Source organism: Schistocerca nitens, chromosome 2 (genome assembly GCF_023898315.1).
Source record: "Schistocerca nitens isolate TAMUIC-IGC-003100 chromosome 2, iqSchNite1.1, whole genome shotgun sequence".
Lineage (NCBI taxonomy): Eukaryota > Metazoa > Arthropoda > Insecta > Orthoptera > Acrididae > Schistocerca > Schistocerca nitens.
This window is the reverse complement of record NC_064615.1, coordinates 267025077-267313434: the sequence shown is the minus strand read 5'-3', so window position 1 is coordinate 267313434 and position 288358 is coordinate 267025077. Positions and strand designations below refer to the sequence as shown.

At 40.5% G+C, this 288358-nt stretch overlaps 1 long non-coding RNA gene and 1 pseudogene across 1 annotated transcript; both read left to right on the top strand.

Moving 5' to 3' along the window:
* Positions 1-126503: 126503 nt before the first annotated feature.
* Positions 126504-236575, top strand: LOC126236009 (uncharacterized). The gene is made up of 4 exons (XR_007544861.1): positions 126504-126684; positions 126812-126942; positions 169013-169108; positions 236495-236575. It is a non-coding gene; the product is annotated as an uncharacterized LOC126236009 (long non-coding RNA).
* A 35913-nt stretch (positions 236576-272488) lies between these two features.
* Positions 272489-273208, top strand: LOC126235711 (uncharacterized; annotated as a pseudogene).
* The last annotated feature ends 15150 nt before the right edge of the window (positions 273209-288358 follow it).

Sequence of the window (288358 nt, the reverse complement as noted above, 5' to 3'; positions counted from 1 at the left end):
AAATGTTCACGTCACAGACCTTTTTATTCTTGCAAACGTTTCACAGATTTATTTCTATAGCAGTGTCACCGGCACCAGTTCATTTTCAACCGTGCCGCCGTGCTCTCTCTGGCACTAATGTCGAAGTGCCTTCCTTACATTAGAGTTGGCCAACACGATTCTTTTTCTGCAAACGATTCCTGCTATTCAATCCCACAATGCGTATCGATTCCTACGATTCGTTCAATATTCTTTCTAGTCTGCAGTGGCACGATTCTTACAGAATGCCAAAACGTTCTACATCTTACTCATAAATGGCAGAACATGTCTGAAAATGTCAAGGAGGTTAGAAACACGCCTATATAGATAAACTTAAAAATCAAAATCCGTGTCTAAATATAAAATTTTATCCACATTGTTAAAGCCGTTTCCGAGATACACGAAATTCGCGTTTTTATATAAAAATGTTTTTGTGTAAAATCGCGTTCTTTTAGGAAAGACACATATATACAGATAAACATAAAAACCAAAATCTTAGCTACATGCAATCATAACACAGATTTACGAGATGGCGTTATAAAAACATGTAAAATCGCATTTTGATATCTCTCTCCTTTTTTTGTGTAAAATTGCGTTTTTACGAAACATAAACTGTATAAAGAATTAATGCATATATATTCATATATATTCATCATACTTTGATTTCTTGGTTTTAATCGTGTGTATTGGCAGCTGTGTATTCGCTGTATTTCGTTATTGTTATCAGTAAGCACAGAACCTTGTGAACTTCTGCGGTTACCAGCATTCTATTTTCCTCACTATAGCCCTCCATATTTATCTCACGAGCCTGCGTTCGCTCTTCCGCCTTGGCCTGGCTCTGCGTCCTCATGTACTAACGATTATTACCCCCAAAATAACAATTAACTACTCAAAATGCAGCACATAACACAAATCAAATCACAAAAGAATTCAAATAACTTACAGCGAAACACAAGAAGAAGAGAGAAATTTATTTCGATGATTTAGCGAAAACTACACTTATACACCATGTAGGAAGCCCATGTCATGCGCGATTTCTGTGTCACTGTCCCACCAATATTTCAACATAGTCGTAGATTACTCTCTCGCGTCAATACGTATGCAAGAACATACTAACTACATGATATATCAAATATCCTGAGAAACAAAAAAACAAAGAAAAAATATCACAACGATTCAGCAACAACACAAGAAATCATTTATCTTATATCGCACAATTGCTGTGTCAAACCTTCTGCCTTATTCAGTATCGAGAGTTTCCAACACCACAACCAATAGCTGATATTAGGGTCGCCTTTAACAAAAATTTACAAAATCCGCCTATACCACAAAAAAGGCCTATTTATGAACAATCGTGGCAGGGTCGCCATGTGTAAGCTTATCTGTCCGTCGCTGACATAGAAGACTGCAAACCTTCTTTCCTTCCCATCTGGGCAAGCTGTGCAGTGACTATAGTACATGTAAAGCTTACTGGGACAGGGTAAATGCTAGCTACAATGAAGTCGATAGTTCGATTGTAATACTGGCATTTTGATATCCCCCACAACTGACAAAATTTACAAAAAAAAAGTGAATTTCCTTGTCCACCCACACACTCCTGAGAATGGCACATTAACAATTTGCAATTACGCGCCCCTATTACCGGCAGCTACGTTGATAAATACGCGGCACCTCGCAAGGATAACTACCAGATCAAGAATATTAGGTAAGTTGTTGGAAGTGGTTAAGCGTTGGTGAAAATCTCGCTTCTGAGCACACAGAGCTCTAACCGCAGAACTCTGCACGGAACACGCGTTGGTGCACTGCTGCGATACAGACCGTATATCTCCCTTCGAAGACGATGGCCCATATGCCGTCTCCGAGACCGTACCGCTCTATGGCTGAAGACGAAGTCTTCTCTCTCCACATTTCTCCCGTCTCCCACGCATACGAAAACGCGGCGGAAGACTGCTCAGTTTTGGCCAATGTCGAACGCTCTATCATCGCCGAAATTTCTGAGATCTACCCAATGATCGAGTGGGTCATAACGCCCCTAGGCAAACGAAATTCCCGTCTTCGCCACGTGTTGCCCAGCACAGGTGGCTCCGGATGCCGGGCTATCCCCAAAAGCGCCGTATTGTTCCGCGTTTCCGGTGACCGCTACCTGCAGCCCACGGCGGCCCGGCGAGCTACGGCCAGCTGCAGACTTTCTATTCCACAATTCTCAACTTCCGACACTTTTCACCAACGCTTTAAGTTAGTGACTTAATCATGCCGGGAATACTGGTCGAGAGTGCATCATATTTATCATAATTCAATAGTGTCATGATCTGATGTCCTTGCCAGTCCCTTTATTATTAATACTAATGTTGGTAAGTTAACGTGTAAGTGCCCATGTCCTGGCACCTTACAGACTTACGTTAAATATCACACTGTGATACAATGACGGCCTTCCGCTAGACGAAAACAAGCTAGGGGGAAAAAATCTAACCAAAAAAAATTATCTCTGTTCTTCTTCATCTACATTACACAGATACTATAAACAAAAGGATATTTGTTAAACGCATCGCTGTTTCCGAGCTTTACAGACAATAAACTACACTTTTTAATATTTGATATTCATCGCGCACACGGACGCAGTCTTTCAGTAATTTATAGTTCACACATCACTCTTTCTTAACACACAAAAAACCCTTTTAATGTTCCTCGAAATGTCAATTTGTGTGACGTTCCGTCACATGGGTCCCCTAGTGAGGGTGTACTTAACATTGTTTGCCTTTTTACGTGCAGTCTCTCTACCATATCACAGCATTAATTAAGTGTTCATGTTCACATGAGTATGGTAGGTGCACTTGGATTCAGTTCACAAATATATGTCATTTACAGTTCATGTGTAATGACATGTTTCGATCTTTCCTCATTATTAGAGGTTAGTACATTTACTAGGTCTAACCCTACTGTTTAGCAACAATATGCACAATCCGGAATCCTACAAACCCGATACGAATTTGCTTACGCTGACCCATTTGGGTTACTGGCGTAAGGAAAAACGGCTCAAAAACCCCGCCTGGAGCCTTCGGATTGTTGTCATCCAAGTTTTTTATATTCTTTGTTACTTTTATGCTGATAATAAAGCAGTTGAATTAATCAACAAAGAAACATATACATCACAACAAGAAATAGATAGTAATTGAAATTACGTATACAGTACGTTTGTCTTAGAATAACAAGGTTCGTCTTTGCGAAAAAATATTTGTCTGTGCCTGCTTAGTTGTAACTGTCTTGGCACACATTTTTTGTTACATGCTCATATACACCACAACAAGAAATACACTCCTGGAAATGGAAAAAAGAACACATTGACACCGGTGTGTCAGACCCACCATACTTGCTCCGGACACTGCGAGAGGGCTGTACAAGCAATGATCACACGCACGGCACAGCGGACACACCAGGAACCGCGGTGTTGGCCGTCGAATGGCGCTAGCTGCGCAGCATTTGTGCACCGCCGCCGTCAGTGTCAGCCAGTTTGCCGTGGCATACGGAGCTCCATCGCAGCCTTTAACACTGGTAGCATGCCGAGACAGCGTGGACGTGAACCGTATGTGCAGTTGACGGACTTTGAGCGAGGGCGTATAGTGGGCATGCGGGAGGCCGGGTGGACGTACCGCCGAATTGCTCATCACGTGGGGCGTGAGGTCTCCACAGTACATCGATGTTGTCGCCAGTGGTCGGCGGAAGGTGCACGTGCCCGTCGACCTGGGACCGGACCGCAGCGAGCACGGATGCACGCCAAGACCGTAGGATCCTACGCAGTGCCGTAGGGGACCGCACCGCGACTTCCCAGCAAATTAGGGACACTGTTGCTCCTGGGGTATCGGCGAGGACCATTCGCAACGTATCCATGAAGCTGGGCTACGGTCCAGCACACCGTTAGGCCGTCTTCCGCTCACGCCCCAACATCGTGCAGCCCGCCTCCAGTGGTGTCGCGACAGGCGTGAATGGAGGGACGAATGGAGACGTGTCGTCTTCAGCGATGAGAGTCGCTTCTGCCTTGGTGCCAATGATGGTCGTATGCGTGTTTGGCGCCGTGCAGGTGAGCTCCACAATCAGGACTGCATACGACCGAGGCACACAGGGCCAACACCCGGCATCATGGTGTGGGGAGCGATCTCCTACACTGGCCGTACACCACTGGTGATCGTCGAGGGGACACTGAATAGTGCACGGTACATCCAAACCGTCATCGAACCCATCGTTCTACCATTCCTAGACCGGCAAGGGAACTTGCTGTTCCAACAGGACAATGCACGTCCGCATGTATCCCCTGCCACCCAACGTGCTCTAGAAGGTGTAAGTCAACTACCCTGGCCAGCAAGATCTCCGGATCTGTCCCCCATTGAGCATGTTTGGGACTGGATGAAGTGTCGTCTCACGCGGTCTGCACGTCCAGCACGAACGCTGGTCCAACTGAGGCGCCAGGTGGAAATGGCATGGCAAGCCGTTCCACAGGACTACATCCAGCATCTCTACGATCGTCTCCATGGGAGAATAGCAGCCTGCATTGCTGCGAAAGGTGGATATACACTGTACTAGTGCCGACATTGTGCATGCTCTGTTGCCTGTGTCTATGTGCCTGTGGTTCTGTCAGTGTGATCATGTGATGTATCTGACCCCAGGAATGTGTCAATAAAGTTTCCCCTTCCTGGGACAATGAATTCACGGTGTTCTTATTTCAATTTCCAGGAGTGTAGATAGTAACTGATATTACGTACACAGTACGTTCGATTTGAAATATTAAAGTCTATCTTCATGAAGAAATATTTGTCGGTGCAAGCAATATACATAACTGTCATGGCACACAATTCTCATAGATTACAAAATCATCTGTGATATACGTTTGGTTTTACATATGAAGTCAGTTTTTCAATTTCCATGTCCTTTGTACACTATGTTTGTTACAAGTTTACGTTGTACTTAGTAATTATTATTTAGTCGTAAACAATAGATACATTTCGAAGTTTCACCGAAGTAAGAGTCGTCGATGATGGTGTAGTGGTTGAGATGTTGTGCGACGACAGAAGCGTGTACGGCAGTCTGCCGCAAGTAGCGACAGTTCGTTGAGAGGCGGCGTGACGTCCGCGCAGACAGCTGACGATCAGTCGCTAGGCACCGCGCATCAGCCGGATAGTCAGGATTGTCGACCGAGCATCTGTTCATCAGCAAAGTAGGACAAATACACACATCAAAGGTGCTGAAAGAAATGTTATTAATTTTTCAAGCACTCATCAGTCATTCGTACACATACTTAAAAACTACCACATATATATAAAACAAGCATACACCCAAAATTAAACATACATGAAATGAATCTTAATTAGCTCTGTATTTACACCTTATACCTAATCTCTGTACATTACCCAGATGAGTTTTCTGTTCATTCAAGCATCTGCTTGCGCATCCATGGGTATGAATGGATCCTTATGGGGATATAATCATCTTACTTTTCCTGTCTCTGGGTGTGCCAGAAGGCAACACCTGTCATGAGGTATATCCATGACTCTGTGTGGCCCTGAGTATGAGAGTTGCCACTTTTTGTTTATCTTTTTAATACTCGAAGACTTGGGATGATTCTTTAGCATCACCAAGTCTCCTCTGTTGAAAGTGTACAGTCTGTTCAAACTCCTATCATATTTTGCCTTTCTAATTGCTGCATGATGCTGCAGTGCAAGAAGGGCTTGTTGTACCGTGTGTTCTGTAGTTATGACTCTTGGGATACGTGGCAGAGGCTTCAGCCACTCATCATCGGGTACAGTCGGCATCATGATTTCACAGGGCGTGCACGCCGTAGATTCATGAGGTACATTGTTCTGAATTCTCTCAAAATCTGGCACCAGCTCAACCCACTTAGTTTGTTGGTTTGCTGCATATGTGCGGACAAATCGATTTAAATCGCGAAAACAGCGTTCCACGGGATTCGCGCTTCGATTAAAAAATGATACTAAAATGTGTTTAATGGCGTGTTCCCGTAGAAACAGTTTCCAGTACTGGCTTTTGAAATAGCTGGCATTGTCTGTCAGCAAGGTCATCGGTTTCCCAACGCCTGGTATATAGTCTGATACAATTTTCCAGACTATAGTTTTTGTGGTGGAGGTTCTTGTGGGGTACAATTTCAGATGTTTGGAAAAAATATCAAACACGGCTACCACATATTTTACCCCACCTCTTGGTATCGGCAAGGGTCCGGTTACATCAATAGTGACAATCTGTGATGGTGCTGTCGGAACTATGGGGTATAGTTCATTCCTGGTACTACTATTAACTGACTGTGTCGGTATGCAAACACACCAGTTTTCCGAAGTTTCTTTCATTCTGTGATACAAAATGTAATTTTGGATCTTATTTGCTAAATTCTCCATTTGGATTGGTATTCAGTGAGTCAATTATCCCGTATCATAACGGATCGGCACGCTGCATATTTGTGATCTCGTGACACATACGTACATATTTGTTATGTCTGGTGGGATCCTTAAGCAACAAGATTTTAAACTTCGTAGACTGTTCTAGTAAGCCCGCAAACTTGGGTAATCGTCTAGACAATGCGTCTGCAACCACATTGTCTGTTTCATTTACTTGTCTGATTTGGAAGTTGTAATCTTACAAAGCCAAAATCCACGTTGTCAGACGTTTGTGCAGTAAACGGCACGTAAGCGCATAACTAAGCGCTTGGTGGTCGCAAAATATTATTAATACCCTTTTTCCGTAGACGTAATGATGAAATTTCTTCAGTGCCCAGATCACTGCAAGTGCTTCAAGTTCTGTTGCGGAATATGACCGCTCACAGGAATTTAGCACACGGCTTGCAAATCCTGTTATTTTAATTTCAGTTTGTTGCCCTTTGTTATCCACTTGAAATAGACAACATCCCAACCCACAAAATGATGCTTCCGTTGCAAGATAAAAATTTGCAAAAACAGACATATTGTCTGACGGGAAACCGCAATCACTGGTTATACAATGTTAATTATAATCCGTCTTGATTGCAAAAATGTTTATTCACATGACAGGTTTCGGTTCCTCTAGGACCATCTTCAGATCTGCGATTTCGGTTACAGGAGTAACCCGTCCACACACAACCACCTTCACATGCTGCGTCACATCTTGTGACATGTTGAGATGGTGCAATACCTCCGCATTTACTAGTGCTTATTTGATTTGATCAAATGCCCTCTTGAATTCAACAGTAAAAATCCAAGGTCGATTTTTCCTGAGTAGACTTAAGAAGTCCTCACTATTTAATAACTGAGCAGGTAGAAATCGCCTAAAAAAGGAGGCCATTCCTAGAAATGCCTTTAGTTGCTTTTTGGTATTAGGGTATGGCATCTCCTCTATTGTCTTTAATTTCTTGGGATTGGGTAAAATTCCCACAGGAGAAACGATGTGTCTTACAAATTTTATTTCCTCACGACCAAATTTATATTTTGCCAGGTTGGCAGTAACTCCTACTGCTGCAAATCTTCTTAACGCACGGTACAAAATTTCCATATATCCGGACGAGGATTCCGATGCTATTAGGATATCATCGACATATACTGTTACCTTTTCTAAGAAGTCGGGCCGTAGTACTGTGTCCAGTACCTTAAGGAACACGCCAGCACTGACATTCAACCCAAACAGTAAAACTCGGAACTGGTAACTTCTACCGGCGAATATAAACGAGGTATATTTCATTGAAACATGCGTCAAGGGAACCTGTCAGTAAAAAATGTTTTAGATCGAGGCTTGTGAAATACTTGACACCTTGGAATTTCTGTATTTGTTCTTCTATATTTTCGGGCCTGGTCCGAACGGCTATTATTATGTTATTAATGTCCCTTGCGTCCAACACTAATCGAACACTGCCATCTGGTTTCAGAACTGCTAACAGCAGACTACTATACGGTGACATTGAAGGTTCGATTATCTGCCAATGCACAGCATCCTTTATGTCTCTTTTCCTACGGTTGGCCTTTTAGTCCACGGTATAGAGTAGGTAGCACGACAGAATGTTTGATGGGGCTTCACCTGCATGTCGAATACATATCCCTTAATAATTCCTGGTTTTTCTGAAAATACTTTCACAATTCTTAAGTCAGCTTGTTATAAATAGTGACAGCTTCCAACCCCCAATCGGGTTCCTGTTCATTATTGCTTTGATTAATGGTACAGTCATTAGTACACAATGTATATGGATCATTGACAGTTACTCTGACACTCCGGCAGTAATTTATATATGTGTCCGGAGTCCTAATTAGTGCCAGGTTAATTTGCCAGTTACGATAGTATAAAGGGCTTGTGGCTCGGGAGAAGTCAATTCTCGTCTTCATTTCCCGAAGCGCATCAAGTCCCAGGATGCAAGGCACTGCAAGATTCCGTACCACAAGGAATGAGCATAATATAACTTTTTTGTCCATGGCGATCTCAGCCTGCATCTGATACCTTATCACTTGCACTCTGTCCCATAGAGCACCAACGATCTTACAGTTTTCCACTGGCAAGATTTGTAACTTTTTTTACACGATCAATACATTTGATCACGGATCGACTGCTAACTCTTCTTTCAAAAAGCATCCAGGATTATAACGGAGTAAATGCACACCCACATTCTGCCGCCCCCCCCCCCCCCCCTCCTCTTTAACCTTGCCGACCGTCTTTGAAGGGCCTAAGAGGTCGGCCAGAGTTTGACGGCCTGTCGCCCCCTGCCGATACTTGGTCTGTCACGTCTGTGATCCTCACCCCGTCAGTCACAGTTTGCGATGCACCCTGAGCGACATAAACATGTGGCTGACTATTTTGTGGCTGAGGTTGGGGGCGGTGGCATCGAAATAACGTTAATGTGGTTGACAGGCACATGACCTGTCGGCATGGCTTGTTGTGCTTGCCAGTTCGCTGGCCCTGTCTGTCGCCACTGCTCACTGTTCGCCTATTTTTATTTATGAAGTTGAAGTTTCCTCCCCATTCGCTCCATCTTTTTCGGTTATAATTGTCTCCCCCCCTTTTTGGTGGAGACTGGTTCATGTTGGGATAGTGGTTTGCATTATAACCACTGCTACTCCAGTTGTTATTCGCAGGCGGCCCATTATTCATTAAGTTCGCCAGATTATGGAAGTTCTCTCCACGCGAATATTCATTGTTTTTGCCAAAACCATTTTTAGTGGGGCCATCATTCCCCTGATTTCTTGTTTTGTTATTCCCTTGACCGTTACCTGAGTTCCCTTGCTCATTCTGCTGGGCATCCTCATGTATCAAGTCCAAAGAATCTATCGTTGCCATGAACAATTCTAGGTCTGTATCCGGAACATGAACTAATTTTTCCCGAATCGCTGTTGGTAATTTCCCTTTTAAGATTTGTAAAACATCTCTCGTGGGCATGGGTTCATCCCAGTACCTCGTCTTATCCAAATACCGTTCAAAGTATTTCCTCAGATTACCAAAACGGTAGTTAAAGGGTTAAGGATTGTACACCTGTTTATGCAGTCTGTCCTGTACAGACCTAGACCAGCTCCTGGCTAGGAATTTGTTCTCAAATTCCGAGAACGTCGGACACTGTCCCCCAATCTCCATCGCCCACAGTAATAAATGAAATCACAGTAATAAATCACAGTAATAAATGAAACCATGAACTGAATTTTCTGGTGTTCAGTCCATGACAAAGCTAACACGTTTCGAAAACTTTTGAGAAAAATCACGGGATGTACATTTTTCCTTTCATCATTAAACGTTTGAAATTGCCGGTGCTTAATTAAAGATTCTTCGTGCTTTACCTGGGCTACTGTTGGTAGCACTCCAGTCTCTGTTGCAGCGACAATGCATGGATAATTCACCGGAGAGAGCGGCTGCATTCTCTCGCAGTCTGATTTTCCTGCTCCGTACATATCAAGTGGTTCATTTCCGTTCTGCAGTTCCCCTACAGGTGTCGCGTTAGTCGATGATTGCGCTTCCACTTCCAGCCGAGTTACGGCCTGGGTTACACAATAATTAATCTTTTTCTCTAAAGTAGAGATGGGCAAACTGAAACACGTAACTGTTTCGTAACAAATGAAACAGTACAATTTAATGTTTCGAAACAGTGAAACAGTTTGTGTTTTGTAATTTAATAAACCTACACATTTTATCATCTTGAATGTCTACTGTATAAGTATGTCCATATAAACACAAATGAGGTGCGAGAGCGCTAATCATATTACAGAAAGTATGAAACAATCACTTAGTCGTCTTGGCAGTTTCGTATTTTATGCAACAAATGCGCTGCTTTCGTGTCATGAGACTTACATACTTTTCAATTGGCTGAGGGCAGTCATAGCTGAAGACAGAAGAACCACCACGATCGGAACTGGAGGTGGGAGCAAACTGCAGAAACAATGGATATGCTACTGGGATTCCCACATTCCGTTAGTATGGGTAATATACCCATCCTGCTAATTTCCATGCACACAAAGGGAATCATTGTGGATAATAGGCACAGTGACTATAGACTCACAAATAATTCAAATAAATAAAATATAACAGAAAAAAATTTTGTCTTTCAAGGTGTTTTCGAACCGTTACTATAAATTCACCATGCTTCCCAGCCCTTCCCGTTCACCATTACACTATCAGTGATATGTCAAACAGATTGCTTGCAATTATACCTACATCAAATTTATGTATATGTCTAATAACTGTCACTCTACGCCTTTTTTTATTCAAAATGTTGTAGGCTTACTTGCGTTTCGTAATGTGATTACTGTGCATGAACAGTGAAGGGTATGTTATAAAAAAGTGTAATTTAACTGAATGATTTTCGCATATTTGTTTTGAATGTGAATAGTATGCGTTGTTATTGTTTGGTTAGTGTTTATAAAGCAGACGTTACGCCATTTCGGAATAGGACAGTCAGCTAGAAACGAAGCTTTATTTTCGGATATCTTAAGCTTCATGCTATTGCTTGTCAAAAAGATTTCGACACTCTTGAAGGTGTTTCACGAAGTGGTATGTTGTGTTTCAGTACCTGTGCCGAGCCCGAATCACGTCCGACACAGAGCGGAATGAAACATCACTGTTTCGATACAATTAGTCCGTTCCAAGCACAGGTGGACTGAAACAGCCTTATTTTGAAACAACGATACAGTTTCTGTGTCTGGCTCGAGATCGAATCTGGTCCGATTATCCGAGACAGGGGCGGAATGAAACACCACTGTTTCGAAGCAGTGAACCACAGTCGTTCCGAAACACTGAAACAGTTCCACGTATCGATACACTGTATCGAAACGTAGAAACAGTGGCCAAGTCTACTCTAAAGTATTCGACATTTCATCAACAGTTCTATTGATGTTCTTTACCTGATTTTCCAAAACACTATGCGCCTTGTCCATCTGATCTACACGCTCATCTAAGTGTGACACCTGTTGCCGAATGTCTTTGTTTTGTTCAACTAATTTCGCGACTTGTCGTCTTACAACATCGATCTCCTGTGACAAATGTGACACTCATCTTGTGACGTTGGTCTAAAATTTCGAACATGACACTCCTGTTCACTGCGTTCGCGAGCTAGGCTTTCCTGTCTTTATTTTTCTTCATGAGCAAGGCGTTCTAATTTGTCTTTCTCTTCGCATTGCTTCTCTGTGAGATCTGATTGTGCAGTAAGTGTAGTCAAGAAATCAGCTGTTGGTGCTGGTGCTTGCACAACATCTGCTGTTGATGCAGTTGCATCACCTTTACCTATTTTAGCAGCTGAGTGAACTTCTTTGCTCATCTGAGCCTGTTCTTCAGCATTGCCAGATACATAACTGGTCACATGCTGCTCACCTTCCTTTCTAGGAATTTGAGAGCATGACATTTCGGATTGATTAGTTACTGGAAATTCCTGTACATTGTCATCTGTATCATACCCAGATATATTCCTGCTCTCTGTTAGTTTTTCTTTGCGTGTCTTAACCATGTTTGCACAAATCTACTATCACTATCTGGACACAAATATACAAAGAAATCTGGTTCCCCCAAAGTGTCACACACAAGAAATACACACAATATACAAAACACACACAAAAGAGTGAAATAACATAAAGAAATCCTATCAATCACTTCAAATGAAGCTATAACCTACCCTTTTGCACTGACTTGATTGTGTAAACCTTTCACAGTACTTCTATAGTGTACTGCTAAAAATCTGTCTATGCAGAAATATTATTTTGATGGCAGTACACACACAAGTGAACCTATCATTAGATGCACTTGAGTTTATTTGAAATACACACAGCTGATTGTTTGACCTATGTCTCAATCACTATTTACTGTTTAGCAAATTCTAAAACTGATTCACTCACAAGTATCAAGTTACAGCAAATGAATCTGACTAAAATCCACTGTGGGAAAAGAATGTAATTTTACTTTAAATACAAGACTATGACAAATTTGTGCCAACACAGTCAGCACAGTGCATGGCCCGCAGGTTCCTCCCTCTTCTTGGTTCCAGCCCAGAAGCAATGCACTCACACCCTTACTTTCTGTGACTGGTATTGCATGCTGCTGCGTATATCTCGCTTGAGACATTTGTATATATTGAGTCAGCTGCAGGTCCAAAACCTTCACTGCATCAGTCTCGTACAGTTCTCGTTCAGGTGCAAGTGTTTATGTTGGGGTACATGGAACAATGTTACATATACAGGATTAGTTTGTGCACCAGACACATTTTCACATACACAGAAATATACTTTACTAATATCTTTGAAAAATTTTCTCATAAACACAACTATATGTCAGTTATTCTTTATGTACTCAATATTTGTGTACATAACTTTGGTACATAAAAATTAGAGCCCCGCGTTCGTGGGCGCCACTTACCGCGGTACTCGAGATTGGGAGTTTTGTTAAATTCTGTATATGCAGCGATTAAACAAAAAATAAATACTGAATACTGCAATATTATTTACTGTGTTAAATATTGTGGGCTAGAATGAGACTCTGAAATGACCCAATGCCACGATAACATACGTACGGACATCGGCTATTCCGAAGTACGCACGAAATAATATTTTATACACAGCGCGCGACTCACCGCCTTCTAACAGACAGTTCGCGTGAGCGCTGCTATTATGGAGAGAAAATATGCGTGCTTTTACGCTAACTGTAACGATTAATTTGGTTCTCAGGGTCTACTGGTCATTTATGTACCAACTTTCACAAAGAAACTGAGATATTTTTTTATGCTTATTAAACGGAATATTTTTCTATATTTACTATTCGTTATGGCAAGGCAAAAACTGAGGGGAATCTCATCTACCGTTAAGCGGCCAATCTTAAACATACTGAACTCATTCAATACGAAAACATTAATGAATGGAATTTGTGTTTACTTTACTAGCTTTGAAACTATTAAATTATCAAAATAGAGAAGTCTCCCGTATTTAAATTTAATATTACAGACTGAATTTCTAACTAAAAAATATCGTCAGCGTAATGGCCGACCAAATGCTGCTAGGGAAAGAGAGCACCCCGCAACACGAAGTTCTGAAGTAGACTTATTAATTAAATTAATGGTGACTAATGTGCGAGGTGCTCACTACTTCAATAGCCAACACTTTCTAATAACAGTTGGACATATGCTCTGATAACTTACAGACATACTTGCATTAAATATCAGACTGTGATACAATGGCGGCCTTCCGCTGGACGAAAACAAGCTAGGGAAAAAAAAGACTAATCCAAAAAAAATATCTCTGTTCTTCTTCATCTACATTACACAGATACTATAAACAAAAAGCCTATTTGTTAAACACATCGCTGTTTGCGAGCTTTACAAATAATAAACTACACTTTTTAATATTTTGTATTCGTCGCGCACATGGACACAGTCTTTCAATAATTTATAGTTCCCACGTCACTATTTTTAACACAAAAAAACCTTTTAATTTTTCTCGAAATGTCAATTTGTGTGCAGTTCCGTCACAGTTGCTCGTGTACTCTTTTGTTGTATGTCACTTGTCTCCATTTATATTTATTTTCTGATTTAAAGCCTTCAGCTTGCTCCAAAATTGTTATACATTCGTTTGAGGACTGCGGAAGTGTATCACTCCTCTCATTTTTCGCGACTTTGTCCATTATTAATATTTCCCTCATTTTATTGTGTATATTTCTTTACAGCTGGCTTTTACGTATGCTTCAGGTCTCTATTTTCTTGCGTCAGTAGTCGTATTTCACTTTTCAGAGCGTCTGTATCACTTAACAACACTATTTCATCTTTCGATTTCACTGTCGATGATACACACTCGTTTTCTTGTTCTAAACAGTCGGCACACGATCACTGTATTTTGTCTCTAATGAATTTCAGACATACTTTTGTTGCACTTTTCATGGAACCGGAAGTTCCATGAAGCGAACAGAATTCCCTTAACCGCACAGAATTCCCTTAACCGCACGTTTTTGGCACTCCTTACATGATGCACTGTTTATTTTATTCATTCTTGGTAGCGATGTGACTGTGCACTCTACAACCGACGCCATCTTGAAACAACATTTCTACATGCAGATTTAATACCTGAATTGAAGGATTCAATGCAAAAATATTAATGGAAGTAAAATTGCTTGCAACATGCGGAAGTGATGTATATTTTCTGTTTGCGCTTAGGCTCTTCTTCTGTCCCTCAGTTTCGTATAATATTAATGTCTCATTGTTTGATGTATTACTAATGCATCAATTTCATGTATCATTAATGTTTGTTTCATTTGTTTTTAATGTACATTGTCTCATTATTGTTAATTTTCAGTTAAAATAATAAATTTATGAACAACTTGTGGTAAGTTTATTCTCTTGTAATTTGGTGTCATTTAGGATAATATTTTGAGAATAATCAGTTCATGCCACAAAAAAGATTTAATAAAAAAGAGGCATAAGGGAAATACTTTGTTTTATTTCATTCATTCTCATGTGAGCTTTTATTCAATAGTCCACGGTTTTCCACTGACAATGCAGTGAATGTACTCTTCCACAGGATTGGTAGATAACAACACAAATTTATGTAAAAGGAACATCAACGTCCATTGAGAGAATAATGGGCAAATGAATGATCTCAGGCTCAGGTAATGTCAAAAAATGTACAGCACTCTGAAATGTACAGTTTTAGTAGGCTCCAGAAGGGCTGGACACTGTCAGTAACAAGCTGCCAAGATAAACGTCTCAAATCTGTATTTGAAGAATCCGCGACCTGCTATTATTCTATCGATTTCTTCGGCAGTTTTTTTTTTTTTCTCCATGACATGCACAACTGCATGTTGCACACTGTTGGCGATTTGTGGCCTATCTGTTGGTGGTTAGAGGTAATGATTGGGTGATCAGTAATGGCAGGTCACGTATCTTAATTATACTTTGCAAAATTATACATCCTATAAAATGCCTCCTTTCTTCTCCTTTAGGGAGACTTAAACCATCCAGATGTGTCTCTCAAATTATGAGCAGATTCTCTACCTTTAGTAGACGAAATACCCGCTACTGTTTATACATTAGAACAATCCTCAACTGCATCCTAGCTTTTGGAATTGTTAGTTCCTTCCTTGGTCAGGAAAGAGGGGAAGGTTGCTGGGTATTTCTCATCCTGTGTCCATTGTAACCTACTCTTTTCAACCTTCTGCAAACTATTCCTCTGTACTCTGCGAGGGAGGAACCAGTGGTTGTAAAAGCTAGCCCAGTGTAACGTAATGTTACAATCGGCAATAAATATTTCGCATACTGAATGTAATTCTGACTTGAAATGTAATACTATTGTCAAGTACAATTTATTTTTCATACAAATATGTATGTCGTTTGTTACAATGAAATAAGCTGTCAAGCACCTGTTTCTCATACAACGAGAACCTACTGTGTCTCACAAACACTGCTAGGAAATCCACTTTGTAATCATAAACAGTGGCAATTTAATGATAGAGAAGCACACTTTATTAAATATTGATCCCTTCATCAAGGCTCCTTATGCATTGGACGGAAAAGAAGCTAGTTGGTGATAGCTTGAAATGTTCATACATATTCTAGGCTATATATTTTTAGAGCAGCTGTCTAAGAGTGAATATTAATATATAATTGTATTGAAACAGCTTTGGTGTACAAAATGTTCAGCTTGCACAAGAAAGCTACAGGAATCATACAAGGTGTTCAGAAAAAAGGGTTGAATACTTTGAGAGGTGGCAGTACTCACCAAAACGAGAAAAATAAGTCCAGTAAAAACGGGTCCACAAATGTGTGTTTTCTGTGATAAACACATGTGTAAAGGAAGTGTTTACGGTGGTTTCCATTTATGAAAATGCACCCCTCTGCCCTCCTGCGTAAGGAATGACGCATCCTTTGAGGTACACCTGGTTGTTGTACCTGCTGTCACATATTGTAGACGTGACCCTGTAGTGTCCACACATCAGCGATTGGCGTGATGTAGACTAATTCCTTCAAGTGTCCCTATGACCGAAAGTAGGGAATTGAGGTCTGGCTAACGAACAGGCCAAGGTGAGGGGCACCCCAACCAATCCAGCCGTCCTTAAATGTCTGTGTCAGATGTTTCGCGCACCTTGTGACAAAAGTACGCTGGAGCATCATCATGCATGAACCACGTTTGTATTTGTTGCTGCAAAAATGGCATAGCCTCCTGAAGTTAGGCAATACATTAAGGAGGAATCCCAGATAATGCGCCCCAGTTAACCTTTGTGGTAATATATAGGGCCCTATTAATCTATCAGTAAGTACGCCTGCCCATACGTTAACTGAGAATTGGTATAGATGCCCTCTTTCCTGAATTGCTTGAGGATTTACATATGCCCGTACATGCTGGTTATGAAAATTCATAACACCATCTCTTATGAACCATTCCTCATCGATAAATAAAATCTTTTATGTGAACAGTAGGTCTGCAGAACACTTCTGCGATAGCCATTGACTGAACTGCTGTCCGCCACAATGATCCTGTGACTTTAGGGCCTGAAGGCGCTGTAGATGAAATGGGTACAGCAGTTGTTCGTGAAATACTCCTCAAATAAGAGAGTAAGAAATGCCTTCTGCTGGTGCTAATTGTCGTACACTGGTCCCAGGGGTTTCTTCCACTGAATGTGGCACTCTCTTCTCCATGTCAGGCGTGTGCGGACTGTGCGCGGCCTTCCACTGTCAGTCTTCCAAGGTGCAAGCGTACCTGTGTCCCTGAGACACTGGAAAGGTCTGCCGAACAGCTTGTAAGAGGACATTCTGCGCTGTGGACGTTTTTCAGCGTAGAGGGCAGAGCTCGCATACTATATCCATTTGCTAAACCATAGCGGAATATATCCGCTGATTCACTTGTCGAGTAGTAGGCTTCCATTTCTGACAAGTGACGACAGAGAGAAAATGTAAATGTACTACACTATTTGTACGTACAAACAGCGCAGTGAGGTAAAACACCATGATATGTTCCCAGGATTGATAGTACTGTACAATAAAGCACAGAAACACGACGAAAACTAACATACCCTGTAACACGACTCGAACCACACAACTGACTGCTGGCCACCTAATGGTAGGTACAGTACTGTAAGATACCCTAATACCATGCCGACATGTTTGACAGAGTGCCAATGCAACAACTGTGCTAAAATCCGCAACCAAGCGTCACGCAGCCCTTCCTATAAACACGTGTGTACCTCGGAAAGTATGCGTTTCCGGACCTATTTTTACTGGACTTATTTTTCTTGTTTCAGTGACTACTGCCATCTCTCTAGGTATTCGACTCCTTTTTTAACATCCTATATATCTCGTCGAGATAAATGGGAAACATGTTCCTGAACTCTTAATTTTTTGAGACTCTGCATAAAGATGCCAATAGTAATATTCATAAGTACTGTTACTAATAATAAAACTAAATTTAGGATCCCAATATACTACAGAAAATTTAGCAGTTACAGTTGTGACCCATCCCTGGTGTAAACTGTAGTTATCATTTTTATATGACGACTTTTGCTCCTTACAGAATAAATAATACTTGAAAGAATGCACACAAAAAGTGGTAATGTATGCAGTTACAAATATGGTCCACTATCGGACAATGTTCACAAGTCACACTATGATATAGAACCGCCGAGGGTGTGGATTGGGTAAATAATACATAACCTATAAACAAATGCAAGACCCTACGACATTAATACCCAGTGACTGTTAATACCACATCTTTTTATGTAGCTGTTTCTGTTTAGTAATCACAGCTCTTTGTAAAGTTTCAAACAAAAGTACTAAAGCAACACAATCCTTTTATTTATCTTTTAACTTATCTTTTAATTTGTACAGTGTCATGTTATTATTTTATAACAGTATTTAATTTTCACAGACTGTATATTTTTTGCAATATATTTTTGCAGATGCGCTAGTTCTGTAAATATTTTCAGATTGACGCATTTGCGTTAAAGCGTGCAACAAAGGAAACTTGCTAGTTGTAGTGTAGCAGGACATTGTTAGGGAATTCCATGGTACGCTCTTAAGCCGTCGGCATGTGGATCATGCTGTCGAACGTCAACGTTGAGCCTGCAAGTTAAACGTGCTGCTGAACGCTCTAAAACGTTGCGATTCGTGCATACGGTACATGGGCCTCAGCGCGTTATACACGATCGCAACGTGCTCCAGGTGACGGCTGTATCTGGCTCGTAAATCACACTGTTTACGAAATGGAAGGGCATAAACCCTGTAAATGCTCTATTGAAATGCACGTTTCCTCCCTTGTCCATATGATAGTCAGGTTGTTCTGTATGTAGAATACATAAATAAAAAATTTAATATATGTGAAAATGTAATGGAAAAAGGAAAGTTCCATATCGAGTCAAGAAGGACGTCGGCATATAAAAGTTCCATTAACGAACAGCTCGATACAAATTCACAACAGTTCTCCCCATAAGATAAAAATTATTTCATCATTCTCACTTATTGGTAAAACCATAAGGTTATTCTTACTTGATCACTGTTCCTACTCCGTAGCAGAATCATTAGATCATCTGAAATACAACACTTATAAGAAGAAAGGGCAAAATACATTACTGCAAGTAGTGCAAGGTGTCCTGTAGATGAAGCCAATTGAACAAACTCACTCTCGAAAAGAGCGCAGTTGTATATACATAACATCGAATATATAGTATACACTTATATTAAAGAACCAATTAAAACGCGAATATTAGGGGAAACAAATTCTGAATGTATTGGGAAGCGAACCCCAAAACACTCATTGGCTACATTACGAATCCATGACGGTACATACTATTACAACTACTGACTGCCTTGGGAGAGCCAGCCCTGACAAAACTCTACCATCTGGTGAGAAATATGTTTGAGACAGGCGATATACTCTCAGACTTCAAGAAGAATATAATAATTCCAATCCCAAAGAAAGCAGTTGTTGACAGATGTAAAAATTACCGAACTATCAGTCATTTTAAAAATAAGTCACAGCTGCAAAATACTAACACGAATTCTTTACAGATGAATGGAAAAACTGGTAGAAGCCAACCTCGGGGAAGATGAGTTTGGATTCCGTAGAAATGTTGGAACACGTGAGGCAATACTGACCCCTACGACTTATCTTAGAAAATAGATTAAGGAAAAGCAAACCTACGTTTCTAACATTTGTAGTCTTAGAGAAAGCTTTTGACAATGTTGAATGGAATACTCTCTTTCAAATTCTGAAGGTGGTAGTGGTAAAATACAGGGAGCGAAAGGCTATTTACAATTTGTACAGAAACCAGATGGCTGTTATAAGAGTTGAGGAACATGAAAGGGAAGCAGTGGTCGGGAAGGGAGTGAGACAGGGTTGTAGCCTATCCCCGATGTTATTCAATCTGTATACTGAGCAAGTAGTAAAGGAAACGAAAGAAAAATTCGGAGTAGGAATTAAAATCCATGGAGAAGAAATAAAAATTTTGAGGTTCGCCGATGACATTGTAATTCTGTCAGAGACAGCAAAGGACTTGGAAGAGCAGTTGAACGGAATGGACAGTGTCTTGAAAGAAATATATAAGATGAACATCAACAAAAGCAAAACGAGGATAATGGAATGTAGTCGAATTAAGTCGGGTGATGTTGAGGGTATTAGATTAGGAAATGAGCCACTTAAAGTAGTAAAGGAGTTTTGCTATTTGGGGAGCAAAATAACCGATGAGTGTCGAAGTAGAGGATATAAAATGTAGACTGGCAATATGAAGGAAAGTGTTTCTGAAGAAGAGAAATTTGTTAACATCGAGTATAGATGTAAATGTTAGGAAGTCGTTTCGGAAAGTATTTGTATGGAGTGTAGCCATGTATGGAAGTGAAACATGGACGGTAAATAGTTTGGACAAGTAGAGAATAGAAGCTTTCGAAATGTGGTGCTATAGAAGAATGCTGAAGATTAGATGGGTAGACCACATAACTAATGAGGAGGTATTGAGTAGAATTGGGGAGAAGAGGAGTTTGTGGCACAACTTGACTAGAAGAAGGGATCGGTTGGTAGGACATGTACTGAGGCATCAAGGGATCACCAATTTAGTATTGGAGGGCAGCGTTGAGGGTAAAAAACGTAGAGGGAGACCAAGAGATGAATACACTAAGCAGATTTAGAAGGATGTAGGTTGCAGTAAGTACTGGCAGATGAAGAAGCTTGCACAGCATAGAGAGCTGCTTCAAACCAGTCTCTGGACTGAAGACCTCTGGATTGAAGTCCACAGCAACAACACGACGCTATTCATCATTGCGCTTTTTTTTTATCTCAGCTTTTTCGTTATTATTCATTGTACTTGGTCGGGGCGCACGTCCCATGAAACCCACTCAAGTTCCTCGTTAATACGCCCACTCAGTTTTCTTATTACGGAGAGCAGCCAGTGCTCAAGTGTAAACAAACCTGAAATTATGTACCTAACTTTTTTACTGTGTCCCGAAAGCTTCACATGTAGTTGTATTATGAACTGAAAGTTAATTATAACGTTTCTTGTCATTTCATTACAACCAATCATACAAGGTGTACATCTCTACTTCCGCCGTTTGCCGATAGGTGGCGACAACGGTAAGTACCGGGCGAAAGAAACAAATCGCAGACGTCAGGCAGCTTGGACCTCGATCAATATATCCTCATCCAAACATTAGTCGATTTGTGTCTGCATCATAAAGTTGTTCTTGATTGAAAATGTCTGTTTACGAGCCTAATTCTCGTCATTTGCGGGAGGTGTTACTGTTTTGTTTCAGCATGAGGAAAACAGCGGCTGAATCTCATCGAATGCTCTCAAGTACCTATGGTAAGGACGCTGTTAGTGAAAGAATGTGTCGTGAGTGGTTTCAACGCTTCAAGAACGATGATTTTAACATCGTAGACCGGCATTGTGGTGGAAGAGAGAATGTTGTCCAAGATGCAGTACTGGAGACATTGCTCGCGTCAAATTCAGGAAGAATTGGCACGATTAGTGGGAGTGACACAGCAAGCCATGCTATGGGCATGATTCAGAAAGAAGGAAGGGGGGGGCCGTGTGAGCTGAAACCAAGAGACGTTGAACGGCGTTAGTGTGTTTGTGAACAGTTGCTTCTGAGGCTAAAACAGAAGCGATTTCTGCATCGCATTGTGACTGGGGACGAAAAATGGGTTCATTTCGATAACCCTAAACGCAAAAAATCATGGGGATATCCCGGCCATGTTTCCACGTCGACGGCCAAACCGAATACTCACGGCTCCAAGATGATGCTCTGCATTTGGTGGGACCAGCTCGGCGTCTTGTACTGTGAAGAGTTAAAACCAAGTGAAGCAATCACAGGTGCTCGTTATCGAACGCAATTAATGTGTTTGAGCAGAGCATTAAAAGACAAACGGCCACAATACAGCGAGAAGCACGATAAAGTGATTTTGCAGCACGACAACACTCGACCCCACGCTGCAAAAGAGGTCAAAACGTACTTGGAAACGTAAAAATTGGAAGTGCTACCCCACCAGCCGTATTCTCCACAAATTGCTCCCTCTGACAATCACCTGTTTAGATCAATGGCGCATGGTCTGGCTGACCAACACTTCCGATCTCATGAAGTCACAAATTGGATCGATTCCGGTATCGCTTCAAAAGATGAACAAATTTTTCGACGTGGGATTCGTACACTGCCCGAAAGATGGGAGAAAGTAGTGGTCAGCGATAGAAAACACTTTGAATGATACATGTGTAACCAATTTGTTTCATTAAAGCCTCAAATGTTGGGGAGAAAACGGCGGAAGCAAAGTTGTACACCTTGTACAATTAACGGCAGGTTTTCGAGAGCTCATCAGTGTGCTAGTGCTCAGAAACAGAGGACATATACATACTAGTTTCATCTGAAAGCCAATATGACCATTGTAGTCCAGAACCACTCGGAAGTGACGTCATGACGTATACACAAATGCGCTGTACAGTTGTCAACTAATCGAGATCCGTAGTCAAATCGAGTTAAGTGAAATATTTTGGACAATACTGGAGTGTGTGTTAAATGTTAACACATATGAAGTCTTCACGGGTTGTCAGCCGAGTAGCGCCGTCTCGTAGCAACGTTTAGATGGAATGCGTCTCGATCTCCGCCTGAAGATGATGGAGACGCATTCCATCGAAACGTTGCTACGAGACGACGACACTACTCGGCTGACAGCCCGTGAAGACTTCATATATGAAATTCGCCGAGAAAGCCTGCACTCACACATAAAGTGTTAACACGTCGCTGCTTGTCAACGGAATGATTTGGATACGTATCAGATCCACTGATACGTGAGCGTATTGTAAAAGAAGTGTGGCTATTATTGCAATACGCTGTAGCAAAAAAATAGAAACGTATTTATAAATGACGTACAAGTAAATAAGTCGTATGGAGAGTCGCCTTATCGGATTTTATCTGTTTGTTGACCATGTTGTAAAATGTGTATTTTACATATACACCTAAATAATAAATACAGTACTTCCGTAACACATTCCATAAGTCATCAAGTAGACCCATACAGAGAGGATAAACATTGTTACTACATACGAAAATTAGCATTTGTTGTCGAATATGGAGTTCATGTTAGAAAAAGAATACAAGAAACTTTTGTAGAGTGTCGTGCTAAGGCATTAAGTTTTGTTTGCTAGTATATATAAGATTCCTCTGCAGTTATAACGAAATGTTAGATTACTAACAGCTGTTAGTTGTGTTAAAAAATAGGTATGTTTTCTGGGTTATGCCTGAAAGAAAGTTAATTAATAACTTTTGCAGTCTTTTCAGTTAATTACTAGGCTACTTTTCAGAAGGAGCAACCTTTGTTATACATTTAAGTTGTGGTTGTTTGGCTGCACACAGGTCAGCTTCTTTTTATCTTGTATATTAGTAATGGTTTCTGTGATCATAAAAATGGCTTTAAAGGAGCATGAAACGTACCTCACAAGAGCACCATAAAATTCTTTAAAAACTGTTCTTCCTGTGTTCATTCTACTGCAGTCAGATATGATAAGAACACTTGCGGGCTGCACCTGAATAATGATGTGCAGTGTCAACACACAAAAATTGTATACAGATGTAAGAAGAATGGGTAATTAACTTGACTGTACAAGCTACAAGTCAATCTGCTATTGAGTGCACAGCTCTCTCTCTCTGAGCAGAAAAATGAAAGAGTAAATTACACAAAGTGTTTTACAAAGAACCTTTCACTTTATTTCCACTTGTTTGCAAATTTAACTATGCACACTTCACAGCGGAATGAAATATTTCATTTTGTGTATAAATACAGTTCATGTGGACATTTTTCTCATATAGCTGTAACTGTTCAGTTTTTGAAAATTGTAAATTTTCAGTTCAAAGAACATAACACTATGATGCTTTTCTTACTCTAGTTTCACTGTAGATTTAATTCAGAGGTTCAAATTAGAAGAATATTGGGTATTTATTGTGCTACACAATGTTGATTAAGAAATTGTCGCCAGGAACACCTATTATTTGTGCTTTCAGATGTGTACATAATACTACTGGTAATGTACCTGGTATCCTGTAAGTAATGATAAAATAGGATACACAACTGTCTGACAAACAATAACTGTGATACGGAAGAACCATGAACCATGGACATTGCCATTGGTGGGGAGGCTTGCGCGCCTCAGCGATAGAGATAGCCGTACCATAGGTGCAACCACAACAGAGGGGTATCTGTTGAGAGGCCAGACAAACTTGTGGTTCCTGAAGAGGGGCAGCAACCTTTTCAGTAGTTGCAGGGGCAACAGTCTGGATGATTGACAGATCTGGCCTTGTAACACTAACCAAAACAGCCTTGCTGTGCTGATACTGCGAACGGCTGAAAGCAAGGGGAAACTGTGGCCATAATTATTCCCGACGAAATGCAGCTTTACTGTATGGATAAATGATGATGGCATCCTCTTGCGTAAAATATTCTGGAGGTTATATAGTTCCCCATTTGGATCTCCGGGCGGGGACAGGAGGACGTTGCTATCAGGAGAAACTGGCATTCTACGGATTGGAGCGAGTAATGTCAGATCACTTAATCGGGCAGGTAGGTTAGAAAATTTAAAATGGGAAATGGATAGGTTAAAGTTAGATATAGTGGGAGTTACTGAAGTTCGGTGGCAGGAGGAACAAGACTTCTGGTCAGGTGATTACAGGGTTATAAACACAAAATCAAATAGGGTTATGCAGGAGTAGGTTTAATAGTGAATAGGAAAATAGGAGTGAAGGTAAGCTACTACAAACAGCATAGTGAACGCATTATTGTGGCCAAGTTACATACGAAGCCCACACCTACCACAGTAGTACAAGTTTATATGCCAACTAGCTCCGCAGATGATGAAGAGATTGATGAAATGTATGTTGAGATAAAAGAAATTATTCAGATAGTGAAGGGAGTTGAAAATTTAATAGTAATGGGTGACTGGAACTCGACAGTAGGAAAATGAAGAGAAGGAAACGTAGTAGGTGAATATGGAATGGGAGTAAAGAATGAAAGAGGAAGCTGCCTGGTAGAATCTTGCAAAGAGCACAACTTAATCATAGCTAACACTTGGTTCAAGAATCATGAAAGAAGGTTGTACACATGGAAGAAGCCCGGAGATACTGGTAAAACAGAGATCGGGAACCAGGTCTTAAACTGTAAGACATTTCCACAGGCAGATGTGGACTCTAACAACAATCTATTGGTTATGAACTGTAGATTAGAACTGAAGAAACTGCAAAGGGGTGGGAATTTAAGGAGATGGGACCTGGATAAACTGAAAGAACCAGAGATTGTAGAGAGCTTCAGGGAGAGCATTAGGGAACGATTGACAAGAATTGGGGAAAGAAACACAGTAGAAGAAGAATGGGTAGGTTTGAGAGACGAAATAGTGAAGGTAGCAGAGTATCAAATAGGTAAAAAGACAAGGGTTAATAGAAATCCCTGGGTAACAGAAGAGCTATTGAATTTAATTGAGAGAGGAGGAAATACAAAAATGGAGTAAATGAAGCAGGCAAAAAGGAATACAAATGTCTTAAAATGAGATCGACAGGAAGTTCAAAATAGCTAATCAGGGATGGCTAGAGGACAAATGTAAGGATGTAGAGGCACATATCACTAGGGGTAAGATAGATACTGCCTTCAGGAAAATTAAAGAGACCTTTGGAGAAAAGAGAACGATTTGCATGAATATCAAGAGCTCAGATGGGAACCCAGTTCTAAGCAAAGAAGGGAAAGCAGAAAGGTGGAAGGAGTATATAGAGGGTCTATACAAGGGCGATGTTCTTGAGGACAATATTATAGAAATGGAAGAGAATTTAGATGAAGATGAAATAGGAGGTATGATACTGCGTGGAGAGTTTGACGGAGCACTGAAAGACCTAAGTCGAGACAAGGTCCCGGGCGTAGAAAACTTCCCATTAGAACTAATGGCAGCCTTGGGAGAGCCAGGCCCAACAAAACGCTACCATCTAGTCAGCAAGATGTATGAGACAGGCGAAATACACTCAGACTTCAAGAAAAATATAATAATTCCAATCCCAAAGAAAGCAGGTGTTGAAAGATATGAAAATTATCGAACTATCAGTTTAATAAGCCACGGCTGCTAAATACTGACACGAGTCCTTTACAGACGAATGGAGAAACTGGTAGAAGCCGACCTCAGGGAAGATGAGTTTGGATTCCATAGAAATATTGGAACATGTGGGGCAATACTGACCCTACGATTTATCTTAGAAAATAGATTAAGGAAAGACAAACGTACGCTTCTAGCATTTGTAGACTTAGAGAAAGATTTTGACAATGTTGACTGGAATACTCTTTCAAATTCTGAAGTTGGCAGGGGTCAAATACAGGGAGCGAAAGGCTATTTACAATTTGTACAGAAACCAGATGGCAGTTACAAGAGTTGAGGGGCATGAAAGGGAAGCAGCTGTTGAGAAGGGAGTGAGACAGGGTTGTAGCCTATCCCCTATCCTATTCAATCTGTATATTGAGCAAGCAGTAAAGCATTTGTAGACTTAGAGAAAGATTTTGACAATGTTGACTGGAATACTCTTTCAAATTCTGAAGTTGGCAGGGGTCAAATACAGGGAGCGAAAGGCTATTTACAATTTGTACAGAAACCAGATGGCAGTTACAAGAGTTGAGGGGCATGAAAGGGAAGCAGCTGTTGAGAAGGGAGTGAGACAGGGTTGTAGCCTATCCCCTATCCTATTCAATCTGTATATTGAGCAAGCAGTAAACAAAACAAAAGAAAAAATCGGAGTAGGTATTAAAATCCATGGAGAAGAAATAAAAACTTTCAGGTCCGCCGACGACATTGTAATTATGTCAGAGACAGCAAAGGACCTGGAAAAGCAGTTGAACGGAATGCACAGTGTCTTGAAAGGAGTATATAAGATGAACATCAACAAAAGCAAAACGAGGATATTGGAATGTAGTCGAATTAAGGCGGGTGATGCTGAGAGAATTAGATTAGGAAGTGAGACACTTAAAGTAGTAAAGGAGTTTTGCTATTTGGGGAGCAAAATAACTGATGATGGTCGAAGTAGAGAGGATATCAAATGTAGACTGGCAATGGCAAAGAAAGCGTTTCTGAAGAAGAGAAATTTGTTAACATAGAGTATGGATTTAAGTGTCAGGAAGTCGTTTCTGAAAGTATTTGTATGGAGTGTAGCCATGTACGGAAGTGAAACATGGACGATAAACGGTTTGGACAAGAAGAGAATAGAAACTTTCGAAATGTGGTGCTACAGAAGAATGCTGAAGATTAGATGGGTAGACCACATAACTAATGAGGAGGTATTGAATAGAATTGGGGAGGAGAGAAATTTGTGGCACAACTTGACTAGAAGAAGGGATTGGTTGGTAGGACATGTTCTGAGGCATCAGTGAATCACCACTTTAGTATTGGAGGGCAGCGTGGAGCGTAAAAATTGTAGAGGGAGACCAAGAGATGAATACACTAAGCAGATTCAGAAGGATGTAGGTTGCAATAGGTACTGGGAGATGAAGAAGCTTGCACAGGATAGAGTAGCATGGAGAGCTGCATGAAACCAGTCTCTGGACTGAATACCACAACAACAAGGAAGACAGGCTATTGTTTGTCTTGCAGATAATAGTGAAGGCAAATTGCTTCTTGTGCTATCATCTGTAACATACATAGCAGTCTGATGTCCTACAGAGATGAGCTGTGTGTTATTTAAATATGTTGCTGATACGTAAAGATTCTACATTTTGAATATTCTAGTAACACTTCAAAGTAAAATATTTGAGAGATTGGTAACAAATGCAGGTATCGTTGCAAACTTCTTAAACAAGAACTTTGTTATTGTTACTCACAGCTTGGGGTTATCAGGTTCAGTACACAGTGCATTGGAATATCTTAGACCAGTTGCTACAAATAAGTTCAGTAAAATGGAAATGACAGTTACTTCTCCCTTAGAAGTAGCATCTATCATCCTTAAACTCAAAGTATTCTAGTGGTTATCATAACATATGAACAAAGTTAATGAAAGACTTTTCGCATGGGTTGAGTTGTACCTTAAGTTATTTGTGCAATCAATCTCTTTTCAGCAGAACATTTCCAGACTGGATAATATATACAGAAGTTAAGCCTCTTCACAAGAAGCATGATTAAGAGACCCTGGCAGATTATCGAACAGTTTCACTTTTGCCAGCTTTTTCAAAAATATTCGAAAAGTTTGTAGCCAAACATCTTCAGCATCTGACTGTAAATAATACACTCCTGGAAATTGAAATAAGAACACCGTGAATTCATTGTCCCAGGAAGGGGAAACGTTATTGACACATTCCTGGGGTCAGATACATCACATGATCACACTGACAGAACCACAGGCACATAGACACAGGCAACAGAGCATGCACAATGTCGGCACTAGTACAGTGTATATCCACCTTTCGCAGCAATGCAGGCTGCTATTCTCCCATGGAGACGATCGTAGAGATGCTGGATGTAGTCCTGTGGAACGGCTTGCCATGCCATTTCCACCTGGCGCCTCAGTTGGACCAGCGTTCGTGCTGGACGTGCAGACCGCGTGAGACGACGCTTCATCCAGTCCCAAACATGCTCAATGGGGGACAGATCCGGAGATCTTGCTGGCCAGGGTAGTTGACTTACACCTTCTAGAGCACGTTGGGTGGCAGGGGATACATGCGGACGTGCATTGTCCTGTTGGAACAGCAAGTTCCCTTGCCGGTCTAGGAATGGTAGAACAATGGGTTCGATGACGGTTTGGATGTACCGTGCACTATTCAGTGTCCCTTCGACGATCACCAGTGGTGTACGGCCAGTGTAGGAGATCGCTCCCCACACCATGATGCCGGGTGTTGGCCCTGTGTGCCTCGGTCGTATGCAGTCCTGATTGTGGCACTCACCTGCACGGCGCCAAACACGCATACGACCATCATTGGCACCAAGGCAGAAGCGACTCTCATCGCTGAAGACGACACGTCTCCATTCGTCCCTCCATTCACGCCTGTCGCGACACCACTGGAGGCGGGCTGCACGATGTTGGGGCGTGAGCGGAAGACGGCCTAACGGTGTGCGGGACCGTAGCCCAGCTTCATGGAGACGGTTGCGAATGGCCCTCGCCGATACCCCAGGAGCAACAGTGTCCCTAATTTGCTGGGAAGTGGCGGTGCGGTCCCCTACGGCACTGCGTAGGATCCTACGGTCTTGGCGTGCATCCGTGCGTCGCTGCGGTCCGGTCCCAGGTCGACGGGCACGTGCACCTTCCGCCGACCACTGGCGACAACATCGATGTACTGTGGAGACCTCACGCCCCACGTGTTGAGCAATTCGGCGGTACGTCCACCCGGCCTCCCGCATGCCCACTATACGCCCTCGCTCAAAGTCCGTCAACTGCACATACGGTTCACGTCCACGCTGTCGCGGCATGCTACCAGTGCTAAAGACTGCGATGGAGCTCCGTATGCCACGGCAAACTGGCTGACACTGACGGCGGCGGTGCACAAATGCTGCGCAGCTAGCGCCATTCGACAGCCAACACCGCGGTTCCTGGTGTGTCCGCTGTGCCGTGCGTGTGATCATTGCTTGTACAGCCCTCTCGCAGTGTCCGGAGCAAGTATGGTGGGTCTGACACACCGGTGTCAATGTGTTCTTTTTTCCATTTCCAGGAGTGTATATTCTCCAAGTAACTCTTTGGGTTCCTTATGCTTACCGATGTATTTACACACACAATGTGAAAGAACTTAATTCATAAGATAATAAATTATAAGCCTACTGGCATTTTCTACGACCCATCAAAAGCCTTTGTCTGTGTGACTCTCAGCATTCTCTCAAGATAATTAGTATATTATGGTATCACTGGCAGTGCTGCAAAATCGTTCGAGTGTTACCTAACAGGAAACAAGGGGTGTTGTTGCGTAATACATGCGGATTAAGGATACATGGTACTTACAAATGGTGTAAAAACCGATTTTTTGTCGTTATTAAATTCTATAGACTTGACTGATTATATTGATATATACATTATAGGGTTTCAATTGAAAAATGATCTATATATATATATATATATATATATATATATATATATATATATACCAAATTTTAAAATTACGGTCATGTGTGGCACCACGCCCCCTTTATTTCAGAAACCAGTGTTATTTCGAAAAGAGACCTTTGTTTCCAGCGATTATACGTACGATACATTGTACATGTTGATAACAGTTCAGGTTTCTACTGTCTGTAAATTATTATATTTGCTAGTACTTACGTTTGTTTTGCTGAAGCAGTTTGTTCATGTGTTACTGAATGTTTGTTGCCCAAGTGCTACATATATTTGTGGACGTACATATCCTTTAGTTTTCAATATATACCAACTATGCCATGCATCAAGAAATTCAGTAAAAGGAAGTTCCATACTAACCAGTTCACAAACAAGGCAAACCACACTAATGAAGTAACCTGTGTATCAGTTCTTCAGGGAAGAAATTCGCACATGCCACGGCTCCTGGTGATCCAAATTTTTGTTTTAGTAATGATGAATTTTGTAGTGGATTTGTTATTGTTAATGTGGGCATCTTACCGTCTCTGATAAAGGAAGTGGCGAAATGTAAACAAAGTGATGGAGTAGGCTGTCTGGAAACAAGTGAATAATAAAGTAGCAGGAAGGGTTTAGCGTCAAAATTAGTTATGTGTAGATCCTGCAATAAATCTACCTTGAAAACTTACACGAACTAAGGTATTCACCTGATGTGTCTCCATCAGACTTCCATCTCTTCTCAAAACCGAAAATTTTTCTTGGTGGACGAAGATTCACTTCGAACGAAGAATTGATAGCCGGAGTTGAGGACTATTTTGCAGGCCTGGAGGAAACTAATTTTCGAGGTGGGATCAAAGCACTGGAACATCGTTGGAGCAAGTGCATTAATCTACAAGGAGACTACATTGAAATTAAAAAAAGTTTCAATGATGTAAGTACTTTTTTGTATTCCATTCCGATAACTTTTCAAACCACTCCCTTACTAAAAAATTAATTTCTTTTTACATATTTTAGCCTGAAACAGTTATACAAATTCATATGAAGTTCATTCAGTTAAAATGCTCATATAATGTTCACCTATACAAGAATCGGTAGTATACATGGTATCGTTTATTTCTATAAAGAAAGGTTATGTTAGAGGAGGGTGACCCATTACAATATCCCCCTCACAAAACTTGTAAACAGGGTTTTTACTACAAGATTTTGTGACAAGACTATAAGCTTAGCCAAACAGTGAACAAAATGATGCTCAGGATAGCATATAGGTGTATAGAAGTATCTGATACATATTAAAGGAAACATTAGAAAATATCTACTACAAAAATCATAATCTATACGTTTATCAGGATAGTGTATTTACATTTTCAGATATGTTGAACGTACTGTCGCAAGACAAATGATACTAGCTCAAAACTACATCATTACACCATTGAACTATAAAAATAATTACAGAGACAATGTAAATTACTAGAATTTATGAATTTTAAGTTAAGATTATACAATAAAATCGTTAAAAGAGAAGAGAAAAAATTTCAGACCCTAAGTGTATGAGAAGTGGTCAGACCAGAAAAACCCACAATGATGGGTACAAAGCAGAAGAATATACTCAACCGTGAGCAGGAATAAACTGTAGTATCGAAGGATATGTTGACTTGTGAAAGAAATAGTGGAAAAATTTTAGGGCCTAAGTTTACCTACCCATGAATCCAAACTACACTGGGTACAAACTATCAGAAAATTTCTTACACAAAAATTGAATAAACTTCATAACCATATCAATAAGTAAAGTTATTTACAAAAAGTAATTGTAAGAAGCATCTTGCCTCAATCAATGGTTACACACACACACACAAACACACTTGCAATCACCAGGGATACCTAAAACAGAGTTAAGCATGAGTCTGCTCACAACTCAAGATCCAATCAGATATAATATTGCAATATTCACGATAAATAACGGTACACAGCCATAAATAGTTTTGAATGATGACACAAGCCAATAACTTCAGAACTAAAATCAGAGCATGAAAGCAGACATATGTACATCTTGTTGTATTGTTCATACTATTAAATGTCTTCCGTGCTGTTTGCCAATTGTCCATACAACCAACCCACATACACGAAGACCTGAAGATTCATTTACCATTGATAAAAAAGTACATACTCATTTAAAGTTACATAATGTTTTGGGAAGTCAATCCCCCTGTATAGATTTACGATGAATAACATTGTCTTTAGCAGTCTCTTGCATGTTGGCTGGTTCAACATGGTGCAGCCATACAGCAGTGTGGGGAGTGGATCCGCTGACGTCTTTCAGCTTCCTCCCTAGAGTTCTCATCACACGCTCCAATGGATACGTAATGTTCTGTCTAGCATTCACATCAAATCATGGAACATTGTTTTGTGTACTAAATATGCTGTCCAGTACATCCTTCACATTACACGAAATATGTTTTCCTTTGTAACTTTTCAAACGCAATATGTTCTCCTTAGTAACTTTTCAAACGCAATTATATGGGATTTATGTCAGGTGAAATTAAAAGGTTTTCACATATGAAACATTGATAAACATAGTTCATGCAGTGAAACAATGGACTAATAAGGTAATGCACACAGATATGCTCAGATACTATTGCTAATCTTTTCAGTACAAATAATGAACATGCCCCATTTCAAAATTGCAAAAGGATCTACTCATTTAGTCTCAATGACTATACATATCAAATTCTAAAGCACATATCTGTTACAGAACATATTTATATAGTGTATCATAAATTTTAACTCAGTCAGTAAATAAAACAGAACTTTAAAAATCATATCATCTTTCATACTAATTCCAGAAAACAAAACACTGTTACATAGTCTTATGAATCTACAGGTAGATTTAAACTCAGTCAATAGATAAGATAAAACTATATAAACCACATCATCTTACATACTACATTTATCGCAATGAAAAAAGAACAAAGAAACAAACATTAGATACTTATGGATCACATCTATATGCTTTCAGTTCAGAGATATCGCGTAACCCAAACAACGTCTCAGATTGTGGATACAAAAGTCTGTATGCATTAGGATGTGGATTTTCATGAATTTCGAATGGTCCAATATAAATATCGAAAAATTTCTTTCTTAGATGTCAGCACTTTAGATATACCTTTGGCTTTCACCAACACAAATCTCCTACTGCAAACTTAGAAAATTTACCTTTACCATCATGTCTCTGCTTTCTCCAGTACCCCTGTTTTTTTCCCCATCATCTTCCTCTCTCGTGGTGGCAGAATTTTACATGGTGGAAACTCAACATTTTCAAAAATAAGGTTAGCTAGTCTGCGATTGAACATGATTTCAGATGGTGAAAAACCTGTTGAAGAATTTTGTAAGCTGTTCATAATTTCCTCAAAATCACTGACCTAATCTATCCAACTGGTATGATTCTTCCTGCAATATGTTCTAAACAGCCTTCCAGTTTCTCTCGTATATCTTTCTGCAGGGTTACTCGAAGGATGGTACATTGTGGTTAGAATGTTCCATACTTTTGTGTGAGCAACAAAATCTTTCCAAGCTTGTGCTATAAACTGAGAACCATTATCAGATAAAATTGTTTTAGGAATACCCACCTGATGCAAATATGTGTTTTCGGACTTAGAGATGATTTGCTTTCTGGTAGCTTTCTTAAGAGGAAACAACTTTATGAACTTCGAAAATACATCAACTACAACAAAAACACAAGAAAACCCATTCTTAGACTTAGGTGAAGGTCTATAAACATCCACAGACACAAGATCACCGAGCGAGGTGGCGCAGTGGTAGCACACTGGACTCGCATTCGGGAGGACGACGGTTCAATCCCGCGTCCGGCCATCCTGATTTAGGTTTTCCGAGATTTCCCTAAATCACTCGAGGCAAATGCTGGGATGGTTCCTTTCTAAGGGCATGGCCGACTTCCTTCCCTAATCCGATGAGACCGATGACCTCGCTGTTTGCTCTCTTCCCCCCATAACAACAACAACACAAGATCAAGGTTACAATTAGGCAGTATGTTTTGCATTTAGCCTCTACTTGTTTGGTTAGTTACAGTCACTCTTTGATGTCTGTCACAGCTGGCAATCTTCTTCTTGACTCTCCTTCCTGTGTTATAAAAATAGAAATTTTGTGAATATTTTGTGTGCATGTGGTTGATGCACAATGAGCAAAACTCTCATGTGTATAAGTAATTAAAGTATCAATACGCTGTTCCAGCCAAGATAGTTTCCAATCCTCTGAGTCAGTCTTATGTCTCCTGAATAAAATACCCTTGTGTACCTTATAATACTGTTCTGTCTTTTATCTTCCTTTCTTAACCAGTATGCTCTTAACCAAGTTCCAGTTTTCATTATGATTTTGATACCTGCGAATGTCTTTACAGCTTTTCAAGATCACTTTTCCTCTTTCATACCTTTCAAGTATATAATTTTAAACTCTTTCTCTCCTCCTCCAAAGCTGTTAGCTGATTCCCTTCCTTAAGATAGCCTACACAATGCATCAGCAACTACATTGTCTGTGCCCTTAATGTATCTGATTTCATAATTGCACTGCTGCAAAAACAAGGCCCAACAAGTAATTCTGTTATGGTACAGCTTACACATTTGAAGGTAACATAATGCTTTGTGATCAGTATAGATGATGATTTTGTGACTTAGTGAATAAGTTTCAAATTTGTTTGATGCCCAATGTACAGCCAAAAGTTCTTTCTCAGGTGCAGTACATGTCTTTTCATATTTCTGCAATATTCTACTAGCAAATTCAAGAATCTATGTTCAATAACACCGCCAACTTCAACCTCCCGCAATAAATGAACACCCAAGCCAACATCATTACTGTCTACATAATACAAAAAGGAAGAGAGAAATCTGATCTGAAGAATATTTGACATTGACACAATTGTCATTTGATCTCATCGAAAGCATCCTGACACTACTGATTCCAATCCCAAACGGTATTCTTCTTCAAAAGTTCACACAAGCATGGAGCATTAAATCCAAAAAATGATTTAAGCTGTTTTTTGTTGAGTAGCATGAAGTTTCTCTTCATCAGGTGCAATTCCCTTTTCAGGTATAACATGTCCTAAAAGTTTAGCCCCTTGCACACCAAATTTACACTTGCCTGTTTTCAGAGTCATGCTTCCTGATTCTAATTTTGAAAACACATCTCTTAACAGATCCACATGTTGTTCCCAAGTTTTTTCTATGATCAGAATGTCGTCAACATACACAGTTACCTTTGAACTCCTTCAGTTCTTAAGATGGAATCCAGAGCTGTTATCAATTCGGCTACAGATACATCATACATAAATGCTGTATATTTTCTAGCATTAATTTAAAGTGGGATGTGTTGAAAACCAGAGGTCAAGTCCAAACTACTCATATATTTTACATAATCGAATTTGTGTAACAGGTTGTCCATGTTCTCAGGATGATTAGTCTCTATGATAAGAAATTTATTAAGATGTCTGTAGTCCAAAATAATTCACACTCCACCATTGCCCTTACTTACCACAAATAAAGGATTATTGTAAGAACTACTTCTCTCAATTACACACCATGTTTCCATTTTCTGAATTTCTTCTGCATCTTTCCTTCTTGAAAATGGTATATTATATGGCTTAAGGAAGAAAGGTTGATGATCTCTAAGGTAAAGTATGCACTGATAGCCTTTCACTTTCCCTGTTTTTTTCACTAAATACATTTCTAAACTCCAATAACATATTCCTAACTTCTTCCTTTTGTAGGTGATTAAGAGTTGTAGCTTCCCTTACTTTGGAGTCTGAATTACTTTCAAAGTCTTGATCTTCAATCTCATCAAAATCTATATCATCATCAAACATCTTGTACTCACCTTGGTTAACAATGTTTTGCAAATAGTTACAAGTTTTCCCACAGTTTAAAAGACAGAAATTAGTTTTCATGTAAGTATTAGTTTTAGGTTCCAAAATAAACAATTCTTTATCATTCCATCCAAAACAAGCCTCAACTCTCACTATCTGATCCATACTGAGATTTATATTTTCTTCCAGACTAGGGATCACTAAGCATCCATGTTCATAGTGTAACGTCCCTCTTACTAATCGGCCTATCCTGCTCGTGATATAAAATATGACCGTGGACTGCGTATATCCCTAATGGATTTTTTCTAATTGTATAAGGCTCTCTTTCCCGAAGAAGTGATACCGATAAGGAGGAGGAAAGTGTACAACCGACCCTTCTGATGGAAAGTCTACTAAAAATAAAAGTAATTAAACCAAACAGGGCTATAATTTGGAAAATGAAAGTTATTTTGTGCATTTACTCACGAACAACACTGGACAGAAAGGGGTACCACTGATCATGAATCCAAAAGTTACATTAATGAACGAAAAGGAAGTAATTAACGGTTGCCAGCCCACTAAAGGTTGCCACGTTTTTTTTTTAATACTAATTTTAAGTGAATATGTAATGATAAAGAAAACTGAGAAAGCACTCTTACGTGATGTTTGGCATAAAATTTTGAAAAAGGCAATCGAGTAATGGTTTGAAACTATGCAATTAAACTGTATGTTAGTACTGAAATTCATTACGTGAACAATGACTTTCAGTGACCTCAGTATAACATTATCAAAGAAATTTAGAAAAAAGCAAGCACTTTTTACTTTGCCGTTATTTTGCAAATTGGATTTCATATTATTGTCTGAACAACTGAGCCTTTTTTACTGACTTGAACAGAATTAAATACTAGAATACATACCAAACCAAACAGCCATGTCCTCCAAGCTATATGTAAAATAAATAAAACTTCCACACTCTTAATTTGCGCATTTCTTTAGATTTGAATTTTTTCCAGTGATTGATTTTCAAACTTGAAAAATGAAATTGCTTTACTTTAGTCATATACTGAAACCTCTGTTTTACAATAGTTAATTGAAAGTAGACTGAGGCTAAAATTCTTAAAAGAGAAATTATTCATTAATAAACTGGCTGTAACTATTATCCAATTTGTTTCTTATGACACTCGCCATATTAGGAAAGAAAGGAACAAGGATCCTGCTTGGTAACAATGTCTGGGGCAATGAGGACACAATCGCCCTGAGTTTAACTGGTTATTATTTAAATAAGTCTTATCAATCAAATCATATTCAGTTGTGCTGCTGGGTTAGCCGTTAATACATTCTACCAATGAACAGTCATACTTCAGTGCCGTGCATACGACAAAACTCAGAGCCGACGACGAAACTGTGTTGCTGGAACTGCTGCTGTTGCTGAAGACGGTAATGTATTGTGGAGCCACGGCTAATCACAGGAACGGTCAATCGTAATTAAGACAGCCTCTTCCGTCCATCCACTGTCTGTACTCCTGCTCTAGACATCTGTCCGGCGCGTGTACATGATGCCACCGAAAATGATACTCTCTACTGCGAGAGCGTTAACACCACACTTCTGCACACTATAAGTGCTGGAACCCTTCTCTCCTCTCTCCGCGCAACAACTCCCTACCCAAAGATTTTACTATGCCCAAGCACTGCTATTATCGTTGCTAGTCGATGCAAATAATAATTCCTTTGCTTTTTCCCAGAGCTTATAAGTTTCACAGTAAAACACAGATAAATACAATGAAATGTCAACAGACTTTTACCTAAATATACACAAACAGTGAAGCATGTCCTTACTTATTAAAAGAAAGCATTTAAATTACAAATATTTGCATACAATTCGAAAAAAGTTATATATAGGTAGCAGGTGCCATGCATCCTGCATTTCTAGTGTTACAATAATGTAAGGATATCCAAAATCAGAATCATCATTTGTGTTATTAGACACTTCATGTAGAAAATTGTGATTGTGATTTCATCAAATGCTACACTATACTATTCTTACAGGGTTTTTTTCAACTTTACTGGTATCATAGCGTTACTCTGCTTACTCATGTCATCAGGTAAAGATTGAAGATTATTACAGAAGAAATACAAAATATATTACTGTCAAAATTATGTTTCTTACTTAGATCTTGTTTCACTTCATTCCACCAAGTTGGATACAAATTTTGACTAACCCTAGGTAACTTATTCCAGAATGCACATTTATCTATGTTATCAATTTGGTCCCAAACAAATTTCAAAAAGTTTTCACCTTTATTCTCTAAGCTTACAGATAACTCACCTTTACTGTTTGGATCATTACTCTGCATGATAATAATAGTGAAAAATTGCTTTGACTGGACTGGTATTCCATGACTGTCACATCATGACATACATTACTTACCTTATCTGTATTCACAAATGAGTCTGAAACTTCATTATTCCTAAACTCCACAAATACCTGATACTAATCATCATCATCATAATTATCATAATATTCTTCCAAAATTACTTCATCACCAACAACATTAACAACACAATTCTCATCACCATCAAAGTCACACTCCTCACCTACATTTATTTGCAATAAGCTATCAGTCTGACTTGCCAGCCCCTTTCATTTCACAGCTCTCATTCACATCTGTAGCAAAAATATATCCCCTCGTACTCTTACAGATTTATGGACAGTCCTGCAGGACTCATGGTGTCAGGTCCCTCCACCACTACTTCAGGCATAGTTGAGTCCATGCCACACCGTTTTGCACCACTTTTGCGTGCTTGTGGAGGCCCTACATGGTATTAGGCAGGTGTACGATTTTCTTTGGCTATTCAGTGTAGTAAACCTACAGTAACAGGAGACATAAATAAACATATAATATATGTTTGCATAGACTCAGGCAGCGAAATTTCACTTGGGTCAGAATCTGATAGAGACATGAAAACACAGAACAGTGCATCCCACACTTCCAGTGACTGTATTTGTCAGCATTAACAGAGCAAAAGCAAAGCAGATAAAACAAGAAGTATGATTACCTTTGAATATAAGCAATTTTACTTTCATGGAAACCATCTTAGCGGTCCCAAGTTTGAACATACAATTGTTACTTAGTATTGATTCTCCTTTAACATATAGTGTAGTATTACACTTTGCTAAGAGAAAGTTAAAGTGTAAATATAGTAACCTTAACTATATAATACTATTTAAGAACCAGAACTTGGTAGATAGGAAGAATTCTGAACTATGTTTAATCGCCACATTCAAAATGATAAATTTAGAGAATATAACTAGTTCCCAAGAGGTTTTGCAGGCACAGATTAAAATGAAAGCATATGAGTTTGCTAATTCTCAGAAAAAAGATTTGTATAAGATATTGACACAATATGAAAAATTATTTTGAGACAAACCAGGAATCCTGGGAGATTATGTATGTAGTTTTAAGATAAAGGACAAGGTGCCTTTTTTTGCAGACCATACCCAGTGCCCCTGAGCTATGCCCAGCAGTACAAGAAGAGACAGATAAAATGATTGAAAATCACGATGTGGAACATAGCTGTAGTGTTTACAATAATCCACTGTTATTATATGTAAAGCTACAGGAGGAGTTCATGTAGTGCTCTATGCTCTAACACTAAACAAACATATAGAAATGGAAAGAGACTGACTGATTAGTTTTGATGAAATTGTAATAAAATTCGAACAATTAGTTCAGTGGAGAAGACTGCAGTATATTGGCAGGTGAAACTTGATGAAGCTTCAAGAAGGTTTAAAGCTTTTTTGTATGAAGGTAAGCCCTACTAATTTAAGGTTTTGCCTCTAGGCTGAGCAAACATAGTACCAGTATTCATTAGAGGTTTAGATGTTGCTTTAGGAAAGGAACTCTTACCAGATCGAATCATCTATGTGGACGACACACTGTTGGTATCCAAAACTTGCAAGGAACATTGTACTCTATGTACAAGAAATTTCAGCAGGTTTTACACAAAAGGCAGTATCAGTAAGTTATGCAAGTCACATTTTGGCTGGAAAGAATTAAAACTTTTAGGACATCTGGTAGGGATAAATGGAATAAAGGCTAATCCAGAGCAGATTTGTGCAATTAGGGATTGTTCAATTAAAATCATACCTTGGATTAGTGGGGATTTACTGCTGTGATATTCATGGTCAGTCTACGAATGATCCACTTTTGTCAAAACTTCGTAAGCAAAGACTGAAAAGGGTATGGGAACATGAGGAATCAGAAGCTTTTAACAGCATTAAATTAGCGTTAGCGGATGCACCTATTTTGAAACATCCATGTATGAGTAAACCATTTAAATTTAGTACTCATGCTTCAGAATATGGAGTGTTTCAACATGAATGGGATCACATTACAGGAGAACATAATGAACTAGCGTTTACCAGTGGAGCTTTGATCAAACATGAATTTACTTATACACCAACAGAGAGTTGTTACCCATAGTCTGAAGCATACAAAAGTTTCAAACTTTGATACAGGGATTCAAAATAGTGGTGTACACTGATCATCAAGCTGTAACATTTCTCATGGAAAGTCGTTTATTACATAACTGATTGATACGGTCGGTGTTACTCTTATAAGAGTGCCAGATCGAAATTAATTTTATAAGGGGATCACAAAATGTGGTTTCTGATGACCTACCACGTTTTCCATTGGGAATGAACAATATGATGAAGACAGGTCGTGGAGTTACTTCCATTATAAATGTTGTACTAACAATGAAGTACAGAATTTAAGCTTAAGCACAACAAAGGACATTGCTGATGATCCATATTTTAAAGCTAAGTGGTTGTTGATTAAACAGAGTTTAACCATAGCCAATAAAGCATCAGAATGGGTGATTCATAAAGATGTGTTACTCTGGAAAATGCAGAGAATCAAGTTCAAATGGAAACTATGCATACCTTTCACAGTAGGATTAGAACTTATTACATTTATTCACAAGGATTATGGAAACTTTGGACTACAGATATGCATGAAGTATATGAATAAAATTGTTATTTTAAGAACTTATATAGAAAAGTATTAACAATAATAAGAACCTGTGAATTATGCTGAAAGCTGAAAGAAGACAATAGAGCTGTAGTATATAAGACATTCTATAACACATAAGTAACTTTATGACCTTCCAGCACACGATTTCTTTGGTCAACATCCAGCAGGTAGGGGTTGAGAAACCTACATATTGGTGCTAGTAGAATGCTGGTCCAAATATGTTAAGCTCTACACTATGAAACATGCAAATGCTAAAACAAAGCGACACAAGATATAAAGAACACATCAGGGCATTTAACTACAGTACGAACATTTGTGGATCATCCAAAAGAAGAACACCATAGACGAAGCAATATTGAAAACGATATGAATATTGTAAGAATCAGTAAAGACAGACACCTTCTCCCTTTCCAAGAAAATTTCCTCATACAAAAAGCATTAACATAAAATAAACAGTTGCTCAGTGACCAGATAAACATATGAAACCAGACACTATATAGAATAAATGATGAAATTACACGAAAAAGAAAAGAGCCTTTTCCATGCTTCACCCCCTCTCTCTCTCCCACAACCTCGCCTCCCCAACTAACTCCCAAACTCAGTTTCATTTCACTTCTTTCTTCTCACCTTCTCCTCTAACTCACACTGCTATATACTTATGTCCACCCACTTCCCCTTCCCTAAAAAAAAGTCACACCATCGCTATTCCTTCTCTACTCTTACACAGTACATAACTAAACAGAAACATAATTAAATAGAATTACACGCATACAGTAATCTAAATTAAAAGTAAAAAAATAGAAAGTTGTAGGTCAAAGACAAAATAGTGGAAAGGTATGTTGGCAGCACTACAAAACATAAATAACAACACATACTTGAAGTACAAAAACAAACAGAATACAGTGGTGTGCATGAAAGTGTGTTGTGAAGAACATAAGAAATGCATAGTGCTGCAGCACAACTAAAAATTAGACGAAAATTACCAGTGTCTAACACAGAAAAACTACGATGTACTAGCAGACGGCAATTCCCGGTATAAGCGAGAAATCAACCGAAAAATCACCGTAAGTACAAATCAACCTATTCTTAAAGAACTGTTTTTCGATCTAAAAGCAAATCAAAATGTAAATAACTCAATTACAGAGCACTGATTATACTTTACCTCAGTAAAGCGAAACGCGTCTGGTGAAAAAAATCACAAATTTCTGTAGTTGCAACGACAGAACAAAAATACGTTCAAGAATTTTAAAGCAACTACAGACCCTATGACCACACAAATGAAGAAGCTAAAACAGTAATCCGCTATTTGGAAGAATATTTCAGAGATGTGAGAAAAACATGCAGATTACTGACTGGTAGTAGTATCCAATTTATCAGTCAGCCATTTAAAGAATTTTTAGCCTGGGAACAAGTAAAACATACAGCTATTTCTGAATAACACCTGCAGAGTAATCCCCATGAACGAATAATGGAGATATTGCATCTTTGTAGGAAATATTGTTTCACAAAACATCCATCTTGGGCACATTTTAATTCCTGACTTTCAGGTACTGATAAATGAATTACCGCACATGACGATGGGATTATCACCTGTATTAAGTGGAGATGAGACGAGAGACAGCCTACAATATAATACACAACAACTTATGTGGCGGCAGAAAAATATTGCCCAGGTAACGGTATTCAAAACTGGTGATTTGGTTTTCATATGTGATCATCATTTAAGTTCTAATATTAAGAGAGACAAGTAAGTTTTTTCTAAATGCATGGGGCCATATCGAGTAAATGATATAACACATTCTAAAGCGTTGTTCTTAGTAAAACTAGAAAGATGCAAAGAAATGGAAAATGATTAAACGATTTCAGGCCAGAGTATAAGCAGCTGATATACATTAATATGACTTCATTATAAATAATTTTAAGTATTATTTGTTTACAGTATGTACATGTGAATCAGTCAAGATGAAAGTAATAACCAAGAAGTTTCCTGATGATTCACAAAAGACAGCAAATGACGCAGTACTGAGACCCCAAAAGTTAATGAGCATATACATACATACAGACGCTTATGTGGGCAAGCAGGAGGATCAAAAGGACATCAGAAAATATGTTAGCTTAGTCATGTTTTTTGGAGGGAAGAATACATTACTGTAATCTTCTTTTCTTATAAGAGAATAGGTGACAAGTTAACACTAAAGACTACAGTGATCACAGTCACACAAGATGAAAAAGGGATTAATGGAAATGGATTGAAATAGACATGAAATACATGAAGGCAGTCTGAACAAATTAGACCACAATGTGATCAGGAAGTCTAAAATGTCTGGGAGTAATATATTTGAAAGAAGGTTGAATAATAGTGAGTCTTGAAGGGAAACAGTGCTTGAGTACTCATTATTAGAGTAATGAAGGGATGTGATGTATCTTGTTATGGTAGGGTATGGAGTTGTGTTGGGTAGGTTACCCCCATAGATGGGAACCTATACCAGATTCAGATGGCCCCATAGGAGGGATGCCCCAACCATATTTGTGTTGATGAGTGAGGGTGGTAGAGGAGTACATCGCATTGTATTTGGGGAAATAAGGGAAACTGTACTGGTCTCTGGAAAGATGAAGAAAAAATATGTTGAAGGGAAATGAAAGGGCATATGCTTGAAATAAGTTTCTTCCAGTCTAAAAGAATGAAAAATAAAAATATGAATAAATTTATGTGACTTACCTGTTCTGAGCTTCATTAGCGAGATACTGTCATGTTCTGAGGTTTTACCCTTATTGAAGGTTATTACGAGATAATCTCTAAACAAGTGTTAAGGCAGAAGAACATTCCTGCGTTCTACAAATAAGTAATAAGGCGAAAATGATATGTATTTTTTAGAAATCTAGAGACGAGAAACCATTAGAAACCTTAGATAACAGAAAATTTCTTTACAGTAAATGTAGAAATCATGTGATGTGTTGTAGCACACATGATATCTTCAATTATGGACGAGGAGTACGTAGTGGACCACGACATTTTGTTAGGAAATGCCAGGGCACACTCTTTTGCTGTTCGAGAAATGGAAGAGGGAAAAACTATTATTTGAAGTTAATTGACCTAGAGTGGAGAAAAACACTGTAGTTAGGCTTCTGTTTACGCAGAGCCAAGAATATACACAGAAGTTTGTGATATGTCAAATAAATTTGATTGCCTTTAGTGCCATCACGATCTCTTTTGTCATTTCAAGCTATTGATCACAGCCAGGAAGTTAGTTAAGTCGAAGAGCTTGATGTACAATATGTCATATTTTTGTAACTAATGTCCTTGTCAACACCTATGTTGTAGAAAGCCACTACAACGTCGAGCCACCCAAGCATTTGAAAAGAGGCGGCAAAGATCATCCTTGCGTTGTCGGCTGTAGCACCTATTGGACACGCCAAAGATCATCCTGGGCGAGCTGGTCGCTATAAGAACAATCGATGGACACGAAACGTTCATTTGTAATTGTTAAAAATAATCATAGCACCCTACATTAGTCTAAACTAATAGCTCGCTTGTGGTTTTTCTTTGGGAGTAGAGTCAGTCACCATTGAGAGTCGAAAAAAAGTTGATGGAAAGTGTATCAGTTACTTCTTGGGTGTGAGCATTTCCGCGAATTTTACTGAGAATGTAATTTACGTTGTCCTTGGTTGAAGAGTTCAGAGAGGTAAGGGTTGAACGGTTGCAGTAACTTATTTCTGGTACTACAAGTGGAATATATTCCAAATTTAATTCCGAGTGTCCCCCCCCCCCCCCCCCCCCATGAACCATGGATCTAGCCATTGGTGGGGAGGCTTGTGTGCCTCAGCGAAACAGATAGCCGTACTGTAGGTGCAACTACAATGGAGAGGTATCTGTTGAGAGGCGAGACAAACGTAGGGTTCGTCAAGAGGAGCTGAAGCGTTTTCAGTAGTTGCTTGGGCAACAGTCTAGATGATTGACTGATCTGGCATTTTAAGATTAACCAAAACGGCCTTTCTGTGCTGGTACTACAAATAGCTGAAAACAAGGGGAAACTACAGCCATAATTTTTCCTGAGGGCATGCAGCTTTACTATACGGGTAAATGATGATAGCGTCCTCATGGGTAAAATCTTGCTGAAGGAAAACAGTGCCTCATTCGGATCTCTGGGCAGGGACTACTCAGGAGGATGTTGTCATCAGGAGAAACAAAACTGACGTTCTGCGGATTGGAGCGTGGAATGCCAGATCCATTTATCGGACAGGTAGGTTACAAAATTTAAAAAGGGAGCTGGATAGGTTAAAGTTAGGTATAGTGGGAATTAGTGAAGTTCGGTGGCAGGAGGAACAAGAGTTCTGGTCAGGTGAATGCATGGCTATAAATACAAAATCAAATAGGGGTAATGCAGGAGTAAGTTTAATAATGAATAAAAACATAGGAGTGTGGGTAACCTACTACGAACAGCATAGTGAATTCTAGGGGACTGATGACCTCAGCAGTTAAGTCCCATAGTGCTCAGAGCCATTTTTTTGTGCTGGCCAGGGCAGCAGTCGAACATTTTCTGTATCCAGAAAGGCCCGTACAGGACCTGCAACATGCGATCGTGCATTATCCTGCTGGAATGTAGGGTTTCGCAGGGATCGAATGAAGGGCATAGCCACGGATCGTAACACATCCGAAATGTAACGTCCACTGTTCAAAGTGCCGTCAATGCGAACAAGAGGTGACCGAGACGTGTAAGCAATGGTACCCCGTACCATCACGCCAGGTGATACGCCAGTATGGCCATGACGAATACACGCTTCCAATGTGCGTTCACCGCGATGTCGCCAAACACGGATGCGACCATCACGATGCTGTTAAACAGAACCTGGATTCATCCGAAAAAATGACGTTTTGCCATTCCTGCACCCAGGTTCGTCGTTGAGTACACCATCACAGGCGCTCCTGTCTGTGATGCAGCGTCAAGGGTACCCGCAGCCATGGTCTCTGAGCTGATAGTCCATGCTGCTGCAAACATCGTCGAATTGTTCGTGGAGATGGTTGTTGTCTTGCAAGCGTCCCCATCTGTTGACTCAGGGATCGAGACTTGGCTGCACGATCCATTACAGCCATGCAGGTAAGATGCCTGTCATCTCGACTGCTAGTGATACGAGGCCGTTGGGATCCAGCACGGCGTTCCGTATTACCCTCCTGAACCCACCGATTCCATATTCTGCTAACAGTCATTGGATCTCGACCAATGCGAGCAGTAATGTCGCGATACGATAAACCGCAATCGCGATAGGCTACAATCCGACCTTTATCAAAGTCGGAAACGTCATGGTACGCATTTCTCCTCCTTACACGAGGTATCACAATAACGTTTCACCAAGCAACGCCGGTCAACTGCTGTTTGTGTATGAGAAATCGGTTGGAAAGTTTCCTCATGTCAGTACGTTGTAGGTGTCGCCACCGGCGCCAACCTTGTGTGAAAAATGTGAAAAGCTAATCATTTGCATATCACAGCATCTTCTTCCTGTCGGTTAAATTTCGCGTCTGTAGCACGTCATCTTCGTGGTGCAGCAATTTTAATGGCCAGTAGTGTATAACAACTCCTTATTAGTTCTTTACTGATTCATACAGTTCAGACACTCTTCTGATTGTGCTCTATTCCCCGGGCGCGGTCCGGAGGTCCCTCGTAATATTCCGAAGTCGTAGCTGCGGACTTCGATGTATGGCGGGCGGCGGCCAGGCGCTGCTCTGGAGACAGAGCACTGCGCTGGCGTCTGCGATATGCGAGGGGAGCTAAGAGGGTAGGGTGCACTGCTCTCCAGGTATTCTCTAATGCTGAAGGTCGTATTGTTCCAGTGGCATGGCGATGGCGGTGCCCGGAGGTGAAGTCTGGACCGACGGTGAGGAGCGGGCGGATGGCGAAGTTTGCCTGCCCGGGCTGGGCAGACAGGTAGAGGTCCCTCCTTCACGGACCGGTGGCGGCAGAGTTCACAGCGAGGATTCCCGGCTGACACACAGCAAGAGCTGGGTGTGGCCCTGCTGTGCCCTAATGTGACTTACTCGACTGGGTCAGCGATTAAATGCTGGTTCCCGGTGCTGAATTCGTGGAAGGGCTGAGTTTGTGGACCGCAGCGAACCATCCGGAACAGGGTGGTGTTTGGGGTCTGTCGTCATCGTCGACGACGCGGAAATCAGTCGAGCCAGGGTGGCTTCGTGAAGGCTGAGCCAGGGCATTTGCACCTGGGACGGTCTCACCAAAGTCTTGCTGCTGCTGAGGTACTGATCAAGCATGAGCGACGGCCGACTGCGGGGACGATGTCCGTGGCTTGTGGCCTGATTTCAGCGCTCGTGATCCAACGACATGGGAGCTGGTCGCGCATTTCAATGGGCAGCGCCTTGGGACTGTAGTTTGGAAACATATGCCAATGCCGTAAAACTCTTCCAGTTTGCTTATGTTGTAACTGTCTTTTATTTAAAATCAGCCGATGTGTGGCGTGTTATGCCATCCGCCGTAAGACTATGATTTACAACGTGCAACGTCAAGTTTCCTGGAAAGGTCATGGATCAGAACTTCGTAATGTCAGCTTTGAACCTGGCACAGGTCTCAAAGTCGTGGCAGAAAAAAGGAAATGTTTTGACATTGTACAAAAGTTTGTTAGAAAACAGTGTTTCAAACAACTAAACAGGACCAGAGGGAGCGTCTTTAGCGACTTAGTATAGTCTCTGGGATGCGATCATTCGCCTAGAGTACAGGTGATCAAACTTTAAAGTGGCCTCTGCGGTGCCTGTATATTAAGTAGGATCGTTCCATACAGGCAGCAGCAGTACCAGCAGCAGTTTGAGGTGTAAATTCAGTGAGGGACGGGGTATACCGTTAGGAATGCTTGGATGGCTGCACGCTGCGCTATTCTGGGGAGTATTGTGAAATCCCTTTCTCCGCCACATCACAGCTACGCGTCACAGCGCGAGCAATGGCGCCGAGGTGACTTCTATATCACATGAAGTTAGTCGAACTTCTATAGTTTTTAATTTTTCTCTGTTTGGAGGTAGAGAATAACGATGATAGCTTGTTGAGCTGACTGATTTGAATGGACGCGGATCTGCTTCGGGCAGTAGTGTCTGTATCTAGTTTGGAGACATACAACAATGCGCGCATTTCCATCGAATGGTCAAAACACGCTCCTGTTGCAGTAACTCAGGTCGTTCTGTTTCTACATGTGTTGCAGAAGGTGGTGTGTATGGTTTTCTCCGACTTCTCCTCAGTTCCGACTTAAAATGGAACGATCAGATGCATGAAGCTGTAGAAAAGGGCGCAGGATGTGTAGGGACTGGCTCAAACCAGGTGGTAATGTTACTGTAGGAGACAGGTTCGAGGAAGAAGACTCGTTGTGAAATGTGCGAGTGCCAGAAATATGATTGAGTAGTGGTTGTAATGATGAAAGGAATTGTCAATAGGATCCAATGTAGGTATGTGCTTGAATGGAAAGACTCGATTGCAAATGATGGACGTCATTTCGAGCGGATAGTGTAGCACTAGAGTTCATAGAACCTAGTGTACATTTTCTTATGACCTAAATCGGCACATCATCTACTACTACTGTTTGTGTTCCTTCTCAATCAGTCATCGCCTATAGCTCACTGGGTATATCGCAGAACCTCTGATATGGTCTAGAGACAGATTGCGCTACAAATACTACGGAATTATTTAGCTGAGGCAGTGTGAGGGAGTCGCAAATACCGCTTACATACCACGTTCCTTAACCGAATCACTATTGATGTTCAATGATTTTATCATGAGGTTGCATCGTGGGCTGATAATACACATTCCTACGATCACCATCACGGTATTTGTCTGGAAAAAATGCACCTCATTCAGAGGTAATGTCGTACCTCGATTCATAAAGCCGGTATAGGTTTTAACATGGATACTTGTGTGCACCTGTAGAACCAAGATCGCTTGTGACAGTAACGTGCAGTAGTTGTTGCGATCGGTTTTTTATTTTTTATTTTTTTTTACAACTGCCCGATTACATCTCTCTCTCTAAGACACGGTGGTAGCACTCGCAGGAAGAAATCTAAGAGATATGCACACCCATCGTTGATTTTCGGTCAGTATTATTTCGTATCATAGGCAATCAGCTATTGACGAAGTATTATACTTAGTAGTAGTGGTGAGTGCGTGATATGTTGCCATTTGAGAATCAAGTTTATAAAGTATGTGTTTATGTAAAAGAAATGACTATATCTACTCGTAAGGAAGGTACATATATTTCCATTTCCAGAGCCGCAGCAATCAGCAGGGTGTATTTCCGCCGGCCGCAGTGACCGAGCGGTTCTAGGCGCTACAGTCTGGAACCGCGCGACCGCTACGGTTGCTGGTTCGAATCCTGCCTCAGGCATGGATGTGTGTAATGTCCTTAGGTTTGTTAGGTTTAAGCAGTTCTAAGTTCTAGGGGACTGATGACATCAGATGTTAAGTCCCATAGTGCCCAAGAGTCATTTGAACGATTTGGTGTATTTCCGATACTTCGCTCATTGTCGAATGATGTTGAATTGAGACCGCGAGCGTAACATTTAATTGTAAGTATAATGATAAAACATGTATGTGACTGGTTTTCTGGAATGATTTCGTGTATGCACAGCCTGCCGTCCGAATGCAGAGGCCTGTTGGAGTGTAGGAATATATCTGAGTTAACTTTGCTGTCCTCTATACGACAGAAAAGCGTACTAATCTTAGTATGTGTTGGATAGCTTTCGTGATCAAGTGGATACTTGAGAAGATTGTGTATGGAGGTGCGTTTGCGCTGGACCGTTATTCCCTACCATGTAAATTGTTCGGTTGACTGCTTCTGCACATTTCGCGCCTTTATTTAGTTGAGAGAAGATCGATTGTGAGGTGTGCATCTAGCAGGTGAAAGAGACTTTTGCTTGTTCTCTGTACATGAGAAAGACCTTAGTTGGCTTGTAAATTACAGGGTTGATTTGGAATGTGTTACATCAGCAAGATCGATATTCACAGGTGGAAATATTATTTTTCATCTGTTTGTTTGTAGTTACTCAGTGGTCTAGAGCACGCTCCACCTAGCTAGAGTTTCGGGTCTGTAGATAAATGATTTCTCAATATCTTTGGAATTATGTTGCGTGAGCGATCGGGAGGCTACTGCTGCCTGCTTGATATCGAGAAGTACCTTAAAAATGATATAATATTATGGTAAACCATGCGAAAATACTTGTGTTCTTGTATTCAAGCTCCTGTCATTAGTGGGAGAGCTGTGTAATTAAGAGTATTTCCTTGACATGTATGGCACTCTGCGAGGTTTAGTTGTCGCTGCAATAAGGCGATCCGTGTAAAATATTTTATTCCCGCTGAAAGTCTCATATGTAGAAAGAAAGAAAAGGCGGATGGTGCTTCCCTAGGACTGAGGAGCATCGTGACATATAGCCGGTGTGAGTGTAGGTATACCATAATTTTTTCAGGTACTGCACTCAGATATAAAAGATAACTGCACTGTTTATGTAAAATGTGTGTATACTGCATTGTAAAGTTACTGTGGCTTATATTGTGTAAAATGTGTATATACTGCATTGTGAAGTTATTGTGGTTTATGTTGTGGCATGACTAGAGAGGTTGACTGTGTGTTCTATCATGAGGTACGTATAGATCCAGCACATCGATAAACGCGAGAGATTTTTTACGTGGAAACTTATGTGTGCTATAGATACTGAAATTGGTTCCAGAAGCACAGCCATCAAGAGGAGACATTACCTGTATATCGATCGGTGTCAGACTGTAGCAGCAATCGTAATATTTAATTGTAGTTACAGTGGTAAATTTCTTCTTGGCTTCCAATATCCTTGTGAGTCTCGTATGTATTTGATGATATATAGACATCTTTATGGGTTTAACTCTCAGTGCAATTTAGCGATCTGTGCAAAATAATTTAACCACTGAAAGTCCCAGAAAGAAAAGGTGGATGGTGCTTCAATACCGGTGGCATCCGTAATTCAGCAGGTAAATTCGATAAGAGTCAATCATAATGCTTGATTCATTCACATCCTTTGTGCTGGGATATAGGAGCCTCTACATAGCGGTGAGAACATTTGCGTATGTTGAGAGCAGGAAGGGAAACAAGTGATGTAGTGGGTACCACGTTAGGGGCGCTGGGGAGAGTGCATTCGACGTTATTGTCATAAACAGATTCTGTTAGGGCAAGAATTTTCGTGCATACTAGCTGAGACTTGAAGAAAGCGAGCATTAACTATTTCTGGGACACTATACAATTTCCGCAAGGTCGACTGAGTTTTTGTTTTTTTATATAGTCATGTGACATGAGTATAAGATTGAGAAGGTTTTAGGTGGCGAGTCGCAACGCGGACATTTCGCAGTGAGGTGTCAGTCACACTGGGCTGTTAAGCAGGGTTAAACAGGTGTGTCATGTCGTGCTAGGAGCAATGCGCCCTGTGCTACTTTGTCATCAACGGTAAAGACAAGTGGTGTCCGGAGATGTCTCGCATATGGGGGCTGCGCCTTGGAGTTCTGTGACGTCAGTATAATGGTCGCTGTATACTCGAAAATAGATGCAACTTTCACCTGGGTCCGGCGGCGGCTCTCGAGTGTGACAACTCGCTCGTCCCTGCCCAGTCACGTTAGCACTGGTGTCTAGTTGAACATGTATTGCGATAGGAAATTCTCTGGTGTAAAGTACGAAAGGGATGTCGCCACCTCATGCCTGAGGGCACCTGTGTGTAGTTTGACAGCTGACGGTCGCTTCACTTGGCAGGGGTTGCCGCTAACCTCCTGTTCACTCTAATGGACAAGGGGTCAGGGCTGGTGCTTGTGCATGTCTTTCTCGTATTATTTTGCGAACAGCTCTGTAAGCTGCGCTGTGCGTTATTTGGACAGTTTACAAGTTGATTTAGTGTCTGCACATCTGTGTACTGCATTATTTAGGAGGAGTCTATGTCTGTACTGAAATTATTTCGGAAAATGAGGAATTGTTTGCGTGTCTGCAGACTGTGTACTGTGACCCCAAGCACATCAGGGCGAGTGTCTTGTGTCAGTGTGCTAAATATACTCCATCTCTAAATAAAATGTTCCAAAATAAATAGAGTGCATTCCTTCCTTACTCTCCCCAGCAGCCCAGCGCAGCCTGAGTCATTTTCGCGCCATTTTCCCCCTACAGACCACCATCTGGGATTAGGTCACAGGAGGGATGACAGTGCCCTCTGGTGGGAGTAATGGGTACTAGGTCAGTTGGATTCTAGATCTCATGGTGGAGACATCGCTGGCAAAATAAAAACTTATGTCCATCACAGGCAGAGTCATTTTCCCTCCATTTCGTACCACCATCTTGGATTTTGGTTCAAATGGCTCTAAGCACTATGGGACATAAGACCTGAGGTCATCAGTCCCCTAGACTTAGAACTACTTAAACCTAACTAACCTAAGGACACCACACACATCCATGCTCAAGGTAGGATTCAAACCTGCGACTGTAGCAGCAGCGCGGTTCCGGACTGAAGTGCCTAGAACAGCTCAGCGTCTTGGATTATGTCATGCACCGTGCACGGTAGTACATGTTAGTGCACGTTAGCCTGACAACATGGGCTGGTAAGGGGACGTGGTGGCTGGTTGAGGATTGTGGTGGAGACTTTAACTATTTCTTCCCAGTGAAGGTGGGTTTGGCTTTCTCGAAAATTCATTCCAAGACCACAGTAGCGCTCTCTGGTGATTTCAATATGTACTTAGCCCCATGGTGAACACAATGTACGCCGCCATTTTGAATAACGGTAGTCGTGTCATCAGATGACTTCACCGACGACAGCGCCCTCTGGTGCTGGTAGTGTGTCCTAAGTCAGTTGGAGTCTGGAGCTTTTGGTGAACACACTGTATGCCGCCATCTTGGATTACGTCACAGATGAGAGGGCCATCTGATGCCAGTACTGTGTCCTCAGTCAGTTGAAATCTGGAGATTTGATGAACGCACTGTATGCCGCCATCTTGGATAACGGTACTTGCGTCATCACTTGACGTCACAGTAGCGCACTTTGGTGCCAGTACTGGGTACTAGGAACAGACATAGTGGTGAACGCAATGTTTGCCGCCATCTTGGATCACGTCACAGATGAAAACGCCCTCTGATGGTGACGATGTTTACTAAGTCAGTTGGATTCCGCACCTCATGGTGAACACACTGGATGGTGGTGCTGCCTCTAATGGTTTAAATAAAGACTTACGTCCAAGTCCTTTTCCCTCGAATCCTTAGGAGGAGGAGGTGGTCAGGTGACTGAGGTTAGTACAAGTGTCCTTTCTTTTGCACCTTTTTCTTGGCTTAGTACAGATACACGAATTGACCTTTGTTTACCCCCAAAACTCAAACTTAGCACCAGTTCATAGGAGGAAGTGGCGGTCGGGTGACTTAAGTTAGTGGAGGTAGCCCAATCACCTTCTTCCCACCAAAATTCAAACTTCCCGCCAAAAGCCACCATTTTGAATGATGTCATGCGCTGTTACCAAGTCTACACGCCGCCATCTTGGATGACGTCATCGCAACTATCTTGGATGCATCTGGCAACAATGCAGAGTGGGGTGGTACATACTTTGTCTCAATACTAATGTCAAGATGTATTTTCTTTTTAATATGTTAATATCCTATGTTAACAATTTCATGGTAATTTTGGAGTTGTAAGTAATCTATGATATGTGAAAATTGTTTATTTCGATGAGAAAAATAGCACAAATTGGTGCTACGGACACTATTGTGAGCATATCAGAGATTTGCTTAACCGGCTGAATTACGTGTCTTGGACAATACTTATTTTTGGTTTTAATACTGGGAGATGAAAGGAGGTCCTCGATTCAAGATAATTCATATTAGTATACATTTACTTCTAGTAGTACGATAAATACATCGTAAAAGTGTTTGGAAGTATTTTCTAGCACAATTATCGAGTACTACATTTACAAAGTTCTCTCTAAAGCAATAGGTTGATTGGTACTCATCATACATTATGTTCATGATTGAGAGAAAGTTAATTATGAAAGCGTGGATATCGGTTCCATCTGGAGGTCTGTAATAGTGCTGGGAGGAATAACTACAATTTCTGATAACATCTCTATTATGTGTTGTGGATGTCTATATTAATTCAATAACTATCCATACCTGTGTACTTCTGATAAATCAGATGCATTTCTGTTGGTTTCTCCACTAGTATTTAGGAAGATTAGTTGTTTATTCTTTTATTTAATTTTTTTATCGCTTTTCTCTTGTACTCCGACGAGGTTGTGCCTAAGTGCCTTAAACAGGGTTAGTTACGTGGACATTCGTAGGTAGCAATTTTGGCACAGTGCAAGTTGCACCATCCATGGGCATGCGTTGTGAACAGATCTCGTACATGCTGTGGTGGGCGTGTTATTCCGTGTAGCTGCTGATAGAAGCAGTTATGATAACCCTCCAAGGAATAACCAGAGAGCCTGTACTAGCAATGAATGATACTTAAAATGTGATGTATTGGACTCAAGAGAGGAGGAGCATGTAGCTCATTGTAAAGTATATTGTATTAATGGTTAAACTGACAATATATAGTTGAAATGATGGAACTCTGGTTATGAATGCTTTACATTGTTTGAGGAGAGGAATGAGCTCCTTTTCCAACTAGTTAACAAATCTTCAGGGAAGGGGATCTGAGCACAAAGGTGGAGGTTATTAGCTGGGACTGAAAAGCAGGACCAGCTGCACAAGATGAAGTTAGAGGCAACTGTAGTAGCCAAGAGGAAACAGCAAACAAATCGAATCTACAAGAGTCGCTTGTTGTTCCTGAAAGAAGTATGTAACCGATAGGTGTGCCATCTCCCTGGGAACACTAGGCATACAAAATAGTCTATAGCACAAAAAAAATTCCATGTAAATTAGTCACAGCCCAAGCTACAAGAAATGGAGTTGCAGATGTGTCCTGTCATTTCTTCTTTCATTTTACCATTTTTGTCTGTCATTCATTTGCCTTAGAACAGCATAATAGGAGTAAAGTGCATTCGGCAATTGAAATGAAATGCAAAAGTCTCGCATGTAAGACATGTACTTTAAGCTACTTTCAAATTACTGGGGATGGATGGAAAGTGTACTTCTCTGGAAATTTAAAGTGCACTTCAATTTACTCAAAAAAGAACAAGTAGGCATATTAAGACTACTTTTTATCTGGTGGTATGGTGTAGATTACGAATTACTACCACTTCTCTTTTAAACTACAGATTCGAGTATTCCCTGTCAGATACATCTTTTGCGATTTCAGCTGTGTGAGTCTGTGTTTAAAAAACCGTGAGCTACATGAGAATTTTCATTGTGACTGTTTGATGAATGGGAACTTGTATGTGTTTGCTGACTCCATACTGCTATGTCAATAATTTGTACATTTTTTGTTACTTTCCGATGTATCAATTGTTGAAAAACCTGTTGGCCACTGTTGAGATACATTTCCTAAACATTCTTTTGGCATTCTCCTTTGGGCGAAGTCTTCAAAGTTTCTTTAAGCAGTCAAACCCACCTTCATTTCCTTTCCAAATAATCCAATGGTATATGATTAATGCACTTGATCAATAATCCTATTTCTCCTTGGTATAATGCTATGGACGTGGGCAGTGTAGATGATTTAAGTGAATGTGTTTGGGGAATATGTACCTCATCACAATAAATAATATCACTATCATGTATTGGAACAATAAAAATGTTTCATCCATTTGTTTATTGACTGGTTCAATAATTAATTAAAGAACTATAATAAATAAAGGGTTTATTTGTCCATAATAATTTTTATAGTCCTGGTCATAGTCTGTTTATAACTGTGTGAACAGAATTGCGAAATGAATATAAATTATACACAACAACATTAAAAATCCTTGATAGAGTGGAAACATCAATTAACAATTGTTTTTATTTTATCTTAAATGTGTTTTCATTTACCACTTTTATGTTATTTGGAAGTCTGTTGTAAAAATGTCTTCCAATAGAAAATGAACTATGGCATCATGCTCTTTTATTGCTAAATTTTATGTGGTAATCCTCTCATTTTCTTTTATAATAATAATGGATTTCATTATTGATTGTGCTGTGCTTCATATTTTCTTTTACAAACAGTATAGTTCTGAGAAGATACAATTAATACACTGTTTGTATCTTATATGTAATGAACTATTCTCTACAATCTGATGTTTACTAATATTAGCTATTATTCTAATTGCTCTTTGTGGGCTCTGAAAGCTGTATCGATGTATATCACTGGTGACCCACACCAAATCGTGGTACCATATTGTAAGTGAGAGTTTATGATTCAAAAATAGATTTATCTTAAGACAGGTTGCACTTTTATGCTAGAAAGCCATTTTAGCAGATAGGTGTTACAGGATTTTTTTACACATATAGGTGATGTGCTCCTTCCATGTAAGACGTTCATCTATTATAACATCCAAGAATTTATGTTTATTAATTGTCTCAACTGATAACTCTCGCTCATTTTCCACTTGTCTTGATTTATAATTTAGCAGAATCTCTATCAAGATTGTCTTGTCCTTATTTAGTGCCACTTTGTTTTTGGTGAGATTTTCTGTTGCTGGGTCTGAATTTTGTGGAATTATTATATCACTGGTGTACACAAAAAACAAAAAAGCCCAATAATGCTGCACCAAGAGACTCCATAGTTAAGAGTTTTACTTGATGATTTTACTATCTGTGTAAGTCCCCCAGTTGTATGATACAACTCAACACATAGTCTCCTGTCAGCAGGGTAGTATCTTATCTAATGCCATGCCATGCCAGGGTAGAATGTTATCTAATGCTATGCATCAGACTTCATAAGTTTCAAATTTATGTAGCAGAATGAAACGACTTACCGAGTCAAAGGCCTTGTATAGGTCTCAAAAATGCCAATAACTTTTTGTTTCCATCATCAAATTTATCCAGTTGTTGTTGTTGTTGTTGTTGTTGTGGTCTTCAGTCCTGAGACTGGTTTGATGCAGCTGTCCATGCTACTCTATCCTGTGCAAGCTTCTTCATCTCCCAGTACCACCCGAAAAATGTAGCTACAGCTGTTATTGTTGTCAGGTTTTTGGGGAGACTGATCTGGCAAACAATGTTCCAAAGAGTTCAACAATCTTTTCGATTTTGGAGTAGGCCAGCTCAGAAAATCCACCTTGATTTTTCTCAAACCATGCTTAAGGAACCTGTGCATTATTTAGAGGAGCTTTACCAAAATAAATCTTTTTAAACTTTGTGGGACATACTATTCCCTGTAATATTTTCTGAAATAACATTATTATTTTGCCACAGAACTTACGATTCTGTGTCATCATATGGTTGAGTGTCTTTCCTGGAAGACCAGCCCTAGTTCACTGTTAGAATTCAAAATAGTCTCTTTAAATGCTGAAACTATCAGTAATAAAATGCAAGGAGCGAAAAATCATCTACAACATTTAGAGAAACCAAATGACAGTTGTAAGAGATGTAGGACATGAAAGAGAGGCAAAAAAGAGAAGGAAGTGATGCAGAGTTCTAGTTTATCCTTAATATTACTGCGCATAAAGCAAGGAGTAAAGAAAACCAAGAAGAAATTTGGGAAAGAATTCAAAGTTCGAAGAGAAGAAACAAAAAACTTTTAAGGTTTGACAGTGATGTGTTAGAAAAGGTAACAGACTTCGACGATCACCTGTCGTGAAAGATAGTACTAAGAAAAGTTGTATCATGATCATCAACAAAAGGAAAACAAGGTTAACAGAGTGCAGGCATATTAAGATAGCTTATGCTGAGGAACTTAGATTAGGAAATGATACACTAAAAGTAGCAAGTGTGATCTGCTTAATGGTCAGTATATATATATATAAAGTGCTTCAGGTTCTTTTCTAAAAGTACTTGTTTGGAGTGTAGAGCTGTACTGAAGTGAAATGTCGAAACAGTAGAGAATGGAAGCTTTTGAAATGAGGTGTTACAAATCCTGAACGTTAGATAGGTGGCTCAGATAACTAATGAAGAGGTACTGCACTGAACTGTGAAGAAAAGAAATTTATGGCACAACTTGACTAACACTAGCAGTAGGTTCATAGGACATATACTGAGGCATCAAGGAGTAGCTAATTTACATTAAGGAGTAGCTAATTTAGTGACAAAGGGATGTTAGGAGATTAAAAATTATAAGCAAGACCAAACCAGGAATACATGAAACAGGTTCAAACACATGCAGGTGGCAGCAGCTCCACAGAAATGAAGAGTCTTGTACAACATAGACCAGTCGTGAGAGCTGCATTGAACAAGCTTTTGTACAGAAGGTTAAGCCAATAGCCACAACAATATACACAGCTAAATTCTTTTCACCATGGATTATGCACCAGATTTGCACACATCCTTCTGAGTGCTACTGTGGTGTATTACTCCATAATAGCCTCCTGTACAGCTCCACAGACCAACGAGAATAGTATTTGCCCCACTTTGAGGATTTTTTCATATGTTCCTTGGTTTCTGTTGATATTCATCAGCACAAAAAATATTTCCATAACAGCGTGAAACATAATTTTGTCTCCGATCTGCTTACTAGTGACAGAAGCCCTCTTAGGATATCTGAGAATGTGTTCATCCATTATACAGTTTGTTTTAGAGTTAATTTCTTAGGCATACGAGCATGGTGATGGGAATTAATAGTTAACCTACATTTCTAGCTGACAGTAAGATGGTTAACAAGGTGTGAGAGGTCAAATCTCTGAGATAATGGACAGTGCTACTAAGCTATAATCTTTTCACTCTGGCCAGGTGGCTCGGGGCCATCCATCCCCAACATAACACATCACAAGACCACTTCTATCACATTTTCCCTTCTGGTAGCATTTCCCCTCTTTCCCAGTGCAATATCCATCCCTTCTCGAGTTACACCACAAAAGTGCAGAAGTGAGTATATATGTTTACGTTTAAATTGTGCATAATGCCGAATCTGAGTTGTATTGGGCGACAGTTGGAGGACGTTGTGTAAAAATGCATAATTATCGCGAAGTGCTGGAGAACTGCCAAGAAAAGTTTTGTGATTTTTTTCAGAGATAAACAAAAAAAAGTGCACAAGCATGTCAGGCCTTGGCAAAAACAGTGCAATGAATCTGTGACATTACATTACGTTTATACTTGTTTCATAGATCATGATTACAACATTTCATAATGATGTAGAACATGTCAGTTTAACACAGGTTTTCACTAAACTCTTTTTTTACACAGTTACTACTTCCTATCAAAAATTTCATTTATTGTGTAGAAGGAGGAGTAACTCAGAAAGTCTTTTAATTTGTTTTTAAACTTGTGTTGGCTGTCTGTCAGACTTTTAATGCTTTTTGGCAAATGACCAAAGATTATGTGGCATCTAAATTTACCCCTTTCCTGTGCCACAGAATAGTGAAGATTATCCTTGATTCTAGTGTTGTACATATGCGCTTCGCCAATTTTATTGAATTGGGTTGGATAATTAATAACAAATTTCGTAAGTGAGTATATGTATTGTGACGGTATTGTGAATATCTCAAGTTCCTTAAATAAATATTTGCAAGGTGATCTTGGGTGGGCTCGAGCTATTATTCAGATCACACACCTTCGTGCAATGAATACCTATTCTCTTGTTGATGAAATACCCCAAAATATGATCCCATATGAAAGCAATGAATGAAAATATGCATAATAGGCTAATTTACTGATATGTTTATCACCAAAATTTGCAATAACACTGATAACGTAAGTAGCTGAGCCTAACCTTTTCAGCAGATCACCAATGTGCTTCTTCCAATTCAATTTCTCATCACTGCACACCCCCAGAAATTTTGAATAGTCTACGTTAGCAATAGAACTCTGTTCAAAGTCTATATTTGTCAATGGTGTTATGTCATTTACTGTACAGAATTGTATGTAGCGTGTTTTCTCAAAATTTAGTGAGAGTCCATTTGCAGAGAATTTTCTGAAAGACTTGTTTACAATTTCCTCAGCTGATTACTTATTTTTTGGGCTTGATTACTATCCTTGCGTCATCAGCAAAAAAATTAGCTTTGAATCTTTATGAAAATAGAATGGCAAACCCTTAATATATATTAAAAACAGCAGGGGACCCAAGACTGAACTGTGTGGGAAACCATTCTTGATACTTCCCTGGTCAGAGGACTCCGACTTTTGCAGACTGTCTGCACTGTTAATTTCACCCTTCTGCATTCTTGTAGTTAAATATGAATTATGCCATTTGTGCACTGTCCTACTCACATGACAATACTTAAGCTTATCTAGAATAATTTCATGATTCACATAGTGAAACAAATTTGAGAGATAACAAAACATCTCAGTGGGTGATGTTCAGTTATTAAGAGCATTTAATATTTCATCAGTGAAAGCATATATAGTATTTTAAGTTGAAAAGTCTTTCTGAAAACCAAACTGACATTTTGTTAGTACTTCGTTTTTACAAATATGTGATGCTACTCTTGAATACATAACTTTTTCAAGAATTTTGGATAAGGCTGTCAGAAGTGAGATTGGGCGGCAGCTGTTAGCCTCAGACCTATCCTCTTTTTTATACAATGGTTTAACAATAGCATATTTCAACCAGTCTGGAAAAATTCCCTGTTTAGTTAGCTACTACGTAAGTGGCTGAGAATCCTACTAATCTGTTGGGAACAAGCTTTTAGTACTCTGTTGTAAATTCCATCAATTCCACATGAGCTTTTACTTTAAGTGAATTTATTATTTTCCTAGTTTCAGTACAAGAGGTGGGTTGAATTTCAGTTTTATCAAATTGTATAGGTATTGCCTCTTCCATCCTGCCTTGCATTTTCTAATGATTAGATGGATTCTATTTTCTCTACAACACTTAAAAAATGATCATTAAAATATTTTCTACTTCTGACCTTTTTTTAACAAACTTTTCATTGAGTTTGATAGAAATGCAGTCTTCCTGTTTTCCTTTTGACAGTATTCCAAACTGTTTTAATTTTAACAGAGGTGCTAATCTCAGACTTTATTCACATGCTTCTGGACTTTTTAATAACTGTTATGAATACAGTGCAATAGTTTTTGTAACTGTTGACTGTCTCTGGATCATTACTCCTTCTGTATCTGTGACTATATGTGAGCAAACCAATAAAAGTGTAATCGAGAATGAAGATGCCCTAGTCGCAGGCTTTACGTCTCCAAGAAAAAAACATTACATGCTAAAAGCTGTCATAGGGTTAGATGATTTCCAGAAAGACGTAATCTGTCGCTGAGTTCAGGAAGTTAATGATAATGGTGAATCCCAAATACTTAAAAAACATAAAGCTGTTTTAAAAGCTAAAATATACTATGCAGGGTGTGTTACTTTTTTACATAAAATTTAAACAAAATTTGGCTCTAGATATCGATAATCTAACGACGTTCAGAGACGTTTAATGCAGAGAAAAGATATTTTAGCTGCAGTAGCCTCATTTTTAAGAAGAATGCATAAGATAAAGAATTAAGATTATCCATGCTCTATTATTTACATCGACAAAACTTGGGCCAATCAAAACACTTTAAACGTTTTATCTGGCAGGATTCTAAAAGAAATGGTGGTCTGAAGGTTCTTTTAGGTAAAGGATCACGTCTGATACTGTTCCATGCCAGATCGGCCGAATAGTTTCATAGAGGGGGTAAAACTGGTATTTCAGTCTAAAAGTGGTGCAAGTTATCATCATGAGATGAATAATGTAGTGTTTAGTGAACGGTTTGCAGATGTTATTCGAAGCCTGGAAGAAGCATGTGTGATAGTCATGGACAATGCAACATATCATTGCATGCTTAGCGAAAAAATTCCCAGCACAAATTCAAAAAAGCTAACATCTTAGAATAACTGCAAAGCAGAATCATGCCTCATGGTCTTACACACGACAGCCAAACTACTTTGCACTGTAAGGCAACACAGCAGCCATTATAGGGGATATAGGTTTGATGATCTGTCTGTAGAAATGGGACATGAAGTAATATGACTTCCTCCATATCACTGTCGTTATAATTCCATTGAACTGATATGGCCTCAGATAAAGCAAGTGGTAGCAGATAAGAAGTCTACATTTAAAATTACAGAGCTGAGTAAATTAGTGGAGAACGCCATTAAAGATGTGACAATAGAAGATCGGCAGCAATGCGTTGCCCACATGGAACGACTGCAGAAATACTACTTCATGAACTAAGGATGTCGTGATGAATGCACTCAAAACATTGTAATAAAACTATGTGACGATAGTGACGATGGTACCAGTGACGACAAAGGTAGGGAAGATGATGTTTGGACACTATAATTTCTGTTTGGTGGGCTAAATTTAAACTTTTCCTTTTCTTTCCCTTTACTGATATAATTATTTTAGTGTAATCATCTCTAGAGTCGTGTATGAACACATTGCAATGTGCAAAACATAATTAGTGTGCAAAACAAAGTTCATTAATATGTAATAAATTAATTCTAAAAACCGACAATGCTTATTACTGCTGGTAATTGTTTAAATCGTAACATCTGTTGATTGTGCATTGAACTTGCAAGGAAGTTGGGTGGGGTGGGGATAAAGCCACGTGACCTCGAGATGCATGGCCAGAGTGGAAAGAGTATAGGCTAAGATGATGTCCAAGTGTCGAGAAAACCAACTAGCATAACTGATAAACAGTGTTATTATGGTGTGGAACCGTGTTGACTGCATGCAAATGTATACAATTTCAGTAGTGAACTGCCAGTATACCACAGTATGTGACAGTTATGGCCTGCTTTAATTTTGTTTTAATGTCTGGCATTAGTGTCTTGACAATTGTCACAATTCTATATTTTGTTAATGAATAGCAATTTTGCATCTGATCCTTTAATTATCTGAGTATCAGAATCCACATTATGTTAGAAAAGGAATTATGTGACAAAGAGAATTATCGATTAACTGCGGAATTTCTAGCAGCTTGTCGAGCTAAAGAAAATAAAAAAGAGTTACATCCTGTGAACGATGCATCTAATTGTAGTATCAACGACGAGATTATCGTTCATCTCGAAGTAATAAATACTTAAAGCAATAATAATCGGTGTAAAGCCAATATCAAAAATGTAGCATTAATGAAAGAAGTTGAGTATGACATTACCAGAACACTGCATGACACAGAATTAATACTAATTGACGAAAGTTAAGAAGGGGAAGAAGACATGCAAGAGGCGGAAGAAGTAATCAAAGACAGAAGAGAAGAGGAAAAAAAGCCTCCAGATAACACAATGAGATGGAAGACTGTGAGGATAACAGACAAAAGGGCACAAGATCCCAGACAATAATACCAATAGAAATTTATAGTCATCATTTGTGTGTTTCGTTAGATACAGGAGCACAGATCAGTGCCATTTCCAATGCGTTCTTTGCAATAATCAAAGGGCAACCAGATATGGAATACATGCCAGTGCAGGGAGTAAAAGAAATAGGAGGCACTCCAAAAGTGAGCGGACTGATAAATATCAAATACTGTTTGATTTCAAAATAGACAGTTCTGTACACACATATTCTTAGTTGTACATGATTTGAGTATGGAAATAATTCTGGATATTGATCAGTTAGTTAAACAGCGGGTCTTAATTGTTTTTGGAGAGGAAATAATTGCTTGTCAGGCAGAAGGGAAATCTTTGCAAATTCCTTATGAAGCTGCAAATACATTAGAGAAATGTCAATTAGCTTGATTGCAAGTAAACCAGTAAGAAGTGAATGATGGGTTAGGAAACACATTTTAAAAGTGTCATGTTCAAGGTATGGTCAAGAATAACAACAAAGAACAGGACTTCAAGAAAATGAAAAGGGATTTTCCAATGCACTAGGAAGTGTAGTAGGCTATGAACATCACTCAGATGTGATAGAACATGAACCACTTTTCAGTGGCGTTCTTACATCTACGAAAGCTGCAGGTCAAAAGGAAATAGAATTGTGGAGTAATTCAACATGGCAATTGTCAGCTTAATGACCCATTAGTACTTGTAATTAAAAGAGATGGTAATGTGTGGATAGTTATCGATGCTAGAACACCAAACAAAATAGTAAACCGATAGATGAATCGACCTGCACATCTTGACAAACTATTCCAAAAATTTTATGACATGCAATATATGACCAGTCTAGATTTGACTGATGGGTATTGGCAGATGGCTCTGGATAAATAATCGTGGAATTATACTGTGTTTCTTTTCACAGGCAAATGCTATCAGTATAGAGTTGTACCATTTGGGTTGATCACTTCAGTGTCATTGTTTATTACAGCAGTGGATGGAATACTGGGTAATGAACTAAAGTAACAGTTATCTGTGAATATTGATGACCTAATGATTGCCACAAAAACCTGGTAGGAACGTTTAATACTATTGGAAAAGCTTTGATACAAGAGAGAATGAGATTGAAATTGAAGAAATGTGATTTCATGAAGAAACGAACAAAGTTCCTGGGCACTCTGTTATTGAAAAAGACCTGGAAAAGGTGAAGGCTATAAGAGACTTTGCTATCAAAGTCAAGTAAGCAGTTACAAGCATTTATAGGTGTGTGTTCAGTCTGCTGCAAATGTGTAGATGCCCAAGCATTTAATGATCCTAATTTAAACCAGTTGCTTAAAAAGAACAGCACATACGATTGTACAAAGGAGTGTGAGATAGCCATAAATAATTTAAACGATAGTTTATGTCACTCAAATTTAAATGAACCATTTCGTGTGGCAACAGATCGTTCAGATTATGGGTTGGGAGTGTCGATCTTTTGAAAGAAATAAATAAATAGTGAAGCAGTACTTGAAACAGTTGCTTTATTCTGCCACATCCCTAGTAAATTTGAGAGAAATTACACAGCATCTGAGAAGGAGTCGTATGCTCTTGCCTGGGGGTTCCAAAAGTTCAATAATTACTTTTGGGGAAATAAAACCATGATAAACACAGTATATCGGGCACTGACTTTTCTAAAAGATAGTCGGCTCTCACATAATAGGTTCATTAGATGGACGCTGTTACTTCGACAGTGTGACATAGATATTAGATAGATTTGTAGCGACCGCTCCTCACGTCGACTGCTGTGTCCGCACACGTTAGTTTCGTTCGCGTCATCCATAAATAGAGTTGTGTCGCAAATTCAGTCATTGCACGGCAACAAATGAATGGCGTAAACCACCATGTTTGAATCCGCCGCTTGGAGCGCTGAATAATGTTGTTGCCTGCTCCTTGGAGTTATAACTCTTGTTTTTAAGTTTCTTCTGTTCCTTGGACTGTTTTTGTTGTTTACAAGTTACATATAGCAACTGTGCTTCTTTTTCTGTAATACCGAGTATATTCTCAGTGCGTATTTGAATATTTATTAAGTATGAGTAGCTCTGTATGACGAAAATATACCCGTCAGTGGTGACCCCGACGTGAAAATCGGTCCCGCCGACAAAATTGATTACATAATGGCATCGCCTGCAGTATCGACACTGTATGTTCGCCTCCCACCGTTTTGGCCATATAATCCAGTTCTACGGTTTGCTCAGGTTGAGGCCAGCTTTTGCGATGTCGGAATTACAGCGGATGCGACTAAGTTTGCATTAATAGTGAGGCAACTCGAGCAACGCTACACTTCCGAAGTTCAAGATATAATCACGGCACCACCGACCGAGAATGCATACGAAGGATTAAAACTGAGCTTATTTGTAGAGTTGCAGCATTTTAGATTTATTAGCTCACTATCAGCTCCTACCGGATGTAGCGAATTCCAGCCTAATAGTCAACACTACCGAACTTGCAACCACTGGGTACCATCATGATGCCAGAACAAACAACATCAGTGTTATACAGGTTGCAGACGAGGAGTAACCTCCAGACGCGCCACAGCAAGTCCACCAAATAAAAACTATGGTCGGGCCGGGCCGCCTGTGTCTTGCCGGCCTAGACGATTGGCACCAGGACGCCTCGCCATTGCTAAAACAGAATTTGTCACGATGTTACGAGAAGGTATCATCCGACCCTCAAGTAGTCCATGGTCATCAGCACTGCATTTAGTACCCAAAAAGGGGGGAGCCTGACGCCCGTGTGCGATGACAGAGCACTCAGCTCACAGACTGTGCCTGATCGCTACCCAGTGCCACTACTAAAAGACTATAGCCACGCACTGTATGGAGCCACTGTATTCAGGGTCATAGACTGCGCAAAAGCATATACCTGGGTTCCAGGGGCAACAGAGGACATTCCAAAGACCGCTATTATTACACCATTTGGGTTGTATGAAAGCAAGTTTATGACCTTCGGCCTGCGTAATGCTGCTCAAACCTGGCGGAGATTCATCGATTCTGTCTTGCGTGGGTTGAACTCTGGTTTTGCCTATTTGGACGATGTATTCCTCATCCAAGGAGCAACATCACTACCACATGAGAGACGTTTTTGAGCGTTTCGAGAAGTACGGCGTGGTGTTAAACACAGCTAAATGTGTGTTTGGCCAACATCAAGTCTATTTCCTGGGTCATCAAATATCTTCATCAGGCCCATTACTAGTCACTGAGAAGGTTGCAGCCATTTTGCAATTAGCCAAACCATCTACAATAAAAGAGCTGTGCAGATAGTTAGGAATGCAGAATTTTTATCGCCGTCATTTACCACACATTGCTTAACAACAGGCGCCGTTGAACGCAGCACTGGCTGGTAATAAGGTTAAGAGCAGTTCTCCTGTGCAGTGGTCCGAGGAGATGAATGCGGCTTTCGAAGTAACCAAAAACAGCCTAGCTGAAGCAGCACTGCTGGCGCACCCCAAGCTCGAAGCTCCACTGGCATTAATGGTGGATGCCAGTCAGTTAGCCATTGGTGCAGCCCTCCAGCAATAGGTGGACGATGCCTGGCAGCTGCTGGCTTATTTTTCGCACAAGCTGTCACCTGCACAACAAAGATAGAGCACATATGGTTGGGAACTTCTAGCCATATATCAAGCAATCAAGTACTTTCGACGACAGGTTGAGGCATAAGAGTTTGTGATGTATGCCGACTACAAGCATTTAACATATGCCTTCAAGAAAAACAGCAACACTTGCTCTCCCTGGATCTACAGCCAATTGGAATTTATGAGCCAGTTTAGTACGGACATCTACCATATTTCAGGCATCACTAATGTGGTTGCGGACTGCCTCTCTAGAGTGGCCAGTGTCTCACAGGATGGCGCTTGCCAGGGCGCAACAAGAAGATCCTGAGCTACACACCATATTGCACGACACTGCAGCACTCAAGTTACAGCAAGTCGACATTCCTGGCGAGAACGTGAAATTGTACTGTGAAGTGTCACATGGCAGATCACGCCCTTTTGTTCCCAGTGCATTTCGTAGGCCAGTGTTCGAGTACTTACATATTCGTTGCCACCCAGGAGTCCGGTCGACATTCAAGCTAGTGTCTCAAAGGTTCGTGTGGCCAGGGATAGAAAGAGACTGCCACGAATGGACGAGAACTTGCCAACGTTTTCAGCTTTGCAAAATCGCTCACCACATTCATCCTCCAATAGAAGAGTTCCTGGACACGTCCTCATGCTTTGTCCATGTTCATGTTGATGTGGTAGGACCACTTCCTCCATCGGATTGTCAGCGGTAAATTTTCACAGTTACTGACAGATATACGCAATGGCCTGAAGCTGTACCTACAGACAACATCTCTGGGGAAACACCATCCACTGCTTTCACATCAACCTGGCTGGTGAGATTCGGCTGTCCACTCCATATCTCCACTGACAGAGGCCATCATTTCGAGTCAGATTTCTTCACACAGTTGGCGAAGTTCTGTGGCTACGGACATCACAAAACTACCAGTTATCATCCGGCCAGCAATGGCATGTTTGATGTTGGCATCGAACGCTGGAGGCTGCACTAATGTGCCATGGGACACCTTGGACGTCTGCACTACCCATAGTCCTGCTGGGTCTAGAGGCCACATACAAACCAAATGTAGAGTCCTCAGCAGCTGAAATGGTTTATGGTGAGACTGTGCCTACCAGGGGAGTTTTTCGACACAGACCTACTGTCAGAAACAGACGACCACCAGAGTTCCTTCACAAGTTATGGGAACATGTAAGCCAAATCAAACCCACAAAGGCGTCCAGGCATGGTTGTCCAACAACTTTTGTGCATAACAACCTCGAAAGCTATTCGCACATTATGTTAGTACAGACTGCGTCAAGCCACCACTGCGGCCACCTTGTACTGGGCCCCATCGCGTCCTGCCCAGAGGCACACACATGATGGTCATCATAGTAAATGGCGGAGTGAAGCCGGCTTACATTTTCAAGGAAGCATCACCCAACTTATGGTCAAGGGCTCAACATGTGACAGATGCAACACCTCGACTTCCAGCGCCACCACCACAACAGGTCGAAGCAGAAACTGGCCAGGTTCACAGAAGACGCACCAGGCCTCGCTTTTACCAAGGGGGCTCTTGTAGCGACCGCTACTCACGTCGACTACTGTGTCCGATCACTTTAGTTCCGTTCACGACATCCATAGATACAGTTGTGCCGCGAATTCAGTGACTGCATGCAATAAATGAATGGCGTAAACCGCCAAGTCTGAATCCGCCGCTTGGAACGCTGAATAATGTTGTTGCCCACTCCATGGAGTTATAACTTTTGTTTTTATGTTTATTCTGCTCCTTGGATTGTTTTTGTTGTTTACAAGTTACATATAGCAGCTGTGCTTCTTTTTCTGTAATATCGAGTAATAAAACGTTCAAGTATATTCTCAGTGCATGTTTGAATATTTATTAAGTATGGGTAGCTCTACACGACGAAAATATACCTGTCAGCTTAAAGGTACTGAGAACTATGTTTCTGATGCGTTATCGATATTACCCCAAAATGCTGAAATCTCAAATAGAATTGAAAAAAAATGATAGTACATTCAAGCTTCATTATTTTAAACCTACAGAAGAAGAAGATGCAATAAAAAAGATATTTGCAAGAATTTGTGACAATATTAGAATGCAGACAATGATTTAGAATCAATGAAAGTCAAATTTGAGCATGCCACTGTCATCAATATTAGAGCTTCTGACAAAATATACAAGGGGATGTTGCAGTTACACACAGAAAATAATGTGGGAATACTGAGGGTATGTTGGCCACCAAAATTTGTGAATGAGATTGTGAATAAATTTTCATGTGGTATATGGACATTGTGGACCAAAAAAGTGAACAGAGAAATTAGTAAAGTGTATCACCTTCAATAATTTAATAAGGAAGGTTGTGCAGAGGATTGAATCCACTGATATATGCCAAATTGACAAATGCCATAAATGGAGGTCTTATGCAGATTATTAAACCTGACAATGTGTTGGATACAGTCACCTTAGATATTTTTGGACCCTTACCAAGAACCACAGGTAACTGTAGTAGTTGTCAAGCTTTTTTCAAAATTGTTAAAGCTGTTTCTGGTGAGGAAGTGACTGCCTGAACATTATATAAAAAATGATGCTGAACTATTTTGTGAACATAGTTAAACTAAAGAAAGTATTATCTGATATTTGCTCTCAATTCTGCTCCAAGTTATGGAAAGGTGGTATAGCAGACAATCATGTACACATTGTGCATATATCACCCCACCACCCATCAAGTAATCTGGCAGGAGGATATATGCGAAATATTATGCTGTTGTGTCAGACTTACTGCCACGGAAATCACAGTTATTGACGGTATGTGACAGTATTTGAACAAACAAATGTGTTAAGTCACGAAAATATGAGTTTTACCTCTGAAGAAATATTGAAAAGGGATAAATCATAAAAGCAAATGGAAAACTTACTAGATTTTCCTCTACAGAAGGAAAGTACCTAGATGAGAAAGAAGTACTACTTCCAAACAAGATGCAAAACCAGCTGAAGGTAGAATTTGTCAGCATAACAAAATCGGAAATTTCCAATTTTCAAACCAGTGATTTCGTTCATCTGAAGACTCACAAGACGTCAAGTGAAATTAACCATGAAATTTGCAATTTCAAATTAATTTACAATGGACCTTACAAAATTGTAAATATTCCTCACTTAAGGCTTACTTTTTGGAATTTCCAATATCAAAGAAGAGTCTTGCTGTAAGAACTACAGAAGATTTCAGAAAATACAAACCTAGAGCTTGTAATAATTTACCGATGTAAAAGGTGGTTTGAAATACTTGTGCATTTGAAATGTGCAAAATAACAATAATTTTATCAGTTAGGTTTCTTGAAAGTAATAACTTGTATGTATATGTTATTAGTAAAGTGAAAAGTATAAATATGGTTTTTCAAGTTTCACACAAAAATGTAACAAAAAGGACAAGGATCTTAGAAAAAAGGAACTTGAAAATGAAAAAAAGGACAGGAAGGTGACTTGTGATGAAGGTCTCACAAAAAGTGAGAAAGTGGGTGTTGAAGACAGTGAGAAAATCTCACTGAATTCTTTGTAAGTGAAGGCACAAAAAAGAGGGCGAGCAAGGGACATTCTAGGGTGCACAGCACTCTTTTATTCTAGAAAATTTGTCAATATAGACATCTGTTTATTGTGAATGATTTTTGTTCAGAAATAAGTAAACAGGATGAAAACATACTAATTTAGTCTACAAATTACCAAATTGAAAGTTATGATTGCCACTTCATTAAGTGAATGATAAATGACTATGATGTACAAAATGTTACCCTGTGTAATGTTAAACATATATACTGTAATTTTATCTAAACACGTTATTTGTAATTTTTTTATCTGTGTATGTTATCCTGTTAAAAAATGGAGTACTTCTGAAAGTAAACCAATAACTCAATGAGAGTTATTTCGTCTGAGGAAATATTTCTTTGAAGTGACCCTTAAAGGATAATTCAATGAAATGTGGGGCATATGTAACTTAACAGTGTAAATTTGACCAAAATTATTAAAATTTTTCAGTTAAACTGTAACTCTAAAAATCGATGCATAAAAGTATCCAGTTTTTATGTGTTAAATATGTTTGAAAATCTGTTAAAAGTAAAAGTAAAAGAATATAACCAAAAGTGTAATAATAGAAAGTTTTTATAACTATCAAGGCTGTAATATTCATAGGTTAATTGAAATGTATAATACTGTTGCCAAAGGAAATAATTCAGGAGACAGTTTGGGTTTTCAGTGTTTGTGGATGAACTTGGCACTATGTGGAACAGAAATGATGGAACAATATAAAAAGACAGCAGTCACAGGCTGGGTAACCTGGGATGTATACATACCTCTGTCATGTCTGGTGATGTTAACATTTTTTAGAGCTAAAACTGCATAACTGAGTGAAAGTTCGTGTGGAAGCAGCATTGTGTCCTTAAGTTGTGTCAAGAAATAGTGGTTTTTCAGAAAACAAGAATATCCAACATTAATCTGTGATGAGATTTGAATTCAACATAACATCAAGAAAAATGGCTACCACAAGCACTGTGGTCATAATAAATTAATAAACTCTTACTGGACACAGGGAGAGCCTGCCCAGTTATCATTCTGCTATCTACAACTAAAGCTCCATAGCAGCTATGATAAACAAGGCAAGACTTTTTATTAAATCTAAGTGAATAGAAGTGTCATGAATATTACAGTTACAAACTTAATATCTCCTTGTTGAATAGATTCAGTTATCCAAATGATCTGTTAAATTTTGTGTATTAAAGTCACAAACTGAATCCCAATTTCCTTGACACTGTGTTTAAGTAACTTTGAGTAAATCTAAATGGTCGAAAGATCGTATAAAATATTTTCAAAGTTACAGCAAAGGAAGATTGTCACAAGTGTATTGCTGGAAAATACAGCCTTAACTTTATATGATTGTATATAAAAGTGACTAGTTGCATTGCAGATTCACTTAATACTTTAGATTTTTAGATTACTATCACTTGATTTTCAGTGATTCAATTTTCATTATAATGTAATTGTAAAATTTAAATATCGCAGGGATTGAGCTACGTCAGAATCTCACAGCTTGCATCCATCTCGATTCCAAGTAAATCATTGAAAATTAATTGTAATAACATAAATACATTTCACTTATAGTTAAATAACTTTCGAATGAATGAAGTTATTGCTCCTTCATAAATGGCGACCAAAAATCTTCATAGAATTAGTGTCTTTTTCAGGGGACTGTCATTTGGTAATAAGATTATACCAGTCTAAATCCCGTCATAGCTGTGGTGAGGATAAAACTACAAAGCAGACAGTGAAGTGGTTATTCAGTGTAATATCCTTTGTTATGTGCCGAAATTTTTGCAAGTCGAGCCCCCTTACCCTCATTGTGCTTTGGAGAGAGATCCAAGAGAAAAATAGTTCGCTAGAATTAACAAGATTTCTTTAGGTCACACATGGTCAGTTCCATAAAAAATAGTGACAGATATATGGTGCAGACTAAATCCACTGCTTAACTGGACAAACAAAAAGCTTTCGTTTTCTGGGCAGAGAGAGAAGTTGGAGAGCAAGATTTTTGTTTGTGACGATACAGCAATGGCTGTAAAAGAAATTACTAGTTTCGTAGTTTAAAAGAAATGATTTCCTCGCTATGAAAACATTTCAAAGTTTTACTACCTATAATTCGTATAATTTAAAAATTTTAGACGAATCGGTCGCATATGGAATGGGTGGGTTCAGTTACGGCGTGGACAGCAGAACATGAAGTGACATTCCAAGACCTTGCATTGGAATTGATAAATAGTAAGTTTTTATATCATCCTGATGTTACCAAACCTACTTTCATGTCTTGAAATAAATGTAAAAAATGACATCAGTGCGAAGATCTTCATGTTGAGAGGTAATGAAAGTAAGAATACACATTGTAATATTTCATTTGTGAGTCGAATGTTGGTAGTGGCCGAAAAAAAACTACTACATGATCGAACATGAAGCGTTAGCCATGATATATGGTCTCCTGAATGTCGAAGGGCACGTATCAGGAAATCAAACAGTGGTGTCAAAAGGCCATTAGTTGCTTATTCTTCTGAAGAACTGCCTGCTTTGACATAATCGATTTGAACCACGGGCTGTGAGTCTACAATTGGTTGATATGGAGATCAGATAAGTAAAAGGAATAGAGATAATGTTGATGCAGTCTGCTGTGTGCCTGCAAAACGAATGTGACCCAGTTGCAGAGGGTATACGCTTCTTTTTCATGAAAAGTACAAAATAAGAAGATTCATTTCAATGAATATGCAGAGAAATGTCTACAGAGCAGTACTGGGATGAACAGGGTGATAAAAAACGTGAATTATTTACAAAATACAGCGCGCACCCGCTTTAATCAACATGTAAATGTCACTACAGATTTCGGATTTAGGTTATGACATGTTTGATATGCCTGCCATTATTTGCGATGATGTGGCGCAGACGAATGACCCACCATCAATGACCTCCTGAATGGCTGTTTTCAGTTCAGCAATGGTTTTGGGGTAATCGCTGTACACCTTGTCTTTAATATAGCCCCACAAAAAGGAGTCACCTGTGTTCAGATCCGGAGAATATGGCGGCCAATCGAAGCCCATGCCAGTGGCCTTTGCGTACCCCAGAGCCAGACTACAGTACCCAAAGCTCTCCTCCAGGACATCAAACACTCTTCTGCCTCTATTGGGTCGAGCTCCGTCCTGCATGAACCACATCTGTCGAAATCAGGGTCACCTTGGATAATGAGGATGGAATCATTTTCCAACACCTTCATGTGCCGTTTGGTAGTCACTGTGCCATGAAGGAATATCACAACGATTATTCTGTGACTGGACATTGCACACCACACAGTCACCTGTTGAGGGCGAAGAGACTCTCGATCGCGAAATGCGGATTCTCAGTCCCCCAAAAGCGCAAATTTTCTTATTGACAAACTCATCCAAATGATAATGGGCTTCTTCACCAGACAAAAACATACTAATCCCCATCATGCCTGCATCCAAGTGTGCAGTTTGAACGTCCTAACGCACACCATTCAGAAGTTATGACGATTTTATTTCATTAGTTCAATATGTATGTCAAGCAAATGTTAAGTTCTTGCAAACACTCTAAGGTGAAGGTTTATTACAAAATCCATTAAGGTATACTTTTCCACTGAACAAAAGCAGACAGGGAGAATTCGAAACTGTGCTTTCTAACCAACATATGGAAATGCTCATCAGTTCGGTTATTTAGAGGTGTATGCAAATGTGTTCCTGATTTGTAAGACTGGTTATTTTTAGAAACTTAGAGGACATGTATAAAAGAGTATTGCAGCATGTGATCAGTGCTAGAAACTAAGGGCAGCTAATGTGCCAATTCAAGGCTCCACACAATACATACAATTGGAGGCACTGTGTGTGTGTTTTTTTTGTACAGTTCTCAGTGTCATATGTTTTCGCCATGTTAGATGTTTTTTCAAAACACATGCAGTTCTATCCAATCTACTGAGCAAATGCTAAGATGTTGGTGGAGAAAATGGAGAAGGATTAGTTTGTGCAAATGGGGAAACTACTGTCTTTACTGTTCGATAATAGGTCACAAGTTACAATGCACAGATTGGAAGAAATGCTGGACAGAAATAACGTCAGGCACATCAAAATTTCACCATATTTTCCACAAGGCAACGGCAGCAAGTGAGTATTGAAGGATGTGCTCTACCTTTTGTCATTGTCAAAACACATCTATCCTGGGAAAACTTCATTCTGTTGTTTGAAGACATCATTAACAACTTTTAGCATGAGGCTACTGGTTTTGTACCATTGGAATCAAAGTTGGTAGACAGCACATGAATATCATTGGTGTAGAATTTGCTTTCCCTGTGCGCCAAGTACTAATGCGGCATGAGACAGAGAAACTGGCCAGGAAGTGAATTGTGAAGAAAGAAAAAGAGAGAAATAAAAGACATGATGACAAGGCAAAGCCAACCACTTTTAAACCTGGCGACTTGATCATGCAAGGATTCCAAGGAAAACAAAAGTGCCCGCATCTCATGGTCATGCGGTAGCGTTCTCGCTTCCCATGCCCGGGTTCCCGGGTTCGATTCCCGGCGGGGTCAGGGATTTTCTCTGCCTCGTGATGGCTGGGTGTTGTGTGATGTCCTTAGGTTAGTTAGGTTTAAGTAGTTCTAAGTTCTAGGGACTGATGACCATAGATGTTAAGTCCCATAGTGCTCAGAGCCATTTTTGAAATCAAAAGTTTTTGATAGTTTACCGTAGTCTCTTCCTGGTAGAGAGTTCCCTGAACGACAATGCCTATCGATTAGTGTATCTTAAATCCAAGTAGTATTTGGATTAAAAATGTGTTACACTTAAAGAGGTATTTTCAGTAAATGCAAAAAAGGAATATGGGTTTCTTTGTCTTCAGGAAACTTTGCAGTTGAGTGACTGTGTGCACTCGAGATGTGTAGAACAGTTTTTTTCCTCTTATTTTACTTGCCTCTGTGTTCTATTATTTTCCCCTTTGGTCACTGGGCAGTTTTGATATTGCAGGTACAAAGAGGGACAAGATAATTCTGAGGTTTAAATAATGTTGTTGGAACGAATTTATGGGCATATAAGATGAAACCTGGAAGGTCATAGGCAATAAGTGGTCGTAAGTTGTGGTAGATAAGTGGAAAAAACAACCCAAGGCTAAATTAGAGAGAGAACTGATAGATCCAAGGATGGCAAGAGAGAATTGGTGTGCATATCCTAGAAATGTACTAGTTGGAAAGTTGTAGTAAAGTTTCAGTTGAAAATAAAATAAGGCAAGACAAAGAGGTAATACATTGAATGTTAGATCTTTTGAGACACAAGCAACTTTATAAATGATAAATATCAACATGGAACCTAATAAAAGGGACTAAACAGCTATTGGCACTAGAAACGTATGTGTAGTAGCATTTAGTCTTAGATGTGTAAGAAAATGGACTAAGCAACATTGAATGCTACTGTTGCAGGTAATCGGTTTTTGGCGTTATTGTCATAGTAAAGCGACTGAGTATTCAAGAGTGTCAAAATGGAATAGTAAATTTTTGATGAGCATACATTCAAGGACTAAAGGAAGATGAAGTAAGAGATATTCTTCAATTCAAAATATTTCACTCCAAAGATTTGAACACCTAAGTTGTAAGGGTTTGTATTTATTGCCATTTTTGTTCGAGGTTTGGATAGAGACAAGAAAGGCTTTTGTTGTTTTCATGATTCGAGGGAATAGGATAAAGATGATATCAAGGCAAAGCAGGAAGAGAAAATAGACTGGGTATAGGCTGCAACCATTGTCGCTCGAATCGGCAGTTGGTGACACTGAGGCACCATTGCATGGCCAAGTTGTGAGGTTCGCGAACCTAGCTGAGAAAGAGACAAAGCTTATGGAAAGTCCCAGACATTGTCTGCAACAAGGAAGGAGCCGATGCCATTGCTCCACTGCGTCCAGGAGAAAACCCCTCAATGGTTCCACATCTTTCAGCACATTTCACTACCAATGGAATCAACATCGATGGAGAGCAAAGAGTGCCTGTGCTATTGTCCCTAACTACAACAAACATTGCCACAACCATGACAACAAGTGACATGTTGTGTTGCAATTATAAGTGCGAGTATTAGAAATTGGGATTTCAGTTGAAGAGAAGGAAATAGAGTAGCAGGCATAAAGAAGGTTGTAGCATTAGGAAGTTGCGAACTGTCTTTGTTTTTAGTTGTTGGTTGTGTCTAGTAGTTAATTTTTCTGCAGATTATTAGTGTGATATTTTTGTGTTATAGCAACATAATTCAAGTAAGCTGATACAGCCGAAAGTCTGCAATAAATGGTAATCTAGAAATCATTATTCTCGAATCAGAAACATACAAATTTACAGTAGCCATACACATCAATAAATATGTACATATATACACACAAATTGTATTTATATTACATGTGCCCAGTACTTTGCAACCTCCAAGGCGCTTGGAGTGGCTTGCAGTAGATCAATCTTCATGCAGGATGTAGGGCACAAAAAGCACTGGAGCATGTGGCTTGTGGTTTGTTCTTGGCCACAATCACAGGACGTATCTTCTGTTATAAAGCCCCATCTCTTCAGGTTGTCTCTGGATCGTCCAACTCTTGATCGTAATCTGTTTAAAGATTTCCACACCTGCCAGCTCTCGTTGTGTCCAGGTGGTAGTTCTTCAGCTTCTGGCGTCTGCAGGTGAGGCGTCGACTTCTTCCATAACTACAGCCTTGCCGTCTCTGGTGAAATGGTGAGCTTCTCGGATGTTGTCAGGAAGCTCTTTCGCGATCTCAGCCGTTGCTGTGGTGGATTATGTCCGTGCAGTGGATGGGCACTGTCCTGTTCCACTTTCAGTCTCTCCTTGTTGGCAGCCACTGTTCTGCATATCCATGGTGGCGCTATTCCAGCCAGGCAGTAGAGCTTATCAGTTGGGGTAGGTCTTAAGCAACCTGTGATCAACCTGCAGGTTTCGTTGAGAGCAATGTCTGCTTGCCTGGCATGAGATGACCTGTACCAGACTGGAGAAGCATTTCACACCAGAAACATCATCTCGGTCCTTTTCAGGACCACAGTTGACCATCATATCTAGAAATAAGACAGAATATGAAGTCATTAGGATTTGGGAAAAAACTTGTGAGTTAACAATAAGAAATCGAATTTCACATAAAGAGACATTATGTGGTGAAAATTTTGTTCCACATTTTTATTTTCAAAGCTCTTGTAGTTTTAAAACCATCTGCTATCTCACTGACCACACTCATTTTCTAAAGCTATAGTTAAGTAATCAAGACAGTAGAGTAAGAGTAGAAATGCCAGTGAAACATGTCCTCAATATGTGCTTTGTTTAATTTAACACATTGAGTACCACATTGCAAACAGTAACACTGATCGCCTTAATCAGCAATAGATGCTAATGTTGTACCTCCGTGAGGAAATTTTGAGAAATCTGACCATGAGATAACGTAGTGGAAACAGAACAATCAAACTGGGATTCGTTTCTGAATCACTCCAGCGGAGTATAGCCAACAGTAAACACATGGGTCAGGAACAGATGTTCTTCCAGAGCAAAAGCAAGTTGTAACATTACATATTAATATCGGTCGCCAGCCTAATTAGGCATTCTTCTATCAAGTTTACATCATAAGGCAGTGTATTAAAAACATTTCACTTCCTCTTGCAGGTACAGAAAATTCATGTTTTCTGACAGGCACATTTCCAGGTAGTTTAAAAATTGCTAGTGGTTCCTATCCATTAGAAAGGAGACAAAAGAAATATGTAAAACTATAGACATGTTTCATTATTATCAGGCTTTAGTATAATCATAGAAAAAGTAATGTATAATAGATTAATGAAATTCCTAGAGAAAAACAAAATTCTCACTGATTCTCATCATGGATTCAGGAAAAACAAATCAACAACCAGTGCAATATATGATTTTATAGAAAATGCCCTGCCAGCAATAGACAAAAATCAAAGAGCCACTGGAATTTTTTTAAAGTCGTTGACATACTGGACCGCAACATACTGTTGGAGAAGCTCCAAGTATATGGCAGTAGAGGCACTGCACTAAAATGATTCACTTCATACTTGATGAACAGGAAACAAAAAATACAACCAAATCATGAACTAAAGGACAACACCAGGACATACTTCTCAGATGCAGAAGTTCTAAATAAAGGAGTCCCTCGAGGATCCATTCTTGGGCCAATCCTGTTTCTCCTGTGTATAAATGATCTAGACCTGAAAATTGAGTCACAAGCAAACACTTTTTTGTAGATGACACAAGCTTCCTAATTGCAGGAAATACCCCAAGTCAGCTTCAAACAGCTATTAATAAGACTACGGAACACCTAAATAGATGGTTTGATGGGAATAAACTTATGATAAACACCAAAAAACAACATTCCTAAATTTCTGTTTAAAAGGTGATGCATGCTGCGCCAGTGTGACAATAAACTCCAACAAAATTTCATATTCTCCAGAAAAAAAGTTTTTAGGCTTATGGCTTCAAAATAACTTCAAATGGCACACACATATAAAAAAAAGGTAATGGAACACTAAATAAAATATGTTAAAGTCTGCATTTACTCTGTCAAAACCAGTTATAGCACTGTCCGAACTGCCTACTTTGCCCAATTCCACAGCATCCTACTGTATGTAATTATATTCTGGGGTAAAACACCACCTAGTTCAGTCATCTTCTTCACTTAAAAAAGAACTGTAACAGCAATGCAACACGCTCGAAAAACAGATTCTTGAAAACCCCTCTTTCAAAAGCCATCTCGTTCTTCCCTGTATCTATATACTAGAAATCTGTAAATACATTGGAAAGAATTTAAAGGATGTAAATGAAAATTTTAATACCCATCAACATGGCACAAGAGAAAAGGAAAAGTTTCATGTCCAGTCAATAAGGACATCAGCCTATAAAATCTCCACAGTAAACAGCACTATACAAACTTACAATAGTCTTCGATATAAAGTAAAAGATATGTCATCATTCTTACTCTTTTGTAAACATACAAAAGACTTGAAACAAGATAGTGCAACTACTGCAGGAACCTCTGTGGACAAAGCTAAAATTCATGTACCAGCTGAAAAAATTACTGTATTCTTTGGTATATATATATATATGTGTGTGTGTGTGTGTGTGTGTGTGTGTGTGTGTGTGTGTGTGTGTGTGTGCTGATAAATGTACCACTAACTTGAAAATCAGACAAACTAATAGCCCATGATATAGCAAACAGGAACATATCCCTCTCAACAACACACACCTTAAATGAAAAAGATGCAACTGTTTATGGAACCAATTAACAGCAAATGTGAAGCTAGTAGCACTACTGAACAGGGAAGAGCATGAAATGATTCTAATTTAAATCAGAGGGTCTGTTAATGATCATACTATAAACTTCATAGCTTAGTACAGGGTCTCTATGGATGAACATTAATCAACTTCCATTAGAATAGTCAACATAGTAAGTATTTCTTTCCTAAGCTTTTGAAGCAATTCAACAGAATTCCAATCTATGTACACTGACTCTGAAGGTGCCTTTGCTTTGCTTTTTCTTATAAATTATGTAAAGCACATCAAACTGTAACTCTTTAAATAACAAATGGGCTTTGATACGCAGTCTTGTCACCTGCTCAAAATGTAATTGGCTTTGCAAATGCCAACACAACATTAAATTCAAGTTCAACCACTTTCTCACTGATAAAACTTTGAAATTTTGATCAATGTGCATAAATGCAACAATTAATATCTTTTTCATTTATGATTAAATATACTATTTTTAGGCAGCTTTTCAGGTAAGGCACATTATTTAAGAAAATAACTGCAGATTGATTTAAAATTGCACTGGAAATGGAGTATTTCTCAAATTATAAAACTGGACTTTAAACACTATAACTCCACAAATTAGAAAGCAATTACGACTATTTTTATAGCTGCTGGATAAGTCAATAATAAATAAGCACACTTAGAATTAAATTCACTAAGATAGGATTCCTGTCCAGGTTTGTGATTTGAGTTAATCATGGGTGCAAGATAAGGGTTTTTAGCAACACAGTGATTATTATTAAAATCAATCAAATTTCACAAGTACCTGATAAATTTACAGAGTGCCAAGTATAAACAATTTAGTGGTGGTGTAATTAGCAGTGGCTGTTAACCCGGTGGCGATTTAATCATGGCAGTACTGTTGGCCTCGTCCTATTACCGAAATTCTTGGCGTCAGAATTATATATTTATAGGGCCCAAAAACCATGGCATGATAATATTAGCACCGAATACAGCATCTGAGGCCAGTAAAAACTGCTCTTAAGCCCTTCTGGCCTCAAAACTCCATGAATATGAGCCACAACGATCCGCTACTGCTAGCGAGATGTTAACCACAGCACTGATCAGTCCAGACTCCTTACCTGTCCCAAAGGATGAGTTGCCACTTGTGCGCCAACCGAACCTTTTCCACTCTGTCAGGCCAGTATACTTCCACAGTTGTAGGGCTTCCCCACATCTTTTACATTCACCCCTATGTTCCCTAACTATGGACCAAGTCATTTACAGTGCATTTTATAATGCAGTAGTTATTTAAATTCACAAGCACATGTTAAACAAAATCTTTCATAAGTTTCACATAACTGTAACACGTATACATAGACAGAGAACTTTCATGACAGATACAACATTCTACATAAGGAACACTACAAAATCACATAGAAATATCGATACAGATACAAAAACAGGTCAAAAATAGGTGTTGCAAAATGACTAGTGATGGATCTTCTATTGTCATGCTACTGCATCAGGCATTGGGCTCTGTTGCCGTCACCAGTAGCTATGTAGCAATCAAAGCATTATTACTGATTGGTGCAAACTGCATTTTAATCTGACCTCTGTTATTATAGGAACTAGTTGGGTAGCATGATCATATCAAAATTGTATATATTACCGAAAGTTGCATCAGAAGTCACAAGTAGTTAAAAAGTGGTTACAGGCTCTTGTTCAGGACAATAAATTGTGAGTGTTGACTGTATACAGATCTGTACAAGACGACACTCCAATCTCAATGGCGCAAAAAGCTTTTTCAGTGTTCATCTTATTCTGGCAAAGTCATAATGTGGACAGTTGTATAAGAAACGACTTCAAAATGGCAATCTGAAATTATTTTTGCGACAGTGAGAATATTTACACCCTTAGAAGTTGGTAGCTTAGATTAACAAAGTTTATATCAGATTGTTAAATCATATCTCATCTTACTGATGAAAAGTAGGACAATGTTTATTATCGTTATGTAAACTTTGTCAATGTTGTGCTGTATAGTCGCCAACAACGTTTTGGTCATGACTGTGGATATAAGTTTTTATCATCTTGGAGAATTTGTTGCATGGTTGCCAAGCAGATTCAGACCTATCCTGGTGTGTTCTTTCGAAGTCCTGCACAGCAGTGGTATTATTGTGTTCTCAGGCAGGAATCGCTAGTAAGTTAAAAGTTTTTCTTGTCAATCGGTATTGGCAGCTACTCTATAGTCTTTGAGAATACTCATTTATATGAGTTGTACCTTTGCATTTGTCTTGTTACTACTATAAACCAAACTAACAATATAGTTTGTTTTTACCACAGTATCGTGTTATTTATTTGATGGGGTACGACCTTTTTCCTGAGTTGTGATAGGGTAATGACTAAAAAGGGAACATTCCGAAGTTTTAGTAAACGATCTTGAAGAAATATGGCTGGTGTGTAAAGGGGGCAGAGTAGTGCGATACATATTTCTTTGTTTGTTTGTGCCCAGTTTCACTTTGAAGGGGAAGACACACACTGAAAGGTAATTTGCCATTTTAGGTTTAGAAGGAATACATCTGAAAGATGTTTAAAAATGTTTCAGGTGTGCCCCAGGGAAAGGGATTGGGACCGTTGCTGTTCAAGTTGTATATTAATAACTTTGCAGACATTATTAATATTAACACCAGAAATTTTGCAGATGATGCAGTTATCTATCTCTATTTCCTATGTGAATGTTACATAAAAATAAAAAGATAGTGCACTATGCTTACATTTATTCCATAATGTTGTTTTCCTGGATAACTCATCAAGTCAAGCTAAAGTTTCCAGAGACCAGAAATGTGCAATACGAAATACTTGTGGTGCTAAGTCAAGAATGTCCTGCAAAGGGCCGTTTAAGGATGTTGGAATACTAACTGCTGCTTCCCAATATTTTATTCCTTAATGAAATTTGTCATTAAAATATATCTTTTTTTTTCAAACCAACAGCACAGATCATGGATCAGTACTATAAATGAGAATAGCTTTCACAAAGATTTAAAGTCACATACTTTGATTCAGAAAGATGTCCACTGTTCAGCATTTTCAATAACACACTAGCAGTCGTAAAAAGCTTAACTCAGAATAAAGTTCAGTTTGAGAAGAGTCTGGACGACTTATTAGTGGGTAACACCTTCTACTCTTTTAAGGGATTTCTTAGTAGAACCAATTGATGCTTGTATGTTATTAATAATATCACATAATGTGAATGTTGCATACAATGTGACTCCTGTACAAATTTTATGCAGTTACATGATCATTGTAAAGAAAGTATTGTAAAATGTTTTTTTTATTTGATGAAGTGTTGCTACAATAGCCTAAGAATCATAATATGCACCAAAGTGTACTGAACATTTAATATGTGGGACAAGTTTTATATCCTTTTAAATGTGAATATGCTTAAGCCATTTAGTTTCTAACCAATTCCACATCTGCAATGGCAGTTTTATTTGGGATTTATGGAGGTACATTAGCATATCTATTCCTATTTTGTAAATATTTATTGCGTATTCTCATATTCTGAAATTTTCCATGTCCCAGAGAATCTCCTCACTGCGGATCATTGGACCAAAAAATATCTCTAATCTAAACGCTATAATGAACTAGTGCTTGAAAGAGGCTGCATAAGTATACAGTCAGGTTGAAACATAACTACACAGTCCCTAATAAATTTTTTGCATAATTAATTCTGTAATTGCACTGTATCTCTCATGTAATTTCTGTCACGTGCACCTTTTTATTATTTTATTAATGTTGTCATATAATTAAGTGTCAAAGAATTATTCAAACTAATTAACAAGGAGTATTTCAATTAGGATGAGGGATAAATGCTGACCTAGTGAGGGCAGCTTGTTGTTGTATAGAGTCAAAGAAAAAATTTAATGTAAGGAGTATTGTCAGTACAAGTGGAAACCCAGAATCAGGAAAAAGAAGTCAGTGGAAAGAGTAGCTAGTACCAGTGTGATCAACTGCAGACATCTGAATCGCCACCAACAAATGCATGATAAATATGAATTAAATTTGCATCATCTTGTCTGAAAATTTAAAAAATTAAGATTATCTCTACTTAATTGTTTTGGTATTTTTGAAAAAGTATGAGTTACTTAAAAACAATCTATTCCTTTATGTCTATCTCTAGTAACATATTCTGTAACTATATCTTGATTTTCAAGAATGAAGTCATCAAAAACTACAACTGAATTATCTTCACATTCATCTGATGGAATAAATTCACCATTATTTTCAATAAAAGCAGCATTTTTTTCATTAATGTTGCCTTCAATTTTTTCACATCTTTTTATAAATTGTTGATATTTTGCTTGATCTAAACTTTTAGAATAAACATACAAATGATTATTTTTTTCAGTTTAACCATTCAGAAGGTAGAATATAATAATCAGTCATTAATGTCGTTTTTCCACAATCCCTTCATCTTATTATTGAAGAATGAATAGAATTTTGTTAAACTTTACCATGTTTATTTTTTTATTTTTTCAGGATTTCTTATTTTTGGTTCTCTGTCTTTCATTGTTTACATAATTTGTTAATATAAGTGAGTAAATTATTTCAATTGATTCATAATTCATCTGTTCTTAAAAAAGATTAACTGTTTCTATAAAGTAAACTTATAAAAATGTTTTACTAGTTGGTTTTTATTCAACTTCTTTAACTTCAAATATTACAATGAAAAGTAATATATTATACACTAACGAGGAAACGATAGAAATTCCTATCGGACAATATAGTTATAAACATTTCGAAAAAATTTTCAATCGAAAAATCTAATATACACGTTAAAAAAGATAAATTTTTAAATTAGAGTTGTTATTGAATGTTGTATTAAATTATTGGTGCATAAAGAAGATTGTATTGGTCAAATTTCAGGATTTAATAATCAAAGTACCGAGCTAATGAAAAAGCAATTACTAAAAATTTTCCAGTTGAATTAATAAATATTATTTTTAATCTAGCTGATGGAATGATCATTTTCATAGAGAAACTAATATTATTTCTTCATTTAAAACAAATGTTGAATTTGGAGGACCAATCGTTTATGAACCAAATTATCCATAAGTATTCAAATTTTTGATACCATTCAAAATTTAATAATTATTATCACTGATGAAAATGATAATTTGATTGTCTTCAATGGTGTTTATGTAATAGTAATTTTAAAATGAATTAATAAATTTTTTTCTTAATAAATCGTGAACAAAATTGAGAGTCATCAAAGTTGCTCGTTTCCTGTTAATGAGAAAACAAGAATAATTGAAATCTTCCTAACAAGGAGACAGAAATTAATATTAATATTGGTGATGGTTGAATTCATCCTTGTAGTTCACAACTTTATATGATATTTGATGTTAACCACACAAATGGAATGAATTTTTCAGCATATGATGGTAAATAGAATATTAAACTAATTGATAAATATGTCTTAAATTTGTTCAGTGTGATTACAATTAAAAAAGGAAACAGTATTTTATGTAGAATAAAACATCCATTTATTTCTTCATCAACTGTTATTCAATTAATTATATCAAGTGAATTAACTATGGAAGGAGATATTCTTAATAACGCCAAAATTAAAAAGAAACAAAATGCAGTACTTTATCCATTAGCATCAGTTGATGGATTTCTTAAGAATTTTACACAAACAATTTGTTAAAGAGGTTTTACAGTAATTTTTACTTGGAGTTCAAGAAAAGATCTAGAAGATTCTAGTTTTCGATGGACTAGTAATAATGATAACAGTATATTTCCAAAAGAAGATAAAATTGTTGTAAAAAGTATGGAAACTCTTGTCCCTGTTGTTAAATATGAACTAGAATATTCGCTTGAACTAGAATAAGAAAGACTGAAAATCCAAACATTCCAATTTCTATCTTTGAACTACAAACAATTGAATTTGCTGGATTAAATGGGAGAAGAAATTTTTAACTCCACATTACTAATTATCATAATTCTGCTAAATTTGATATGCCTTACTTTATTTTAGTTGTATTCCAAAGTAATCGGAAAAACAGTCAATGAAATGATCCTTCTTTATTCAATTGTGTTAAATTAAAAATATTCATATAAAATTGGCAGAAATGAAATTTTTCTCAAGAATTATAGAATCTTGATACACCAAAAAAACTTTTAAACATTTACGATGCTTTAGAGATTTTAAAAGAATAACACAAATAAATAACGATGTATGTATAAATCCATTCAGTTTTATTCAAATTTGCCTTATCTCTGTCATAAATATGGCTATAGAATGAATGTTTTAACTACACAGAAAACAGTGATTAAATTATGTGTATTTTATAATGAAAAGATAGAAAATGACACAATTGCTTATATAATTATGTTTGGTAAAAAGAATTTAACTTATGATACACAACATAGAATTTTAACTGAGAACTTTTAGTTGTATAAATGAATAAAAAATTTGAAAATTTTCGTTTTCCAAACTTTAAATCTTTGGACAGATGTGTTAATTATTGAAAGTCTAAATTTTAAAATGTTTAAAATTTTCTATATCAAAAAATTTAAATTTTTAATTTAAAAAATTGCAATATTTCAAAAACTAAATATGGAAAAAAATTTACATTTTGATAACAAATTAAAAATTACTCTTCCAGATTGTTACACTAAAGTCTTTTTATATGGTGATGATAAATAAAAAAAATTGTTGATCTGAAATTTATTTACTAAACAAAAGACAAAATAAAGCTTGTTCGATTCATGTTATTGAATTTGCATGGATTTTAGGACCATCGAAAAATTTTATTTTTTATTTAAATGAAAACTTCATTTGCAAATATTTAAATTTTTAAAAGGGGGAAACAGCGAAACTAAAATCTTGGCTTTATATCAAGAAATTTTTAAATGGGGAAACAACAAAATTAAAATCTTGGTTTTAAATCAAAGAATTTAAAAAATATATATGCTCTTTGCTCTAGAACTTTCATTTATGTCTAACAATACTGTCTGCTTTAAATGTTCAGAAATGTATAAGTGTGCACTTCATGAAATGGAAAAAACCTAGTATCCTATGACTGTAGTATCAATGAGTCAGAGTTTTAATCAGCCAACTCATATGAAATGGAATGATCAATTAGGCTCAGTCTGCAACAGTACCTAAAGGTTATTGCTAGTGTAGTTGTTCCTGCAAACAGCATCCCATACGAACAAACCAGTCACTATACTGTCTACTTCAAATGTTCAGAAATGTAAACTTTTGCACTTCACAAAATGAAAAAAACGTAGCATCCTATGACTGTAGTGTCTGTGAGTCACACTTGGAATCAGCCAATTCATATGAAATGGAATGATCATTTAGGCTCAGTCTGCAACAGTACCTAACTGCAGAGTAGAGTTGCTCTTGTAAACAGCAGCCTTTAGGAACAAACCAGTCATGTCTTTACCTGTGGTTTGTCATATTTCAGGTGCTTGGGCTATGCAGTGCACTGTTTAAAAGGAATATCTCGATGTAGTCATAGGGTCAAGCTGCGCACATTTGCTTTGATGTGCTGCAACTAATTCGCTGCATATAATAACCTGTAGCTGTGATCCTGCAGTCAAATAGCCTATCCAATGGCTAGAATTGTGAGCTAATAAAATGCACAAAAACACGAAATAGACGTTAAATGAATAGTTTAATGTCAATGGCTCTATTCTAATGTCTGTAATTGATGCAGACGACAGATAACTATGTTGACTGATGTTTATTCAAGAAAGGACATTTCAGACATACGGGAAGTGGTCCTTCAATGTTCAATTAAAATGCAGACAGAAAATACTGTTATCAAATGCACTAATTTTATATTGAGAGCATCTCGAGAATGGTACCAAAATCCACAAGCTATTATCAAAGATATGTAAAAATTAAGTTCATTTCCTAGTCACTATGCACCAAATATTCACTTGCTGAAAACAGTTCACACACTATTTACAAATTAACAGACATGTTAAGATGAGTAGAAGCTCATGCTCTGTCTATCCTCAGTTCCATAATACATATGGAGAGAGTTAAGAGTCGTCCTCTAGAGCACATTCAAATCTATCGAAATATGAAGTCCCTTCAGAAGTATAAACTATGGTAGTGCCGTTGATCACACAGAATCAAACACTTCGAGATCGAACACCACATACTACATCAGACAGATCTGCTTCTTTCCAGAACTCACGTTAAAGTGCCCAGAATCCCTTGATCTTTTCGCCTGATAATGTCTTAGTCTCCACTTGACTCCCGTAGTATTCAGCTACTGCCTGCTTTTCCGTTGGTTGAAGGCCATTCCCACCAAAAATACATCGTTCTTAAGTTCTACAGACATGATTTGACTCAGTTTGACCATTTATCAGACTAAAATAATATATTACAACAGTTTAAATAAAGAAATTTTATAAACATTCAGTCACACTCAGACATTCACAATAAATATAAATAAAGATTTGTCCATACATAAATAATCCAGTATTCTCGTGGAAGTACATTCATGATAAATGACCAAAGATTGTCATTAAATATGGTTTACACAGTTATTTAGGCCTGCTTGTCAGAAGCGTCTTTTGGCACTTTTTTACATACATGGTGTCAGCTAATACATGCAACTGACCACTTTTCAATTACCATGATGTTTAATTATCAGTTGTAATTAATATTTAATTAAAGTTACTGGCAAAATGTTAAACCATTCATTAAATAAAAACACAAGTGTGACAAAATGTGAGGTATTTACGCTGTATTCATTTGCTATGTAATTGTGGAGGATACAATGTTCTGGTAAACATTTGTATAATGAAAAGGTATAAAAACTGGAATAAATCAATAAGTAAAATAGATAGAGATATGTAGCTTGCAGAGATGATATTGAACTCTCATGAAGCGTTTAAAAGTATTTAATTCAGAAGTTAAGTGTAAAAATATTTATTTACTGTGAAATATTAACTTCTGTAATTTTGAAGCTATTGAAAATATTGTTGTGTCATAGGATGCACCTCTTTTTTTCTTCGATTGCAGATGCATTCTGGTTTGCTTTAATATGTAAATGACATTTATTGGCAAAGTTCAAAGAACTTTAACTAAGCTGTATTTGAGATTATCTCACACACTGCCATTTCCTGGAGCAATGTCTGTTCTCTTAAGTGACCATTCATCGTCAGAATTCCCTGTACTGGGATTTACTCACATCCAGCCCTTTGCTGATACCCTTGCACCTGGCTCGCCTGCAGTGGCTGCTGCGGCCCACCGAGCCACAATGCACCCTAAGTCCTGGGGCCAAGCAGCTTCTCAAGCAAATTCATCTCACCTCATACCAATTCTAGGCAGTCCATCAACTCACCTAATGTATGTAACGTTACACGTCATGGGTGAAGCAGGCAGTAGACTTTGCTTTACAGGAAGAATGCTTGTGAAATGCGATCAGTCTGCAAAGGAGATTGCTTACATATCGCTCATATGACCTGTTCCAGAATACTGCTCAGATGCGTAGGATCTGTATCAAATAGAACTAAAAGTGGACATTGGATGTATACAGAGAAGGGCAGCACAAATATTCACAGGTTTCTTTGTGCCATGGAAGAGTGTACAGAGATGCTGAAGAAGGCAGACTCTTGAAGACATATGTAAACTATCCTGAGAAAGCCTACTTATAAAGTCTCAAGACCAGGTCTGAAATGACAGCTACAACCTATTACGTATTTCTCACAAATGCATAATGAGGACAAGGTCAGAATAATTACAACAGGCACAGAGGCATTTAAATTATAATTCTTCTGATGCTCCATACGTGAATGGAATGGGAAGAAATCCTAAAAACTGGTACAATGGTATGTACACCCTTCCATGCACTTCAAAGTGGTTTGCAGAGTATAGGTCTGGAATTAGTGTAGAATTTTTACAAGAACATGTGGCAACAATAGCAAATGGCACCACTACCAATCGGTCATCATGCCTCTTGCTGTTGTCTTACTTGTTTTTACATGTGGGCTCCTGGCACTAAGTTGCACTTTGTGGTGAATGTGTTGTCACTTGAGTGACACAAATGAAAACTGGGTGTTCACACAGGCAACTACAGTGAGTTAATAGGTCTGAAGTCAGTTTAGTCACGTGCTTGGACACTTAAGTAATTTCATGCCACAGCTTGTGGCACTCTGTAGCGGAATTTTTTGACATTGGTCACACAGCACGCCACAAATTCTACATAGCTGCACAGTTTTCAGTATTGCATCAACTGAAATCATATTGGCAGATATTATAGTTGGCGACAGTGTTAATGACCTTTGGGCATGCAGCTCACAAGGAATACTGCGTTGTCAATTCCGCTGAAAGCGCATAGATGGCAACTACGTTATGTTCCTGAGCCTTGGCGATGTCGCAGACCAACTTGACTGAATCTACCTCACATTCGTAGAAAGAGTACATTTTAAAAATAAAGTCAATTGCCTATCTGTTAGACACTTGGAGCCTTCTAGGTGTTTCAGCCATTACGAGAACAGCACAGAAATCAGTCAATTGTAGTTTCGCGCGCGTAATACACGATAGAACACTCAAATATAATGGTAGTTTACACAGTACGGAACGTGGAAACAGACTGAGCACTTATTGGCTAGCTAGGCAGCTGTCTACTAAGTATACCCAGCCCAGAAACCAGAAAGTCGCGGACTGTAGTGTTATATGCAGGTTATGGCATTAGAGATGTGAAAAGCGTTAAATGCAAGAAAGGTGAAATCCCGAATGTTGGAACTGAAAACAAATTCCGTGCAGTGGTAAATCAGAGGCCACGAACACATTTATAAAAAAAGAATAACACTCAAAGATGAAAATGCTGTCTGCTATGGCAAACTATGTAAATTTTTCTGCAGGTCTGCTACTCCTCCAAGACTTTTAGAATTTTATCGTATTCGTTGATGTAGGCAGCAGAATAACTAATTTTTAATTTAATAGTTACCACATAAGAATCGGGTGCTATTTCTCATATATAATCCACAATTTATATAGTACTCCGTCTCACAAACAGTAATATTAGTTGTTGTTCTTTTAGTTCCAGAAACTGTGAAAGTGTACTTCTCGACCACTGTTTTGAATTTTTTCAGTAATAAAATCAAAACACACTGAAATCTAATTGCAATTACTAAGCTATAACTGCTATAGAATGCTCGTATCTCGAAATAAAGGCACCAGGGAGCAGTCGTGGTAGGCAAGTGGCGTCACGAAGTGTGGCCAAGCTGAACTTTTTGTGGCATGAAGTAAGTTGTGATACTTAAGTGGCGACACTGACAGTTGGCAACTGCAGTGCTATTGCAGTATGCTATTAACTGTAGTGTCACTGTAGTTGCATATATGAACCCGGCTTAAGAATCCCACTCAAAATCATGTGGTCGGAAGGCACTGTATGTTGAGGGCAAAATCATAAATGCGAATTTGTATAATGTTAAATAATTTAGATGGAACTTGTTTTAGTCCTGGTTAAATTGTATACACACGAAAACCTAATAAAATGGAAGGCTAACTCCTTAGAATTCGGCAGTAGGAAAAGGGAGAGAAACAAACATAGTACGTGAATATGGATTGGGGCTAAGAAATGAAAGAGCAAGCCGTCTGGTAGAATTTTTCACAGAGCATAACTTAATCATAGCTAACACTTGGTTCAAGAATCATGAAAGAAGGTTGTATACATGGAAGAATCCTGCAGATACTAAAAGGTATCAGATAGATTATATAATGGCAAGACAGAGATGTAGGAACCAGGTTTTAAATAATAGGACATTTCCAGGGGCAGATGTGGACTCTGACCACAATCTATTGGTTATGAACTGTAGATTAAAACTGAAGAAATTGCAAAAAGGTGGGAATTTAAGGAGATTGAACTTAGATATACTGACTAAACCAGAGGTTGTACAGACTTTCAGGGACAGCATAAGGGAACAAATGACAGGAATGGGGGAAAGAAATACAATAGAAGATGAATGGGTAGCTCTGAGGGATGAAGTAGTGAAGGCAGCAGAGGATCAAGTAGGTAAAAAGACGAGGGCTAGTAGAAATCCTTGGGTAACAGAAGAAATATTGAATTTAGTTGATGAAATAAAAATATATAAAAATGCAGTAAATGAAGCAGGCAAAAAGGAATACAAACGTCTCAAAAATGAGATCGACAGGAAGTGCAAAATGGCTAAGCAGGCATGGCTAGACGACAAATGTAAGGATGTAGAGACTTATCTCACTAGAGGTAAGGTAGATACTGCCTACAGGAAAATTAAAGAGACATTTGGAGATAAGAGAGCCACTTGTATGAATATCAAGAGCTCAGATGGAAACCCAGTTCTAAGCAAAGAGGGGAAAGCAGGAAGGTGGAAGGAGTATATAGAGGGTCTACACAAGGGCGATGTACTTGAGGACAATGTTATGGAAATGGAAGAGGATGTAGATGAAGATGAAATGGGAGATACGATACTGCGTGAAGAGTTTGACAGAGCACTGAAAGACCTGAGTCGAAACAAGGCCCCGGGAGTAGACAACATTCCATTAGAACTACTGACGGCCTTGGGAGAGCCAGTCCTGATAAAACTCTACCATCTAGTGAGCAAGATGTACGAGACAGGCGAAATACCCTCAGACTTCAAGAAGAATATAATAATTCCAATCCCAAAGAAAGCAGGTGTTGACAGATGTGAAAATTACTGAACTATCAGTTTAATAAGTCACGGCTGCAAAATACTAACGCGAATTATTTACAGACGAATGGAAAAACTGGTAGAAGCCGACCTCGGGGAAGATCAGTTTCGATTCCGTAGAAATGTTGGAACACGTGAGGCAATACTGACCTTACGACGTATCTTAGAAGAAAGATTAAGGAAAGGCAAACCTACATTTCTAGCATTTGTAGACTTATAGAAAGCTTTTGACAATGTTGACTGGAATACTCTCTTTCAAATTCTAAAGGTGGCAGGGGTAAAATACAATGAACGAAAGGCTATTTACAATTTGTACAGAAACTAGATGGCAGTTATAAGAGTCGAGGGTCATGAAAGGGGCTTAGTGGTTGGGAAGGGAGTGAGACAGGGTTGTAGCCTATCCCCATTATTATTCAATCTGTATATTGAGCAAGCAGTAAAGGAAACAAAAGAAATATTTGGAGTAGGTATTAAAATCCAGGGAGAAGAAATAAAAACCTTGAGGTTTGCCGATGACATTGTAATTATGTCAGAGACAGCAAAGGACTTGGAAGAGCAGTTGAACGAAATGGACAGTGTCTTGAAAGGAGGATATAAGATGAACATCAACAAAAGCAAAATGAGGATAATGGAATGTAATCGAATTAAGTCGGGTGATGCTGAGGGAATTAGATTAGGAAATTAGACACTTAAAGTAGTAAAGGAGATTTTCTATTTGAGGAGCAAAATAACAGATGATGTTCGAAGTAGAGAGGATATAAAATGTAGACTGGCAATGGCAAGGAAAGCGTTTCTGAAGAAGAGAAATTTGTTAACATCGAGTCTAGATTTAAGTGTCAGGAAGTCGTTTCTGAAAGTATTTGTATGGAGTGTAGCCATGTATGGAAGTGAAACATGGACAATAAATAGTTTGGACAAGAAGAGAATAGAAGCTTTCGAAATGTGGTGCTATAGAAGAATGTTGAAGATTAGATGGGGAGATCACGTAACTAATGAGGAGGTATTGAATAGGATTGGGGAGAAGAGAAGTTTGTGGCACAACTTGACTAGAAGAAGAGACAGGTTGGTAGGACATGTCCTGAGGCATTAAGGGATCACAAATTTAGCATTGGAGGGCAGCGTGGAGGGTAAAAATCGTAGAGGGAGACCAAGAGATGAATACACTAAGCAGATTCAGAAGGATGTAGGTTGCAATAGGTACTGGGAAATGAAAGAGCTTGCACAGGATAGATTAGCATGGAGAGCTGCATCAAACCAGGCTCAGGACTGAAGACCACAACAACAACAACAACAACAACTCCTTAGATTTCCCTACTGCGGGTTCACACATGCAACGAAAGTATCGCCGCAAGTCGAGTCATTCTGGAGTGGCGGTGTGAGCTACTGTTCACACAGGACTCCACACATTCTTCGTAATTGCGCAGTTTGCAAAATGGCGTCACCTGTATCAGCTGAAATGGTTCAGGCCTGCGTTAATGTTGTAGCGCAAATTGTGGCATTAGAACCGAGCGAAGAGTTAACAACAAAGAAACGGAAACGCAAATGGGTCCGTAAATGGATATCGCGATCGCGCAGAAATTATATGGGAGCAACAAATACGCTCATAAAAGAATTAACATTCGAAGATGAAAATTCATTCGTAAACCATTTTCGGATGTCGAAGACGAATTTCGAGTACTTGTTGAGCTGTGTATCAAGCCCAAGATCGGATACACACATGAGAGATGCAATCCCTGCTCGTGTGAAACTTCAAGTAACTCTCCAATCTTTAGCAAGTGGTGATTCCATGTCATCTCTCTAGTACACCTACCGTGCCCCGAAAATATTTTTTCAGTATTCTTGTGCGAAGTGCTAGATGCTATTTACGATGCCCTTAAGTCTCATTTGAAGGTAAGTGATAAAACATAGCCCCTTTTGCTGTTCTCAACAGTGAAAGTAAATTGATTTTTCACCGAATTGAAATTTTCTGCACTCGTTAAGTAGCGGTATATACTATTTCAATATTTTGTCTTACATATCATGTGAAGCTGAAATCTTTTTACAACCGGTCTGCAGCTTCAAACCAAGCAAGGCTGGGTTTATAAATACCGTTTGTAGATTTCAGTACTTTTTTATGTTTATTCATGTAAGCATTTCGAATGCTTCGAATTTTTAATTTTGTTGTAGCTACATCAATTCCAGGTACATATTCACGCATACTGTTTACTATTTCAATTAATGCAGCATCTCTCAAATTTCTGTCTTTTTATGATTCGCTTTTGTGGTTCCAAAGTCATTCTCGTTCTTGGTGCAGTTCCAAGAATCTCATAATTGTCGCTGTTGACCACTTTTTCGACATATTAATAGCAAACGCACAAACAAAAGCACTATCTGCGAACGAATACGCACTGGCACTAAGCCCGGTCCACACGCAACGATCTGTCTGCGCAGACATTGGCGTAGATGTCTGTACATGCAAAAGATCGCTGCAAATGTGGTGTGTTCACACGTCACAAACCCCAATCTACTATTCGCCCGCCATCTGTCGGTGTAGAAAAGAAATATCAGTGGCAAGCGACTACGCTCCCCGTAAACGTCAAAAATGTAATTCAGTTATTCTGAAATATTGAAATGGAGGAAGTTCTGTTGTGGTCTGTGTTCGCAACTTGTGTTGCAAAAAACATTCAGACCAACCGCAGAAAACAGAGAAAGCGGTCAAAATGGTGTAGACAGTGGATGCTAAAGCGAAAGCAGCGAGAGTTGCAGGGCCAACCTGTTTTGTTTTACATTACCTCGTGTTCCATTTCCTGGCTCATTGACACTCCAATTTCATCTTCAATTTGTACTCCTGCTTGGTCTTGGCGTTTCTTGATCACTAAGAAAGCCAAGAAGATCAAAATACCATAACGTTGGCTGGTATACTTGATCTACTCTTACACCAGATCTAGATTTCTGAACTTTGGATAACTCTTTTCGGTAAACAGTTCGCTGACAGACTTAATTTACTTGACTTGCCTTCATGAACTCATCCTTCAGGACAGTGTAAATAGCTTCACATGTGTTGGGTATTACTTTACTCAACACTTGTTTCGATATTGCAGTTGAAAATTCCAAATCCTTGTAGCTCCTTCCTATAGCTAGGAATCTTAATGTTACCGCCAACCGTTCATGAGGAGAAATAGCCCTTCTCATAGAAGTATTTTTTCTCATAATATGAGGGGTTACAAACTTTAAGAGATAATTATAAGTTTCGGCACCCATCCGCAAATAATTTCGCCAGTTCGCAACGAATTTTTTTTTTATTACTATTTCTCTGTTTGCCGAGGCGTCAAGTGCCCATAATTTTTCAATTAGAGCATTGTAAGCTGCTGTATTTTTTTCTCGGTCACTATATTCTTTACTTTTAATCTTCCACAAACATGGGTGGTTGCTATATATTTTAATGAATTCACTTACAAACTCTCGAGAACACTGACGAGTATCAGCCATTTTAATGCCCTATGCGCACAAATACGAACACTAGACAGAGCAAACAGCTATTTCGCGCCAGATTTGCGGCGAACTCCTTTCCACACGCTCCAACTTGTCTGCGCAGATGTGGTTTGAACCCACAGATTTGAGAGGTTTCGCTCAAACCTCCAACTCCAACTTCCAGGTTTGCACACACCTCAGGTTGGTGCAAATCTTCTGTCCACACGCAACGATCTGTCTGCGCAGATGTGATGTGCGCAGACATTTGCGCAGACAGATCGTTGCGTGTGGACGGGCCTCTAGAAAGGTTTGAATCCAGCCGCGAGGTAGCAATCGAATGACGTTATTCGATTGTGGAGAAGGCAAAATGGCGCAGCAAAGTAGAACCAAGTTCAACTTTTTGTGGCGTGACAATAAGTGCGCTTCTTAAATGGCGCCACCGAAAATTAGGAGTGCACACATGCAACTGTAAAGCAACTGCAGTTCGCCATTAGCAGTGGCGATACTTTTGTTGTCTGTGTGAACCAGGCTTATGCTGATGCTGTTGATTCCACAGATATTCATGTACGTCTGTTGTTGACTCGCTTGGTTAAAACCTTTGACTTGGCGGTAAATACTAATGAGACAGATGGTAGTGACCAATCACCAAAGTAGTTGTTTGTTGTCCTCGTAATATTGAGTTTTACAGATTGGGTTGTACCAGTGTTTCCACTATGATGGACAATGAACTGGGAAAGACGTGTTCCTGCTTGGCAATAAGTAATTTCATGTTTCGAGAGAATGGATGGGAATATGCGTTACGTACCTTAAGAGAGCAGCGTGTGAAGGATCAAGGGTAAATAATAATATTGAATAATATTAACAATAGTAAAACAAAATTTTCGATATTGAAACTGAAACTTTATTGGTTAGCCTATAAAATTTTAAAATTAATGTTTATTGTGTAAGAAAATGTAAATTCGAAATCCCACTTTCTGTTACTAGGAAATTTAATCGCTCGTTTCTTTGTAAATGTCATGTAACGGCGCCTTATGTATGCTTTAGTCTTACGTGTAAGAATCCGATATTCATCCTTAGGCTTTCAGTCAATCGTCCATCTGTAAGATGACATAACATTGCTATGGCAAGCGTTTGGACTTTATTGGTAAGAAACTCATAAAGTCGTTTTTATCACCGCTGATGAATCTTTTGTAACAATATTAATTGTGTAATACACGAACTAATGATTGTCAGTGTCATGTCCTGTGGGAGTAATGTAACTCATTAGTATTTATTTGTATGTTAGTTACTGGTACCTAAAATCTATGAGTGTTTCAGTTTAAAGAATGCCCAGGCGGTGAACTTTCTCGAGGCTTAATATGCGTTCTGAATGATAAATTGTCATAATTAGTAGGCCTTCTGGTTTTAAACGTAGATATGGGTAGCATGCCGTGTACAACTCCTCACAAAGGAGTTAATATTTTGGACTCTGCAGACCATAATATTGATTATTTCTATATATTCAATATATCTTTATAAACATATGCGTAGTTTTTCGGCGCCAAAGGTAAATCAACAAGTAACCCCACTGCCGTAACTTCAGAAGCGTGTACCTGTCTGAGACTGGGCAATACCGTTGTTGTTGATTTAGAGTTTCAGAAATTACTTTAGCACACGTTATGCACCATTCTGCAGTGTCAGCAAGCAAGTCACTTTGATGGTTCTATGCACAAAGCACCACCTGTTGAGTTTAGTTTATTGTCTTGGTGGCCTCTATTCGGAATGGAGATACAACACACTGACAAGTTTCATTCATGGTATTTGTACAAGTTGTAAATAATTGTTCGGTTCTTGTGTTTTATCCTCATGACCTTCGTAATTTCAAGGAACGTGTTCCAATCAACATTAATGTGTTCATCTTTCGTCTGTGAAGTTGGGATTATTACATTCTTCTCTTGAAACCTCAGGGTATTTCACCTGTCGCATGTGTCTTGTATAATGCATGGAATAGTGTTGTTACTTGACATGTTCTCCCAAGGATCTGAGTAATTCTTTGGAGATGTCATCTACCCTAGAGCCTTTGTTTCATTTTTGGTCTTTCAGTGCTCTGTCAAATTGTTCTGGACGTATCACATTTGTCATCACATCTTTATCTGCTTTGTGGTTGCTTTCTATGATATTGTCTTTAAGGTGAAGTTTGTTTCCTTTGTATAACATTTCTGCATATTTCTTATCTCTTTCAGTCTTCCCGTCTTTGCTTAACGCTGGCCTGCCATCTGAACCCTTAATGTTTATAGAAAAGTTTTCTTTTCTGTCAAAGGTTTCTTTAATTTTTGTGTAACCAGCATTTATCTGTTCCATAATTGCACATATTTCTACAACTTTGCTTTTCTCCTCTGGCTATTCCTGTTTTCTCCCTCTTTGCACCTGCTTGCTTCACTTGCTGTGTTTTTAAATGCCCTTCTTTTATTAGTGGAATCCACTGTATCATTTACGTATTCATTATTCGAAGAGTTTTGTAAAGCATTTGGCATGGTGCCTCACTGCCGAAGTGTTAATGGAGGTACGAGCATATGGAATAGGTTTCCAGATATGTGAGTGGCTTGAAGACTTCTGAAGTAATAGAACCTAGTGCATTGTCCTTGATGGTGAGTGTTCATCAGAGCCGAGGGTATTGTCATGCGTGCCCCCGGGAAGTATGGTACAATCACTATTATTTTCTATGTGTATAAATGATCTGGCGGCAGCAGTCTGCGACTGTTTGCTGATGAATGCCGTTCTACTGTGAATGCTGTTCTCAAATGAGGAATGAGTTAGTTGATGTTTGTAAGGAGCTGGCAATCGCTGTGACTACTGTCACAAGATTGGTAGCTGTTGTGAATCGGTGTGCTGGGAGGGCTCCTGAGAGTCGTGTATCTGTGATAACTGTACCAGAGGTGCCTCTGGTACTGTTCTCTCCTTTGGATCCTGTCTCCTCTGCAGAAGGTACAGGATTTGTTATTACCTGTCCACTAGACTGCGAATAATGTGTCAATGATAGATTTAGGCGACCTGTACGAGGTGGACTGGGGCCAGGGAGGATTCCAGATGTTGTACTGACTCTGAATGTTTTACCGATCCGCGTAACCAACAAGTTTGAGGTGTTTTCTTTCACTGAAACCGAGTCAGTGGGACTCACATCACCTATTTTGGGGAAACCTGTATTGTCCGGTGTCAGGAAGAAGCAAACACAATATGGTAGGGGTCTATTAACCGTTGGCAGTTCAGATGTGTGGTAAGTGCTTATACACCTTAGGGAAATGGCTGCAAGGGACAGGAAAGGACACCAGGAGCACTCGGTGTATATGCCAGGGGGCCTTTTTCAGTATGTTGAAGAGGCTATTCTGGGAGCCATTGAGGGAACAGGGTGCAACCAACTGCAGATTGTGGTGCACATTATAACAAATGATGCTTGTCATCTGGGCTCAGAGGTCATTCTTGGGTAATCCAGTGACTGTCAGAGAATATTAAGATGATCATCCTTGCACATTTAGTTTCAATGAAGCTCACAATTTGCAGCATTGCCCTAAGACCTGATTGTGGCCTTTTGGTTCTGAGTCGAGTGGAAGGAGGGAACCAGAGACTTTGAAAGTTTTTTGACAAGCTCGTCTGTGACTTTGTGGACTAACGCCATAGGATTGAGAACTGTAGGGTCCCCCTAAAAAGATCAGGTGTGCAGTACACGTCAGAGGCTGCTACTCAAGTTGCTGACACAATGGATTTTTTAGATTAGGAGGCACTCCATCCAATCCAGATAAAGATAGCTGTAGGAAACCCAGAAGTATCAGTTTAAGGTTGAAAGAAAAGCCTCCAACAGGTGAGAGCAATAAAATCCTAATGGTTGACTGCCAAAGCATTTTCAACAAAGTGCCAGAGTTTGAAGCGCTCATTGAAAGCAGTGAAGCTTACATAATACTAGTTACAGAAAGCTGGGTGAATCTGAAATTGATGGCAGCGAGATTTTTGGGAACAAATTGGGTAAAAATTTAAGTGTTTATCGAAAGGATAGGCAAATGTGAAAATGGAGATGATGTATTTGTCGCAGTAGACAAGAAACTCAAAGCCACTGAGATGGAAATCGAAGCTGCATGTGCAGTTGTTTGGGCAACACTCAGTAGCAGGGGTGGGCATAAAATGATAATTAGACCCTTCTATCACCCACCAGACTCATCTTGATGTAACTGAAAACATTAGAGGAAACGTCAACTCACTTGTATGTAAGTTCCCCAATCACACTGTAACGATCCATCAATTAATTGGGAAAATTACAGTTTTGTTAGTGGTGGGCATAATAAAACATAGGCCTACTGCGAAACTACTAAATGCCTTCTCTGAAAACTACCTAGAACAGATAGGAACCCCACTCACGATGGAAATATATTAGATCTGAAGATGTCCACATCGAAATTATCTGTGACCATGACATGGTTGTGGCAACAATGATTACCAAAGTACAAAAAACAACTAAAACAAGCAGAAAGATAATGTTGAGTAAACTAGATAGGTCAGTAGTGTAATACATCAATGAGGTACTTAAAACTTTCAGCACAGGGCATGGCCATGTAGAGGAACTGGCTCAAATTTAAAAGAATAGTTGGCCATGTGCTGGATAGATAAGCACCCAGTAAAACAGTTCATAATGGGAGTGAACCTCCATAGCATAGTCACTGTAAGGAAACTCTTAAGAAGCGCAGATTACTGCATAATAGGTGTAAAACAAAGCTTTAGGGCTGTAGATAGAGAGGTACTGAATGAAATGCGTTTAGCTGTCAAGAGAGCAATGCATGCTGCCTGCAATGACTACTGTAGCAGAATGTTGTCAAGAGGTCTTTCACAGAACCCAAAGAAGTTCTGGTCAGCTGTTGGTAGCACCAAAGTTAGTGTCCAGTCCCTAGCGAATGAGACATGAACTAAAATTGAGGGTAGCAAAATAAGAGCTGAAATGTTGGCCTCCATTTTTAAATGTTCCTTTACAAAGGGAAACTAAGGAGAATTGCCCCAATTTAATCCTCACACCATTGAAAAGATGAATGAAATAAGTATTAGTTTCAGTGGTGTTGAGAAACAGCTGAAATCATTAAAATTGAACAAAGCTCCAGGCCCTGATGGAATCTCTGTCAGATTCTATACTGAATTTGCAGCTGAGCTATCCATTCCTGTAACTACAATCCATCGTAGATCCCTTGAACAAAAAGCTGTGCCCAGTTCTTGGAACAAGGCACAGGTCACACCTGTCTACAAAAAGGCTAGTAGAAGTGATCCACACAACTACCATCTAATATCCTTGACATCAATTTGTTGTAGAATCTTAGAACATATTGTGAGCGTGAACATAATTAGGTATCTTGAACAGAATTACCTCCTCAGTGCCAACCAGCATGGATTTCAAAAGTATAGATCAAGTGGAAACCCAACTAGCACTTTTCTCACAAGACATATGAAAGCTTTGGATCAATGCAGTCAGGTAGATGTAGTGTTCCTTGGTTTTTGAAAAGCATTTGACTCAGTACCGCACCTACGCTTATTGTCAAAAGTAAGATCATAAGGATATCAAGAGAAATTTGTGACTGGATTGAGGACTTTTTACAAGGGAAGACACAGCATGCTAAAAAAAAAAAAAAAAAAAGTGTCGTCATATGTAGATGTTACTTCAGGTGTGTTCCAGGGAAGTGCGTTGGGACCCTTGCTGTTTATGTTGTATGTCAATGACGTTATAGACAATATTGATAGTAAAATCAGGTTTTTTGCAGATGATGCAGTTATCTATAATGCAGTACTATCCCAGAGAAGCTGCATAAATATTCAGTCAGATCTAGATAAGATTTCAACATGGTGCAGAGGTTGGGAACTTGCTTTAAATGTGCAGAAGTGTAAAATTTTGCACTTCACAAAATGAAAAAAGTAGTATCATATGACTATCATATCAGTGTGTGTCTGTTGGAATCGGCCAACTCGTACAAATACCTGGATGTAACGCATTGTAGGGGTATGAAATGGAATGATCACATACGGTAGGTTCGGTCTTGGATAAAGCAGATGGTTGACTTCAGTTTATTGCTAGAATACTGGGGAAGTGCAATCAATCCATAAAAGAGATTGCTTACAACTCACTCGTTCGACCTGTCCTAGAATATTGCTCAAGTGTGCAGGACCCGTATCAGACAGGATTGAGAGGCGATTTTGAACATTACAGAGAAGGGCAGCACAAATGGTCACAGGTTTGCGTAATACATGTCACAGAGATAATGGATGAGCTGAACTGGAAGCCTCTTGATGATAGTAGAAAACTATCCGAAATGAAATGATCGTATGGCATTTATTGGCCGGGATATCCCCTTCGGGGTTCGGCCGCCGTATTGCAAGTCTTTTTAGTTGACGCCACTTCGGCGACTTGCGTGTTGATGACGATGAAGGACACACAACACCCAGCCCCCTGCCGGAAATCGAACCCGGACCCCCTTGCATTGTAGGCGGTAACGCTACCACTGCGCTACGGAGGCGGACAAACTATCTGAAGAAAGTTGGTTAACAAAGTTTCAAGAACTGACTATAGACTCTAGGAATATACAACAAACCAGTATGTATCACTCACATAGGGATAGTGAGGATTAGAATAATTGCTGCAAGCACAGAGGCATTCTGACAGTCATTCTCTCCACGCTTCATATGTGAATGGAGCAGGAAGAAACCCTAATAATTGCTACAGTGGGGCTTACCCTCTGCCATGCACCGGACAGTGGTGTGCAGAGTATAGATGTACATGATGCTGTGGTGTATGGGGAGTACATGATGCTGTGGTGTATGGGGAGGTATCGTTGAGTGACTGTAGGAGGATACAAGACAATTCAGACAAAGTTTATAGTTGGTGTAATGAACAGCAGCTAGTTCTAAATGTAGAAAAATGTATGTTAATGCAGATGAGTAGGAAAGATGGACCCATAATGTTTAAGTATAGCATTAGTGGTGTGCTACTTGACACAGTCATGTCAATTAAATATCTAGGTGTAGTGTTGCATGGCAGTAGGAAATGGAATGAGCATGTAAGAATTGTAGTTAGGAGGGTGAATGGTCAACTTTGGTTTATTGGGAGAATTTTAGGAAAGTGTAGTTTGTCTGTAAAGGAGACCGTATGTAGGACACTAGTCGACCCATGGTTGAGTACTGTTGGAGTCTTTGGGATCCACAGCAGGTTGGATTATAGGAAGATATCAGAGCAATTCAGTAATGGGCTGTTGGATTGGGTACCGGTAGGTTTGAACAACCCAAGTTATTATGGAGGTGCTTCAGGACCTCAGATGGGAATTGCTGGAAGAAAGGTGATGTTCTTTTCAAGGAACAGTATTGAGGAAATGTAGAGCGCCGACATTTGAGGCTGACTGCAGAATGATTCTATTGCCGACAATGTACATGTCATATAAGGACCCCAAAGATGACAGAGAGAAATTAGGGCTTGTATGGAGGCATGTTGCTAGTTGTTTCTTTTAGCTTTATTTGTGAGTGGTACAGGAAAGGAAATGACTAGTAATGGTGCAGGGTGCCCTCTGCCACACACCATACGGTGGCTTGTGGAGTTTGCATGTAGCTGGAGATCTTGTATTGAGTTCCTTTTGCATTTTTCAGTCAATAGTTCTCTAATGCTCCCTTTGATATACTCAGAAAGCACTGGTTCTTTCAGCACATCCCAGTTCCTTTATCCTTAATTTCCTGTCTTCAAACAATTTCTCCAGTTTTAATCTGCAGTTCACAACGAGTAGATTATGCTCAGAATTCAGATGTGCTTCTCGAAATGTTTTGTAGTTTAAAGACTGGTTTCTAAATCTCTGTCGTACTAATACATAATCTATCTGAAACCTACTGTTGTGTCCAGGACTTTCTGTGTAATGCAGCCATCTTTCTTACCCTAAGTGCTGAAAGTTTGCTCATTGCAAAATTCTATCATGTGGCTTCCTTTTTCATCGCATTTCCCTTTTCATGTTCCTCTACTATGCATCTTCACTTACCTTTCTTACTATTGAGATACAGTTCCCCATCACAGTTTCATTTTCGTCTCCTGTGAGGTATGTCCACCCGATGCCTCTTTCTTTGTGTGGAATCGCAGATGCAGAGGAATAAAAGGGCGAGCACAAAAATTTGTGGAAAGGAAGTTTGTATGCATGGGGGTTCTCGTGCCCACACATTGCCTTATCGTACAAGCAGTTGTCTATAAATTCCCTTTTTTTGCTTGGGAGATTGTGTTATATGTTTATTGTGATGAAAAAGTGACAAAAAAAGAAAGTGAAAAGAAGTATATAAACAACAGTGGTACTAGAAATACAAAGTGATGGCACGTTTTGTCTGCAAATTTCAGGAGGAGGTCACAATGAGATTTTACATTTTCTGCTTGAGAAACTGCAGAGATAAGGCTGGCAGTAAAATTTTGTTAGGTAGTTACTATATATTTGTTGAATTATTTATTCCTCATTTCAAAACAAAGCATTTCAATTATATCAAATTTGTAACTTGTAATGTGGAATAATTGTAATTTATTATTTGATTGTTTTATACATCTTTTCGCTGTAGGATTGTTTTATACGTCTTTCCACTGTAGGAAATGCCTAAGCATGTAATTATTAGCATATTTTGTCCCTGTACAATATTACAATTTGTGTCTATTAGCACCTATAAGTACTGTTGTCATGTATAATTATAACTTGTTCCATACCCATGCAATTCTCTTGCACACTGGATCAGTGGAACCTGAATAAATAAATAATTAAAAGTAAAAGTGATTATTCCTGAAACTGAGAAATAATTAAGAAAACTTCTTAGTCATTATGTAAAAGTTAATTTACATTCAATGTGTCATATGTATTTCATTATGAAATATGATTTAGATTGACATTCTTAGACTCGACAAATCTAGGAATTTCATAGATGCCAGAATCCACTAGAACAGAGGTTGTGTTTTTCAGTTTCATATCTTTTTTCATCATCTATGTGCTTCATTTCTATTTTTAGTAGTTCGTTGATGAGCTTTGCATACCCCATCACTTTCTTTGTTCAGATGTCAGGCTCCTTAGTTGTTGTGCTTAAGTCACCATAGCATGAATATTTGTCCACGGTTTTCATGTAAGTACAGTTTTCATAAATTTTTTCGACTTATTCTTCCTAGTTATCCGATTTTGAAACTTAAACTATCTTATTTTTTACAGAAATATGATCAGAGACTTTTTTCTGCTATGTCACACTCAGGGTAAAACATGTCGAATAATCATTCAAATTATCTTCACACAACTCTTTTCTTTGTCTGTTATCATCTATAAACTTAAGCATGCTTCCATTGGAGTCAACAGACATTGTTGTACATAAATCGCTCTACAGCACAATCTCAATACACTACACAATCAAACACATATGGGCCCCAGCTACCTGTCTTCTGTTAAAAAGTGCAGAGATTTCCTCTGAAGGCAAGTGGTAATATGCTTTGAAATTATGCATGCACAAATGTGCAAGTGTAGTTGCACTGTTGGAAATCAATGTGCACGCACAAAGTTGAACACAAAAAAGGCATCGTGCGGATGCACCTTTAGGAATACAAATAATTTCTTTAAAATGGAGAGAATAGACTGGTACTCACCACGCCGAAGAGGCATTTTCACAGGCAGGCACAATGAAATAGAACATTAGAAATACTTGCATCTTTCAGACAAAGTCCTTCAGAAGTCTCTCTCTCTCTCTCTCTCTCTCTCTCTCTCTCTCTCTCTCTCTCGCACAGACACACTCAAACAAATCCATGGTACAACAATGGGCATCTACATTCTATGCTAACCTATTCGTGGGCAGTCAAGAGGAATCCTTCCTAACCATTCAGACTCTCAAACCCCTCCAGAACCCCAACTTCTCCCCTACATTCGCTTCACTTGGTCATCCTCAGCCCAACGAGCCATCTTCAAAATGTGTGTGTGTGAAATCTTATGGGACTTAAGTGCTAAGGTCATCAGTCCTTAAGCTTGCACACTACTTAACCTAAATTATCCTAAGGACACACACACACACACACACACACACACACACACACACACACACACACACACACACACACACACACACACACACACACGCCCGAGGGAGGACTCGAACCTCCGCCGGGACCAGCCGCACAGTCCATGACTGCAGCGCCTTAGACCGCTCGGCTAATCCCGCGCGAGCCATCTTCCTCAATGTTGACCTCCACCTCGAGGATGGCTACATCAGTACTTCGTCCACATCAAACCTACCAATCACCAACACTGCCTCCACTTGGACAGCTGCCACCCACTCCACACTAGGAAGTCCTTTCCCTACACCCTAGCACCAGTGGTCATTGCAACTGTGGTGTCAAGCAGTCCCTCTCCAAATATGCTGAGGGATGCACTGAGACCTTCCCAGAATGAAATTACCCTCCCAGCCCTGTTCAGGAACAGATCTCCTGTGCCTTTTCTTTCCAGTCACCTACCACCTCCCAAATACATCCTGTCTCTCCACAAAACAGCACTCATGTCTATGTACCATCTAGGAAGGGAACAGCTGAATCACTTTCTCTGCCATGGTTTCATCTAACTCTCATTGTGCCCTGAAATGAGGAATGTCATACCCACTATTCTCTCATCTCTTCCACAGTAGTATTCCACTGCCCACTGAACCGAAGTAGTATCCTTGTCCACTGCTATTCCACAGCTGCTCCTATCTGTTGCCTCATGGCTCATATCCACACAATAGACCTGGACGCAAAACCTGTCCAATAAATCCTATCACTATTATTACTCATGTCCTGTCACGGGCATCTCGTATCCCATCAAAGACAAGGCTACCTAGGAAAGTAGCCACACAGTTTACAAACTAAATTACAACCACTGTACTGCTTTCTGCATGGGCTTGACAACTAACACTCTGTCTGTTCACGTGAATGGCCAGTGCCAACTGTGACCAAGACAGCTGGACCACCCAGTTGCTGAATGTGGTGCTCACAAGGGAACATCCCCATCGCACCCCCCTCAGATTTAGTTATAAGTTGGCACAGTGGATAGGCCTTGAAAAACTGAACACAGATCGATCGAGAAAACAGGAAGAAGTTGTGTGGAACTATGAAAAAATAAGCAAAATATACAAACTGGGTCGTCCATGTGTAATATAGGCAATATTAAGGGCAGTATGAGACGAGGAGCGCCGTGGTCCTGTGGTTAGTGTGAACAGCTGCAGAACGAGAGGTCTTCAGTTCAAATCTTCCCTCGACCGAAAATTTTAACTTTTTATTTTCAGTTTATGTGAAAAACTCTTATGTTTGCATAACTTTTTTTGGAGTGATTATTACATCCACAAGAAAACCTAAATCGGGCAAGGTAGAAGAATCTTTTCACCCATTCGCCAAGTGTACTAGTTAGGTGGGTCGACAACATATTCCTGTCATGTGACGCACATGCTGTCACCAGTGTCGTATACAAAATAACAGACGTGTTTTCCTGTGGAGGAATCGGTTGACCTATGACCTTGCGATCAAATGTTTTCGGTTCCCATTGGAGAGGCACGTCCTTTCGTCAACTAATCACACGGTTTTGCGCTGCGGTCGCAAAACACAGACACTAAACTTATTACAGTGAACAGAGACGTCAATGAACGAATGGACAGATCATAACTTTGCGAAAATAAAGAAAGCAAAATTTTCAGTCGAGGGCAGATTTGAACCAAGGACCTCTCGTTCCGCAGCTGTTCACGCTAACCACGGGACCACGGCGCTCCTCGCCTCACATTGCCCTTAATGTTGCCTATCTTACGCATGGACGACCCAGTTTGTATATTTTGCTTATTTTCTCATAGTTCCACACAACTTCTTCCTGTTTTCTCGATTGATCTGTGTTCAGTTTTTCAAGGCCTATCCACTGTGCCAACTTATAACTAAATCTGAGGGGGGTGCGATGGGGATGTTCCCTTGTCAGCATGATGTTTTCCACTTTAATGACTGAATCACAGCCTGTGCCATCTGGTTCACAGCCTGTGCCATTTGGATTCTTCCTATCAACACCAGTTTTCTTAAATTGTCCAGTTGGGAACTCTCTCTACAACATATCCTTTGTTCCTGTAATCCTCCTTGCCTCAACATTTGCTAGTCCCTGTCCTCCACTTACATATCCGCTTCCTTACTCCCACTCCTGTACACCTACAAGTCCTTTTCTCTTCTCTGATTCTCTTCTCTCCTTTTCTCCCTCCTCCCCCTTCCCCCTCCACTCCCCAATCCCTCCCACCCAGTACAGCCTCTTGACTCAGCACTAGCAGCCAGCAGCCCTCTCCTACACCCATGACGTCCCTGCATACTCCCATGAGCAGTGCTAGCACCTTCCTCCATCCTTACCCAGCTGCTGTCTCTCTCCTTCTCCATCCCATATTGCATCCTTACCCCTACTACCCACTCCAACTAGACTACTGCACCCATCAGACACAGTCAGTACTCATGACAGTATCTACATGTGTGCGAGTTGTTGCGTGAGAATTCTTTTTCTGAAGAAGGACTTTCTCTGAAAGCTGAAATTATTTCTAGTGTTCCCTTTCATTGTACCTGTCTGTAACTCAACACCTCCTCTATTTGGTGAGTAGCCACCTATCCTCTCCATATTCCTGTTACACCGTCCTAGACATTTTTTAAAAAAATTATTTTTTCAGTTAATAAAACATTCCGGGTTAATATGCTGTCCCCATCTGTGTGGAACATTTTCAGGGGGGGATCATAGCTTCTTTGTGTGTCCAGTGCACCACCTGGCTCGCTGTTGACAGCAGAAAAATTTTTGCTTCTTTGCAATGGCATGACGTCACGTTTTGAATACCCGAGAGCGACTGGCCATTTTCGACTGCCATTGTCTGCTGTTGCTACCACCCCATGGTGGAAGACTGGTACGCATATTTTTCAGCACTGGAATCCAGATATTCAATTTCAGGTCCTCCACCTTCCTTTTAAAACTCCTAGGTTGTTTTACAATCTCTGTAGCCTCTAATTGTGCCTGTCTGCAACTCACTGTGTCACCTTTATGGTAAGTAGCAAACTGTCTTTTCCTATATTGTTAATTATACTGCTGTGGTGGCTGATGTCTTTGTGGCCATCTTGATTACAATAATGTGTTCACTATGTTAGTTGTAGTATTTCACCTACACTGCAGTTTTCATATGCGTTATAAGATCTACTATTTCATCACACTTATTTGATTTTGTTTCGATAATTATGTACAAACCTGACCAGAAGTCATGTTCTTCTTGCCACCACATTTTAGTAAGTGTCACTGTATCTAACATCAATCTCAATGATGACAGTGGTTTCCAAAAACCTGTTTACTCATAAAATAATACTCACATGATATTTCTGGACCCATCTATTATTCATTACACTTTTAGAGCTTTGCCCATCTTCAGATGACTTGGTGGCAAGTAGGTAACAGGCATTTTTTTCCCCCTACAATCTTGCAAGATTACACAAGTGTCTCGAAAGAGGGCATATGCTAAAACATTATTGAACGTCAAAAACATAAAACAGAATACATATGCTTTAATACTTTTTAATTTTCTTCTTTGGCAAGAATGTCATTTAACACCGAAGGAAACGTAAAGTTTACTAGTCCACACAGCAAATAACTTTATGGCCTAATGTGTGCTGCTTACAGCCGAATGATGTGGCTGGCAGGTAGATGGCACAGATGCTGTAGTGCTGCGGTATATGGTCGATACATAGTTACAACTGGTAATTTCAACTTCTCATACAATATTTATAAAGATTTTTGTACATTATAAATAAAGAAAGGAGAAGTTGGCTCCATGTAGAACTTAAGTTCTTTTGAGCCATGCCGGTCTACATGGGTCAAACAACAACTTCACTGAAGGCACATAACTTTTGATCTTGTGGACTTGCACAGCAATTGTATAAATAATATTTTTATAAAAATACATTATTATAGTTATATTTGCCCCCCCCCCTCCCCCATCCCGGAGGGGGGTGGGGGCTCACATCTCTTTTGTGAGTATGTGTTTGGCCACCACGGAGGGTCATCAAGTACCTGCTTGGTGGTAACCTTTGACTATGCAGTGATTACACTATCAGTGCTTGAACTGGAAACAACACATGCAAGCCAAGGAGTATGTGCCTGTCATGGCTGGGATGCAGGGACTCTGGGCAACAGTTTATTGGACAGGTAACCTTTGCTGTGACTTGCGATGCCTGTGGGTAGAGCCCCTGTTCAAAGTGGATGGTACCAAGGTGGACAATTCGTGCATGAAGTGAATTCAACTTTCTTCTGCTGGTGCAGTAAACCCAATATTTTTTGTCGAAAACACTGAAGACAAATTGGAGGCAGTAGAGTCTCTGGGGAAAATGTGAAATGGTTCATTACTAATTAAGTTTGCCTGTGCTGTCCAGTCTACAACTCTTCAGGCATGTGCTGGTCTACATGACATACCTGTGACCATTGCCCCACACACAGCTTTTGAATGTATACCAAGGAATCATCTTCCACAGAGGTCTTCCACTCCAAACAGACCAGGAGCTCTATTCTGATCTTCAATGGTCACGCTTACATTTTTTCAGACATGCACGAAAAGGCCCCAAGGATAATCATACAGATACAAGTGCCTTTATCTTAGCCTGTGAAAGGAATGGCCTCCTGGAGAAAGTTAATATTGTGTACAGGTGTGATGTGAAACCAAATGCTCCAAAGCCTCTGAGATGCTTCAGATGTGTACGCTTTGGGCACATGTCATCTCGCTGCACAGCAGACCCAAAATGTAGCAACTGTGGATGATCATTCCGAGAAGGTAGTTTTTGTGGACATCCACCTTTGTGTGTCAACTGCATGGAACATCACCCTCCATGTTCCCCAGTTTGCCCAGTATTCAAGAAGGAACAGAAGCTCCAGGAATAGAAATCTATAGACTGTCTGTTGTATGTTAAGGCTCAGAACAAATATAAACACTTACATCCTGTGGAGGTGCCAGATCTCCCACTCAGTCTGATTCTGAGCCAATGTTTGTGAATCTAGTTCCATCCACACTAGAGACAGTGACGCTTCAGCGTGACCAGCACTCCTGACCCCTTCACTCCTAACCTGGCCTAAGTCATGGGATCATTCAGTGGAATTGTAATGGGTACTGCTGTCACCTGTTGGGACTACAGCACCTTACTTGCTTTTCTTTTGCAGTTTGCTATGCAAGAAACTTACTTCACTGGTGACCATTCTTGCATGCTCTGTAATCATCACACATTTTGTTGAATCATGCTGATTCTGAGGGGTATCTGTACTTTGGTTCAAACAGATGTTGTCAGTGAATGGCATCCCCTTTGTACCTCGTTGGAGGCAGTAGCGGTGCAGGTTACCATTTGCACATTTACCTATCTCCAGGTATGCCACTTACTTATGTTGAATTCATCACATTAATCCAACAACTTCCCCTCCTGCCTTTCCTCCTGGTACGAGACTTCAGTGAACACCACTCCCCGTGGGGGAGTATGACTTCGTGTGGTAGGGGCTTTACAATTGACCAGCTTCTCACATACCATGCTCTTTGCCTCCTCAGAGATGGTTCTCCTATCTACTTCAGTACTACCCCTGATGTCTTTTCAGCTCTTGGTCTAATGATCTCTTCGCCAAATCTTGTGGCTTCACTACATTGGTCATGACCTTTGTGACAACGACCACTTTCCAGTGACCCTGTCGTTTTCTTACCTCCGCCAGACGGGTAGATTACCATGTTGAGCGCTTCACAGATCCCACTGACCATCATATGCCTCTAGTGTTACATTGGCGCCTTTCTGTAATATTGTTTTGATAATGTTGTGCAAGGCGTCTCAGATGCAATCATCCATGCCACTAGAACTCCTATTCCTCTTTCCGCAGGTCTCCCATTTGTTGGCTGGTTCTGTGTTGGACCAAAGACATTGCAGTAGCTATTCAGATAGGCCATGAGCCATGCAAAAATTCATACTACATCCTTCGAGCCATGCAAAAATTCATACTACATCCTTCGCAAACCAACCTTATCACTTTCAAGCAACCTAATGCTAGGGAGTCAAATACTGTAAGAAGAAATGCTGGGAGCTCTGTCTCTCCTCCCTGGGAACAGATATGGCTTTCATCTCAGGTGTGGGCCAAGCTCCATGGTCTTTTAAGCTGCCAGCATTGAACAGCTTTTTGAGGTCTTTTGCTGCAGGGCTGTCTTTAAACCAATTTATTGGTTCTTGCAGAACATCTTGCAACCGTTTTGTGACAGCATAGTTGTCCTCTTCCTGTCTGGCCACTGTTCTCTTGTAGAAGCGACAAGTTGAATACATCCCCATATGTTTCACTCCCCACCGAGCTGAATCTTATAATGAACCTTTAACTGACTGGGAATTACTTCAAGCTCTTGCCTCACCTCAGGCTCTGATTCAGTTCACAATCAGATGACTCAACACCTGAATGTTCCTCAATGATAACATTTACTCAGTATCTTCAACCATCTTTGGCTCCAAGGTGTCTTCTCCTTGCAATGACAAGAAAAAATAGTTGCCCCAATCCTTAAGCCAGGCAAGAACCCACGTCTCTTGATAGTTACCAGGTAGTTAGCCCGACCAGTGTACTCTGTAAGCTGCTTGAAAGGATGGTTGCCCGGAGATTGTGCTGGGTTCTTCGATCTTGGGGCCTTATGTCCCTCTATCGTTACGGTTTCTGGGAAGGATGATCCACAACCAACCATCTGTTTAAGTTGGAAACAGCAATATGAAAGGCTTATTCCTGTCAATGTTTTCTGACCTGCATAACCTGTATGTCACTGCTTGGCGTCATCACGTTTTACTCCCCTCCGTGATTGGGGCTTTAGAGTAGAGATGACCAAACTCATTCATCCTTGGGAACTAGTTCACTAGTAATCACTCTTTTTGGGAACCATTCATTTTAATTATTCACCGTTCATTTGTGCATGGTACATGGTTCTTATGAAAAATTGAAAATCAGTAGTGTAGGTGACTGAAGATCGAAGGCACCAAGAGGGGGCACTTGCATCCCCTCTGGAGTACAGAGTTTTTATTCATTACAGAATTCTGACACACTTATAGAAGTAATTTTCGTGATTCTACAAAACCTCTCGTTTAGCAAACTGTAGCGTTATATGGCTGATTGCAGTGAAATAATATAAGCTGGCATATGAAAAACTGGCCCCGAGTACAGACTGCACACCAGTTCAGCACGATTTGTTGACCTCTATGAGCAGAATAGATAAACATGTAATAACTAGACAGTAAAGAAACAACAAATAAACAAATACAGACAACAACTTTGAAACAATAGATGATGATTGGTGGGTGACAATGAGCAGTCTAGTACTCGTGGCAGATTTTTCGTGCGCCACCCTGTACTTCTGAAATAATATTGTAAACGTTACCGTATTCTCTTCACAAAATGTGACACCAGACACTCGATTATGGAGTGCGGGCTTCATTCGGTTGTAAGTCAGCCTGCCTTCCATAACAATGGACATGCTGTTTTACCTTGGATCTAAAACAGACGGAAAATGACCGCTCGTGTGTGCCACACCAACTTCCTTTGCATGTGTAATAACAAAAAAACTTGCCCTTTTTTTTTATAAGTATGTTTATCAAAAGTGAAGTAAACTGATATGCCCTTTTGTTAACAGAAAAGATGTATGTGTTACATACCACGTAATTTTTATGTAATTATAAAATATATTTTAATTGCTGGTCGTGGACGCTGAATAGAATACGAAAAGAACCAAAGTCTCGAGCTAAAAAAAGGTTTGAAACAGATCTAGAATGAGCGTGTGCAGCGAAAAAATGAACCACAACTTGGTACTGAACTAACTATGAGCAGTCAGCAGTGGAACTGCGATGAGTAGCCACACGGAGGAGGAAGAGTCTGACCGAGGCTGGAACAAGACTGGCCGACATGCCATTGCGGGAACGAGACCAACCGTTCCCCATTTTCGGGAACTATAAGTAGAAAGCCACAACCGAAGTGAACTATGGAAGACCGTTCCTTAGAATTCATTCCTCACTACTCCCGTTCATCTTGGTGAACCATACCTTTGGACCTGTTAGTTCGCGAACGACCTATCTTTACTTTAGAGGTCCCCTACCAAATTTTGTTCACCAGTTTTTGTACCACTTACTCTGGGCTAGAGTCAGCAATTCACTCAGCTCCACACGGGTCAAAGAGCCTGGCAACCCACAGTGCTGTGTGTTGAATGTCACTCTCTTCCTCATTGCCATCAATGTGGTAGTGCCCTCTGTTGGGCCGCTGGTTACCTCTGTGTTATATGTCACTGATTTTTGCATTTGGTACACTTCTCACTCAGTAGCCTCTGCTGAACGCTAGCTCCAAGGTCCTCTGGCAGCCCTCTGCATGGGCTCCTTCTCATGGTTTCTTATTTTCTCCTCCAAAACATGGTTGTGCATTTCTTCCATTGTAACATAGTCCATCGTGAACTGGAACTTTACTTGGTTACCCAACACCTGGATGTTGTAACACAGCCCCATTCATTGGACCTCCTTTTTGATAAAAAGCTGACCTGGCTGCCCCATATTTGTCACCTGAAGACTAGCTACATGCAGAAGCTTCGTGCTCTCTGCTTCCTACCCACACATCTAGGTAAACTGATCATGCTACTCTTATCTGTATTTATCAGGCCCTGGTTTTGTTAAAGAGTGGATTGTTTGCCAGGTTCGTGACTCAGCAGCGCCTTCATGTTTGAAACTATTAGAGCCAGTACACCATGCATCTGGCCACTGGTGCCTTTTGGACTAGTTCCATAGACAGTCTCTGTGCATAAGCGAGGATCTCTCCCCTTCACATTTGACAGTGCCAGCTCTTGGTTGCCTGTGCAATTGCTGTTAATTACAATTCCCTGATCATCCCACGTATCCCATTCTCTTTACATATGGGCAGTCTTATCTTCCTGATTCTGGCTCTCGGTTGGGATTGCCAGTTGGAACGTGCCTCGCTTCCCTTTGCCAAGATGTCCATCTCCCCTTTCTAGAGTGTGCTCCGTGCACTCCCCCTTGGATGAAGCCCAGGCCGTGGATTACGACTGATCTCTTCCAAGGTTCTAAAGTCTCAGATGCCCCCATGACCTTTTAGCATCTGTTACGCCCACATCTTCAAGAGTTTCATTGTGTTACTATCTTTTACAATAATGGCTGTAAAACTGTGGATAAGACAAGATATGCTTTTATATCTCGTACCAGAATGGAACGTCACGCGCTGCTAGAAACAGGTAATGTGTGCACAGCAGAGAACTGCCATTAGCAGAGCCTTCCATTTTATTAAACTGACCTCCCTTGACTGTGTTTTAATACATAATGACTCAAAGAGCAACCTCCAGGCTATTGACTAATGGTATTCTTGCCACCACCGCCCCCCCCCCCCCCACCCTTTTGGTGTCCACTATTTATGAACTACTCACTGACCTTTGTCGTGCTGCTTGCTTGACTGTCTTTCTCTGGGTCCCAAGCCATGTTGGTATTCTGCAGAATGAAGTGGCTGACCATTTGGCTAGAGGAACACTTATTCACTCCCATTTGCTTTGCCAACACAGGTGCAGATTTGCGGGTGTACACGAGATCTCTGCTCACTCAGAAATGGAACGATGTTTGGTGGGCTACTGCCCCATCAAATTCTGCACAACCAATGGGACTACTGCAGCATGGTCACCTTCCTCTGGCTGCTTCCAGAAGGAATCCAGAGTCCTGTGTCGTCTCCGCGTAGGTCGTACCAGGTTAACCCATGGGTTTCTTTTGTGTAACATGCCACCCCAACATTGTGATTGTAGACCCGTACAGACAGTTGTGGAATGCCCCCTCGTTTTTGTCCTCCATGCTAAGTGTGGACTTCTGCACTCGTTGCCTGTAATATTGATGGACGATTCGTGGATGGTTGAAGTGGTTCTCAGTTTTCTGTTGTTGTTGTTGTGGTCTTCAGTCCTGAGACTGGTTTGATGCAGCTCTCCATACTACTCTATCCTGTGCAAGCTTCTTCATCTCCCATTACCTACTGCAACCTACATCCTTCTGAATCAGCTTAGTGTATTCATCTCTTGGTCTCCCTCTACGATTTTTACCCTCCATGCTGCCCTCCAATACTAAATTGCCCCCCTGCGGGTTCGGGGGTTAGAATAGGCCCGCGGTATTCCTGCCTGTCGTAAGAGGCGACTAAAAGGAGTCTCAAATGTTTCGGCCTTATGTGATGGTCCCCTGTCGGGTTTGACCTCCATCTTTCTAAATTCTTCCGAAGAGCGAGCCAATTGGGGAAGGGCGCCTTACATGGTGCACTGTATCCGTCGTGCAATTAGATCTTTAGCCGGCTTTCTCGTCGTTGCAATGGTGTCCCGCTCATTTTTGATCTTTTGGGCGATTACCACGCTGCACTCTGCAGTGTTTCTTTTAACTGCGATGATGACCTTGGACAGTTTTGCACCTAAGATCCAGCACGGTAGCCAGTCCGTTGTGGTGGGGCCGCCATGTACCCTCTTGGTTGTAGTCCCCTGACAACACAGGGATCGCTCTACTGATGCCTGCGCCGTTAACTCCCCACGTATGCCAAGGAGTAGATGCCTATCCTCCTGGGGTATCGGGACTCCCGGCAACGGCCATCCTGCCAGATGGCCTTTGCTGTGGCTGGGTGGCGCCCGTGGGGAGGGCTCTTGGTCGGAGTAGGTGGCATCAGGGCGGATGACCCGCAATGAAGCGTGGTACATCATCTCTCGCTGGCGGCCAGCCGCCAGCAGTCTCTAAGCGTCCTCTGGCTCAATTTAATGCTCAGAAGTACGATCCAAAAATGTTCCCCTCCCTGGCCACGCCGTGGGAAGAGCGTAAGTCTCAGGATGGAGGTAACAGTTATTCGCCCCGATTCTTAGTTTGCATGCGAGCTGATGGGGAGTCTTTTCTCTCCACAAAGCCTCAGTTCTTCGTCGAGCATTTAGAGGACAAGTTTGGGGAGGTGGAGGGCTTGTCTAAAATGCGCTCTGGGTCAGTACTGATACAAACGGCATCCTCCGCCCAGTCACGCAGGTTACTTGCTTGTGACAAGTTGGGGGATGTTAACGTTACTATTACACCACATAAGAGTTTAAATATGGTCCAGGGTGTTATTTTCCATAGGGACCTCCTTTTGCAGTCTGATGACGAGCTGCGCGCCAACTTAGAACGTAGAGGTGTTCATTTCGTCCCGCGCGTTCATCGGGGTCCGAGGGACAATCAGGTTGCTACCGGTGCCTTCATCTTGGCCTTCGAAGGTGATGTTTTACCCGAAAAGGTCAAGGTGATGGTCTACCGATGTGACGTCAAGCCCTATATCCCTCCCCCGATGCGGTGCTTCAAGTGCTGGAAGTTCGGCCATATGTCTTCCCGCTGCACTTCCAGCCTCACATGTCGAGATTGCGGACGCCCATCTCATCCTGGTACTCCATGTGCCCCGCCTCCCATCTGCGTCAACTGCGGGGAGCACCATTCACCTTGCTCGCCAGACTGCAGAATATTCCAGAAAGAGCGCAAAATCATGGAATATAAGACCCTGGACCGACTGACTTATACTGAGGCCAAAAGGAAATACGACCGATTACATCCAGTGAGAATGACATCTTCCTATGCCGCTGCTACAACACCTGTGCTCGCCCCATCAGTTTCGCGACTTCCGGCCGGATCGCTGAATGGTACAACTCCTCCTGCCCCCTTGCCAGTGGGGGGCTCTACCCACCGGGTTGCTCCTGCGCCACCTACCTTAGGAGCAACACCATCCCCCCCATCAGGGACGTCCGTCCCTGCTTCCAAGCCGGAGAAGTGTCCAACTTCTTCGGCTTCTCACGCTCGCAAGGGGTCCCTTGGGTCCCTCCCTTCCCAGGTTTCCACCAGCGGGAAGGCTGACGACCGACAGTGGCGTAAGTGCCCACAATCAGCTGGTCGAAGGGCTTCCCGATCCTCCTCAGTCCCGGAGACTGAATCGGTGAAGCCCTCCCAGCCAGTTAAACCCAAGGAGCAGCGTGAGAAACCAAAGAAGAAGAGCTCTAAGCCCAAGGAACTCGCGGTGGCAGCCACCCCACCGCAACCTTCCAGCTCTGCGTCTGAGGATGGGGTGGAGATTCTGGCGTCCGCTGAGGACCTCGATCTCGCTGGTCCCTCAGATGCCATGAATAGCACTAGTGCGGGTGCTCAATCGGAGGCAGCAGGTGACCCGGCAGCGTAATCTGCCTTCCCAGTCCCGTCACGCCTTTCCCAGCCATGGCCAATACCATCCTCCAGTGGAACTGCAGCGGTTTCTTCCACCATCTAGATGAGCTCCGCCAACTTATCAGCCTTCACCCTTTCTTCTGCATTGCTCTCCAGGAAACTTGGTTTCCAGCAATGCGAACCCCCGCCCTCCGTGGCTATCGGGGTTATTATAAGAACCGAGCAGCTTCTGAAAGGGTGTCTGGTGGCGTCTGCATATATGTCCTTCACACTCTGCACAGCGAGTCTGTCCCTCTCCAGACGCCTTTAGAGGCTGTCGCTGTACGCGTGTGGACGCCACAGGCTGTTACCGTCTGCAGTCTTTACATTCCACCGGATGGTGATGTCTCGCAGCATGTCCTGGCTGCACTGGTCGCCCAATTGCCGCCACCTTTCTTGCTATTGGGCGACTTCAACGCCCATAACCCTCTGTGGGGTGGGTCAGTGGCAACAGGTCGAGGCGCCATCGTTGAGCATTTATTGTCGCAGCTCGATCTCTCTCTGTTAAATGATGGTGCCTTCACACACTTCAGTGTGGCGCATGGCACATACTCCGCCATTGACCTTTCCATCTGTAGCCCTAGCCTCTTACCGTCTGTCCAATGGAGTGTGCATGATGACCTGTGTAGTAGTGACCACTTTCCGATCTTTCTGTCACTACCACAGCGTCACTCTTCTGGGCGCCCTAGCAGATGGGCTATGAATAAGGCTGACTGGGACTTGTTCTCCTCCACTGCCGCTTTTGAGCCTCTCTCTACTGATGACATTGATGCGGTGGTTCAATCGGTCACCACCGGCATCGTTACTGCCGCCGAATCTGCCATTCCCCAATCCTCTGGGTCCCCTCGGCGGAAGGCTGTGCCTTGGTGGTCGCCTGAGATCGCTGAAGCGATTAAAGATCGCCGGCGGGCGCTCCAACGTCACAAGCGACATCCCTCCATAGACCACCTTATCGCCTTCAAACGGCTGCGTGCGCGGGCCCGCCTCCTTATCTGCCAAGGCAAGAAGGAGTGCTGGGAGCGGTATGTGTCCACCATTGGCCTCCATGTCACTCCATCGCAGGTCTGGGCCAAGATTCGACGCGTCTACGGCTATCGGACCCCTGCCAGCGTCCCTGCGCTCTCACTGAATGGAGCAGTTTGTACTGACTCCGACGTCATTGCAAATCACTTAGCAGAGCATTTTGCTATGAGTGCCGCTTCTGCGAATTATCCCCAGGCCTTCCGCTCCATTAAAGAGCGGATGGAACGTCGGAGCCTTTCGTTTCGCACCAACCACCCAGAATCTTACAATGCTCCATTCAGTGAGTGGGAATTTCGCAGTGCCCTAGCTGCTTGCCCTGATACCGCTCCTGGGCCAGATGGCATCCACTGTCAGATGCTGAAACACCTTTCAGTGGACTGCCAGCGGCGCCTTCTCGATCTTTACAACCGTCTTTGGGTCGAGGGGGAGTTTCCGTCGCAATGGCGGCAAGGCATTGTCATCCCCGTTTTGAAACCTGGAAAGAACCCTCTGGAGGTGGACAGCTACCGTCCCATTAGCCTCACCAACGTTCTTTGCAAGTTGCTTGAACGAATGGTGAGCTGGCGCTTGAATTGGGTACTGGAGTCTCGGGGCCTTCTGGCTCCGTCTCAGGATGGGTTCCGTAAAGGCCGCTCCGCCACCGACAATCTGGTGAGCCTGGAGTCGGCCATCCGTACTGCCTTTGCTCGCCGTCAGCACCTGGTCGCTGTCTTTTTCGACATGCGGAAGGTGTACGATACGACATGGCGTCATCACATCCTTTTTATGCTTCATGGATGGGGTCTTCGGGGTCCTCTGCCGATTTTTATCCGCAATTTTCTGTCGTGTCGTACCTTCCGCATGCAAGTCGCGGCCTCGTATAGTTCCTCCCACGTCCAGGAGAACGGTGTGCCACAGGGTTCTGTTTTAAGTGTCTGTCTGTTTTTACTAGCCATTAACGGGCTTGCTGCGGCCGTGGGAAATTCTGTCTCCGCTTCCCTGTATGCTGACGACTTCTGCCTTTACAGCATTGCAGCTGTTGAACGTCAGCTACAGGGCGCTATCCGTAAGGCGCAGTCTTGGGCTGTAGCGCATGGGTTCCAGTTTTCGGCAGCCAAGACCTGCGTTATGCATTTCTGCCGGCGACGTACTGTCCACCCGGAGCCGCAACTTTCTCTTAACGGCGAACTTCTTTCGGTGGTGGAATCACACAGGTTTTTGGGGGTGGTTTTCGATGCCCGGTTGACTTGGCTGCCTCATATCCGGCAGCTCAAACAGGCGTGTTGGCGGCATCTCAATGCACTGCGATGTTTGAGCCACACCCACTGGGGCGCCGACCGCTCTACCCTGTTACGGCTCTACCAGGCGTTAATCCAGTCCCGTCTGGATTATGGGTGCCTGGCATATGGCTCAGCATCCCCGTCTGCGTTGCAGGTGCTGGACCCAATTCTACACAGCGGGATACGCCTTGCCACTGGTGCTTTCGGCACCAGCCCTGTGGACAGCTTACTAGTGGAGGCAGGTGTCCCTCCACTGCGGTTCCGACGCCAACAATTACTGGCTGCTTATGCTGCCCATGTTTTTAGCTTGCCCAGGCATCCAAATTACCGTGTGCTGTTCCCGCAGTCGGTCGTCCATCTGCCAGAGCGTCGGCCCCGGTCGGGTTGTCCGATCGCCGTGCGCGTTAAGGAGCTTCTCTCCGGGCTTGGATTTTTCCCTGTTCCACCTCCTTTCCGGGCCACTTTGCGTACACCCCATGGTGTGTTCCTCGCCCTTAACTTCGGCTCGACTTGGCACAGGGCCCGAAGGACTCAGTCCCTCCAGAGGCCTTCCGCCGCCGCTTTTCTTCCATCCTGGCCACGTATCAGGACTCCGGAATTGTTTACACTGACGGTTCGATGGTTGCTGGTCGTGTCGGTTATGCGCTCACTTTAGGGGACCAGTCCGAACAATGTTCCTTGGCGGCTGGCTGCAGCGTTTACACTGCTGAGCTGGTCGCCATCTTTCGAGCACTAGAGTATATCCGCTCCTGCTCAGGTGAGTCCTTTGTTATCTGTAGCGACTCCCTGAGCAGTTTACGAGCTCTCGACCAGTGTTTCCCTCGTTCCCGTCTAGTGATGGCTATCCAGGAGTCCCTGTCTACTCTTGACCGTTGCGGCCGCTCTGTGGTCTTTGTTTGGACCCCAGGCCATTTTGGGATCCCCGGGAATGAGAATGTTGACCGCCTGGCGAAAGAGGCCACCAGTCAACCACCTCTGGAGATTGGCCTCCCGGCGACTGATTTGCGGGCACTATTACGCCGCAAAATTTTCGCTTTATGGGACGCTGAATGGCGCAACCTGCCCGTACCGAACAAACTCCGTTGTATCAAGGCATCGACGACTGTGTGGCGGTCGTCCATTCGGGTCTCCCGCCAGGAGTCTGTTGTCCTCTGCCGGCTGCGCATTGGGCACACTCGGCTGACACACAGCCACTTACTGCGCCGTGAGGACCCACCTCTGTGTCGCTGCGGCTCCGTTTTATCTGTGGTGCACATTTTATTGGAGTGTCCGCTTTTAGCTGTGCTCAGGCAGACGTTCGCACTGCCTGACATGCTCCCTGCCCTTTTACTAGATGACTCTGCCATGGTGGACTTAGTTTTGCGTTTTATCCGGGCAGGGGGTTTCCATAGTTTAATCTGAGTGTTTGTTTTTTTTTAGCGTTGATTCTGGCTTTTAGCCTCTGATTTTAAACTGAGTTTTTAATGTGTTCTTGGTAGTTGGCTTTTCCTCTTTTTTTTTCTCTATGGTCGGCCAACCACCGTCACACTCTGTGTGTTTTACTTTGTTTTGTCTGATCTCTGTCGGAGTCTTTCTCGTCCTGTGTCGTCTGACGTCTTTCCTGCTGTTTGTTTTTTTTTATTCTCTTTGGGTGGTTTTAATTTTTTTTGGAAAAAGGGACCGATGACCATCGCAGTCTGGTCCCTTTAATCCCACAAACCAACCAACCAACCAATACTAAATTGGTGATCCCTTGATGCCTCAGAACATGTCCTACCAACCGATCCCTTCTTCTAATAAAGTTGTGCCACAAAATCCTCTTCTCCCCAATTCTATTCAGTACCTCCTCATTAGTTATGTGATCTCCCCATCTAATCTTCAGCATTCTTCTGTAGCACCATGTTTCGAAAGCTTCTATTCTCGTCTTGTCCAAACTATTTATCGTGCATGTTTCACTTCCATACATGGCTACACTCCATAAAAATACTTTCAGAAACGACTTCCTGACATTTAAATCCATACTCGATGTTAACAAATTTCTCTTCTTCAGAAACGCTTTCCTTGCCATTGCCAGTCTACATTTTATATCCTCTCTACTTTGACCATCATCAGTTATTTTGGTCCCCAAATAGCAAAACTCCTTTACTACTTTTATTGTCTCATTTCCTAATCTAATTCCTTCAGCATCACCCGACTTAATTCGACTACATTCCATTATCCTCGCTTTGCTTTTGTTGATGTTCATCTTATACCCTCCTTTCAAGACACTATCCATTCCATTCAACTGCTCTCCCAAGTCCTTTGCTGTCTCTGATAGAATTACAATGTCATCGGCGAACCTCAAAGTTTTTATTTCTTCTCCATGGAATTTAATACCTACTCCGAACTTTTCTTTTGTTTCCTTCGTTGCTTGCTCAATATAGAGATTGAACAATATTGGGGAGAGGCTACAACCCTGTCTCACTCCCTTCCCAACCACTGCTTCCCTCTGATGTCCCTCGACTCTTATAACTGCCATCTGGTTTCTGTACAAATTGTAAATAGCCTTTCGCTCCCTGTATTTTACCCCTGCCACCTTCAGAATTTAAAAGAGAGTATTCCAGTCAACATTGTCAAAAGCTTCCTCTAAGTCTACAAGTGCTAGAAACATAGGCTTGTCTTTCCTTAATCTAGCTTCTAAGATAAGTCATAGGGTCAGTATTGCCTCACGTGTTCCAATATTTCTACGGAATCCAAACTGATCTTCCCCGAGGTCGCCTTCTACTAGTTTTTCCATTCGTCTGTAAGGAATTCGTGTTAGTATTTTGCAGCCGTGACTTACTAAACTGATAGATCGGTAATTTTCACATCTGTCAACACCTGCTTTCTTTGGGATTGGAATTATTATATTCTTCTTGAAGTCTGAGGGAATTTCGCCTGTCTCATACATCTTGCTCACCAGATGGTAGAGTTTTGTCATGGCTGGCTCTCTCAAGGCTGTCGGTAGTTCTAATGGAATGTTGTCTACTCCCGGGGCCTTATTTTGACTCAGGTCTTTCAGTGCTCTGTCAAACTCTTCACGCAGTAACATATCTCCCATTTCATCTTCATCTACATCCTCTTCCATTTCCGTAATATTGTCCTCAAATACATCACCCTCGTATAGATCCTCTGTATACTCCTTGTACGTATCTGCTTTTCCTTCTTTGCTTAGAACTGGGTTTCCATCTGAGTCTCGATATTCATACAAGTGGTTTTCTTTTCTCCAAAGGCCTCTTTAATTTTCCTGTAGGCAGTATCTATCGTAATCCTAGTGAGATAAGCCTCTACACTCTTACATTTGTCCTCTAGCCATCGCTGCTTAGCCATTTTGCACTTCCTGTCGATCTCATTTTTGAGACGTTTGTATTCCTGTTTGCCTGATTAATTTACTGCATTTTTATATATTTTCCTTTCATCAGTTAAATTCAATATTTCTTCTGTTACCCAAGGATTTCTACTAGCCCTCGTCTTTTTCCTACTTGATCCTCTGCTGCCTTCACTACTGCATCCCTCAAAGCTACCCATTCTTCTTCTACTGTACTTCTTTCCCCCCACTCCTGTCAATTGTTCCCTTATGCTCTTCCTGAAACACTCTACAACCTCTGGTTTAGTCAGTTTATCCAGGTCCCATCTCCTTAGATTCCCACCTTTTTGCAGTTTCTTTAGTTTTAATCTACAGTTCATAACCAATAGATTGTCGTCAGAGTCCACATCTGCCCCTGGAAATGTCTTACAATTTAAAACCTGGTTCCTAACCCTGTATTCACTTGACCAAAAGTCCTGTTCCTCCTGCCACCGAACTTCACTATTTCCCACTATATCTAACTTTAACCTATCCATTTCTCTTTTTAAATTTTCTAACCTACCTGCCTGATTAAGGGATTTGATATTCCACCCTCCAATCTGTAGAACGCCAGTTTTCTTTCTCCTGATAATGATGTCCTCTTGAGTAGTCCCCGCCCGGAGATCCGAATGAGGGACTATTTTACCTCCAGAATATTTTACCCAAGAGGACACGATCATCATTTAACCATACAGTAAAGCTGCATGCCCTCGGGAAAAATTACGGCTGTAATTTCCCCTTGCTTTCAGCCGTTTGCAGTACCAGCACAGCAAGGCCGTTTTGGTTAGTGTTACAAGGCCAGATCAGTCAATCATCCAGACTGTTGCCCCTGCAACTACTAAAAAGGCTGCCGTCCCTATTTAGGAACCACACATTTGTCTGGCCTCTCAACAGATACCCCTCCATTGCGGTTGCAGCTACGGTACAGCTATCTGTATGAAAGTGGTTTGTATTCTCAGTTGTAAGGATTGATCTACCTCCAGAGGAAGGACAGGATGGTTTGGGATGGGATGTCTCCTGCTGTATGCTAGGCCTGGGGGATCCGTGACCCTACTTTCTTGTCCAGCCTCCTTTTTTACTCTGTTTTTAATTGCATTTAGATTTGGTTTGTCTTCATTCTGCGGCCCTCAATTTTCAGTTTTGGGTGTCACATATTGTTGAACAGTGGGCACTCTTGACTGTAATGGATCAGGGCTGGGACAGCTGAGGATGAGACGTTTCCTGTCGCATGCGGATCCCCAAGGATGCCCAACTGCTGGCCTCACTATCTCCTTCATATTGCTTTATTATTGACTTTACAAAAAATGTCCATTATGTTTGTAGCTCACTTTTACTGTTATGAATCTCCCGACTAGATCAGAAAACATTCTCAGAGGACATTTTTACTTCCAGATGCACCACTCTTGAATCGAGGACAGATGACGACGTCGTTTGGTACCAGCTGATACAGCTGTGTATACTCTGTTCCTGTTTCAACCGGATGATATGCTGGATGACTATATGAAACACCTCATCAACAATATGAAAGTAGGAAGGCAGCTGGCGTGCATATGGACCCCGGATGCCCAAGAGGAGGACAGAGCATTAAAAAGGCAAGCACTGACTAGTGATATATGAACTGGGATACCTGCCATGGATTTTTACACTTGTGTGGAAAATGGGACTATCATAAAAGTTACCAAAGCTCTACTTTGGGCCGTATGTTATCCTTTGTTGCTTGTTGGGTATCATATTCAAAGTCCAGGATTGTGTACGTTCATCAAGAACACAAAAGCACAGATATGTTGTTCGTATCCTCTGTATTAAGCCCTACTGCAAGCCAAAGGTGTAGGTGCAGGGACATCCAAGGAAACTGAAGGCCCACATGAAAGCCGAGAAGCTTTGACACAAGGGATTACTTTCGTTGCTCATAGTAGTGAAGAGGATGTGACAACATCAGCAGAATGCGAGGAATTGCCACTGCTGCCATGCAAATGACCATTGACAAGCTCTAGATCCAGGGTGATGTTGGTGGCTCCAGTGGGAACTCGTGAAAAAGTGTCTCTCTGTTTCTGGGTTGCTGTTCCTGCAGGAGAGGGAGCAGTTCCATGAGCTATTCTGGATACGTTGTGGCCTAACAGTCAGTTTCGCTGGCTGGTGTGGTGCTGGTTGCCAGACCACACCCAACCAGTAGTGATAATTTGTTATTTAGTAATTATTTCTGGAAAGTTCTAGAAATTTCCTGTGTTTGCAATGTTTGTATACTTCGGAAGCCTTCCATTAACATAATTCTACTCCTCCAAATTTGCTTCTTATATAGATTTATGAGAATTTCTACTTGCTTTATTATTTGCTCGTTACTTCTATTTGTCCCCCTTCTTCTCTTTTATCTTGCCACTCTCACTGTCCCCTGATCTCCCTTCTTGTCCCCTTTCTATTTTGTAGTCTGGTTATTTTTTTCCAGTTTCCTTTACTCTTTCTCTTTTCCTCATTAGGCTGCCTTTACTTTTTACTTTGTCCCTTACACATCTATGTGTAACTGACACTGACAGTTGTTAGTAATATACTGTCTTTGACCTGCTCTTCTCTTTTGACACCTATTCATTCATCTTTGCCTCTCACATAAAGGGGTTCTGTTTTGACCTAGGGTCTGAGTGACCAACCTCCACTTCCTCTTTTTTTTCATTCTTTTTTTGCCTTTGAGTCCCCTGCTAACCCCTCTTTCCTCCATAAAGAAGGAACAAACCATTTGAAAAGGTGGGAGTGTTTTTGTGTACCTTTTTGCTAGTTAGGTATTTCTATTGGTGGTACTGGAAGTTACATCTTTTGAAGGTAAGTATTGGCCAGCCTTCCTGTTTCTTCAAATTTTACCTATCAGTAATTATTGCCCAGTTCTACAGTTGTAAATCATAAACAGTGTTCCAAGTGTTCTGTGCAAGTAAGGAGATCAAATTGTTTCAGGTTGAATTAGTGTGTGTGACATAGCAAAATGATATCATCACAGCTCCATGCAATTCAGAATGTGTCACTTGAAAATGTTAAGGTGATTGAATAGTAAATGGAGTAATGGAAACCATCTACAAAGAGACTGCTGCAGTTAGTACTTTGTGTTGGAGTGCAAAAAATAAAAGCTGTTGAATGCAAGCCGGTAAGAGCACTGGATCAACAGATTTTTCCATGTTTCAAGATTTGTACTGCAATAGTAATCATACCATAATAAGAAACCGTTTGTAAATGCCTGAAAATCGAGTAGATTTTTGTTTCTTAACCCACAGGTACTTATTACTGGACAAGTGGATTGCCACAGAGGCACCGTCATGTTGGAAGAACACAATTTACAGCTAATTGGTGAAGCTGATTCACTGGTTATATCAAATGCATCAAATAATGTTTTGGCAAGGGCGCTGTAAGCAGTTTACAATTGCTTTTAATTGTTAAGTTACTGATAGTGCAAATTATAATTATTTAAATCAAACTAAGTCGTGGCCTGCAGCCGCATCCAAATGTGCAGGGAGTCTCCATGTGCCGAGAATGCTCAAATACATGGTGACTCCCTGTAAATTTTGATGCAGCTTTAGACCAAGAGTCATCCATGGGATATTGAAAATGACTTGGCAGTCAAAACTGGTTTAGCCAATGAAGTGTTAAGCAAATATTTTTTTCGGTTGTTCACTACCTGTTGTCTTCAGTTATTATTTCTGATGTCTTTTGATATTAGATCTTATTTTTCATCTATCATTACAATCACACCATTAATAGCTGTGATTAAAAGATTGATCTCAGTCATTTATGAATTATTATTTCTGAACAATTTTCTTTATTCATCTCCTTTAGGAGCAACTTTCACTTCCTGTCAGCCTCTTCTGTTTTCCATTCCTTTTTCTTGTCTTCCTCCCTCCTTCCCCTCTTCACACTTATGGTCCTCCCTCTGACAGCAGAATATAAAAAACAATCAAGTAGTAGGTATCCAACTGTATACTCTAATTTTTAAAGTAATTCCAGAACAAGGTTTATCTTGATACATAATTCCTCAGAACATAAGGCCACCCTCTGTATTCGATCTGGTGCATTAGTAGGATTAAATCAGTTGTGATGTTGAACCCTTAAAAACCGTACTAAGATCTCATTTACATTGTAATATGTGTGTGTTAGTCGCAATTGTCACACAGCTGAGGTGACGCATCTGGAGCAGTAGCACTTTGTTTTATACACTGTAATTTAGTTGATTTTCGTGTACTTCTGTGAAGAAGTGAGTTGCACCTGTTCAGTTTACAGTATAGACTAGTTTTCACTAACTTACTGTACTCACAAGTTTTTGCATACGTTTTGTTGCATTATCTTTGTGTAAGCTGACTTTCTAGTGCAGTATAAAATAGAAGTAGTGTATCAGCAGGACTTAGATTGAAACTAATGAATTGTTTGGTTAGTGTTACATTACTTGTGATACAGACAAAAACTGGTTTAAAATGGATAGGGACTGTCCATGTTGTGTGCAGATGCAGGAAGAATTGGCCACTGTCCGCACACAGCTGGAAGCTGTGTAGGCCATGATCTACAGGCTCCAGTTTGCTGCTCTTGGCCATTGACTCCAGGGTCACTGACTTGAATACTTGCCACCTGTGGAGCCTATAACACTGCCTGAGATCCCTGAAGCTGCTGTGCCTTCACATTCGCATGCCCTGGCCGGTTGACACTTACCTGATGGTGACTGACGAACAGTGGCTACCGTATTTACTCGAATCTAAACCGCACTCGAATTTAAGCCGCACCTGAAAAATGAGACTCGAAATCAAGGAAAAACATTTTCCCAAAATTCAAGGGGAGAGAAAAGTTTTAGGCCGCACCTCCAAATCGAAACAAAGTTGGTCCATTGTAATATGAGACACAATTTAGGTCGAATGAATGACGATACAGCTACAGTAGTTTGGTTCGAGTCGTAAGCTTAGCAGTTAAGCTTTACCAGGTTGCCATTGCTATGCATCAGGCGCTCCGTCCGTATTTATACTAGTTCCCTTCCTTTTTCACATGCTTCGTCTGGTTTATATTGATTGCTTATTTTTCTTTGATCTCGTAAGTGCCGTTCTCTTTCTTATAGGTGTTTACGTCACTCTAAGCTGAAAATGCATCGCTGTACTGTGTCATGCATTGTTAAACCTGTCGCCGCTCGCGGCATGGCTTGCTTTTGTGCGCGCTACTGCCACTTACAATTCAAATAAATAAAAAAAATAAAAAAAGAGAGGAATCGTCTCATTAGCGAAACAATGGCAAGAGACAGCTATTTGTTGTTACTTACACTGCTGCTTTCTTTGATAATGGGCAACAAGAACCAAATAATAGACTGCGTATGATAGAAGATGTTCTGAACGAGAGTTCAGCGAAAATTTTTCTCCGTTTGAAAAACTTTGCAGACGCTTCTTTAGTACATTACATTGTGCACAGAAATTAGTTATCTTAGATTTAAAAATCTAGTCAATTACCGTGCTTCATTTCTGACTGTATCATTATTAGGCATAAGAATAATACAAATATAAACATGACATGATATGTATATTCTTCCGCGTTTGCTGTTGTCTCACTCTAGTTTCGTAGTTTATTAGGCAGACAGGATTTAAATGATATAGCAGCAAACACGAAAGAATACATGTCAAAATGTTTATATTCGTATTATTCTTATGGTGAAGAGAATACTGCATGTGATTCACAATTCATAAAAGTTCCTATTAGCAACCATCTCTTCTCACAGGTAGGGAAAAATTCAGAACGTAGAGTTGGCCATATTGACAAACATCCCAAACAGTCTTGCCAGCCGTATTTTCGTAGTACATTGAAATGCTGCTACATTCAAAGGTGGACAATACAGAATTTGTATTTACTTTGTTGGATAATGTATGAAAATGCAGTGGTTGGGGCGGAGAAAAAAGCTCTTCTTCCACCTTTTTTTAAAATTATTTACTGATGCAGAGATTTGGGGACCAGTATTTATCTTTGTGCGTGCAAAGCATTCCTGTGTAGCACTACATATATTCGACGGCAGAAGTTAGTTGTGGCGGCACCTACCAACATTTTTCAGAACTTCCGCTAACTCGATTGTAAGCCACAGGCGGTTTTTTGGATTACAAAAAGTGGAAAAAAAGTGCGGCTTAGATTCGAGTAAATACGGTAGGTCGTGAATCTGGGTGGAAGGCAAAAATGGGTACGTGGTGGTGGTGGTGGTGGTGGTGGTGGTTTCTGCGTACTGTTTTATCCAGTCATGAAATTAGAGGGAAACAGAAGTAGTACAGTTTCAGCCATATGTAGGAAGTGTACTGTGGGATCATACAAATTTTTACTGTACACAGTATTATTCTACTGAACTATTTTGTCAGGTATAGATACTGAGGAGTTCCTTTAGGGCATTGTTTTTCCACACTTGACTGTGGTTTGAAAAAAGGTCACTGTTTGTACTAACTATCCTATAAAGCTGACATTCAGTTTCCAGGTGTACCAGTTTTTGGATGTTATTGAAACAAATATTTCTAAACTTTGTGCGGCAATGATTTAACGTATTATTATACTAACAAAAGCACATAAGATATTGTAACTAAACTGCAATTGAGGGAAAATAGTTTTGTATTTTTACTCTACATTTCAGGAAGTATGAATTAAGGTAAAAGATTTTTCTGAAGTTCTTTCAATCTCTTAATGCAGTTTACCAAGATGCTTAAAATGATTTAAATATTGGTGAGTTGTCTTTCATTGAGTATTGCTGCATCTTCCCAGATCAGGGTGTCATCAACTTCCCTTATCAAGTGTCATTTCTCCAAGTACTGTGTGGTCTCTCTTACCAAACGAATTGTCCCAAGGGGCTCGCTGCTCTTTGGCAGGTTCGTGCTTGGGTACCACGAGGCCCCACCCTTTGCAGCTTCTTTTCTATGCTGCACGTCAGTCCTCTTGCCGTTCTTTTTCCCCTCCTTTGGGGAACATGTCCAGGCTGTTTTTGGAAAGGTATTTTGCATTTTTGGTTGTCAATATCAGAACCCCCACCCCCCAGTTCTGGTTCCTTTTCTCTTTCTTTGTTCACCTTCTCCTGTCATTCTTCCGCTTTGGCGTTTCAGGTTCCTCTTTTTTTCTTCTCCAGTCCCAGGCGTCTGATGTGTAACAGGTGAGTGGGTAATGCGTAATTCTCAACCCCCATGTCGACAGGTAGGTTTTGCACATACCCCCTGGTATAGGCCAGGTCCAGGCAGGGGTGACTGCCTGAACTACTACCTTCCCAAATTGTCCATTTGTCCCTCTGTCAGGTGTTAGGGAGGTGTGAACAATCGCATTAAGGTGGGTGCGCTTGGAAGGAGTGCACCATCGTACTTGAGGGCAATAGTATGAAAATGGAAGAGGATGTAGATGAAGATGAAGTGGGAGATATGATACTGCGTGAAGAGTTTGACAGAGCACTGAAAGACCTGAGTCGAAACAAGGCCCCGGGAGTAGAGAACATTACATTAGAACTACTGAGAGCCTTGGGAGAGCCAGTCCTGACAAAACTCTACCATCTGGTGAGCAAGATGTATGAGACAGGCGAAATTCCCTCAGACTTCAAGAAGAATATAATAATTCCAATCCCAAAGGAAGCAAGTGTTGACAGATGTGAAAATTACCAAACTATCAGTTTAATAAGTCACAGCTGCAAAATACTAACGCAAATTCGTTACACACGAATGGAAAAACTGGTAGAAGCCAACCTCGGGGAAGATCAGTTCGGATTCCGTAGAAATATTGGAACAGATGAGGCAATACTGACGCTACGGCTTATCTTAGAAGTTAGATTAAGGAAAGGCAAACCTATGTTTCAAGCACACACTCTGTCATAACGTGCAGATTACTCCCGTTGTGTTTAGCGAAATTCCTTCCCCTGCCAGCCCACGGCTACTTCCAGAACCGTTGCAGACCTCGCTGACCTTGGCCGCAGATCCCGTTGTCTCCCCGGGGACCTACCCCCTCCCCCTCCCGGCCGCTTTCACTGCACAGAGCTGGGAGGACACTCCCTCACCCCCCTCTCCTTCACACGCCTTCCGCATTCCTCATGCCAGACCCTCTTGTTACCGCCAACCACGACCCGCAAATATCTGTAGGCAGCCTCCTCGGGCAATCAACACCCGAACGCACCAAGCTGCATATTGCACATGCAAATGTCCAGTCTCTGCCAGCTCACTTCGACGAGTTCAGACATATATTTCAAACCGCTGATATACACGTAATACTTTTGTCAGAGACTTGGCTCAAACCAAGTATTCCTACAACTTCAGTAAACCTAGATGGCTATATCTTTCTCAGGCACGACAGATGCAACAGACGAGGGGGCGGAGTAGGGGCGTACATACGCACTGATTTGTCACCTACAGTACTACACACATCCGACAACAATGTGGATAAACAAGTGGAATATATGTTCATAGAGATCAAATCACTTAACAGAAAGTGTTTAATATGTGTCCTTTACAAACCTCCTAAAGTAGGTGGGTTCGCCTGCTTCGAAACTGCCCTCTCTAGTCTCGAATCGTCATATGAACATGTAATTATAGCTGGTGACACTAACATTAATTTTCTGTGCAATAGTCCTTCCACTGGGAAATTTAAGAGGATGCTTTCTTCCTCAAATATGACGCTACTTCAGCTGGCACCTACTCATCACACGACTACCAGTCACACTTTCATAGATATATTCGCAACGAAATCTCCGAACAGAATAATCCGCACCTCTCAAATATCTGCGCCTGGCATGTCTGCCCATGACATAATTTCCATGACGTATTCACTAGAATGCCCTAGAAAGAAACAAAAACTGTCTACATACCGAGACCTCAAACGCATAAATTTGCCTGAACTCGAAACTGAGGCACAAGAAATAGTTTGGGGGATGACCTCTACTCCTCTCATGGACATAAACGACAAACTCCACGATTTCACTAACAAAATTACTCAACTATATGACAAATATGCTCCAATAAAGACCAGAAAAGTAAAAAGGCAACCTGCACCTTGGCTGACTGATGAACTAAAACAGCTCATGAATCTCAGAGATGCTGCACATCGAGCATACAAGATGCACCCTACACCTGAAAATCACGCTGTATACAAGCAGAAACGAAACAAAGTCAGTCAAGCGGTGAGAAACGCTAAGCTCAGACATGCCCGTACATTAGCTGACAATAGATGTAGACCAGCTATCCTGTGGAAAAATCTCCGTAGTCTCGGTTTAGGCAAAATAAAAGTTGCAGAAAATCCCATCGTCCCAGCTGAAGAACTAAACCGATTCTTCACATTACCTGCAACCAAAACTGATCCGCAAAAAAAACAGAAAATCATTGATTACTTCATGGGGATGAACGACTGTAGCAAAGAAAAATTCTATCTGCAGCACGTCACTTGCAGTACTGTCAAGAAAGCCATAATGCGGATTAGATCAGCATCTACTGGACATGATGGTATGACTATCCAGATGGTAAAACTTATTATTGACCAACTACTGCCCTCTATAACAGACATTTTCAACGATTCATTAATCACAAGTGTTTTCCCTGAGGCCTGGAAACTGGGACAAATTAAGCCACTGCCTAAAAAGGACATCGCCACAGCACCCTCTGACTACCGCCCCATCTGCCTTCTTCCTGCACTATCAAAGGCCTTAGAGTATATAGTTCATGACCAGCTCACCAACTACCTAACTACTAACAACCTACTAGACGAATACCAATCAGGTTTCCGTAAACATCGAAGCACAACATCCGCTCTGATAAAGGTGACAGATGACCTGAAACTTGCCATGGACAGACAAGAAACGACTATCATTTGCTTCTTAGATTTCAGCAAAGCATTTGATACTGTCGACTTCGACATCTTACTAGCCAAACTTAGCGGCCTAAATTTCTCACCAAGCGCAGTGCAATGGTTTCGCTCATACATGACGTCTCGTCAGCAACGTGTCCTGTCTGGGAATATAAAATCACAATGGCGGCAGGTAGTGTCAGGCGTTCCCCAAGGCTCAGTATTAGGTCCTATACTCTTCTCTCTTTATGTCAATGATGTGTCATCGGTCCTGACCTATTGCAAATACCATATGTATGCTGATGACCTTCAGTTGTATCTAAGTGCGAAACCAAGCAATCTCAAGAAAGCTATTGAAAATTTCAATACTGACCTCGATGCACTGTCAAAATGGGCACAGGACATAGGTCTAAAACTAAACCCATCTAAAACCCAAGCGGTACTTGTTGGTCACTCTAAGCTCATTAGCCCAAAACATCGGGAATCCGTACCACCTCTTATCCTAAATGGAACAAATATTAAATTCTCTCCCTCAGCAAAGAGTTTGGGAGTAATAATAGATGAAAATCTAAATTGGACAGAGCACGTAACTGCAGTGTGCAAAAAAGCATCAGCATCCCTTCATGTCCTACAAAAATATAAAAAACTCTTCCCTTTCGATCTGAAAAAGAAATTAGTACAAACGCTTATACTCCCAATCATTGACTACAGCGATATTATCCTACAAGGCCTCTCTCAGGAAAATTCCCGACGTCTAGAACTGGTCACGAATGCCTGCGTCCGATATATCTGTGACGTTCGACTTTTTGATCACATTTCACCAGCATATGCAAAATTGTCTTGGCTGCGTGCAGACAAACGCAGAGATTTCCATACACTCTGTCTCATCTACTGCCTTATAAATGTACACTGTCCCTCATATCTCTCCTCGTCCCTAACACTCATGTCGGAACAACATGACAGAAACACACGTTCCCATCATAATAAAATCCTCTCCGTTCCACTGCATCGCTCAGTCACCTTCTCCAAGTCCTTCACAGTAGCGGGAACCCGACTCTGGAATAACCTCCCTCGTTATGTTAGAGAACTTAAAAACATGACCGGCTTCAAAAAACAGTTAATGACGTATCTACTTAAGCAACAGTAATGCCTTCCTCTGTACATGAGTGCACTTCACCTCATTAGTTCCCTCTTTCCCCCTCCTTAAACCTCCCTTACCCAAAACTCGCTATACTAGTAAACATCTACTTTACACACCAAGATATTAATGTACATCTGCACAAACCTTCATTACTATTACCAATCTTTCCCATGTTTGTCATTATTATTTGATTTTTTTTACTGTTATTATTATTGTTTTCACCATAATCTGTATGTATAGCACGTGATGTAAAAATACTGCCAGCATTTACTTTATTATGTCTTAGTCATGTTTATCATTATTATTTGATTTTTTTTGTTTTACTGTTATTATTATTGCTTTTATCATAATCTGTATGTATAGCAACTGTTGTAAAAATACTTCCGCATTTACTTTATTAGGTCTTAGTCACTACTCTTTATTCATATTGTCACTAGAGTAAGCTAATTTTCTCATTTAAACTATGTTCATGATGTAACTCTGATGTGTGAAATGCTGCATGTGTGGAACACTGGTCCGATGTAAGAGAGGGCCTGATGGCCCTAATCTGATCAGGTTAAATAAATAAATAAATAAAATAAATAAAATAAATTTGTAGACTTAGAGAAAGCTTTTGACAATGTTGACTGGAATACTCTCTTTTAAATTCTGAAGGTGGCAGTGGTAAAATACAGGGAGCGAAAGGCTATTTACAATTTGTACAGAAACCAAATGGCAGTTATAAGAGTCGAGGGTCATGAAAGGGAAGCAGCGGTTGGGAAGGGAGTGAAACAGGGTTGTAGCCTCTCCCTGATGTTATTCAATCTGTATATTGAGCAAGCAGTAAAGGAAACAAAAGAAAAATTCGGAGTTGATATTAAAATCCATGGAGAAGAAATAAAAACTCTGAGGTTCACCAATGACATTGTAATTCTATCAGAGACAGCAAAGGACTTGGAAGAGCAGTTGAACGGAATGGACAGTGTCTTGAAAGGAGGGTATAAGATGAACATGAACAAAAGCAAAATGAGGATAATGGAATGTAATCGAATTAAGTCGGGTGATGCTGGGGGAATTACATTAGGAAATGAAACACTAAAAGTAGTAAAGGAGTTTTGCTATTTGGGGACCAAAATAACTGATGATGGTTGAGGTAGAGATGATATAAAATGTAGACTGGCAATGGCAAGGAAAGCGTTTCTGAAGAAGAGAAATTTGTTAACATCGAGTATGGATTTAAGTGTCAGGAAGTCGTTTCTGAAAGTATTTGTATGGAGTGTAGCCATGTATGAAAGTGAAACATGGACGATAAATAGTTTGGAGAAGAATAGAAGCTTTCAAAATGTGGTGCTACAGAAAAATGCTGAAGATTAGATGGGGAGATCACATAACTAATGAGAAGGTATTGAATAGAATTGGGGAGAAGAGGAGTTTGTGGCACAACTTGACAAGAAGAAGGGACCGATTGGTAGGACATGTTCTGAGGCATCAAGTGATCACCAGTTTAGTATTGGAGGGCAGCGTTGAGTGCAAAAATTGTAGAGGGAGACCAAGTGATGAATACACTAAGCAGATTCAGAAGGGTGTGGGTTGCAGTAAGTACTGGGAGATGAAGAAGCTTGCACAGGATAGAGTAGTGTGGAGAGTTGCATCAAACCAGTCTCAGGACTGAAGACCACAACAACAAAAACATCATGGTCAGTGGCTACGAAATGTAAACTGAATGAGGCTAATGATTCAAAGACCCTCCCAGCTCCACCGCGATTCCTCGTGGCCTTTGCTACGGTAACTCTGTTTATTATTGAGAAAAGTGTTGATGCAATTGCTGGCCCTGTAAAATCCTGCTCTTGTGAAATCCTGCTCTTGTTTACGCAATGGCACTTTGCTTTTGGAGACTACTAATTTTCAGGCACAACTACTGCCTGCAGCTTCGCTCTTCCATGGCTGTCCTGTTCGTGTCGAGCCCCATCAAATACTGAATTCTTCTCATGGTGTTATTTACACTAGGCTGCTTGATGGCCTGACCAGGGCAGAAATCCAAACATACCTCTCTGATCACATTGTCATTGCAGTCCATTAGGTAGTAAAAAAAGTAGATGCCTCCTTAGTGCCCACATGCACTTTCTCACTTTTGATAGAGTGGTGCTTCCATCAAACATCAAAGCAAGTTATGAAGTTATCACAGTCAGACCGTATATTCCGAACCCGATGCGCTACTACCAGTGTCATTGTCACAACCACACTCGAGAGTCCTGTCAACACCCAGCCAAATGTGTATCCTGTGGTGTGGATGCTCACAAGGGCGATTGTCATCCTCTTCCCCACTGCATCAACTGCAGTGGCGACCATGCCGAATCCTCCTGCGATTGTCCTGTGTATCTCGATGAGTGGCCGATCCGAGAGATCCGGATGAAGGAAAAAGTGCCTTGCTCAGTCGCTTGCAAGTTGTTGGCTAGTCGGAAACCCTGTCTTCTACCATCTGGCACCTACAGTACTGTTCTTGCTACATTTCGCTCCACAAAGGACATGACCAAGCAGACATACGATCTCAAATTCAGCACTGCGGTTGTGAAATCGCCCAGTGTCGTGATAGCATTCCTGTTTCCTCCTCCAGCTGTGCAACATACCACTAAACTTTTGCCTCACTGGGTGAAGTCACCAGCTACGCAACTAGTAGACCGGAAAGGACAGAAGGAATATTCCCTTGAAGACTTCCTACATCCCTGCAGCCAACAAACATCTGAGTCTTCCTCTGCCAACCAGGAAGGCTCCAGGAAGTCAAACACAGGCAAATGTTCTTCTCCTTCACCAACTCAAAGATCCTCTTCAGTGGTGTCGCCACATGAGACCCTCATGTGACCGACCTCTGTGTTGCAGATGCGCACCACCAGCTGTTTTTCAGCCCTGGACTTTGCAGGCTAAAAGGAGGAGAATGATGAAGCTTCTGTAGACCTCATGGAGCAGGATCCTCCTGCCACTGTGCCCTGTCGCAGTGAGTCTTTAAAGGCTGGCACTCAGCAGCCGCCAAGGTGGCACCCCTTCTTTTTTTTTCCTCAACATGACTCTCATCCAATGTTTGTGGTCTTTGATTCAACAAATAGGATTTACGGCAGCTCTCAGAATCTCATCGTCCATGTGTTCTCTGCCTTCAGGAAAAAAATTGCATCCTCGTGACTGCTTTGAGCTCTCATACTTCTTTCCGATCCGTTTTGACCTCCCTCCCGAGGACAGCATTCCCTCTCATGGGGGAGTCGTGCTGCTCATACGGGATGACGTTCATAGTCAACCCATCTCCTTGAGTACCTGCCTTCACGCTGTTGCAATTTGTCTTTTCCTTTCTTACCTTATATTTTCCCTTTGTAATGTTTACATCCATCCGTCATTCGAAGTTACCAGGGCAGACTTCCTCCAGTTTATTGGGCAGCTACCTCGCCCTTTTCTGCTGCTCGGTGACTTCAATGTGCACCATCCCTTTTCGGGTTCTCCCAGAACCTGTCTGAGAGATGCCCTCTTGGCTGACCTGCTCAATCAACTTAACCTCTTCTGCCCTAACACAGGCGCACCTATGTTCCTTCCAACTTCCATGCTCTCAGTTCATCCCGATTCTCCTCCCCAGGGCCAGATGATGTTCACATTCAGATGTTGCAGTACCTTTCTCTTGTGTGCAAGCACTTTCTGCTTCATACGTACAGCCGCATCTGGTCAGAGGGCACATTTCCCAGATGCTGGCATGAAGCCACTGTCATACTCATACCTAAGCCTGTTAAGGACAAACACCACCTTCTAGCTACTGCCCCACTTCTCTCACCAGCTTTGTTAGCAAGGTGATCGAATGTATGATTCATGCCCGTCTGGTGTGGTAGCTAGAGTCTCGCAATTTACTAAGCACTTCACAGTGTGGCTGTTGAGTGTGCCATTCTGCTGTTGACCATGTCACTTTGTCCACCCATATCATGAATGGTCTTAGGCGGAAATCCCAGACTGTGGCTGTCTTTTTCGATTTTGAGAAACCATGCGACACCTGCTGGAGGACTGGTATTCTCCGTACTCTCTACACGTGGGGCTTCAGAGGCCGCATGCCTCGTTTACTTCAGGGATTTTTAAGAGACCCAGTTTTCAAGTTACTTGTGGGCTCTGCCTTGTCAACACCTTTATCCAATAAAACGGTGTGCCTCAGGGTTCCGTCCCGAGCATTGTCTTTTGTTGTATAACCATTAACCCTATAATGACCTGTCCCTGCTGAGCATTTCTGGCTCCCTTTTTGTTGAAAATTTTGCCATCTGTTGCATTTCTCCACAGACTTGTCTCGTTGAGCATCATCTTCAGCAATGTTTTGATCGTCTTTACTCATGGAGCATCGACATTGGCTTTCGTTTTTCCACTGCCAAAACTGCTCGTATGATTTTCTGGTGGCGCAGTAGGTTCCTTCCACCATCTTTACATCTTGGACCTATTGCTCTTCCATTTGTTGAAACTACGAAATTCCTGGGGCTCATGCTCAGTAGGAAACTTTCTTGGTACTCCCACGTGTCTTACCTGGGACCCTGCTGTATGCAATCCCCCAGTGTCCTACATATCCTCAGTGGTACTTCTTGGGGAGTAGACGGAACCCCCCCTCATCTGTTTGTACTGGACCCTTGCCCATTCGAAACTGGACTATGGGTGTTTCACTTGTGCATCTACATGTATGTCCCTCTTACGCTGTCTCAATGCTATCCGCCATTGTGGCACTCGTTTGACTACTGGCACCTTTTACACTAGCCCGGTTGAGAGTCTGTATGTAGAAGCTGCTAAACTACTGCTGTCCTGCTGCCGTGACTTTCTCCTCAGCAGATATTCATGCTGTTTGTCTGCCATGTGTGGCCAATGCCTCCTCCTTTGATCACCAGTATGGGGAGTGTCCTTCTTCTCTGTTATCTCCTGCATTCACTTTCGGCGCTTACTCCGGCAGCTTAACTTAACGCTATCTGCAACTTTCACTTTCACGACCTTTGCGTGGAACTTAGCGATAGTAGCTTTGTGTATACTGATGGCTCTTGGACTGACTGGGGTGTTGGGTGTGCCATCATCATTGGCACTGACGTTTTTTTGGTATCGGCTTTTGGAACACTGCTCAGTATTTACAGCTGAACTATTCACCCTGTATCAGGCCACACAGTACATCTGGTGACACAGGCCTTTCAACTGCACCATCTGCTCAGAGTCTCTCTGTGCCCTTCAAAGCTTGTGTGTGCTATACACCATCCATCCCTTAGTGCAACAGGTTCAGGAAAGCTTTTAGGTGCTCACTCTTAATGGAGCCACTCTGATGTTCATGTGGGTCCATGGCCACGTCTGTCTGACAGGAAACGAGCCTCTGGCACTAATGCCAAGGCCTACAGTCCTCATTCCTCAGCCCACTATTTCTTGCATTCCCTCTGATGAACTCTTGTGTTGCCAGCTCCAGTTTATTAAGCCTCTCCCGTAAGTTTGAAACATCTCCTCTCGGCTCTCTCACTGCGAAGAGACCATTTTAAGTAGGTTGCATATCAGGCACTATCTTTCTAGCCATCACCACTTGTTAAGTGGTGCTCCCCCACCACTTGGTGCACATTATGCTCAACTTTTGACAGTCTGCCATTTCCTGATGGAAGGCCCTTTTATAACCATTTACATTTTCGTTTGTGTTTGCCATCTGAGTTATTGGCTATTTTAGTGAACAACACGTGGGTTGTTGACCGTGTTTTACTTTTTGTCCGTTGTAGCAATATGGGCCATTCAATTTTTAGTTCTTGGACCTCTGTTTCTCTATGGTGTACTTTATAGACCTTTCTTCACGTCCCTATTTTTTAGCTGTCTTCTCTTCTGTCGATTGGGATTGACATGTAGTTGTTTTTAACTCCTCATTGTCTTCGTGTCCTACAGTTTTGACACTGGTGCAGAGAGAGAGAGAGAGAGAGAGAGAGAGAGAGAGAAGGAATCCCAGGTTGTGAAATCTAGTGAATATTGAACTTTTTTGTACACTTCAGTATATTGTCCTTTTACATTTTCCTTACGTTTAACTGGCTAAAATAAAAATGGCCAGGCAATGATAAATATTCGTAGAAATAGTTTCTACTTGCCAAATCGAAGTAGAGATAGGCACATGTCTAGGTTCATACACCTGACAAAGTAGAGAAAAGGACTGGAAGAAAATATACTGACCAGGAACTGGGAAAGTTACTCAAGACCCTGGGAAGGGCTAGAGAGGAAAGCAGGTAATGAGGGGGAAATTTACATTGAATTTCTATCAACTGACGAGATTTGAAGCAACAAGGAATTAGAAGCGTATGAAAAGTCAGTTGGCCATTCAGAGAGTAGGGAAGACTGCTACCAACATATTCAAGATATCTTCATTATTCGTGGATTGGATTTCTGAGCTTTGTAGAAAATATGAATTCATTTTTTCTATACAGGACTAGCACTTACTATTGGCAAATCACCAAACTGTGCTGTGGAGGTATACGCGAAAAAAAACTTTTAGGGTTTCTCTTGAAAATGACATATGTATGATATCTGTACAATGTTTGGTTCTTGTGCAATAAATAAATTAAAGTGTTCCTGGACTTTGTGTACATCCTGTACAAATTTAAAGTACCCCACTTTTAATCTCATTTCATCTTCCTGCATCAGCCTCACTGCCAGCAACCTCCATTCTGGAATGTGCATCAAAATCATGAGTAACTAAAGTGCTGATACTTCTACAGTTGCAGTCCTTTCTAAGTACATTTACGTACGTTCCATATGCCATTACACATTGTGTAGTGGGTGGTTCTTCACACCTATAGTATGTTTCCTTTCCTGTTCCATGGGTATGTTGAGAGATGTCAAATTACAGTTTATATTTCTCATTCTGCTCCCTAATCTCTCTTATTTAAGTCTTATGATCCCTGTGTGGGATATACAATGGTGGCATTATTTCTTGCTGCCGTCTCCAAATTTACCCAAGAGAGCTTCAGGAGAACAGTCTTTCTTTCCAAAGATTCCCATTTAAATACCCCTAGCATTTTGATAATACTTTCGTATGAGGTATACAGACCTGTTATGATCCTAGTAAAGCAACTCTGAATTCAATTGACATTAGGTGTTGTACCTACTTTATAATGATTCCAAACACTACAACCATATTCTAGAATTAGTCACAGTAGTGTCTTCTACGTTATTTCCTTTATAGGTGCACTGTGTTTTCCCAGACAATTCCAACAAATTTAAGTCTTTCCATTTGCCTTCTTTAATATTGATTGCATTTTGTGTTTTTTCTAAGTATTACTCTGAAATCTTCAAAATTAGAGGCGAACATCTTTTGCACACCTCATTGTTTGTAGTCAGATACCGTACAGATCCGTACAGGCATCATCTTACATTTAGCCACAACTATGGGAGTTGACATACATTATGCCTTATATTATACCAAGTGGATCTCTTGTATAGTATTTCTGCAATTCCGTCAGATTGTTCATGAGCACATCATTATGAGCAGCAGTCAGTCCTATAGTATTAATGAAGTCAAATAATGGGAAGTCCAGATTCGAATAACAACAACATTATGAAAACATGAGATTGCTACTTACTGCATAGAGGAGGCATTGAGTCGTAGGCAGGCACAGTGTGAAAAGCTTGCTAAACATTTAAGCTTTTGGACAAATATATCCATCTTTGGATATAGAAGGAAAACACACACACACACACACACACACACACACGGCCACTGTCTCCGGCCGCTGTGGCTTGTTTACAGAATGTGACTGCGTCTAACACAAGCAGCAATTTGGGGTGGGTAATGAGGATGCGGAGGCGGTATGGGAAGGTGCCGGGAGGGGGATGGAGAGCTGGTTAGGGGTGGAGGAATATGATGTAATTCCTTTGAGAATGTGCAGGGACGGGATAGGGCTGCTAGGTGCATAGCAGGGAGTCCGTGTCAGAGCAGGAAGGATGGGGGGAGGAGAGGAGCAGAGATGAAAAGACTGCAGGTGTGTTGGCGGAATAGAAGACGTGTGTAGTGCTAGAGTGGGAGCATGGAGGGGGATATGTAGGTGGAGGGCAGAGACTAGCGAAGACTGAGGCAAGGGAGGTTAAGGGAATGGAGGATATGCTGTAGGTAGAGTAGCTATCTGTGCAATTCAGAAAATCTGATGTTGGTAGGCAGGAACTAAATGGCACAAACTGTGAAATAGTGATTCAAGTAAAAAACATGGTGTTGGGCAGCTTGTTCAGCAACTGGATGGTCCAGCTGTCTCTTGGCCACAGTTTAGCAGTGGCCATTTGTGCAGACAGATTGATTTTTAGTGGTCAAACCCATGCAGAACGCAGCTTGGTGGTTGCAACTTAGTTAGTAGATCACATGGCTAGATAGCATTGCCTTTGTTGGGCTAGGAGATGCCTGTGACAGGACAGGAGTGGGTGATAGAGGGAGGATGTATGGGACAGGTCTTGCATCTAGGTCCGCTGCAGGAATATGAGCCATGAGGCAAGGCGTTGGAAGCAGGTGTGGAGTGGGGGTGGACAAGGAGATTGCTTAGGTTCAGTGGGCAGTGGAATAGTGCTGTGGAAAGAGTGAGAAGGATATTGGATATGATATTCCTCATTTCAGGGCATGACAAGAGTTAGTCGAAACTCTGGTAGAGAAAGTGATTCATTTGCTTCAATCTTGGACGGTATCGTATCACGAGAGGGGTGCTCCTTTGTGGATGGACAGGCTCAGTCTAGATGTACTGGGTGTCAGTGAAGTGAAATTGAAAGAAGACAAGGATTTCAGGTTAGACAAGTATAGGGTAATGTCAGCAGCAGCAGAAGGAGTTATAACGGGAGTAGGATTTGTTATGAATAGGAAGGTAAGACATAGTGAGTTATTGTGAACAGTTCAGTGAAAGGATTGTTCCCATCAGAATTGACAAGAAGCCAAACCGGCATTAGTCCATGTGTACATGCTGACGTCTCGAGCAGAAGATGAAGAGAGAGAGGAAGTAAATGGGATTCAGAAGTACTAAGGGTATGCTTGAAGTTCTCTGAGGCTATAGATACTGTGGTAATGTATAGCACAGTAGGCAGTCCAGTTGAAGAGGAGTGGACATCTCTAAAAATAGTGATCACAGAAGTTGGAGAGAAAAATGTAGGTATGAGGAATGTAACTGCGAAGAAACCATGGGTAAGAAAAGAAGTACTTCAGTTAAGTGATGATAAAAGAAAGTACAAAAATGTTCAGGGAAATTCAGGAATACAGAAATACAGGTCATGTAGGAATGAAATATACAGGAAGTGCAGGGAAGCTAAGGTGAAATGGCTACATGAAAAATGTGAAGAAATTGGAAAAAGAAATGACTGTCAGAATGACTGTCTCAGCGTATAGAAAAGTCAAAACAGTTTTCGGTGAAATTAAAAGCAAGGGCGGTAACATTAAGAGTGCAGTGGGGATTCTACTGTTAATTGCAGAGGAAAGAGGGGATAGGTGGAAAGAGTACATTGAGGGCTTTTATGGGGGAGGGACTTACCTGATGACGCGAGAGAAGAAGAAAAAGTAGTTGATAGCGAAGAGAGAAAGGATTCAGTATTAGAATCAAAATTTGGAAAAACTTACAATCAAATAAGGCAGAAGGCATACATAACATGCCATTGAATTTGTATAATCATTGGGGGAAGTGGCAAGAAAACAATTATTCCTGTTGGAGTACAGAATGATTGAGACTACCGATATATCATCAGACTTTTGGAGAAACCTCAACCACACAATTCCGAAGATTGCAAGAGTCGACAAGTGTGAGAACTGTCGCACAATCAGCTTAACAGCTCGTGCATCCAAGTTACTATCAAGAATAATATACAGAAGAATGGAAAAGAAAATTGATGATGTTACATGATGATCAGTTTGACTTTAAGAAAGGTAAAGGCACCAGAGAGGCAATTCTGACATTGCAGTTGACACTGAAGCGAGACTAAAGAAAAATTGAGACATATTCAAATTACTTGTCAACCTAGAAAAGGCGTTTGGCAATATAAAATGGTGCAAGATATTTGAAATCCTAAGAAAAATAGGGGTAAGCTGTACGGAAAGATGCGTCATATATGAGGGTTGGAACTTTAATAGTGGCAACTATTTATTTACAGTTTGTACAAGATAGATACATGTTTCAAAGTTGTACTGACCTTCAAAGAATTCACCGGCATTGTGTATAACCCATTGCCAGTGATGTGTAAGTCGTAGGATACTCTTAGCAGTGCCAGTTGTGTTGATAGTTTGAGCGGTGCGGTCTATTGCCTGACGAATTTGTAGCATTTCTGAAACGAATGCCGTGAAGTGTTTCCTTCAGTTTAGAAATCGAGTTAACCTCATGAGGGCTTAAGTCGGGGGAGTGCAATAGGTGGTATAGCACTTAGCAGCCCCACCAGTCAAGCAAATCAGTAACAGCTTGCAATGTACATGCTTGAGCATTGTCCTGCAAAATGATGGTCAGGTTCTGCAGAAAATGTCATCATTTCTGTCTCTATGCTGGTCGTAGTTTGTGTTTCAAAAATGAACAGCATAGAAACAGAAGTGATGACACTTTCTGCAGGACCTGACCATCATTTTGCGGGACAATGTTCAAGCACGTGCAGTGCAAGCTGTTACCGATTTGTTGGACCGATGGGGCTGCTAAGTGCTATACCACGTACTGCACTCCTCTGACTTAAGCCCTCGTAAGTTAAACTCGATTTCTAAACTGAAGGAAACACTTCACGGCATTCGCTTCAGAACTGCTACAAATACGTTGGGCAATAGACTGTGCCACTCGAACTGTCAACACAACTGGCACTGCTAAGAGTATCCTAAGACTTCCACATTGCTGGCAACTGGTTATACACAATGCTGGTGACTACTTTGAAGGTCAGTAAAACTTTGAAACATGTATCTATTTTGTACGAGCTGTAAATAAATAGTTGTCACTACTAAAGTTCCAACCCTCGTACAATATGTTCAAGAACCAAGAAGGAACAATAAGACTGGCAGACCAAGAACGAAGTGCACGGTTAAAAAGGGAGTAAGACAGGGACATAGTCTTCCACCTCTGTTGTTCAATCTATATGGTGAAGAAGCAGTGACAGAAATAAAAGAAAGGTTCATGAGTGGGATTAAAATTTGAGGTAAAAGGATCTCAATGTTAAGATTGGCTGATGACATTGCTATCCTCAGTGGAAGTGAAGAAGAATTACAGGATCTGTTGAGTGAAATGAACAGTCTGAGTACAGAACGTGGCTTGAGGATAAATTGAAAAAAGATGAAAATAATGAAAAGTAGCAGATATGAGAACATCAAGAAACTTATCAGGATTGGTGATCACGAAGTGGATGAAGTTAAGGAGTTCTGCTACCTAGATTACAAACTTAACTCATGATGGTGGAGCTAGGAGGACATAAAAAAAGACTAGCACTGGTCAAAAGAAGTCTACTAGGATCAAACATAGGCCTTAATTTGAGGAAGAAATTTCGGTCTACTATTGTGAAACAATGGTCTTAATTTGAGGATGGAATTTCTGAGAATGTAAATTTGGAGCACAGCATTGTATAGTAGTGAAATACGGAATGTGAGAAAACTGGATCAGAAGAGACTTGAAGCATTTGAGTTCTGGTGCTACAGAACATTGTTAAGGTAAGGAGTGAAAAGGTTCTCTGCAGAATCGGCGGGGAAAGGAGGATATGGAAAACTGACAAAAAGAAGGGACAGGATGACAGGACATCTGCTAAGACATCAGGGTGTAAATTCCATAGTACTAGAGGGAGCTGTAGAAGGTTAAAGCTGCAGAAGACAAAGATTGGGGTACATCCAGCAAGTAATAGAGGATATAGGTGGCCATCACTACTCTTGAGATGAAGAGGTTGGCACAGAAGATGAATTCGTGGTGGGCCGCATCAAACCAGTCAGAAGGTTGATGACTAAAAACAAAAAAGTTGTTGAAAATGGAAGTGATGTTGGCAGTTGGTAGGTTCGATGAGGGATTTTGTCATGCGGGTGTTCATTGCTGTATCACTGATTTGTCTGTAGAGATACCTTCAAGGGGGAAGTAACAGTGGCTTAAGATGTAGATGGTCATGGTGACCTGTAACAAGGTTGGAGTTTTGGAGTCTTGTCAGACATTGGGGAAGGTAGTGTTCAGTAGTAGCAAGGCCATGGCTATTGGGCATGTTAACGTAGAGGGAGGTGGCATCAACAGTTAGGTATAGGATTCCTGGTGGCAAAGGAACCAAACTGTGAAGAGTCTACGGCAACAGGTATCTTGTAGAGGAGGGCAGGTTACAGGTGTGCTGAAGGTGGTGGTCCACAAGTGCAGGGATTCTCAGTGGAGGCACAGTAATTGGCCACAATGGGGCTTCCTGGGTGGTTAGGTTTAAGGACTAGTGGTGGGCAGGCATGACGAGAGATTTTGGGATATGCCCAATGTTTTGAGGGGCGACTGGAGAACTGAACTTCTGGGATGGTGTCACTGTGGCAGGCTTTGTAGGTGGACATATATCTGACTGCTGGTGGAGTCCCTCTGCCAGGTAATCCCTTAAGTTCATAACCACAGTGGTGGAGCCTGTATCAGCAGGTAGGATTATAAGATCAGAAGCAGTTTTTTGGTGGTGGATTGTGGTTCTTCCTATTGTAAGCTTGGTTCCCATATAGAAGGATTTGGGAAATGATGGGGAGGCAAGGTTCAACATTAGCAAATTCTGGAAAGTTAACAGGGGGCGATTTGGGGCAGTGGGGGTGAATCACCGTTGAATCGAGGCATCATCTGAGTTGGGCAAGATTCAGTATTGGTTTTGGACGGACTCTGATTGGTGGTGTGGGTGGAGAAAAAGTATTTCCATGGTAGGGATCAGGAGAATGAAAGAAGCTCTTTAACAAGTTAAGCGTGATTGAATTCTGGCATAGGGAAAAGGTCAGGTTTTTGGAAAGGATTGATTTTCTGTGGGACTGAGGCTTTTAGAGGAAAGGTGTTTTGGGCCTATTAGGTTCTGCATTCTGTACCGTGGTGAGAGTGAGTTTCTGAAGGTGTGGTAAATGTAGGTGGCCTGTAAGGCAGGGTTCGTCATCTGGGAGGGGATGCAGGGGTAGTTTGATGGATGGTGGACAGTGTTAGCCCAAGGTGGAGTAGGTGGTTGAACAGGTTGGAGAGATTTTTGAGCGAGGGTTGTGCAAGCTGCTCTAGTTCCTGGTGGTAAAAGTTTCAATCTGGGAGATGGGATGGAGGAATTTTAGATTATGGAACAGGAGAATTAGACAGAAGGAAAGGAGGTACTGCAAGGAGGTTTGGGCCTGATTTATATGTTTTTGCAGGATTAGGCTGGTGAGGGCTAAGGACTGGTGGAATTTGAATAGATACAGGTTATTGTTGCAGCCAGAGATGAGTAATTTGACGGTCAGACCATTTGGGAGATTATTCCATGAGCTAGGCAACAATGCAAGAACAGTAAATGGGGCTGGATTCTGGGGAAATTTTTGTTTTGGTGGAGATGGAAGCAGATAGGATCTGCTTCCCTTTCATGTCCCTTGACTCTTATAACTGCCATCTGCTTTCTGTACAAATTGTAAATAGCCTTTCGCTCCCTGTATTTTACCCCTGCCACCTTTAGAATTTGAAAGAGAGTATTCCAGTCAACATCATCAAAAGCTTTCTCTGAGTCTACAAATGCTAGAAACGTAGGTTTGTCTTTTCTTAATCTTTCTTCTAAGATAAGTCGTAGGGTCAGTATTGCCTCACGTGTTCCAACATTTCTACGGAATCCAAACTGATCTTCACCGAAGTCGGCTTCTACCAGTTTTTCCATTCGCCTGTAAAGAATTTGCGTTAGTATTTTGCAGCTGTGACTTACTAAACTGATAGTTCGGTAATTTTCACACCTGTCAACACCTGCTTTCTTTGGGATTGGAAATTTTCAAAATTGTGAAACAGGAATGGATAGAGACCAGATGTAAGGATTTAGAAGCATATTTCACTAGGGGAAAGATAGGTGTCGCTGACAGGAAAATTAAAGGGGCCTTTGGGGAAAACGGAAGCAGTTATGTGAATATCAAGAGCTCAGATGGTAAAGCGGTCCCAAGTAAAGAAGGGAAAGCTGAAAGATGGAAAGAATGTATAGAGGATCTGTACATGGGAGATGAACTTGAAAGCAATATTTTAGAAAGGGAAGTGAATGTAAATGAATATGAGATAGGAGATAAGATACTGTGAAGAGAATTTGCAGAACTCTGAAAGATCTGAGTCGGAACAAGGGCCCAGGAGGAGGCAACATTCTGTCAGGCTTACTTGTAGCCTTGGGAGAGCCAGCCATGTCAAAACTCTTTCATCTGGTGTGCTAGATATATGAGACAGTTGAAATATCCTCAGACTACAAGAAGGGTTTAATAATTCCAATTTCAAAGAAAGTAGTTGCTGACAGGTGTGAAAATTTTCAAACTATAAGTTTAATAAATCATGGTTGCAAGATACTAACACGAATTCTTTACAGAAGAATAGAAATACTGGTAGAAGCAGACCGCAGTGAAGATCAGTTTGGATTCTGGAGAAATGTACGGATACATGAGGAAATACTGACGCTACGGATTATCTTAGAAGATAGGCAAACTGACATTTATAGCATTTCTAGACTTAAAGAAAACTTTTGACGGTACAGTGCCTGCGTTATTCTGAATAACGAAGCAATTTTCCCATTAAATCACAAATGGGAACGGCGATCAGCTGTAGAATAGAATGACGACGAAATTTGTGCTGGACCAGAACTTGAACCCAGCTGCTTATTGTGAGCAGTCCTCTTACCATTTCGCTATCCGTGCACAACTCACGGCCAGACCCAAACTTCCATGTGTCGCCAGCCATGTGTCCACATTCTGTACTCATACATTTTTATGTATATTCCTGTACAGACGAGACATTTAACTTGAAAGTCAGTTGCCCATTATCGGCAAATAAAGACCATATTGAAGTGCCTTCGTTATTCCCGGTCTGGCACAAATTTTCATTGTCGTCATTCCATTATACAGTTGATGATTGTCCATACGCATGGTTGTGAATACATTTCATGTGTTTCATAACGGCCCTAGTTGCTGCAGTGCGTTTTCCTTCGCACATGTTTGCATGTCCAAAGGAACATTGCATCATAATTCGAAATAACACAGGTACTGCAATATTGTATTTACCTGCTGACACCGGGCAAGCAACTTTCAAATAAAATGTTTTGCCTGCACAAGAACATACCGAATGGATACACAAGTATACAGTTTGTAGACATAGGGTTGACGACATATGGAAGTTTCGGTCTGGCAGTGAGCAGTGCACAGATAACGTAATGGTAAGGAGACTGCTCATGGTAAATGGGAAATCCTGCACAAATTTTCATTGTTGCCATTCATTTCTACAGCTGATGGTTTTCTACATTTGCAATTTCGAATACATTTAATGCTCTTGAGAGTGTTGACTATGCTCTCTTTGAACATCAGAAGGTAGCAGAGAGTGAAAAGCTATTTACAATTTGTACAGAAACCAGACAGCAGTTATACAAATCAGGGGGGATGAAAGGCAGGCAGTGGTTGAAAAGGGAGGGACACAGGGCTGTAGCCTATCTTCAGTGTTATTTAATGTGTGTATTGAACAAGCAAGAAAGGAAACACAAGAAAAATTTTGAGTAGGAATTGAAGTTCAGGGAGAAGAAATAAAAACTTAGAGGTTTGCCGATGATGTAATTCTGTTAGAGACAGCAAAGGACTTCAGAGAGCAGGTGAATGGAATAGGCAGTGGCTTGAAAGGAGGAAAGAAGATGAACTTCAACAAAAGCAAAACAGGGGTAATGGAATGTAGTCGAATTACATCAAGTGATGCTGAGCGAATCAGGTTAGGAAACGAGACACTTAAAGTAGTAAATGAGTTTTGCTATTGGGTCACAAAAATAACTGATGATGGCCGACGTAGAGAGGATGTAAAATGTAGACTGGCACTGACAGGAAAAGCATTTCAGAAGAAGAGAAATTTTTTAACATCAAATATAGATTTAAGCTTTATCAAGTCTTCTCTGAAAGCATTTGTCTGGAGTGTCGCCACGCGCAGAAGTGAAACATGGATGATAACCAGTTCAGATAAAAAGAGAATAGATGCTTTTGAAATGTGGTGCTGTAGAAGAATGCTGAAGATTAGATGGGTCAGTGGCATTACTAATGAGGAAGTACTGATATTGGGGAGACAAGAAATATATGGCACAACTTGATCAAAATAAGGGATCAGTAGATAGGGCACATTCTGAGACATCAAGGGCTCACCAGTTTAGTATTGGAGGGAAGTATGGGGGATAAATATCATAGAGGGAGACCAAGAGATCAATACAGTAAGCAGATTCAGAAGGACGAAGGTTACAGTAGTTATTCAGAGATGATGAGGCTCGCACAGGATAGAGAGTAGCTTCGAGAGCTGCGTTATATCATGGAGAGCTGCATCAAACCAATCCTCAGACTGAAGACAACAACAACAACAACAACAACAACATATAAATACATATGTAATATATAAAAAGGAAACATTGTTACTGAAAATCTCAAAAAGTTTGTGACCAATTTACTTCAAATTTTTACAAGATACTATAACAAACATTTGGATGGGCATAGGCTTTGAGCACTATGGGACTTAACATCTGTGGTCATCAGTCCCCTAGAACTTACAACTACTTAAACCTAACTAACCTAAGGACAGCACACAACACCCAGTCATCACGAGGCAGAGAAAATCCCTGACCCCGCCGGGAATCGAACCCGGGAACCTGGGCGTGGGAAGCGAGAACGTGGGCATAAGCAAATACCTATATATTTTTGTTATACACCCATATATGCATGTGGAAAATACAGGATGGAATCTAACAATATTGTGAAAATGATAGTTGCTACTCAATTATACTGGAGATGCTAGTCGCAGATAGGCACAACAAAAAGACTGTCAAAAAGTGAATGGACACACACACACACACACACACACACACACACACACACACAGTAGTGGGAGAAGCAACCAGGTCGTTGGGATAACGAGAAGGCTGGGGCAAGGGGGTGGTAGCATGTTGGGGGTGGGGGGGGGTGGTAAAGTACTGCTTGTAGGAGTGTACAGGGACAAAGTGAAGAGAGGCTAGTGCAGTTAGGTGCAGTTGGGAGGTCAGATGGAAGGCAGTGGCAAAGGAGAGAAGTAAAAGACTGTGGGTGCATTGGTGGAAAGAGGGCCATATAGTGCTGGAATGGGAACGAGGTGGGGGCTAGATAGGTAAGGACAAGACTAGCAGTGGTTGAGACCAGGAAGGTTATGGGAATGTAGGATACATTGCAGGGAGAATTCCCATCTGCGCTGTTCAGAAAAGCTGGTGCTGGCTGGATGGATCCAGATGGCACAGGCTGTGAAGCAGTCATTGGAACGAAGAATGTCATGTAGGGTGTGTCCAGCAATGAGGTGGTCCATCTGTTTCTTGGCCACAGTTTGTCAGTGGCCATTCATGCGGACAGACAGCTTGTTGATTGTCTTGCCCATGTAGAATGCAGTGCAATGTTTGCAGCTTAGCATATAGATAGTGTGACTGGTTTCACAGACAGCCCTGCCTTTGATGGGGTAGGTGAAGCTTGTGACTGAGCTGTCTTTGGTGGTGGTGGTGGTGGTGGTGGTGGTGGTGGTGGTGGTGGTGGTGGGAGAATGTAAGGTACAGGTCTTGTACTGATTCCATTACAGGGATATGAGCCATGAGGCAAGGGATTGGGAGCAGGGCTTGTGTAGGGATGGGTGAGGACATTGTGTAGGTTTGATGGGTGGCGGAATAACATTGTGGGAAGGATAGTGGGTGGGACATTTCTTGTTTCAGGACACGACAAGAGGTAGTCGGAATCCTGGCAGAGAATGTAATTCAGTTGCTCCACTCCTAGGTGCTACTGAGTCACAAGGGTAATGCTCCTCTGAGGCTGGACGGTGGGGCTTTGGGAGTTGGTGGGTGACTGGAAACATAAGGCATGGGAGATCGGTTTTTGTACAAGGTTAGGCGAATAATTACAGTCTGTGAAGGTCTCTGTGAGGCTCTTGGTATATTTTGAGAGGGACCGCTCGTTACTACAGATGTAACAGCCATGGGTGGCTAGGCTGTGTGGGAGAGATTTCTTGGAATGGAATGGGTGGCAGCTGTTGAAGTGGAGATATTGCTGATGGTTTGTAGGTTTGATATGGATGGAGGTACTGTTGTAGCCATCTTCGAAGTGGAGGTCAACATTGAGGAAGGTGGCTTGTTGGGTTGAGTAGGACCAGGTGAAGTGAATGGGGGAGAACCTGTTGAGGTTTTGGAGGAATGTTGATAGGGTCTCCTCACCTTCGATCCAGATCATGAAGTTGTCATTAGTGAATCTGAACCAGGTGAGGGGTTTGGGATTCTGGGTGTTTAGAAAGGATCCTCTAGATGTCCCATGAAAAGAATGGTGCCATGTGAGTGTCCTTAGTCGTACCCGAGATTTGTTGAAGGTAATGCCTTCAAAGGAGAAATAATTGTGGGTGAGGATATAGTTGGTAATGGGGACTAGGAAAAAGGTTGTAGATTTGGAATCTGTCAGGCATTGGGAAAGGTATAGCAGTAAGGCCATGGGCATTAGGAATGTTAGTGTACAGGGAGGTGGCATCAGTAGTGACGAGCAGGGCACCGTGTGGTAAAGGGACAAGAACTGTGTGGAGAGTCGGTCGAGGAAATGGTTGGTATCTTTTATATAGGAGGATAGGTTCCAGGTAGTAGGTTGAAGGTGTTGGTCTAAGAGAGCAGAGATTCTTACAGTGGGGGCACAGTAACCAGTCACAATGGGGCGTCCTGAGTGGTTGTGTTTATGGACTTTAGGAAGCATGTAGAAGGTAGGAGTGTGGGGAGAGGTGGGGGTGAGGAGAGAGGTGGACTCCGGGGAGTGGTTCTGCGAAGGTCCTAAGGATTTAAGGAGGGACCAGAGATCCTGTTGGATTTCTGGAATGGGGTCAGTGTGGCAAGGTTTGTAGGTGGATGTATCTGACAGATGGACAAGTGCTTATGCCAGGTACTCTTTCCGGTTGAAAACAACAGTGGTGGAGCCTTTGTCAGCAGGTAGTGTTATAAGGTCGGAATCTGTTTTTAGGTGGTGGTGCATGTTGAGGGATTTTGGGAATGATGGTGAGGCAAAGTTCAAGGTTAAGAAATTCTGGAAAGTTAACAGGGGTGATTTGGAGGCAGTGGGGGTGGATCATGGTTGGATGGAGGAGTGAACTGAGTCAGTCAGGGTTCAACATTGGTTGTTGGTTGTGTCTGATCGGTAGGGTTGGTAGTGAAAAAGTATTTCCACTGTAGGGGCCAGGAGGAGAGAAGGTCTTTAACAAGTTAAGTGTGATGGAATTCTGGCATAATTGAATTTGGGAGTGGAGCAAAATGTGAGGCCTTTGGAAAGGACTGATACCTCTGCAAGGCTATGGCTCTTGGAGGAAAGGTTCATTACTGTGTTTTGGGTCTGTTTAGGTTCTGGATTCTGTATGGTGGTGGGAGGGAGTCTTTCAGGGCGTGGTAAATGTAGTAGATCTGTGAGACAGGGTTTGTTAGCTATGAGGGGATGTGGCGGAGGTTTGGAGGTTGTCGTAGCAGTGGTGGATAGTGTTAGTCCAAGGTGGGAGATTTTTGAGGTGGCTTTGTGTATGTTGCTCTAGTTCCTGGAGAGAAAGAGTTTCAATGTATGATATGGGAATAGAGGAATTTGAGATGGGATAGCAGGAGAATTTTGTGAATGGTGAGGAGTTACTGCAGGGAGGTTTGGGCCTGAGTGATGTGGCTTTGCAGGACTATATTGCTGAAGTTTAAGGATTGGTGGAATTGATGCCATCTCCATTTATACCAACATTCCTTAAGTCAGTGGTTTTACTGCTATTGAACACTACTGGGTTCGTGATGTACACTCACTATACACTGTGATACACAGTCATATCACCAACAAATTCAAATTTCACTTCAATTCCACGACCATGAATCAAAATAGACAGGATATCGTATTTTGACAAGTTACACAAATTTCGCATACGAACACAAATAGGTTTCATTATAAAAAATTTACAGATGTGTCATTCCTGATTGCAGCCCATGATTGATTGATCATAAAATATCCTGTTGGCAATAACATCACAGGGCTTTCCAAAACACGTAACCCTACCTTCGTATCACCATCAGTAGATCCCAAGGAATGAGCTCTGAAAAATTACATTTTTATGCGCAGAGTTTTTGGAAATATTAACAGCGCATGCTTACTGCTAAAGAACAAATACTCGTATAAAATAAAGGGAAGAAGAAGACCCAAGAATTGAATTTCTGAAGTGGATATTAAACCAGGAATGCAGACACTACTGACAAGAAGAAGAAGAAGATCAAGAGAATGTTTGATGGAGTTACTGACAGTTTTTGCTCATCAGAAAATTATGTGAAGCTTGTGCAAAAGCTAAGGTAATATGGAAGCAATTTTCTGATGTGAGAGAAAAGGCAAGAAGACCACCTGAAATAATACGTACTATCTGTGGAGGGACAGTGCCCTAACATTGAATGGATACACATACTATATTAGAGTATTAGTTGATTCACTGAATTTTGTGTAACCTGTTGAATACATTACATGTCAGAGGCTGCAAGGTCCACAAGAACGTGTGTTAAGAAAATGAAAATCAGTTCAGGTGAAAGTGTCAAGAATAAGATGTGATGAAGGTAGTGAGTATACGTGTAGAGAGTTTAAGAATTGGTGTGAAGGAAAAGGAATTGTGTCAGATTATATTAGTCCTTATAGTCCTCAAGTCAATGAAAAAGTGTAAAGACTGGATCTCAGGCAGGAGCTATGATTTTCGATAGCAAACTGAAGAAAGAGTTATGGAGAGACGCAATACTCACACTTGCGTATTTCATTAATAGGAGCCCGACTACCAGTGAATATGCTGTGTCTGCGAAAAAGTGGTTTTGGAGAAGATCACATCTATCAAGATTTAAAACTTTTGAATCAAGAGCTTGTACCAAAAAATATAGGTCACTTGAAGAAACTAGATGAAAGAAGTAATCTGTACAGTTTTTGTTGTCTATGCTCCAAATGTCTACAGACTGTTTGATGCAGAAAGAAGAAATATCATTGTCAAGAGAAGCTGAACTTGAACAGTGACAAAAGAATTTGTATAGAAAAATCTTGTTATTGGTGAAGTATCAAATGACACTAACAATCAAGTAAACGGTATTCAGAGAGAGAGAGAAAAAAAAAAAAAAGAAAATGGAGGAGAAGCAAATTAAGAAGGGTGAGGTTGCAATGAAGGAGGAGGAAACTACAATTTTAGGCACCGAACCAGTTTGAAGAAATATTTAAAATAGAAGATTATGAAACAGCATTACGTTCATATGGAGAATATAGTGCTGGTCCAGGTAAAGAAAATCCGATAAAAGCAACAGAAGAAGAATGCAAAATAGCAATAGGAAAAGAATTCTTGACAAACAAATGGATCTTTAAAGTCAAGGATAACTGTTGATACAAGGCCACACAGGCTGCCAGGTAGTCAAGAAGAAAAGAATGCGGGTGTCAAGGAATTATTCAGCCCAGTTTTAGGTACCTCTGCACTAAGACTGTTTGCTTTGGCAGTAGAGAAAAATTTCCATATGGCAATGTTTGATACTAAAACAGCCTTTCTCTATGGGAAACTGGATGAAGAGTTTCATGAAGATAACCAAAGGACACAAAAAAAGGTGGAAAAATTTGTTTTGAAGAGAGCTCTGTATGGACTTAAACAAGCCCCATTGAGATGAAATAAAACTGTGATGGATTTCCTCAAAACAGAACTACTGACTGTTTTCTGGAAGTTGTCTAAAATGGTTAATTATTGTGGAATTGTGGTTTATTCATCTTATGACATATATTTGCAATCCATTTCATTGGCCTGTAGCAGAAATGTGAGACTTTTACAATACAGTTACAATGATCTCTGCTAAAGGAAAAAAATTGTGACACCAAACACACACACACACACACACACACACACACACACACACACAAGCAAGCACACCTTATGAACAGATGACAGCCAACTCTTGGGGCGGAATTCCGTGTGTCTTTTAATCGTGCCTATCTGCAACTTGACATGTCTTTTTTTATGGTAAGTAGCAATCTATCTTTTCCTACATTGTTGATGTTCCTGCCTGGAGTTTCCTATTTTTGATTTTTGCCAAAAAATAATTAATTTAGGGTAATGAAGTTTTGGGAATACATTTGTCTAGGTAACTTATTGAAGTTATTAATATTGCAAGATTACAGGTTAATGTAAGTGTGACATAAACCATTGCAAATGTTAAATGCTGGTACTCTAATAACCATTGTAACTGCAAGAAAGTTGAATGCAAGCAGTCAAACATGCATGCATAGTGTTGTATAGTTTATAGATGTCAGTTTGTGGCATGGGGTTCCATGCCTGTTGCACTTGGTCAGTCAATACAGGTAGGATTGATGCTATCTGTGATTGCTGCTGGAGTTGTTGTCCAAAGATGACTCATATCCTGGTAATTGAGCATGCTGAGGCAACATGTTGACAATCAGTAAAGCATGTTTGGTTACAACAGCAGTGTGTGGGGAAACATTATCAGCGCTGTTCATGAATGGCAGCACAACACATCGAATCACCAGTTGACGTACAGATTTGCAGTCAGGGTGTGTGGGATAACTACAAGAGTGTTCCTGCTGTAATACAAAATTGCACCCACACCATAACTCCAGGTATAGGTCCAGTGTGTTGATCACACAGACAGGTTTATAACAGGCCTTCAACTGGCCTCCTCCTAACCAACACATGGTCATCACTGGCATTGAGGCAGAGCTAGCTTTCATCAAAAAACAACAGACCTCCACCCTTCCCTGCAATGAGCTCTTGCTCGACATCTCTGATGTCGCAAATGACGTTGATTTGGGGTCATTGGAATGTACACTACAGGGTGTCTTCTCGGAGCTGTCCTTGAGGTAACTGCTTTGTAACATTTTGTTGTGGTCACTGTGGTGCCAACTGCTGCCCAAACTGCTGCTGCAGATACAGTATGATGCACCAGATCAATAAGCCAAACATGATGGTTTCCTCTCTTGGTAGTGCCACATGGCAGTCCAGATTCCAATCTTCTTGCAAGCGTACATTCTCGTGACCACCGCTGCCAGCAATCGTGTACAGTGGCTACATTTCTCACAAGTCTTTCTGCAATATTGCAGAAGGAAGATCCAGTTTCTCATAACCATGTTAGATGATCTCGTTCGAACTTGGTGCCCAGCCAGCTAGTTGCATAAGTTTAATGTAAAAGCCTTAACCGGGTTTTGATACCTCTAAGGGCATCCTCTTCAGTAAGAAGTCACCAATAATGTATTATATCACTAAGGGTAATGTATTATACCACCAAGGGCATCTTCTTCATAAGGAATTCACCAATAATACAGTATAGATATGAAGGAGACACTCCTAGTGGTATCGAAACCTGGTTAAGAATACAACTAGTTCGCTGTAAACTTTATATATTGAAAATTTATTTACGGTTGCTGCTGTCAGCCATTTTTAAAATTTCCGACTCTTTGTGGTGTTGATAATGGCGTCTTTGTCGCCTTAAAGGCATTCATGACAAATATCATCTCACCACATCCAATCTCAAAGGCACTAACATTCAAAACCGCTACATACACGTATTTAAAGCAAACCTGATTTGCATCCTGATCCTCATGGTGTGACTGGTGCAAAATAGACATTATCTTTCAGATATAGAAACATGCGTACCAATTTCCATTTGTCACACCACTCGTGCTTGGTGTTGTGATTTTTTTTCTGTCATTGTGTGTACTAGTAAATACTGATGTAACACATTGTATCCAGTTCAAATTTTCACTTCGGCATGCAAGAATTCATCCACTAAGTAATAAAATTTGCATCAGTGCCTCATATAACTTTCTTTTATTAGGGTGGTTTGTAAAGTTCTTGGAATTAAATAGAAAAAAGTGCTTACGTCACTGAAACTTTTTTTAACCCTGGTGCGGAATAAATGTGTATCGTTGGTGTATCTTCACAACCAGTGCCAGCAGGTGGCACTGAGGCATGACCTGTCTCCTTGGTCCCGTCATGCCCGTATAGGATACTGATAGCATGATCCTCCAGTGAAACTGTAGTAATTTTTTCTGCCACTTGTTTGAGCTAAGATGTATTTTGTGCGGTTTCCTGTTTTTTGCATTGCCCTCCAGGAAACTTGTTTCTAGCAATGCCAACCCCTACACCTTGACAGCTATTGGGGCTATTTTAAAAATTGCACTGATTGTGAACGAGCATTGGGTGGTGGTTGCACATACATTCTGTACTCCGTCTACAGCAAACACGGTCCACTCAGCATGACTTTGGAGACTGCGGCTGTTTGTGTGAAGTCATGTCTGGAATTTACAATCTGTAACATGTATCTCGCTACCTATGAAATGTCCCAGAACATGTTGTCTCCACTGTTTTCTCAGCTCCCCCACCCTTCCTAATATTGGGTGGTTTCAGTCATTGCAGTTGTTTGTGGGGTCGAACTATGACCACTGGCCACAGTAAAGCTGTCGAAAACTTGCTTGCAGACTTGATCTTTGCCTCTTAAATACTGCTGTTCCCACACACTTCAGTGTGGCATATAGGCCTTATTCAGACATCGACTGTTCCATTTGCAGCCCAGGTCTCCTCCCATCCATCCATTGGAAAGTCCATGATGACCTCTGTGACAGTGATCATTTTCCGATCATTTTGACCCTCCCTTGGCATCATTTGCCTGGGTGTCCACCCAGATGGCCTCTCTCCAAAGCTTATTTGGATACTTCCACAACTGCTCTCAGTTGTCCAGAGCACAACTGCAGCTATTCTATTGGCAGCTGACTCAGTGATCCCTCTCCCTTGGGGTCCCCCCTGTCAGAAGACAGTACCTTAATGGGCCCCCGAAATTGCTGTGGCCATTAGAGACCTCGGGTGGACTCTCCTAAACCAAAGAAGCATCTGTCAGTGGGGCATTTCATTTCTTTTAGATGGCTGTGTGCCCAAATCCGACATCTCATAAAATGACAGAAACAAGACTGCTGGGTGCGGTATGTTGCTACCATTGGACCATGTACATCTCCTTTGCAGGTTTAGATAGAGATACGATGCCTCTATGGAGGACATCAGTACACTGTGAGTGTATCTGGTATCGCTGTGAATGGTGATGTCTACATTGATCTAGACACTGTAGCTGAACATTTTGCTTTTTATTATGCTAGGGCTTCTGTGTATGAGAATTATCAGCCTGTATTTTGTGTCCTGTGAATAGAGTGACTTCATTTACCATTTACTACTTGTCACCGGGAACCTTATAATGCCCCGTTACGTGAGAGGGAATTTGTCAGTGCCCTAGCCTGTAGACTCTCATCCCGCCAAAGCTCCATGGTCATCCTGAATCCACAGCTAAATGATAAGACACTTATCAGTGGCCTGCTAACATCACATCCTTACCAGTGCCAACCGCATTTGGAGTGAGGTTGAGTTCTCATCTCAGTGGCAAGAAAGTGTGTTTGTCCCAGTACTGAAAGGGGTAAAAAAACCCTGATATGGACAGCTGTCACCCAATTAGCCTCACTAATGTTCTCTGTAGGTGGCTCGAATGTATGGTGAGTCTACAGCTGTGTTGGTACATTGACTCTTGGGGTCATTTGGTTCTGTTCTACTGCTGAAAATCTAGTCTGCCTGGAGTCGGCTATTCAGTCAGATTTTGCTGAGTTTCAGCATATTACCGGTGTTTTCTTTGATTTAAGGCTTATGACATCACATGGCATCACCAAATCCTAGGTACTCTCCGTCAGTGGGATTTCCGGGGCAAACTCCCAATTTCTGTTTGGAACTTCTTGTCTCTCCTTACTTTGCGGGTTCAAGTTGGTGCTTCCCACAATACCCCCCATATGCAAGAGAATGGGGTCCCACAAGGCTCTGTAATGAGTGTGCCCCTTTTTGTAGTGGCTATCAAAGGTCTAGCTGCAGCTGTGGGGTCTACAGTGTCACCCTCCCTGTATGTTGACGACCTTTCCGTCAACCATTGCTCTTCTACAGTGGGTGTTGCTGAACGTCTTTTGCAGGGTGCCATGCGAAAGGCACGGTCCTGGGCTCTCACCCTTTGCTTCGGATTTTCTGCTGCCAAGAAGTGTTGTGCACTTCTGTCCCTGTCATACTGTTCATCCCCAGCCAGAACTCTCCCTCAAGGTCTAAGTGCTCAATGTGGCGGAGTCTCCTCGTTTTTTGGGACTGGTCTTCGATGCCCAGTTGACAGGACTTCCCCATCTTCACCAACTTTAGCAGAGGTGCTGGTCACATCGTAATGGTGTTTATCATCTCAGTAACACAACTAGGGTGCAGACCACTCTACACTTTTGTGACTCTACAAAGCTCTGATCCTGTCGCATCTTGATTATGGGAGCCTTAAGCATTGTGGATGCTTTACCCGATAAACCAGTGTGGGGTCTGACTTGCGACAGGTGCCTGTCGGACCAACCCTATGAACATCCTACTTGAGGAGGCTGGCATCCCTCCTCTACCGATCAGATGCCAACAACTGCTGCTCAACTATTCAGTACGCAGTCACTGCTCTGCTGCGTTTGAACTAACCATGTCCTTTTTCCTGGTAAGGAGATCTACTTCCCACAACAGAGGCCAAGGTCTTGAATCATGATAGCAGTTTGCCACAGAGTCTGAGCTCTGAACTGGCATCTTTCCCAACTGCCACCTCTTCCCAGGGAGAAATCGTGTATGCCCCCATAGTGTATACTCTGTCATTGGATCACCTGCTCCAACTCGAGGCCAATGGCTGCTTTTGGTCAGTTGTCCGACCTGGCTCACGCCCTTCCCACCTTTTCTAATCTTCTTATTGTTTTACACCTGTTGTTGGTTGATAGACTCATCGGTTGATAGACTCATCATCAATATTCTTTATCCTGAGATTTTATTTTGTCCATATTGGTAGTTTTCTTGTGAAATGGAGGGTGTGGAGGCTTTTGTCAAATGCAGTGTGTGTGTCTCCAGTCACGTAGCATGTCCCAGAAGTCTCAATTTGTTTTCTGGGTGGGAGAACTTTCCCACCTCCACCTTTCTACCCCTTGCTCAATTTTTCTTGTTTCTATCTCTTAGCTTTCTTGATTCTTGGATACAGTCGAGTCATTGGACATTGTGTTCTGTGTCCTTCTCTGGAGATTTTTCCCGACTTGACACACAAAGGATTAAGGGACCAATGCCCTCATAGTTTGGTCCCTTTAACCCCATCAATCTATCCATCCAAATTCAGAATTTGTCACCTTCTTTTAACCATTTAACGACTTTGGACCTCTCCCCATACCAGTCAGTCACCAATACTCTCTGACCCACTCACTCTGCCATTCGTATAAAACAGTCTCACTAACAGTGAGTGGTATCTTTTCTTGATAGCCATAGTGTTCACACACGTTATGGCTTGTCAGATGACAGTGTGGCTGCCATATCGTCATGCAAACATTGTACAGTGCCATATTTGCATTTGGTGGCCAAAATTGGAACTAATTTTTTCCCAGCAAAATTGGTTCTACATTAACACACTAGTATGTCTGCTAAGTTTTTATTCCATGTGATAATTACATACTCACTGGCCGTCTGTGAATACCTGCACTTTGTGACCATCTGGTATTTCAAACAATTTTTTCTGTAATTTCTGTATACAAATGCTTATTGAGCTCAGTTTTCGTCTTGTGATTCCTGTGATGTCACTGGCTAGCACGCTCTTACTGTCATAAAGCTCATTCACAGTGATATCTTGTTTTGCAATTTACATTTCGGAAAATGGGTTACAAATGGTGTGCAGTACCACGTTATATAAACACATCTATAAAGGCTCCTGAAAAATTGTTTTTGCAAGTTCCAAAACATATGCATAAAGCATGGTTGCAACTCGCTTGTAGAAATCCAAATGAGATGATGGTCACTACATGTGTTTATTTGTGCGAGGATCAGCTTGATGTGAGTAAACACTCCAAATGAACATGTTGTTGCTTGTAGCGAATAGGTGGCGTGCTGGACTTCTACTGCAATGTTTGCAAACTTGATCCTTATTTGGACCAAGTTCCTTTTTTATACTGCTGCCTTCTTAAGTTTACTTTATCTTTCTTTAACCCCTAATCAATTTGAGTGAATCACAAGGAGAGTGTTAAGAAACCGTATTTCATGTCTTGTGAAGCTCTTATTCTGAAGACTCTGAGAAACCTCTTAACAATTTCTGACCACATTATTCTTCCCAAATAACTCACTGAAGACAACAATTTGCTACTTCCAACTGTCTCTATTGAGCCAGTTCTAAAGCTGTATGATTTTGACAAAGAGAAAATTTGAACACTGTTAGGAACCTACAAGAAAATGTAATAAGACAGAGCATTATACTGAAATGGAAATTGCTTGAGCACTTTCAAATCACAGTGCTTCAGCAGCAGTGAAGTGTGCAGTAGAGCAACAGATTTAAAATTCTGCCACGCAAACCGAATAATTTATAAGACATAATTTTCCAGGTGTTTAAATTAATGACCTGGAGAAATTGAAAAACTGCAAGCAATATGTAATGTTGCTTAAGGCTAACATGATGGTGCTCCGCAGTTCCCCATAAGTGTTATTAAAAATTGCAAAAAGAGATACCTCGAGAACAGTAGTATTTCTGGCAACTTCCACGGCAATTAACAATCAGAAGTATCTTCAGAATGAAAAAGTTTCCACTGTGTTTTTATTGTGCAGGCTTCCACAAGTTACCCTGGAAAACCTTTTCAGCCTGGTCCGCTCAAATGAACCTGCTGCAGAATCCCTCAGTTTTAGGGAAATTCTGTGACTTATTGCTGTGTCACAATACTTGTGTTCCATTTGCCATGTGATGCAATTTTCACATTTCTTATTTAAGTAACATGGAAATCGTGAGTTTTTTTAGAAAAACTGGGTGACTATAAAAGCATCGACTTTCAGAAAGTTTCCACTATAAGCTATCAAAAATTCCTTTCCATTGTTACTTAAAAGTTATAAATTCACTTGCCACCGCTAAATACCTAAACTATTCACAGCAAAAGTACAGAAAAACACTAGAAACTTCAGCTAATACACTTATAACACACGTATAGCTTCATCTTTTACTCCTAGCCTGTGACGTCATTAGAGCTTTAGCCAGTAGGAGTGTTTTTGATCACATGACCAAATCTTGAAATTTAATCAGTTTAAAGCTTTAAATAAATAAATAAATAAATAAAATTAACAAAGTTTTGTGAGAATATTGAGTGAAAATGCTATTTAAATGTTATACTAAATCAGAATAACAACCATCCGAACCATTTGTTAAACATACGAAAATAACCTATTCAGATTGGTGCATATTCAAATGTGTAACTGAAGATATAGCGGAGATGGTGAGTCACAGATAGGCTCAACAAAAAAACTCTCTCAATTATAGCTTTTGGCCGTTAAAGGCTTCGTCAACACCACACACACACACACACACACACACGCACACACACACACACACACACACACACACACACCCCTTAATGGCCGAAAGCTATAATTGTGTGTGTCTTTTTGTTGTGCCTATTTGCGACTCAGCATCTCCGCTGTATAGTGAGTAGCAACTTTCCTTCTTGTAATATTGTTATGAGGATGGTTTGAAAAGTTCACAGAATGTTGTCAATATATATGAAACTACCAGTGTTTTGGTCCCTATTGCAGGCGACCTTCTTCACGGTGTTTCAGTAATTAAGTACTAAGAAAAGAAAGGTATGAAAGCAAAGGACATTCATGCTGATTTCCAGAATACACTGAGGTCTCTGCTCCTTCATATTCAACTGTTGCCAAGTGGACAAATGAATTCAACTTTGGTCAGGAGAGCTTACATGATGATCCACGCAGTGGTCGACCTAGATGTACCGCTACTCCAGAAATCATTGCAAAAGTGCACAAAATGGTCATGAAGAATCGCCGATTGAAAGTGCGTGAAATTGCTCATGCTTGCCACATGTCATGTGGAAGGGTATACCACATTTTAACTGAAGAATTAAAAATGAAAAAATTATCTGCAAGATGGGTGTCACGAGTCTTGACTTTGGATCATGTGCGCCTGCTTAAATATCCTGTTGCCATGGCAAAATTACATGAACTAAGGTTGAATTGTTGCCACACCCGCCTTATTCATCTGATACGGCTCCATCAGACTTACATCTCTTTCCAAAACTGAACATTTTTCTTCTGGATTTTCCGTTGTTTGATTTATGTAACTGAAGAAATGTACATGGCTATTCATGTTGATTACATCATAATAGGAAAAGAATTCGAGGAAACTTAAAACATACTGAACAACTTTAAGAAATATTTTGAAAAGAAAATCCAGATATGTTTATGTATGGAGACAATGAGGACAGAGAATGGGATATTTGTTCATTAAGGATATTATGTGAAGATTGTACTGGAAAACTTCATTGTGGCTGACAGCAAGGCCTTGAAGACGTCTTTCGCTTCAGGGAGAAGAAAAGTAAAGAAAATCAGGAGGATCCATATCATGAAGCCACTGGAAGTCTTTTGTATTTGTCGTGGAAAAGCAAACCAGATCCAGGATTCATTGTTTGTTGAGAGAGCAACCTCGCTGAAGACCCAAAGAAAATGGACTACCAAAATTTCAAGAGGACCCTGACATACCTACAAGATTCCAAGAATTATGGACTCTCCTATAAAAAGGTGGTGGTAGTAGTAGTAGTAGTAGTAGTAGTAGAAGAAGAAGAATATGATTCTATTAATCTAAATCTGTATTGAGATGATAGCTATAAACAATGCATAAAGAGACATGAACTGTGTTCCCAGTAGTTGGTTTTTCAAAAAAATGGAGTGTAATAACTACATCATCAACTGAAGCAGAATACATTTCTGCAGCAGAGTGTACCAAGGAAATAAAATTCATCAAAAATCTACTACAAGAGCTAACCAAAAGAGGAGTGAAGACCATTCTACGTGTGGACAGTCAAAGTGTTATAAAAATGATCGAATAAGGACATTTAGTTAGACGAAGAAAACATATAACTGTGAAACTCCACTAGTGAGTAATACAGAGAAGCGATGTGGGGAAGGCTTGTTTGAGATACAGTATGTAGTACAGAACAACAACTGGCAGACATACTTACCAAAGCTCTGCAAAGGTCGGAGTTTGAGAAATTTGGAAATGCTATTGTGAAACAATTACCATAACTTCTTATTTGCGAAGTATTAAGTGTTAGCTATGAGATCCACCAAAAAGTTGAAACTTATGACATACATTTATTGAAAACAGGCGTATTTTAAGGGCAGATGTTGAGAATGTTAGAGTTGATGAAACACAATGTTTACTGTATGTTTTTTAAAGGTTGGCAACCAAAATCATGAGCAGAATGTAAGGAATTGCTCAAAGAGAGGATACAGAACAAAAAAGATCAAGTGACCTTATGTCCGGAAATGCATGGTTTGCATGCTAGAGACCATTCATTCAGTCATACAGTGTTACAGAGACTGCGGTGTAATACATACTGTACCCTGCAGCCACAATTACAGTTTGTGTTGAAAATGGTTTCCATGTGCCTCAATGCATGCTTGTACGCACCATAGCGTGTTCCGTCTCACATGTTCGATCCATCGACAAGGGAAGACATGATTGAGATGCGTCTAGACGTTAACGGTGAATTGGGTTGGAGCACCATTGTGTAGCAGGACTGATCCCAGTTATCCTGTCCCACACATTCTGGCTGCACCAATGCTGATGATTTGCTGATTCACTATCGTCATACCATGGGGGTTCTACCTACTGTCCCGCAGATGGTTGTTATGAAAGTTGGGAGATACCACTCTGCGTGAAGGTGGCCTCGTGTGAATAGGATGGATGACACAAATCCCACAATTGTGGTTGCTTGGTGAAGAAACCAGTGACAGAACTGCTTCCAGTGTATAAAGACCGTCACTAGTAAGTGCTACAAATGCTGTAAGTGGTGAGGGTAGTAATCATTGTTCTGCAGAATGTCCCACAGGGTCATCTGGCTTACCCTGTACTGGCGGGCCAACTACCTGGTACTGACATGGCGGTCACCTTCCACAGTGTTAATCACATTTATCTTCAAGTCTGGTGTTTAAATGATTCGGGTACATCCTTCATGATTCCCTGCTTCCTGAAATGACTGTATCTCAGACAGTCGGAGAAACACTGTTGCAAACATTGAATACTGTGGTTGTTGTCAGCGGGGATTGGTTTCCTGATAAAACCTTGCTGCCCGCCGCCCATTGCCATTTGTGTTTCCGCAGGTAAACGCCATGTCGGCAAGCTCTCGATTCAAATACGGAGCCATTGTGCACAACGCTGTATCACATTCACTACAAGGCGAGTCAGCAAGAGAAATGAATCAAACACAACATTACCTATTACTATGGCAGGAGAGCGCACTAGGGCATGAAGTGTGAGGAACAGTACCACCCTCTAGGAGGAAACCATGCATAGTGTAACTATGGATGCACAGTACAGCGCATATTAGACTGCAGTCTCTGTAATAAAGTATGATTGAATAAATGGTCTCTAGTGTGTAAATCTTGCACTTCCAGACACAAGTTCATTAGACCTTTTTTTGTTCTGTACCCTCCCATCGATCAGTCCCTGGAGTTCGTACATTGTGTAAAAAATCACCCTGTGTATTTCAACCGTAGATTTATTTAAAAAAATGATAACTATGTAAAGTAATACAATGTGTTGTCACCTTAGATTATTTGATTAGTCTCTATGTTTGTCTTAAAATTGACAAGTCACCTATGTCACAGTCTTTGATTGTATGAGGCATATTATGTAATATAAAAAATTTGATTTAATTTTATGCCACTGTAACTCAATGAAATCTTGTAGTTTATCAGCTGAGTGTTAAAATGTTGCTTGGATGCTGTGTAGCCAATTTTCCTACAGTTCACCTTTCCCTGTAGAAGCAAGTAGGAAGTGTGCTAAACATTGCTTCAAGATGATGATGATGTCACTTGCCTGTCAATAAGATTTAATCGAAGAAATTCACTGAGAAAGACTGGTGTCTGTGTTTTACCCCATGACATGTTCACGGCTTCTTCTTGTCTCTCTTTTTTTTACAACAATAAACACAGCACATACTGAAGTGCAAATGCACATGGCAAATACACTTGGGCAGTATTTGCAGACAATAGTGAAGATGTGTTCATTCTATGTGTGTGGCTAGTTTTGATGCCTATTTCGCTGTTCACCTGTCCATACTTGCTTGTACTTGAGAAAAGAGGTGTTGTGTGGATGTGGCTTGGGGAAAATCTTATTTGACTTTTGTATTTCCCTCTGAAATGAATATTTTCATGAAAAACTTAATGTTCATAAGGAAATGACATTTGTGTAATTAGTATTGTGAATTGAGGGGAGGTATGCTTCATATGGATGTTGAATCAGAAATTTAATGTTGGGGTATTCAATATAAAATTTTAAAGGCTCATTGGTGAAAGGGAAGAGAAGACGGAAAAGAGAAGTGATAATGATAGAGGAAAAAAAAGTTGTCCCATGTACTTATCAGCTGTTTCTCCTAATCTTATTCTGTGCAGTTTTATTTGCTGCCAAGTCAAGGTAAAGCTCTTACAAAGGCAACAAATATGAAAGAAGAGCATCTCGATGTACTGAAAGAGAGTGTGCATAACATGCAGTCTCTGAAATACAGTTGATGGTGCTGATATCCTATGGTCAACTGTTAAGCTAGTATGTCTTGTGAGGTATGTGAATAAGTACATACAATAAAAATTACTTTTCCTCCTCTCTCCTTTTTCATATGAATCTCATTCACTTCACCCAAGATGATAAAATTCTCTTCCATCTGTCCCTTCCTGCCTCCCACCATGAAGTCAGTAGAGTTTGGGAATATCGTCACTGAGGCTGTTCATCAACTGCAGTGTTCCTCAACCTACAGCTCAATTTGTCATGACAGCTGCTGTGAGAGGGATGATGTGATGTGTGAAAAGAGACATCATGAATAGGCAAATGGTACAGTTGTGCAGTACAGTTTATTCACCCAAGAAATACAAGCAATAAAGCTAAAAGTTCAGTGTTTGGGCTGTTTGACAATGACCCCTGCACCTTTTACAATGTTAATGTGTGCTGAACCACAACTTCTTCATAAGTGTGAGGAAACTTAGAGACTGCTGAATTTATAGTGTCATCATTTATTTGTACCAGTTGCTTCCTTCAACACCCAAAAAGTATTATCTGTCTCAGCGGTGTGGTGACAATATGCAGTTACCCATTTCCTGTTAAGTTTCGGAAATTTTGGATGTGTGTTTGTTCATTACTGCAGGAAAAAGAATGAAAGTTCAAATTCTTGAGACTGTATGATGTCTCCATGTGTGCCTATCTTCTGTCTATATTTATTCCATATCTTATTGATTGCCTGGCTTCATTTTTAATACTTTATTCCAATTTTGGAAGTTCACCAGTTGTTTTACATTTGTTTCAGATGTTTCTTCTTGAAGCAAGCTATATTGTATAGTGTTACCAGGAAGAAGAGGAGGGCTCAGAAGTCACAAAATGGTTCACTTTTGAACAAGATTATGTAAGTGAAAAAACCCGTTCAAGCATATATTACAGATGGAAGTAATTAAGCCACATCTAAAATCATGGATTTTTCAAGTGTCACGTAAATTCCACATAATTAAACAGTTAACAGTCAAGAGCTTTATTTTGATATAAATATATTTTACATTAAAAAATGCGTTGTATGAGTTCAGTCAGAACTGATTCTTGAGTGTACTGAAAGAAGAGGCTGCGTCAAGAGCACCACTCAAGGTCTGAGAAGTATACAAATTTTCAAGATCCCAGCAATATATTGTCACTATGCTGTAGAGATACTTGCCATCATTTGATTTATTTCCATCAGCTGTAGTTTTAAAATGAAACTTCTCAAAGTTAATTACTGTCAGTATTTTAGTATTTGTGGTGCCTCAAGACTATACCTAATGAAATGATAATTACCTGTGTGTGAGACAGAAGAAGATTATATACTTATTAACATCTGTAACAGAAGCTAATGGAATGTAAAGAGGTTGACATAAACATGAATTTGCAAATATGTTGAACATCAGGATTTTGGAAACTGTAATCCATATTGTGATTTTGTGATTCTTGAAGAGTTTGTTAATTCAGAGATATTGACATTCAGCATGGTTTCCCAGCTGTGCTGCTGTTAGTCATTAGCAGAGTAATCCTCAATGAACTTTGAGAGTAGTATACTATGACCATTACACAATATTATGTTCATGTTATGAAGCATTTCCCATGATAATTTATGTCAGTTCATTTTCCATATGTTGCAAGCATGGAGTGCTCATATTCAGGTATAAAAATAGCAAGGAAAGTTCTGGCAGAAAGGAAGACTTTTCATGTCCAGCTGGCATGTTGTATGGACATGGATGTGTGCATGACCATGTGTGCTTGCACATGTGTGTGCATATACTCTAATTCAACAAACCATTTATTTAAAAAACTAGCAGATTTTCTCTGTTGTGTGTGTCTGTCGATGACTCTTAGCTTCTGCTGTTTGTATTCAGGTATTACATCTGCATACAGAAATGTACATTGACATAATATTCCTTCTACCGCGCTATTTAATACCACAACTAATTTTGTGGCTAACCCTGCACCTTTGAATGGCTGAACATGTGTTGATACAGACAGTATAAATCCACAATTGATTAAATTAATTGTAATTTTTAGCTCACTGATTAGATTGTCTCCATTGTTATCATTATGACATAGTTTGCACAGTATGTAAACATAGTCTCAGAACCATAAAATTTTATGATGTTGCATTTTTATAACGCTTTAGCTTTATATCACTTGTTAAGAACTGCAGTTCTGAAATTTCCATATCCTTCTGGAATATTTTCTTGTGGATTTCTGCTTTCTCATTCTTTCATTGTCTTTATATTATACCTCGCATGAACCGTGATGTCAGCTTTATCATTGGCTGACATTAAAATATGCCCAGTTTGCATATCCTTGAAGTGGCTGTTATACTTATCTAACTCCTGGTGTGCAGTAGAGTTATATTGCGTGATATATCGGGTTCATCTTAGCCTCTAAATATAATTGAATTGAATGTACAATCAAAGAATGCTTGTAATCAATAGTAGAATGTGCAATACATTGTTCTGGGTGAATAAGAATCATGAGCAATTAAAAACCTTATTGATTTTCTCTTGATCAAGTCTGTTTTTCAGAGACTGCTACTGGGTACAGTCTTTTTAATGCTGATCGACACTTCTGACAAGGGAACATTCCCAGGCATCAATAAACGATGTTGATGAAATTTAGCGGGTATGGACATGAGGCGAAACAATGCAATACATATTTGGTGAAATATGATTCAACTTGATTTAGTATTACTCTCTCTAACAATTTGCCTAGTTCTGAGGTTAATGATATTGGCCTGTAGTTTTTAGTGTCCATTTTTAATCCCTTTTTATGCACTTGTATAATTTCAGTAATTTTCAAAAGGTCAGGGAATACTCCATTTCTGAGGGAGGTATTTATCAAGTGAGTCAGGGGTTTCACTAATTCATCCCTGCAGTTTAGGTGAAATGTCATCCCAGCCACAAGACATTTTTGGTCGAAGTGCTGATATGGTTGCTAGGACGTCACTCTCAGTAATGCCGTGGATATGAAAGGACTGTCTAGATTTTCCAAGACTAAAATTTTGTGACTTGACATGAAGTTCATTTGTACCAACTGTATTAAATTTTTCTATAAATTTCTCACACACTTCTTTTTCGTCATTTATTTCTTCACCATTTTCTTTTAATGTAATGTTGCTGTGTTCATAGGAATTCTGTTTCCCACTTTCTTTATGCATTATTTTCCAGGCAGTTTTACTGATACAGCTCGAGTTTCTTATTTCAGATGTATATTTCTGTGCTTTTAGGTTAGTCAAGGACTCTCTGTACGTTTTTCTAAGCAGTTTATATTTTGTTGAGAAATATTGTAGTTTAGTATCTCTAAAAAGTATATAGCAATCTTTCATTTTCTCCCGCTGTTCAATAATTTCAGAAGGGAGATTCTCGGCTTTATGGTTTACAGCTTTATTTACTTTTTTAACTAAAGGACAGGTTTCATTTAAAGTGTTACTGAATAACTTGTAGAAATATTTCCATTTTTCATTCACTTCAGTTGCATTGCACACTGGTTCCCATTTTTCATTACCTAGTGCCATCTTATGTTTAGAATAATTAAATTTTCTTTTATATATAACTGTATCACATTCAGTTACATCTATGTTCCCTGCATCAATTTCCATAGTAAGGGCTCTGTGATCACAAATGTAGTTTTCTAAGGTGTTTGCATTTACTTTCTCTTTTCCTACATTTGTGAGAACTTGGTCAATACATGTATTCGTATTTGCAGTGACTCTTGTAGGTTCTGAGTTCATTTGTTTAAAGTTATAGCACTGTAATACATCCATATAGCGCAAATAGTTAACACTATTATTTAATGAGTCTATGTTGATGTCTCCAACAAGCAACAAGTGTTTTTTTGTACATTGCTGTCCCCTCCAGCAAGTCCTGTAAGCAATTTAGAAACTCTTCTGTGTTACTTCCAGGTGACCTATACAGTGCTTCTATAATAAGGCTGTTGTTTCCATACTTCAGGTTTACTGCTGCAACCTCAAATACCATTTGATCTATCCATTTAACTTTTTCACATTTTACATCATTTCTACTATAAGTGCCTACACCACCACTTTTGTATGTCTTTCTGCAGTACAAGTTTATAAGTTTGTAATTTTTTAGCCTGTAACCATATGCTTCCTCTTCCTTGCATCCCAATTCACTCGCTAGGAAGACGTGTGGCGTAGTTTCATTTAGGTAAACACTCAGCTGCTCTGTTTTATTAGTTACATACTGGACATTCTGATATGCAAGGGTTAAATTATTATGCTTCCCTCTAAAAAAAAGCATCATTGTCTACTTTGTGACTGAGAATTCGGTTTAAATCGTCTTTTTCTTTGATAATTTCCCATATTTTGTCACATAAGAATTTTTTGCCTTCAAAATTTAGGTGCATACCATGTACGGTATGTAGGCTTCTTTTCAGTTTGCCTATATCTAATATTTTACATTTGCCAAAACAAGCACACATTTGTTTCATTTTAATGTTTGTTTTTCGAATCAACTAATTTACACACGAATTGTACATGAGATCATACCTATGAGGCAGTGTTGTAATAATGGTGTTTCGTGATGTACTTGCTTCTAGGAAGTTTCCCAGGCTTGCTAGGCAATTTCGTTCTTCATTTCTTGCGATGTCATTGGCACCAGCTATACACACTACATATTCATTCTCTTCTTTCTTGTTTCCCTGCAGGTCGACATCAGTAACAGATTTCGCACTTGCACCTGGTTTCACTATTCCTATTGCTTGGATATCTTCGTAATTGTCCTGTAAAACACTGACCAAATTTCTGCCATGGCTGTCTGTTAATAAGAGAATGTTGTACCTTTCTTTCGACGGTTTGATGATCATATTTTTTACCCTTTTTTTTTCTCCACTGCATAGTTTATGAAATTAGTTTTTGCCACATTTCACACTTTCACATTTATCACTATTGGTTTCTGGTAAGAGCTGAGTCACAGGTAGGGCAAATCTAACTGTTTTGTGTGAGTTTTCACTTTTTTTGCTGTGAAGATTACTTTTTGTAACGTTTTCCATAGACACACTCGAATTTACCTCATATTTCGATCCAGTCACTTTACTACAGTTTTCGGAATAAAGGGTATAAAAATTGTTTTCACACTCGAAACTTGGTTTACTTACTGTAGGTGACATTTTTTCGCCTTAAGCTTTGCATTTGCCGTTCACTGTCTTCCATTCCATCGATGTATAGTTACTAACTTTCGGCAGTACACCCGTGCTTTGTTTCGACCTAAGCTCCATATTTGCATGCCTTAGGCTGTCATTTTCTCTTCTTAATCCTAAGATTACTGATTGTAAACTTGAAATACGTTCACTATACATTTTAAGTTCATCTTTGCACTTCACACAAGCGATCTTTTTAACTATATCACTGTAATTTAGTTTAGCAGTAACATCATGTACAGCTGTACTTGCCGCCATCTTGTCATTGGCTGTTTGTATACTTTATCATTGAAAGTGAAATAGTTTTACTTTAGTGCCATTTAAAGCAAATCAATGAATTCAGTAGTTTCACATTTTTGTGTTTATAAAATTATGCTCAAGAACTTCCACTGCTTCATGCATTGTGGAAGTAAATAAAATTTGACTGATAGAGATAATTGTTGTATGATTGTCATAAACACTCACAGTTCCCTGACTACAGTCCAGCATGGAATAAAATAGAATAGAAGTCTATTGTCTCATAACATACAATTTCAAGGCATTGACTTAATGTACAGGAGACACATCAGAACACAAAAACAGGTTTACAAATTTTCTTTTAATATCAGTAAAGTAATATACTGTATTTAATTAAATAATTAAGCAATTAATAATTTTTCATAGAAAGTAACAAACTTTTAAAAATTAACAATCCTAAGTACTTACTCTCTCATGCTCAAATTTTCAGGTCATTCATGAATTTTTCTACTGAATAGTAACATTTCTGCACTAATTTCACACATAAGATTTTTTCTCCTCCTCTCTCTCTCTCTCTCTCTCTCTCTCCCCTGTGTTTCTAAATTTATGCTGAGCGATTCTCTTCCTGTAATTTTGTTACAAATTTTCGTACCCGTATAATGTGGAGGTTCAGCATTGCTTTTGCAATTTACTTTAAGGTTCTTCTTTTTGCAAACCCAGTCTTATACCACTCGTAGTATTTGTGTTCCACTCTCTGACTGCTTTCTCAAGCGCACAATTGAACAGCAATGGTGAGAGCCCATCCCCCTGTCGCTCTCCCGTTTTTATTTCAAGGGGTTCTGTTAATTCACCCATAAATTTAACTTTCGAAAATGTATTTGTAAGGGTCGCTTTTATAATATTAGTTGTTTTCTAATCCAAACCCATTTCTTCCAGGATTGATAATAGAGATTCTCTATCAATCAAATCGTATGCTTTTTTTGAAATCAATGAAGGAGATTATGTATGTCTTTGCCCTTGATTTTTGGTATGCCATAATGTTTTTGAGGTTTAGTATTTGTTTCGAACATGATCTACCCTTTCTAAAACCTCCCTGGTATTCCCCGATTTGCGGGTCCAATTGCGGCTCTGCCCTGTTCAAAAGGACTTTCGAAAGAATCTTGTATGTTATATCCAGCAGTGATATTCCTCTGTAATTGTTGGGGTCTGTCTTCAAACCTTTGTTGTGGATAGTGTGGATGAGAGCTGTTCTCCATTCTGTGGGGCTCTCTTCTTCTTTCCAGATTTTATCGAAAACACACTTAAGGGATGTAATTGCATTTTTGTCAGCCTTTTTCCATAGTTCGGCCACTATTTGGTTTTCTCCGGACACCTTGTTGTTTTTAAGTTCTGAAATGACCTTCTGTAGTTCTTCAGTCGTTGGTGGTTCTGAATCCGGCTTCTCACGGTTATTTGGGATGGATTCAAATTTTTCAAGGATGGGTTCACAATTCAAGAGTTTCTCAAAGTAGCCTGCTAGTATTTTGCAATTTTCCGTGTTATTGTGAGCGATGGTTCCATTTACATCTCGAAATTGGTGGGTGCTTTGTAACTTGATAACCTTTGTTTGAAAGTTCTGTAAAAGCTTCTTGTGTTGTTTTTAGCAAATTCTTCATCAGTTTGGAAGAGAGTTTTGTTTTCATGTGTCTTCTTAATCCTTTTTATATTCTTATCCACCAGTTTTTTAACTGTAATGAAATTCAATCTGCTTTCTTGTTTTCGGTGATTGCCAGTTTTACCATGCTTGTTTTCTTGTTTCAATGAGGGCATCACATTCCAGCAACCACCAGGCATGTTTTTTACTTTTTATGTTAGGTGCTATCCGTTCGGCTGTAGTAATGAGGTTTTCCTTGATATCCTCCCAGCTTTGTGTCTGAATGGTTTCTGTTGCTTTTGTGAATTCATCTGATTTTAATATCTTTTCTGTACTGTACTTCTGCCCCTTAATTTGTTCCCTGCTGCGTTTCCTGTTTGGGATGACTTTGAACTTAATTTTAGAAAGGTAGTGGTCTGAATAAAGTTTTCACCCCTGAGTACCCTAACATTCATGATTTCTTTGCGAGAAATCTTCTTGAATGCCACATGATCAAGTTGAAATTCCCCAAGGCTAGGATTTGGGGATATCCATGTCTTTTGTCTTCGTGGTAGTTTCTTGAAAGCTGTGGATTTAAGAATTAAATTGTGTGCTCGGCAAAGTTCTGTTAGCCTCACATCATTTCTGTTTGTTCTCTTGTGTGCAGGATAGTCTCCAACTATTTTCTTATATCTTTTTTCTTCACCAATCTGTTCATTAAAATCTCCAGGAAGAATGATGATTTTTTTATCTGTAATTTTCTGAATAATGTCATTTCGATGATTCCAAAAGGCCTCCACTTTTTCTTTGTTTTTCCTGTTATACTCATTTATAGGGGCATGTCCTTTGATAATTGTGTAGATTTTGTTTGTGCTTGTGAATGTGAGACTTCAGATTCTTTCTGATTGGGAATCAAAGTCAGCTATTGAGTTCTAGATTTGTTTGTTGATTATAAAGGCTGTTCCAAGATGTGGTACATTTTTCACTACTCTCGGTCCCACTTTCCCTTTGAATATCCTAAAACCTTTGGAATCGAAGGTATCTGTATCCATGTATCGTGTTTCTTGAATGGCTGTTATGAGTACATTGAGGTTCTTTAGTGCATCTGGTTTTCAACAATGAGTCTGCATTGAAAGTTGCTAGGTACATTAATTGACTGTGTTGAAATTTGGATGAGATTCCAAGACACTCCGACTTGTCTTTGTGCAATGTTGCAGACTCCCCAGAATCCGAATGTGTGCTGACGTACTGGTGTACAGTGGATTGTCCACCTGGGGTAAAATAGCTTACATCACACACTTCCATGATTGATGAAAGTTATTTTGGGTGTGGCCCAAAGGCCACAAAAAATAAAACCAAGATTGTGAGTCCTGGAGGTAATTCTTCCGCTCTCTCCGCCATTGGGAATCTGAACTTCCTCTTCTGCCTTTGAGACCGTTGACCAGGTTTCACCTAGTAACCCTAGACAGGGGCCCTTACAGGGTGCTACCATCCGGAGCCAGATGGACACAGGTTTTTTAACGAGGTGTTACTCCTCCCCCTCCTCCTTCCTCATCACTTGCGAAATGAGGCCCCAGATTTGGGACCAGCAATGGTGGAGTTTGTTTTTATTTTATTATTAGAATTATCTATCTCTTCCCTTTTTATTTTATTATTAAAATTATCTATTTTCTTCTCATAATAAAGGGTTTTTGATTTCTGTATTAGTTGCTTTAAAATTTTACAATATAATCTATAGTGTTCCCATTTTTCTACATCTTTACATAATCTTATTGCAGCATAAGTATCCCTTTTGGTTTTACATGACTGTTTTATACCTTTTGTAATCCAAGGCTTACTTCAGAATTGGAAGCACTCTTTCTGGCCCATTTCTGGGGAAATATTTCTTCAAAAAGAGCACAGAATGCATTTATAAAACTGTTAAATTTAGTATCAACATTATCATGGCTACATACTACACACCAATCCATTTGCTGCAACCTATGATTGAAAGTTTCTTTTGCCTCTTCATTCATTACTCTTATGAATTTCCATTGAGGAAATAGTTCTTTGAACAGATTAACATCATAAAGAGTGAGAATATGTCCATCATAGTCTGAAAGTCCACTTATAACTTGCCGGCTGGAGTGGCCGAGCGGTTCTAGGCACTACAGTCTGGAACCACGTGACCGCTACTGTCGCAGGTTCGACTCCTGCCTTGGGCATGGATGTGTGTGATGTCCTTTGGTTAGTTAGGTTTAAGTAGTTCTAAGTTCTAGGGGACTGATGACCTCAGAAGTTAAGTCCCATAGTGCTCAGAGCCATTTGAACCAAATGATAACTTGCCTGACAGTATAGTTCCGATGTCTACTTACATCTAAAAAAAATGTTGTCTGTCATAGTTTGGGACTCGGATGTAATTCTTGTTGGGAAGTTTATTACTGATATCAGATAATGTAAGGTCATCACAGTCTCAAAGTCAATTTTATTCTTACTTTCTGTCATAAAGTTTATATTGAAATCACCTAAAACTACAGTGTCTTTTGCTTTTAAAAGTAACCCTGACAGAAGGAGTTCCATTAAATGTAGAAATGTTTTTATGAGGGTGAGTCAAATGAAAACCTTAAATATTTGTTTAAATATTATTTATTGTGCAGAAGTAGTACAGAGCTGTATCACTTTTCAACACACTCTCCCCCATGCTCAATGCAAGTCCTCCAGCACTTACAGAGTGCATAAATTCCTTTAGAAAAACATTCTTTTGGTAGTCCGCGCAACCACTCATGCACCGCAGAAGTAGTACAGAGCTGTATCACTTTTCAACACACTCTCCCCCATGCTCAATGCAAGTCCTCCAGCACTTACAGAGTGCATAAATTCCTTTAGACAAACATTCTTTTGGTAGTCCGCGCAACCACTCATGCACCGCGTGGCGTACCTCTTCATCAGAACGGAACTTCTTTCCTCCCATTCTGTCTTTGAGTGGTCCATACACATGGAAATCACTTGGGGCAAGGTCTGGTGAGTATGGTGGACGAGGAAGACACTCAAAATGTAGGTCTGTGATTGTTGCAACTGTTGTATGGGCAGTGTGGGGCCTTGTATTGTCATGTTGCAAAAGGACACCTGCTGACAGCAATCCACGTCGCTTTGATTTGATTCCAGGCCGCAGATGATTTTTTAGGAGATCGGTGTATGATGCACTGGTGACAGTGGTCCCTCTAGGCAAGTAATGCTCCAAAATGATGACTTTTTTCGTCCCAAAAGAGTGTCAGCTTAACCTTCCCTGCTGATGGTTCTGTTTGAAACTTCTTTGGTTTTGGTGGTGAGGAATGGCGCCATTCCTTGCTCGCTCTCTTCGTTTCCGGTTGGTGGAAGTGAACCCAGGTTTCGTCCCCAGTACCGATTCTTGCAAGGAAGCCATCATCTTCTCGTTCAAAGTGCCAAAGAAGTTCTTCACAAGCATCAAGATGTCGTTCTCTCATTTCAGGAGTCAGCTGCCGTGGCACCCATCTTGCAGACACTTTGTGAAACTGGAGCACATCATGCACAATGTGGTGTGCTGACCCATTACTAATCTGTAAACATGCTGCAGTGTCATTCAGTGTCACTCGGCAGTTTTCCTTCACTATGGATTTAACTGCTGCAATGTTCTGTGGAGTCACAACTCGTTGTGCCTGACCTGGACGAGGAGCATCGTCCACTGAAGTCACACCATGTGCGAACTTTATACTCCATTCGTAGACTTTTTGCTGTGACAAACATGCATCACCGTACTGAACCTTCATTCTTCGATGAATTTCAATAGGTTTCACACCTTCACTATGCAAAAACCGAATAACAGAACGCTGTTCTTCCCTGGTACAAGTCGCAAGTGGGGCGGCCATCTTTATATTGATACTGCGATGGTGTGTGTGCATCTGCACTATGCTGCCACCTACATGCCATTCTGCACGCTGTTTGTAGCACGCTTACCAACTTACAGGATAACAGTGTGAAATTTCTATTTGTTATTACAAATTTAAGGATTTCATTTGACTCGCCCTCATATGTCACCTGAAGGAGCCCTGTAGAGTGCAAAACTATTATTGTGTAGAATTTAGTGATTATTTCTGTTCCACATGCCTCAGATTGTTGTTCCACACCATATTTCTTAATATCTATAGCTTTGTATGCTACACCTTAATATAAATTGCTACTCCACCTTTCTTTTTACTTTCCCTGCAGTTGTTGTAGTTGTTGTTGTTGTTGGTGGTGGTGGTGGTGGTGGTGGTGGTGGTGGTGGTGGTGGTGGTCTTCAGCCCTGAGACTGGTTTGGTGCAGCTCTCCATGCTACTCTATCCTGTGCAAGCTTCTTCATCTCCCAGTACCTACTGCAACCTACATCCTTCTGAATCTGCTTATTGTACTCATCTCTTGGTCTCCCCCTATGATTTTTACCCTCCACGCAGCCCTCCAATACTAAATTGGTGATCCCTTGATGCCTCAGAACATGTCCTATCAACCGATCCCTTCTTCTAGTCAAGTTGTGCCACAAACTCCTCTTCTCCCCAATTCTATTCAGTACCTCCTCATTAGTTATGTGATCTACCTATCTAATCTTCAGCATTCTTCTGTAGCACCACATTTCAAAATCTTCTATTGTCTTCTTGTCCAAATTATTTATTGTCCATGTTTCTCTTTCATACATGGTTACACTCCATACAAATACTTTCTGAAACGACTTCCTAACACTTAAATCTATACTTGATGTTAACAAATTTCTCTTCTTCAGAAACACTTTCCTTGCCATTGCCAGTCTACATTTTATATCCTCTCTACTTCGACCATCATCAATTATTTTGCTCTCCAAATAGCAAAACACCTTTACTACTTTAAGTGTCACATTTCCTAATCTAATTCCCTCAGTACCACCCGACTTAGTTTGACTACATTCCATTATCCTAGTTTTGCTTTTGTTGATGTTCATCTTATACCCTCCGTTCAAGACACTGTCCATTCTGTTCAACTGCTGCTCTTCCAGGTCATTTGCTGTCTCTGACAGAATTACATTGCCACCGACAAACCTCAGAGTTTTTATTTCTTCTCCATGGATTTTAATACCTACTCCAAATTTTTCTTTTGTTTTCTTTACTGCTTTCTCGATATACAGATCAAATAACATCGGGGATAGGCTACAACCCTGTCTCACTCCCTTCCCAACCACTGCTTCCCTTTCATGCCCCTTGACTCTTATAACTGCCATCTGGTCTCTGCACAAATTGTAAATAGCCTTTCGCTCCCTGTATTTTACTCCTGCCACCTTCAGAATTTGAAAGATTATTCCAGTCAACATTTCCAAAAACTTTCTCTAAGTCTACAAATGATAGAAATGTCGGTTTGCTTTTACTTAATCTATCTTCTAAGATAAGTTGTAGAGTCAGTATTGTCTCATGTGTTCCAATATTTCTACGTAATCCAAACTGATCGTCCCCAAGGTTGGCTTCTACCAGTTTTTACATTCGTCTGTAAAGAATTAGTATTACTACTTTGCAGCCGTGACTTATTATACTGATAGTTTGGTAATTTTCACATCTGTCAACATCTGCTTTCTTTGGGATTGGAATTATTATATTCCTGTTGGAGTCTGAGGCTATTTCGCATGTCTCATACATCTTGCTCACCAGATGGTAGAGTTTTGTGAGGACTGGCTCTCCCAAGGCTGTCTGTAGTTCTAATGGAATATTTTCTACTCCCGGGGCCTTGTTTCGACTCAGGTCTTTCATTGCTCTGTCAAACTCTTCACGCAGTATCGTATCTCCCATTTCATCTTCATCTACATCCTCTTCCATTTCCATAATATTGTCCTCAAGTACATCGCCCTTGTATAGACCCTCTAAATACTCCTTCCACTTTTCTGCTTTCCCTTCTTTGCTGAGAACTGGGTTTCCATCTGAGCTCTTGATATTCATACAAGTGGTTCGCTTTTCTCCAGAGGTCTCTTCAATTTTCCTGTAGGCAGTATCTATCTTACCCCTAGTGAGATAAGCCTCTACATCCTTACATTTGCCCTCTAGTCTTCCGTGCTTAGCCATTTCACTTCCTGTCGATCTCATTTTTGAGACGTTTGTATTCCTTTGTGCCTGCTTCAGTTACTGCATTTTTATATATTTTCCTTTCATCAATTAAATTCAATATTTCTTCTGTTACCCAAGGATTTCTACTAGCCCTCGTCTTTTTACCTACTTGATCCTCTGCTGCCTTCACTACTTCATCTGTCAAAGCTACCCATTCTTCTTCTGCTGTATTTCTTTCCCCCATTGCTGTCACATGTTACCTTATGCTCTCCCTGAAACTCCTTACAACCTCTGGTTCTGTCAGTTTACCCAGGTCCCATATCCCACTTTTTTGCAGTTTCTTCAGTTTTAATCTACAGTTCATAACCAATAGATTGTGGTCAGAGTCCACATCTGCCCCTGGAAATGTCTTACAATTTAAAACCTGGTTCCTAAATCTCTGTATTACCATTATATAATCTATCTGAAACCTGTCAGTATCTCCAGGGTTCTTCCATGTATACAACCATCTTTTATGATTCTTGAACCAAGTGTTAGCTATGATTAAGTTATGCTCTGTGCAAAATTCTACCAGGAGGCTTCCTCTTTCATTTCTTACTCTCAATCCATAGTCACCTACTACATTTCCTTCTCTCCCTTTTCCTGCTATTGAATTCGAGTCACCCATGACTATTTAATTTTCGTCTCCCTTCACTATCTGAATAATTTCTTTTCTCTCATCATTTCATCAATTTCTTTGTCATCTGCAGAGCTCGTTGGCATATAAACTTGTACTACTGTAGTGGGCGTGGGCTTCATGTCTATCTTGGCCACAATAATGCGTTCACTATGCTGTTTGTAGTAGCTTACCCGCACTCCTACTTTTGATTCATTATTAAACCTACTCTTGCATTACCCCTATTTGATTTTGTATTTATAACCCTTTATTCACCTGACCAAAAGTCTTGTTCCTCCTGCCACCGAACTTCACTAATTCCCACTATATCTAACTTTAACCTATCCATTTCCCTTTTTAAATTTTCTAACCTACCTGCCCGATTAAGGGATCTGACATTCCACACTCTGATCCGTAGAACGCCAGTTTTCTTTCTCCTGATAATGACGTGCTCTTGAGTAGTCCCCTCCCGGAGATCCGAATGGGGGACTATTTTACCTCCGGAATATTTTACACAAGAGGACGCCATCATCATTTATCCATACAGTAAAGCTGCATGTCCTTGGGAAACATTACGGCTGTAGTTTCCCCTTGCTTTCAGCCGTTCGCAGTACCAGCACAGCAAGGCCGTTTTGGTTAGTGTTACAAGGCCAGATCAGTCAATCATCCAGACTGTTGCCTCTGGAACTACTGAAAAGGCTGCTGCCCCTCTTCAGGAACCACATGTTTGTCTGGCCTCTCAACAGATACCCCTTCATTGTGGTTGCACCTATGGAACGGCTATGTGTATCGCTGAGGCACGCAAGCCTCCCCACCAATGGCAAGGTCCATGGTTCATGGGGGGGGGGGGGGGGTTCCGTACAGTAGTATGTCACTGTTATAGTTTAGTGACATTCCCTAGAGTAGTATGTCACTGAACTATAACTTACTATAGATGGCAAGGTACATTCATCAGTAACATGGTGCCCAGTTAAGCACCGAATCTGAGCATTATTTTTTACTGTCCTTTTCATTAATGTTAATAAGAAGTTGATCTGTTTTGTTTAAGAGGACCCTTATATTTTGATGAAAGAAAGAGATGCCTTCCTCTTTCTTTTTCATTCTATCAGTGCTGTTACCTGACTGAGAATCCACCGGAGTCTGTCTTGAGACAGGTGGGAGGAGACACTTGACACTAGGTACTGTTGTCCCTTCTTTTTCTTCAGGCCCACACACAAAAAATCGTTGAGATGAGGAGGCGGCTCAGCGTTTCTTCTGCCCAACAGCCTTCTACTTGTTGTTGTTGATCGTGATGCTGTTTCTGCCACTTCAAATGTTGGTTCTGCCACTACTGCTGTGTTTTCTTTTTAACTTGGAGTCTTCTCGTTTTCGTCTAAAATAATATTTGGATAATGAGGAACTGTAATTCTTTTGTCGTTGAAATCTCTGTCCACTGTTCTTTCTTTTAACATTTCGTCTTTTTTTTTTACATGCTTTGCTGGTGCTGATGATGGCTCTAATGCTTTCAACTTTTTTTGAAATGTTTTTGTTATGGAGTCAGGCGATGGCAGTGCAATTATCGTTTTGGTTTTGAATTAATTTTGGTGGTTTTTTGTTACCTCGGTTATCAGGTTTGCCAGATATTCTTTCCCCAAGCCCTTCAGGTGAAGTCCGTGTTGCGTGTGGAATCTATGTCCAGTATTGCTTATATCAGCGCGTTTCACGTTTTTAAAATGTCTGCAGATTTTTGCAAACTGATGGTTGGCACTTTTTGTTTCCCTGTTAACACATGACAATATGAGAAGATCATAGTGATGCGGAATATGGACCATTATTACGATAGTGTGACTGAAGTTTCTCAGACACTGCTTAAGATCGCGCGTTGCACTCGCTGTTTCATTTTTGTAGATGTCGTTTGCGCCTCACTGAAGTACAACGAAGTCTTTATTGTGCAGATTTTTTGCCTCTGTGGATGCAGTCATTTTTTAAATTTAGCTTAGTTTACTCACAAGTCCACGACCATGGCTGTCTGAAAACACAAACAGTTTGCTGTTACTGGAGTTCACAATGTGAGGATGTATTGTTATACTAAACACTTCGGCACAATTTTTGGTCGGCACATTTACATTGACCTCAGTCACGCTTGTTTGCGTCAATAAATTTTCTTCTCTTACCTTATTCACAGTGCCTTTTTGCTTTTCTTTCTTTCTTTCTTTATTTGGTATACGTATTCCATGGATCTGTACATGCGAGCGATTCGCCTGGATGTGGAATGTGTCAATACAATTGCACAAATACAATTAATGCTACAGAATAATAATATAATACAATGATATAGATATTAATAAGGACCACTTCTTCTCATTTACAAGCTGTCATTTAACTAGTATAGCAATTCACACTATAACATTATAACTATAACTTTAACACTATAACATTAACATAATACTTTATCATCCATCTAATAACTAAGAGACTAAATGCATCTATTATTAAGGGAGCGCATTATTTCTGGAAAAGAATTCATCTAAGGAGTACAGTGGATGGTCAAGCTGGTATTTTTTTAACGTACCTTTGAACAGCATTTCATTTTCTCTTGTACATTTAATATAATTAGGCAATGCATTGAGTCTCTATAGCTGCATACTTTACTCCCTTCTGTACAAGTGATAAATTTTTTAGTTCGACATGCAAACCATCTTTACCTCTAGTATTGTAGTTATGATATGAACAATTTGTTTCATACTGAGCATAGTCTTCATTAACAATATTCATCAGAGAGTATATGTACTGACGTGTTGTAGTCAGTATACCTAACTGTGTGAAAAGTTTTCTACATGAGGTTCATGGAAGAACCCCACACACGATTCTGACTGCTCTCTTCTGAGCAGTTAAGATTTTTTTTTGAGGCGGGTGAATAACCCCAGAAGATTATCCCATAACTCATTAATGAATGAAAGTATCCAAAGTAAGCTGATTTTAAAATGTTGTTGTCCCCAAAATGAGTAATGGTTCTTAAAGCAAAAGTTGCTGATGAAAGCCTTTTTAAAGTAAGGGACACATGCTGTTTCTAGTTGAGCCTACTGTCAATGTGAACCCCTAGGAATTTAGTGGAGTGCACCTGTTCTAGTTCCTGGTTGTCATGAGCAATTACTATATTTTCTGGAGTTTTATTTTTTGTGTGGAACTGTATAAAATTAGTTTTTGTAATATCAACTGAAAGATAATTAATTGAAAACCAAGCTGTAACTTCTCTGAACATACAACAATTTGTCCATTTTATTTGGACTATTGATCTCCGTGGCCGTGGATCATGATGTTTTACTATAAAAATACAGCGACCAGCCACTTCTTTGAAAATGCTTATTATTTATGCCAATATGCATTCCGGTTTGCACCCATCTTCAGCTGGCAAATTACATGTATCTTCAGTTTCTACAGTGGTAAAATATCGACAGCAGTTTGGATGCTGCAGCTGGCCTGTGCAAAAGCAAAGATTCCAATCATTTACTTCAACTTCGCGAGTTTAAAGTTATGCACTATCATCTGTTCATTTTACCTACTTTCTCCTCTTCTTTTTTTTTCTTGGCCTTGCTTCTTTTTTGTAACAGCACAAACACTTTTTGTCACGTATTTTACACAAGCGCACTGCGTTATCCGCCATGTTGTCGACTGACAGTTTTTTTTTATATTTATTTTTATTTTTTATATACATACAAGCAGTTTGTCTATGTAGAAAGTTATATTTCTTTTTGCGAAATTTTTGAGGTTCTAGCTAAGCTACTGCTTACTAAACATTGACTTGGGTGATAGAAGTATTCTAAGTACGATGTATACTAAGGTTTTATTATTATTATTATTATTTTTTTTTTTTTTTTTTTAAGGCAGTATTGAAGATTATAAACTAACATAGCACATTTATACAAAGCAGTAATTCATACATTTACAAATAACAAAGATATTTTATGTTGTATATTATTAAATGCATTTGTTGGGTTTATATTAGATTATGTTATTTCTTGACTGTGCTTAGTAAGTGGTTTGATAAGTAGAGTGTGGAAGTTTTTCAGAAATATTTGGTTTGGTAACTCTGTTTGGTCGTTAAGTATGTCAGAAGGGAATGCATGTTTATGTGAAAAAATTTAGATTCCTTCTAGGAGGTTCATTCTTTTTCCTTTGTTGGCTAGGTGGAGGACTTGTAGGTTAGGGGATATGTCTGTTACTTGATGTTCTTCTTCTGCTAAATGTTGGGCAAATGTGGATTTATTTAAGTTTTTTAAACGAAGAGCGTCCATGTGTTCTCGAAAATGTATGTTGAAGTTTCTCCCTGTTTGGCGTATGTATGTTTTTGGACATGAGTTGCAGTTAAGTTTGTTTATTCCTGATTGATTGTATGGTTTGGTATTATTTTTAATGTCATGGATAGCTTTGTCCTTTATTTTGTTATTTGTATAGTAGCTGATTCTGATATCTGTTCCTCGGAACAGGTTTGCTATTTTATATGACAGTTTTCCTACAAATGCCAAGCTTACATATTTTTCTTTTGGCTTTGTTGTGGTATTCTTTAATGCTGTTCTGTTATTGTATTTGGTTATGTGGGGATTTATCTTAGAGTTTAGTTCATCTACTAATTTTGGATTGTAACCATTATTGTAAGCAATTGCTTTGATGGTGTTTAGTTCTTCTATTTGGTCAGCTGGTTCTAGTGGTATTTTGTGCATTCTGTTTAACATTGCTCTGTATGAAGCCATCTTACGTTTATCCGGGTGGCAGGATGATTTATTAATTGTGTTATCTGTGTATGTTGGTTTCCTGTATACTTGAAATTTGTGTTTGTTGTTGGAGCTACTTATGCAGAGATTCAGAAAATGTAAACCTATTTCTGTTTGGTGTTCTACAGTGAAGATGATGATCTGATGCATTTTATTCATTTCTTTTGCAAGGTTATCAATTTCTTCTGCTGTGCCATCAAATAAGATTATTATATCATCAATGTATCTTTTGTAATAAATTATCTTGTTTACTATCTGGGGGTTTTCTTTAAAAATTTTACATTCTGAGTTATTGATGAAAATATCAGCAAGCAAACTGGCAAGACAGCTACCCATAGCCAGGCCCTCTTTCTGCTGGTACATTTTGTTATTAAAAGAAAAGTAGTTGTGTGATAGTACTAGTGTTAATAGATCATTGAATTCATATATTTCTGGTAATACCAAATTTTTATGTTTAATTAAATTGTTTTTAATTATATCCATTGTTTCGTTGACCGGTATGTTTGTGTAGAGGTTTGTGATGTCAGGTGATGCAAACCTAGCAGTATCAGGAATCTGAATTTCCTTTAGACAATTAATAAGTTCATAACTGTTCCTTACTGAGTATGTCTCTTCAAATTTGAATGTGTTGGTAAGGATCTCATTCAGTTTCTTGCTGATTTTATAAGTTGGGCTGCTCCGAGAATTAACAATTGGATGTATGGGACAGTTGACTTTATGGGTCTTAGGTTGTGCTTCTAGGCGTGGTACGATAGGGCTCATAACAGTGCATTCATGTATATCTTTTGCATTTAAGTCACTTTTTCATCATATTTGTGAGTTTATTCTGTAACTTAACTGTGGGATCAGACTGAATTTCTACTATATTACTGTTACTGAAAAATTCAATGGTTTTGTTTACATATTCACTTTCATTCATTACAACAAGAGCATTGCTTTTATCTGCTTTTACTACTAAAGCTTTATTGTCACTTAGTTTCTTGTTAACGCTTTTAAGTATTGTACTGTCATGGTGCTTTATACTATTATTATTATTTTCTTTCTCTATTTGTTTGGTGATAAAATTGTTACCTTTGTGGCCTATGGGAATCTGATCATTCTGCGTTAGTTTTGCAGTATCACAGGCTATTTTGGTGCCTACTATTAATTCTTTAGTATTATTTTCAATCAGAGATGGGGTGAGATTATGTTGAAGCCCTTTATTCAGCAAACTTACTTCTTTATCACTGAAAATGATGTTAGTTGAATTTACTAGATGTTTGGAGAATTTATGCTTATTGGAAGGTACATTGTCATTCACATTTGGAATTTGTGACATATGTTTTTTCAACTTATTGTTATGCCTACATCTGACCTTATGCTGTTCTTTCATAGCTATTATACTGACAAAATCTAATGCGTGGTTGAATTGTGTGGGAGTAAGTTGTTTACCTAGCTCTAAATGTAATCTATATAACTGGTGATTTAAAAACTGCTTCTTTCTGTGTTGGTTTTGGATTTCAGATTGGAGCCGTCTAATTTCACTTCTTTCTCTAGCTATTTTCACTGCTTTGCTTTGACTGTTGATGTTCACTTTGATACATTTTGGAGTTACATTCGCACTAAACACTTTCTATTGAACGTGATACTAAGAATTGTTCTTTCTAACTTAATTTTGTACTTTCTGAAGGCATGTAAAGCTCTTAGTACCTGGCTAGGTAGAGTCAATAACAACTTGTCTATTTTATTTGGACTGTTGAGCTCCGTGGCTGTGGATCATTATATTTTACTATAAAAATACAGCGACCAGCCACTTTTTTGAAAATTTGTTTTATTTATGCCAATATGCTTTTCGGGTTTGCACCCATCTTCAGCTGGCAAATTACATGTATCTTCAGTTTCTACAGTGGTAAAATATTTACAGCAGTTTGGATGCTGCAGGTGGCCTGTGCAAAAGCAACAATTCCAATCATTTACTTAAACTTCGCGAGTTTGAAGTTACGCACTATCATTTGTTCATTTTACTTACTTTCTCCTCCTTGTTTTTTCTTGGCCTTTCTTCTTTTTTGTAACAGCACAAACACTTTTTGTCATGTATTTTACACAGGCGCACTGCGTTATCCGCTATGTTGTCGACTGATGACAGTTTCTTTTTTTTATTTTTTTAAATTTTATTTTTTATATACATACAAGCAGTTTATCTATGGACAGAGCTATATTTTTATGCAAGTTTTGAGGTTCTAGCTAAGCTACTGTTTACTAAACATTGACTTGGGTGATAGAAGTATTCTAAGTACGATGTATACTAAGTAGTTGTTGGGTGGTTTTTTACAACTTCCTGATAAAGAGGTGTGTTGCAAATGTGAGCAAGTACTACACTTACATCATTACTGCAGGCTTTCAACAGTTTACTAGAGATGTTAGCTATACTTGAAGATCCTTTACTTTTCAATGAGTGAATTATTTTTTTTTTATTTCATCAACAGTTATGGGTGGTACATTTATATCATTAAAACTTTGTGGGAGGTTAAGTTTCAGAATATCTGCAGCTTCCCTTAGGTCACCACTGCAACCTATTTGAGAAGTGACAGATAGAAAGTGGTTGTTAAATGTGTTTGCTATCTGTTTACTATCAGTTATTTCCAAATCATTAATTTTTAGGACAGCAGTTTTTACATTATGGTGCAGTACTTGTTTTCCTCTTTATTACATACCAAATCGTTCAGATTTCATTATTTGAACAGTTAATTTCAGATTCTATGCACATAATTTGAGTTTTTAATGACTTTAGTTAAAATTTTACAGTATGTCCTATAATAGTTCATCTAGAGGGGACTATTGGATTGTCTGGATATTATATACAGTTCTCTGGAATCATATTTTTATGCCCTTGGCAATCCATGGTTTTTTGCGCGATTGCGTGTTCTGTAGTCTGTGTAGACCTTTTTTGGAAAGACACTTTCAAATATACCTGATAATTCATCAGTAAATAAATTATAATTTGTATTAGCATCATTTGCAAGATAAAAATACCTCCAGTCAGTCTCCCCGAATGCATAATTTGAAGTGTTGTATATTTTCCTCATTCATGTTTCTAATGGTTTTCCACTGTGCACCAGCTTTTATGACTTTTTCAACTTTGATGTGATGAGTTCTACACATATCTATACAGATATTGTCTATTAGAGTGCTGTTTCATTAATCTTGAATGAGTATTTTGACGACACTGTCTGTATTTCTTCCAGTGGTACAGTTTCAATGGGCACAGGTGCTTTTAGTGTGGATTGGAGGAGTGATGTTTTCAAATAGTTGAATGTTTCTGCTAATAGTGCTTTAGTGAGTACAAGTTTTCCTAGCTGGTTCCTGTGCATTCCATGTCGAGTAAACTGGTTTCTCTCTTCGGAATTAGTGTCCAAAACCATCACATCCTTGAATGCTTTGCATAGGGTAAGGTGGCCTAAATATGATACAAAATAACAAAATGTGTTTTCATTTTTTCAAAGAAAGAGTACTCGAAAGGAAAAAAAAAGTATATGAAAGACACTGTTAGCTGCTTTAACCCTTTAACGGGCTCATTTTTTGTGGCGACTCGGTGAAGCTTATTTTTTTTTTTGCATCGAATTAGAATTGTGATCAATTTATTATATTTTATTTCTTTCTGATTTTATTTTTGTGATTTAGGTCTAAAAATTATTGTGGTAAATATACACTCCTGGAAATTGAAATAAGAACACCGTGAATTCATTGTCCCAGGAAGGGGAAACTTTATTGACACATTCCTGGGGTCAGATACATCACATGATCACACTGACAGAACCACAGGCACATAGACACAGGCAACAGAGCATGCACAATGTCGGCACTAGTACAGTGTATATCCACCTTTCGCAGCAATGCAGGCTGCTATTCTCCCATGGAGACGATCGTAGAGATGCTGGATGTAGTCCTGTGGAACGGCTTGCCATGCCATTTCCACCTGGCGCCTCAGTTGGACCAGCGTTCGTGCTGGACGTGCAGACCGCGTGAGACGACGCTTCATCCAGTCCCAAACATGCTCAGTGGGGGACAGATCCGGAGATCTTGCTGGCCAGGGTAGTTGACTTACACCTTCTAGAGCACGTTGGGTGGCACGGGATACATGCGGATGTGCATTGTCCTGTTGGAACAGCAAGTTCCCTTGCCGGTCTAGGAATGGTAGAACGATGGGTTCGATGACGGTTTGGATGTACCGTGCACTATTCAGTGTCCCCTCGACGATCACCAGTGGTGTACGGCCAGTGTAGGAGATCGCTCCCCACACCATGATGCCGGGTGTTGGCCCTGTGTGTCTCGGTCGTATGCAGTCCTGATTGTGGCGCTCACCTGCACGGCGCCAAACACGCATACGACCATCATTGGCACAAGGCAGAAGCGACTCTCATCGCTGAAGACGACACGTCTCCATTCGTCCCTCCATTCACGCCTGTCGCGACACCACTGGAGGCGGGCTGCACGATGTTGGGGCGTGAGCGGAAGACGGCCTAACGGTGTGCGGGACCGTAGCCCAGCTTCATGGAGACGGTTGCGAATGGTCCTCGCCGATACCCCAGGAGCAACAGTGTCCCTAATTTGCTGGGAAGTGGCGGTGCGGTCCCCTACGGCACTGCGTGGGATCCTACGGTCTTGGTGTGCATCCGTGCGTCGCTGCGGTCCGGTCCCAGGTCGACGGGCACGTGCACCTTCCGCCGACCACTGGCGACAACATCGATGTACTGTGGAGACCTCACGCCCCATGTGTTGAGCAATTCGGCGGTACGTCCACCCGGCCTCCCGCATGCCCACTATACGCCCTCGCTCAAAGTCCGTCAACTGCACATACGGTTCACGTCCACGCTGTCGCGGCATGCTACCAGTGTTAAAGACTGTGATGGAGCTCCGTATGCCTCGGCAAACTGGCTGACACTGACGGCGGCGGTGCACAAATGCTGCGCAGCTAGCGCCATTCGACGGCCAACACCGTGGTTCCTGGTGTGTCCGCTGTGCCGTGTGTGTGATAATTGCTTGTACAGCCCTCTCGCAGTGTCCGGAGCAAGTATGGTGGGTCTGACACACCGGTGTCAATGTGTTCTTTTTTCCATTTCCAGGAGTGTATCACCACAGCAATTTTTTAAACCTTACATTTTCGGTGGTAAATAGATTTCCCACTTGTGAGTTTTACTATTTGGTGGGAAGAAGATATCCTGTTTCCATTTTATAAGCTGTAATGTTGGCATTACATATAAAAAATTTTTAAGAAGACGGTGATTTCTTTTTATTTTACTTTATTTAAAAAACATTTACATAACAAATTTACAAGTAATAATTCTTTTTCAACAAAATGTTCAAATGATTGTTACATTTTCTTTTTATTTTCGATGAAACTGACGGTGGGGTCATGTTACACGCATGGGAGAAACAAGGTTACCCAAGAGACTCATAGGTTCAGCAGTAGAGGGTAGGAGGAGTCGGGGCAGACCAAGGAGAAGGTACCTGGATTCGGTTAAGAATGATTTTGAAGTAACAGGTTTAACATTGGAAGAGGCACCAATGTTAGCACTGAATAGGGGATCATGGAGGAATTTTATAAGGGGGCTATGCTCCAGACTGAACGCTGAAAGGCATAATCAGTCTTAGATGATGATGATGATGATGATGATGATGATGATGAAACTGACAGAAGCATGGTTCGATACACAGGGGTACGTTGCAGGAGCAGCATACATATTTTGTTCTCTTGTCACGAGCTTTTGTTGAACACTTTCGGCACCGTCTGTAGGTTGCTTCTAAAACAGGCATATGATCGCCTACTCTTTTTTTGCGGGATGTAAAGCCATCTATCAATTGTTTTGCGAGTTGTAATCGAAAGTTCAATTGATCATCATATCCCTCTTGTTCTTTATTAGCTTTGTACAATATAAAGGTATTCACAACTGTCATGCCTAATAGGAAATAGAGAATATGATGCCACCACTTACGAGAATGTCGACCTATTGCATAATGTTCTCTAAGTTGATCAAAGTGATCTACACTTCCCATTATGGTATTGTATGTTGCCACAGCTGCGGGACACGTAACCATGCTGGTTGTGCCATCCTTCTTCTTTCTTGAGACAAGTGTGGTATCTCTAGGAGTGTCTTGTTGTTGTTGTTGTTGTTGTTGTGGTCTTCAGTCCTGGGACTGGTTTGATGCAGCTCTCCATGCTACCCTATCCTGTGCAAGCTTCTTCATCTCCCAGTACTTACTGCAACCCACATCCTTCTGAATCTGCTTAGTGTATTCATCTCTTGGTCTCCCTCTACGATTTTTACCCTCCACACTGCCCTCCAATGCTAAATTTGTGATCCCTTGATGCCTCAGAACATGTCCTACTAACTGGTCCCTTCTTTTCGTCAAGTTGTGGCACATACTTCTCCCCAATTCTATTCAATACTTCATCATTAGTTATGTGATCTACCCATCTAATCTTCAGCATTCTTCTGTAGCACCACATTTAGAAAGCTTCTATCCTCTTCTTGTCCAAACTATTTATCATCCATGTTTCACTTCCATACGTAGCTACACTCCATACAAATACTTTCAGAAGCGACTTCCTGACACTTAAATCTATACTCGATGTTAACAAATTTCTCTTCTTCAGAAACACTTTCCTTGCCATTGCCAGTCTACATTTTATATCCTCTCTACTTCGACCATCATCGGTTATTTTGCTCCCCAAATAGCAAAACTCCTTTACTACTTAAAGTGTCTCATTTCCTAATCTAATTCCCTCAGCATCACCTAACTTAATTCGACTACATTCCATTATCCTCGATTTACTTTTGTTGATGTTCATCTTGTATCCTCCTTTCAAGACACTGTCCCTTCCGTTCAACTGATCTTCCAAGTCCTTTGCTGTCTCTGATAGAATTACAATGTCATCGGCAAACCTCAAAGTATTCATTTCTTCTCCATGGATTTTAGTGCCTACTCCGAACTTTTCTTTTGTTTCCTTTACTGCTTGCTCAATATACAGATTGAACAACATCGGGGAGAGGCTACAACCCTGTCTCACTCCCTTCCCAACTGCTGCTTCCCTTTCGTGCCCCTCGACTCTTATAACTGCTATCTGCTTTCTGTACAAATTGTAAATAGCCTTTCGCTCCCTGTATTTGACCCCTGCCGCCTTTAGGACTTGAAAGAGAGTATTCCAGTCAACATTGTCAAAAGCTTTCTCTAAGTCTACAAATGCTAGAAACGTAGGTTTGCCTGTCCTTAATCTTTCTTCTAAGATAAGTCATAAGGACAGTATTGCCTCACGTGTTCCAATATTTCTACGGAATCCAAACTGATCTTCCCCGAGGTCGGCTTCTACCAGCTTTGCCATTCGTCTGTACAGAATTCACGTTAGTATTTTACAGCTGTGACTTATTAAACTGATAGTTCCGTAATTTTCACATCTGTCAACACCTGCTTTCTTTGGGATTGGAATTATTACATTCCTCTTGGAGTTTGGGGCTATTTCGCATGTCTCATACATCTTGCTCACCAGATGGTAGAGTTTTGTCAGGACTGGCTCTCCCAAGGCTGTCAGTAGTTCTAATGGAATGTTGTCTACTCCCGGGGCCTTGTTTCGACTCAGGTCTTTCAGTGCTCTGTCAAACTCTTCATGCAGTATCGTATCTCCCATTTCATCTTCATCTACATCCTCTTCCATTTCCATAATATTGTCCTCAAGTACATTGCCCTTGTATAGACCCACTATATACTCCTTCCACCTTTCTGCTTTCCCTTCTTTGCTTAGAACTGGGTTTCCATCTGAGCTCTTAATATTCATACAAGTGGTTCTCTTTTCTCCAGAGCTCTCTTTAATTTTCCTGTAGGCAGTATCTATCTTACCCCTAGTGAGATAAGCCTCTACATCCTTACATTTGTCCTCTAGCTATCCCTGCTTAGCCATTTTGCACTTCCTGTCGATCTCATTTTTGAGACGTTTGTATTCCTTTTTGCCTGCTTCATGTACTGCATTTTTATATATTTTCCTTTTATCAATTAAGTTCAATATTTCTTCTGTTACCCAAGGATTTCTACTAGCCCTCGTCTTTTCACCTACTTGATCCTCTGCTGCCTTCACTACTTCATCCCTCAGAGCTACCCATTCTTCTTCTGTACTTCTTTCCCCCATTCCTGTCAATTGTTCCCTTATGCTCTCCCTGAAACTCAGTACAACCTCTGGTTCTTTCAGTTTATCCAGGTCCCATCTCCTTAAATTCCCACCTTTTTGCAGTTTCTTCAGTTTCAATCTGCAGTTCATAACCAATAGATTGTTGTCAGAATCCACATCTGCCCCTGGAAATGTCTTAAAATTTAAACCCTGGTTCCTAAATCTGTCTTACCATTATATAATCTATCTGATACCTTCTAGTATCTCCAGGGTTCTTCCATGTATACAACCGTCTTTCATGATTCTTGACCCATGTGTTAACTATGATTAAGTTATGCTTTCTGCAGAACTCTACCAGACGGCTTCCTCTTTCATTTCGTAGCCCAAATCCATATTCACCTACTATGTTTCCTTCTCTCCCTTTTCCTACTCTCGAATTCCAGTCACCCTTGAGTATTAAATTTTCGTCTCCCTTCACTACCTGAATAATTTCTTCTATCTCATCATACATTTCTTGAATTTCTTCATCAGCTATTTGGCATATAAACTTGTACTACTGTAGCAGGCGTGGGCTTCGTGTCTACCTTGGCCACAATAATGCGTTCCCTATGCTGTTTGTAGTAGCTTACCCGCACTCCTATTTTTTTTATTCATTATTGAACTTACTCCTGCATTACCCCTATTTGATTTTGTGTTTATAACTCTGTATTCACCTGACCAAAAGTCTTGTTCCTCCTGCCACCAAACTTCACTAATTCCCACTATATCTAACTTTAACCTATCCATTTCCCTTTTTAAATTTTCTAATCTACCTGCCCGGTTAAGAGGTCTGACATTCCACGCTCCGATCCATAGAACGCCAGTTTTCTTTTTCCTGATAATGACGTGCTCTTGAGTAGGCCCCGCCCGGAGATTGTCTGAAGTTGTCAAAAGAGTGACAGGTTTGTTGTCCATCCATTTTTACAGCTGCAATGCCACGTTTGAATTGAAACTGAAATTCTCCTCTTTTCAAGGTAGGGTAAGATAAGCAATGAATGAACAGTTAAGGGCAAATTAAAATTCATATCCGCCACTACAGTAATTGCTGGGGATTTTTTAGCTGTAAACATATACTACATACTCTCAATTAGGTACAAAAATTGGAACTAGAGAAAAGAAACAATTTTCTCATCTTTACAATGCATATAAAAAGTGTTATAGAAAACCAGGTGAATGAACAGCATTGTCCAGTGAATGAACAGCTTCCCTCCAGTAAATGAACATAATTTTATAAGTATAATTTCAAAGCCAGTTATACAATAATAAATAAAACACACAAATATATCATCAGTTTTATATTTTATTTAGTAGAATCCTACTGGGAACGTCATAAATCAAAGTACTAAGTGCAAACACTGTCTTTTACAATTAACATAAAAAGAAATATAAAATAACTACAGTACATACAAACTGTAATACAGATAACTTAAATATAAAAATGAGATGCTAGGGCAGATTACATTAATAAAAACTGAGAAACCTTTCACAGCATTAGTCATGGTTATTCCTGTTTTCTAATGACAACACAAACATGAGTGAATAGGCCTATTAGTTACTTCCTTATCACACTTATCAAACTAGAAACTGTAATGTTCACAACAAAAGAAAATTAGTACACTTTTTTATACTTCTTCATTTCCTCAACAAAGTAAGCCTGAGATATATGTGAAGATATTCCACAGATTGCCTTAGGATGTGAAATGATCTCTCTTATCTCCTCTTTCTGATACCATATCTTGTCTTCTTTCTTGAGCCATTTCCAACGTGTTGGTCCACACATTGTCATGGTGCTTACTTCAATATCATCTTTCTTCTGTCAGTAACAATTCCTGGAAAATATTCGCCTTCATAAACTACAATTACGTAGGTTTTATTTACTTCTGTTTCTTCAATATTGCAATCAGAAGCTGAATCATCAGAGTCCTGAAGCAGATCTAAACTCTCATCTGAATCATGTAGAGAGATTGCATCTTCATCAGTTGAAGTGTCTTATTCACCTTGCATCACTTTCCTGTCAATTTGTTTCTTCTGGAATGCACCCAGTTTTTGCATCTATTTCAGAGCCTTTTCCTCTCTCTTCCTTTTTAATTTTTCTCCCATATCTTCTTTGGTTTTTCTTAATGCTTCATGATATTCTATCCACTTTTCTGAAGTAACTGCATAAGGAAGTTTATTTGCATTTCTTTTCTTTTTTTCCCTTTCTTATCTTCAATTACTGGCCAATGAAGGTGGTCCTTCCAGATTTCCTCAGGGGTTCGATGACCTTCCTGAGAAGAGCTTGCTCTTGGGGATTTGGAGTTCTGATCCTGAGAACCATGAATGCCTTCTTGTACATACAAAATGAGTGTTTCAGACTGGAGAGATGTGGCTGAGCTGCATTCTTCTGAAACCATCTCTTGTGTTTGACTGTCTGATGAGCATCTTCTTTCTGGTGTTACAGAAGTAGTTGCTTGCAATGCTCTGGCTTCAGCAGAGCTTCCAAATTTAGTTTCCAGTGGGGCTGTTGAGTGAATTAATGGTTCGTCTAAAGTATTGTTTTGTCTATTTTGCCTTAGGCCTTCTCTTATTGAATACTTCTTCCATATGGAAAACAAAACTGGCTCTTTAATCTCAGTGGTTCTTGATTAATCAATTAAAGCTGTTTTGAAAAGTTAGTGTATCCGTAGGTAACTCTGACTCCATAATTCATAGAAATGGAAGTGTTTCCTTCTGAAAATAATATATTTCCTTCATTCAATGTATTTTTCATTAGCTCTTCATGGCGAGTTTGCATGCGTTTGTTGAAATCTACATTTTCATCATTGAAGGGAAAGATTCCACATTTTTTAAAAGCTTTCTGTATTTTCTCTTCATCCACAACAGATTCAAAAGCTTCTTTGAAGAGAGAAGCAAAATTTGCTTTTGTAATTGACTTTGATCCACCATGCTTTTATTTCCAGCATCTAACAGTAGTCTTCCATGATGCTTTTAGTGGCTGGAAAACACCAACATCACAAGGCTGAAGGACATTTGTTGCATTTGGTGGCAGACTAAAAATAAGTATTCTTTTCTCTGAACACAACTTACTTAGTTCTAAGTTTAAATGAGACTTATGCCCATCTAAAAGTAATGAAACAGGAAGAGTGACCTGCTTTTCCAGCAACCATGGATAAAAGCAGTTGGCAACATACTCATAAAATGTTGGTGCAACCATCTGTCCTGACTAACTCTTTCCAACAAAGAATGTGTCATGAGGAATGAATTCAGATATGTGTTTTGGAATCCTTTCATAAGGAAATACTATCATTGGTTTTACAACTTTTCCACTAGCAGAAAATTAGCCAAAACAGTGACGCATTCTTTCTCTTTGCCAGGAGCAATGGTAATAAAAATTTTATAATTTTTTGGGCCTAAGACTCTTCCAGTTTTTGGGGCAATATTCAACTCCTGTCTCATCAGCATTGAATATTCGGTCACTATCAACATTTATGTCCTGGCAGTTTTCTTCCTGAAGATATTTCTTAAGTTCATCAGACCAGTTTTGTATAATGCCTTCAGTCAAACTCGCTTTCCCTTTTGATATGATTTCTGCATTACGATGTGAAATTACTGGATGTCTTTTAAGAAATAGTTTCACCCATTTCTCTCCTGGCCTACAATTTGTAAAGGGATTTTTCCTTCCTGTATCCATAATAAATTTGTGCACAGCGTCTTTCACCTCATCCGGATGCACAGTTGAATAAAATGTGCCAGATAAATCACGTGCTCCCTTCCAGGAGCTCCATCGGTGCACTCCCTCAAAAATGATAAGTGGTGGAAGATCCCTGCCTGCAGCTGACACACAAGCAAGCATTGTTGTATTGTCTTTTCCAGAACCCTGAATATGCCGGAAAAACTTCTGACCAATACCTCCAACAGCTCGTACCCTGGAAGTAGACATGCCAACTTTCAAAAGTGAAAAATCAGGAGAATTTTAGTGGTGTACTATTGTGAATTACAACACATCCCTGACGATTAAAGTTGCAATAATTCAATAACTTTAACAATTCAATTACATTTGCTTTATTATTTACATGTAAATACTAAATAATGGACATACCTGAGCCTTCAGACTGTATAATTTATCATTCAACATGCTGAACAATATGAATGATGAGCTCTGCAGGTTTCTTTGGATTCACACACATTCAAATGAAGCACTCTCGAGAGAACTACAGTTTGAAATTATGATCCGAGGAAACAAATTAACATATATTAGATTTCTATTTTGACATTACCACAGTTTTTGCATGAATAAATCACTGTTAAATGATCACACATTTTCATTTCATAATGCAACCCATATTTGCATGGCATCTTATATCCATAAGACATCTTTCCCAAATTTAAATCAATTTTATACAGAATGTACATGTTAAGCTTAGCAAATAATCTGAGTAGTTTATCAGTCTGAATTTGTCTGATTACAGTACTTACTTATTCAGCACACCCGTAGCTGACTTAGCCTACTCCAAAAACTCGGAACTAAATTTCTGCTCAAAGCACTTGCCTTTTTGAACTGATTTTAAAATAAAAAATTTCTCCAAAGATGTTTCCGAAAGCATGTACCTGAACTGAGTTTTGGTCTTTGTAACTGTGTTAAAATTCTCTCACATTCCACATTACTATGTGGAATTGACAAAATAGCCAGCATCAACTTTGCAAGTTTATCATATTGAAGAACCCCATCAGCCGATTTCTTCTGATCTACCAACGCCCACTGAACATCAATTCTCTCTGCTGCGAAGTTGGTTTCTTCCATCTGAAAGTTACAGAACTGAGAGTGAAGAATACAACTTCTGTATCTAAGTGTTCACTTTCGCTAGTCAGAATATTAGGAAATCTGTTTATGATAAATCTAAGGCTGGAAAATGGTGCTTTGCCAATTGTAGAAATATTTGCAACTTTTGCATGCATTAAAACTTTTGAATGGAAATTTGTGTGTCATGTAATCATATGATGATAAGAATAATTTTCTTACAGACATAAAGAATAGAGACTTTTCCTCAGACTTCAAACTGGTCACCAAAGCAAATGTAGAATTCCCTATCATCAGATCACAATCATCCTTTTGATTTGCTGGAGTGTGATAATCTACATCAATAAGAGAGCTGGAGGTTTTAATAATGAGTGGTCTCACAAATCTCGCCATCACATTCTTCAATAGTTCCTCCAAAATTGACCTCAATAAGTGGATATGTGGGGCACTTGACTGAAGAGCTACATTAGGGCTCTCAAAGACAGGCATAAAACTTAATGTAAATTTGATGACAGTAACATGAACAGTCGTTCCTCACACGGTAAAGCATGGTCCACAGTGTCAATGGTTTTCTGTAATACTGATGATTGGGTTTTTCTTTTAAGTGAGGAGTGTGGTGAAATCGTATCACAGTGCTTGGACTTGTGATACGAAGTAGATACATCTACATTTTGAGTATGTTTTGGAATTTTATAATTCTTCGAAGTTTCCACTTCAGATTCCTTACTTACAATTTCACTCTTGAACAAACTAACCAAAGGGTCCCACTGCTCCAAAATCCTATCCAAACATCTTTTCAGCAATAACCATTGTGTAGGCTTATGTTTCAGAATTTTCCTCATTTCTGTGTCAGGTAAAGTTTGAAACTTACTAATTTTCCTTTCCTCTTTGCACTCCTTTCCAAATAATAAAATATGTCAATAATATTTTCTTCAACGTTTATAGGCAAACATGCCGCCCCCTTCTCAGCAGCAAGATTAATTACGTGACAAGAACGGCCTACAATGATTAAGTTAGCAATTTCTTGCTTCAAACATCCTACCTCACCCTTCTTTAGCCCTGCCATTACAGGAGCATTATCAGCGCCAAAAGCCAAACAATTTTTTAATGGAATACAGAATTCACGTAAAGTTGAAAGTAGAAGATCAGCAATATTAGCTCCAGTGTCATCCCCTTTTAAATTAGGCACAGAGAGTAGGCAGTTTTAAATTTCATGGAGTTCAGGGCTGAAGAATGATACGATAATAGGATATAACTTAAAGTCCGTTTTATTACTACCATCGGTAGCAATAGCAAATGGATTCGACTGCAAGTGCGTAATAACTTTCGCTCTTTCATCCATGCACATTTCCGTAAGGATACCGGTCGCTTTTGTTCTGGCGCACCCATATCGTTTTGCAATTTCAGAATCGGGGAAACATTTTGCGAAACAAAGGCCCAGCGTGGTCGGCACAGTTCATAGGCAAGTTATGCTCTACAATAAATGCGATAAATAAAGCCTTAGCATTCGTCACAGAATCTACATTTTGGGCTTTACACGAGAAGTTAAGTTTCTGGTTCCGTTCTACACAATGGACACTCTCTTGGTGTTTTTTAGTTTGCACATGTTTAAGAATGTTGCATTTCCCACCATGAGCTACTGAAAAGTCACATCTACATACACTACAAAATGTGTAACTTTGTCCCTTCCTCGGTTCACTTAAACACGAAAACTCTTCCTTATACTCATTTCTGAACACTGCATCATATTTCTTTGCCATTCTGCACGAAAAATAATCAACACCTCCAAGATACGCACCCAACTACTACTACTGAGTACACAAATAACGCAACAGAACTGAGAACACAATGATCCTACGTTCTAGACAATGGTCTTGTTGACTGACAGCCACAGGGCAAATTCAATGTAACTCAAAGGTAAACTGAATCCCTTTCAAAGCACAAACTCCTGTGTTAAGATAATTCTGAGTGCAAATATATTATCTATTTTCAGAAAATAAAAAGCAAAACCCACTGAAGATGCCACAACTGTGGTGAAACATGTTTGGGTGAGAAACTAAAACAATTTGTGCTTGCTAAAGGTGGACCCACATTCAAGTGGGTCCACCTTTTTTTTTTTTTTTTTTTTTTTTTTTTTTTTTTTTTTTTTTTTTTTTTTTGTCAAAACCAGTCAAATGTGGGAATATATTATTTATATCTTTAACGAGATAAACAAATACTTAGACAAGTGTCATCAAAAGCAAATAAAATAAAAATGGTGAACAAATAGGCAGGAACAAGACTGAAGCAACTTGGAAAATCATCAAAAAAGAAACATGTACAGTGTATTAGATCACAACTGAAAAACCTTTATGAGGATAACAGTAAAATAACAGACCCACAGTAATGCTGTTAAATTTAACAATTATTTAACAAATTGACACGCAAACACTTTCAAATATAACACTGTCACCTGATTACCAACCATCAGGACACAAAAGCAGGTAACAATAGACTACATTTTCATTTAAAAACCCTATACAAGCATACAAATGTGAAGTTGCAAACAGTAAGCCTGTTTCAGTTTTGTCAAGGCTTTGGCAAAATTCTCGAGAAACTGTCCTGTAGGAGATTAACAGCCTTCCTAAAGAAAAGTTATTCATTGCATGGCAGGTCAACCCAATCAGCTATTTTTGCTTTCCTATATGAAATACTAACTGTGGTACATAAGCAGCAACATGTTTCTAGCATATTATTCGATATTCTTGGTAAACTTTTTGGTACAATTAATCATGATAATCTACTGCAGACACTAAATAACTACAGAATAAGAGGCTACCAAACAGTTGGATTCATTCTTATCACAATGGTTGTCAACAGATCACACTAATGAGATACACACACAAAATAGTTATATATATATATATATTTAAAAAAAACCAACACAACTATAGGCCTACAGTTGATCAAACATCAGTTCTTAGAGCCATTCTGCTAATTTTATGTCCATGATCTGGGAGGAAAAGGTGACCAATGAAACTGTGCAGTACTTTCTACAGACAACACAAATAGCCTGTACTGATTAAATCAGGTGATATTTAAACAGTTGCAGATGTAATACAAAGTAACACAGTGGTTCCGAACTAAAAGGGTAACAACAAATTCGTTTAAAAAAGTGACTGTCAAATTTAGATGCACCTGAACAATATAAATAAAGAGTTAAATACACTCACATTTGCTGTAATACTAATTTTACACCTGTTATCACAATGTACTATTCAGTCACTACTGATGTAATTATCTTTTAGGAGAAGCACATAATTAGCAGAAAGACATTTACATTCCAGAAGTAGTTCATAAGAATAATAAAGCATGCCAAACAGAGACCCTTGTGGACCAATATTTAAAGAGTCTCATCTACAAAGCACCTATCTTCACAAAATGGAAGTAGGGGCCTACCTTAAAAGAAAAAGATATCTTCGGGCATAAATATGATTTTCCAATCTTATTATACTAGACAGAAGCTTAGCCATACATGTCAACACGAAGCACAAACATTTGTAGGGGAGGTGTGTATCAACCTGGTCTTATACTATATAACGACATCATCCTTTATGAAACAGTTGTCATACTTACAAAGTATGGTCTTGGGGCAGTCCTGTGACCATTGAAAATGCAATTGCATCATGTTCAGACTGCTGCGGATTGCTAAGTTTTGATTTCTTAGCTACATGTGTTTTTTTTTCCCCTCCGAGTAAAACTTTCATTGTGCAAGCACTTTTTTATTTGAAGGTTACTGCACAATGGCAGGTACTTCTGGAAAGCTGACACTGGGTTTCTCTGCAGAATTAATAATAAACTGCAGAGGTGCTATGTGCCTCTCCAGTGCCTCAAATCCTGCATTGGACTTTACACTCTGCACCATTTTGGACAGTTTTGCCACTAAAGATGCTTTTCTGTCCTCCAAATCACTTGCGTCAACTGTCTTTTTAGTACGTGCTGGACTAGACAACTGCTGCACAAGTGCAGCTGCTTCAGCACATGGAATAATAGCGGCTGCTTCACTATTTGTCCTGGAACTTTGAGTACTATTTTCCATTTGTTTAATAACTCGACACACTAAATGAACATGTTTACACATGTTCCACAAAATGCTAGAGTCCGCACAAGTGCAACTGAACGCATGTATACAATGGTCACAGTCCTTGCACCGTAAACCACAACTGCACGAGTGTAAGTTTTTTGACACCGAATAAAATTCGGTGTTGCTGCATGACATGACATTCCACAACACTGTACTAACTGTTACTAGTTTTTCAGAGAGTCAATGACTCGTTGTGGCGTACTCTCAGAACTGAGAGCTTCTTTGCTTTTGTCCATACTGGATGAGAGGTCGTGGTTGTGAATGTCAATATTAAAAATGTTTAACATTGAGAGCTTATTTGTCAGTTTACCTCTGTAGATAGCTATTAGGCGAACACACATCCTAAAATTGAAGAATCTCATAAGGGCATGGATCCCTTTATCTAAACACTTTACTTTCTTCCCTTTCAAATAAATATGTTTCAAATTTCTGTGTAGATTTTCCAATGCCATATTTGTGTTGATTCCTGCATTCAGTCTGTAACAATACGCCCACTGATTGGGCTGACTTAAAAATTTCCCAAAATATACAGCAAAGCTGTGAGTTTCCCTCTCTGAGCGTAATTCCTCTCTCAGATTGCGTCTCATAATTTCGAAAGTTCTACTTTCTCATTCGAACATTAACGTCTTAATTTTCTTGTATTTTGCAATCTGATTTTCCTGGCCTTCGATTTTGTTAATATGCTGCCTCCACGCACTGTCAACGTGCCAGGAGCAGCATAGCTGACTAGCTCCGGGACTACACACAGCAATCCAAGCATTGAAGAAACAATCGTCCATGTGCGACATGAACCACTATGGGTTTATGGATTCCTCACTTAATAAATTTGCATGGCTACTGTGTCTCCCCTGCTAGATATCATGAAGGCACATGGAAAGCCTTCCCGTAAATTGTCCAACACTAATAAAGTTTGCAGCAGGAAATTGTAGCTGTTTGTACCAAGTGCACCTACAACGCAAATCACATCGTTGCCGTATTTTTTCAGTAACTCAATTTGACTGTCATTTGACAAAATAAAACAAAAATCTTTTTGTCAAGCTGAGGGAACTCAGGCAGTACGCTGCCTTGTGGCTTATACAACTTAACAAAATTTGAATTTGTTTCCATATGTGCCAACCATGAACCTACGCTAATGCAGTTTTCGCTATTTAGCACACCGTCATTGTTCAAATTGTATATCTGAATGATGTGCAGATCTTTCCTTATAGTTAAGTCTCTCCTGCACAATGTATCTTCAATACTAGCCCCTATCTAGTCGAGAATGCCTTCTAGTGGTACCCCCATTGCAATCTTAGAAGCAAATTCTTTCTTTTCTTCTTTTGTCAGCGACTGCCTGCCAACTTCTCTCTCATGCAGTACACGAGTTTTCTGTAAATTTACAATAATCTCCCCACTGGTTAATGTCTGTGTCATTATTGCTGCCGGACAATAAGCATCAATTTTACTGGAGCCTCGGACCTTTACCGCAGGAATACCTTGGCTCTTTGATGTGAAAACACCACTCTGGTGGCAACAGTATTCATTTATAATAATGTCCTGTTGATTAGTTTTTTGACCACGTTGCTTAATAAACTTGGAATAAGTTTCCTTTTCAGTTTTTGTCTTCCACTGTTCGAACATTGCACTATTACTAAATTTTGAAGTCTCCTTTTCCCTGGGAAAACCATGTTGCTAAAAATGTTCTGGAGCACCCTTCTTATCGATTTTGCACTCACAAACTGGGCATGTATATTTGCAAGTTTCGTTCCCATGGACCTTAACATGCCTGTTTAAATTATGTGAATCACGAACTTTGCAACTCACAACACACTGGTAACCAGATGGTGTTTCGTGGATCCATTTGACATGGGATGCACGTGCTTGAAGGCTGGTAAAACTCTTTTCACATTTCTCACACTTCACTACGAACTCCATATTTAACACAACTACACACAACAAAAGATCACCCGAGCCTCAAGCATGAGCACTCGAGCAGACATTTGCCGGCAGCATGGACTCGCAAAGGATCATGGTAACGTGGCCGTAGAGTCATCTATCGTTTGATCCTGTAGTTGAGCGTGACCCGAGACACGTGGACTCGCAAAGGATCATGGTAGCTTGACGCTAGAGCCATCTATCGTAGGTCCGGTAATTGAGCATCCCTCATTTCGCTTGCTTTAGACGCCTGTAGTGACGCCAACCCTCGCGTACCGTTTCCCCCTATATTGCACTTCAAATTCCCCTAAATAATTTATCACACCGTCGGGTAAGCAAGCGGGGTAGTGGGGCGGTAAAAGAGAGTCAAGAATGATATTGTCGAGCGGAGCGGAGGGGCGGGGAGGGGAGGGTAGTAACCCTAAATATTTTCCCCCTGAAACATTTATCTCTGTAACTTCCCCCTAGGCAGCTTAATTCCCCCTAAATTTAGGGGATAAATCCCCTAACTTGGCAACACTGCCTTTTAGACACAACAATGCTAATCACTTCGTTTGGAACAACTATCGTCTACTCCTTGTCCACGATAACTTTACGATTGCGCTGGTGCTACTAGAAGCGGAGGAAATTGGCACTAGTTGAAAGATATTCATTTGTCTCCGAACGCTGCCAACGATAAGTTCCTTACTTCCTTGTAGATACGAAGCGCGAGCTACGCCTACTGCCGCTCCCGACAGCCACCGCACCAATCTACCTAGTTAACATAGACAAGTAGCAGCCATACCTTGTCATCCACCAATATATCGAAGGGGCAGGATTTTCAAATCTTTTTGTAGCACATTAAACCTGTTCCTCGTCGTAATGTATAACGAGGAATCATTCGCAATTTTTTTCACAGCTTTAGATGTTGTTTTAGGCATAATATACTGATTGGTTTTTGCAGCGATTTCGTTTATAGAGTTTCTGTTTTCGTATGATTTGGAACTTTTTTTTTTTTTTTTTTGTCTCTGAGTATTTCACCATCATTTTGTAACTTCTGTCGTGGGAGCTCGTCAGATTTACTTTTTAATTCTTTAACCTCATCAATGAGCACATTGATTATATCGTAAGTGCAGTCTTTGTTATTCAAGTGTAGTCCTAACTCGTCTTCCATACACAGCCAGAACTTTTGTTTAGAGTTCACATTTACATAAGAGAAATGAAACACAGTTTTACATTTTAGGCACATAATTCTTTTACAGACACGATGTCACAGTAGCAGAGTCCTGAAACTTTTCGACTCAACGTTGCGTTTTGTTCGTTAGATGTAGTTGCTACACACTGGAATTTCTCCGATTCTGCATGTCTCCTTTCCGCAACTTTTGATATTTTAGTGCAAGCTAAGCACATCCTGTCACTGAAAGTGTACTTTTTACACACGCAACACGTATTTTCGTAAATTTTACTCTTGTTTGTCGAGTAATTCGACTGATTATTTACAATTGGCGCCATGTTGCGAGGGACTTTCAGCTGCTCAGCATTTTCGTTTCTTAAACGCGAAATGTCATATCTTAAAACGTCCACAGTTTTTTGTAAACTTGAAATTCGTTCTTTCAGCTTCACGATTTCACTACTACAATTCCCATAGACATCTGTTTTTAAGGCACAACCGTAGTAAGGAAAGTATTGAAACTGCTCTGAAAATCGGGAGATCGGTCTTCACTGTCGGGAGATCGGGAGGAAGAAGGAAAAATCAGGAGTCTCCCGCTTAAATCGGGAGAGTTGGCACGTCTGCCTGGAAGGATCAGCTGAAAAGTATGCCTCATCCATTTTCCATATATTGGCTGGTTTATCTTTGATGTACAGCTCTTCCAATATTGCTTCTAATTTATCATAGAAACCATAAATAATAAAAGGATCACCTGTAGCTTTTCTACGATTCATTTCAAGAGTTTACGGCTTCTTCAGTGTTAATGAATTTCGCGAACAGAAATGTCTGAACCACTTTGAACCAGGTTTTCCATCTTTAAAACGTGTGGTCAAACCATTTTGTTCCACAAAGTCTTGAACAACTAGCAACACTTCAGCTCTTGTCCTTGGAAATCCCCATTTAGCAAGTGTCTTCAAGTGACTGGATAAAGTTGTTTCTTGATCTGCTGTCAAGTCTGTTTTCCTACCTTGCACACCTGAGTGAGTACCATGTACCCTTCTGTGCAGGAACATTTTATCCATTTTATATTTCAATGCTACCTGCCGGAGTAAAGCTCCATCTTTCACCTCTTTTATGACCGAAGAAATATCATCTTTAGTATATGGCCTTCCTTTTTTCTTATATGAAGGTGCCATACTGTTCCTGTCATGGCCCAAAATATTCCAATTTAATATTGTATAAAATTGGCATAAAATAAATTTAAGAACAGTTGGGGCCTATTTTAGATGAAACCTATACTTAAGCCTACCTGTAAAAGAGACCTGAGAGGAATAGCAGTACACCACTAACTTCAAAACTGCAGCACGGTTTATATCCTCTGCTGCTGATTTTGATGCACTAATGTCAACAATAGCATGAAATAAAGCACAACTACTGCTGCCTTATTGCCCTAACAACAATAGCAAGAAATACAGCAAAACTTCTGCATTATTGCCAATTGCAGCAAGTAACACACATTTCAGTGAACAGAACGGCATGATTAAAAAAACAGAGTGTACCACTTTTAGGAAATTGCTGTATCATAGTTTGGGACTGGAGTGTATCATATTTAGGGATAATATTTACTGTTTATTAACTAACTCCATATGATAAATGTGAAGGTAATGAATACTCCAGCAGACAGAGCACATCCTTCTGTCTATGTAATCCAAAATTGGTGGGTACAGAATCAATATTTCCAAGATTGTGGCAAATGTTGTAGAACTGTGTGCACATTTATTTTCTATGTGAAAAATGGTGACTGACTAAATTATTTTTTACGTCACTGCTGAGTTTATAATGGAAGAAACAAAATATGACTGGCCATTCCCAAAGAACAGCAGCATAAATAATATTAGGAACATTTGTGATAAGTACGGTTTTCTTGTGAATAGACTGGGTGTACCGTTTTTTGGAAAATGTTTGCTGTATCAGTTCTAGGACACTTTACCTACCATTTGAAACATTCTGTTTGTGAATTTGATTTCATTATTTACGCATGAACTGTTTATTACGTCATGTCTGTGTGGGATGCTAACGACGATTGTTTTTCTTGCCGAGATCCTTTCCAGTGCATTTCGCAATGCTGTGATTGCATTTTTCGACTCATTTTTATAAACATCGTAAGCTCCAGCAATAATTACACAAACATCATTTGGTTGAGGGTTAAATCTTTAATTCTTTGCTGGAAAGGGTCCCAGGGTTTTACTCTGTCAGTGACGGAAAATTTAGATTGCATATTCATAAGAATATTGGCTAAATCTCGTCCATGGCTGTCTGCAAAGATATAAACTTTTGGTTTTGTTTCGTCTTCTCTCAATAATTTCATTTGTCGGAGTTTCTCTTGTGCAATGGATTCAAATGAGTTTCTCATAACTATAGCAGATATTGGAGCACTTTGACTTTCATTAACGGTATTTTTGAGAGTGTTGTGGGCTTCACTTTGGACATTTTTCGCACAAGGATTAAAATCGACATTTAAAGAATTAACGATTCGATGTAACTGATATATTTTTTAGCTATTGAGAGTTCTTCTTTCAGCACATCAGAGATGAGTTCTTCAGTACCAGTATTATACATTTTGATTGCACTTTTTCGACCACTGCACTGAACAAAGCCACATTCACAATTCGGATTTATCACTTTTCTGTTCTTCATACGCGGTTGATGGGTTCATAGATGTGAGAAAGAGCACAAACGGATACCGCTGTGAACACTGTTTTGGCAGACTATGCACTTTAAACTGAATGTAATACGATTTTCTACGGCGCGATTTGTAATACGATTTTCTACGGCGCGATTTACTACTGCTTGCATACGCGACGCCATCTTGGAGAGTTAACAGCACTATGTAAAAAGCAATAATTATTACTGCAGCGCAACCATTTTCGCGTTTAAGCTATGGAATTCATACTCGTTCCTCACCGTTATCAAATAAAACACAGAAGAGGCGACATTATACAATTTTAAAAATAGCGAGGCCACACGCAGTACGGCAGGAGTTGATTTTGAGCAGCTGTTAAATATTTCCTGAAGCTAGCTTAGGATGGAATAAGAAGTGTGTCCCGTACCTTGGCTTCCACATAATCTCCAGCGGCTCCCAATACGACGAGGGGTATCGAAATATGGTGTAAAAACAGGATCAAATTAAATATACTTGTGCCTTAATTTCAACTAATAGCAAAAAATTCATTTCCAAACTCCGGCGGATTCTAACATTGTACACAACCTCCCACCACAGAGTTGCCGTTGCATAATATGTAAAGTCGCTAGCCGGTGTTAAAAAATCCGCTAGATATGTAAAATAACGGTCACTAAAAATCCACTGGATGTCGCTAAACTTTCTTAAGTGCAAAGATATGTCATCGGGCGGGGGCTGGGGGGGGGGGGGGAGAATTACTATATTTATTTTCAGCCAGACAATAATGTACTACAACGCCTACAACCTTTTTTTAGTGGTCCTATTTTGCTTTTATTCCAGCGATATTTTAGAAACTTGGCAAGAAATACTACAAATCACATTAATTTATTGATTAATGGTACTGAAAGTTTCTTATTTTCAACAACAAAATTAGTGTAACATATACACAGTTAGAAAATTCTGAAAAAAATTAAATTTGTAAACGAAGCCATTAATATTCCACTCAATCGAAATTATTCGTGTCTCAAGCTTCCGATCTGAAAAGACAAAATGAAAAGTATGCTTTTAGCCATTAAAATTCTGTAGTTCAAACTATGTACATGAGATTATTAATAAAATAAAATACATATACTGACATTTTAAACGTGTTACATTGAAAGCCCAAATAATGTAGCTACTCATAACTCAAACTTTTATTATGAAACAAACCCTGAAATCGCGGAAAAAATCGGCTTTCACATAAAAGACCAATGCCACCCAAAAAATATATGGAATAGCTAATTTTTTGCGATTTCACGGCTGGTCCCATAGCAGAAGTTGTTCGCAATGATGAGTATCTTAGATTCGACTTCTGATGCAACAGGTCACGATGGATATATTACGCTGCACTTTCATGAAATAAAAATATAGCTATTAGCTGAATGCTTTTACCTAACTTTCAAAATCATGTAAGAAGTCTCCTGGATCATAAATTGCGTTAACCTTTTCGTGGTTTTTTTTAACCCTCCAGCAGGCGCGTCAACTTTCATGACGCAACTAGTCGCGATGTATCTCGTGGATACATGCGACGATTTTTGTGGTTTTTTGTTTGCTTACAGGTTCTTTTTCTTTTGTTTTTGTTTTAAATTGCAGTTACCTTTATTGTTACAGATTTTACAAGTACAGAAGTGAACATCAGGGTCATTGCACTTTCAAATTAACAGAAATATTTGACATTTTGTAATAGAGAAGTACATGAAATTCTTTTAGAAATTGATTTTATTATAGATACACATAAATTATTGAACTAATCAAAGCATGTCTCTTTTTACTGATTGTCCTCTACACAAAGACATTGTTCACTAATTATTTTTGCGTGCTTTTGCAAACAAAGATGTGTACCGCATTTTTCACATGTATACTTGCTGAGACAAGTCTTTTTTGTCTCCCTGTAGCATAACTGGCACCTTTTTATTTTCTTGTTTTCTGATTCCAAGGATTGCTCAGTGTTTTCTTGCTCTTTTCCTTTAGGTTTGTACTTTACTAGCATTGACTTTATATCATTAGGTAGAGTCATAATAAGAGCTCTTCTTTTAAGATGATCTTGCAGTAGAGTCAGAGCCAAAGTTTTGAGGTATTCGCGCCGATTTGAGTATTTATTCTTGTTGCCCAAGAAAATTACTCTTGAGTTGATGCCTGCAATGTTCGACAGGTGGAAAAAAAATCACCATAGGCCATCTTCTTGTTGACCTAGTTACATTGTAGGTTGCACAGAGTTTGTCAACTACATCAACTCCAGATTTGGTGTCATTATAGTGTAGAATAATTGCTGGTTTTTTCTCTAAACCTTCCGAAACCTCACTTGACGATACATGCATACTCGAAAGGAGGACTACAGTTTTCCCTTTTTTCGGGACATACGACACAAGGGTTTCATTCTTGCTGTAGCCAAATACGCTATCATATCGCTGTCTACTTTTTGGTGCTACGAAATTCGATGGCAGTTTCTTCTTTTTTTTTCTAATTGTGCCTTCAAACGACAGTCTCCTTTTATGCAGTTCTCTTACTAACTCCAAACTAGTGAACCAGTTATCTGCTGCAATGTTTCTACCCGTCCCATATATTGGTTCGGCAAGTCTCAGGATTACTTCTTTGGCGGAATTGTTATTCTGAAAGGGTCTTTCTGGTTGTAATCCACAATATATTTCCATGTTGTAAGTATAATAAAGCTTGGCATCACACAGGCAGAAAATTTTGATGCCATATTTAGATGGTTTGGATGGTATGAACTAGCGAAATCCACACCGGCCTCGAAATGCTGGTAGCTGCTCATCAACTGTGACGTTCTGACCGAGGGAGTAATGTGTCTTGCAGTTATTCAAACATATGGTGAACATTTCCCTCACGGCTGCTAATTTGTCTGTCTTGCGCCGTTCTTGTCTTGTGGCTCCATCATCAAAACGAACACATCTTATTAGGAACAGGAAACGTTTTTCGGACATGCTCATTCTAAAAATATTCAGTCCAAGGTCATCTGCTGTCCAGATGTCGTGAACATTCTGTCGCCCACCACGGAACATACCAGCAAGGTATAACAAGCCAAGAAAGGCTTTTATTTCGATTGCGTCTGTGTCCTTGCAGTCACTCTCGCGAGCAAAGTTTCCTTTTAGATCAGCTATACGCCTGTTAGTGTTGACCACAATTAGATCTAGGATATCATTACTGATGAATGGGCTCCAGCAGTCAATTTCAGTTACCATTTTCTTTGCGTCTCCAACTACCCCAGGCAGTTTGGTTAGTATATTATGAGGCCGTGTCTGTGTTGCTTTCCAAGGTACTTTCCTCCATTTAGTTCCATCCATACCTAAAATAAAAAAATAAGTACATTACACCATTATTAGATATTATTATTACATCTAAAAGCGTATCTATTGTCTTTTCTACTCACCAAAATAATGTTCATCAGTTTCCTGCGCTTCATTATTTTCCTCTTCATCAAATTCATGATCTGTGTCTGAGTCTACAGATCGTGTTTCGAGTATATCTTCGGTTTCTGAATCAGTTTCTCTAAGATCATCTTCATCTTCAATGGATACCTCGTCGTCGAGAAGAAGGCGATGTACTTCTTCCAAATCCTTAGGATTTTCTACATCATATCGTTTACTCCCTCCCCCCATGAACCATGGACCTTGCCGTTGGTGGGGAGGCTTGCGTGCCTCAGCGATACAGATAGCCGTACCGTAGGTACAACCACAACGGAGGGGTATCTGTTGAGAGGCCAGACAAACGTGTGGTTCCTGAAGAGGGGCAGCAGCCTTTTCAGTAGTTGCAAGGGCAACAGTCTGGATGATTGACTGATCTGGCCTTGTAACAATAACCAAAACGGCCTTGCTGTGCTGGTACTGCGAACGGCTGAAAGCAAGGGGAAACTACGGCCGTAATTTTTCCCGAGGACATGCAGCTTTACTGTATGATTAAATGATGATGGCGTCCTCTTGGGTAACATATTCCGGAGGTAAAATAGTCCCCCATTCGGATCTCCGGGCGGGGACTATTCAAGAGGACGTCGTTATCAGGAGAAAGAAAACTGGCGCTCTACGGATCGGAGCGTGGAATGTCAGATCCCTTAATCGGGCAGGTAGGTTAGAAAATTTAAAAAGGGAAATGGATAGGTTAAAGTTAGATATAGTGGGAATTAGTGAAGTTCGGTGGCAGGAGGAACAAGACTTTTGGTCAGGTGAATACAGGGTTATAAATACAAAATCAAATAGGGGTAATGCAGGAGTAGGTTTAATAATGAATAGGAAAATAGGAATGCGGGTAAGCTACTACAAACAGCATAGTGAACGCATTATTGTGGCCAAGATAGATACGAAGCCCACACCTACTACAGTAGTACAAGTTTATATGCCAACTAGCTATGCAGATGACGAAGAAATTGAAGAAATGTACGATGAAATAAAAGAAATTATTCAGATAGTGAAGGGAGACGAAAATTTAATAGTCATGGGTGACTGGAATTCGAGTGTAGGAAAAGGGAGAGAAGGAAACGTAGTAGGTGAATATGGATTGGGGCTAAGAAATGAAAGAGGAAGCCGCCTGGTAGAATTTTGCGCAGAGCACAACTTAATCATAGCTAACACTTGGTTTAAGAATCATGATAGAAGGTTGTATACATGGAAGAACCCTGGAGATACTAAAAGGTATCAGATAGATTATATAATGGTAAGACAGAGATTTGGGAACCAGGTTTTAAATTGTAAGACATTTCCAGGGGCAGATGTGGACTCTGACCACAATCTATTGGTTATGACCTGTAGATTAAAACTGAAGAAACTGCAAAAAGGTGGGAATTTAAGGAGATGGGACCTGGATAAACTGAAAGAACCAGAGGTTGTAGAGAGTTTCAGGGAGAGCATAAGGGAACAATTGACAGGAATGGGGGAAAGAAATACAGTAGAAGAGGAATGGGTAGCTTTGAGGGATGAAGTAGTGAAAGCAGCAGAGGATCAAATAGGTAAAAAGACGAGGGCTAGTAGAAATCCTTGGGTAACAGAAGAAATATTGAATTTAATTGATGAAAGGAGAAAATATAAAAATGCAGTAAATGAAGCAGGCAAAAAGGAATACAAACGTCTCAAAAATGAGATCGACAGGAAGTGCAAAATGGCTAAGCAGGGATGGCTAGAGGACAAATGTAAGGATGTAGAGGCTTGTCTCGCTAGGGGTAAGATAGATACTGCCTACAGGAAAATTAAAGAGACCTTTGGAGAGAAGAGAACCACTTGTATGAATATCAAGAGCTCAGATGGCAACCCAGTTCTAAGCAAAGAAGGGAAGGCAGAAAGGCAGAAAGGTGGAAGGAGTATATAAAGGGTCTATACAAGGGCGATGTACTTGAGGACAATATTATGGAAATGGAAGAGGATGTAGATGAAGATGAAATGGGAGATACGATACTGCGTGAAGAGTTCGACAGAGCACTGAAAGACCTGAGTCGAAACAAGGCCCCCGGAGTAGACAACATTCCATTGGAACTACTGACGGCCTTGGGAGAGCCAGTCCTGACAAAACTCTACCATCTGGTGAGCAAGATGTATGAAACAGGTGAAATACCCTCAGACTTCAAGAAGAATATAATAATTCCAATCCCAAAGAAAGCAGGTGTTGACAGATGTGAAAATTACCGGACAATCAGTTTAATAAGCCACAGCTGCAAAATACTAACACGAATTCTTTACAGACGAATGGAAAAACTAGTAGAAGCCGGCCTCGGGGAAGATCAGTTTGGATTCCGTAGAAATACTGGAACACGTGAGGCAATACTGACCTTACGACTTATCTTAGAAGAAAGATTAAGGAAAGGCAAACCTACGTTTCTAGCATTTGTAGACTTAGAGAAAGCTTTTGACAATGTTGACTGGAATACTCTCTTTCAAATTCTAAAGGTGGCAGGGGTAAAATACAGGGAGCGAAACGCTATTTACAATTTGTACAGAAACCAGATGGCAGTTATAAGAGTTGAGGGACATGAAAGGGAAGCAGCGGTTGGGAAGGGAGTAAGACAGGGTTGTAGCCTCTCCCCGATGTTATTCAATCTGTATATTGAGCAAGCAGTAAAGGAAACAAAAGAAAAATTTGGAGTAGGTATTAAAATCCATGGAGAAGAAATAAAAACTTTGAGGTTCGCCGATGACATTGTAATTCTGTCAGAGACAGCAAAGGACTTGGAAGAGCAGTTGAACGGAATGGATGGTGTCTTGAAGGGAGGATATAAGATGAACATCAACAAAAGCAAAACGAGGATAATGGAATGTAGTCGAATTAAGTCGGGTGATGTTGAGGGTATTAGATTAGGAAATGAGACACTTAAAGTAGTAAAGGAGTGTTGCTATTTGGGGAGCAAAATAAGTGATGATGGTCGAAGTAGAGAGGATATAAAATGTAGACTGGCAATGGCAAGGAAAGCGTTTCTGAAGAAGAGAAATTTGTTAACATCGAGTATAGATTTAAGTGTCAGGAAGTCATTTCTGAAAGTATTTGTATGGAGTGTAGCCATGTATGGAAGTGAAACATGGACGGTAAATAGTTTGGACAAGAAGAGAATAGAAGCTTTCGAAATGTGGTGCTACAGAAGAATGCTCAAGATTAGATGGGTAGATCACATAACTAATGAGGAGGTACTGAATAGGATTGGGGAGAAGAGGAGTTTGTGGCACAACTTGACCAGAAGAAGGGATCGGTTGGTAGGACATGTTCTGAGGCATCAAGGGATCACCAATTTAGTATTGGAGGGCAGCGTGGAGGGTAAAAATCGTAGAGGGAGACCAAGAGATGAATACACTAAGCAGATTCAGAAGGATGTAGGTTGCAGTAGGTACTGGGAGATGAAGAAGCTTGCACAGGATAGAGTAGCATGGAGAGCTGCATCAAACCAGTCTCAGGACTGAAGACCACAACAACAACAATCGTTTACTCATTTTGAAAGAGAGTACACGTAGCTACAACAAAACGTTGCTTCATTCAGAAGGCAACAACGCAACTGCCGAATTGCATACGCTGCAAACAATGCAACAGCTGCAGTCACTAGCGGCGACAAAGCGTTACCCGAGTAGGCGCGCTTATCTGAGAGATACAGGCAGTACATGTTCCCACACCCGACTCATTTATGACCTTGTCAGTATCGGGATAAGACTGAAATTCCTGTGAAGCAATAAGAAAAGTATGACACAAGATGTCGTTGGCCAGCAAACCGTTACCACTGTTCATTGCGGTAATATTAGAGAAAAAGTAGGTCATGTATCTCACAGATACAGGCGCGACTGTCGGAGGGTTAAGGTACCTCAGCTGTTACAGAGTCTTATTTGGGTCAGAATTACAAATATGTCTTTGAATAATTTTTAACTTGAACCATTTTCTCATAAAACGAAAAAAAAGTGGGAAGCATACGTCCCACTGATCATTTCTGGAACCGATTTTCCTCGCAATGAATTTACTACAAATTAGTGTAAAATTTATGAACAAGGCTAATTTGCACCAATATTTAACATTAATGTATTGGAAATTAAATGTAACTCATTTTTGCCAATATGCAAACATGTGGTATACTTTATTATTTCCAACAAAAAATACATTTTGCTACTTAGTCAATATTACTTACATTGCGTGAAATTTTGGAAAGCAAGGTGAAATACAAAGTGGCACATTACAGGATGAACAAACATATTTTGTTCGTTTTTCAGTGTCTTTTGTGCTGCAAAACCTACACCGCCTCCTGGTCTTTTGCACCTTGGGAATATGAGACCCGACATTCATAAGTCTTACTTCCTGTGGCACTGCAGTGACACCTCTTTTGCTAGAACAGAAAGCAGGTGATGGGCCCTTCGTCATTCTTGATGAAAATCCATTTATCATCTGCCTTGCTAGTCTCATTCGATATGACAGCTGGTTTGCGCTTCGTCGTGACAGTCGAAATAGTACATAAGAGTTGACAATGGCTAAGCCAACAAAAAAATAAAATAGTCGGTGCCACCATTTTACTGATCGCCTGCCAACTACATACCTTTCTCGTAGCTGGTCAAAACGATCTACTCCACCCATAGTACTAAAACATGTACTACTTCAGGACATGAAATGCTGATTGTGGATCCATCTTTCAACTTTCTTTTGATGAGTACAACATCCTTAGGATTGTGTGCAGTGGAAAGGAGACAGACTGCTTTGCTATCTTGCCACTTAACAGCAGCAACACCAGATTTGAAAGCAAATGTAAACTCTCCACGGTTTAGACTTGGTAATTTACTCGCCACAAATGGAGGTGGGCCTTTTCTGTTTCCTCTGACGGTACCACAGCTATAAAGCCCCCGTTTTCTCAGTTCCTTCATTAGTCTAAATGTTGAAAAGAAATTATCAAAAACCACAGTTCTATTGGAATTAAAAAATGGTTTACAGAGTTCCAGCACTACTCTTTCACACATTTGGCAATCTTTGAATTCCCCTCTACTGGCAGCAGATTTACCTGTGTGGACATCAACATTTGAAATAAAACCTGTGTTTGCATCAGCAAGGCACCAAATTTTGTAACCTCTTTTTACAGGTTTCATGGGCATGTACTGTTTCAGTCTTGTTCTTCCTTTGAATGCAACCATTGACTCATCAACTGCAAGTGAAGTAGAAGGGTGATATACTTTGAAACAGCTTTTGTTTAAGGCTGAGATAAGTGGTCTGATTTTGTACAACTTGTCATAACCAGGATCGTTTGTTGCTGGCTGAAACAAATTATCATTGCAGTGAAGGTTCTCTATCATTTTCTTATAGCGAGCAAGTGTCATAACATTCGATACTGCATTTACATTTAGATATGGATCTGAGCTCCAGTAACTGGCTGCTTCAGGTAATTGGAGAATACCCATTACTATGATCATACCTAGAAAATCTTTTAGTTCCTGAACTGTGAGTTCCCTCCATTGTGCACTATTCATATGTTTGGCATACAAATTTGTTTGAAAGTAGATCTGTTGCATCATCAAATCATCAAGTAATTTTTCAAAATACATAAGTTAATTGTCTGCCAAAGCAAAGTTTACTGTTGGTTTTGGGTCGAACACTAAGGGTAAATTTAGTTCTTCAAAGTGAGTTACATCATCATCCCAGTGAGAATCTGTAAATTCACCAGTTTCATCATCTTGCTAAAAATTCACTCCACTTTCACTCGCAACACGGATGTTTTCATCTATCAACGAATCTAGTTGCACATCGGTGTTGACAATCTGTTCCATATAATTGTGTGTCCATGTTTCTAATGGTGTGCTTTGAGTAGACGAATGATCATGAGATGAAAAAACCTCCTTTAGATCATCATCATCATCATCAGCTTCAATTTCCGATTCTTCTGGATTATCTGGCAATGAAAGTAAAAAATCCAGTATCTCGCTGTCTCGCAGCTTCTGCATAAAGTAACAATAATAGTTCTAAACCACATACCGTACTTTTACTAGCACAAAATGTTACAGAAAAAAGTTCTTTCTCTGAAATATAAGTCCTACAACATCCTAAAATAAAGGATCTGTAGGGTCACACAATGGTTACTGGGACACGTGTCCCACTAATTGTAACTACTCTAAAAAACATTTTAGAAGTAAAATACGTTTTAGAAAGTGTAGTTGTCATTTGTAAATATCTAAGAAATTGAAAATTGCAAAAATACTTACTTCGGACATTTTTAGTAATCAGAATACGACTAAAACTGCCTCGAGACACAAGAAATTGAAGTTTTGGCGCGGAAACTCACGCGACAATGCACTGCAACAGTCACAGCCTTCTATGGACTGAGAATTTCAGTGCCTCGATTTTTTTCCGAGTTCAGAAGAGCTGCCAACAGATGGCAGGACTGAGCAGAAATATGCAACTCGCTTCCCAGTGTTTTAAATAAGGCCCAAAATTAGTGGGACATATGTGTCCCAGCAACCACGAAAGGGTTAAAACTGAAGAAGTTGAAGCCTCTACAGTTTCTCTTGGTCTTCCTTTGCCGGCTTGGTTGATAACATCATCTGGGAGATCGTAAGTCGAGCAATTCATGTTTTTAATCTTGAGTTGGTTTCTGATGAGAAGAAGAGAATTTACAGTTTGTTCAGAAAGTCTGTTCCGAAGCTTATTTTTCACAATATTCGTGGAGCTAAACACCCTTTCTACTTTGGTGTTTGAATGTGGTAAAGATAGAACAGCAATAGCGAAATCACTTAAATCCGTCAAGGTGTTTATTCCAATCGCATTTTTATATTCGGCTACTTTAGCCCAAAAGCTAATAGTGTCCCCGTTTAGCGGATTCCATCAACGAAGTGAATAGTTTGCCGCTGCTGCAAGATTTTGTCAATTTTTTCGTCAGGGTGTCCCATTTCTGTTACAAGATTAGTTAATGACATGTCTTTTGATTGTTTCAAAGTTTCTTCCTCACTCAAAAGTTGTCATTTTTTCTAAATCTTTTGTAGTTGGCTGGAAGTCTTTTTTGGATTTCTTCTCCTAACTTTAAAATCAATACACCGTTTTTTTTTATTCCTGCAATACTAACATTATGATTTACTGGAAGCTTCTGCACATGTGACTCAAAAAGATATCAGAGGTAGGGGACGGGATTAAGGTGATCTCTTATTTTGAGATCTGTGTAGTCTGTTGGTTGTTGCTGCCGTCGGCAACAAAATTCATTTGCAGTCTGAACGTAGCAAAGCCATCAAACAACTTAACAGTTTTACGGGGTTTGCTTTTTCACTCTCAAAGATTTTGATTGTCTGTTGCACGTCACCAAGAATTGTTTTCAAAAAGTGCATATAGAGTCAATTCTTTTATTTGAGTACATATTATAAAGCATCTCCACTGTGTAACATCGATCTTTAGTAGTCTTAAAATGCAATTTTAATTCATCCCACTGGGATAAAATTCTTGCTATAGCCGGTTCGATGTGTCACACGCTTTCAGTATTTTTAACTGTGCATCACCGCAATTAATTAGCTGAAAAATATTTTTATACTAAATTTGGCGCTTTGACGAGTGTGAGAACCAGGTGTAGGTTTCACAGACCAGAAACTCTGTTTCGTGGCAACGTTATTTCTGATGCGTGCGTTACTGCCAACTGTAATGAGTGACATACACAAGGTATCAAAATGAGATGTGGAAGATTGTGTTGCGTTTTCAGAATTTTATACATGTTGTGACTGGAACCAGTCATAACGCAGATGTTGTGGCTGGAACCAGTCATAACATCTGCGTTATCGGTTCCTATTGCAATTGAATTTTGTAGTTTGAGGCCGTCAGCTTTTAAACACTGTAAAAGTGCCGATACCATTCCAACGGCATCAGAACTCTCGAGGGGCTGAAATATCTTACGACGATCCCGAGATATTTCCTGATGCTTGCATCTGTTGATTCATCCCAATAATAAACTATATTTTTGGTCACCTTGTAATTCCTGGCACAGTACTCGTTAAAGCCTTTGCTATGGTAAGTGAGCGGGATTCACCTTATGACAAAGGATTTTCGCATAGATATCGATCGCGTGTACCTGAATGGTGGAAAATCAGACTTACATCCACTCTGTAATAACAATGAACCGTCAAGTAAGTTCGAAATGCAATCAAACGTCAGGATGGATCTAAAGCAAACCAGAAGATGCTACAAATGTGACAATAATACGGTCGCCAGCCTAATTAGGCATTAACTGAGTTTCCTCCCTGTACAAGTTGGTATATATTCATGCAAAACAATAAGTTGTAACACTGCATAATATAGTAGAATTTTAGAAGCAGAAATTCTATTAAACTGATAGTTTCACGTTCTGTTCTGATATGGCAAATCATGAATACGTAACACTACACTATAATGTTTACTACAAAACTTTATACTGTCTATTAATCTGATTAAAATTGGGCATAGGTTACCCTAGAAATTGTACTTTCATGCCACACACAATGTCAATTTTGATAAAGATAAAACACTGATAAATTTTGACTTTTATATTGACTTCAACTTTTGCTGGTCAGACCAATTTAGAACACATCAGAATTCAAATGAATGTATTTAAAAAATGGTTACTGAATTTATTATTCATTCAAGATTTCCAGTATATAAGTTACTACTCTTTTCATCTTATTTACTGCTCATTTAAATGCCTTTAAATCTGTCTCGAAATAATAAACTTCATTACTATATCAATACTGAAGTTACCTTTCGACTTCGTTAGACCTTCGCTATTCATTTACTGGTTCTTTAACAAAACATTTCTTTAAACACCATTCTAATATAGCTAGTTCTGCAACTAATTATGATTAACACAATTTTTAATTTTCATTTCGGGACATTCGGATTGCACAACGTTTGGAAAGGACGCTGTCTAGGTTAGTTGTGAGGATAATTAAATGATGGAAAAGTTCTGGTAAAATTTAAGTTATTATTGTACCAAACAAACACAGTTCACTCTCTGATCCATACGAATACAGTACTAAAAGTTTCAAACTGCTAGTATCGATGCGGCGGTTGGCGGGCGGCAAGGTGGCGAGGCACAGAGCACACATACAACCACAGCTACGGCTTTTGACGTATCGGCACTTTAAAATTCTTCTTAGCGTCGCAATACGTTTCCATTTAGTGCCTATGGAATTTTGCCACGCTGTGTGGGCGTTGGAACGACATACCCGTGGCTCAGTGAAACTGTCTTCCAGGAGAGCCTCCTCGCTCCAGAAAGTGTTGATCAAACCAATGCCAAACTCCAACTACTACTGAGCCCGTTGTGCCATGCAGTGCCCGCCCGAATTTTTCCCGCGCTCGCCTGCCATCCACCTTTTACCGCTCCCTGATAGACCGTGTATTCACCCGAGGTTTTGCATTCTACATATCCTAACACATTGCATATGTATGGACCAGACGCACTGTTACAATTTTAAACATCTTTCAACAGTTTCAACATTTGTTACATTTCAATTCTATTACAATATGACTCGAGATTTGACATAAACATTAATATTCACATTGAAATTTATTTACTGTATTCTTAACATAATGGCATGAAACAAAAAGAAATGAAATAAAAAAAATCAATTTCACAAGTTTATCGTAAAATCAGATGAAAAGAATTACTTATATGTGCAATAGTACAGAGTCGTTGTTGTTACAACCTATTTCACTTAAAAGTTCCTTTTTGAAATGAGGTGCTAGAATATAATTTATTAACTCCGTACATTTGGTTCTATGTAATTTCATGTCGTTTGTTGATTTCGAATGCTTAAAGCATTTTTTACACACGTCAGTGAAGTGATCAATGTTGGAAGTTGAGTTATGTTCAGCAATGTACAACGCTAACGTACACTCAGCTCTTGCACATGAATTACATGTTTTCACTGGTACTGTAGAAAATGTCACTTGCTTATTTTGAGAAATTAGTTCATATTTTCCTCTGTTTTTTTCGTTTCCAAATGCTTTTTCAAATCGTTAATTTTTGCATACATTTCGGACTGACAGCTACAATAGGCTTTAGTTGATTTTTTTATTTGTTTAGGGCGCCATAGTACTAAGGTCATTAGCGCCCAGTCACAAACGTTAGCGCACTAATAGCGTAGAAAAACGCAAGGGGGCAACACCAGAAAGTACTTACAAAGACGCAGATAAACAAAATAAGAGTTAGATCTTTTTGGGCAAGTCCGTCAATGTAATAAAACTAAGGACTCGAGCAGCTGCTCGAGCGTCATCAGCTAGAAGTTCCTGTAAGGTAGACGGCAGACACAGGACAGCACGAGAGTGAATAAAACGGGGACAGGACAATAAAACATGGCGCACCGTCAATGGATGACCACAGTGGCACTGGGGGGGGGGGGGGGGGGGTCACCTGACAACAGGTGGTGATGGCTAAATCGGCAATGCCCAATCCGAAACCTGGCCAAAATGAACTCCTCTCGCCGGAAAGGCGTGAGGAGGTCGTCCGAGCTGTCATGATCGGTTTAATGGCCCTAAGCTTATTTTAATGGAGAGAGGACCAAGCCTCATGCCACAACGAAGAAACGCGCCGACAGAGAACTCCACTAACATCAGTTGATGGGACACAAAAGGAAGCTGTCCGAGGCAGGACGACAGCAACCTTGGCCACAGCATTAGCAGCTTCGTTCCCAGGCACACCAACGTGGCCAGGAATCCACAAAAAAAGGACACGAGCGCCGGTATCAGCTATCGACTGAAGGGACCATTGAATTCGTTGCACGAGAGGGTGGTCCGAATATGGGTCACGGAGACTCTGAATGGCGCTCAAAGAATCAGAGCAGATGGCATAGGGAGAATGACAATGGCAGCGGATATACTGAACAACCTGATAGAGGGCAAAAAGCTCAGCTGTAAAGCTTGAACCGTGGTCAAGGAGCCGGTATTGAAAGGTATCATCTCCAATGTCAAAGGCACATCCGACGCCAGCAGTAGTCTTGGAGTCATCTATGTAAATAAAGACATTATTAGAGAGCCTCCAACTAAGTTCGACAAACCTCGAACGGTATATCGGATCCGCGGTCCTCTCCTTTGGGAGCGAGCTGAGTTCAAGGTGAACGCGAACCTGAGCTTGGAGCCAAGGTGGTGCCGGGCTCTCACCCACTCGAAAAGTCGTAGGGAGGGTAAAATCAAGTTGTTGAAGCAGGCGACGAAAGCGAACTCCAGGAGGTAACAGGGCAGAGACATACAGCCCGTATTTGCGGTCGAGAGAGTAGTCAAAGAAGGAGAAGTATGACGGGTGGTCGGTCATTGACATAAGTCGGCAGGCGTACCGACAAAGCAACATATCGCGCCAGTAGTTTAGCGGTAATTCGGAAGCTTCGGCATATATACTCTCAACAGGGCTGGTGTAGAATGCTCCAGTCGCCAGACGTAACCCCCGATGGTGGATAGAGTTTAGACGACGTAAGATGGACGGCCGGGCAGAAGAGTAGACAAACCTCCCACAATCCAGCTTTGATCGGACAATGGACCAATATAAGCGAAGCAGGACCTTTCGATGTGCTCCCCGTGGCGTACCGCTGAGAACACGGAGGACATTTAGGGAACGGGTACAACGAGCAGCTGAGTAAGACACACGTGGAGACCAGCAAAGTTTCCTGTCAAATGTAAGACCTAAAAATTGTGTTGTCTCCACGAACGGGAGAGCAACGGGACCGAGATGTAAGGATGGTGGAAGAAACTGTAACGCCAGAAGTTCATACAGACCGTTTTCTCACCGGAAAAACGGAAACCGTTAGCGACACTCCAGGAGTATAGGCGGTCTAGACAGCGCTGAAGACAGCGCTCCAGGAGACGTTCTCTGAGCGCTGCAGTAGATCGTAAAGTCGTCCACGAAAAGGGAACCGGAAACGTCAGCTGGAAGGCAATCCATTATTGGATTGATAGCTATGGCAAAAAGGGCCACGCTGAAAACGGAGCCCTGGGGCACCCCATTCTCCTGGCGAAAGGCATCTGACAAAACAGACCCCACACGTACCCTGAACATTCGATCCATTAAAAAGGCATTAATAAAAAGAGGGAGGCGACCGCGAAGGCCCCAAGTGTGCATGGTGCGGAGAATGCCCGCCCTCCAACAGGTGTCGTAAGCCTTTTCCAAATCGAAGAACACAGCTACCGTCTGGCGCTTACGCTAAAAGTCGCGAGACTAGGCAGCATGGTCGCCCATGCAGTTGATGCAGCGAGGGGACGGAGGTGGATAGTCACCCTCATGGGCGTCCCTGCCACAGGTAACGCATTTAGCCGTACTTGAACAAGACTACCGTGTATGGTTAAACCGCTGACATTGGTAACACCTTGTAGGCTGGGTACATACGGCAGAACAGAAATGATCTCATAACCCGCTTTAATTCGTGAGGGCAATTGCACATTGTCGAATGTCAGGAATATGGTTTGGGTCGGTATGAGGTCGTTGTTGACCCTTTCCACGACCCGATGGACGGCCGTCACTCCCTGATCAGAGAGGAAAGACAGAATCTCCTCATCAGTTAGTCCTTCGAGTGACCTGGTATACACCACGCCACGCGATGAATTCAAGGTTTGGTGGGCCTCCACCCGTGCAGGAAATGTGTCTAAGAGAGGGCCTGGAAGGCGCTCTCTGTCTCCAACAGCAAGGTACCGTTGCACAACCGAGTACAAGATTTCACTGGGCCTGCAATCGCATCTACACCCTTCTGAATGACGAATGGGTTGACTGTTGAGAAATCGTGACCGTCAGGTCTCGTGACAACAAGAAACTTCGGTGCTGGTGATAGAAGTTTCGGAACAGGAGTTTCATCTAGCTTTCTTTTTTGGGCAGAAGACAGGGAAGAAGAAGAAGAAGAAGAAGAAGAAGAAGAAGAGAAATCCATTGCGGATGAATGCCCCATGATTGCCAGCGTCTCAGATGGCGCGCTCCTGCATTGTGGGGGCCCTCTCAGAGGGCACTCCCGTCTCTTAGGTGATTGGTCACACCTCCCGAGAAACGGACGGAGGGACCAATCGGCACGGTCGGAAGGAAACAGCTCAGGCAATCACCCCTCCCTGGGCCTGGCCTTTACCAGAGGGTACGTGCGTGCCTGTACTTGTCTATCCAGGGCGGGGAACTACGCGTTACCCCGTCACCAGCTACGCGTGTGAATGCATGGGTCGGCCTTCAGACACATACAGGGAGGAAAGAAGAGAGGAAAGAAAGAGAGGGATAGAGGGATAGAAGAAAGAATCTCAAACGCCGAAGCGGAGAATAAGACACGGAAAAGAAGACAAGGAGACTAGGGCAAGGAGAATGAGGCAGAGATAGAAGGAAGGGCATGAAAGCAAGGAGAAGAGTGAACGTAGGGAAAGACCAATAGAGGAAGAAAGCGTGAGGATGGAGAAAAAGGAAACAGGATCCTGGAGTTTTCAAACGTCCATCTCCGGACGAAGGCTCGATACATTGCCCCAACAAGAGGGATTGTGAAGGGGAGGTAAGGGGGAGGAGGATTGGTGATGAGGAGGGATGGGGAAGGGGGGTAGGGCAGCCCGTAAAGGAAGGAGAACTGCACTAGCTCGGGGCCCCGTGCTATCCAGGCTTTAGTTGAGTTACCTGGCACAGACTTCAACCAATGTTTGAGCTCCATGCAGTTTGCCCACTCTTTTCTATAACTCTGGCTGTATACTTTTCTTTTAGGCGGCACTTCCATGACTTTTTTTTTTATAACTGTGTTAATTCCACACAACTACTATCGTTACACAGTCAAAACCGATAATTTGTAAACAACTGCAAGAACTAACGACACCGCAACACATCGATACAACTAAAATGAATATGACATTCCAAACAGTCCAGTTCCAATACAGTATTCTTGTTCTCACTCCTTGTTGAGTCACGAAGCTCCTACAGTTTTTCTGCAGGTTCGCTACTGCAGTGCCGCCAAGCGGCTGCTCTGTACAAACGCTGCGAAACGATTGTGCGTTTTGTAAGTGAAGTGCAAAAGGACATTCAAAATAAAAATGCGGTCGTATTTCGGACTTATTATGCCACTATAAATTGCAGCAGTTTTCAAAACTATCACGTTTTCGATTTCCAAAGAATGTTGTGAGAAATGTGAATAATTATTATAGGAATTTAAAAAAATTCCCATTTTAACGTACTTACACTTTTAGGCTTGCGAGAAAATATTTACATTTTCTATTCACTCTTTTGGATCAGTACTTTGATACTTAACGAGACTGGCAAAAATATCTATCATCTTTTCATGATGTTACTACTGTGTAAATGGGTGACCGTTTTTCGGATACAAATAAGCTTGTCAGTTGACAACTTTTCCAGTCTGTACCTATTAATATACTAGTATTTGGTTTCATAATTAAGTTTCATTAGAAAAGAAAAGTAAGCAGATTAAGGAAATATGTGGATCTTTTTGTACATAATTAAGATAGCCGTGTATAAGTTTGCAAGAAAATTGTTAAAATTAGCAGGTCGTAAGAAAGTTCATGATAGCAAGGAAGCGTTTCGAATCTCAATTGACTACATTATGTGAGTATAAACGAAGAGTTTAATTAAAGTCTCTATCGGATACTGGTGGTGTAAAAGTATTTTGCGGTACAATATGCATGCGTTGAGTTTTTCTCCAGAGAGTAATCTTTTATTTTCCCACCCCACAAGGGGAAGTAGGGAAGTAAAGGAATGTTGATATTTATTAGGAAGAGAAAATTAGCACAAAACTGAGGATGTAACGGTGGTCCATAGCCGAAAGTGACTGAGTTTTAAGACCGACTCATATGCAAAAGATTTAAAAGGTAACTTAGTCTTGACTGCCTAAAAAGTCGCAATTTTTTTTCTGCTAAAGCCACAATTTTGCCCGCTAAAAGTTCATAAAATCCGCTAGTTCTAGCGACTTTGTCGCTAGAACGGCAACACAGTCCCACCACGAAACATTGCATTTTCACTATCGGCGGTTGAAAGTACTTGAAATGTAAAATTTTGAAAAACACAGCCCTCAGTCGCGAACACAATTAATTTGTAACCTAGGTTTCGGTGTCACAAGGGACACCTTCTTCGGACAAAATTAAAACTAAGTGTTACAGCATAACGTACCAAAAAATATGAAAAATAGATAGAATTAAAGTAAAATAAAGTAAAATGCAACATAGGTGCAGGCCACTATAGTCCGTGAGACGAGTGATTGGTACTGACAGTTCCGGCGGGCAGACGGCGCTATTGCCGAACGTGGCTCACAGCACACGGCGCCCTGTCTGCTACACGCATTCTCTAGCAGCAGAAATAAAAGCGAGACAAAATACAAGTCGTATTGGTACGCGTGAATTTATTTAAAGTTGATGCTTGAAATATATTAACTCGGGTGTTCCATCATTCCAGCCTCTACGTAAAGAATGGCTGGCATTGACCCAAGTTTCATCTAACCACACTATACTTTTGAATTCCACACCCATGACCCTGCGCAGAAATCTGCACCGCCATGCAACTACATCTGTCCTTTCCATTAATATTTTGCGTCGGTTAAACAGTGAATAGCTGAAGCCTATGTCTTTCAACACTGTACGCAATGAAAATTTCCTCCCTTTAAAAAGATCGTCTCTCTGAAGCGACACCAGTAATTTAGATAGAGTGGGATGTTCCCTTCTCTTATAATAGCTGTATATATGACGACGAATAGCGTCTTTCTGAAAATCGTCCAAAGCTGTCACCTGCTTATTTCTCGGTCGCTTCTTTCCTGGTGTGTGCAGCTTTGTTGTGCCACTCTCGTCACAATCTACACTATACTGTTCTTTCCCTATCTTTACAACAGTGTTCTTACTTATTTTCAATGCTGCTGCAGTTCTCTTCACAACCTGAACAACAGGAAATAAGGGCCCACCTTTGTCGTTTCCTTTCTCAAAGTAATCCCTCACAGAACACACGAATTCACGGGCCTGGGTGTGTAGCACACTTTTCTTCCTCCGTTTCACTTCTTGTGTTGGGCTGGTACTACCCGCCGCACTAGACACTGTTTACAACGAAACATAAACAAAGAAACACTAAAAACAACAAAAACGAAATAAACTGCGAATTCAACTTCAGACAAACGACCGCACCGCCTGCACGCGAGACACTGGTAAGTTTCATAAGCGCGCGCGACCGGGTTTCAGAGCGGCAACGTGGCCCTTGCTACCCTCTCAAAGTCAGGCCGTCATTGGCTGCCTGCCTGCGGTCGCTAGGCAACGGAAAGACGCTACCGAGCTGCCAATACCAAAGACTCGTCTCCCAGACTATAGGGGCTGCCATGTGTCCTCTGCTGTGTTGACTGTAGCGGAGGAGACGTGGCAGCCCCTAGTGCTTGCACCTATGTTGCATTTTACTTTTATTCTATCTATCTTTCGTATTTTTTGGTACGTTATGCTGTAACAGTTTTAATTTTGTCCGAAGAAGGTGTCCCTTGTGACACCAAAACCTAGGTCACAAATTGTGTTCGCGACTGAGGGCTGTGTTTTTCAAAATTTTGTATTATACAACAGTCACTGATTGACAGCCATGTTAAAAACCTTACTTGAAATGTGTTTTCGTGCACAAAGATTGCGCAACTCTCTCACGTTTTCCAAATTTGCACTTTGGTCTTGCTGATATTGCACTTTACATTTGACCACTTTTCCGTAACGGACGAACTATCTCGCGCAAGTTTTAGCGTGTTAGGCTCGCTGTTTTCTTGTTGTATTTTCGAAATATCCGTTTTCAAACTGCCGATTATGAATTGTAAGCTCGTTATGCGTTCATTCAGTTTCGTGATTTCGTCCTTGTAATTTTCACACGATTTCTTTTTTACGGCAAAATTTGTTTTTCTGGAAGGGCACTTGCTTAACTTTTACTCTAGCCGCCATGCTCTACAGGTGGGAAAACACTTTCATCATTGTTCATCTCGCTGCATTTTTCTTCAAGTTCAAGAGCAGCGAATTTATTTGTGACAATATGTTCGCACTTTTAGTTTTGTTCTGCACAACATTCCGTAATACGCTGATTTTTGGTCGGCGCCATGTGTCATTGTTTACATCGGAATTGCTGAAACGGCAACGGTCTTTTTGAGGAACTTGGTTCTCTAAATTTGCATATTTTTCACTCAGAGCTTTGTATTTTAACAAGTCGATTTCACTTTGGAGTTCTTTTATAACTCGTCTTTGTCCCTTAAAACTTTATTGATATTTCGTTGGCACGTTTCTGTAATGCACTCCTGACATGACCACACGAAATCATTTGTTACAAATTTTACACACATTTTTGAACACTTCTCATGAAACCAAAAGCTACATATGGAGCACCGAATGCCCTTCACTATCTTTTGTATGCACAGTTTACACTTGTTACCGGTATTAAAATTTTCTCACGATCGTTCTCACTTGCGTCTTTAATCTGCGCCACTTTGTTCTGGTCTATAACCCGCCATACCCCCAGGTCAGTTGTCTTTTGCAAATATAAAACCCCCCTTAGGTATTTTATATGAGGTCCTAATGTTCCCTGCATTGGCATCATCAAATTTGACTTTCACCAATTTTAACGCTTCATCAGCATTCTGGTATCGCCTCACATTTCTACACACATCACTTATTACATCTTTTCCTTCTACCTCTTTAAAAAACTGATTTTAGATGTTCTATCTTTTCCTGTCACCTTAGTTGGAACCTCTGCACCTTCAGGCAATCTAGACAGTGCATCCTTGTCAACTTGTTAAGCAACAGTCGGCAATCTTTTAAAAATGTTAGTGCCCGATGGTCTCTATGTATAATGTATGACAACATTAAATCACAATGCAGGCATTGTATATTGGAACAGGGAAGTAACATTGGGCATACATGAATATAGAGATGTCTCACAAGGCATTTCAGTATTGTGCCTAACACAGAATTAATCTCATACCTGGTGTGGTGTGAGGAAGCTCTTGCTGCCATGGCATACCAAAACCTTGCTGATCACACTCAGTGTCAGGCTCTGTAAGTAAACAATTAAACATTAAATCACAATGCATGCATTGTATATTGGAACAGGGAAGTAACATTGGGCATACATGAATATAGAGATGTCTCACAAGGCAATTCAGTATTGTATGTAACACAGAGTTAATCTAATACCTGGTGTCCTATTTTGGACCTGTTGCTGCATTGGTTGACTCAAAGTTTGTTGCACATATGAACTGACAGGTATAGGATTTTAAATCATGTTCCATACATAGAACAGAAAAATTGAACTGGAGATGTGTGAAATAGGAGATATATCACATGCAGTGTGGTCCGCTTCATGGAATTACCATCACATACCAGGTGATGCTTGTTGCATGTCTCACTGCTGTGTGTGCCACTGTGTTTTCACTCAGTAATTCTAATGGTATACTTAATCTGCCATACAGAGAAAGCACGTTATTCTCCAAGCGTTTACTCAATGCGGCATATTAAATTTTCATCATATTTTATTTCAGTCATCACCTAATGTATTATTTTTTGGGGGTTCTCAGAAAACTTAATTCCTTAATGCTTTTAGACTACAAAAAATACTATCCGAGCCATAGTGGGAGCTGAAACATAACCCACAGGTTTTTCAGGGAGAGTGATTCAGTCACAGACTAAAACTACATGAAAAAACTCCACATCACATGAACATGAAATTTATAAATAATATCTGAAAGGGGAAGTATGACTAAATAGTAATAATAATACTGAAGCACACATGGTAAGATATCTGAAAGATATTGATACTATATCATACTGTAGAAAATGTACCGAATGATGATAATGTCAAGTATCAGCCCTATCTGTCTAAAGAAGTAACACCATATGCACTACCACAATCGGTGATAACCATGTATTGTCTACCTGAAGTAGTCACTACATATGTATTATAACCTAAATTATGGTTATCAGTTTGTATAAAGAGGTGGAATTGATAGGGCACTTATGTCACTATCTTCATTTGTATGAGGCATTTTATGTAATGATAAAATTTTGAAGTGATTTTCATGTCAGAATGTTCATACTACATCCCAATGTAGAACTAATCACACCAGATTTGGGCACATGAACATTTAAAATATTTTAATATTAAATGCAAATAGTTGCAAATTAATGGTACAGACCTTCATCCAGAATTGTTCTCAGGATGTTGTTGGTTTCTTCTGCATTAGGAACTGCCATGGGTATGTGGCCTGAGGAATTTGTTTTCTTCACTGGAAACAGTCTCCTCTGCAGTTCAAGTTTTCTCTTGTAACTCCTTTGTGGGCTAATGAAAGAGATACCACTACTGGTGTGAACAGCACCTACATTAACCTTCAATGAAGTCACCATTTTGTTAGCCAGCTGAACTTCAGTAGCTGATGTACCAGAAACAATTTCTTAAAACCTAGAAATAATTTTTCTCTTCTCTTCTGCCAATGCTTCTGGGGTGCAGGAATTAGCATTTCCACTTACTTGCTTCAGAATCACTTCTTTCTCATTAATGCAAGACATATCTCCAACATTTGTAGCTACTGCATCTTGTAATTCAGAAATTTCAAAAGGATTTTGTTCTGTACTGTCTAGTTGGCAAACATTATGTATATGCTAGCACATATTTAACTTAATGCTATAATCAATACACGTGCAGGAATACCTATGAATGCACACCTTACAGTCAGTGCACACTAATTTACAGTTACAGAAGATATTATTTTCTTCTACAAAGTAAACTTCATGTGATTTTGTGGCTGGTACTTCCCAACCTCTGCCTACCTTCCTAATTGAGTCCTTATTCATCAGAATGCTGCATTTGTGTTTACGGCGAATGTTTTTCATTTTACTTGTTAGCTTCCCTTTCTCGTTGACAATGAGCCTGTCAAACAGCTTTGCTGTTACAAGCGACATCAAAGCGGATATACCTTTGTCCAAACGTTTTACCTGCTTTGCATTAGCATGTATATATTTCAATGTCTTATGCATGCTCTCCAGGTGCAGGTGCATGTTTGTGTTGAGTCCGGATCGCATCCTATGACAATATGCCCAACATTTCACATTTTTTTCATAATACGTCTTGAAATAGTGACCAAATTCTAAAGTCTCTGAATCGCTGTTGAGTTTCTGCAATGCTTTTACCAACGATTCTTGAAACACAGCAACGTCTCTTACCTGCATTAACGATTTAACAAGTTTGTACACCTCGTTTCTCTTGTCCAAACTTCTAATTTTGCTCTTAATATTGGCCCTCCAGGCTCTATCGATGTGCCAGGTACAGAAAAGTCTCATTTCAGGATGTCCCATTGTTTCGTTCCAAGCAATACCATACGATTCTGCCAGGTCCGTCATGAATACTTTTGGGGAAATCTGTCCAACCTGAGACTTAACACAATTGAAAAATATACTCAAAACATCTGATTCATTCCTGTTAGATATGAGGAAAGCACATGGAAATCCTTGCCTCATATCATCCAGTACAAGTAATGTTGTAACTTCAAAATCATAGCCATTTAGGCCATGAGTTCCATCGACACAAATACAGTCACTTCCATATTTAGTTAATATTTCGCCTCGTGTGTTGTTCATTATAATTAATACAAAGTCTTCACTTTTCAGTTCAGGGTACAGATCATTAATTGTTTCTTGAGGCTTATAGAACAATACACATGGATTGTCACTTTGCTGCACTTCTTGCACCCAAGCTTCAACGCTGATCGCATCATTTGAATGTCTGACTTTGAAGACAGGTTATACACAGCTGCTATGTTATGCAAATCCTGCATCGTTGTAAGATGCACCCTCTCCAAATTAGAACTCTGCACTGTTTCTTGAATGTTTTGGAGGACAGTAGGAAATGGGATTCCTGCAGCAATGTCTTAAGCTATCTTCATCCGTTCTTTTTCCGTCAGGTTGAGATGACTTAGGTCCAGATCGTGACCAACGTGAGTGGACACAAAAGTAACGTGGCATTTTCCTTCTTTGTATTGGACTTTTATCTCTGCAGGGCACTTGCCGTTAATTTTGTTGCTTCCTGTCAATTTCAGGTATCGTCTCCCATCACCTTTGGAGGTAAACTGACCTGAGCGATGGCAAACGTAATAACATGTGGGGCCATCATCGTAAAATTTAGTTCCACAGCTTTTAATGAATTTGGAATGTGTAGCACATTCCATTTCTTGTTTCCATTTTAAAAATTCTTCTTCACTGGAGAATTCCAGGGCTTCTGGTTTCACACATAATTCATGTGCAGACTGGAAATGATCCATCCAGCACTTTTTTGAATCGGTTTCAAATGCACACATTGTACACTTAAACGATTGCTGTTGCGGTTGGCCACGAATATTTTGTTGGCGGCGTTTTAAACTACCTTTACAAGTAAAATCCTTGTCGCATATGTAGCATTGGTATGTACACGAAGGTTCCTTATCTGTAACAGGAGGCATCATTTCGCTCAGCTTCTGTGGATGGACTGTGGACATATGCCTCTTCAGAGTCTTGCGGTAACTATACTCGTTGCCGCAAACTTCACACTTAAAAGAACTCATTATTAAACACTATTACAACACACGAAACGCTTTTCACACGTGAATAGTTCACACACAGATGGTACACGATAAAACACACCCAAAACACTTTTAACACTATAAAACACTTTTAACACTTTTCACAGGGAATACACGATAAAACACTTTTAAAAGCAAAACACTTCACACGCGAAATGTGTTAAATAAATCGGCTAAAAGAACAATGCTCTACTGCAACGTGTAGCTGAACGCGGAAACCACATGGGTCAACTGAAACGATGCCCAGTCCACGAACAAAGACTGGGAAAACCGGTGGTGAATGGGCGGGACTTGTTCCGGGTGAAATCCTAGCGCTAACGATTCCTGGGCCCGGGTAAGCCCGACACAAAAGGAGCAGGTATTGGGGTGCGTATCTCTCACATTTGTGAGTGGGCGCGGTTTTCGTAGATTCGCCTAGGGGGATGTGCGCCTGTTGGACTTTCGCCTGGGAAGGAGGCCCTGGTGCCTTAAATTGCCCTGTGCTAGCCATGTCCCTACCTCATCTGGCTATTCCAGAGGAATCTCGCCTAGTAATCCTACGTGCGCCTGATTTAAGACACAGGTTTGCTTTCCGGTATCAGGCGTACCGTTAGGTGCGTTTTGCGCGCAAGTTATAGCCGAGGTCAAAAAACGCAGCGCCGTGCAGTGACAACCACGCGTCACCGGTATCCGCCCGCGCGCGCGCGATTCGCTCCCCTGCCAAGTTTCTGCTCCGGTTTTTCCAAGGCCGCGTAATCGGTAGTCGCTCGCCAGAGCCCGTAGCAACTGCCAGCCACGTGCTCTGCGGCGATGGTCCCATTGCTAGGCCATATGGTTGTTTATAAATGTTTCCATTAAAAGTAAAGTAGTTGTAACTTAGCGTTAGCTGAAGGAGTTCTCTGTGTACGGAAGTTTCTTGTGTTTCATAACGTGCTTTTGCATTACTGTTACAGCTTCTTGTATGGGTACGTTTGAGTAAAGGTTGATGATATCAAGTGATATAAACTGAGCACCTTAAGGGAGCTTTCTGGTTCTTCAGGTAGTATCATGCTGTTTTTATGGAATATGTTGTTTCATATGTATAATTTTTCATCAGTATGTTGTCAGTTTTTGTGACAGTTTGTATGCTGGGATATTTATAGAACGAACGAACGAACGAACCGGGCTTCAGCAGGGGCCCCCCGACCCCTGGTTGGCGGAGTGCTAGTAGGCTTAACCTACTTTGCCTCCAAGTCTTCTTTCTTGTGGTAAGGTTTATTCTTCTCTTTTCATTGTTGTCTTCTCGTGGCCCTTCTCAGGTAGAATAAGCTTCTTGTTGTCTGCTATGCAGAAACTGGGTGGGCCCATGGCAGGCCGACTTTACTGCTCCCGGCGCGGACGGCGTAGGGAGCACCTTATTTCGACGGCTGTTGAACAGCCGCCGCTGAGGCGGTCATCACTGCTTCAGCAACTCTCTGCAGCGTGTCGGCAAGGTGTGTTACCTTGTCGATTGCCGCAGAGAGTGCGGAGATTGCTGCAGCCAGCCCTCTTTCATGCGCTGCTGTAGTGGCGCGTTGGCTGGTTGCTGCTGGTTGACGTGTGGCGGCTGGCGTGTTGCCACGCCTTTCGCCTCCCGTCGATGCGTGATCTTTGCGCGCCTTCCCCTGGACGTGGTCGGCGCGCTGGTCTTCTGGTGTGCGCTCGCGCGCACGTTTTCCAGCGCGCATGCGCCGGCTTCTGTTGCCCCCTTCAGTGGGGACGGTGGTGGCAGCATTGGCTGCCGGCGTCGGTCTTGCGTGTGCCCTTTTTTTTGTCACGTGGTGTTTACAGTGCCTTCGGCTTCGCCGAATCTACGTGTACTTTTGTGTGGGTTCTGTTGTTATTCTCTGGGATTATATTTTTATTTGACAAAAACAAATCGTGCGCTTTGGAGGGCATGGTCGGTAACAATAAGGCCTTGCGGCCCCCGACCGTCCTCGATTTATGGGGCGTGGGTTTATGGTTGTTGGGTTCTGTGAAGTGGGTGCTGCTTCCCACTGCTTTTCTTTTGTACAGTTGCGCCAGTCGGCCGCTCGGCGAGATGATGTCGTTCCGTGGCGGCCGCTGTGCTCGTTGTTGCAGGATGATGGTCGTCCCCACCTTGGCGGGGTACGGTGTTTCCCGCCGCTTGCCCGCTGAGGACGGGCGTCGTGCATTCGTAGGTCTGCAGCTGGTCTGCGTCTACATTTTAACATTGACTCTATATCATCTAGTCTAGTGTGGTTTACTCTAGTTTAATCTCTGATGCTAAGGGTGGTCGCACAGCCGACAGAGAGAAGGGGGGGGGGGGGTGAGGAGTGGGCTTAGTCACTACGTCTTACTTTAGTTTGGGTTCCTACGCTACTAGTTACTTGGGAGCAAAAGCGGTAAAACAAAGGCAAATCAATTTAAACATTTATCTAAACACTATTGGATCTCAACAAGGGAGCACAAATCGGCTAGACAAATTAACTACAAACCAAGGCAAAACCAATTTAAACATTTATCTGTTCCCTATTGGTTCCCAACAAAGGAGCAAGGATTAGCAAGGACAAAATAACAAGGGTATATTATATCAAAGGGGAATGCTAATGGACTAAACTAGAACAAAAAACATACTAAACAATTAAGCTATTCACTATTGTTTGGCAGAAGGATTGGGAGGATTCGCTGCAGTATTAGGTACCATGACGACTGATTCTGAAATCGTGTTCAATACAGTGTTAAGAGCAGATGAGGCTGAATTCGTTCCTCTGGAGGTCAAGTTGGCGTGTCAGAGGAATGTATCTCTTCTTGCCGGAATTTGATGGAGACCAGTCGCTGCAAATATATCTAATAATTTGTTGCATCCTGTACTCCCACAAGACATAGGTCGCTGAAGCCAGAAGGAACTTACTATATAACTCGGAGGAGTCTGGACAATTTCAGGAGGATCAACTGGATTTTCTCGCAAAAATATTCTCTGTTGGCCTTTAGGCATGTGTGTTAATAAATTTGATGAGGTATTCACTATCGCTTACTAATCTACTCATCTAATCTACAGCGTCTTGTATGATTAGGCGTGGCACTGTCTGCCTGTGCCATGTTCTGGGTCTCACAGTACCTGTGTCCCTCAGTTGTCTACAGTTTTCTCTTAGTGTTTCTAATTTGTCAAATAGTGTGTTTACTAATCTTTTAACAGTATCTTGTATCCGTTCGATTTCCACTGTTTCGTGGAGCTCGCGTATGGGTGTCCATGGTGGGGCGTCTAGAATCCACCTTAGTACCTTGTTTTGCACCCTTTGCAATTTCTTGTCGTTGGTCTGGCACGTGATTCCCCACGCAGAACACCCGTACGTTAGTGCTGGGAGGACTGTTGTATAGTGTTCTCGTTGTTTCCATCCGCGTCTCCCTGCTGAGGAAGAAGGGCAGAAGGGCTTTTGCGAGATTTATACCTCTCTTCCTCTTTTCCCCGATGAGGAGGTAAAACAGCATTTTTTTTGTCTAGTGTTACACCCAGGTATTTCGCGGAGTCCCTCCACGGTAATTCCTGGGCGTTTAGAGACAGCTGGTTTCTGAGTACCGGCCGCTTTCTTGTGAAGTAGACAGCTGTAGTTTTGTCTGCGTTTAATGTCATTTTGTTTCCCCTACACCAGTCTTCTACCATGTCTACCTGTCTTTGGAGGCGTGCTATGTTTGAGTGGTGCTGCCTGCCACTCGTGTAGAAGGCTGTGTCATCCGCGAATTGGGCTATCCTGGCATGCGGTGACAGGGGGATGTTGTTTGCATATGTGTTGAAGAGTGTGGGTGATGGTACCGACCCCTGGGGGATGCCCGCCCTCAGGGTCTTTCTTGAGGAGCGTTTTCCGTCTACCTCAACAAGGAACGTCCGGTCTGTCAGAAAACTGTCTTATCAATTTTGTGTACACATCGGGGATCGTTGTGTTGTGATGTATCTTGAAGGTCAGGTTGTCGTGCCAAACCTTGTCGTAAGCCGTTTCCCAGTCGAGGAATATTGCTGCTGTTGAATTTGTGTAGTTGAAATTGTGTGTGATGTGTTCTGTTAGTCGAAGGACTTGTAGCTCTGCAGAGACCTTTTTCTGGAACCCGAATTGTTCCGGTCTGATGGTTTCATCGTCTATGAGACACTTGTTGATCCTGTCCAACACTACTCTTTCAAGCGTTTTCCCCAGTGTGGAGAGTAAGCTGATTGGACGATGGTTCGCCGGTAGTTTTGGGTCTTTCCCTGCCTTTGGGATTGTAATAACTTTTGCTGCCTTCCAGACCGCAGGGAATTTTTGTAGCATCAAACACGATTCCCTGGGGTCCTAGCATTGCCCTTTTGGCTGGTCGCTGCTGTCGAATGTTTTTGACCAGTTGCCACTCGTCCTGGGTTTGGAGGCAGAAGGTTTCCATCCTGTCTTCCCAGGTTTCTGCGCGCCATTCTTTCAGAAGCTTTTCGAGTTCACGAGACAGTCTGTTCATTTCTCTCCGCTCCCGCGGGTCTCTGCTTCTTTGCCACAGTTTTCTGTGTCTGTTTTTCTGGCATCGGAGCTCCCGCAGTAGCGAGGGAGTTTTGTTTCGTGTCTTTCCGGTAGTATTGTAGTTGTCCTGGTCTGCTTTATGGCTGCCTGTATTTTGGATGTCAGGTATTCGACAGCATCGTCCAGCTTTTCCTCTGACGACAGGTCCAGTGTTGGGTTTATTGTGTCTGTGAGGACCCTGCGATACTGTTCCCATTTCATCTGTATCACTTTTGCGCCTGGGCGCGGACGGCGGAGGGAGCAGTCGGCAGTCTTCCTAGCCTGCTGCCCGTTTTGGCGAGCTATTGCGGCTTTGAAAACTTCGCAGCCGCGGTAGCTCTCCACGTGTGGGCCGCTGCAGTTCGCACACTTGGGAGCGTGCGACCGCGGTAGCGGACACAGTCTGCTGGCGTGGGCCCCGGCACACTTCACGCACTTCTCGGGGAAGGAGCAGTGGCGAGCCATGTACCCCATCCCCTGGCAGCGGAAGCATTGTACCAGGCCCCTCTTCTGCTTGAGGTTTTCGACGGTGACCTTTGTGTTGGCCACCCTCGTCAGCTGGTAGAGCCGCCTGTTTTCTGGTGTGTCGGTGGCGATCACCAGAAGTGACGGCGACTCTTTGTGAGTGACGTGCGACTTCACGCGCGTCACATTGCGCACGCGGAATTCGAGCTCCGTCAGTTCTTCGTGCAGCAGCTCGGTTTGAGCCGCCATGGGAAGTCCTTTGACGACTATCTTCAGCAGGCGTTCGGGGACGGCGGCGTGTGTATACCAGTGGAGGCCCTGGTTTGACGCCTCGCTCGTCACCCGGATGTAGTCCTCCGTGTTTGCGACCTGTAGCCGCACAAGGTTCTCTGCTGCAGCTCGCAAGGTGAAGTCGGCAGTCGTCCACTTCCTCACGAGCTGCAGGAAACCGTCGTAGTCCTCTGCCACCTCGAAGACTATAGGCGGCGGCCTCCGGTCTCACCGTCCGGTGGTGGGGACGGCTTCTTAATCATCTTCTTCATTCGAACGACCTGCTTGGGCAGCGGCCGTGGGCGCCGACTGCTCAGATGTAGGCTGCTCAGTCTTCTCTTCGACCGCAAGTGCCCCAAAACGGTTTGCGGTCGATGTGGGCGGCGATGAAGGCGTCGTCCTTGGTCTGGCCGCACGTCTCGACGTGACGGTCGTCCTGGTCGCTCCAGCACCGTTGTCATCTGGTAGGGCGCGTCGTCTGCCCGCGTTTGTTGTGACAGCGAGCTGCCTCCTCTTCTTAGGCGTCTTTTTGGCGCCGGTAGCTGCTGTTGTGAGAGACCTGCGCCGCTCGCCCGCTGGGCGTTGCTTCGCGCTGGTCTTCATTCTTCGCGCCCTCTCGTTTGCTGGAAGTGCGTGAAGCACTATAATATCGTCTTCCCCAGAGAAACCGTCCATATCGTAATCCGTGGACGGTGGCTGGGTCGTTCTTGGCGGCGGGTCAGACGGGGCCGCGAGGGGAGCACGCTCTTCAGATCCGCCACACCCATTGCGCTGCTGAGCGATCCTCGGAACTCCGGGCGTGACTACGACATCTCTGCTCACTGCCGGAGCGACGACTGAGGGATATTTATAGAGTTGATCGCGGGACGTTTCGGATTTCCATCCTTGTGTATTTTTGGCTGTGACCTTAGGTGTTGTGCTTTTGGATTCATGCATGGAAGGTATTTCTTTTCAGTTTCTGTCAATAGGAAATGGTGTTCTATAGTTGTTCCTTAATTTTACTTTGAAATTGTTTGGTTGGGTCTTTCTCAGTGTGCTTATTATTATTACAGGATTAATCAGTACAAAGATTATTTAATTACAACATCTTCTTGTATTCCTGTTATCCTCTGCCAAGCCTCTTTATCCAGCGCATCTTCCTTGTCAATGCTGCGATGTTCCATTACGTCTGCCGTGTGGTTTCCATTCATAAACCTTCTTTGGCCACCGATGATATGGCATTCTCATCATATTTCCGTACCTTTTTAATGATTTTCTTTCAATTCTGTCTGTCACTGTATCATTTGCCATAATTCTAGCTCTAACTTCATCATTAGTTTTTCTTTCGATTCTTGATATTCTGGCACTCTTACGCAAATAATTAATTTCCACAGCTATTAGTCTTCTTTTGAGATCCGCATTTAAGATCCATAGTTCTGATCCATAGCATAGCACTGATTCAACCAGTATCTTACCTACGTTTTTCTCATTGCTGTTGGAAATATTCTTATCCGACCAAAAACAATTCATACACTCTAACACTTTCTTGCTTTGCTGTATTCTGTATTTTATTTATGTATATCCCAATCCATGTTTATCGATATGTGCCCCGAGATATTTAAGTTTCCCTATTTGTCTCATAACTGCTTTGTCATTGATGCGCACTTCAAATTTAGCATCACTATTCACCACCAAATACTCTGTTGTTGTTAGACTCATTTGTAGTCACCGTCTGTTGTATTCCTGATATAACGGTCGTTATATATTATTAGCTTCAAAAAATTCATGTGTTTTCTCTATGTATTCCTTTTCTTTCATCACAACTAATGTACTGCTTTTGTCTGACTTTACAACTATGGTTTGGTCGTTTTTCAATTTATTATTTATGGATTTTAGAGTTTTTGCATAATTTATTGTATATTTAAATCTAAATTTATCTTTATTCATTTCTTTCCCAAGAAGCTTGCTTACTTTGTGACCTATTGCTGATTTTGTATTAGAATTTTATTTTTGAGCATCTGCTGCATTTTTAGTTGCAGCTATAATCTGTTTCAGTTTATGGTTGTTGAGGTTAGGTTTTGCATTCTATTCTAGTCCTTTTTGAAGCAGATCATTTTCTCTTCTGTCGTATGTTATGTCTGTGTTGTTCCTCACTGTACTGTAAAATATGTGTGCTTTTGTCAGTTAGCTCAAGGTTGGATCACTTAATTTTGTTTGGATGTCAAAGTCTGTAGTTTCTTGTTATGTGTGTTGCAAATGGTCAAGTACTCCTTGTCGACTAAGTCTTCGATGTGCTTGCATATGCTGTCTTAAACTATGGGTTCCATGTTATTTGCTGCTTCTATCCGCATGTTGAGTAGCTTTCTGTTTAGTTCTTCTTCTTGCGTAACTGCCTTTTTTCGGTTTTCAGCTATGATTTTTCTGCTTTGTACTTTATAACTTTTGCTATGCTGCTGCTAGAACATGTTTTCACTTTTATATAATTTGGAATTATGCCTAGTTGTTGACAGTGCATGTTGAATCTTATGTGTGCAACTGTTTTTAGTACTTTAATTTTGAGGTTTTTTTGTATTTGTATATAGTTTTCGTTACCTGGCTCGGCAGTAATAATCTGATTTGTTATATACGGTTTTGAAAGCCTGGGACTGTGAAAACAATACGTTTGCATATAAATAATTCTTCTGCTGCCAGTCACACGACGCGTTTCGGGAAATGATTTCCATTTTCAAGTGCGTTTTTCGTGTGTATTATGCCATTTCTATTTGGCGTTGTCGATGTTTGAGAATCGGCATTATTTCGTTGAGTATACTGCAGTATATAGTGGACAAATCGGATTACAATACATAACACTTCATACAAAAGAAAATGTTACACAAAATTAGAGAAAACTCAGTGGCAGTCTTCACGAAACTTAGTTGGAGTGAAACTGTAAAAAGACAGTTTGTGTCCTTAATAGAGCAAAGGGCAACAGCATACTTTGAACGTACTACATAAGTTTGTTTCATGTAGTTTGGTAGTTTACAGCGTACTCTTGTTGAATTCCAGTTTGGGAAATGGTTAACCAATCGCGTCTCACGTCAGAAGGAGGAATTAGAGCAGCAGGGGCTCTATTTTTTTCAGTACATATTGTTTTTGTATCTCAGAAGATGATCTTACTCGTTTTGATACTGAGGAAAATGCAAGTCTGAATTCAGTCAGTTTCACGGAGTTGCCATGCTTAGTTTGATGTAGTAACCAGGCATGATGACTGTTACGCCATTTATATGATAAAAAAGCCTCATGTACCACTTCCTGCTATGCATAGATATTTTGTCTGTCCAGTAAACTATCTAGTAAATTAATTCCGTCCATGTGCCGATTATATTCCTGTATGATTGCAGGACATCTTACAGTTTTCTTTATCTTTTCTCTTCTGTTGAATCTTTCTGTTATTCCCTCCAGGTTGAATTCCAGAGAAAGAGGAGAGCAAGGGCACACATTTGTCTTTCCGTAGCACATTCGTTATTTATGTATTCTCATAGGTGGTGCAATACTCAGTAGTATCCTCTGTTTTCTTTATTCAGTTCTTCTTCAGTTGGTAACTTTCACTGTGGTATTTCGTTTCTTCGTATAGTTCCCAAGCTAAGAATATCACCACTTGCCAAATAAAACACAAGAGGCAAACTCGTCTAATGAGTATAATTTGTGATTCTCACCTTTTGAAATGTCTCTGCACAGCCTCATCATCACATTGTCCTTTCTCCAAAATCTGGCTCATCTGTAAGTCTGGTTTTTGCTTCATTCTCTGTCCCAGTGTATATTTCAAATATGTAAGAAAAGCAAAGTGCATCACACAGTGCAAGCAATTTACACTCACATTTATGAGGTGTCTGAGACACACGTTTTTTCATACGGTGCCATGCTTTCATGGAACACATTTGTTCGTCAGTAGACAAAGATTCTTCCATTGGAACTGTAAGAAATTTCTGGCTTGCGGCAGTATGGGCGGCTTTTTTCTTTAGTGTCGATCTGTGTGCTTCCATTTTGATGGCCAGTTGGTACATCACTTCACACACTTTTACACAACCTGTACTAATTTACACTGTGACAGCGAAAGTTTGCCAGCATCCAGCATGTGCTACACAACATGTATCACAATGGAAACGGAGCGATGCATATATGTATCATCATGCATTATAGGGTCAATTTCACAGTTGGATTTGTACCTACGAAGAAACGACAAGCACACAAAATTCAGTTGCTAAAACTTTACAAAGTGCCGTCGCTCCCCTCCCCTTGAAGTGTTATGTTGGTAACGCGTGTCGCGAGCGATGATGAGACGCCAGCCAATTGCATAGCCAATAAGAATCATATTTTAGTTTCTATCACTGTAGAAAGAAATATTGCATTTTAATATAACATGCTTCAGCATGGCACATATCGTAGTGCAACTGAAGTTTTGCAGAAAAACACAGATACACAGAAGCACGGGAGAAATGATTTAACACAAGAGTTGTTGTTATTATGTTTTTGCAGATGTGGTCTGTCTATGCTCCAAATTGGGCTTTATTTTTTATGTGCACAGATTTCGCTTCTTTGAACTTATGAAAAGCCATGTACCTTATAGGGCACTAATCTCGCTTTGCAAATGCGTTGCCTCACGTAATTATTCAGACGGGCATGGGATATTATATTTCCCTTCGTATTAGTGACTTCGGTAATAATAACGCGCTGGTATAAAGTAAATACAAGTTCCAGTAAGAATTGTAAAAATTAAATGTCCATCGTTCTTCTAAAGAACACTGCAAATGCAAACACAAGAATTAACAAATGAAAGGTTCCAGCTACCTTGGGAAGCATTCCAATTACTATCGATGTTAAAGATTGCATCGAATAGTAATATCGGCACTTACCGAATTAAGCACATGGTTCTTTGTTTCTGGTTAAGGAATACTTAACCTAAATTGCTTTGGATGTAGGTTTCGCCGCTAGTAAAGAGAATCCTTGGTCTTACTGCAGCTGGTCTTCCTATATGTGTGTTGCAATAATAAACTGCAGAATTAGTGAGTCATCGATGTTTATCCACGAAAAATACAAAACTTTTTCATTGTCCAGTCGTTCTATCAACACCAGCCACGTGCATTCAACTGCCGTTAGAAGCCGGCCGATGTGGCCGAGCGGTTCTAGACGCTACAGTCTGGAACCGCGGGACCGCTACGGTCGCAGGTTCGAATTCTGCTCGGGCATGGATGTGTGTGATGTCCTTAGGTAAGTCCCATACTGCTCAGAGCCATTTGCCGTTAGAACTTCCCCCCAAAACCCATCTCCCTCAAAGAACAAACAATTTAAAAACATTAACATCTTTGGAAATGGAAGATTAATGATTTAACCACTGAAATTAATATCAATAATTCCACTAAAATTAATATCAATAATTCTGTCACACTAGAAAATGCATAATTAAGATTTGATTAACAATTGGCATAAAACCGAAAGTAGACACTAAGGTCTGCACATAGTAAAATGCGTGATTAAGATCTGCACATAGTAATGGGAAGGAGAGAAATGGGTAGGTGGTACCATTTCACAAACGCAATCAAAAACAAAACCAGTATTGTGCTTTAAAACTATTCGGACACCTTTCTTTATATATATCGTACAAAAGTTCAGTGTGTGGTAGGCATTCCTTTCCTCTTAATTACTTCTCTGCGACGACTTGGAATACTGAGCACTAATTTGCGGATGTACTCGGGAGATATTTTCTACCACTCTTCGTACAGTCAGTTTTTCAGCTGTACTCGCGTTTTGCTTTATCACGTTTGTCCCAAATATTCTCAATCACCTTCAGGTCTAGTGTAGGGGGGAGGGGCGGACGAAGCATCTTTCAACAGTTAAACAATAACTATATCCTCCCATTCTAGGCCGCGTGTTTCGGGTCGTTATCTTGATAAAACTTAAAATGTTTCTCGATTCCCAGTTTTCTGTTCATTTTATCCTCAATAAAAACCAATTCGCCAACTCCATTCGCCGACATGCACCCCCACACCATTACATGTCCAACGCCATACTTCACAGTTGCTTTGAGATTTTTCTGTTGGAGCTCAGTACTAGATCGTCGCCAAACCATCATCCTCCCATCAGATTGAAAAATGTTAAATTTACTCTCGTCAGCAAATACAGTGTAACACCACACATCGTCGTCTCTTAACGTGCTCTTTGGGAAACAGCATTTTCTTTCTTTGAGGTATTTTACTTATGAAGGGCTTCAGTCTTGCAATACGGTTGTAAAGTCACCTCTTCTGAGCACCCTCCATACTGTTTTGGGATGCACTACCGTTCTGCTGTCTTTGACAATCTCAGTAGTGAGTTTTGGAGCACTTAACTTGGGGCCCTTTTTCGTTTTCCTGATGATATCACACTCTTCTCGCTCAGAAAATGTTACTGGACATCCCGTATGCGGTAGATTGTCAATCTTACCTTCCTCCCAAATCTTCTGAGTATATCGGAAACTACTTTTCTTCATTTGTAACATTTCAACAATTTTACGACAACTTTTGCATGTAGCATGGTGAAAAATTACAAGTGGCCGCTGTTCGAATGTGCCCTCTCTTCCTCTGCGGTCCGCCGGCCGTAGTGGCTGAGCGGTTCTAGGCCCTTAAGTCCGGAACCGCGCTGCTGCTATGGTCGCAGGTTCGATTGCTGCCTCGGGCATCGATGTGTGTGTTGCCCTTAGGTTAGTTAGGTTTAAGTAGTTCCAGGAACATACCTATAGCTTTTACGTGGGGGGTCCAAAACTATCATTTAGGAAGGTAAACCTGTCTTTGCCCACCACATAACAAGGTTTTGCTGTTAACGCGAATAGGGTCAATCAAGCAGAAATTTAAAAAACCCACAAACACGTTAGCATCCATATTACATGCGGGTATAACTGTACAGAAACATTAATTGATCCAAGCGTCTGTAAATAAAACATATGCATTGTAGCTGTTGAGGTATTTATTTATGAAAAAGCAAGTAATTGTAAGCTAACATTGGAGGCAATTATATATTTCTGAATATCATTATTAATCATTTATATTAAGCAATAATATTATTATATTAGTCTTTGTATTTAAATTGTGACACTTTGGGGTTTTCTGTAACTTCAGGTCGTAAGTTAATTTAAAAATAAATATTAATTACTTTAATTTAAAGTATTATATTTAGCCTTTTACGTCTTGCTTCTGACTTACTAATAATTTCTTCACAATCTAGTTGCACCGTCAGATCACGATGAACACTCATTAGAGCAAGACCAGTAAGTGTTTCACCTCCCATTTTATTCCTTATGTAAGTTTTTAGCTTCTTCATAGTCGAGAAACATCTTTCAGGGGTCGCCGTTGACACTGGGAGTGTGGTTAATATGATAAGAAGCTTTTTTATCGAAGGGAAAAACAGTTCATCACACTGATCAATAACTTCTATTGCAGTGACAGGTTTTTCCTCTACAGGTTTCCAGTGATTGTGCCATATCTCGTATTCACTCAGAATTGTTGTGTCTACATTCTCACCAAGAAATATTTGCGCTATCTTCTTAAGATTTTCTTTTGTCCTGCACTCATTATTGGTTTTCTCAGGCAGAAGCATCTGAATTCCATCGACTGTTTCCTCATGTGGTTTAAAACGAGCATCAATTTCTGTGATCACATGTTCAATAAAAGGGTAAAATTTCAGCAGTTTCTCCCTGTACATTGCTGCGCTGGGTTTGCGTTCCAGTCGTTCTTGGAACAGTTACGTCACTTGAGCTCATCTGCTTTGTCTGCTCGAAAAGGACTGATAACTCACTTTCATTTCGAATATTTTGTAGAGTAGTTTTAACTGTTTTTGCATAACAGCGAATGTTCATCAGGTCAACATTGACCTTCTGCATTGCTTTATTCAGGTTCGCTGTATATGAAAAACTTTTCGTAATATAACAAGCGACATGATAAATTGGCTATTTTCCGTGACAGTCTGCAGTTGGTATGCTTCAGTGGCGACATCTCTACTAGCAGCGTCTTGAAGGGCCTCAACTGTTGCGCGTACTACAGGAAGCATTTCTGCAAATCTCTCAACAGCCACATGCTTTGCGGTCCACCGCGTCTCACAAAGGGAGATCAGCGTTGAATGAGATGAGTCAGTTTGATCTGAAATTTTCTTCAAAAGGTTTTCCCGAAGTGGAGATTGTGGAAAAACGTTTACTATACTTTTTATTGTTCCAATACAGTTCCGCATCATAGGTATTTCACACGAATGCGCAAGAACTAAATTAAGAACATGTGCCACACAGTGTACAAATTGCGCTCTCGGATATTGTTCTGCAACTATTGTTCTCACGTCTCGTAACCGGCCGCTCATTACTGCAGCGCCATCAAAGCCTTGCCCTACCAATTTGTCCATATCCAAGTTATAAGAGAAAGAGATGTGTTATGATCGTGTTTGCCAATGCTTGCGCTGAAACATCTTCCACGTAGATAAAGTCAAGAAAAATCCTCCCTTATAATCGATTTTCCAGATGAGCAGTCTACATATCGTAAACATAACGCTAGTTGTTCTTGGCGTGATATGCCTTTTGTTTCGTCAGCTAGCACAGTAAAAAAACCTGCCTTCTTGACCCTTTAGAGTACTTGTGTTTCAATAGCATTACCACACAGTTCAATAACTTCACTCTGAATTCCTGAAGAGGTATACACTGCTCTACTGTGGATGTTTTGCGTAAGTAAGTGATTCTTAAGTGCTTCATCACCGGATCGAGCACGAAACCGAAGTAGCTCTCTAAAATTACCGTCATTATGTGCAGGTTCGTTTATTCCAAGTTCTCCAGAATCACGGCATCCTCTTAGGGCAATTTCCTGTCTTCCACAGAGAATTGTTTCTACAATTGCTTTCAATCTTCTTCTGTTCTCTTCAGCAATTTTACTGTTTTCCACATTGATGGACTCTGTAACATCAAGAGCTTTTCCCTCCATGGCTTTTATAAAATTTGCTGCCTGCTCGACAGCAAATTTGATATTTTGTATCAGCGTGGTGATTAAAGCTGTCTAAGGCTTTCTTCCAGTTAGTAAATGGCTTAGTAACAAAGGCTCCAAGCTCCTGATGACGACAGCCGCCTTGCATTTTTCCAAGTAAAACACATATTTTGCAAAATGCTCCCTGTATGATTTCTGAATACACAAGCCATAAGTACCTGGTAGTCCAATGACAGGCTCTTCTTGCCAGTGATTAGAAACTTGAAAGTATCCGGTGGGGTCCAAGGCTCTTTTAATGCTCGCAGCTTTTCCTCATCATTGGCTGGAGGATGCCCGACATATCTCCCAATGTCATAATCTATGTTTTTAGCTGGAGACAATTCCACCCTAGCTGTAAAAGAGAAGTAGAAAATGTAACACTACGAAAACACGCATCCACTTTCGCTGGTGTACAACTAGCTATAGTAATGGACAATAAATCACAGCCTGCTACTTTATTGCAGATGTTTTTCTGTCATGGTTATGTCTTTGACACACTTCCTGAAATACCTGTGACAGGATAGTGCATACCTGTTACATAGTGGTCAGTGTCGAAACTAATACTTGTTAGTGAGCTGTGACAGTCATAAACGTCCTCCATTAACATCCAGCATTAGTGCAATTTCTGTTTTATTGAGAATATCTCCCAAAATAACCTCCACGACACTCATAATACAAAATAATAGCTGTACGGCTCTTCTTAAATAACAACTTCGGCGGTATTACAGTACATGTATAGTATTATTTGACATCTTTATATAATTGTTATTCCTTTTTCTGCAAGCTTACTTGTTTAAATGAGTGCTAGGAACTTTTTAGAGTTTCCTGTTCAATGCAGACAGTCTGCTTTCTTACTTACAGTATGTACAAGGGTTTCAACAAGATTATATGAAAACGCTCTGTTAAAATTTTGGTACCATTGGCTTTAAATATTTTTAATATCTGTATTTCATGTAGTGTGAATTCGTTTGAAATCAAACCTTTGTGCTGTTTACTTAAAAGATATTTTAATTTTTGCAACTTCATCTAACCAAAGTTCTAAATAAATTCGTGAGATTTCTTTCTATGTAGCTTAAGATTATACACAGTGGTATCGTATACAAGAACACGGAGTTGAGGGCGACTTTGACGCAGCGACCATCGGCAGGTTGTTTCAGAATAGAAATTAGCTGCACTTGCGCGGGCCCCTATGATTGCTGCTGCGTTTTGACACTGACTGTTGTGAGGCAGTAGATTTGTGGTTATGGCTCGGCTACTTCCACTGTGTGACAGCTGACCTTTCGCAGCAACAGCAGACGTTGCGGCCAGATTTATGGTACGTGAAGTACACAACTCAAATAACAATCAGCCAAAGCCATTCGATGCAACTCTCAAAAATTCTCGAGAAAATCGAATTTGAAGTTTTGCTATTGTATGTAAGTACCAATAATTAACACCGCTGTCTCAGCTTTAAGTGTAGCTCAGGTGTCGGCACGGTAGCTCAGCGTGTTCGGTCAGAGATCTGGTTGGCCTGTGTAATAAAAAAACTGAGTGGAAAGATCAACAAACGAACTTGAACGGATGTCATGTGACGTCCGCAACGACCAAACAAAAAAAATAAGGTGGTAGTGTACTGGCCTCACAACCATAGAGTCGGTGTTTCGAATCCTGCCGCGATAATTCAGTTTTTTTCGATGTTCAAATACTTCCACAATTTTAATATCTAATGGTAATTTTTACGAAAAATGCACATATTTTTGTTTATTCGTAATTTCCTATATACAGGCCTCCCTACCAGCCGTGCCACGTCACGCCGTTAGGCCGGCACTCGCGTAGCTGCTGACTGTTGGGTGGGGCCAGCCAGCCTCCCCCCCCCCCCCCCTCCCCACTCACATAGCGGCCAGCCAGTCGCTAACGGCGTGACGTCGCACAGCTCTTGTAAGGCCTGTGTTAGAAGGTGTTGGCTGTACGCGCTCTACGGAACGCTGCCGAAGCAGATTGTGTTTTGACGAGGTGTGCCCTAGTTCCCCTTCTGACAAAAGAAAAAACGACTGTGATGTTGGACGCGTATGACGGCAATTTATAAAATATAGAAGGTTACGAATAAACAAAAAATATGTGCATTTTTCGTAAAAATTACCATCATATATTAAAATTGTTACAGTATTTGAACAGAATGAAAAAAAACTATCACGGCAGGATTCGAAACACACTCTACGGTTGTGAGGCCAGTACACTACCACCTGAGTTACACTTTAAAGCTGAGACGGCGGTGTTATTATCACTGGGCAACAAAAAAATAATTTTTGAATGTTTCGAGCACTTCATGAGGCAATTCCTACTAATTTTGGGTTGAGAAAAACAAAAATTAAAATAAATTTTTTATTAGCTCTAGTTTTTATGATACACACAAGGTGGAAGTATTACATATTAACGAATTGAGAGAAAAGGATACATTTTAATTATATACATGCTAACAACAATAAAAGTGCAGTTGATTTTTTTAACTGGTAATTACATGCTAAGAGTTCTAAATTGCTGGAAAAATACTTCGCAGATGGTCGTGTCTGAAGAGAATCATGTGGTGGCCTATTGACTTCTTCGTCTTTTAGCTCGCCTCTTGTAATGGAGTTCCGCAGAAGCCCTACACAAAGACCAACAGTAATCCGCAAGCATTACTTCATTCCAACGGCCCTGATATCTTTGTTCCATAACAGAAATGACCTGATGGAATCTCTCACCATGTTCAGTTCCACAACTGGGAGGGAAAAAGTCTAGGTGGAGTGGAGAAAATGGTTCTTAAGGGACATGGTACATCCAAGGTTACAGTATTTTTGCAGGAGCTCTGTCACCAAATGCTTGTAGTTGTCATCTCTTTTGTTGCCTAAAAATCCATGAACAACACCTTTGAAGGCTTCCCAAGCTTCCTTTTCTTTCCCCTCCAAAACTTGGTCAAATGTAGGATCCTTTACAAGTTCTCTTATTTGTGGTCCGACAAAAATGCCTTCCTTAAGTTTTGCATCACTTAATTTCGAAAATTTCTCTCTTATGTACTTAAAGGCCCGTCCTTCTCGGTTCATAGCTTTGACAAAGTTTTTCATCAAACCCAGATTGATATGCAGGGGTGGAAGAAGAACGTCTTTTGGGTCCACAAGAGGCTTGGCAACGACATTTTTCTCGCTAGGGTGAAGATTTCTTGCAGGCCAGTATTCTTTAATGTAATGCAATTTCCTATCTCTACTGTCCCACATACATAAGAAGCAACAATGCTTTGCGTAACCCGGATGCATTTCTAAGAGTATGGCAATGACTTTTAGATCACCACAGATTTTCCATTTGTGTTCACGATATGTGAGTCCAAGAGAGCTGTCATATTTTCATATGTCTCCATGTGAACGGCATGACCAACAGAAATAGATGAAAGAAGGTTCCCGTTGTGAAGTAACACAGCTTTCAAACTAAGCTTGGAGGAGTCTATGAATAGCCTCCATTCGATTGGATCATGGTTCAAATTCAAAGATTTCATCAAGCCATTAATGTAGCAGCAAACAACAAGATTATTTTTCCTCTCAAAAAAGGGAAGCAGTTCCATGTGGCTTTTTCTGTAGTGTGAGATTCTCTCATCACTTTGGAGGGGATTCCATTGCCGTAGACGAGACCCAAGAATTTCTGCATTCTCCTTTGACAGGCCAAGGTATCTAATGAGATCACTCAATTCGGCTTGACTCAGTCTGTGCGATTTATCATCTTTTCCCTCAAAATCAGGGTCATGAGATGTGGAAGGCTTGTTCGGTTCTTCTTGTTCCACACTGTCTTTATTTTCTACTTCAAACACACAATTTTCGGGTGGAGTAGGAACTGGTAAACTGTCCGAATGTGGAATGGGTCGAATAGCAGATGGAAGATTCGGGTACTGAACTGTTCTTCTTTTCTTCATAGACAATCCTGCCTTTATAGGTGGAGTCAGGCAGAAATAGCAGTATGGTTTATAGGCTCCCACCAAATGATAGGCACAGCGAAAGCCATAGATCGTTTCTTCTTTTTCAGCCATTCTCGCAATGTAACTGAACATGCGTTGCAACATATATGTGGAGCCCAGGACTTATCCTGGTCCCCTACTTTCATACCCAAATACTACTGATAGGCAGTGTTTACAAGAGGCGTCAGATTTCATTTCTGTGAGGACAGTTATTCACCATATTTACACATTTTCGTGGCATTTTTACAAATTTTACGCTAAAAAAGCACTGCGAACCAGAAATTTTGCATTAATTTGAGTAGAAACTACATGTAATTCACAGCAACAGTATCTATGTTTATGACTTACAAAGCTGAAGAGCATTTGTGTGTTGTTATTTGACAGGTGTGCCAACTCCCAAAAAAAATTTCCCCCAAATTTAAAATCTTCACTCTAAAACATGAAATGTCACTTTATCTTCAAAACAAGAGCTAATCTGTCATTTTTATGGTGATTTTTGAATTCAGCAGATGGAAATACATGTAAATTTACTATTTTTAAGCCCGAAATATTTTCTTTGTTGCCCAATGTTATTGGTAATTAAATATTGTAGCAAAAACTTAAAAGTCGATTTTCTCGAGAATTTTCGAGGGTTGCGTCGAATGGCTTTGGCTGATTGTTAGTTGAGTTGTGAACTTCACGTACCATAAATGTCAAAAATTTCTAAAATCCACTACCCATGTGGTCTCCTTTTTAGAACCTACAATAAAGTTTGTTCACAAGGAAAACAAAAGGGGAAGTAAGTTCCGCTTACCACCTCCTAGCCGAGCGAGGTGTCAGGGGCGGTGCGAGGGGGAGAAGCCGCTCTTTCGTCATGAAGTGTTAACACTACATTTGTCATTTGTGTACAAAAGCTTGCAGGTTTTGCGGAATTGATAGTTTCATGTTGAATGATTGCACATGTAGCTGCTAATTTTGTATCAGTTCTCATAGACAATTCGAAATTAAAAGAACTACAGTTGTACAACTTACATTTTGTCAATGAAAAGAACTTGGCTCAACACCACTTCTCAGTAACTTCATATGCAAAGTTCTGTAGTAGATCACCGAGGATGGCAGCAGATAGACAAAGAACATGAGTTAAGTCGAAGTCGACCGACCTGTACTTGCTATTGTCGATTCCACTCCTGTGAACTTGACTTTCCTGTACCTTTGTAATCAGAGATGGGTTTACGTATAGGCCCACTAGGCACGGGCGTAAGAGCGGTAGCTTTAGAAGTCGGTATTTTTTGCATTCTATTTAATATTTTATGTTTTAAAAATAACTGCTCTAACACATGACAAGAATGATTAATATTGTGAAATAACCGGGTAGTTTGAACAAGCCGTAACAACGACAATCGACAATACAAGTTTGAAATATTGTTAGTTTACTTGGCGGCTCAATGGAAATTTAAACACTCATTTTCCGTCTGGAATCGAGTTTGGAAAAGTTATTATTGCCAGAATGCTGTCGGCTTTCAAGTTAACGTTCATTGAGAACAGAGAAAGGGTCGACAATGAAAGCAAATTATTCTGCATTGTCATTGTTGTCTTAACGATTTTATCTCATAGCACAGTTTGGTCAAGTAATCCAAGCTAGTCAGTTTATCATTGTTGTGTTTAAAGTAAAAAGCTTTCTGCTCGTGTACAGTGTGGTTCGATTTTCAACTGGAACTTTTTATTTACAAATTTTTTTGTGCTGGTGTTGGTTGACAATTGCATAAGTATCTTTAACGTGAATAAGAGTGACAAAAACAAACGTGCAAAATTAAGTGGAGCGCATATATTACGGTGTGTTTAGGGGTGCAAATTTTTTTTATACGCCACTGTTTGTCACATTTACTTTTCAGCCAATGAACAGTCACCATTTCTGCTGGCAAAATAAAGCTACTTCAATATGGACAAAGTTGCAACCACTATTCAATATTAAACTTCATAAAATTATATCACACTGTACAGTCTCAGTGATCGTAGTTTCAAGATTAGGTACCACAAAAAGAGAGCTCCAAAACAATCACACGCTTTCTATTTTTAATTTGGCCATGGAAGACTATATTTTAGAAAAATATAAGAAACTTTCAATAAGTGATTGAATAATTCTGTAAGTTGAGAACTGCCAATACATGTGCCTGTAACCACATGAAACTTCATTAACATCAGACTAACACGTTTCAAGAGTTTTGAAGTGAGTAGTTCCTAGGGAAAACGCCCATAATCCAGGCAGTTGTTACTATAAATATAAATAGGAATTAGTTGTTAAACATTATAACCAAATTCTCTCATACAATAGCCTAACGCGGAATTAAAGTAGAAAAAATTGGTATAACGTATTTTGCGATAGGCCCATTTGGTCACTTGCAATTAAATGTTAAACTAGAAGGTTCTTCTTTATTTTTTACAAAACTGCGGCTCAAAATCATATAACCCTTTTTATAATGGTAAATAGGAGACTCACCGTCGGCCGGAGTGGCCGTGCGGTTGTAGGCGCTACAGTCTGGAACCGCGCGACCGCTACGGTCTTCATTCAAATAGTTGCTGTTGATATAGTAATTGTTGTTTGATGAGACAGGTAATTTTCCTCTTTATATGGAACCTGAACTGGCTAAGGCGTAAGGAATTAATTTACAAGGTTTTTTTTAGCATTGTGTGTGTGAAACGTTTCAATGTTTATTAAAATCACAGTGAAATGTATGAATTTGTTGATGCAGCAATATTTTGATCACCTACAGTTCTCAGATAATAATTGACACGTTTTTCAAACTCACGGAAATGTTTCTCCGTAATTGTGTACGAAATATAATAATTATCAGTAACGGTTCTTGTTTTGGATGTGTAGTCATACTTTCAACAAGTCACTTAACGTTTCTGCGAGTAGCTTAATAAGTCTTTAAGTTTTAATGTCTGTCATCATGGAGAAAGACTGTTCGGTATCTGCATTCCCGTGCATATATTACATGTTTTGTACTTGGCAGTGAAAAATTACGAGGGTTTTACATTTCGCCAAAGAAAGTTGAATTCCGCTACATTTTAAACAATTTCAGAATTTCGCCGCTACGCCACGAAGGCCAAAAAACTCCAATACGCTTAGCGGAATTCCTATACGGTTGGCAAGATGGTACTCACCTCCTTTGCACACACAGTGAGGGTGGGGGTAGACACCCCGCCGCAGTGCACAGCTATTTTTTGCAGCCTCATTCCTCCATGGCTTGTCACTACGGCAACCAAGCGCAGTGCGCGACTGTTTTGTGGCACGGGGTTTCAAAAGCGTTTATTCTTCTAATATTGGCGTTTTTGTGTAAACTAAGGAAGGGGGGGCGAGGAGTCCGGACCCCCTGACCCCCCCTTATACAGGGTGAGTCACCTAACATTACGACCTGCCACTTTTAAATCGCAAGAGACTGAAATCACGTCATCCAACTCTGTGCGATGCTGCTGACATGGTTGCTAAGAATTTCAAACCTCTTGAAGAATGGAAAGGTCGGTGGGAAGCAGTGACAGATGTGCACCTGCATAACATCTTCTCAGGTGCTAAACTTCCGAGTGGATTCGACTTACCACGCAAGACGTGGTCTACTCTCAACAGAATCCGTACCAGCCATGGGCGATGCAGGGATGCTCTCTTTAAGTGGAAGAAGCTGCCTGATCCAGCTTGTGACTGCGGGGCTCCATACCAGACTGTTCACCACATTGTCAGTGAGTGCAGGATTCGAGCCTATCACGGCGCCAAAGAGGACTTCCTGCTAGCAACTCCAGATGCAGTGCGCTGGATTGAAGGACTGGATATTCAGTTGTAAAGACTAACTGTGTCAATATGTATATATGTATATGTAATTTCATGATATGTCTGTATTAGCCATACGCTAAATAAATAACCTAACATTACCGCTGGATATATTTCGTAAGCCACATCAAATACTGACGAATAGATTCCACAGACCGAACGTGAGGAGAGGGGCTAGTGTAATTGGTTAATACAAACCATAAAAGAATGCACGGAAGTATGTTTTTTAACACAAACCTACGTTTTTTTAAAATGGAACCCCGTTAGTTTTGTTAGCACATCTGAACATATAAACAAATACGTAATCAGTGCCGTTTGTTGCATTGTAAAATGTTAATTATATCCGGAGATATTGTAACCTAAAGTTCACGCTTGAGTACCACTCCTCCGCTGTTCGATCGTGTGTGTCGGAGAGCACCGAATTACGTAGGGATCCAAAGGGAACGGTGATGGACCTTAGGTACAGAAGAGACTGGAACAGCACATTACGTCCACATGCTAACACCTTTTTATTGGTCTTTTTCACTGACGCACATGTACATTACCATGAGGGGTGAGGTACACGTACACGCGTGGTTTCCGTTTTCAATTACGGAGTGGAATAGTGTCCCGACATGTCAGGCCAATAGATGTTCAATGTGGTGGCCATCATTTGCTGCACACAATTGCAATCTCTGGCGTGATGAATGTAGTACACGCCGCAGTACACCTGGTGTAATGTCGCCGCAGGCTGCCACAAAACGTTGTTTCATATCCTCTGGCGTTGTAGGCACATCACAGTACACATTCTCCTTTAACGTGCCCCACAGAAAGAAGTCCAGAGTTGCAAGATCAGGAGAACGGGCTGGCCAATTTATGCGTCCTCCACGTCCTATGAAACGCCCTCGAACATCCTGTCAAGGGTCAGCCTAGTGTTAATTGCGGAATGTGCAGGTGCACCATCATGCTGATACCACATACGTCGTCGCGTTTCCAGTGGGACATTTTCGAGCAACGTTGGCAGATCATTCTGTAGAAACGCGATGTATGTTGCAGCTGTTTGGGCCCCTGCAATGAAGTGAGGACCAATGAGGTGGTCGCCAATGATTCCTCACCATACATTACAGTCCACGGTCGCTGTCGCTCTACCTGTCTGAGCCAGCGAGGATTGTCCACGTACCAGTAATGCATGTTCCGTAGATTCACTGCCCCGTGGTTTCTGAAACCCGCTTCATCGGTAAACAGGTAGAACTGCAACGCATTCTCTGTTAATGCCCATTGACAGAATTGCACTCGATGATTAAAGTCATCACCATGTAATTGCTGATGTAGCGGCACATGAAACGGGTGAAAGCGGTGACGATGTAGCATGCGCATGACACTACTTTGACTCAGTCCACCGGCTCTCGCAGTGTCCCGTGTACTCATGTGTGGGTTCATGGCAACAGCAGCTAACACACCAACTGCACCCGCTTCTCCTGTGACGGGCCTGTTACGGAACCGTTTGCGTGCTACGACCATACCTGTTGCATACAGTTGGCGGTAGATGTTTTGCAATGTGCGGCACGTTGGATGCTCTCTGTCCGGGTACCGTTCTGCATACACCCTGCAGGCTTCAGCTGCATTTCGTCGACACTCGCCATAGATGAGTATCATCTCCGCCTTTTCAGAGTTCGAATACACCATAGTCACAGTTCCTACAACACTACACTATCACAGACGTCTGGTAACACGGTGTACTACAGGTGGTCTGCGTGCGGAGACGAATGCAGATTAACAATAGCAGCAAGCGCCGCTACATGGGGACACTGCGACAGCTAGACCAAACCATAACAGTGCACTACAGCCACACTCTAAACACTGTCGTCATCGTAAACATGTCCCTGCAGATGCTGCTCGCCGACCGTGGCCCGTGTTTGTTACAACACGCAACTGAACGTCGGAGGTTTCAAGCGTCAACTTTAGGTTACAATATCTCCGGATGTAATTAACATTTTACAATGCAACAAACGGCACTGATTACGTATTTGTTTATACGTTCAGGTGTGCTAACAAAACTAACGTGGTTCCATTTAAAAAAACGTAAGTTTGTATTAAAAAACATATTTCGTGCATTTTTGTATGGTTTGTATTAAACAATTACACTAGCCCCTCTCCTCACGTTCGGTCTGTGGAATCGGTTCGTCAGTATTTAATATGGTTTACGAAATATATCTAGCGGTAACGTTAGGTGACTCACCCTGTATACGCCCGTGGTTAAGGGTTATACACCTGTTTATGCATTCTTTCCTGTACAGACCTAGACCAGTACCTGGCTAGGAATTTGTTCTCAAATTCCGAGAACGTCGGACACTGTTCCGCAATCTCCATCGCCCACAGTGTCGCGTCTCCCGTAATAAATGAAATCACGAACTGAATTTTCTGGTGTTCAGTCCATGACACAGGTAACACATGTCAAAAACTTTTGACAAAACTCAAGGGATGTACTTTTTCCTTTCATCACTAAACGTTTGAAACTGCCGGTGTTTAGTTAAAGATTCTTCGTGCTTTGTTGGTAGCACTCCGGCTTCTGTTGCAGCGACAATGCTTGGATAATTCACCGGAGAGAGCGGCTGCATTCTCTCGCGGTCTGATTTTCCTGCTCCGTACATACCAAGTGTTACATTTCCGTACTGCACTTTCCTAACAGGTGTCCCGTTAGTCGACGACTGCGCTTCCACTTTCAGCCGAGTCGCGGCCTGGGTTACACACTCATTAATCTTTTGCTTTAAAGTATTCGACATTTCGTCAACAGTTCTGTTGATGTACATTACCCGATTTTCCAAAACTCTCTGCGGCTTGTCCAACTAATCTACACGCTCCTCTAAGTGTGACACCTGTTGCGGAATGTCTGTTTCGTTCAACTAATTTTTCAACTAGTCTTTCTTTACGTGTCTTAACCATGTTTGCAGAAATCTACTATCACTATCTGGACACAAATATACAAAGAAATCTGATCCCCCCAAAATGTCACATACACAATATATACAAAACACACACAAAATATTGAAATAACCTAAAGAAATCCTATCAATCACTTCAAATGAAGCTATAACCTACCCTTTTGCACTGACTTTATTGTGTAAACCTTTCACAGTACTTCTATAGTGTACTGCTAAAAATGTGTCTATGGAGAAATATTATTTTGATGGCAGTACACACACAAGTGAACCTATCATTAGATGCACTTGAGTTTATTTGAACTAGACACAGCTGATTGTGTGACCTATGCCACAAACACTATTCACTATTTAGAATATTCTAAAACTGATTCACTCACAAGTATCAAGTTGTAGCAAATGAATCTGACTAAAATTCACTGTGGCAAAATAATGTGATTTTACTTTAAATACGTGACTGTGACAAATTTATGCCAACAAAGTCAGCATAGTATATGGCCCTTGGATTCCTCCCTCTTCTTGGTTCCAGCCCAGAAGCACATGCACTGACACTCTTACCTTTAGTAACTGGTATTGCGTGCTGCTGCATATATCTCCGTTGAGACAATTGTATGTACTGAGTCAGCTGCAGGTCCAAAATCTACACTGCCTCGGTCTCGTACAGTTCTTATTCAGGTGCAAGTGTTTATGTTGGGGTACGTGGGACAATGTTACATATACTTGAATCTCAGTTATTCTTTATGTACTCAATATTTATATACATAAATTTTGTACATAAAAATTCGAGCCCCTCGTTCGTGGGCGCCATTTATCGTGGTACTCGGGATTGGGTGTTTTGTTAAATTCTATATATACAGTGATTAATAAAAAAATAGTGAATACTGCAATATTATCTACTCAGTTAAATATTGTGGGCTAGCATGAGACTTTGTAATAATCCAATACCACGATAACATACGTACGGAATCGGCTATATTCCGAAGTACGCACGAAATAATATTTTGTAAACAGCGCGCGACTCACCGCCTTCTAACACATAGTTCGCGTGAGCGCTCCTATTATGGTGAGAAAATATGCGTGCTTTTACACATACTGTAATGATTAATTTGGTTCTCAAGGGCTACTGGTCGTAGATGTACCAACTTTCACAAAGAAACTAAGATATTTTTTATGCTTATTAAACGGAATATTTTTCTGTATTTGCTATTCGTTAACTGCAAGGCAAAAACTGAGGAGAATCTCATCAGCCATTAAGCGGCCAATCTTAAACATGTTGAACTCATTCAATAAACATTAATGAATGGAATCTGTCTTTACTAGCTTTGAAATTATTAAAAGATCAAAATAGAGAAGTCTCCCGCATTTAAATTTAATATTACAGACACTATTTCTGACTAAAAAAATCGTCAGCGTAATGGCCGACCAAATGCTGCTAGGGAAAGAGAGCTCGCCGCAACACGAAGTTCTGAAAGAGAGTTATTGCTTACAATTAATGGTGTGGCTATTATGGGAGGTGCTCACTACTTCAATAGCCAACACTTTTTTAATAACAATTGGACATATGTTCTGATAAATTACAGACACATCAGACTGTGAAACAATGGTGGCCTTCCGCTAGTCGAATCAAGGTAGGAAAAAAATTACACGCAGAAAACATTATCTGTGTTCTTCTTCATCTACATTACACAGTTACTATAAACAAAAGGCTATTTGTTAAACGCATCGCTGTTTTCGAGCTTTACAGATAATGAATTACAGTTTTTAATATTTGATTTTCATCGCGCTCAAGGACGCAGTCTTTCAATACTTTATAGTTCACACGATACTATTTTTTAACTGACAAAAACCCTTTTAATTTTTCGCGAAATGTCAATTTATATGACGTTCCGTCACAAAGATTCTGACTGACAAGGGGGAAAACATAAGGCGGAAACTTTGGCCCTCTGTTTCTGGTGAAGAAAAGCAGCCGGATACGAGGTTGATGCTGTTGCAAAATGGGTCGCAAGATGTTCCGCGAGAATCAACGGGTCCGTGCGAAGGCCATACGGGAGGGTAAAGCCCGAGAGGTTGGACTGCCGGCGGCTACCTTGGAGAGAGCGAACTGTAGCCCATACCCGTGACAGAGGGACGGTAGAACCGAGGGACGAAACAAAGCGTTCCCAACACACCCGTTTGTTCCGTTTGATTAAGTAACTGTCTTTGGCGCGAAGGCGTTAAAAGGTAATAAGATTGACAGCGTATGGGTGCCTCTTAAGGTGTTGCAAAGCTCGACGGCGATCACAGATGGCAATGGCAATGGTAATGTCTGTACTCCACCATGGGACTTGCCGGCGGCGTAATGGTCCAGAGGAACGTGGGATGACAAGGTTAGCAGCGCGAACAATCGCATCAGACACGGCACGTAGGATGTCATCAATACAACCGGCAAAGAGGGAGAAAAAACGACCTGAGAAGTATATAGAGGTCAATCGGCACGTTGGAAAGACCAATGAGGTAACCTGTCCATCGGGAAGCGGGAAGGGAGCGAGAGAATCAACGGGAAGTGGTCACTGTCGCAAAGGTCGTCTTGTGGCGACCAGTTTAATAAAGGGAGGAGGGAGGGAGAAGAAAGAGAAAGGTCAGTGGCGGAAAAGTTACCATGGGCAGGGGAGCCGTCATTAAGCAGGCACAAGTCGTGGTCTGCAAGAAACTGGTTTATGAGAAGACCCCGATTAGATGGAAGGGGGATGATGAGAATTAAAATCCTTGAGAAGGAGGAAGGGAGGAGGAAGTTGCTGAAGAAGGGCAGTTAAGGCAGCAGGTGTAAAAGTCCTGTCAGGAGGGAGATAAAGATTGCAAACTGTGACCCCAAAGTCCAAGTGGACCCTAATGGCAACCGCTTCCAGTGTAGTTTGAAAAGGAATTCACGTGCTAGCAACGTCTGTACGGACCAATGTACAAACGCCACCAGAGCCCCGCAGAGGGCCGACCCAATTTCGACAGAAAGCATAGAACCCACAGAGGGTCGGTGAGTGATCATCAGTAAAATGAGATTCCTGTAGAACCACGTAAGCTGCAGAGTAAAACGAAATAAGGGATTTCAGCTTCGGAAGGTGACGGCAATATCCATTACAATTCCATTGGGTAACCACAGAACTATGATCCAAATGGAGGGTGAACAGGCTAAAGCCAATCATGCCGCCTGGTCACCATCCGTTACCAACAAGGAGGGGGCGACATCCATGAACAGCAGGTCAGTCAGGTTGTGATGGTGGGAACGGGACCTCTGGCGACACCAGAGGCTCCTTGACCCGGGACTTATGTTTCTTCTTCTTCTTTTCTGTTTGAGATTGAGGAGGGCTGTGCTGCAAAAGGAAGGCAGCTGCGGCAAGATCTGGCACAGAAAGAGAGCGGGTGCCCTGGGGGCCCACAGACCGTGTGGAAGGTGCTGTGAAGGGGGGGGGGGGGGGGTCCCGGGAGGGGTGACCTTGACCGGCAGACGCCGAAGAAGTGGGTCACTTCTCTGGCTGGGGAGGGGGAGCGGCGGCCGGAGGGGAGGGTGTGGGAACCGCAGGTGAGGGGTTTGGGATTGGGGTAAGGAAGGGGGAGGAAGGGGTGAAGATGTAACTAAAGCATAGCTAGATGTCATTGACACAGGATGAAGACGTACATACTTCTTACGAGCCTCAGTGTAGGTTAGACGATCAAGGGACCTATACTCCTGTATCTTCTTTTCCTTCTTATAAGCCGGGCAATCCAGTCAATGTGAATTTTATTTATTTAGCGTATGGCATCTATAGAGTAAAATTGCACACATATTATCAATATAATAAACGAATTACAAATATATTATCAAATGATAGATTGCAAACAACAATATGCGAAAGATTAGGGAGGCAGCCACTGCAGCTATTACAAGTCCACATCTAAGCGGGTCATACACTAAACAGTAGAGATGGGCAAAACTGTTCTTTTCAGAGATCGGATCAGAACTGTTCACTCCCTGAAATGAACTAGCTCTTTTTCATGACTTACCACTCATTCACAATAGAAAGTAAATGGAAGGCACATTGCTCTTTAAACTTGGTTTATTCCAGTACTATACCTATATTTTGATCTTATTTGATCCTATTTTGAAGTAACACAGAGAATGAGTAAGAATTTTGTATTGTTTATTGAAATTTCCATGATATGACAAAGTTTCTGATTATTGATTTATTTTGCACTATCGTGGTTTTGGCTTTGTATCCATTATCATGGTCAAAGGTGAAATAAGTCATAAAATATCTGACATGTCTGAACGATTGTAATATTGTGACAACAATCATTCAGACATGTCAGATATGTAATAAATATTTCACCTTTGCACGTGATAATGGCTACAAAGCTAAAATAGCATGCTGATAACGACACTATTAAGTGCCCCACAAAACAAACCTCCACATCTAAATAGTGATACTGTGAAATGAAGTAATAACGAAACTTAATCAAATGGTTGCTTTTTCATTCATAAAGTACAGCATGACTGCAGTCTGCAATGAAGGAAAAATCACTGATAGGTTTATATTACATCCTGAGTCACTTTGAGATAGAAAAGCTATACATTTCATCTGGTGGAAAAAATAATATTACAATAAAATTCTAAGTATTTTTATCAGGTACGGAAATTTTGAAAATAAGACTGATTCATATTATGTAAACAAACTTTAATTGCATGAAAAGTAACATACAAAAACTGTAATATATTTTAGTGTGCACAGTCGACACACACAATGAGTATATGTTATAGGAAAAACTAATCAATGTTCGGGTTTATAGATAAAATTTGTTCAGTTTTACTCGAAGTGAGTGTTCCTTCCGTCGTTGCGTATTTGTCCTGCTTTTGAGAAGATATGCTCACAGGGAACTGATGTAGCCGGGATGCATAACATTTGCAGGACTAGTTCATACAGTACAGTACAGTACAGTACAGCAACCTTCTAGTGCCCCACCAGTTTAATGGATCGCTGTTTCTACACAAATATGCCTCAGACAAATATTTGTCTAGTTTGACAATTGCTGCACATCCCGGGTCATGACTTCCTTGGAGCTGATTTATTGTTTCATCGAAGTCCTCCCAAATTGAAGGGGTATCGCCTGTTACGGTGGTAACTGGTTCAGATCGTTGATGTTTCTTCTTGTTGAGCTAGCAGTGATTTCATTTTTGCTATGACACTCGTGTAGCAGTCATGGGATGTTGACTCATCAGCAAATCCTTGTTTTTTAAACTGGGGGTCCAATAAAGTTGCTTGTGCAACCACTTCGTTGCTGGAGATGGCCCCAAACCGCTCTGACAAGCCTTTCAGCAAATTATTTATTAATGCATGTGTTTCTTCAGGATATTTTTCATTTTTGTCTTTAAAAGGCTCTAGATGCTGTGCAATTAATCTTGGCAAGATCTTCGTTTTTGACAGGGAGACTGTTTTCTCTGAGGACATCTCTTTGGTTACCTTATCAAAAACTTTCAAAATTCTTATACATTGTTGAATTATATCCCAGTCAGTGTCTTTCAAGTTTAAAGTAATCGACTTTCCACCCAAAATAGCTAGGCAAGAAATGATGGGATCTTTATTCAATAGAAATCTTTCTAACATGTCGTAAGTAGAATTCCATCTCGTTGGCACGTCTTGTTTCAGTTTCAATTTATCTTTTTTCATTTTTTTTTGCATTTCAGCAAATTTGTTTAATGCAAAAGAACTCTTCTTGAAGTACATTACTGTCTTTTTCACCTCATCAACAATTTTCTGAATTGACTCGTGTATCGCGTGTTGCACAGTGAGATTTAATGTATGTGCAAAACATGGGATATGCGGAAGTTTCAGAAGCACAACAGCTGCTTTCATGTTTGATGCATTGTCTGTGATCATTGCAGTGACTTTAAAATTGATATTATATTTTGCAATAACAGCCTTTACCCAATTCGAAATATTTTCTGCGGTGTGTCTTTCTTCGAACTGTGAGCACTCTAGCAGGTATGTCTTCAGCTGACTGTTCACATCTATGAAATGAAATGTGCCGTGACTGCATAGAAACTTATGTTATTTATACTTGTCCATCCGTCTGATGTAAGGCAAACTGCCTTTGCAGTGGCCAAATCATTTTAAATTTTTTCAAATAACTCGTGATACAATCTGGGCATTAAAGAGTTTGATAATGTTTTTCGATTCGGTGAATTATAATTTGGGCAAAGCATAGATATAAATTTTTTAAACTCTGCGTCTTCTACTATAGAGAAAGGATGGTACTCTTTGCAAATCATTTTCAAAAGTTGTGTATCTAATGCCATACTTTTGTTTAATGTTATTGGCTTGATAATATTAACAAATCTACTTATGGGTTGTTGCAAATGATAAATTGTTGGAGTTGAGGGGGTCACAAAAGAAGATAAATCAGGACTTGGTCCAGAACCAGATGACAGTGATGGGCTGGATACAGCTTGAGACTTAGTTTGGCTGTCTGGGAGAATACCTTCATTTGAGGTGGAAGTAGATTCGCAAGAAATGATTTCTTGAATTTCTGCCTCCATTGATGGCGATCTTGATCGGCTTCTTGACCCACACCGTTCCGCAGGTATTGTTGGATGCTTCGATTTTAGATGTCTCTTCAGGTCTGAATTAGAGCCAGAGGAAATGGAAATTATCTGCTGGTAGTGATGGCATTTTCCTTTTTTTTCCATTTTGGTAAAATGGTACCATATGTCGCTCCAAATTCTTCCAGGCGAAGTCGATGTAGCTGACATACTGTCCTCCAGTACTGGAAAGTATATTGGAAATTAAAGTATTTACTCTCCAGATAGACCTCTTAAATAGTAAAAACGTAAAATGAAAACAAATGCACATGCATTAATATTTGTAAACGAAAATTATGGTGGGGCTGGGAAGTTTTAAGGAATTTCAGGGCTCTCTGCGATTTTGGGCCCACCTCTATTTTTTTGTATAATGTAATTTCAACTACACTTTCTATGACTTTAGTGATTATACAGTCTTGATCAAAACGATGGGATGAGGTTTTTCAATCTATTTACAGACAGGCCAACAGTATATTAAGTAGTGGCAGACCTGCGACTTTGCATGGGCTTAGGAATTGGTAAAAAAAAAAACACATTTTAATTCAATGATTTCTTTGTATGGAGTGTAAAGTGTGAAGACCCAGTTGTAAGAATACAACTTGGAAGTAGATTTCATAAAATCTCAATAAATCTTTTTTTATGTCAACACAACGGTGCTTTTGCCACATCTAGATCACAAGTTGGCCTTGCCATGTTAAATGTATGCATTTATAGTTAAAATACGCACAAAAATACCTAAAATATACACTTAAACAAGGAAAATATGCATTTAAAATGGATGAACCTGTATCTAAAACCAGTAAAAAATAGAACTGAAAAACAGGAATCTAACTATGTATTAGGTGCGACTTAACATTAGAGTAATATTAAACCAAATCTGATTTGGTTTTAGTTGACCCCATTATAAAAAAATTACCATCTATTTTTCCACACATTTCAGAAAGGCCTACGTATGCCAAAGTAGATTTCACAGTTGGAAAAGTGCCCTCTGCGTCATATTAGTGATACTGAAAACATTAGGGCCCTTTATGCAAACCTGCCCAAGATGAACAGTGTAAATTCCCAACTGCATGTTAATGTGAAGGGTTGAGGGCTGTCACCACGGACTATCTGTGGATCTCCGCCTACGCAGGCCACTTTGTATGGTGTTATAGGCAAAAGGCATACCACTCCGGTGGGAGACATCAAACGGTTCTGGTGCCGGTATTTCGGCACAAGCAGCGGCCGCCTGCGAGGGAAATGGAAATCTGCATTGTTGTCGGTTGACGTGGAGAAGGACTGCAGCGGTATTCATCAAAGCTGTGTGGTTAAAGGGAAAGTAGAGCTATCGGTGAAGGTGCTCTCGACAGCGCTAGTGTGAATGCAGTCATTCTATTAACATTCTAAATCTGAAGACTTTTTTTTTTTTTTTCATTTAGCAGGAAACCTGACTTCATTACGTAAGGCCAAATTTTCACAGGGATCATGGTTGGGCCCCTCAAACTGTATCCTCTACAAACGTCTGAATGCAGAGTGTTTCGAAACTGTCCTTTCAAGATTAGAATTGGCGTCAGAGCATACAATTAATGCTGGTGACGCTAACATAATTTTTCAGTATCTCCACTGTGAAATTCAAGCATAAGCTTTCTCTTCAAATATGACGCTACTTGCCTACTTCCTCTTGGACCTATCCATAATGCAGCAAACAGTTACAGTTTCATACATATATTTGAATCGAAATCTCCAAACAGCGTAATTTTGTACCTCTCAAACATTAAAATTTGGAATTCTGCTCATGACAATTTTGGAGATGTTGGCCCTACTCGCTAAAATATCCAAGAAAGAAACCGCAATTCACTGCAGAGACTGCAAGTGCATCATTGTATCTGGTCTTGCTGCAGGGGCACAAGAGAGAGTTTAGGAGACTACTTCCATTATGTTACTGGACATAAAATACAAACTTGGATTTACTAAGCAAGTAACCCGACTAAAAGATAAATATGGCCCACTGGAGATGGAAACCTTAAGGGGAAACCTATGCCTTGTCTAACGGATGAATTATAACAGCAGATGAATCTCACGCTACAAATCGAACTTACAAATAGATTACAAGCAAAAAGGGAAGAGTCAATCAGTCTGAGAGAAAAGACAACTCAGGCAAGCTGATACATGAATCTACAAGACAACCGTTGACTAAGTGAAAGCAAAGTAAAAGCTACAGCTGATCCCATTGTCCTAAACGAATATTTCACAGAGGTAAATAACATTAGTTGTGAAAAATTCTTTCTTAAGCTGGAAACTATCGATAAATCCATCCTTTGTATCAGATGAGCATCCTCCGTACAGGATGACATCACAGTACAAATGATCAAGTTTATTATTGACACAATACTACACTATAACTACTGCTCGTTACTTCCTTAGACCTAAATGCTCTTGCCTGGACAACGCAGCAGAAATACTCGTTTCCATTAGAGTATGATCCTTTCTACTATAAGTGGCATAAGATGATAATGCCTAGTACATGCATAAAGAAGACATATGCTATAATGTATTTGTTAAGTAGCTGTGATGTACTAAGTTTTATAGTTCCCTGACCTGGCCAAGCTACTATCCGATTTTTTATTATGGACACTTGAGTTTACACTTTAATTACGAACGAAACAATAAATGTATTGCAAAATGTGTACACCAATATTTTCCTTGTTTTATATTGTGTAGGGCTATATGCAGCAATTTGGTCTTAAAGTCAAATTTATATACTTTTTTCATATTGTAATACGGATTTTGCGATTTTAGGCGTCTTCAGAAGGAAACGTTCTCTTTAAAAATGTACAGCTTGCGATGTATTTGTTCCAGGTTAATGAAATTTTAATATGTTATAGCCAAATATAATGTTAATGGAAATAAAGTTTTAACGTTTTCCGATCACCCAAAAAAAGTTCTTGATTTTTGTAGACTAAATTTTTGTCATCACAGGATAAATATGCAACTGCAAGTGTGGGTATGTTTTGAAGGTCTCTTTCATGGTTGTAAGAAGCTGCAACCACTGTGACCATACAGTGGGATACGGATTTTATACAGAGTGATATTGAATAACGATTGTGAGCGTGTTTGACCGTGAGTTTAATAGTGCGTGCGGTAGGGAAATCAGTTGCCGCGTTCAGGCGTATAGGCTAGGCGCAAATTGAGACGCGTATAGCACGTGTGGCGCGACGCAGCGCAGCGCGTGTTTTTGTAACATCACAGGTTCAAATGGGACCGCGCAAATTTCGACGCGACGCGACGCGACTGGGACGCAACACGCGCCTGCGCCAGGTCGCGCGGCGTTGTGGTTGAGGCACAGTTTCTCGCGTCGCGCTTGCCTCGCTAGCAGCGTGGGAAATGTGAGGCGGGGAGCGGAAAAGTAGCACGGCCATATGCTCACATCGGAACAGCGCATATGAGCAGTGATAATATTGCCCATACGATAAATTTTGCCTTACTGTGTACTGAATTTTATTGCCTTTGGGTAGTATTTCGTTTTTCGCCATTTAAACGCTCCAGCTTTCTTCGTTAGCACGTTATACTTTTCTGTTACTTTACGTCAGTAACTGATGAGCCATTGGCCGCTGGAATTGCACCATATGCCTACGCGATGTTTTCAGATCGCAAGAAGGGACAGAGGATAGTGAATAAGGAAGCAGGGAATATTATAAGATCGTGTGATTAAGAATCAAGGCAGGAAAGTAAAGCAAGGTTATCTTCTCGCTGCCTAGTAAGCTAGCGTATCTGTACGATCTGTTACAAAAATTTAGAAAGGGATAATCTCCACAGGTGTGATCCCTTTGTGCTTCTGGTAAAAAGCGTCCAAGATCTGAAGTATAGAAGTTTCACTGTGATTACTTTGATATGGATATAATAATGTAATACGACACACTGTACTAGATGCATGCACACACCATATTTCCACTGCAAGCTAGAAACAGTCGAAAAGCAGTACCAAATAACAATGTTTTAATTGGTTCACCGTGATGAGAAAAAGCATTTCAATTGTTGCATGGCCAGTATCAGCATTAATAAACTAATTATACAACAAGAGGCTACACAAATGAAGAAAATGGTCGGTATTGTTACGAAAGTAGGGATATCCTAAAAGAGTGTTATGATTAGATATATTTAATTTGTTGAAATGTGCTGCTGACAAAGGCAGATCTACTTTCATGACAATGTTTTTCGAACTCCACCTCACAAGGCACACATGGCTAGCTTGTGCATTCCTGTCGGGCGCATTATCCTTCGCTGCTGACAATACACTGACCATTGTGTTGTGCGACAGATCAATTGTTTATTTTCTCAGTAACAACTAATTTATTCGCGATCACGCATTGTCAGTTTGGCAAGCCCTAGGTGAGTAAATAGTATCTGGCGTGTGCCTATCATTCCGCCTGAAGGAACGCTCGTCATTATTTTAATACTGCTCAGATCAAGAGAAGGAATAAAATCCTTTGCTAAGTTTCCATTCCAGTCGCTCAGTGTTAAAAATACGATGAGTTACGGGGATTCCATCAAAATTCCAACAGAATTGCCAATTTGTTTTTGTGTGAGTTTTTAACCTTTTCTCATTCGAAGCTGCATCACCATTTATGAGTAAAGGCTACATTTCTCTTGGTGACTGGTTTAATTGTACTTCCTTTGTCACAATGTAATTTGCCAAACTCATCTCACAGCAGCTATTGAGACAGAATTCCGAAACGGAGGGCCTCATTAAACAAGTAATTGGCAATCACAGAGCTCAACAGCTTACGAAAAACCTCATTGTATCGGTTTGCAGCAACATAAAAGAAGAAATTTCATGTTTATTTTCATACTAGGAAGCTCTTGTTTCGCTAGCTGTCGATAACTCTTAAAAAATTACAGTCACTGGAGTGAAATAAATAAAAAAAGAAGTATAAGTAGTGATATATCGCCATAGACAAGAAAGTTCCGTATGTTTAATAATTGGCAAAACACTCTCCTCCTTGTGTGCTATCATTCGTCAAACTTTCGTTTCGATGTCTCGAGCGGTTTAGGAGATATGAGAGATGTTGCGAGTATTTCATTCTCGCGGGCGTGAGATCTGAAGTGAGCGCGCTACATAGGATCCATTTTCTCGAGATCGGAGGCAGATAGAGATCTTCTCCCAAGTCTAAACAAAAATTCAGCATGTTAGCTAAATTTCATACGCAGCAACATATGGTGTAATACGCACCAAACGCAAAATCATAGCGACCCCTAATTTTCGTTGCAAACTTTTTGAGTTTTGCGTAGTGTCTTACTACAATGTGTACATCACAATAAGAATGGTCATTGGAGAGGTGATGGGCACTTCGTCACGAAGCTGACATATAACTCTACAAGTAAGGCAAAAATCATATATTTTCAGAGAATAGTTTCTGTAAAATCGTTTGATAAAGATGCGCTCGCTTCGGTTCTGTCAGCGCAGAGCGTCGCCAGTCGACGCGTGCGAAGTTTGGTGTACGCGTCGCAATATGCGCTGGACCCGTGCGGCACGTGCGTGTCGCGCTGTAGTGTCGTGTCACGTCACACGTGCTATACGCTTCTCAATTTGCGCCTAGCCTTAACAGTGGCAGCACGGAAGGAATTAACGCCTGTGAGCTTGCTTTGTCTGTGGCTGTTTTTCCCAGCCGCCGGGAGTAGGAAACGGTACGTGACAACGCTGCGCTACGCTGGACACTGCTAACTGCACGGTCAAACACGCACACAACCACTATCAAATACCACTCTAAGGTCAGCCCCTCAACATCACAGTAATTCAAGTTTATGCACCAACAACCGATGCTGAAAAGGAAATTATTGACCAGTTCTATGGAGATTTACAAGAATTACTACTGTCAACACCAAAAAAGGATATCGTCTTCATAGTTGGAGATTGGAATGCAAAAGTGGGAAATGAAGCTGTAGAAGGTATAACAGGGAAATATGGTCTTGGTACAACTAATGAAGCTGGACAGAGACTCCTAGAATTCTGCCAAGAAAATTCATTGATATTTACTAATACACTGTTTCAACTACCAAAACGACGCCTATATACCTGGACTTCGCCAGATGGCCAACACCGGAACCAAATTGATTACATACTTTGTAATCAGAGGTGGAAGAGCGCGGTTCAGTCAGCTACAAGACCTGGGGCTGACTGCGGATCAGATCATGAGCTCCTGATTGCAAAATTTCGGCTGAAACTTCAGAATGTAGCAAAATGTATCCCAACTTGCAGATACGACCTTAATTCTATACCCTCCGACTATGCTGTAGAGGTACAAAACAGATTTAATGTATTACAGCTGGAGGACAAAAGCTCGCAAGAGATGTGGACAGAAGTAGCTACTACTGTCAAGGAGGCCGCAGAGAAACACATTCCCAAGAAAAGGAACAGTAAGAAGGCTAGATGGCTATCAGTTGAGGCACTGCAAGTTGCAGAAGAACGAAGGAAAGCAAAAATCAAGGGAGATAGATCAGCTATGTTTGAATTAAATAAAGATTTTCAGAAATTAGCTAGAAGAGATAAAAATATATTCTTTAATGAACAGTGCAAGGAAGTTGAAGATAGTAACGTAATGGGGAAGACAAGAGATCTTTATAAGAAAATTAGAGAAATTAAAGGAAAATTCCAGGCAAAAATTGGAATGATAAAAGATAGAAACGGGAAAGATCTGAGTGAAGCAGAGGATGTTAAGGAAAGATGGGCAGAATATGTAGAAGACCTATACAAGAAAGAACTGCATAATGACAGGGCTCCTACTGCTGATGTTAATGTTAATTTAGAACTAGAGCCAGATATTTTGGAGAGTGAAATCCAGTGGGCCCTTGAAAATATGGCTGATAACAAAACTAGTGGACATGATGAAATACCAGCATTGTTTAAAGTCACTGGAAAGGATGCAGTGAAAGTGCTGCACTCAATATGTCAAAAAAATATGGACCACGCAGCAGTGGCCAGAAGAATGGAAAAGATCAGTATTCATCCCCATTCCAAAGAAGAAAAGTTCTAAAGAATGCTCAGATTACCGAACAATCGCACTTATTTCACATGCTAGCAAAGTAATGTTGAAAATCTTACAAAATAGACTTCGTCAGTATCTAGATCGAGAGCTACCAGAAGAACAAGCTGGATTTAGGAAAGGAAGAGGAACTAGAGATCAAATTGCTAACATTCGGTGAATTATGGAAAAAGCGAGAGAATTCCAGAAAGATGTGTACCTCTGCTTTATTGACTATGCCAAAGCCTTTGACTGCGTCGATCACAACAAATTATGGAACGTACTGAAAAACATGGGTGTACCAGATCACCTCATTCATCTGATACGGAGTTTATACCTTGACCAAGAAGCCACGGTGAGAACTATGTATGGAACAACGAAATGGATAAAGATTCAGAAAGGGGTCCGGCAAGGCTGCATACTGTCACCGTACTTATTCAATCTGTATGCAGAACATGTCATGAGGAAAGCGAGGCTAGATGAAGGAGAAACAGGAATTAAAATAGCTGGAATAAATGTAAACAACCTCAGGTACGCGGATGATACTATCCTGTTGGTAGAAAGTGAAGAAGAATTGAGAACACTCTTACTGAAGGTGAAAGACGAAAGTGAAAAGGCCGGTCTTATGCTGAATGTGAAGAAAACGAAAATTATGGCAACTGCACCTACCAATTCGTGGGATATAGCAGGAGAAACCATGGAGGTAGTGACCACATTCGGTTATCTCGGTTCCCAGATCTCTGCTGACGGCGACTGCAGCCATGAAATCCGGAGACGCCTGTTGCTCGGTAGACAGGCGATGTCAAACCTTGACAAGGTTATAAGGTCCAGAGATATAACATTAGCAACAAAGATCCGTATTGTGAGGGCTATGGTCTTTCCAGTTGTGATGTATGGATGTGAGACCTGGACCATTAGAAAGGCCGATCGGCGAAGAATTGACTGCTTCGAATTGTGGTGTTGGAGGAAACTTCTTAGAGTTCCATGGACTGCAAAGAGAACCAACAGATCAATATTGGAGGAAAATAAACCAGATTTCTCCCTGGAAGGTCTAATGCTAAAACAAAAGCTGACCTACTTTGGACACACAATGCGAAGGCATGCCTCGCTGGAAGAAACATTAATGCTGGGGAAGATTGAAGGAACTAGAAGAAGAGGACGTCAGAGGATGAGATGGATCGATGGCATCACAGAAGCAATGTGTTCCAACCTGGAAGGTCTACGGGAGAAAGTGCAAGACAGGAAAAAGTGGCGTGATTTGGTTCATGGGGTCACGAAGAGTCGGAACCGACTAAACGAATAAAGAGAGAGAGAGATAAAATCCATACCCCACTGTATGGTCGCAACGGTTACAGCTTCTTACAACCACGAAAGAGACCTTCAAAACGAACCCACGATTTCTGTTATATATTTGTCCTGTGATAAGAAAAAGTTAGTTTACGAAAATATAAGAACATTTTTTTGGGTGATCAGAAAATGTTGTAACTTGAGATTTGCATTAACAATATATTTGGCTATAATGTATTAAAATTTCATTAACCTCGTACAAATACATCGCAAGCCATATATTTTTAAAGTGAACGTTTCCTTCCGAAGACGCCTAAAATAGCAAAATCCGTACTACAATAAGAAAAAAAATATATATAAATTTGACTGTAAGACCAAAGTGCTGCTATAGCCTTGCGCAGAATAAAACAAGGAAAATATTGGTGTATTACATTTTGCGATACGTTTATCGGGTCGCTCGTAATTAAAGTGTAAATTCGAGTGTCCATAATAAAAAATCCTATAGTAAGAGGAGTCGTCAGGAACGTAATCTGACCAGTTTAAACAAATGAAAATAAAATAAAAACAAATGATGTATACATAACATAATTATGTAATATACATACCGGTATTACTACGAAGAACAATATCCAGTAGAGACGAACTCCGATGCAGAGGCGCTGAGTCAAGCAGGTCGAGCCGCGAGCTGTATTACTGCGTGAGCTAAGACCGCAGAGACCTGAGTTGCTTTGCTCAACGCTCTGGCTAGAGTCGAGAAAGGTGGGGTGAGCGTTGAGCGGTCGAGTTCCGTGGGTGGGGGGAGCTGTGAACGGCCACCAGTCACCCGCTCCGAGACAAATCGTCCGTTCTCTTGCGAGCAGGTTGTTGCAAGTAGTTCTTATGTTCTCCGCTAGGAGGCTCTGTCCTGTTGCTCGCATCAACTGCCCAGTGGGCAGGATGTGCGACTGAAACTATCGCCGATGGAGTGCGATGCTAAAGGCCTGGCCAGACAGAATCCGGCCTGCCGCTGCGATGGACTGCCCAGCGGTGGGCCGGACCCGTCAGCGGCCAGGGACGCCACACAGGCAACGGCCGGCCGCAGCGACTCTTGATGCGTCAGCTGCAGGGCCGGCCTTAGCCATCCAGGTGCCCCGGGCGAGTCGTCCAGTTGGCGCCCTTTATTGTATAAATAGCGAACCTGGCAGTGCTTTGCAACACGGTATTTGACTGTTTTCTAGAAATCGTCTTAAGTGGTTAATGGCGTCGTCTTATGATCATAACATGGTTTTTTTCATCGTAAATTTGAGTATTTTATTTTTTTAAATGGAAATGAAATCCAAATAATCTGAAAGCCCGCTAAGACGCCCCATGTGAGTCTTGTGTAGCCTGTGACGTCAGTCCAGCATGCTGCTGTCGCTGCCGTAACAGTCAGTATAGCAGTGATATATTGTTTGGGCATTCACGTTTTGGGAAATTGTCTAAAAATATTGCGTAGTACTGCACTGTACATCTACAACAACTCCAGAAAATTGTTTTTGCGTGTTCCAAACAAAGAAAAGATGCGTAAAATGTGGTTGAAACAGGCTCGTATATCCCAAATATTTCTTTTCTTTTCTGAAGCACCCCTGTACTAAAGCAAACAAAACAAAACAAAAATTATTCAAATTGGTCAAGCCATTTCTTTGTTTTGGTGAGACTAACACACAACAATTGATTTTTATGTATAGGAGGTAATATGTATAACGAAAAAACACTAATTTTGAATTGGGTACCATATTTTTATTGAATTTAATATAACTGTAAGCCATAAACCTATATTTTCAGTCAGTCATCTGAACACAAAACATATTACGCCTAATGAAAAACAATTATAAACGACTAAAATTTTACTTTTCTCGCTTTTCTGTCGGCAAAGTCTCTGATCAGATTAGCAAAGTCCAGGTTTTCTGCAACTTCATTTTCAATGGACAGTGAGGCCAAACTGGTTAGTCTTGTTTGAGACATTGTAGACCGCAAGTACGTTTTTATCAACTTCAGTTTGGAAAAACTGCGTTCGCCGCTTGCGATAGTCACTGGTATTGTTAGCAAAATACGTAACGTTATCCAGATGTTGGGATATAACTCTTGAAGATTATGCTTTTTTATGTGGTTTAAGGCTTCAATAGGCGTTGCCTGGCTGTCTTCGAGATAGTGTTGCTGGCCTAAAATTTCGTCGCACAGCAAATTTCCATCAATATCTGACTTGATGTTGACAGTTAACTTTTCTTGTAATTTAGAACAGCATTGTATTAGTTCTTCTTTATTTTGATTTTTTTTTAATGTCAAACAAGAAACTCCACGTCGCAGAAAATTCTTGCATCTGTTCAAATCTTTCTTTCATGGATATGTGCACGGTGTCCAACAGTGCATTGAAAAACTCTACTTTAAACTTCTTTTTTGGGTCAGTTTTGTGATCATCAACAGCCTTTTCACCCGGCCTGCGTTTAATACGTCTTAATCGCATTTGTGGTTTAAATAATGGCTGCGTATCAAGATCCGAAGCCAGTTCAGTTGCTGTTACAATAGCTTGTTCGAAACCTGTTTGTCTATATGTTTCCAAATAAGAGCAACATTTGTCAAGGATTCCCAGAAACTCGACAAAGTTGATTGTGGGTGACTGACTTGCTTTACTCACAACGTTAATTTGAAACAGAACATCATACCATGTCACGAGAGAAACAATGAAGCTGAAGTCTTTTAATTGTCCTCCTAGTGTTGTCGCTTCGTGTGACACCGCAGCATCGCTTTGTTCAGTAGCATCGGCCAAGGAAACCAAAGCGTCATGCATTTCGCATAATTGATAACGAACCGCTTTGACGCTATCAATTCGAGCTTCCCAGCGTGTGTCACTTACATTTTTCAGGGTGTATATCTTCAAATGGTCGGTCAAAATTTTCCATCTATTTACCGATCCAGCAAATAGATTAAACATTTTTTGTAACATTCCGAACAGTGTCACGGATTTTACTGATGATTTTGCCGCATCACACAATACCAAATTATAACTATGGCATCCACATGGAACAAAAAAAGCTAGTGGATTTAACTTCTTAATTCTGTTCTGGACGCCTTTATTTTTCCCCTTCATGTTCGCGCCGTTATCGTAGCCCTGTCCTCTGCAGTCATTAATGTTAAGGTCAAGATCACTCAATGTTTTTAAAATGCTTTCTGTGAGGCCTTCACCGGTTGTATCGTCTATTTGCAGAAATGAGATGAAATGTTCTTTTACATTTACGCCATCCTCTGTTATGTCGGCGCATCTTAAAGTTATCGAAAGTTGTTCTTTGTGGCTTATATCTGGAGTACAGTCAGCTATGATTGCATAATACTTTGAACCCTTTATGCGGGATACGATTGTAGACATAACGTGTGATGCCATGAGTTCTATTAATTCATTTTGTATATTTTTGCCGCAATAATGGTCAGCCAAATCACCATTCAATGCCAGTCTGACGTGCTCTTCCATGATTGGATCAAACTTTGCCAATAACTGTACAAGACAAGAATTTTCCATTATTTGGGGTAAATAATTTATCTGATAACCCTCTGAATGCCATATTATTTTCAGCGAAATACAAAGTAATGTGCATCAATCTTTGAAGCACATTGCTCCATCGTAAACTTTCTTTAGAAATTAGCTTTTGTTCTTCCTTGTCAATAGTTAATCCAGCTTTAAACCTGATTTCAGCTTCAGTCCATTGAGTAAATGCTTTTTTGTGGTTAGGACTATTTTCATGCAGTTTCAGAGCTTCACTTAAATGTTTCCAATTTCTGAAACCCACAGTGGTAGTCAAATTAGTAGTTGACTTTAAATCAAACAGTCGACAACAAAAGCAAAAGACACTGTCGTTTGATACAGAATAAACTAGCCACCGTCGTCTGATAGTTTCTTCGTTTGATAGTTTTCTTGTGTAATGAGTTGAAGAGAAATGACGCCCATTTTCATCTTTTGGAAAGTTATTTAGACATACTTGTGAGGGTCCACGTATTATAATGCGATCTATATCTCTAGCATTAAGTACTTTTGGCCACGTACCTACATCAGAAACATTGTATTCTTTTATTGCAAGAACGTTGATACTTTCATCGACCACAGATGTCATGTGTTGATTTTGACTTGGAGAAATATCAGAGGATTCATGCAAAGATGTACTGCGCTGGTCAATTTGATCACCTTCAATAGGTGATTGTATATTTTTTGTGTATAATTGTTCAGTCTGAAGAAATATTTGCTGATACATGGACTTTTGATTCAATATCTGAAGCATTTGCCTTAGAATTTCCTTTAAGGTACTTATAAATATTCATGTGCTTTTTAGTTTCTTCAAGAACTTTTTCTTTTTCAGCTTTTCTTTTCCGATTTTCTGAACCAGAAAGCTTTTTTTTAATCATTTCCTTCTCTTCTGGCATGATTTAATAATTTGACAAATTATTGCTTGGACACTGCTCAATTTCGCGACCACAATATTCGATCTATAACAAATAAAGAAATTCACCTATCAGTAGACGTAACTAGAAAAAAACCTGAACTGAAAGATAAAAATGTTTTTCGCACCTACCAGAAAATTAAAATGTTGACAGAGTCACGACACTCGTTTCACTCACAATTATTCAGCCACGAAAACATGACCGCTGCCTCCGACTCTTACTGACAATTACTGACATGCCGGTGCAAATCGTAGCGCTGCCAACATATGCAGTCTAACAAACATTGTGTGGCGCTGTATTATTTCAGTAAGTTAGGGGAGAATTCTCTATGAATGCAGTGCACGCATTGCATGATCTATTAATTAATGTACATGAGTCATTAAGTCACAAGTATTCGATATAAATACATTCGTATTAATTAAATCATAATGTAATGTATATTTCACAGTCTGTATTTTCTTTTATTTGGAGCGACCGGTAGTTTCTGTTGTAAACGAGAGATGGTGCGGCTGCATGGGCTCTTCCTTGTTGCAGTTCTTGAAACAAATAAGAGAGGCGCTTTGGTAGAGCCCGTGCTAGCCCGCGTCAAACATGGATGGTTGCAGACAATACGAAGATTGCATTCAGCTTGATTTCTCTTCTGCTACCCCGAATTCATCGCGCATTCGTGAGATTAGCGACGTATGTTGAATGAGACTGAATAATATTTTAGTTTCGCGAAATGGGTGATTGTAAATTGTAATTTTTTTTTACATGCGTTTAGTACGTGGCGCCCCTTGGGCCCCGGCGCCCTGGGCGACCGCCCGTGTCGCCCCACCCTAAAGCCGGCGCTGGTCAGCTGTGTTACACTGTGGAGGAGGCCGAACCCCATAATTAAGCTTGCATGCGTAGCGCGATTGTCTTGGCGTTAGACGATTTGGAATCCTCACGCGGGACCCGTTATCTTTGTGCGAGTTTTTTTTATTGCGTAAATGAGTAGCTCGCACTAGCGATACGAAATGGCACGAAGAAGAGGAGATGTTGGGTGCACGACATTAACAGCAAGAGAGTAAGCTTAGGAGAATACCATCGTCTGTGTATTGATCTAGGAGTCTGACGAAGATAGGTTTTTCAAATATTTTCGTATGTCGCGAGAATGTTTTGAGGAAATGCATCGCCTGATAAAAACGTAGCACCGAGAAGTGCACAACGAACTGGAGAAAGCCAATTGACACAAGGCACAGGCAAACCATTTGTTTGAGGTAAGTTTTACCGTTTTGTGGCCTCTTTGTGCTTCAAACAGAAGTCATATAAATTATTGCATTTCAGTTTTGCTGTATCATATGAAAGGTTCGGCGGAAGAAAATGCTATCCCACAACGTAGTTACGAGTGGAGTGATAAATTTATTTGCAGTGTTTACGAATACAGCAATCGATAGTAACATCTAGTTCCGTATGTCCCGCTAGAGAGAACTTTCTACTTAATAGATTGTTTTGTTTCATTGTATTCATACCATTGTCATTGAATTTAAACAAACATATCTTTGGTCGTTATCTTATCCATTCATTCTATCGGCATAACAGATTTTAATCTTTTCCAGATACTTGACTACAGGCGACAGTCACCAGACCATAGCTTTTTCTTTTCGGTTAGGACGTTAAACAGTCTCAGATATTGTGAAATAAATCTGCCAGGCAATATGGACTGTTCTACAGCCCAAGTATTTACATACTCCTACAACAGAGATGTGGAAGAAATCTGAAGAAGGATTTCTAGAACTTTGGGGGTTTCCGGACTGCCTTGGCAGCATAGACGGAAAGCCTATCATGATGAAATGCCCGAAGGATAGTGGATCCCAGTTCTTCTGTTACAAACAGTTCTTTTAACTAGTTCTCCTGGCGATCGTTGATCCATACTACGGAGTTTACTGTAGTTGGTATTGGAAGTTATGGACGTCACAGTAACAACACTATTTCTGAGAATTCAGCTTTCTATCAAGAGTATATCGAGGGCAAAAGTATTCTACCTCCAAATCAGGATCGCGTGTATCACACAAAAAGTTGTATTCTCTCACCTCCTCTGTAAGTCTTTAAAGGCCGTAAGGCCTGGCCAGACAGAATGCGGCCTGGCCGTCCGGCCTGTGGCCTTGAACCGCAGCGGGCAGGCCGCACTGTTGAATCGCTCGTTACCGTATGGCGGCGGTCACACAGAGTGCGGCTCTGACGCACCGGCACGCGGCCTGCCGCACCGGCCGCCGCCGGGTTGTCACAGATTACAGATTCGCCGCAAGCCGGAGCGGCTGCTTGCCTCCGTTGGCGCACTCAACCGCTCTGTGGTCACACTGGAAGCAGCGGCGTGAGGCGGTTTTTGTCTTGCAGCTCGTTGGGCATGCATCGTGGACACAGAAAGACTTATAGAAGAAGTGAGACAATACAACTTTTTGAACGATACACGCGATCCTGATTTGGAGGTAGAATAATTTTGCCCTCGATATACTCTTGATAGAAAGCTGAATTCTCAGAAATAGTGTTGTCACTGTGCCGTCCATAATTTCCAATATCAACTACTGTAAACTCGTAGTATGGATCAACGATCGCCAGGAGAACCAGCGAAAAGAATTGTTTGTAGCAGAAGAACTGGGATCCACTATCCTTCGGGCATTTTAACCTGATATGCTTTCCGTCTATGCTTCCAAGGGAGTTCAGAAACCCCCAAAGTTCTAGAAATCCTTTTCAGATTTCTTCCACATCTCTGTTGTAGGAGTGGGTAAATACTTGGGTTGTAGAACAGTCCATATTGCCTGGCACACTTGTTTCACAATTTCTGAGACTGTTGAACGTCCTAACCGAAAAGAAAAAGCTATGGTCTGGTGACTGTTGCCTGTAGTCAAGTATCTTATGCCGATAGAACGAATAGATGAGTTAACGATCAAAGATATGTTTCCAGAATGAGATTTTCACTCTGCAGCGGCGTGTGCGCTGACATGAAACTTCCTGGCAGATTAAAACTGTGTGCCCGACCGAGACTCGAACTCGGTCCCGAGTTCGAGTCTCGGTCGGGTACACAGTTTTAATCTGCCAGGAAGTTTCAAAGATATGCTAGTTTAAATTCAATGACAATGTTCTGAATACAATGAAACGAAACAATCTATTAAGTAGAAAGTTCTCTCTAGCGGGACATACGGAACTAGATGTAACTATCGTTTGCTGTATTCGTAAACACTGCAGATAAATTTATGACTCCACTCGTAACTACGTTGTGGGATAGCATTTTCTTCCGCCGAATCTTTCATATGATACAGCAAAACTGAAATGGAATAAATTATAAGACTTCTGTTTGAAGCACAAAAAGGCAAAAAATGGTAAAACTTACCGCAAACAAATGGCTAGTCTGTGCCCCGTATCAACTGGCTTTCTCCAGTTCGTTGTGCACTTCTCGGTGCTACCTTTTTTATCAGGCGATGCAGTTCCTCGAAACATTCTCGCGACATACGAAAATATTTGAAGAACCTATCTTCGTCAGACTCTAGATCAATACACAGATGATAGTTTTCTCCTAAGCTTTCTCTCTTGATATTAATGTCATGCACCCAACACCTCCTCTTCTTGGTGCAATTTCGTATGGCTAGTGCGAGCTACTCATTTCTGCACTTAAAAAATAATAATAATAATAACTGGCACAAAGATAACGTGTCCCGCGTGAAGCTTCCAAATCGTCTAACGCCAAGACAATTGCGCTACCACAGAGTAACATATACAGAGAGGAAGCCCCCCCTAAACCACTGTCCCGGGGGTGTGCTCGTAGTTCCGTTAGACGACAGTAGATGTCAGGCGTGTCGCCTGGTTAGTTTCGGAAGATCACGCTAGAGACGCTGCGGCAACGGCCTCCCTGACGTCAAGGGTAGCGTGGTGGGGTGACAGAGGGGTGAGACCGAGAGAGCGTAGCCGCATCTGTGAGGGCAGCAACAAGCAATACTTATATAGAAAATTTGGGCCAACGCTTTCGGCGAGCGCTTACGCGTGACGTCACTGTCGAGAAGAGACGATTTTTCACGTTCGTGCATGGCCGTATTCCGCTTAAACCACCATTAATTTGCTAAACTGAAGGGCGATGTAATAAGATATGAGTTCGATTGAAACTTACCTACACAGGGACTTACTGCTTCCTACGGCAATGAAATTATCATATTGTAAGCGTAGGCTTCCGCGGCCGTTGTCTTCTTCAATAAAATTCTTCAGGGTATCAGACCGCATCGTCATAATTTAAAATGCGCCAACGTTTCGGCCAGCGTCGCAGCTAGCCTTCATCAGGGCCTTACGTTTTAAATTATGAGGATGCGGTCTGATACCCTGAAGAATTTTATTGAAGAAATTCTCATATTGTCTTTCTAGTAATGACAGATGTATAACTACGTATTTTGGATCACCTTGACATATACATTCTATTGGTTAACATTTTCTATGAGATAAGTTATAACTTGGCATCCTTCAGTCGTTATTAAGTATTACACATTTTTAATAGTACAGGAAACACAACAATCACAAGAGCTTTCAGTTTCTAAACGCAGTTTCGTCAAAATCAGCAATAGTGTATAACATTTTTTTTCGTGCAGATATTAAGTAGAAAGGAAACGATGTAATTCCATTTACTTGTCATTTCTGCGTTTGATGATCCTGAAGCTTCAGTATTGATCGCCGTACTTCAACAATTCAACAACAAATTAAATACCTTAATCCCATCTGGAATGAACTGCGGAAGCTCTCCATGTGTGTGCTCCTCTCTGCAGCTGTTTAGCCCTCATTGTCTTTGCCGACGTGTTAGGTGCCTTATCCGGATGTAGGCACAGTAATGATCTTAGTGTAAATTGCGGAGATCTCTTGAGAAATAGTTTGAAGCTTTCGATTAAAAGTTTTGGCAGGTTTTTATTCACATCTGCTTGTTTACACAGAGAGCTGCGTTTGAAGAGACGATTAAGCTAGGACGAGATAGTTCCTCAGTTGCCGCAGAGCTTATAGGACCTTTTGATATTACTATTATCTTGTCACTATGATGTCCAAGTGATTGCTCTATGGAGTCGGATGTGGAAGAAATACATCCAGTGATGTATTTTTGCGTCTCTTTCGTGGCCAGCAGTATACAGACTGCTTCCAGGCTCCATATAAACCACATGCAATAACAACCTGTACCTTTCAAATAACTTCCGGGAATTCAGCCAGGTAACACTTTCAGCGACCGCCGATATTTCGGCGGGAGAACACCCCGCTATTTTGAAGGCAAACTGCTGAAAGTGTTACCTGGCTGAATTCCCGGAAGTTATTTGAAAGTTGTATACGCCAGGAGAAACTCAGGTCTCACAACCTGTACCTGGCTATGTGGTCCGTATACGGCGTCACTTTCTTAGTCGTAGCATATGCCAATCATTTCATCAAATTCTCAACACACAAATTTTCTGCTTCACTTAAGCTTGTTTTTTGCTTACTCGTGAAGTGCTTTTAGCAAAACTTTTGTGTACTTTAGTCGTCAGCACTGTGTAGATACTTAATGCTTTGCATTACTTCCTCTCTTTGCTTAACGCGTGAAACAGTAATAGCGGATAACAATATACTGAGAACGAAAAGCAAATTAAACACTGAATTGTTTTCTCTCAATGGTGATAATTCTTCATTAAGTTTTTTTCATTTCATCCTCGATAATACCTTTCTCTGATTCTATGCTTTGATCTACTTTTTCTAGCATGTTAAGTGCACGTTTACGAGTTTCACGAGCTTATAGAATTTGCAGTCGGCTTTAAAACCTATTTTGGTTGAAGTTTCTTTATTTCAGCTTGTAGATACTGTAAACAAATGTCCTCTCTAAAGTTTTTGCTACAGGCAGTAGCATTTTTAATGTTAATGCTGTCACTACTGCTACAGAGCTGAACCCACCGAGCAAATGTTTCAGGAATTCGAGGGAACTTATGACAAGTAATACTACTGCCTTTTAGTCTTCTGATTACAGTTTTCACACACAGCCGTAGGACAATTCGGCATTATTAATGTCAAACATAACGAACAAAATCGAAAGAAGACAAAAATAAACAGCAACAACATGAAACTTAATCGCTTCAACACGTCACAGTGCGCGCGAACCGTGCCGAGCTTCTCGACGGTGACGTATTGCGCAGATCGGAGCAGTTCTGCGCAGACACTATGGGCCCTACCTGAGGCAGCAAAGCCTGAGACAAGTTCTTCACAGTACGTGAAGACAGACCTTTTGAAATAAGCAATGTTGGAAAATACTTCTAACAAATAATGGAAAGGAGCGCCGCAACAAAATTTTGCGCTTCTCCGCTGTGCGCAATTTTGGCTGTAGCAGCTGGCTTATTCTCTAATAGGGAGCCGTGATGAGCCAATATTCATAGCTAGGTTTTATGCCGAAAACTGGCCTTCTATAACAGACGTTACAACATAGTGTCACAAGACAATTCTGTTGCATAATTCTGCATACAGCTGCAACTGGCGGCAGTAACATGCGTTGCAATTAATGATATCTACTTTATCCTCATTTCATAGGACATAGGAAATGAATAGAAACGCCGACCAGTCACATAAGGATCAATAATCTGCTTGAATACGATTACACAAATAATCGCTCCTTTAGTCAGCTCATGCCGATTCATAGAATGATTTTAGGTTCGGTTTGTTACGAAGAGTGCGTTTATCGTTGCAAATGACTGAGTTAGGTGTCTGGGCATTTAACTGTCTCAGAACTGGATGGTGCCCTGTGCCGGCATTTGAGGGGAAGTGGTGGTGGGGATTTCCACTGCCACGGCCTCGTGTGCAGTTACCTGCTGCCCGCTGTCCGAGCAGTTTCGCACCCCAGCGCCATCCCGTGTCATCTGACAGAACTGCTGTAACCCCCCCGTCCCGCACCCCTGTCCGCGTCAACAGGCCCTTACGGAGGTTGCCTGTCTGTATATCTTTGTCTGTGGCGCTACGCACGCAAGCTTAATAATGGGGTTCGGCCCTTTCTATAGTGTTAACAGCTGACGCATCAAGAGTCGCTGCGGCCGGCCGTTGCCTGTGTGGCGTCCCTGGCCGCTGACTGGCCCGGCCTCCCGCTGCGCCGTCCGTCTCAGCGGCAGGCCGGATTCTGTCTGGCCAGGCCTTAAGTTAAGGTGCGCCAGACACTGCACGCGGCAGAGGAAGCACAGAGACGACACGGCATATGTGAAACACAAAATCCAATGGGGCACTGCACAGTGCAGGCAGCCAAGGCAGAAGCAGGGCAGAGGCCGGCGCTGGCAGTGTTGTGTGGCGTGCAGTGTGCTCTGGCTAGCAGAGGCCCCGCTGATCTGCTCCGACTCTCTCTCTCTCTCTCTCTCTCTCTGCTGTGGGAAACGTTTGGAGCTACCGTTCTTTTTTTTCTGAATCACTCATTGTTCACTCCTAAGATTCAACTCTATGAATCAGTTCAGGAGCGGATCCCCCATCCCTACTAAACAGCACGTGGAGTAGCATTCATGATATCCCTCCATTCTCCTTCAAACCACCTCGCAGGACATTCGAAGATCATGTGAGGGATTGTTTGTTCTTCTACACCGCAGTCGCATCTTGGGTCATCAGTGAGTTTCCATTTGTGGAGAATGGCCTTACACCTGCCGTGGTTAGTCCTCAAACGATTAAGTCTGCACCAAGTTCTTCTGGGCATTTGCATTCCTTCCACCGGTATCGAAGGATCAAAATCAGTTATGAGAGGATGGTGATTATTCAGTTATGAGAGGATGGTGATTATTCAGCGACCAGTATTGCCTCCATTCCTTTGCTATGTCGTACCTTTCTGGGAATTTGAGGACTTCGTCTTCCCATATAGGTTTCCTGGAGTTTAGGCGGGTAGTTGCTAGATGGTCCAATATTTTTCGGACAGGTGTATTGTCAGAGACAGAGGGGTCATTAATTTTCTTCCATTCTCGGATAGCTGCTTGTTGCCTTCTGAGGGAGGGAGGAGCTATATTGCAAAGGGCATGAAGCCAGGGAAGTGGAGTTGATTGCAGAGTTCCCGAGACAATCCTCATCGTGGTATTAAGCTGGACATCTATTTTCTTAGTGTGTGTGCTCTTGTACCAGACTGGGACGCACTATTCTGCCACTGAGTGAAAAAGAGATTGTGCTGCGGTGCGTAGGATGTTAGCTTGAGCTCCCCAGGAGGTTCCAGTCCGGCTTTCTTAATATGTTATTTCGATTTTTTATCTTTTGACTGGTCATTTCTAGGTGTTTTTTTATAGGTTAGTGGCTGGTCAAGAGTGATTCCTAGATATTTTGGATGGCTGTTGTGCGTCAATCGCTCATTGCAGAATGTTACTTGTAACTCTCGTCTTGCCTCATGATTGTTCAGGTGGAATACGCGTACCTAAGTTTTATTTGGTTTTGGCCAGAGCCTCCATTTCGTATAATACTGGTTAAGAATTTGAAGGTCCGTTGAGAGAGTAGCTTCCCCCTCTTCGAATGTCTTGCTCTGAGTGGCTATTGCAATGTCATCCGCATAGCAGAATTTTTGCGATTTAGTTGCTGGCATGTCACTTGTGTATAGGTTGAAGAGAAGGGGAGCCAACACTGATCCCTGTGGGAGCCCATTGTTTGTTGAGTAGGATTTACACGTAGATTAACCTACGTTCACTCTGAAGTAGCGATTTTTCAACATGTTTTCCCGAAGCTTAGTTGTCTTGCGGCAAGGGATCGCTTTTTTCAGCTTGAGTATGAGTCCGTCAAGCCAGATGGTATCATAGGCGGCCGAGAGGTCCACAAAAGCACACAGGTTTTTTGGGCCCTTTGAAAGCCTGAATCAGTGTATGAGGTTAAGCCAAGGACTTGTTCACAGCAGCTCCGTTTGTTCCTGAATCCTGCCTGGTCTGTGGGAATTGGTCTATCTATGGAGTCATATATTCTGTTGTACGGCAGTACAGCAGTCTTTCTACACTACTGGCTATTAAAATTCCTTCACCAAGAATATATTTTACTAGAACTGACATATGATTACATTTTCACGCAATTTGGGTGCATAGATCCTGAGAAATCAGTACCCAGAACAACCACCTTGCGGCGTGGCACGTTTCTTTTTACCGCCCTGCCAGTGTCCAGCAATGTTCATTTGTCCAGCTAAAAGCTGTAGTAGAAAATACTAGACCACTACTGTCTACTGCAGGTCGCAACATCCATTGAATTATCCAGTAAACGGGATGTGGCTAGTACTGAAATAAAAGTTTTAACTTGGCAATGTAAATTTTCAGGTGTATTTTTACGATAAAGATCACAGTTAATACTGCCAAGTCCGTACTAAGTGTCTACATAATGTAAAGCTCCCACGCACACCACAATCACACACGTAGCCAGTTTATGGTATTTACACCCGTTACCGAAGTTAATAGAGTTCACTGGATCGTTTAGTTATGAAAATGCTCGCTCAATGTTGTGCCCCCTGCTCTACACGTAATACCTGTTCCAGTCTTACAAGGGGAGGCCGCCAATTGTGAAATTCAGATTCGATTCATACTGCGCATAATAAAAGCTCATGGCCAGAGGTGTAATGTGGCAAAGCACCAAGATGCACTTCTCAGCCGTTGTCGAGAAAAGCGACATTAACTGTCGCTGCGCTGCCGCTGCGGTGAAATACTCTCTACGAATAATAATTTTCTACAGCGTCGTGGCGCAGCGGTAAGCGCTCGGGTTC